The sequence below is a fragment of the Miniopterus natalensis genome, chromosome 15 (assembly GCF_054644295.1).
Source record: "Miniopterus natalensis isolate mMinNat1 chromosome 15, mMinNat1.hap1, whole genome shotgun sequence".
Taxonomy (NCBI): Eukaryota; Metazoa; Chordata; class Mammalia; order Chiroptera; family Miniopteridae; genus Miniopterus; species Miniopterus natalensis.
In genome coordinates this window covers 39,632,425-39,914,733 of record NC_142095.1, presented here as the reverse complement: position 1 = coordinate 39,914,733, position 282,309 = coordinate 39,632,425, and the positions used below count along the sequence as shown (strand labels likewise).

At 44.5% G+C, this 282,309-nt stretch overlaps 1 protein-coding gene and 3 pseudogenes across 4 annotated transcripts; 2 read left to right on the top strand and 2 right to left on the bottom strand.

Annotated features, from left to right (window-relative positions):
- The first annotated feature begins 42,950 nt into the window (after positions 1 to 42,950).
- ARHGEF3 (Rho guanine nucleotide exchange factor 3) lies at positions 42,951 to 281,603 on the top strand. 4 transcript variants are annotated; one of them, XM_087825039.1, is made up of 12 exons: positions 42,951 to 43,032; positions 105,585 to 105,651; positions 158,877 to 158,939; positions 246,630 to 246,737; positions 261,659 to 261,829; positions 264,755 to 264,817; positions 266,287 to 266,383; positions 266,528 to 266,604; positions 271,461 to 271,718; positions 276,710 to 276,880; positions 279,198 to 279,384; positions 281,161 to 281,603. In XM_087825039.1, the coding sequence occupies exons 1-12, from the start codon at positions 42,989 to 42,991 to the stop codon at positions 281,511 to 281,513; spliced, it is 1,659 nt and encodes a 552-aa protein (XP_087681165.1). In that variant the 5' UTR covers positions 42,951 to 42,988; the 3' UTR covers positions 281,514 to 281,603. The 4 variants fall into 4 exon arrangements, with proteins under 4 accessions (XP_087681165.1, XP_016059990.1, XP_016059991.1 ...); XM_016204504.2 differs by lacking the exons at positions 42,951 to 43,032; positions 105,585 to 105,651 and adding an exon at positions 134,323 to 134,373; XM_016204505.2 differs by lacking the exons at positions 42,951 to 43,032; positions 105,585 to 105,651; positions 158,877 to 158,939 and adding an exon at positions 222,730 to 222,840.
- LOC148091462 (cytochrome c oxidase subunit 6A1, mitochondrial pseudogene) lies at positions 68,495 to 68,947 on the bottom strand (annotated as a pseudogene).
- On the bottom strand, positions 76,543 to 78,377 carry LOC107530625 (lysine--tRNA ligase-like; annotated as a pseudogene).
- On the top strand, positions 141,042 to 141,781 carry LOC148091461 (large ribosomal subunit protein eL14 pseudogene; annotated as a pseudogene).
- Positions 281,604 to 282,309: the final 706 nt, after the last annotated feature.

Sequence of the window (282,309 nt, the reverse complement as noted above, 5' to 3'; positions counted from 1 at the left end):
TGCATGTGAAGTGAGGCATCTCTGAGAAAGTGGCCCAGTGACAGCATGAGGACTGGGGTGGAGGAGCATCAGCTGGGCGTCATGAGTGTGGGAAAGCTTGCTAAATGAGCTTACTCATGAAAATGGAAGGGAAAAAAGATGCTAGTCCAAAAATCAGGTAATGTTTTAGTTTGGATTTAGGATTTGGGCACTTATTTTGAAACATTAATGTTTGTGATGTTCAACAAAAGCGAACTGTTGTATGGAGTAATGAAAAAATGGGAATGCCTAACTCAGAATAAGTTGAGAAGTCCAGCTTCCTGGTTTTGCCTTATTAGTTTCACTTTTTTCCCCCCACCCTCCCCATCTAATGCTGGGAATAGGAATAATTGCCATGTAGATTAAGGCAGAACATCTGTTTTAAGCATAGCTCCATTTTTTGACTCACACTGTTCTGAGCAGTGGAAATGATAAGCCAGAATTCAAATAAAGGTTCTGTAAGTCACAGGCTTTTAGACAATGGGGAAACAAGAAGTAAAATATAGGGGTGATTCCAATGAGTTCTTGACCCTGAGAGTCAAAGGCTTATGTAGCTAAATTAGATGGTGTCCTCTGGACAGGTGAACAGATATATACGTCCAAGGTTCTAGGTAACCAAAAAGCTTGCAGGTAGTTGAAGGTAGGGAGCTGGTGGTTTATCTTAAATCACCAGTGCCCTACAGAAAGGACTTACCGTCCAACACAGCTTTGCCGGGAGAGTGATTAGGGAGGTGAAAGCCCAGGTCAAGGCATGCTGTTCTCTCAGGTCAACTACAAGCAACAGGAACCACCTGGATGGGCCTAGCCCAGCCACACAGTGAGCAGAAGGTATTCCAGAGGGCCAAGTCCTGGGCCTTTGAGCCACACTAATCTCTAGAAAGAATCAGAAGTCATTCAGGTCCGGGCCTAGGAGGGTGATCCAACCAGTTAATAGTATTTTGAGACAAAAATGAGATGGGTCCATAAAGTCATGAGACAGAGTATTTGGTTGACACATTAGCAATAACCGAAGATAGTCCCAGATCAGAAGTTCAAAAATATGTCTTTAGCAACAATGACATCATTGGAATCAATGCATAGTAATTTAAGTTCATGTATGTTAAAGTTTACTCTTACTACTTCATAGCTACAAGTGTCTTTTTTTTTTTTTTAAATAACCCCTAGTCTCAGGCTCCCTGACTTAAGTGTAAATAAACAGGAAAACTGTCTAAAAATGTGGGTTTATGTGATTTTTTTCACAGCCTCCCCCTCCCCAGGGTTGAGCATCTTTAAAACACAAAACAAGGAATTAAAAAAAGCTGTTTTCTTGGAGAAGAAATAACATACCCTTCTCCTCCAAAGAGAGAAAACCCTGTAGTCTCCAACTGCCTGAACACTAAGACGGCTCTTAGAGAGAGGAATTGCTCTTCATATCTTTATTGGAGAGAAGTGGACAATGCCAATGTGAAAGTTACTAGACTTTTTGATTTTATGTGGTTGGTGAAAACTACTTATTTAATAGATGGTATGTCTTCAGGGGTTGCCAGTGTAGCAGGCCTGATGTAATGATAAATAAGGTGTGATTATAAATGACAGTGACATGTCCTCTCTGTGTTGGGGATATCATAGGGCATGTTGGGGACTGTGGCAAACAGATGCTTCTCTCCCACCTACGGGGGGCAGCTACTCCAGCCAGTTGTGGCCAAGCAGTGTTTCTTGATCTTCCCATCTTTCAAGAGAAGCTGAGAAACTGGATTTTTATATGAACAATTCTGATTTGATTAGTTAAATTTTAAAACATTTTAAAATGCATTCAGACCCTACAAAATACCTGATTGTTCTTGGCCCACTAGCTTCCAGTTTGGCACCCACCTCTGCTTTATAAGAGTTGAAATGAAAGGCATGCGTGGTAATTACAGATGTCTAGTACCACCAGAAAATGCTGTTGCTAAATGCAGACAGTAGCTGGATTGATGCTTTCCCTCATTGCTACCCCAAAGAAATCTGATATGATTGCGAATGTATTTGAAATGTTTTGATTGCTTTTTTACATTTCATGGTAAGCCAGTTGTTAATTCCAAAATCAGATTTCTGTTCTCCCCATTTAAAAATATGACATTTGGGACAATTTCACTTAAACTCTACAACCTGAAGGACCTTATTTATAATTTTAGCCCTTGGCTTAATCAGTTCTTTAGATGATATGCAACTCTGAGCTTAGTCCAAAACTTAATAAGGAAAAGCAGGCGTTGTGGGGAGTAGGGCAAGTAATGAGTGTGCACTAGAGCCAGGTATTTGCATTGTCTTCTGCTTTAAATGACCTGTGAGTCTACTCTGTTTTGGAGGTGTGAAATCATACACAGAGAAAAGCTTTTCCTGATACTGAGATACCAGTTAGGAGTCCTCATTGGGGCATTGGGTCATCCTTGCTATATCACCACCTTTCCAGGCTCAGGGTGAAAATAAACACAAGGAAGTCTGACTGTAAGCCAATAGCTTTGATTTCAGTTTCAGAGTTTTGGGGGTGGGAGAAAGTTTGGATTATCTAGCATGCTCTCCCTGATGACAGACAAGGCTGTGCCTGAATTATTTCAGACATATGGCTGTGGATTTTCAGCAAAGGAGATTCTGTAACCTATCCTGCTGATCAGATAGTTCTTTGTACGTCTTCCTTAAAGAAATTCAAACCGGCCTTTTGTTCAGTGTGCAGTGGAAAAAGAACAGCTGGTCACCTTCCCTGTGTTTAAAAACCACAGTGAAGTCATTCCCCTGGTGTTTTTATTTCAGTGATAGATAATCCCACCTACTTAAACCATTTTTCATAGCTCTTATTTTCCAAGGACTTAGTCATTTTCACTGCTATTGTGTTTCTCAGCTTCACGCTCAGTTCAGTTGCCCAGATAGAATGTGCCTTATTCACATTGGCACTTTGTGAAGGCCAAGCTCAGGATGGGGACTACAGGGAAATTCTTACGTGCCCAGCTTCTCTTACTACTTAAAAATATAATGGCAATTTTAAAAAATGATGTATCACCTATATTCATTTTGAGGATTGTTTGATTGCCACTTTTTTCCCCCTTGACGGCAGTACTCTGTTCCCCTCCCCCGCCTCCTCCCTTGTTGTCAAATACTTGGTGCTCCTTCGTAGTGTATTTAATGTAATTCCCAAACTTCTTCAGGATACTTCAAGACCAGCTCTTACCTTCTGAGTGGCAGCTATTTCTCCCTCCCAATTTTGGGTTCTATTTTTACATATCTCTAGAGATTACCCTTAATTCATGACTCACAATATTATTAAATGGCTCAGACTTCAGTTTGACCTCTGGTGAGAGAGACAGTAGTTGCTAAGGGCTAATTTGCAAAGAGGTCGAGTTGTCTTCTCTCCTGCTCTTTGGTTCCTCTCCACAATTCAGCTGGGACCACAGACTCCCCAAGAAGCTTTTTTGTGTTCTAAACGGCTGCAGCCATGGCTCTGAATTGACCAAGCACTGTGTTTCACGCAACCAGAAGTCTCACAAAAGCAAACCATTATGACTGGTTTATGTCACATAAAACTTGAGAAGATTCAAAGAAGCAATCTTTTGTTCGTATGTGATGTAGACAAAGCTGACTGCTCTATTCATTAGACAAAAAAATTACCATTGGATTATACTAATGTGTAATCATCTGTTTGTTTTTTAAAGTTTTTTTTGTTGTTTTGAAAAACAGTATGGACAGAGAAAAAACTTTTGTAAAAATCAAATGTGTTCGCTTAGAGAGTAGGTAACTTCTGTTTTCACTGTTAGGTTTTTTTTTTTTCTTTTCTACTTCAGAAGCTCCCTGTTAGTACATTCCGGGGGGGAAAGCCTGTGGAACATGCTGATTATTGCCATTGTCTGTCTCATCTGTAAGTTTGTCCCTTGTGGGGTCTGGTGGAATAGTGAGCACTGACAGACGGAAGCAGTGTGCTGTATTTTTACATTGAAAACAATGCCTTTTTTGATTTGTACATAACTCTGAATAGGTGACAGTAGATCACAGCTGACATTTGCAAAATGTTTTTGTACCTTTAGAATTTCTGCATCAAATAAAGTGTTTTGTTTTAAGAGTATGGTGGTTCATTATTCTAGATTATCTTTCCTGTTTCCTGAATAGCTGGGGTTCCTAGCAGAGTTTTCTGAGCACTCTCCCTCTGAGAAGGGGAGAGAGTATCCAGGGTGAAGGCGGCCAGTATGTCTTGCATTTTAAGAGAAAAGGAACCTGCTGCCCTTGACTGCGTATCTCATCCTCCAGTGGTCAGGTGCCTATTGCCTCTGTGGTGTCTGGAGCAGGAACAGGAATACTTACATTAAGAAGAAACTTGAAAAAACAAAAGAAACTTGAGCCCAGCCTGTGTGGCTCAGTGACTGAGTGTCATCCCATGCACCAGGAGGTCACTGGTTTGATTCCCAGTCAGCACATTCCCCCAGTGGTTGCAGGCTCGATCCCCAGTATGGGGAGCGCAGGAGGCAACTGATCGATGTTTCTCTCTCATCAATGTTTCTGTCTCTCCCTTTCCCTTCCTCTCTCTATAATAAATAAATAACATAATTTAAAAAAAACAAACTTGAGCCCTGGCCGGTATTCTCAGTGGTTAGAGCGTTGATCCACGTGTTGAAGGGTCTTGGGTTTGATTCCTGGTCCAGGTCACATACCTGGGTTGCAGGTTCCATCCCCAGCCCCACATGTGGGAGGCAACCAATTGGTGTGTCTCGCTCACATCGATGTTTTTCTCTCTCTTGAAAGGTTAACGTGATGGTTTGAGGGCAGGCTAAATAGCATCTCAGACGGTGAATAAAGAAAAATTTGTTTAAAGGGGATGGGATATCCAAAGGGAAGGGCTACATAGCACTGAGCCAAAGGGTATTGGGTCCATGGTGGCAGGAAAATATACTTGGGACAGTGAAACAAGGAAGAGCATAGGAGCAACAGGAGAACCCAGGCTGGGCTGCTTTGGCTCACTGAGAGGTCGGAGAGAGAGAGGGGCGCCTTGGAGACAGGTTTAGGGGGTAAGCCCAGGACAAGTTGCAGGTGCCCATTTCTCCCCTGGTTGTAAGTCTTGTGTGGTCCTCTTGGAGGGATGGAGGTGGTGCTGGCGTGCTCCCCTGGTGGAGAGCCAGCACTGGGCCTTTGTCCTGAGTGTATTTATCTCTTTTCTTGCAGGTGGGAATCTGAGGGGAGGTCTCAGAGGAGGGTCTAAATAGAATATTCATCAGCATTCCCAGTGTGCTCTTTCAGGGTCCTGGTCTCCACTGATTGGTCGGTGCCAGGGCAGGGGATCATTAGTCAATGTATCTGGTCCTGAGGCAGCCATGGTGCCAGTTGTCTGGTTTCGCTGCTTATCTGGGCCTGGAGCTGATACACAACTGAGGGCTGGATGTTATCTTTAGGGAGGAATGCTCAGGGCGTCTAAACCACATGACCAGTGGTAGGGGAGGATAGGTTACCCTGGGGACAAGGTTCTTGTTTTCCCAGTTTCACCCTTTGCTAGTCATCCAGGGCTTCCTACCTTGGTGAGTTTCTGTACCTGAGTTTCTGTACCTGGGTTTCTGTACCTGGCCCATCTAACAGGCCCATCTAACATCTCTCTCCCTCCCTCCGTGCCTTCCACTCTTTCTAAAAATTAATGGAAAAAATATCCTCTGGTAAGGATTAACAAAAGAAAACAGAAACTTGAATCTCAGAACAAATGGACTTTCTTGGCAGAAATTTGAAAAGAGCTGTTATTTATAATTTGGGAGCCATAACACATTTCCTGTCATTAACAGAAAGAGAGGTGCCTGCTCATTCTGACAAAATGTCCCTCCTCCTTTGTTCTGTGGGCTGAGTTGACTTCTCCGTGCCCAGGATCAGGTCTCAGCTCTGCTGCTATCATTGTGACCCTGTGACTGCATCTCTGGGCCTTAGCTTCTCACCCATAGACTGGACCAGTCAAAGGCTCTACTTCACAGGTGGTGAATTGAACAGGGTGATGGACGTAAGGTGCTTCCTGGCACGTAGTTCAGTTGACCCTTGAACAACAAGGGTTTGAACTGTGCAAGTCCCCCTACCTGTGGGTTGTTTTTTTTTTCAATAAATTTAGTCAGATAAGATAGTATATTTATATTTCAGTAAATATAAACCCAGATATCTCTGGGTTTTACATCTGCTGATGAAGCAACCACAGATGCAAGGGCCATTACCCAAAAAGAACATGGTGGAGGGTTAGGTCTTGGGAGCATCAGACTTTAAAAATCGAGTTTTCCTTGTCCCTTCCCCCCTCTCCCTCCCTCCCAACAGAAGGAGTGGTAAACAGCTCAGAGCGAAGCACTCTAGGTCCCCAAGAGGGGGGAATTCTGTCACTGTCTTGCCTTTTGGCGTAGCCTTCATTTTTTCTGTTTACTTATCCAGGATACTGCTTGTCGTGTGCTCACTGATTTCTTCTATCCCATGCTCTCTGTTGTTTCTCCTTATTTCTAAGAGTCAGTGTCTTTGAGCGCCAAGTGCCTTACACGTCGTCAGCTCAGTTATTTTCACAGATTCTCTTCAAGGTGGGTAATCTTACTGTTCCCATTTTATAGACAAGGAAAAAGGCTCAGAGAGGCTGCCACTGACTCCTGATTTCACAGCTGGTTAGGGGCAGAGCCGGGATGTGAACTGTGGCAAACCCTGCCTCGGCTGCTATGTCCCTTGGTGAAGGTGTAGCCATCCAGGTAGAGGGCTTTCCCATAATGGTAGTGATGGCAGAGAGGAAGTGATGACAGACAACCTTTGAATGGTAACATGGCTAATTCCTGCTCCTCATGTCTTTTGGAAGGTACTATTAGCACCCTCATTTTTGAGATTCTAAGACTTGGCAGTCAGGCAGCTTTGCTGAGGGCACAGGTTTGTCAGTGTTGGGATTCAGATGTCTGAAGCACCCTTACTCACTGAATACACTGTCCCTCAGTGTCATTTATAAGGAAAAGAAAGAATCTTTAGTAGCAAGTTATGGGGACTTGGTTTCCTTTTCAGTCCTAATACTGAGAGTAAATTTGGTTCAGAGGTTAAGCAAATGGATTTAAAAGGACTCGTCTGGAAAAGTCAGTGAATTTCTTTCCTTTTCTTACATTAAGATAAAAATTGCAGCTAGTACTTTCTACGGGGGGAGGGGAATCCTCTTTGGACAGCATGAGAGGCCCTACTTTTTACCATGGTGTTAGAAAGCAGTCTGTTTTTACAACTCCTTAGGGTTCTTACTGTAGCCAGCATCTGTGGGCCTCCCCAGTGGGTTTACTTTATTTTTTAGAAATGCAAACTTTAGAGGTAGCAAAGACCAGCTTCCTCTTGTAGGCTTTAATTAGACACAAAAAAAAAAATCTCATTTTTCTTTAGTAAAAGACTATAGGCAGTAAGCTAAGCAGGTGGAAGAGGGAGGAGATACAAAGTATCTTTGCTGTCCTGAGTGTAGTGGGTCCTCAAGAAATGTTCTCCACCTCCACTCTCACCCTACACCCTGTGCTCACTGTCCACAGAAACAAACACAAAGTCCAAGAACAGGACAGGCAGAGGATACAATGAAGGGAAGATGGACAAAACATGAAAAAGGCCCTTTGCAATGTGACGAAATTCAAGTGGATTCTTTGGGATTAAGGGGAAGTAATCAAGATCAGTGGGCTTGGCTCCCTGGCCTCTTTCTGGAGGGGATATTGCACCATCCATCATATCTATACATGATACAAACTTTTTACAACATTTTTTTGAAAGTCTAAAGGGTGTACTGGGGACATAGTGATGGATAAAATGCATGCATGATCCCTGTCCTCCTGACTGCACCTTTTTCTATCTATGGGACTGTAGGTAAATTGCCTAATTGCTCTGAACCTCAGTTTTTTTAATCTTCAAGATAGGACTAATTCCCGCTGCATAGGATTTTTGTGAGGATTGAATGTGATGAGGTCTATAAAGCACCCAAGGCCATTGTCCATTTGGTAAATCATGGCTATTAATTATTCTGTGCAAGAGCAGGTCTTGGGCTTTTGGGAAACCATATGGAGGAAATAGGTGGGAGGGACTTCCCTGTTCATAGGCTCTTCAGCCCAGGGACCATGCCTGGCTGATTTGGTAGTGGTCCAGGAAGGAAGGGATGTGCGTTGAAGAGGGGGACGAGCTCCTAGCAAAATTAAATTAAGACAGTAACTCTGGGGTTATTAATAGTTGACTGTACATAGCCTGTGACAGTCGACCATAAACTCTTGAGATCTTCTGATGTTCCATTCACCAGGCTTCTCTTCCTGGTTGCCTTCTAGCCCCAATAGAGACACATTTATCTGGACTTGCTGCTTCAAGGCCCCTGTGCCAGACAGTAGATCACACTCCACTCTGGATGTGAACCAAAGCATTTCTATAACCAACTATCAGTATGGAGTCAGGAGAATTTTCTGACTTTTAGAAGTTGGAAGGGGGCAGAGATCCAATAAATGGTCCTTCAGGATCAGACGCCTCTGCCTGGCTTTTCCATTCTTGATGGTCATGAACCTTCCAGGGAGTGGGCAGATGTCAGCTTCTAGATAAGCTGTAGATGTTTTCCACTGGGCTGGTCAAGGTCAGGTCACAGAGAACTTGTAGCAAAGAAAGATTGTAGAGCATGCCTGGTGGCAGAATGCAAACTGGTCAGGTCTTGCCTTTGGTTTGTGTACCTGAAGTTAGATGTACTTCAATGCTCTGCACACTTGTGTGTGATTGGCATTCTTATTGGTGAGATTATTTTACTATATTGTTTTTAGCACTATGATTAAAGAGGGGCTTTGGTCTCAGGCATTCTCAACTTAGATCCCAGTCTGTTGTTCTCTGTGTGCCAGTAGGCAGATGACTTGACCTGGTTAGGACTTAGTTTTTCCTTCTGGAGGATGAGTCTAGTTCTATACCTAACAGGGCTGTCGTGAGGCTTGAATGTGAGGCCAGGTGCAGTTCTGGGCACAGAGCCTAGCACATGGTGAGCCCCCTACCTGTGGGGATATGGTTACCTGGGGTAGGTTAATGGGTGTGCAGTTATAAAGTGGGATCCCACAAATGTCTCCTGGCCTGGGTAACTGATGGGCTAGATAACAGTACTGGATTTCCTGTCTCCTGAAGGTCTCAGTTCTTCAGGGCAGCTGGCAGAGGCCTTCGCAGGAGATGGCAACTTATCAGGTGTCACTCCCTGTTTGAAACCGCCAATGACCCTGGAGTTCAACACTAAAGTTCCAACTTTGCTCCTGCAAACTGTTTCTATCTATGTCCCTTTCTTCTCTATGTCCATACCAGACTTTTTAAAGATCCCTCACTCATTTGTTCCTGCCCTGAGGCCTTTGCATATGCTGTTTCTTCTGCCTGAAACACCCACTCTCTCTCCATCCCTCCTTTGCAGTCAAACATTCCCTGACCACTGTCAGACCTGATCTAGGTCCTACTGTGTGCCTTCAGGAGTTAGCTTAGCTTGTGTGATTATGTAAGCATCCCACCCTCCAGGCAGGACCCAGGTTGGATTGAACCCATTCATTGCCTACTCCAAAGCCTTTGTCTGTCTTTCCACTCCACCACTTAGCCTTGCTTCTCAGGTGTTCCTCTAACCAGGATTATGTGAGCAGAAGGGACTTGCTTTCAGAGAAGACTTTTATTAGCATTGCTTAGGCCTGAACAATAAGATGGACACCTTAATCCTTATACAGGAGTCACCACACCCTGGGTGAAGACTGCACCAAGTTAGTGTTGCTTCACCAATATGATGTCCTACACCTTTCCAAAGCCAAAGGGGATGGGTGGGAAGAAGAGGGAGCATCTGTACATCTGTGCAGTGCTACAGGAGGAAAAGTTGAATGTCCCTTTCAGTAATTCCACGTTAGAGTATAACCAGGATATAACCAGAAATATGATGTCCTGTAGTTTTCCGAGTACAGGTCTTTTACCTCCTTGGTTAAGTTTGGAAAGGACCAAGAAGTGCACCAAGGTCTGCTTTTCCAAGCCTCGGGTTCAGAAACAGATCAGGCAAGGACTCAAAATACCTAGTGATCTGCCTTTGCCTGCAGGCTGATTGTTATCTCTGAATGAGCCTCAGGCTGTAGACCACAGCTAGGTATAAACACAGGGTGAGGCTGAGAGGTTTTCCAACAGGGTGGGGCAATTGCTCCCCCCCCCTTCCCCCAAAAGCTGCCTGGATGGTAAAGAACTGTCTGAGAAATATGTCCTCTGCAGTATGGAGGAATGACTCAGCACAGAAATCCAGATGGTCGCCCTCGGAGCTCTATCCCCAGAACCAGCACCCCTAGATTAGTTCCACTTAATCTGCCATCCTCTTGGAATCTCTAAATTGACTTGTTTGAATCTACAGATTCTACTTACAGATCTATTTTGATTTCTGGGAACCCTGATTTATTAAATAGGGAAGTTAAGGAGTTTGCCCTTAGTAATAATAAAAATGCACTTGCCTTTACTGTGTACAGAAGACTTTCAGCCACTATATCTGTTCCTCACTCAGCATCCTGAACCTTTCAATGGTCAAGGTCTGGTGTCTCACCTTGGCCATCAAGGCCCTTCCAGCCCCTTTACTCCCCCACCTGCCTCTCTCCAGAAGTGTGCCCTGTGCTCTCTCACCTCTGGGCTTCCATACCTCCTATTCTCTCCACCTTTGCTCTACCTGGTTCCCCCGCCTGGTCAGGTCTTAGCCAAGGCCTGCTTCCCACAGGAAGCCTCCGTATGCCTGAATCTGGGCCGGGGCTTCCTGCAGCCTGTCTCTCACCACATCCTACTCCCTAACTGATGAGGGTTCTGTTTCCTCATCAGCTGTGAGCTCATGAGGTCAGGGACTGTGTCTGTCTGTGTGACAGAATTCAGTGGTATGTAGCAGATGCTCAAATCGTTGTTAAATGGAATCTAATGGAAATAAAACTTTTATCTTTGACCAGGCTGCTGGGTAGAACACCAGGTGTTGGTGTGTAGGTCTGAAGTGCCTGCTGAGCTCTGGGTTATTATTACTTAATCAACATGGCTGGCTGTACACTCTTCCACAGTGTAGAGCAGGGAGAATTACAAAAGTTTTTGGGGAAAGATTGAGGCCTGAGGCCCTGGATACAGGTTTTGCCCTTGGAAATGTAGTGCTGGGGAGGGTGTATGTTACTTGAACAGGAAACGAATGGGTCAAGAGGCACTGAGTTTGGGGTCAAGGAGCCCCTTTGAAACTGAAGTGGAATGAAGTTACAGCTGTTGGAATGAATGTTGGTTTGCTCAAGATGCTCAGTTTTTGGCTCAAAAGGCAGGCTGTGGGCCAGGAAGAGGCCACCAGCACTTTGAGGCTGAGTGCCTGCAAGGAGAGACAGGGGTTGCAATGAAGAAAGTCTCAGCCGTGCCAGAGAAAGTTCTGAACACCTCGTGCAGTCCTGGGGCCTGAACTGGGAAAGCTACATCCCAGCTGCTGCTGTGAGGGCAGGTGCCTCCCAGGGAGCCCTCAACTCGCCCCCACGGAAGGTGAGGTAGAATTGTGGTGGGGGAGGATGTTTTAGCTCACCCCCTGGAGAAAGTGAGGAGGTCCACTTAGAGCCCTGGTCCTGCCACTTACCTGAGGATCAGCCTGGCAAGAGCCTTGGCCGCTGAGCTGATTTGGGCTCCTCTGACCTGGGGGCTGGCCTCACGTCTCTAAACTTCAGTTACTTCATCTGAGAAGTGGGCCCACACAACCCCTCCACCTCACAAGGCTGTTAATCAATGCTCAAGTAGAGGAAGCACATGAAAACAACTAATGAATTTTGGATTTTTATTATCATGGAGCCTGCGGTATAGGGCATTCTTTATTTTATGAGGCCTGGAGGACAGTAAGCGTTTATCTGTCGAATGAATGAATGAATGAATGAATGAATGAATGAATGCCAAAAAAAAGTTTTCTTTAGATTCCCACGTTCATTTCTCCGGCGACCCAGGCCACGGCTGGCTGCCACCGCTGGCTGCCGCTCTTTCAGGCTCTGCATCTGCCCACAAACCGGAGATTCCTGAGAACCTGCTAGAGCACGAGGACTGCTGGAGGCTCCTCTGCATGCTCACCCCCGCAGTCGAGGAAAGTGAGGCTTGGGCAAGACCCAGCACGCTCAAGGTCAGCCTAGCGGCCAGGGTGGGGCTCCACACGTAGGCTCCTGCCCTCGCCCTCGCCCTCGCCCTCGCCCTGGCCCTGGCCCTCGCCTTCGCAGACTAGGGCACCCCCTGCTACCCCTGGAGCCGGTGTCGCCACAGTCCCCTCCCGATACCTGTCCCAGGATCTGACCCTGGGGTGTGCGCTGCGCCTTCTAGGCTGGGGGAGCGGGAGCCAGGGCTGGGTAAACTCTCTCCTCTGGAGTCTGGATTCGGTGTGTGTGGGGGGGATGCTCCACGGGCCAGATCCCGCTCCTCCCGCCTCCCTTCCCAGCCTTCCCAGGAAGCGGCAGAACCTGGGGAGGCCGGAGTGGCCAGTGGTGGCCCAGCGGTGGCCCAGCGGAACTGCATCGGGGTCCCCTGCCACCCTGTTTCGGCCTCCGCGGGGGGTCGTGGACCCGCCTCCAGCCCACGTGGCCCGCGGGGGCCTCCCCGCCCCGCCCCGCCCCGCCCCGGGGTGCCGCCCCCAGAGCCGCTGCCACTAGCGCCACCGCCAGCGGTGCGCTCTCCAGCCCCGCAGGGCTGCGCCTGCCCCAGCAGAGGTGAGTGTCGGCGGCTGGCGGGGAACCCCACCCCTCCCCTAGAACCTCCCTGGGTGGACACCCCGCTAGACACCCGGCGCTGGACACTCTCTCGGGCTGGCTCCTCCCCGGCCTAACTCAGAGCCCCAGAGCGGGACCCCCACCCCCCTCCGAGCGGCTCACGCGGGTCTCCGTGCGCTGCAGGCTCTGCTCGCGCCCGGGGCTGGGGGCTTGGGGCGCCCGACGCGCGCTGGGGCGGCCCCGGCGGGCAGAGGCCCCGCCAGCCCGGACCCGGCTCCCGCCGGGGACCCTGACTTCGGTCCCCCGGTCGCTCGGACGAAAGTTCCCGGAGCCACTTCCGGGGAGGGAGGCGCCACCTGTCCGGGGACGCAGCCCCTCTCCCTGGTGCCTTCCCAGCCTGGTGGGGCGCCCGCGGGTCAGAGCCGCGCGGGGCGCCGCAGGTCCTGGCTCGCCCGGCGCCAGTCCCTTCGCCGCGGGGGACCCGGCCCGGAGCGCGCGGGGCGGCGCCCGAGGTTCGGGGCCCACCCTTGAGCCTGCGCGGCATCTTTTAAACTGCGCGGCCAGAGGACCCGGCGACAGGACGAGGGAGGCGGATCCCAGGGGTTCAGGTGAACCCCGAGCCGCGCAGCCGGAGACGGGTGAGCGTTTTCTGAGTGAGGAGCTGACGAGCCGGGTGGAAAGGGGTTCCCTTGGGCTTTGCCACGAGGAAGAACCGCCTTTGCATTATCCGCGGCCTCGGTGCAGAAGCAGAGCGCGTGTTCCGGGGGGGCTCTTGCATCACTTAATGCCTGAACGGACACTTGTTTTTAAGCAGTTTATGCATTACCCGGTATAACCGCTTTCTTCCCTCGGGTGTGGAAGTGAAGAGCTGTGCTGTGCAGTGTAACCTTGGGCAAGTTACTTCACCTATCTATGCCTCAGTTTCCTATCTGTAAAATGGGGATGATCATAATACAAACCTGGAAGGGTTGTGTAAGGCTAAAGGTCTTAAAATTGTGCCTGGTACAGGGTAAGTTCTGTGATTATGGCTGATACCTGTGGAACAGGGCGTTCCCATCCCTAGCGCCCCCCCCACCCCCCAGGAGGGTGAGCAGGTTTTGCTCCCTCCCTTTCTGCTCTGGAGGGGCTGCTTCTTCAGACAGCAGCGGTGGTGTCCCCTTCAGCCTGAAACACCGGGGTTAACCAGCCCTGTGCAAAATGTATCTCAGAATGTGAGATTAGAGATGACCTTTGTTAAGGACACTCTTGGGACATGGGGGTCTCTTATGTCCTTTGGAAGCTCTGGGGTGTAACTGGATGTTTGCCTCTCTGGGGTGGAGTGGATAAAGTTTCACTTAAATTCCTTCAGGCCTTGGGCCCCCTGACAGCCTGACATTCTCTAGTCTCTGTGAGTGTGGGAGTCTATTTAGGAGCCCAAGGGCCTGATGTTGTCTCCTCCCCTCCATTTATTCGCCTCCAGCAGATTTTCCCCTTTATCAGTCTCCCTGGGTTGCAACAGTTTAGTTTCTTATGGCAGTGGTAACCATAGACAGGAGTCTTGAACCTGGGGCTCCAGGAACCTCCTGAAATGTAGATGAGGTGCTTAGAGTATGGGTGTGTTTTTCCAGAGGGGCCCCTTTTCATTATATTCTGCAAAAAAACAGCACCCCACAAAAGTGGACCCTGAATTGCTGGTGGGGAGATGTGAATTCTTAGCCCCCGGCCGGGGCAAGTACAGATATTTAGGGAGTCGAGATGTCAGTATTACCTCTGCCTCCTGGACATGGAGGTGCACATGTTTGTGGTGTTCCTTTGTGGTCTCTCTCAGAGCACACCTCCCAGTGGAAAATTCAGATCTACCTTGACGTGAAAAAATCTGATAAAGAAGTCAATTGAGGAAAGGAGAAGGCAGGCCTTGGGGGGGTAGGTGATGTGATGTTTTCCTATGGTGGGGCCTTTAGGATCGGATGCAGTTGAAAATTTGAGCTCAAGCTGTCAGGAGACCTCAGGACTTTTGCACATGCTCTTCCCTCTGCTGAGTACACTCTTCCACCACTTCTTCTGGTGTCTGGCATTTCCTGCCCTTTAGCTCAGATGTCTCCCCTGTAGAGGAGGTTTCCCTGACTCCTCTGTCCAAAGCAGCCACTTCCCCCATTAGTTTCTGTTACATTCTCCCATTGTACTTTTTTCATGGAGCTTACCTGAAATGGTCTTACTCATGTATCTATTTATGGGTTTATTGTCTGCTTCCAGCCAGGAGAATGTAAAATCCTCGAGGATAGAACTGTTGCCCTGTTCACCACTGCACTCTGGCCCCTGGCACACAGTAGATGCTCAATAAGTGGTCCCTGAGTGACAGAATGAACTAGCATCCACTGAATGAAATGAGGTGAGGCCGAGTAGCTTTTAAGAGTAGTGAAATGCAAAGGAACTGGCCATTAGGAGTTCTGGGCTAAAAGTGACCTTCGACGTTTAGAAGTTCAACCTGCTGTTTAAGCCACCTCTGCAACTTCTGTTCCTATTTATTGCTAACTGGAGCTTGAATCCTCCGGTGGCAGGGAACTCATTGCCTCCCAAGACAGCCTATTCCATTGGAGGAAAGGTGTGGGACCCAAGTTGTGGTTGAATCCCTGGTATGGCCAGTCTTGAGCTCTGGACATGGTCTGTCTCACTGGGGAAGGGAGAGGGAAATGAGGCAGTGTGGGCAGGACCTTTCCCATCTCCTCCCCCAACCCTGGCAGGTGGCCGTAGTAATATCTCGGCATTGTGCGTGTGTTTGTGTTGTCTGGTTGACCAGAAGGCTTGTGCCTTCTTTTCCAGAGGGTGGAATCTAGAGTGATGGTGTTTCCTAAAACTGCCTTGTGGGCTGTGAGCATGAGCCTAGGGGGCACTGCTAGAATTATAACTCTGCACATAGTAAGACTCGCCTCACCCCACGTGCCCTGGACATGGACCCTTGTGCCATTTGGTTACATTCACTTCATCACCTAGAAGGAACCACCTGGAGGTACTTAGCAAGGCTTTGGTGGAAAAATGAGATCAAAATGCATACGATTGTGGACCAGGAGATGCTTCCTTCCCATTCTCTGCAGTGATTGGTTGATTAATTGATCAATTGATGTTATTTAACACAACATAAGACTCCTTAAGACATGAGATCTTGGTTGTATGACCTTGAAGCAGTAGCTTAACCTTTCTGAGCCTTGGTTTCTTCATGTGTAATATTGGGGAGGTGGTATGATAGGGAGGCTTCTTGGAAAAAGGGACATATAAGAAGAAACAAAGGGATGGCTACATATCACCCTTAGTAGAGGGTGGCGTGGGATGGGAGAACAGCATGCGCAAGGGTCCAGATAGAGTGTGTGTGGGTGTGTGTGTGTGAGTATACTGTGAAAAGGGAACTGACAGAGCAGCCAGTTGATCTGAATGGCTCTGCCTTGTGCTGTGAACTCTGCACTGACATCCTCAGATATTATCTACAACTATCCTGGGGCACAGCCCTCTTAGTATCCCCATCTTGTAGACCAGGAGATGGAGAGGTGGAGTGATGAATAACTTGCCAACTGTGTGTCTCCCTGGGGCTCTGTTCAGTTGTATCAGGAGAGCTGGAGATGAGGAGGATCTTTCCAGAAGATTTATTCAGCAGTGTCCGGAGAGGTGGGTGTTTTTAGATGTCTCAAACCGGCCTCACTTTGGTGCACATCCCCACGGAGTCAACTCTGGAAGGCAGAGGCTGTTCCCAGTCAACCCCTCAGTCCCTGGCACAGTGAGCATTTGTTGGGATGTTAGGTGGATGCTTCAGGCTCACTGGTGGTCACTAAACAACAAGGCTGCAGGAAGTCATTGCCTTCATTTCCCACATGTCTCCTGACTTTTCCAAGGAGGACCCACAAGTCAGGGCAGAACTGAACATGGAGCCCAAGTTAAAACCAGAGTGCTCCAGAAAGAGAGGCTGGGGACCTTGGCCAGGGTTGGAGAAGAACAGAGGAGGCATTTGGTGTCTTGCCTGGCTCAGCTTGCTAAAGACCAGATAGTTATTTAATAGTCCAATTCGGTTCCTTGTCCCAAAACCCGCCTCTGCCCTAGCTGGTCTGGCCCAGTGGTTAGAGCATCATCCAGCGAACTGAAGGGTCCTGGGTTCGATTCTGGCCAAGGGCATGTACCTCGGTTGTAGGCTCAATTCTTGGCCCCAGTTGGGTGTGTGTGGGAGGCAACCAATCAGTGTGTCTCTCTCCCATCAATGTTTCTCTCTCTCTTTCTCCCCCTTCCACTCTCCCTGAAAAGCAATGAAAATCATATCCTTGGGTGAGGGTTAAAAAATTAAAATTAAAAAAAGAAAAGAAAGAAAAACAAAAGCCCACCTTCACTTCCAGCTAGCACATGGCAACTTTGTGGGTCTGGATTTGCTGTTCCTGCTGATAGAACCCCAAGCCTTGAATTCTTCTCCAGGTCTGAGCTCAGTAATATTTTCCTGGAAGCCAGAGCAGTGCACTGGCTGCCTTTGAGGCAAATTGAAATGTCTGGAGGTTGTAGAGACAGGAACACAGTTAGGGTCCTGTGTTCCAATCTCAGCTCCACTATTACTAGTGGAGTGACCTTGTGCCTAACTTCTCTTAGCTTCAGTTTTATCGTCTGTAAATGGGGACAGTGCTTGGCTATACCTCATAGGTTTGCTGTGAGGATTCAGTGAGAAATTACTTGACAAGTGCTTATCCCTACGACAGCCAGCATGCGGGAAGGGCTGGCTGTGGCATCACCTAATGACTAAGCTGACCCAGGCCGCTGCATTACCGCTTTGTGCTCCTGTAGGAACGGTGTGCCCACACGATGGAAGTTCATCATTCAGATTTGGAGACTTTACCAAGGGTGGGCACTATCCTTTTTGGAGACAATCTTATTAGGAGCCAGATCTGGATGATGAAGTTGGGGGTCAGCTTATTGTGACAGAGGCCAGGCGTGAGATGCCACCAAGACTTCCTGCCCAATCACGATGGCCCCCCATCCTCTCTCATGGTGCTTTCACACCAGTCTCCCCAGCCCCCGGCCTACAGTGGTCCCATGGCCCTTGGTCTCTGGAGGGTGTACAACACCCTTGTAGCCTGGTTGCTTCAACTCACTGTTCCAATTATTTCTCTACACCCCACCCCGCGTAGCCCACTGGACCCTCTGGCGGAGCTGAGCCGACAGTCCCCCAGGTGCCTCAGGGGCTTTCACGTTCACGTCTGTGCTCCTGCTCGTCCCCCGACTTGGAATCTCTTCGGCTCTTGTCTGCTTTCAGACGCCCCGCACGGCCCAACCCCAGTGGCCGCTTCCTTCTCCTGTCCCTTTTAGCTAGAAAAAATGCTTTTTTTTTTGCGTGAGAAAGCCTAGTTATATTAGTATACATAATGCAAACAAATCAGAAGTTGTAGAGCAAGTAACGAATTGCTTCCAGAGAGAACGTTTATGATCAGGTGGCTGTGTGTTTCTCTGTTTTTACCTTCAGGTGTGTGTACCTGTGAATATCTTTAAAATCCAGCACAATGGGCTCATTTCCTAGGTCTTGTTCTCCAACTGATTTTTTTCCCTTTAGTCACTCGTCCAAGGGCACTCTCTCTGGCCATAGCCCCTCTCCTCTTTTTACCTGCCCTTGCTCCCCCCTCCTCCGGAAAGAGGGTAGAGGTTCGGTGGAAATCCTGCGCTCGGTTCCCTGGGCCACCTGCCTGGCGGTGCCACTGCAGGTCGGATGGTAACCCTGCGTGTAACATCCTGAGGAACTGCCTAAAGTTTCCCGAAGTGACTACACCATTTCGCAACTTCACCAACCACGTATGAGGACTCCCGCTGTTTCACGTCCTCCCAGGCGCTTGTTACTGCCCATCTTTTTTATCACAGCCATCCCAGTGCGTGTGAAGTGCTATCTCATTGCGGTTTTGATTTTTATTTCCCTAATGGCTAGTAGTGTGGACTAGTTATTTATTTTTATTTATTTTTTGAGAAGTTTTTGAGTTTATAATAAAATTGAGAAAGAGATACAGAGTTTCCCTCTATACCTTCTGCTCCTACACATGCACAGCGTCCACCATTATCAACATCATTCACCAAGAGCGGTGCATTGGTTACCAAGGACGAACATGCACTAACACATCATGATCACCCAGAGTCAGGAGTTTGAACCTAAGGGCTCACTTTTGCTGTTGTACTTTCAGTAGGTGTGAACAAATGTATAATGTCATACAGAGTATTTTCACTTACCTGAAAATTCTCTGTGCTCCACCGATTCATTGTACCTCCCCACCCCCCACCATAACCACTGATCTTTTTATCCCCGTAGTTTTGCCTTTTCTAGAATATCATATACTTGGAATCACACAGTATGTAGTCTTCCCAGATTGGCTTCTTAAACATAATACAGTGATATGCATTTGAGTTTCCTTTGTATCTTTTCATGGCTTGATAGCTCATTACTTTTTAGCACCGAATAATATTTTATTGTCTAGATGTGCCACAGTTTATCCATTCAATTACTAAAGGACATCTTGGTTGCTTCCAAGTTTTGGCAATTATGAATAAAGCTGCTATAAACATCCATGTGCAGTTTTTTTGTGTGGACATAAGTTTGCAGCTTCTTTGGGTAAATACTAAGGACGCCAGTTGTTGGATCATATGGGTTAAGAGTATGTTTAATTTTGTAAGAAACCGCCAAACTGTCTTCCAAAGTGGCTGTACCATCTTGCATTCCCACCAGCAATGAATGAGCGTTCCTGTTGCCCCACATCCTTGTCAGCATTTGGTGTTGTCTGTGTTCTGGATTTTGACCGTTCTAATAAGTGTGTAGTGCCATCTCATTGTTGTTTTTAATTTGCTTTTCCCTGACAAATGATGTGGAGCATCTTTTCATATGCTTATTTGCCATCTATATATCTTTTGAAAAAAACTTATCTTTATTGTTGAAAGTATTACAGAAGGTCCCCTTTTCTCCCCTCTTTGACCCTCTCTGTCCACCCCCAGCCTTCACCGTACTATTGTCTGTGACCATGGGTTACACATATAAGTTCTTCGGTTAATATATCTTCTTTGGTAAGGTATCTGTTAAGGTCTTTGGCCTTTTTTTTTTCTTATTATTGAATTTTATGAGTTCTTTGCATATTTTAGATAACAGTCCCTTGTCATGTGTCTTTTGCAAATATTTTCTCTCAGTCTGTGACTTGTCTTCTAAATCTCTTGTATTGTCTATTACAGAGGAGTTTTTAATTTTAATGAAGTCTAAGCGTTTCAGTTATTTCTTTCATGAATCATGGTTTTGGTTCATCTAAAAAGACATCACCATATACCCAAGGTCACCTGGATTTTCTTCTAGGAGTTTTATACTTTTGCATTTTATAAGTAGATCTGTGATCTATTTTGAGTTAATTTTATAAAGGGTGCAAGGTCTGTGTTTAGATGCACTTTTTTGCATGTGGAGGTCCATTTGTTCCAGCACCATTTATTGGAGACTGTCTTTGCTCCATTGGATTGCCTTTGTGCCTTTGTCAAAGATCAGCTGACTGTATTCGTGTGGGTCTACTTCGGGGCTCTCCGTTCTGTTCCATTGCTCTGTTTGTTTTTTCTTTTGCCAGTAGTACACTCTCCTGAATTCTGTGGCTTTCTACTAAATTTTGATGTCAGATAGTATCATTCCACCAGCTTTGCTCTCCAATATGGTGTTGGCTGAATATTTTTACATGTGCTTATTGGCTATTTGTATATCTTTCTTGGAGAAATATCTATTCAGACCCTTTATCTACTTTTAAAAATTGGTTATTTGTCTTTTTATTATTGTTATAAGTGTTCTTTATATATTCTAGATTCAGTTCCTTATCACATACATGATTCTTAAATAGTTTCTCCCATTTTGTGGGTTGTCTTTTCATTTTCTTGATGGTGTCCTTTGAAGCACAAGATTTTAATTTGATGAAGTCCAATTTATCTATTTTTCTTGTGTGGTTTGTGCTTTTAGTATCATACCTAAGAAACCTTTGCCTAATCCAAGGTCAAGAAGATTTATACCTGTTTTCTTCTAAGGGTTTTATACTTTTAGCTCTTAGACTTAGGTCTTTATCCATTTTGTGTTAATTTTTTGTGTGTAGTGTGAGGTAGAGGTCTAACTTTATTCTTTTGCATATGGATATCCTGTTGTGCCAGCACCATTTCTTGAAAATACTGTACTTTCCATTGACTTGTCTTGGCATCTGAACAGAATAGATTCAATGGCATGGAAGCATGGATCAGACTGACGAATCTCAGAGGGACGGAGGAGGGTGGGTGGAGGGGTGGAGGGGGAGAGATTAACCAAAGAACTCATACCCATATATGCACAACCCAAGGACAGGGACAGCGGTGTGGAATGGGGTGGAATGGGTCACTGGGGAGAAAAAGGGACATCTGTAATATTTTAAACAAAAATAAACAAACAAAAAAATCAATTGGGCGTAAAGGTAAGTATTTATTTCTGCACTCTCCATTCTATTCCATTGACCTAGATGTCTGTCCTTGTGCCAGTACCACTGTCTCAGTTCTGTCTTGATTACTGTGGCTTTGTAGCACGTTTTGAAATCAAGAAATGTGAGTCCTCCAACCTTGGCCTTTTTTGTGATTGTTTTGTTGGCTGTTCTGGCTCCCTATATGAATTTTAGGACCAGCCGGTCAATTTTTGCAGAACAGGTAGCAGAGATTTTGATAGGGGTTGTGTTAAGACTGTAGGTCAGTGGGAGTTTTGTCCTCTGAACAACATTAAGTCTGGGTCCTGAAGTACTTTTTTCCTGGGTGCATCAGTCACTCAGCTCCCCTAGCCGTTGAGCCTCCCTAGGAGATACTCAGAGGCCCATCCGTCAAGCCATGCAGACAAAAATCCAGGGCCTTAGGCCTCTCTTTTCCTTGTTGAAGAAAGTGGCACACTATAGTGTATTATTTAATTTAAGGCTGGAGACCTTGGATAAAACATTTAACTCTTGAATTTGTGAAATAGGAGTGCATCTGGCACTGACTGAGCACATGACAGACCTGGCTTCTCTATTCAGAGGGCATGGTGGAGATCCCTAATGGTCCCCCCTTACTCCCTCCCTCCATGCCTTCAGAAGCTTGGTGAGACCTGGGGACTCTCAGAGTATTGGGGTGAGGCTGCATTTTAACTAGTCCTATTTATTGGGCAAAGAGGTAGCATTTCATTTAAGGAAAAGGTTCTGCTGCTAAAGCCGTTTTTGTGCCCCCATGGCCCCCCAATTCACTGGCATCGTAGTTTGAAGAATGGAATAAAAGTAAGAAGGGACTACTATCACTATTAAAATTTTATAAGATTAGTTTACACCCCTACATGCACTGACTCGTTCCAGATGTAATGCTTTGTCACAAGTCCAAGACTGTATCCTCATGGAAGAAGAAATAAGAAGTGAAGAGCCTACATGTGGATCAATAGGAACCAGGTTTTCCAAACTTAGGAACAACCTGGGGAACTGCCCTGGAAACTACAAATCCACTGGCACCTCAGCTTACCCTCAGCTGGGGGGAGGAGCTCCATTTTAAACAAAACAGCGCTAATGTGTGTGTGGGGGGGTGGGGGGTGGAGTTGTTTATTACTGGTGTTTCAAAGAAGCAATTTAAAAAGCATTAATTTGGGCTGAGGTTTTAGTTTGTTTCTGGAGGGAAAATGTTATATGCTATAGAAATTGTTTTTAATCTTCACTGGAGGATGTGTTTTTATTGATATTTTTAGAGAGAGAAGGGGGGAGGGGGGAGAGAGAGAGAAACATCAATTGGTTGCCTCCTGTATGCACCCCTTCCTAACTGGGGATCGAACCCACAACCTAGGTATATGCCCTGACCGGGAATCGAACCTGCAGCCTATTCGTGTCTGGGATTACGCTCCAGCCACCTGAGCCACCCGGCCAGGGCTGCAGTAGAAATTACTCTGAGATCTTCAGAACCTAAGCGCCTTTGGTTTAGCAGGTTCCCTTTACCTCAGCTGTTAGAACAGGCAGTTTGTAGGGATTTTATTTTCCGTTCTTTAGCGAGGAGTGTGTGCACACGCATGTGCACATGGAAATTTAGGGGAAAAACACAATGATATAACCCAACCTCCAAACAAGGAAGCGAGTTGCTAGTCTCAGAAGGTGCAGCTTAGCTGACCTCGGGTGACCTCCGTGTATGACACATCCCTCACAGGGGTGGGGGGGCCGTTTCTCTCCAGCATGGCTTTAATTTTACAAAAGCCCTGTGCAGTCTTGCAAACTCAAGTGGTTTTCTTAAATCACTCCCATTTCATGAGTTTTGGGCTAGGCAGGGCCTCACTAACCCTTGGCCAGCCTTGTGAGTCAGAAAATATTTGAATGACCGCTTGAATCCTTTGAGGAGAGAGAGTTGGCAGGTTAATTTAGGGAGGCGGAGTGACTCCGACAGTGCTGCAGCCAGTGAGTGTCAGAGTTGATACCAGTGTTAGCAGCTCTACTTTATTATGCTAATAAAGTTATCTTTTAGAGCGAGATGCTGCTGCTACCAAATTTTATTGAGCACTTAGTATACAGTGGAGTCTGGCTTTTCACACTTGTTTTTGGCAGTGACCCATTGTAAGAAATCAATCTACACTGTAATGTGTGCAGGTCTAAAACCAGCGTTTGTAAAACAGTACTTACCTGATGCCTGTCTAGTGTGTGTCCTCTGATAACTGTATTTTTTTTCCTATCTGAGGCCACCTCTGATAATTCTTTTTTACATTAGTGAATTTACACTTTTTAGAAAATGATGGTTGTGAGACCCACTAAATTTATTTTACTAATGGGTCAAAACCTGCTGTTTGAAAAACGTACTAGACAATGTACTGTATGTTTTACTTGTTACTATTTCATTTAATCCTCACAACCACCTAATGAAGGGGGTCTTTCTTACTCTCTTCATTTTTATGGGTGAGACACAGAGATATAACTTGCCCAGAGCCACACTGTGGGTGAGTAGTGGAGCTGGGATTGAACCCAGAAAGGCTGAGCCCTGTTAAAAGTTCATGTTGTAAATCCAGGTCACTACCTATCTCTTGTAGCGATTAAGGAATAGGGTATAATGTAATATCCTAATGAGTTCTTATATATTGAAAAAGTAGTCACAAAATGGATACAGAATTAATACACTCCCCTTTTTCATTTAAAGTTGCATATAAAAAATGTATCCTGTATGATGGCTTTGATCAATATATAGACAGATGTTATACTTCCTAGGAGTTTTAAGGAATTGGTGATTCCTCTCTGTGATTATGGAGGCTGGTGGGAGGGTTTAAAGCCTGCAGGGTAGTAGCAGGCTGGAGACTCAGGGAAGGGTTGCATTTTGAGTGCAAAGGCAGCCTGCTGGCAGAATTCAGTCTTCGTTCTAAGGAAGGTCAGTCTTTGTTCTATCAAGGTCTTCAACTGATTGGATGAGGCCCACCCACATGATGAAGGACAATCTGTTTTACTCAGAGCCTACTGATTTAAATATTAATTTCATGTAAAAAATATCTGCACCTTCATAGAAATATCTAGAATAATGTTTGACCAAATATCTGGTCACTATGGTCTAGCAAAGCTGACACAAAAAATTAAACATCACAGGGATAAGATACTGTTTGAAGTCGTTCAGAAGAAAGGGAAAAGGCAGTGGGAAGCAAGAGTGTAATATTGTTACAAACGGGAATATTTCAGAATGAACTCCCTCTCCCATGATGGATTGCAAAGTAAGTCCAACTCCAGTTCCCATGGAATTAGGGGGGGAGGGGAGGGAGAGGGGGAGGGGCCGCATGGGCTGGCACAAGGAGGGTGCACAGATTTTCATGCTTTGAGTTGAATGGATTTTTCTTACCTTTCACTTTTAGATCAGACACCTGAGACTTCATGGTCCTAAGTAAACAGAGCCATGTGTGCTTTATGTGGCGTTTGTGTCTCAGCCTAAACTTGGAAGACTGTGCTTCCTCTCCTGTGCCACAAGCCACCACACATGGTAGCTGACCTGGGTCACTGGCCACAGCAACTGTTGGATCTGGGGTTGTCTGGGTGGGACCTCAGGCCATATATGAGAACATGGTATCCAGACAGCATCAAATTTATTATAGTTTTTATTTTATCTTATTTTTATTGAGATAGAATTTATATACCATAAAATTGATCCTCTTAAAATATACAATTGAGTAGTTTTTAGCATACTCACAAGGTTTCGCAGCCACTACAACTGTTTAATTCCAGAACATTTTCATTGCCCCCAAATATAGCTTTTATTTTGCAAGTAATTTGAACATCCAAGAACACTGTCTTCTGGATCAGTCCCATCAGCAGACAAATATGCTGTTATTTCTCCCAACTTAATAAAAAAACACAACCAAAACCTTCTTTTCTCCCTACTTCTTTCTCCAGTTGTGCCTCCATTTCTCTTTAGTTCAGAGCCAAACTTCTTGAAAATATTGTCCAGACTTGCTGACTCCAATTCTTCGCTTTCCATTCTCTCCCACTTTAAAAAACTGTGATAAGATGCTCATAACACAAAATTTGCCATCATAACCATTTAAACTGTCCAGTTCAGTGGTGTTAAGCATATTCACATTTTTATGCAACAATCTCCAGAACTTTTTCATCTTGCAAAACTGAAACTCGACATCCATTAAACAACGGTTCCCCATTTCTCCCTCTCCCAGCCCCTGATAACCACCAACCACCATTCTGCTTTCTGTTTCTATGAATTTAACTGCTCTAGATACCAAATATAGGTGGAGTCGGTACAAATAAGACACCATTTGCCTTGTTTGGTGTGCCCTGCTTATTTCACTTAGCATAATGTTTTTTTTCAAGGTTCATCTTATCGCACGTGTCAGAAATGTCTTCTTTTTAAAGGCTGAATAATATTCCATTGTACGTATACCCCATTTCGTTCATTCAGACGTTGAGGGACACTTGGTTGCCTCCACCTGTTGGCTGTGAAGAGTAACGCTGCGCCCCGATCTCGTTGGACCCCATCATTCCACGCAGTGGCCTGTTCTCTGGCCCCATCCTGCCTGTTCTGTAGTTGGTCACTTTCTCTTCCTTGAAGCCCCCTTTTCACCTGGCTTCCAGGGCACCTCCCTCTCCTGGTCCTCTTGTCACAACATCTCAGTTAATGGCAGCTCCATCCTTCTGATGGTCAGACCGAAACCTGGGGTCTCATCCTTGACTCTTCTGTCTCTCATCCAACACTTATCAGAAAATCCCGCTGCGTATACTTTCAGAATATACCTAGAATGTGGCCAGTGCTTCCTGCCCTGGTCCCAGCCGCTCGCCCCTCCCGCCTGAATGATGGTGGCCCTCTCTTTTCTGGTCTCCGGCCTGTGTCCTCTGTCCTGACCTCCTTCCAGCTCGTTCTCAATTCAGAGCCGGGGGTTCTCGGGGGCTGGGCGGACTGCCTGCCACTGCTCTGCTCAAACCTCTTACAGCGAAAACTGACGTCCTTACACTTCTTGGAAGCCCCCACGGCCTGGCACGTTTCCTCTCCGACGCCCTCCTTCGCCCGCCGGTCCCTTGAGCCCCCCTCCAGCCACATCAGCCGCAAAGCTCTCCTCTAGCTGGGCGCCTCGGGACATTTGACGTGTGTCCCCACCGGAATGCGCTGTCCTGCACGTCCACAGCGTAGCTCGGCCTCGCTCCCGTCAGCCTCTACTCACATGCCACTTTCCTTGGTGATCGTATCTCTCTCGATCGTATCTGAGCTGTCACCAGCCCTGTGAGCACTCCTCTCTGCCTCCTGCATTTATCTTTTCCTCCTCCCTGCCGTCACTGTCTCGTACGGGGCGTGTTTTCCGTACTCAGCCTGTTGTCTGCCTCCCCCCAGAATGTCAAGTCCATGAGGCCGGGGGATTTTCTTACATTCTGCTCCCTGCCACAGCCCGGCATCTCGCCTGGCACCAAGCTGACAACCATATCCCCGCCTCTCGTCTGGCACCAAGCTGACACTCAGTAAATATTTGTTGAATGTACATGAAAGTTTGGAAAATAGATATAAAAACATTTTATAATTCCTGCATTATGACACAATTATTTTTTTTTTAAATTTACCTTTACAGATGCCCCCCTTTTCCCCCCATTGACCCCCTCCTCCCCTCCCCCGCCCCTTCCCCAGCCTTTGCCACACTGTTGTCTGTCTGTGGGTTGTTATAATTGTTGCCAGCATTTTTTCTTACCTTTTACTTTTTCTTACATGGTTACATGTAAGAGGCGAGCATGTGTGTGGGGGCGAGCTGTCTTTTCCCACCACACGCTCCTGGTAAGCCTCTTTTTTTTTAAGTTGCTACATAATCTTCCTGCTTATGACTTGTTAAACAGCTACATAATGTTCCACTAAGTGGATGTAGCAACTTGACTTAACCTTGTTGTTTTGGTCAGCGCTGTTGGGCGGCGTCCAGCTTTTTGCTACTGTGGATCGCTCCACAGTGAGTGTCAGGTTGGGCACGCGCCCAGCCTCCCGCCCTCTCCCTCTGGAAGCAGTTCCCATTCTGAGCCCCGGTGGGGGCTGTGGCCCGGGCTGGTCCCGTCATGGTTCCCCACCCTCCTGCCTGTGGTGACTGGTCCGGGGCCACACAGAGGTCCAGCTGGGCTGGGGACTTCCCCAGCCAGGGTCCTTCTGACTCTCTAAGAGGCAGCAGAGAAGATGCTCGGAGGCACCTGAGCTCCGAGTGTGAGTGGTGACAGCATGGGGAGGGCCTTGGGCACATCATCTTTGGATCCAGTTGCTTCACTGTTTGAGCTGCTCCAAGTGTCCTTCCAGCAAATCCCCCTTCTCTCTGATCTAAACGGAGCTGGGTCATCTCCCCCATTCTATGCATGTAGGCAGAGCAGCTCGATTTTTTTGGTCCCAGCTGGAGAAACAATGTGAAAGCATCATCTGCCTGGGCTCAGATGCTGTCCCTGCCATCTGACAGGGTAACCTCAGTTTCTTTGTCTGTAAAATGGGAATGGAAATGATCACCCCCCTCACCTCGGGGAACTGTTTTGCGGATGAAACGAGTTAATGCCCAAAATGCCCTTAGGATGGTGTGTAACAGAGCGAGAGAGCCCTCGCTGAGCATCACCTGTGGCAGCCGCTGTGTTCGGATGCCAGGCTCTTAAACGTGTAAGAGGAATTAAACATAGAACTATCATATGACCCATTAGTTCCCCTCCTGGGTAGACACCCAAAAGAATTGAAAGCAGGGACTAAACAGATTCTCGGACACCCATATTCACAGCAGCATATTATTCACACTGGCTCACTGGCAGATGAATGGGTAGACACAATGGGATATATTCATACAAGGGAATGTCACCCAGCCAAAGAAAGGAGGGAAGTCCTGACACATGCTATGACATGGATGAACCTTGAAAACATGCTAAATGAAATAAACTGGATACAAAAGGACACGTATTGTATAATTCCAGTTATATGAGAGACTAGAACAGCAAAGTCATAGCCACAGCAAGTAGAATAGAGGTTGCGGGGCCCCGGGGAAGGGAGAGTGGGAAGTTGTTGTTTAAGGTGTACAACAGAGTTATGTTTGTGGTAATGAGAAAGTTTTGGAGATGAGTAATGGTGATCGTGGTACAACACTGTGAATGTACTTAGTGCCGCTGAAATGTACACTTAAAAATGGCTAAAATGATAATTTGCATGTAATATATATTTTACCACACTTTTATTTAAAAAAAGCTTAAGAGGAGTGAGAGACTATGAATGGGTGTGAATACGACATCATTTCCTGGGCTTTTGTTTACAGGTTGGAGTTAAATCAAAACGGATCACACAGTGAGTAAATAGACACAAACCAAAACAGAAGTGGTGTGGGGGACGGGGGTAGCTACCCACAGGAACCCAGAGGGTCCTGCTAAGGTCTGACACTGCAGGCTGGGATGTGGTATGGCAGGGCAGGCCACCGGGCTGAGGGTGAAAAATGACAGAAAAAGAGAGTGTGCCAGCAGGTCACTCAGGTCCCCGGGTCAGATCGGCCCTGCCCAGGACTGGAGTCCATGTGAGTCACAGCTCAACCTCCAGTGGACAAAGGGATGTGGCAGGGAGGGGCCGGGCTATGACTCAGAGGCCACTGCTGCTGTGGGCTTCCTCCAGGCCCCCTCCCGCCCCCTCAGTTCCTTGATTCTGCTTTTCCCTGTGGGGTGGAGGCAGGTGTACTTATTTCCTGTGCAGGCCATTGCGAAGGCTCCCTAGCAGAACCTAGAAGTTTCCCGGAGTTCTTTTGCAGCTCCTTTTTGAAAACAGAAATAGCAGCTACACTGATTGAGCACTTGCTGTGTACTGGTCCTGGGCTCAGGGCTCTGCACATTTCATGTCCTTTAAGCCTCACAAAAAAAAGTTAGAAAATGCAGATAATATATTTTACAACAAGAAGGACATCATTGAATATGTTGCATTGTAGCATTTCAGGTGCTGAAGAGTGGATGACATTAAACAACCCCCCTGAGTACTGAGTGTCGTTCACTGGGCTGGACACGGGATACAGACATGACAGCTCTGCTCTCCATGTTTGTAAAACTGTAATGACATTTCAAAAAGCCAGGCCCATTCTGAATATGTTATCATACATGTTACAATAGATAAAATAGGTGGAAACAAACCTACTCTTAAGATTTTTATTTGAGATTGTGGGAAATACGTAACCTTTGCATGCTTTACAGTCACTTCTTTTTTAAACAAATATATCTTTATTGATTTCAGAGAGAGGAAGGGGGAGGGAGAGAGAGAGAAACATCAATGAGGAGTCGTCAATCAGCTGGCTCCTGCACACCCTCTATCGGGGATGGAGCCCGAAACCCAGGCATGTGTCCTGACCAGGAATCAAACCGCAGTCGCCTAGATCATAGGTCTGTACTCATCTGCTGAGCCACACCGGCTGGGCTACTGTCACTTCTTGATGAATGTGGCAATGTTAAGGACAGGCCCGAAAAGTGAAAGCCTGATAAATATGAAGAAAAGGAAATTCATTTTAGTCAATGGTTTAAATCTTGTCTTCTGAAATTTTATCAAAGTTGCTAACTTGGTGACAAAACAGATTCATTTAGGTGGACTCTCCTCGCCTTTTCTCCATCTAATATGAATAGCAAAATCAACAGGAGCAAAAATTAAGCACCTACTTTTTATTCATTACAGTAGGAGGCATTCATTCGTTCAGCAAGTATGTATTGAGTGGTACGAGGCTGGGGTTTACTTCACTGGGAGGGTTATAGAAGAAATAAGATTAGAAATGAGTTGACCGTTAAAGTTGTATGGTGGGCACATTCTTACTACTTTTGTATGTGTTTGAACTTTTACTTTCAAAAAAGTTAAAATATATAATGTCAAGCATGTACCTTGGGCCAGGCCATGTGCCAGGTGCTGGGGAAGCTTTGGTGGGCAAAACAGGCTCAGATTCTGCTCTTCCACAGTCAACAGACGGGCTCACTCAGGAAACAGATATTAATCAAATAGTCACATGAATGCAAGAAAAATTACAGCTGGGACAAGTGCTGAGAAGTCACGAGCAGAGACACAAAAGTCTGCTGTATAGACCCCATTCTACTCAGGATTGGAGGGTGAACTAAGACTTCTCAGCTGGAGGCACCACCAAGGGGGCAGGTGTGTGTGTGTGTGTGTGTGTGCTCGCATGTGTACACCTGCATGGTCAAGGCCGAGAGGTGCCTTTATGTTTCTTTGCCTGTCTGAACCATGGTGTGATAGAAGCATTTTAAGGTAGACGGGTTGACCGACTGCTCTTCAGCTTCATAGAGGGCTTTTGTGGTACATGTTCAAGAAGATAACTGAGATCTAGCATAATTCTCCAACGGCTTGTGATTTTTCCTACTTAGATGAAACCTCCTCCCTCTTTCTTACCTTCACCTACATTCCCTACCAGTCCTTGTCATGCCTTCTCGAATGTTCCAGCAAGGTCCCAGTCCCTTTCCTTACTCAGCCTTTGAGTATGCTATTCCTATTCAGAATGCTTTCCCCATCTCTTTTCAGGACCAGCTCCTTTCTATATGTAGGTCTTGGCTCAAAATATTACCAGGGAGGCCTTTCCTGAGCACTTTTTCCTGTTTTCTTTCTCTCCCCCATTTTTAAAAAATCTTCACCTGAGGATATGTTTATTGATTTTTAGAGAGAGGGGAAGTGAGAGAAAGAGGAGAGGAGAGAGAGATAGAAACATTAATCGATTGCCTCCCATACACACCCCAACCAGGCATCAGACCCAAAACATAGGTATGTGCCCTGACTGGGAATCGAACCCTCAACCTTTTCGGTGTACAGAATGATGCTCCAACTGACTGAGCCACCCGGCTGGGACACTCTCCCCCCATTTTTAATTTGTTTTTTCCCCAGGCTCTGAGCATCCTGACAGCGGGGCTCTGTCTGGTCACATTCTGTGGTCTCCTAGCTCCCAGGCTATACATGCAGATCGTGGGCACTCAGCAGATCCCATAGCCAGGTGCTACCTTACATTGTCCCTGTGCATAGCCCTACTTAGTGATTTTGCATTTTAAAAGATTTTTACCCATGTTCAGTTGTCAAAATGGACTTACGGGAAATTGTGGAAACTTCGTATGAGATGAGAGTGTTTTGTATATGGTTGTGTCCAGAAATTCTCTCAAACAATAGGAACATCTATATCTGAATCCTGTTGGGCTGCAAGAGGCGATGTGGAATTAGATGCTCTGCAGGATCCAGGTAAAGGATGGGGGGTGTCTGGGAAGCTGCGTCTTCCTCTGGGGATGACAAAGATGGGTCCTTCTTGTGTGTCTGGTTTGTAGTCACGTCTAACAGAATTTTACCCTAAAAGTACACCCCAGTCACCTCTATCTCATATCATACACACAAAAATGTCTAGATGAGCTGAGGACCTAAATGTGGAAGATAAATCAGTGGAGCTTCTACAAGATAACAGAGAAGAATATCTGCATAAAATTAGGCAAGGCATAGATTTCTTAAACAAGACACAATCAGCACTGCCATAAAGGAAAAAGGTTATAAGTTGGACTTTGTTAAAAATAAGAACTCTTTATCAAAAGACAATATTAAGAGAGGGAAAGAGCAAGCTGCAGTCTTGGAGAAGAGATCTGAAATACGTATGTCCAACTCATACCCAAAATATATGAAGAACTTCTACAAACCAATAAGAAACAGACACTCAGTTTTAAAAAGACAAAAGACTTGGGCACACATGCCACCAAAGAGGATTTCACATGACCAATTAGCATATGGCAAGGACTTAACTTCAGTAGTCATTAGAGAATTGCAAATTTTAATCATAATGAGATACTACTATATGTCCACCTAGAATGGCTAAAAGGAAAAAGGCTGATAATAAAAGTGTTGGTGAAGATATGGAGCAACTGGAACTCTCATACCCTACTAGTGGGACATGAATCGGTACAACCACTTTAGAAAAACATTTGACAGTGTCTACCAAAATAAAACATATGTCGGCCTATGTCACAGCCATTTCACTTCTGGGCATATATACCCAAGAGACATGAGTTCATATGATCCCCCAAGGACTTGCACATGAGTGATCATAGCAGCTTTATTCATCATTACCAAAAAATGGAAACAACCCAAATGCCTACCAACAGCCACATGGGTAAGCAAAATTATGGTCTATCCATACAATGGAATATGCTCAGCAATGAAAAAGAGCCTCTGGGTTGGGCATTGACTGGGAGGGGCATGGGAATATAGATTTTGACTTGGCTGGTGATTACCTGGAGAGGAAGTGAGGATGAACCCTGTGAGAGGCCTGAGTTTTCCTTGCACGGAGCTCCTCCCTGCCCCAGGTGCTAGCAGCGGCTGTTGCTCCTGCCTGTGTGCCTCCTCAGCTTTGAGCATCTCGCCCCCATGTCCTGCGGCGTGGGAGCAATAGCTGCCATTTGTCCCTGGCAAGATCAGCCAAAGGAGGCAGAAAGGGTCAGCACCTGGGAGGGAGGGTGGCCTTCTGTAACTCTGTGTTTTTTCATGGAGAGGCGCATCTAGCTGGTGCTTGCAAAATTTGCTCTCCTTGGACTCCCTGTAATGTCCCAACCTGGAGGGAACTGAATCTGCCCGTCGGCTAGCTTTGCAAGGAGCCACGGATTTAATGGTGGTGGCTGGTGTGACTGGATAGGTTGGAGGGGATCCAGTGAGGAGGTAGAACCTGCCTCTGTCTGCCCAGGCACATCACTCAGCACCCACACCTGTGCTGATCCTCAGCAACAAATTAAAGGCTGTCATGTAGTGGCCCGGGGCAGCTCCTGTGTGCTGGGGCAGGTCTCCAGGCCGGATGGACCGTGGTGCCCGGGGGCGTGGCCCGTGCTCTGTGCTTGGGTGCCCTTGCTGGCCTCTTTCTGATGGGAGGACATGCTTCATTTCCAGGCTCACGGCTGGCTGCTCGGGACGGTGTAAACACCCTGGCTGCGGATCTGATTGCCAGCGTGGTCGGATTATACTTATTTATGTCTCTGTGGCCTGTCATGTTCTGTAAACGTTTTAACCCACTTTATGAAGAGAAGATGAGGAAAGTGTGAGGGTTAAGAGTGAAGGCCAGAATGCCCGGGTTCTCAGACACTGTCCCAGGAACAGGTGGCAGCCAGTGCTCAGGCACCATGACATAAGAGGGTGAGAGGCACCATTGGGTGGTGGCCTTGGGCACATTGCTGCTCTGCCCCTCTGTGCTTCAGTTTCTTCATTGGATGACGGGACAAATTAGGGACAAATTTGGACAACAGGTGTTAACAAATCACCCTTTGTGTTGTTATATAGATTCAGTGAGGTAATTAATGTGAAGCACTTGGTGCCGGGTACACAGTCAGTGCTCCATACCTGCTAGCGGGGGTGACTGTGATGGGAAGAGCATTTAGGGCCCAGTGGAGCAGTGCGCAGAAGCACTGGGGCTCGCCTGCACATCCACTGCTCAGCCAACACCCCCTGGCTTTGTTAATTTTATTATTCCATCATCTTCCGACAGGCCCCCAATCCCTTATCTACAGTTACAGAATCAAGAAACTGAATGTGTTTTAAAAAGTATGGTGCAAACTCATTTGATGACTAAACCTGACCTGACTTAAGAGGAGGCTATTTATAGTACGTAGCAGAAATAGGCACATGATCAGCTGCAGAAATATTTATGTATTTGACTATGGATGCTGGCCTGGCCCTGCTTGGGTTTTACATAACATACTGTACATACTTCGTATTACTTTTCTGAAATGCAAACGTTGTGAATTCTGAAATGCATCCGGCTCCGAGGGCTGGGAAGACGGATTGCGGACTTGTCTGCTATGGTTTTTTCTCCAATTGACCAGTTAGGACATTTGCTCTTTTTGGCTAATACGACAAGGATGCTGCAATGAGTATCCTTGAGAGACTTGGCATTCCTGGGTCACTGGGCATGCAGATTTTAAACCTTGGTAGCTGTTGGCAGATTGGGTTCCAAAGAGATGAGAGGATATGACTATTCCACCAACAGCGTGTGAATGCAAATTTGGTCATACTACTCCCCTGCTTCCGAGAGCCTCTGTGGCTGCCCGAGGCTGCCACAGCCCAGGGGCTCGCGTCCTAGCTCCTTTCTGTGGTGTCCACAGCCTTCCCTTCTTCCCAATCTCTGACTCCCTGGTCTTTCTGCTGCCACCATACTTGGGCATCAGCCCAGCTGCAGAGTCCCATGGTCAGCCAGTGACCATTCCCCATCCTCTCTGTGTGCCCCGGATGGGGAGAAGGGGCTCAGCCATGGGCAGGACAGAGCTGCTCCTGCTCTGTGGCCTCGCCTTCTGGGGAAAGCTGGGGCCCTGATTGAGTTCTGGTGGTCATGTTAGGTCATTAAAGGCCTCTGAACTGAGAGGAGCTAGAGAGGGAGTAGGAACAGTGGGGACACTTCGTGATAAGGCCCTGACGCAAATTTGGGAGGAAGATTTGTATGTTCACGTCTATGGGAAGCCCTTGCAGAGGACTGAGCCAGGGAGTGACCTGGCTGCCTGGGCTTGTATTTTAAACGGCACAGCTCATAATGGAGGAGGTAAGTGGTGTTGACAGTTGAGCTGGAGGGAAGGAGACAGAGGGAGAGGGCCTTAGTACACAAGGGTAAGATGAGAGAAATGACACCTCCCAGATCTCGGGATTCAGGGTGAAGTGGACAGAGGTGCCCAGCCCTAGCACTTGTTGGTGTCAGGTCCTGGGGCGGGACATTTCCCACACCCTGTGCCTCACTGCTCTCATCTGTGAGATGGGAGCTGCATGGCCCCTAGTAGGGCTGTAAATGTTGACAGTGCTGACAGTAGTCAAGCGGTTGGCACGTCGTGGGTGCCGGGCAAGTGCAGATCTTCCCACCCTTTTGCCATGAAGCCTTCTCTTAGCCTCCCCACACCTAGCTCCTGCTGGAATTGCCCATCTAGTCATCGGTCTCTGGATTCCTCTTCTTGTCAGCTTGCTTTTGTTTTCCTGCTGGGTTCTGAGTCCCTCAGAACTGGAAGCACAGGTGCCAGAGCCTAGACATCTGCTGAGGAGTCCCTAGGTGAACCCAGCCACTCCCTGTAGGGCAGGAACTATGTCTCCTCAGAACTGCTTACAAGGGCGGCCCTGGGTGTAAATGCTGCTGGAATGGATGAGCGTGTGAATGAATGAACCACCAACAACTGTATGAACCGACGCAGTTTCCGGAGCAGCCCAGTGCTGGGCCTGCTGCCGCAGTCGCCTGGGAGGGGCCCATAGAGTGTGAATGCTCAGGCCTGGCCTTGGAGATTCTGATTCAGGATTCTGTGCTTGGATGGTTCTGTGCCCCTCCCCATCAGGATGACTATGGGCTCTGAGGACTGTGAGTCCTGGCTCCCACATCCTGTGACTGTCATGGAAGTGAAAGGTCCTTGGCTTCAGGTGCCACCCTGCTGGGTGAGTGGTTGGTTTTCTTGGTGCCAGGTCACCAGGTGGGGTTTCTGCATAGTGGCAGCAACTACTCCCCTCTTGTAGTCAGCAGGACTTAAACTGTCTGGCTGTTTTGAACTCGAATGTCTCTCTGCTTCCTCCAGTGATTACCAAGGGCAGGCGTCTTTATCACAGCTGATTTCTCAACAACTTAGGGGCCTGTGCCCCCAACTTTGCTTTGGTTTGTGGTCTCATTCATCCTGCTAGCCCCTTGGGAAGGGATGATGGAGATCAGCTGCTCTGACCCCTGCAGAGGCCAGGGCTCCAGTGCTGGCTTTGCCCCCAGAAGCATCTGCCCCTTCCCATTGTCTGTTCCTCCTAGCACACAGAAGAGTGATTATAACTAAGTGGAAGGGTCTTCACTCCCCTCTCCCTCCCCCTGCACATTTCTGGGTGGGTTTTGTAGAAAATGCCGTCTTGCTCTTGACCGGTGCAAGTTCAATGAGTGATCGAGGTCCCATTACAGTGTCAGAAGTGTCTCCCTGCTCTATTCTCCTGGGCCCGAGCATTGGGCGAAGGTTCAGCTGCTGGCAGAGGGAGGCCAGTGCTGCGCACGTGACATGCCTGGCCAGACTCCAGATTGCTCACTGCTCATTGTCATTTCTTGTGTGCCATGGGCGTGTGCCTCTCAGAGAGGAGGGGAGGGATCTGGAACCCAGGAAAGCCTCTCGCAGAGCAGATCCAGGTTTCTGCCCCGGGTCAGGGAAGAGGGGCTCAGGGGCTGATGGCCTCTGTGGGTCTGGGCCAGCAGGAGGGGTGGAGGCTCAAAGGCACGTCCACAGCGACTGTCACTCAAGTCACTTTCTTTGTCACTGTGGCTTGGTTACTGCCTCTGGAGATCTCTGTGCCTGTGCAGTCTTGCCTTCTGGGTGTGTCTGGAATGGCTCCTCCCTGGGTATTTTCATGTCTTGGGAAGTGCTTCCCCTTTCTTCTCACCCTCCTGTTTGCTCAGCATCGCAGCTCCTGGAGCCTCAAATTAGAGAGCACGCAGCCTTACTTCAGAGCCCGAGGCTTCAATCAGTTGTCTCGATTGTAAATGTTTTTATAATTTTCAACATAGATGCCTTAGTAGCTACAGAAAATCGTATGTTATTGTGGAAGTAGGGTATCATGGAATCACAACTCTCTTGCTTTCAAGTTGCATAAACTGAACCAGAAGCTCTTAGAAAAAGAAACAATGGTTTAATCCCGCTGTTCCATGTAAACAAGTGTATGTTCGGGAGAGAGCGAGAGATTGGGGTGGTGAATCTGCAGGTCCCCCAAGCTGGCCCTATTCCTCATGTGCCGCAGCGAGTGTGGGGCAGTCCTGTGTGTGAGTCTGAGGGTACAGGTCTAAATGTTCTCTTGGTCCTGACCACTGGCTTTACCTGGAGGGCAGTTGAACACCCAGCGCACCTCCAGCACTGGGCCTTGCTGGGCTCCTCAGGGCAGGTAGAGCCCCTCTCCAGGCTGTACCTTCCTGAGGAGCTTTCTAGGGAAATTCTGGACTCTGCGGCATTTTCTCAGTGACTTTAGAATTTGCCCTCCAGGCTGCAATTGGTCCCCATTTTCAGGGTCTTTCTCAGGTGACACTTGGTGTCAGAGCACAGAGCTGGAGCTAAGATTTAGCCAGAGGGTTTTATTGTACAGGGGAGTCAGGCTGCATATTTGCTCAGGTACCAGAGCCTATGGGTCAGTGGAAGTTTGGAGGCTTAGACCCAGGGGTCAGACAAACTCAGCTGTTTAATCCCCATTGTCCACTTCCAGCTGCTGGAGCTTGGCCCAGATGCTTATGCTGGAGTTTTCTGCATGCTTTGTAAGATGTGGACAACATTGTGCATCCCACTGGGTTCGTGTGTGACTTAATGTGGGTTTAGAGTAGGTCCTTGATGTGTCCTGGTCACCTCCTCCCTTTAACTGAAGCCCCATAGATCTCAGAGAATTTTAAATCGTCTCCACTGGCTGGTAGCTACATACAGTTTCATGAAGCATTATTTACAGTTGGGGTTATAAGAGAGCTCACCTTTTCGCAGGCGTTGTGCAGCACCCTTCGGGCATGTAGAGTGCTCTACTCAAGCACCTGTCCTTGCAGGCAATGAACGATGATGGGGAGGCATTCCAGACCACCACCCAGCAAGTGTGCTGTGTTTCAGTTCTGTGCAGGCAATTTTAACCTGGTTGGTAAAGGATCAGGTCAGGAAAACTTTTCCTGCCCAGGAAATCCAGTTTTATCCCCAGCTGGGAAAATTGACACGAGGCTTCTACTCAGGTCATTTAACATGACTGTTTTCTCCATTTTGGACTTTTGTTTGTGGGAGGAAAGCATCGCTGTCTTTTATGCTTCTGTCCTGGTTCTTCCAATCACTAGGTCTGTGAGCCTGGGCAAGTCACTTGAACCCCTCTGTGCCTCAGTTTCCTCATCTGTGAGGAGATAAGAGTCCTTGCCTCACAAGGTGCTGAAAGAGTCAGTGGTTTCTAGCATTTGGAGCTCTATGCAGGGTGCCTGGCACATAGGAAGGCTGTCATCGTTGTTGCCTGCAGTGAGGAAGAGAACAGTGATGACAGTGGGGACAGTGATGCCATGGTTTTCCAGATCCCTGGGCAGCCTGCCTGCTGTCCCTCAGACCGATTCTGCTTGGTCAGTGTCCATCTTATAGCAGACAGCACACACGGGAGACCCCAGACTGCTCTGACCCCTGTGTCTCCCTCCCTCCTGCCTGTGGGTCCTCCCTGAATGCTCTCTGTCCATCAACAAAAGGGTCCCGAGTGACCACTAAAGATGTCATTGGAAGAGCCCTAGAGAGAGGCAGGCAGGTGGTAGTAGCTTTGTATGAAGTAAGGTTTCTAAGCTTATTTGTTGCATTGGAACTATTTTGTAATATGAGAACTTACCCCTAACCCCAGCATCTGAGTCGTCTAGGAGAGGACATGCCCTGGGTGAAATCAGAATACCCGTTAGTCTAATGACAGGCATCCTGGAGCTGGATAGGACTTGACCCCTGGTGGTGTCCCCACCGGACCCTCATTCTAGAATCTGTGACCTGATCTTCTACTGGGAAGACAGGAGACTCATGACGAGGCCCTGAGGACTGACCTAACCTCCTCTCTACCCCTCCCTGAATGAGCCTGTGATAGAGGCCATGACCACACCGTTGGCCTTTACACTTGCCGTGAGGACTGGACCGTTACCTGCCGCTGTGCACCCTCAGCTTGGCCTGTCCTGGTAATTAAGCCGCGTGGACAGTCAAATGCTGAACCTGAAGGCTGCCTGGCAGGAATGTTCAAAGACCCTGTTGGAGCAAGTATGACAATACCCTTAGCCTGTTGCATCCATTTCATTGTGGGGCATCTTGACATTGTGTCTAGAAATACAGTACCCAAAGTCCCCAGCATATACCTTCCTTTGATAGAGTGACGGGGCTGGGGTGGGTATTGTGGGGTTTTGTCTCTTGGAGCCTCATTTTTCTGTGAATCTTGGTAGCCAGCTCCTCATGGGGGCTGTTTATTTCATAGCCGTGTGGTGATGGCCTCTGTGGTGTCATGACTCTGAGTAGGCTGTGTCATCTCTCATTAGAGTGCAGAATTCAGTTAGCTGAATGTATTCATTTGTTCAACAGTATTGTATTTGTCACTGTGCTCGCAGTTGGGGAGCCACAAACCCCTGTGCAGTTGGAGAGACATGTGCACACAGTGAGATCTGGGTGAGGAAGGAATGTGCAGGAACACTGGAGAGGCCCTGGGGGTGCGGGGGGGGGGGGGGGGGGCTGTGGGAATGTGAGCAGTTGGGTTTACCGGATGTCTATCAGACGTGGACCTCATTTCCAAACCTTGCCCCAACAACACCCCCACAGTGTCTGGCCTCTAGGAAGGATGGAGTAGAAATACAAATAAAAATAGGTAACACTAACCACTAACTGAGTACGTCTTCTTGGCTAAACACTCAACATAGATGATCTCATTTAACCCTGGGGCGCACAACCCACTGAGGTGAGAGCCCGTCCGTGATTCCTGCAGGCTGGCAGAGGGGCCGCTCCCCCTGAAACCGCATCTCTCTGTTACTGCTTAATCACACTGTACCGTCATGGTCAGTGTGTTTTTAAACTTTGCGACAGCTTTGGCAACCCCACAATACATAAACACTTTTCTTTGTTCTTGTAAAACTGCTAGCGATACAGATGTAACTGAAGCCCGCCTTAACCTCCAGCCAGTCCCAGGTCCCTCCCCAGAGGCGGCCATTTACAAATAGTGCCCCCTCAGTGGTCCGCAGGCTCCTGGGGCACAGGCTCTTTCCCTGTGGCCATGTAGGTGTGTGAGCGGATCCGTGGGAGGACGGGGGTGGGGCCGTGGACGGCACAGGTGTACTGCTGTGTCCACGCTGGCCCAGCACTGGTGACTGACCTTGGGCCAGGCCTCAAGAGTAGGAGGGCTCAGGCCTGACCCCACTGCCAGGACTGTGGGCCTCTGCCCTTGTCATTACCGCTGGTTCGGTTTAGTGGCCTCAGAAGCCCTTAGACGAAGTGGCTTTATTTTCAGTCAAGGCCTCTGGGTCACTCTTGGCCGTCGGGGAGGTGAGGTCATCTGGGGCAGGTGGTTTGGGGCCTTGAGGTCATAGCCTCAGTTGCCCAGCCAGCCTTCAACTCTGACTTTGGTTTTGGCCCTGAGGTTGGCAGACCAAAAAAAAAAAAGAAAAAAATGTATCCAGCTCTCTCCCTCTTCTGATAAAAGCCTAGAGGACAAGCTCTGACTGTCGTTGACTGATAAATGTTTATGAAGCCCGCTGAATGCCAAACGGATGCAGAGCAGGGAGTGTGCGGAGCTTTGGCAAGTCTGTCCAGAGGGCGTGCCCGCTTTTGAGGACCCGAGGCTGAAAGGATCTCATCTGATGAAGAGTCTTGATTTGTTATTTCTGTACTTGTGAAGGTTTTTGGTTGTTGTTTTGTGGGGGGGTTTTTGGTGATCAAGCATGTCAAAGTGTTTATTAAATGCTAATGGCATGCCTAACCCCCAGTTTGGGTGGGATGCTCCAAAAGCAGAGTGAGGTCTGGGTCAACAGCACAGGCTCTGGAATCATGGGTAGAAATCCCATCTTCCCTGTGACAACTTTGGGACCTTGGGTCAGTTAACCGGCTGTTCTGTGCCTCAGTTTCCTCCTGTTCAAAGAGGGCTGATGATAACACTTCACAGGGCGGGAGAAGAGGAAATGAAATAATGCATAAGGAACACTTAAGCTGATGCATGATAGATGCTCAACAAAGGCTGTTCTTATTAGTAACTATTAATTAAAATTAGAAGTTCACGTGCAGCCAGAACTAGGAGGCAGAGAATTGAGTGTGTAAGAGCTAATTCTGTTCTTGAGAGTTTGCAGACTGTTTGGGGAATTAGACTAAGGCTCTTGATACTATTAGCAATCGATAGATGATGGTAGCAGTTACGTCCAGGTGGTGTGGTTTGCATTGCAAGTCCTACAGAAGTTTGGGGGAGGCCCCTGGGAGGAGATGGGGCTCACCATGGGCATGCCAGGTGGTGAAAGGAGTGAAGGAGAGACAGAGGAAGGACCTTGTGGCAGGTGGCAGGGGAATGCTCTAGGTCAGCCTGGTGGGCAGCGCTGGGCAGAGCGCGGGGTGCTGGGGAGGGCAGCTGGGATCTGCCTCGTCCAGAGGTGAAGGGGCGCTGCCCTGGAGCGGGAATGGGATGAGAGGGGCAGAGAGGCAGCAGCTGCTTCTGCTTCCTCTTTTTTCTCTCTCTTCTCTTCCACCTGTTCCTCCCCCTCTTCTTCAGTTATAAATACACTTATTGTATTTTTCTAGCTATGGATCTCAAATCGTAGGATGCAGAGCTGGGAAATTTAGCATGGCTGTATTGATTTATAGAAAACAAACACACAGCAACTGTATTTTTTGAGAGGATCCCTGAGAACTCGGGGGGAGTGTGCAGAAACCTTTGACTAGACAAAACAGTTGCTATAAAAATTTTAGAGCCTCTTACTGAAAAGGGCCCATACCATGACTGTATGGAGTTCCACAAACTGAACACATCTGTGGAAGCAGCACCCAGATTAAGAAGCAGAACCTTGCCAGCACCCCAGGGGCCCCCTTGTGCCCTCTTCTACCCACTGCCCCCCCACTACGCCCGCCACCCTGACAGCTAACAGCTTGGGGTAGTTTTACTTGGTTCTTCGCTTTCTGCAGACAGTCTCATATAGCAAGCGTTCTTGTGTTTGGTGTCTTTGGCTCAGCATCGTGTTGTGAGAGTCATCCTTGCTGTTACATGTAGTTGTAGGTTATCTGTTCTCATCGCTGTGAATTACCACCATTTATTTCATTCATTCTACTGTTGATGAGTATTTGGGCCACTTCTGGTTTGGGGCTGGAGGTAGGTCAAATAATGCCCCCTAATCCCTTGTCACAGGCACCATTCACCGGCAATGCCCTTGTTTCCTTACATGGCAGAGTTAAGGATCTTGACATTGGGAGATGATCCTGAATTGTCTGGATGGCTCTAGTGTAGTTGCAACGAACCTTAGAAGAGGGATATGGGAGGGTCTGGTTCAGAGAATGAGATATGACAGTGGAGGCAGAGGTGAGAGAAGGGAGAGATTTGAAGATGCTACATCGCTGGCTCCGAAATGAAGAAAGGGGTCCTGAACCTAGGAATGCAGGTGATGTCTAGAAATTGGAAAAGGCAAGGGAATGGGTCCTGCCCTAGGGCCTCCAGAAGGGGTGCAGCCCTGCTGACCCATTCCTGAATGCCAGACCTATCAGATGATAAACGTGTGCAGTTTTAGGCCACTAAGTTTGTGGTAATTTGTTTTGGCTACAGTAGGAAGCTAATGCAGGGCTGTTATATATAGTGCTACTGAGAATATTCTAGAAAATGCCTCTTGACGTACCTATGTACATTGCAGCAAATGCAAGTTCAGTAGTTACTGCCACAGTCTTCCAGCAGCAGGATGGGAGAGTTCACATCCTCACCAACACTCGGTGCTTCCTGGGAAGAGATATATTTCAGTGCAGAATTAGGCAGACTTTATGTCCAGTGGACACTTTGCAGGAGGCTGGGCTCAGCAAATGCTGGTCAGTGCTGATGTGGCCAGCTGAGGAGAGGCTCAAGGAAGGAGCGGTGCCGGAGTTTCTAGCTGGGGAGCATTACAGTTCCTCTTCTATGGAAGTGACTGGGATGGGAAATACTGATGCACTTTATATTAACACAGAACTTCCTGGCTGAAGAGTTAGAACAGCACTTCTTTTTGTAACTTTCTGATTAACCACAGTGAGTGGTGGGTTTTGAGAGGTGGGAGAGAACACTGGGCAGCCTTTCATATATCCCCTTCATGTATTTAATGCAGTTCACTGTGTCTTTATAACATAAATGCACCAAGATTATAAATATTGGTTGTTTTGCTTTTTCAGAAAGCCTGGGTCTGCCATGCTGTGTCTGTGGACAGTTCCACAGTAATGAATCAGTGTGTCTTCAGAGGAATGGAAGAAAACAAGGAAAGGTAAAAATATCTTTAAAAATGAAAATTAAGCCTGGCTGGTGTGGCTCAGCAGTTGAGCATCGACCTATGATCCAGGTGATCATGATTTGATTCCTGGTCAGGGCACATGCCCAGGTTGCAGGTTTGATCACTGGTAGGGAGGGAGTGTGCGGGAAGGCGGCAGATCAATGATTATCATCATTGATGTTTCTATTTCTCTCCCTGTCCCTTCCTCTCTCTGAAATCAATAAAGACTTATTATAAAAAAACAAATTAAAATGAAAAAATGTTTACATGCAACAATTAAATGCAATGCAGAACTTCACCTACACCTATATAAGTCAGTGGAGGCCATCAAAAATTTGGAGATAGCCAAATTTTGTGTCCCTGAGTAATATCTCTAATTCTTTTTATTTATTTATTTTTATTTTATTTTATTTAAAGAGAGAGAGAAACATCGATTTGTTGTTCCACTTATTTATGCATTCATTGGTTGCTTCTTGTATGTGCTGTGCCCAGAGATTGAACCAGCTACCTTGGTGTATTAGGATGACACTCTAACCAACGGGGCTACCTGGCCAGGGATCATATCTCTAATTTCTGACACCAAAAGAGAGATACCTTTGTTAAATATGAGGGAATTTTTCTGGGACTTAGAGGGAAGAGTTAGTATAAATAGAACTCATGTGGTATAGAATTAAATATTTGATTCCCAAAGCTGTGGACACACATTCTAGGAAGCTGTGGACACATGCTCAGATGTGTTATGTTTACCTCTGTGTGTGGCCGGTCCTCCAGGAGGAGGAAAAGGCAGACCCTTACCCTTGGCAGCCACATCTTCTCTTGAGGTCATCATCTCTTCTATCTCGTCCTTTCTATTCCCTTAAAAATAAACGTGTTGCCCGGCCGGGCGTGGCTCAGCGGTTAAGCGTCGACCTAGGATCCAGGCGATCAGGGTTCGATTCCCGGTCAGGGCACATCCCCGGGTTGCGGGCTGCAGCCGATCAATGACTCTCTCATCATTGATGTTTCTATCTCTCCCTCTCCTTTCCTCTCTCTGAAATCAATAAAGATATATTTAAATAAATTAATTAATTAATTAATTAATAAACGTGTTGATTTAACTTTAATGCCCAGGAAGTGCATGGATACATTTGCCTAGTTAAAAATAAGAGTGAAGTCCTCATTGACCTTCCCCCCCAATTTTATTTCCAGCCCCCACCCCACTCCTGCCTTTCCCAGAGGTGACCACTGTGATCCACTCTGTGTATTTCCATCCAGAACTTTTTCTAGGTGCTTGTGTATATAGAAAAAAGTCATTCTTCCCTCCCTTCCTTTTTTTCTTTCTTTCTGTTCTTTAAATACAGGCCATAATACTATGCTTGTTGGTCTATCTTGTAACTTTTAAAAATAATTCAATTATATGTCTTAAAATGTTTTCAAGACAGTAATGTAAATCTACCTTGTTTTTATGCTGCAGCAAAGTGATCAGTGTATCCATAGTATGAGAATCTCCCTGTTTAGTGAGCTGTTTTCCTGCTGATGTGCGTGTGTGGGATATGTTCTGTTTTTTGTCTTTATAACACATTTGGGATATACTTTTTGGTATACGCCTCCTGAGCACATAGACTGTTTTCTTAGGTGGTTACTGAGGAGTGGAGGTGTTGGGTCATTCTGTGCCTGCATTTAAGATCTCAATAAATATTGCCAAATCATTCTCTAAAGAGCACCACTTGTCAGTAGGGTGCCAGACTTCCCATTTGCCTGCCTCTGCCACGCCTCTGCTCTTCATGCTTTTTCATTTTAGCCAGTCCATTGTTGAACAGTGGCATCTCTCCGTGATCATAATTTCCTCCCCCTTCTCTCTTCTCTGGGGAAGTTCATCTTCTTAGGTCTCTCTGTTACCTGCTTTCATCTCCCAATGGCCTCCGTGAGCCTCTGTCCTCACAGGAACCCAGTGACCTATCCTGAGACCCAGGGCATTTGTCAGCCTTGGTCCTTCCCAGAAGTAGGTGGCACTTCATTTTTCTCTTCTGAAAAGTACTCAAGTGTGCTCCTCCAGGAGAGGTGGCCACAGTTACCCTTGGGGGGTTTGAAGAGCCTTTGGTAGGATTTCTCTACTTCAGGTTGTTTTATCCACCACCACTGCCACTGTCTCCACCACCATCACCACCATCACCACCACCATCACCACCATCACCACCACACCACCATCACCACCACCATCACCACCACCACCACACCACCATCACCACCACCATCACCACCATCACCACCATCACCACCACCACCACCACCACCATCACCACCACCATCACCACCACCATCACCACCATCACCATCATCACCATCATCACCACCATCACCACCATCACCACCATCACCACCACCATCACCACCATCACCACCATCACCACCATCACCACCACCACCACCACCATCACCACCGTCACCACCACCACCACCGCCATCACCACCACCACCACCACCACCATCACCATCATCACCATCACCACCACCATCACCATCACCACCATCACCACCACCATCACCATCACCACCATCACCACCATTACCACCACCATCACCATCATCACCATCACCACCACCATCACCACCATCACCATCATCACCACCACCATCACCACCATCACCATCATCACCACCGCCATTACCACTACCACCACCATTATCATCAGAGGCAACAATGTGAGTATTTGCCATGTGTCAGGCTCTGTGTCGGTCACTTAGCTTACTTAGTGAATTATTTCATTTAATTCTCACAATGGTCCTATAAGGTAGGAAGTTGTGTTGTCAGCCTCATTATGGCCAGTTGGTGACATTAGGACATAAATTCATTTAAAACCAACCCCAACAACAAAAAGAATAACAAAAACTCAGTCTCTCTGTGGAGCCCCAGCTCCTAGTCATTGCTCTCACTCTAAGGGACAGAGACTCACACTTGCCGCGTGGTGAGTGCTCCTTGTGGATGTAGCTGTGGAGCCATCGCAGCATGTTTGTCGCTGCCTGATCACACTCAGTTGTTATTCCTCACTGGGGTCTTCCCACAAGAGAGTGTAGGAGTTGAGAGTGGTGGGTTTGGGTTTTGCCCCTGGCCAGCATGGGAACGTGGGCTCTTGCATAACACCAGCCCCTCTGTTCTGGTGTACAGTTGGGGATGGCAGCCTTACTTGCATTCACCCAAAACACTTCTCTGGAAAAGAGGTTTTCCAGGTTGAGCAAATTTGTCATGGGGAGAAAAATCTACTTCATTAGGATAAATATACCCACTGAGCTGTGGAGGGAGAGGAAGTTCTTTACTCACCCCCAATAGACCTAATCAGCATGCTACTCTAAAATGTTCAACTTCAGATCTAGTTCTAAAAGCAGGTAGAGCGCAATTACAGACGTCTTTCTGAGCAACCCCCCTGCATTATGTTTCAGAAACCTAAAATTCTAGAGTTAGAAGAGATCTAGGCTCATTTTATCATTTTCTTTGTTTTCATCATTACAGTTTTAAGCAGTCAGGCCTAGAGTAATGAAATGATGGCTCAGGTTGACACAGAGACGGGCCTTCGTCTCCGGTCCCTCGGATCTGGGTCTGGCTCTTTGCACAACATTTCAGCTACCTCTCGTGATTATCAGGGGACCGATCAGCTCTTGTTCCAAAGCTAGAGCTGATTAGCATTTAAGCTAATTAAGATAAGAATTGATTACTCACTCAGAGAGCATTTAATGAATACTACTGTGTGCACCAGGGACAAAAAGATGGGTAAGATATGAATTCTTAGGGAATTCAGAGTCTTGGGGGTTGAGGAGGCAGTTGCATACACAATGAGCAATGGTTAAGTAAAAAACTTCAATTCTTCATTGGTGAATGGGGGCAATAATAGTATCTCCAGCAATGGGTTGTTGGGGCATGTCCTGAGTTAATCATAGTAAAGCACCTGGCATACAGTAAGCATCTAATAAAGGCAGCTGTTTTCATTTTTGTTTATTTTTATTGCTATATTGAGTGAGGAACCTAGGAAATTTTTTTTTAATCGGGAGATTGAAAGGGGCCAGACTTCGTTTTAGAAATGGTAATGAGGAAACTCAGTTTCTCATCCACTATGTATTTGTCGTCTTAGTGTCTACCTCCCCTACTGGACTGTGAATTCCATGAGGCCAGGTCTCACCTGCTTTGCTTCAGTGATGTGCCCAGGACAGAAAGGCAAAATAGCCAAGACATAGACGCTGGATTTTTTAATGGTTTAGCTTTTTTTTTACATTTTTTCATTAGGAACTTCCAAATACTATTGTAGCCAAAACCTGGCTGTGTGACCTTGGGGGTGTCGCTTTACTTTCTCTCCCAGATTCCTCATTGGCTTAGCAGAAAGGGGTTGGTTGATTGATGAATTTCCTTTTAATCCTAAAATTTTACGTATATTATTTTAAACAACTGTACATCCCAGGAGGGCAGACAAGTTCTGTGTGTCTTCTCATTGATTCCTCAGGGCAGTGCCAGGGATATAGTAAGTCACTCACTAAACATTTGTTGAATAAATATGGAAACGGGATAGGCTCCTCATTACATTCACTGGCATAACCTCATGGACAGCTTGTTATTAAATTATTGTTCATGTAATTTAATGAGTGCACATAATCTTACTTGTGCACATGAAGACCCTGTGAAGAAAGTAAGATTCTTTTACAGATGAGAACTGAGAGTTTGTGAGGCACAGGGCTGGGTGATGGTCTTGTAGCAAGGAATGAAGAGCCTAGACTCAGAGTCACAGTCTCCTGAACCCCACATTCTGCATTGTTTTGTGTGTGTGTGTGTGTGTGTGTGTGTATGTGTTTTACCAAACCAAGTCTTTACCATCATTGTACTGGCCAAAGGCATTAACTAGGACAGCGTCTTGGAAGATCTGCCATGAAGCCACTGAAAAAGCCCTTTAGTGAGCCTGACTAATCCTTTACCCAGCAAATTGTGACAAGATCTGCTAATTCTGGGCACATGCTAAGGGGCTTTTTTTATACATTTGTTGTAGGTGGTGGAAACGGCACTGGGTGTTTCTCATCTGTAAAATAATATTACTTTCCTCACAGGGTCTTCATGTGTCTCAAGTAAGATCCAGTGGGGTCAGACCAGACCTGGGTTCAGCAACCTCAGTACTTGGGTTCTGGCTAGGAAAGCATTCAGAGCCAAGACCCAGACTATAAGAGAACATTTATTTGGTAAATCATAGAGGGAGAAGTAATTCCTAAAAGAAATGGGCTTAGAAAACAAGTCATAGAGGCAAAGGAAGGGCCTTGGAGCTTGGGAGTGAGAAAGCTAATGGTAACATGCCTTGTGGGGAGGGGTGGGGGAAGGGAAGGGCAGGGAAAGGGAAAGGGAAGGGAAAGGTGTACTCCTGGTAGGGAGAGCCACTAGGTCCTTCCTAAGGCTTTTAAGGGTGGAGATTTTAGGGGAGGTCATTCAGAGGCTTTCCAGGTGTGTCCTTGGGGGGGGGGGGGAGGTCATTACCCAATGCTGCAGGTCCTGAGGTCAGCTGCATTGGATAGTGATCTGAGGTCTGGTTTTGCTGCTTTTCTGGGCCTGGAGCTGAAACACAACTGAGGCCTAGATGTTATCTCTAGGGAGGAAAGGTCAGAGTGTCCAAACTGACCTTTCTATATGCTAGGGGAGGAAAGGTCACCCTGGGGGCGAGGTCCCACCCTACAATTATCTGTTGCCAGGCACCTGGGGCTTTCCACCCTGACAGCGTTCTGTACCTGGCCCATTGTCCTTGCTCTGCTCATGTCTGTCTAACTGCCTACCACACATGGGCTCCAAAATCACAGCAACTTGGCAGAATATACATTGTTTGCTTTCATTTTGCAGATGAGAAAACAGTTTTAAGTACCTGCCCCAATATCACAGGTAACTATAGGGCTCCAACTGAAACCTGTGTCTTTGACACTCAAGGGAGAAAGCCCCTGGTCTTCTCACCACCGCCCTGCTTCATCATCTCCCAGTCCAGCATGTCCCCAGTGTGGTCTGTGCAACAGCAGATGTGGGAGCTGCACACTCTACCTTCTCTTGAGAGACCCCTCCATACACACTGACCTTTTGTAGGCTCTGCTGGGTCCTGTGAGAAAGGCCACATTTGACTGAGCTTAAGCCAGAGGTGCCCAGACAAGTTTGGCGACAGGCGCCATTCTTTCCCCGAAGTGCCTACTGATGTTTGATACCATGTTCTAAGAAGCAGCCTGTGGGGAATGCTGATGGGCTCTCCAAGAAGTCACCTTGGAGAGGTGAAGTGCTTTGTCCCAGGTCACGGGGATGGTGAGTCAGAGTGAAGACTACAGCCTCAGGTCGGGAGAGGTGGCACTCTTCCTTTTGTTGGCTTTCCAGCTTCTCAAGGTCAGCAGCTGAACTTCTGGAGGGTGGAGGAAGTAGAGCAGGCCCCACACAACCCTTTGGGCAGTGAACAAAGAGCTAATAAAAACCAGTGACCAAAACAGTTCTGGCATAAGGCCGAGATGGAAGCTGATAAGCAACTAAGGACAGGCAGGAAAACTAACCAGTTTTAAGGTGGTACACCCCAGCCTACCCCTGGAGCATGAACATGGCACAGGGCTGGGGCGGGGAGGGCAGGGAATCTCAATTTTGGATATAGGCCTTCTCATTGCCATCTAAAGATCACTGTTTTCTAGTCAATTGAAAGCCACTCACTGGCCGAGAGCCTACTGTGTGCTGAGCCCTGCCTGGGCCAGATGTGGGGTGTCACTGCCTCAGATGAGGCCTCACCTTGCAGTGGAGTAAAGTCTAGCAGAGCTGACACAAAGGAGGTACTCAACACACATTGGAAGAAATGAGCAAGCCAGAGAAGATTTTTATTTTCATAAAAGACACACGCATTTGTGCAATCTGAGAGTGAAGGCCCTGCCTTCTTTGAGCGTTTTCCTCAAGTGTTTAAGGCTGCTGAGCAATGATGGGATGTTAACCGACTGACTTACTGACCGACCGAATGCAGGCCGTGCGTGAATGAATGAACGAGCAAACAAACCTTTCCATTCCTCTAGCAGGGGCTGAGTCCTACCATCTACCCATTTCACCCTCAGTCCATTTATAGGGAGGGTTTACAAAAGGGGCAAGGACTTCTCCTCAAAATTCTCCTCTTGGAACATCAGACATTTGCTTGCCTAACTCCATTGCTGCACAGCTGAGGAAGCTGAGGCAGAGACACGATGTGATCCGCCCACAGTCACTGGTGGCAGCTGAAAAGTCTACTCCCCTGGGCCTTAATTTTCTCGAAGTCCTGGGTCCTTGCAAGTAAGCATTCAGAAGTAGGAGTGGCAAGTAATGGTTGCTGAGTCAATAGATGCTGTGGGAACAGGTCACCTCATAATCAAGTCTTGGGTAAATGACAAATGTCCATAGATCACGGGAGCAAAACTGTGTTTCTGCAGAGGACATGAGGTCCGTGGGCAGGGCTTTGGGGACCCCCCTCCTCGGGGAAAATGGGGTTGGCCCCAGGCAGGCTGAGGTCCTTCTCACCTCAGGAATGCAGGGCCCACCCCTTCTCCTTATCTACCCCCTGCACTTACCAGTTCAGAAATATGAGTGAACACCTACTGTGTGTCACACACCGCCCCCTGCTTCTCATCTGATGGGGACCCTCATTTTACCTTCTCCCTGTAGATGGGGGCTCAGAGTCCCTCTGCAGAATGAGGAGCAGCTGCTGTGGCTGCCCCAGGGGTAGGGCTGGGCTTCGGCCAAGAGAATCCATTGAGGTGCCGAGGGTGGGCATTCTAGTCTCATTGGGAGCCCATCAGCATGTTCCTAATTCCAGGCAGTTCCTCACTGGGTGGCCCTAGTGACAAAGGAACTGCCAGGAGGGAGTTAGGGGAGGTGGTGAGATTTTGGCTGATTGTTGAAGTTTCTACATCTCAGTCTTCCATCTGTGAAGGTGGATAACAGTGGTACTTAGGTCACAAAGTTGATGTGGAGGTTCAGCGTGGTAAGAAATGCTTAGCTATGGTCACTGGGCACTTGGCGACGCTCAGCACATGCATTAGTCTGTTATCAGCCTCTAAGTCATTCTCTCACCAACCCCAGAGCCAAGAGGAGCTGTCAGACGCATGCCCTCTACTTTCCTATGATAATCCTTAAGGTATGTGATCGCTTTGAAAAACCATTTAGCAATTATTTGAGTACCTACCATGTGCTCAGCACTCTATCAGGCATCCTGGGGATACAGTCAGGCTTGGACTATACTTACAGCCTAGAAGGGAAGATGCATTTATGTAATGGGAGCCAAGAAGGGTTTATAGAAGGGCCTAGCAGGGTCTGGCACACAGCGCGTACCTGGGAAATGTTTAAAAACACACAAACTGGAGAGACTCAAAGGGTACAGTGTTCAAGGAAACACAACTCATAAGACCAGCAGGTGGGAAAAGAATGTCTCTGAGGGTTGGGTCTCTGGCCCCATTCATCTGGGAGCAGAAGTTCAGCCGGCCCCTGCCCTGTGGACAGATGGTGGCGGGTGAACAGCAGCATCTGTCCTGTTGCTGAGCCCTGCTGGGGGGAGAGTTTGTGTATCAGCCTCCCTCCTGGGGAATCTGATGGAAAATTCCTGCCAGGCAAGAGCATAGCACTTTGCCTGGAGGTAAATCAGCCTTTTCACCTCTTAGGGCCAAGAATCAGGCTTGGAGAGCCGTGTTCGAGGATGGGGTGGGGGCATAGAACCCCGATGGTTGACGCACCCACTGGGCCCACAGAGGTGCACAATTAGCAGGATGCATTTAGGAAGCACTGGTTTTGTCTGGGGTGTTCTGCTAGGATGTGGATGGGGAGAGTTCTGAGACTTGTTCTTTAGGTGGGAGAAGAGGGTAGGAACTCGGGTTTCGCTTTCCCGGGGATCACTGCTGAGACTTGGGCTGCGCGTGGCCTTTGTCCCGCCTGTGTGCACTGCTGTATGTGTGTACAGTCTGAGCAGGAGCCAATGTCTTCTTTAAGGATGGATGTTGACCGAGGGCCTGCTGTGTGCCCGGCACTGTGCTGGGCTCAGGGATAGATTTGTGACTAGGACAGACAAGGGCCTGTATTTACTCTATCAGGATCCCCGCCCTGGAGGGTTTTATAAGGGCAAGGAACTAAACAGGAAGAGGAAACAGGGGGGGAAGGAGCCCTGAAAGGGAAGGAGGGAGGCCTGAGGTCAAGTTTTGGTTTGGGGGTAGGATTAAGGGACCGGTGAGGGTAAATTGGCTAGTGTGGGGACAGAAACTCAAATCTGTAGTGTTTGCCTGTTTCCATGGTGTAAATATTCCTGCCGTGGCTAGCTTCAGCGTCGCTGAGCTGGGCCCCATCCGCTCTCCCAGTGTGACCAGCCTCAGCACAGCACGGAGTGAGGCAGTTTCCTGATCGCTGAAGTGTTGGGTGGGACTGGACAACATGGAATTCCTTGGCCAACTGCCGAGCATTATGCAAATGTAAAATGGTGACGATTTCTCATAGCTTTGAAGTTTGTGACTAACACTGTCCCCCAACTATTCTACTCAGGATCCATGGCCAAGAGCAGGATGTAATATTCTGATCTGTTTAAAAACCTTTTTTTTGCTGCTTCAAGAAAGTGTAAATCTTTTCTTTATTTCAAAAAGGAATAGCTAGTTAATTGTAGAAACATAAGAAATTACAAGCAATTGAAAGAAGTTACAAGCAATTGAAAGAGATTTCTTTTGTCCTTTGAATAGAATCATTGAATGTGATTTTTTTTAACTGGATAAATTTGACATGTAATATTGTATAAATTTAAGGTGTATAGCATGTTGCTTTGATACATTTATATTTTGTAATATGGTTGCTATTGTAATGATATCTAGCACACTACATACTTACAGTACGTTATTGTCCATATTCAATATACTGTAAGTTAGATTTCTGTGGCTTATTTAGTACTCGATGGATGTGATCTAATTGCTCCCTTAGACCCACTCTCTCATTTTGCCAGTGAGGGAACTGCCCGGAGTGGTGATGTGCCTGGACTTACACAGTGAGTTAGTAGCAGAATGGAGTCAAAACCTGGGTGTCCTGTAGCCTTGAAGGATGGCAGTTAATTAGGTAGAGACAATCTGGCCAGCCGTCTTTTGGCCAGGTGCTTTTTTTCCATTGGTAAATTCAAACAAGTGAGAAAAGTTTTCACCATTTCCTGACACTTACCCCCTTGCTTTACTTATTGCCCCGTATCCCTAAGGCACTGTAGTCCTCATGTCCTTGGTGTACCAAATCTTAGGATCTTCCCATGGCAACTCCTTTTCTCAGTCCCCACCCCCCGTATAACAACTGTTTTAGTTTTGGTGGTGTGTGTGCACGTGTGTGTGTGTTGCCAATTTCTAGTTTTTAGTGTTGTTCTAATTGTTCTAATCTCACTTGTCAATGATTTGTTGTTAGGTTAGTCAGAAAATGGGAGCATACATGAGTGATAGGCATTAATGGGCTATGTGGCATAGACACAGAGAACAGACTGATGGTTGCTAGAGGGGAGGGAGGTTGGGGGGCTGGGTGCATAGGGTGGAGGGGTTAAGAATTGGTAGTCACAAAATAGTCCCAGGGATGTGAAGTGCAGCACAGGGAATATAATCAATAATGTTGTAATAACTGTGCACAGTACCGGGCGGGTACTGGAATTATGGGGTGATCACTGTGTAAAGTATATGATTGTTTAACTATGATGCTATATACCTGACATTAATACAAAATAATATTGAACGCAAACTGTAACTGCAAAATAAATTTTAAAAATAATTAAAAATAAAAAAAGAATGAGCCATGTAAAAGGAACAGCATGTGCAAAGACTCTGAGGCCAGAGAGAACACGGTGTGCCGGAGTGCCGGACGAAGGGACAGCAGCTCAGTGTGGCTGGGTCACGGAGTACAGCAGGGGGATGAGGGGCATCTGGCCTGGGAGGACTGAGCGAACCCTGCGAGCCTTGGTAGTAAAGAGCTTAGATTGTCCGAAGGGCCCCAGGAGGCCACTGAAGCATTTTAAGTAGGGGAGCAACACGATCGAATTTGCATTTGGAGTAAAGACCTCTGGCTGGCGTGAGAAAAAAGATTTGGAGGGAGACCAAACTTTGGAGAGGGACCTACTGGGCTTGCCCTAGTGACTGGGGAATGAAGAGTTTCAGGAGATGGGCTCCCCAATCAGCAGAGATGGTTGTGCCAAGGTAAGACAAGCACTGGCTGGTGGGTCCGTGCTTGTTTAGAGCTGTGCTGGGCATTTCAAGCACTCCACCAAAATTCATGCAGGCAGCAAAGAGGGGCTGTGACAGAGTGCAAGAGGGAATCTGTTTTAGGATAATCATTTATGTTCACTGGATCACCATCGTATTTCATGGTGTGTGTGTTTTTTTATATATAAAAGAAAACTTCTGACTTATAACCTCATTTATTAATGTTGATTAATATCATGAAGTTGTCCTACTGGTTCTAATAGTTTTTCAGATCTTATTTTTTATGGGGAGGAATTTTTCCAGACATATAATCACATCATCTGCAAGTTAATAAAATTTCACTTCTTCTTTCTTTCCAGTTGGTAGGAAAAATTTTAAATTTGTCTAATTGGATAGCAGATGCTTCCTGAATAATGTTAAACAATTGTGATATCGAGGGCCATTTTTAATTCATACTGACTTCAGTGTGGGAGTGCCCTAATATTTCCCCTGACATGTGATGCTGGCTTTCGGTATGATCTATATATCTCCTAAGGAATTTTCCCCTCTTCTTATTTTGTTAAGAGATTTTTTTAAAAGTCAGGAATAAGCATAGAAATTTAACAAGATAACATGTTGACTGTTAATGAGATGAATTATATCGATAGATTTCCTAATATTGACTGATCCTTGCATTCCTGGAGTGAATCGCATTTGGTTGTGATCTATATTTCCTTTAATGAAAAAGTATTTTAAACTACTTGCTGTCATTTAGATTAATGCTCCATTAAGATGCTGTTGGTTTATTCTGTGGCTTACAGTAAATATCAGTAGGATAGCTGTACTTCAGTTTGAGAAGTTGGAGCTAGAGCGGGGAACAAATCATTCATTTAGGTCAGCATACCACCATCCAGAACACTGCTGGATGGATGGCCTCCAGTGCCCCTTGTAACTCAGAGACCTTGTGATTCCATGCACTGGTCCCATTAGTCAGGATTTGTTGCTGTTGCAAGTGACAGAAACACAATTGGTATTTGGATTAAGCAGCATAGGGAATGTAATGGCTCATATAAATGGAAGTCCCAGCCGTAGATAGCTTCAGGCACGGCTGGACTGGGGGGCTCGGTTTTATTAGGCCTTGGTCTTGCTCTTCCCTTATTTGGCTGTGCTTTCTTCTGTATTGGCTTCATTCCCAGGAAGGCTTCCTCCATGTGATATGTCCCAGAAGCTCTAGGCTGACATTCTCCCACAGCTGTGGAGCGAGAGTCTATCATTCACACTTGCTCCAAAAGGACTTCCCAAGTGCACTCATATTCGTTCAGCTTGAGCAACGTGCTCTCTCCTGGGGCTCGAGGGTGGGGCCTTAAGGTCAGCCTCATCTGGACCCTTGGACTGAGAGTGAAGACAGGGTGGTCCCTCAGTGGGAGGGCCAGGTGCTGGGTGGAAGAAACACCCAGTGTTTATGCCACCTGGGCCAGCAGTGTCCTTTCTTCTGTGGCTTTCACTGTCCATTTTTAGAAGTGGGAGGGGAGGCTGCCAGGGGCTGTGATTCCTGACCCAAGCTGAGGATCCAGCAAGTCAGTTGCAGAATCAGGATTCTAAGTCCCTACCTGAAGTTCTAGACCTTATTTGCTCCACTGAACTGTACATAGAAACACGAGTGGAGAGTTAAAGCACTGAGATCTTTCTGGTTGTTCCGTGAAGGATTCTGGACTCACCCTCACCCCCAACCCCTATTCATCTTGGTGATTCTGTATTGTCCCCTTTTCATAATAAACTTAGAAGGTAGACACTTTTAAAGGGGTGTCTTTGATGGAATGTGAGGTGTTTTGCATGGAGCATTTACAGTTTCAAAGCTTTAATTTGGCAAAATCTTGCCTGGTTGATTTATCTCTTCAAGTATATTTTTTCTTCTAACCTTTAACAAGTTGTAAGTATATAGGGCAGATCCAGGTACCCCGCTCCAGCTTCTTCCCTAGCCCCGCTTTTTCCTTCTGCTCCCCACCTGCTCCTGGGAGAACTGTGACTTCCTCCCCACTGCCTGGCCTCAAGCTGCACCTGAAAACTCTCTCCTGGGTGTAGAGACCTGAGGCCAGGGACAGAGTTAGAAACCTGCTCCTGAGACTTGTGCTGGGAAGGGAGGAGGGAGGTTGCCACTCATGAGGGGAATTCACCACCCTCGGAGGGGAATCAGCAGCCCGCGGAGCCATTCTTGCTCTAGTGAGTGCCCGTCGAGTGCCCGTCATCTAATCAGGGTGCTAGAAGGCCCCCTCTTCTCTTGCACCAAAGCCAAGAGAGCCGGGATTTGCCGAAGGTCATGGGCTGATACAAGCTGGAGGCCAGGTGGCTCGTCTGTGGCTGCCAGCCAGCCATCCGCTGCTGCCGCGACCATCCTACCCAGTGATCCAGTTGGCCGAGTCGTTCAACTTGGTCATTCTCACTCCTCATTTCATCATACTCTTGACTTTTTTTTTCCTGGAATATCTTGAAGTTCTGTGAGGAATGATATGGGTAGTGGAAAGAATGTAGATGCTTGAATAGGACATTCTTGGGTTCAGATTCCTGCTCTGGGTTATGACCTTGGGCAAGAATGTTAACCTGCCTTACCCTCTGTGTGTCTTTATCTGCAAACAGGATAATATTCATACCAAACCCCTAGAGTGGTGGTGAGGATTAAATGAGATGATATGCATTACAGGCTCAGCACACGGTCTGGAACATGCTATTTTTATATTTGTAAAGCCAGTTTTTAGCATTTCTTGGGGTGAGGATGAGAGGTGACATGAAAGAAAGATGACAGCCATCACGATCTCCCGGAAGTGCGAACACTTTAGCATAACTCTGATTTTGCCAGTCTAAATTAGTTTAGTAATTAATGATGGCTTGGTATTTAAGAACACAGGCTCTGGAAATGGACTGCCTTGGTTCAGATTCTGACTGTACCTCTGTGTAACTTTGGGCACATTACTCTGTGCTGTGGTTTCCCTGAGTATAAAAGAGGGCTTAATAACAGGACCTACCTTCCGGGGGAGCTCTGAGGATTCAATGAGATAAGGCGTGGAACATACTTTCTTAGCCCAGTGCTAGTTGCTGTGCAATAAATGTGAAATTATTACCTGATAACCACATTAATGATAATGTGGCTTATTATTATCATTTCTTTTTGACCTTAAAGTCTCTTGATGGAAGTTGGCCTTGGTTTCCAGTTTGTACTCTCTGCACCAGCACTTTGCTGAAAGCTGTCTCCCGGGCCCGTTTGTCCTCGCCATGTCTTAGGGACGGGATTCGGGAAGAGAAGACTGAATGCTGGGGAAGCAGCATCCTCTAGAAGTTGCAGAGAGAGATCGTCTCTTGGAGAAGCATGAATGGGCCACTCTCTTGGGTCGAGCGTTTTGTCCACTGGGGACAATGTGTGGCTTTCATGGATGACTCATCCTTGGGCAGCAGTGACCACACCATGGGAAAAGTGGAATGAAGTTCAGTCCCATGTGTGCCCAGAGGGAGTTGGTCATTGTACCATGGGAGCGGGTGAGGGTTTTTTTTCCCCTAGGACCAAGGAGTTAACTCAACTAGCAATGGGTCAAGTTGAGCAACTGAAAGGATGTGAGAAAACAAAAGGTGCTATCTTGGCGGCTTGGCCTTTTTATTTTGAAAAAAACCCGCTTCTCTCAGCTATGAATGGGCCCCTTGAGCTGCAAGGAGCAGTGCCAGTTAACCCACATTTATTTAGAAACTGGGTTAGTGGACATTCTCGCAGAGCATGCCCTGCGTGTTGGACCCCGGCCACTGGCGGGTACAGTAACAGCCATTTACCCAGCCTGGCTGCCTGGAGGCTGGAATCAGCTGGGTGAACAGACACCCCTCTCCTCCCACCTGCGCCAGCTCTTCTAATTGAATTTGCCAGCTCCGCAGAGAATGCCGACTTTCCCCTGGATTTTCCTGAGAATCATTCGACTTTGTTTATCTTTGTCTACCTCTGCTGTTTGGGAAACACCTCAACACATCCTCACTGTTAGATTTTTATTTTCCTCTTCAGTGGAAGTTTTTCCTCCCCTGGGTGAAATTATGTGGATTTCCTTTTGTCTGGTGACTTCCCCTTGGTGTGTGTGTGTGTGTGTGTGTGTGAAAGCTTCCGTCTCTCCCTCTCCCAGGCCTCACAGTGCCTTCTTTTGGGGGCTGGGACACGGCAGACAGATACAGTGACTCCCTTGTCTGCTGGGTTCCCACCAGCTGATGAGCAAGGTCATTTTCAAACTCCTGACACCTGCTTATCAAAACTGCCAGCTGCGCACCACTAAGATTGCCCCTCTCCAGTAGGGGAGGTGAGAATAGCCCAGGGAGGCACCCAAAGCCCGAGAGCGAAGGACACTATCCAGCAGCGTTTAAGGCGCGGGTGGGAGTCTGATTGGACAACTGGGCTCTGCAGGCTCTCGACCCATGTGAATGCGCCCCCATAACAGTCGCGCTCTGCTTGGAGAGGTCTTTTGCATAGACAATGAAACGTTTGCATGGACACTATGTAATTTGATTCCCCTTTTTGTTGTTCTTGGGAGCAAGACGACTTTTTTGAAAGCAGTTTTAGATCATCCACCTGCCTCGTTATTTGAAAGTGCTGTGACTGATTACATGATGTATGTATCATGTGATACATGTGTATGTATCATGCAATAGGTAAGTTAAATTGGACAGTGGGATTTCAGTGGAGGTAATGAATGGCTAAAGGACAGCGGGTGTGAGCAGGTGTGTTCTTTCCTTTTTGTGTGTTTGGGTGTCATCAGGGGACCTCTCCTGGGACGGTCAGCTTTGTGAGCTCCCTGTGGGTCCTGAAGACTGCCTCTGGTGGGCCCCTTTCCTGTTGTGTCTGGAGGTGTATCTTGAAGGGTAGCTCCTCAGTCTGTGAGAGTTGGCCATCTAGGGAATGGAAATGAAAGAGCTCCTCATCCCAGGAGCTGCGTGGGGGTTTGTGGGACAAGTCCTTTCTTGCCACTGAACATGTTGTGGTTTTGACAATGGAACAAGGGTGGTGAAATGTCTATGGCTTCTTGTAGGGGCAGATGTACTTTTGAAGAATCTAACACATATAATTTTGGGAGACTTCAAGGATAATAACTTGAAAATATTCTTTTTCAAATTTTATAAAAACACAAGACCATATGGATGCCTTTCTAAGAAGGGGCTTGAGCTTCATTAGGTTCCTGGTATAACCATTGGATGCTGTAGCAAAACCGGCAGAGATACACTGTAAGGAGAAATTTGGAGGTGGGGAAGTAAGAGGTCCATCTCTAGGCCAGATTAGAAAGGGGGTGTAGTATTCCCTTGTGTCTGTGCACAGTTACTTAGCTCTACAGTTGTAGCAAAAAGGAAGTTACAGACATTTATGTATATTGAATGGGTGTGGCTGTGTTCCAGTAAAACTTTATATAAACAGAGGGCTGGATTTGGCCCTCAGGCCATAGTTTGCCAACTCCTGGCAATTAACAATTAACAATTTCAGGTTGTGTGGCAGCTTTTTGCTAAAAAGTTTAAAAAATTGAAAGCAAATATTACAAATTTTTATAAGTTTAATTTTTATTATATTATCAGCTAGTAATTTTATGATACATTAATTCAACAATTAATATTATTAGCTATTAATTTACTAACTGTAAAAACTTTGAGAAGTTTAGAAAAACACAAAGGGGAAATTTAAAAATTGCCTGTAATGCTACCACTCATTGGTAAATGCTGTTAGTCAGTGACTATTGCAGGAAGCTTCCTTCTTGCATTGGTTTGCATATGCACACATATTGATTATTTTAGTTGAAATTATACTGTCCATGCAGCTTGGTTTCTGGCTTTCTTCTAGAATATGGGATCCAGGTGGTGATGGCAGTGGTGTAGTTTGGAAGGAGGGTGCTGTCGTGGTAACACTGTAGACTGTGGGGTCTGAGTCCTAGGCCAGTTCTTTCTGGGCTGTGAGGCCTTGGGCAAGTCCCTTTTGTTCACCTATAAAACAGATAATCATCCTACCCACCTTCCACGGTGGTTGTGAGGGTTATATGGAATAACCCATGAAGGGGCCTAGTTCTAAGCCAGGCACAGATTAAGGCTCAATGGATACCAGACATTGTTATTGTTGTGGTTGTGGTTGTGTTGATGTAGGAATGGTAGTAGCTCCTGGGTTTGAGGCAGGCCATGGAGCTTATGCCCTGCCCTGGAGACCACAGTCCATGATCATCCCCACCCATCCCGGCACAGCTTGATGGGGGCAGTGAAGTCCCAGGCCCAGCAGATTCCCATGGGCACTCCATGAGGGAGTTCATGTCCTCAGTGGGTACCATGCAGGACCCAGTCTGTGCTGGCCACTCTGAAGCATCGCCGCCCTCCCCTGACCCCAGTCCCTGCTGCTTCTCTTTCTCCTTGGTGAAGTCAGAGGCTCGGTGAGTGGGAGGAGAGGGAAATGATGGTGGAGCAGGACCTGCAATTGACAAAGCACTTCCAGAACCAGGTCTCACAGAAGAGATTAACCTGCTCCCCTGCATAGTCAGGATTTGTATGGTATCTCCTTGTACAGGTGAGGAGACCAAAGTCCAAGGTCCCGTGGCAGGTAAATAAATGACTGTTAGGACACCTTTCTTTCTGATGTCAAATCTGTAGCTGCCGCCTTTTCTTTGGTTTAGATCTGGGGGTCTCAGCCCCAGCACCACTGACATTTTGGGCAGGGTAATTCTGTGGGGGGGGGCTGTCCTGTGCATTGTAGAATATTTAGCGGCATCTCTAACTGGTACTCACTAGATGTCAGTAGCAGTCATTTCACCCAAGTTGTGACAACCAAAAATGTCTCCACACATTGCCAAATGTCCCCTTCCAGCCAAAGAAGATGCATGTATTTATTTGCCTGTGGGTAGGTGGGGTTGAGAATGACTCACTATTGGACTTGAATTGCTGTCATCAGTGTGTTTAAATGGGAATCAGCAGGGAGTTCCCTGTCAGGGCACAAAAATGTGAGATTCTTGTTTAGGTGGTTTAATTTTATCTCCTTATGCCTAAAACTTGTTTTCATCAACTGTGATTGTGCTACTTCATTAAGCTGCACGCTTCCCTGCTGTATTAAATGTGGGACCCGGGTCCCAGGTTCGCCTTTCCTCCTCGACCTCCACGTGGCCACCTTGCATGAGGCCGTGCATCCACGTACCTGCAACCGGGAGGGGATGCAGACCTTTTCCCTGGGACTAAATCCTGCTTTGAAATTTCCTTTTGGTCTCCTTCCTAGACTCCTAGGTCACCCGTGAGCACCCTCCTCTTTTGCTGATTTTCTTCTTCAAATTTTGCTGTTTCTAACCTTTTTGCCCTAAATTTAATGGATTGTGTGTAAATTAAGAGTGGGAGACAGTGAGCAAGGGCCCGACATCTCTCAGAGCGAAGTATATTTTGTAAAATAGCCCATAACTGTTCTTCAAGAGGGCTCTCCCTATTATTCAGGCCTCTCACAAACATTGGTGTCCTTTGTTCTCGATGGTTGGGATTTTTAGGAGTCAGGGCTCTGAGGGGACAGACACCTTACCAGGCATGGGGCAGAAGACAAGTGGGGCAGTTTACACACCTAAAGCTAGCGAGTGAGGTACAAGATTGCCAATGGCCAAGATTCGTCTTAAAAACCCTCCAAAGCCTGCAGAAAGAACAGCATGCGTGGCGTGGCGTGGCGTGTCCAGCTCTGTACAATAAGTAACCTGTGCATTTAGATGTGAATGTACGGTTGTCACCCAGTGAGGAGCACACATGCAAATAAATCCCCCTTGATTTTTAATGTAAGGATGTGTAAGGAGCTCGGAGGCACTGTGTTGTGGCAGCAGAGAGCCAGGTGGTCAGAAGCCTGGGATCAGGGGCAGCTGCCTGGGATCCGGCTCCCGCTCCCCCACTGGCTGCTGTGTGACCTTGTTCAGGCTTGCGGCCTGGCTGGGCCTGTTTCATCATCTCTAAAGCACAGATGATGATGGTCATTCCAGCACCTGGCACAGAGCGAGAGCTCACTGAGTGCTGTCACGCTGCTGCTGCTAATACTCCCACTGTCATTGTCATTACACCGTTATTGCCAACGAGTTTGAGGACTTCGTTTTCATTCCTGCACTTCTTGGCTTGGTGTTTCTTCTAAAGTGACGTGGAACAAAGTCCTGTCTCCCTGCCCCAGCTGCCCATCACAAGACACACCTGAGTGGGCTGAGGCTCTTCCCCATGCTCTCTCTTGCTCGCTTCTTGCTGCAACAGGGTCGCTTGTTTCATCTCCTCCAGCAGCCTGGCAGGCCCGCAGGCCGCCCTGCACACCCTGGCCCGTCCTGCAGTTGACAAAATGCAGATGTGGCTCCGACCTCCTCAGAATCCCGCCCACCTCTGACCCCACTGTCTCAGGCTGAGGGGCCGGGATGCGGGGTGGGGGTGATGTGAGACAGCCAACAGAGGTCAAAGGGTCCTGGGAGGACTTTTTAACCAGCTCTGGGTCCCTGGACAGTCAGTGTTAGAATTGTGGTCAGGCTGGGGCACAAGTCCCTAGCTTTGTGGATTCCAACTTAATGGATTTTTTTTGTTCTGATTTTTGTGAAAAATTCATGTGTGTTCCAGCTGAAGTGAAAAGCAAAAAGTTAAGCAATATGGGAAAGGGAAAAATATAAGCCAGACTTATGAACAGGAGTTCCAGAGTTCAACACCAACAGGGCCAGCCAGTGATGAGAATGAAAGCAGCCGCTGGGCGGTTCATTCCCTCTCCCAGTTCTTTCCCTTTCCTTGGTCCAGCCTCCTACTGGGAATGCAGGCCCGCTATGGCCAGATCTACCCATCTGCCAAGATAATCCAGAAAGCAGAATTTTAATGTAAAATCCCCAAATTCCCATGAGAACTCTCCAGATTTTGAAATGTTGGCAACTGATGGGAAAATTTAAAAACAAAACAAAACTGTGTCTCTGGGCTGAAGTTGAAATGCCATCTGCTTGCAGGGGACTTGAGAGGTGCTGTGCTTGTGCCTTTGGGGTTTACAGATGAGAAAACTGAAGCCCAGAGAGAAGTGACTTGTCCATGATTTCAGAGGTGAATTTGAATCCAGATCTCTGGGGCCCCACCAAAGGCCTTTTTCCTCCAGCTCCATCCAGACAGTGTGTTTCTGTTTAGCTTCCAAGAGGACCACTGAGCAGTTTTATTGCTGGTGTCATGTTATCCAAGCTCTGCTGTGGAGCCAACGGAATGATGGCAGGAGGAAGGAGCCCCGGGAAGCATGAGCATGGTCTCCATTCTCAGTTGAGTCAGGGGTGCTCACACGTACCCAGAAGAGGCTCTTCTTGGCAGAGCCTTCTCCTCAGATTCATCATACTGAAAAGTGCATGGATTTAATATTGCTGAAGTTTAATCTGTTCTAGGAAAGTACATTCATTGTGGCTCATGGACTTTCTGCCCAGGAATCTATGCAGGTTAAAATATTTGTAGCCTGCACAAAGCAGGCTAGGATAACTCCTGCACTTTCAGGCTAATTCAACCTTGTCCTTAGGCCAGAAAAGACCAGGCTGCCCCTGGACTGGGCATCAAACCCCAGCCGACCAGAGGAGAGCAGCCCTGCTGGGGTAAAGTGATGAGAAATTCGCCTTTGCTCAATGGTTGGTGTGGCCAAGTGACTGTCAGACCAAGGGGCTCAGAAATGAGTGTTTCCTGTTATGCAGGAGGGGAGGGGAGGAGCTTGAGCCTCATATGCCATGTGCTGCTTAGTCAGCTTGTAAAAAGGAGAGAAGTTTTATTTTTGCCAGTGGTAGGACCTTGAACCCCAAACACCAAGGTCAGTCTCTTGCAGGAAGTTGATCGGGATACAGGAGCAGCCTTCGGGCCCTGGGAGGGTGACTCATGAGCCCAGAGTTCCCGGAACACACCCGTCAGCGGCCTGCTAAGAAGAAGCTAAGCCTGGAGGTAAATGTGGAGGGGTGGGGCAGGTGCTTCAGGCACGGCCTCTATTTAAAAAAACAATGTGTGTGGGGAGGGGTAGAAAGGGTCAAAGGAGAAAACAAGAGGACATCTGTAATACTTTTGACAATAAAGATAAAACAAATGAACAAACAAAAACATTGTGTGTTACAGTCAAAGCATCTCCCCCTGTTTGAGCAACCAGGTGATTGAAAAATGTAGGAGGTCACCCTGGCTGGTGTGGTTCAGCAGTTAGAATGTCAGCCCGCACACTGAAGGGTCATGGATTCGATTCCCAGTCAAAGGCATGTACCTGGGTTGCAGGTTCATCCCCGGCCCCCATTGGTGCCCATGTGGGAGGCAACCAATTGATGTGTCTTTCTCACATCAATGTTTCTCTCTCTCCATCCCTCCCTTCCACTCTCTCTAAAAAAATCAATGGAAAAAATAGCCTTCAGTAAAGATTAACACAAAAACCAATAAGAAACAATAAAAATGTATAGGAGGTTCTGCAGAAAACCATGCTGGCTGCCTGTTTCCATCTGGAACACCAAGTGGTACTTTCCAAGCCTGATCTTGGAATAAATAAAATTAGTTCTAGCTCAGCCTCAGCAGCAGGCATGTGCAATGGCAACTCTTTTGTGACTGCCTTTCCTTTAGGGCTGCTGGAAGTGTTTCTGACACCAGTGCGATTTATGGCTCTCAACAGCAGGAACAACTGGTTTTTCAAGCTTTTGAGAAAGAAAGTCGGTGGCTGAAATATGGTGTCATTGACCCCCCCCTTCAGCTCTGAAAGTTCTAGAACAACCTGAGAACTCCTGTGAATCGTTTATTTATTAACTTTTTATAGACAAATAACATACATGCAGAAAGGGGTACAAATAACCACACAGCTTTCTGGGTTTTCACAGGCCAAATACATCTTTGCAATCAGCGCCCAGATCAAGAGCTACAGCGTGCCTGGTACCCCAGAAGCACTCCTGTCTCTCTCTCCACAGAGGAACCACTATCCTGACTTCTATCTTTGTATAAGTGGAATCACCAGGATGTTGTGGTTTCGAGCTTAACGAGACCTAGTAGGGTGGTGCCCTAAAGCTGAGGGCAAACTCAGCCAGGGAATAACTCTGAATATCAGGCAGAAGATTCCTGTGGTGTTCATGGTGGAGGGTAGATGTTGGTTTGCTGGCAGGGTGGAGTTGGATTTGTGGGCTCCTCCTTGAGAGCAGGTGGGGGCCTGCCAGGGGCAGTCAGTACAACGAACTTGAGATTGTGCTGGCGACGTTGTGTGTGCCACTGATACATGACCGTTTTCTTAAAGGCCTGATTGTTCAGGAAGTATTAAAAGCTGAGAGCTGCCTGCTGGGGGTGGAGTGGGATCCTGAATTGGAGCCAGAGAGAAATGCCATGTGTCGTGACTGATAGAAATCTGATCATCCCCGGATGCCGCCTGTCAGCATGCGGGCTCCTGTTTTCCGAGGCCTGCTGACAAAGGAGCCAGAAGGATGCAGCTCCGCCTAATGAGTTCCTTGTCTCCTGGCAAAGGTGTGGGGTTTCTTTGAGGGAAGCCGTTAGCTACTTCGGTGGTTTGTTTAAAAACAAGCGAACTCTGTCTTGTCTGTGTGGAGGTTCCACGTGTACTTCACGCTGGTCCTTGACCCCAGCAGCTGGGCTCTCCCCCGGCAGGTGTGGACATCGCCGGGCTCCTCAATGATTTGCTCTCACGTTACTTGAATGCGTGGGCTGGGGTGGTTTCTATATATACACTTGCTTTGTGGGGCTCAAGGGAGCAAGGGAAGTGGCAGATCCCATTAAAAGGGGTTCCTATTTATTCAGTATCATTCAACATTTATTAAGCATCAACTGTGCACCAGGTGCCGGGGTGACTTTATTTCCAATTATCAGGGTCATTGGCCTTTATGTGTGCAGTGTTACAGGCAAGTCAGCTATTGGTTTGAAGGCTGTGTTGTGCATTTGTCTCTCCTGATGTGTGCTTCTCACGTCCTAAGGAGAAATTGATCCTGAGCAAAAAATGATGGATGCAAAAAACTCTACACTAGGAAGTGTCTGGCAAGTGAGTTTGAGGGATTTGTTTTTTTTTAAATCCTCACTCAAGGATATTTTTTCCATTGCTTTTCAGAGAGAGTGGAAGGAAGAGAGAGAAAGAGAGAAACATTGATGTGAGAGAGACACATTGACTGGTTGCCTCCCACACGAGCCCTGACCGGGGCCAGGGATCGAGCCTGCAACTGAGGTAGGTGCCCTAGGCCAGAATAGAACCCCAGACCCTTCAGTCGGAGGGCCGACGCTCTAACCACTGAGCAAAACTGGCCAGGGCTTGAGAGATTAGTTTTGTCCCAGTGGCGACAGCCCTGTGTTTATGTGCCAGTGTCCGGTTACCGAGCCGGCCCCAGGCTGGGCGCACCACACACATTATCCTTCACCTCTGGCGTGTCAGGGATCGGAGCTTCATGGAGATGATGTCCTTGCTCCTTCAAGGACCCAGTTTGCAGCTCCAAATCTTTACCCTCGGCTGCTAGACAAAGGCAAGGAAGGACTGTAGACAGCTGATGGGACAGGAGGGACAGGCTGTCCAGCGTGGGAATGCTCCACTTGATTAGGGGGCATCCCTGTGCCTGTGATATTCATGGTGAGGTTTTCTGTTGTGCAATAAGTATGGTTCTCACTGGTAATGCTCCTTTCACTTTTGCCACATTTGACTGTGTAGAGCGGGGGAATGGATGGCACTCAGGTGACACGTGGGTTACAGCAGATGCTTACACTGTCAACATTAGTGTTTGCCTCCCTGGGCCCTTATTCTGTTCTACTGCTTACTGACTGTGGTCATACCTCAATTTTTTTCATCTGTCAAATGGGTTTGATAGGATGACAGAATTGTTAGCATAATCAAAATTAAGTATTCAGTAAATACTTCCTGTGATTTCAGTTATTCCTGCATGTTCCTGTATAGTCCATCTCCCAAATTCTGAAGCCATGTGTGTTTCACATACGAGGTGCCCAGGAGAAGCAGTCCCTTGCCCAACAGAGTAGCTTAAAATGCTGGCCTTACAATAAGAGCTGGGAGGGGGGCAAATGAGGAGTGAGTGCTTAATGGGTACAGGGTTTCCTTTTGGGGTGACAAAAATGTTCTGGAACTAGATAATGGTAATGGTTGTACACCATTGTGAATGTAATAAATGCCATTGAATTGTATAATTTAAAATGATTAGTTTTGAATCTTTTTAAAAAATCTGGTCTCATACAGTCTCCATTTTAGGAAGGCCAGGCTCCTTTGTGAATTTTAAGGAAACCCCTTATAAAGAGGAGATCCATTCTCTCTTTGCACCCCCATTTATTTCAGGGGTTGCGTGGACTACACTAGGTGTATAGTGAAATCTCAGTTTGCTTAGACTGGCTGGGTAGGATGTTGTGGGAGATTGATGCAGGTGGGAGGCAGTTACTTGAAAGGGGATCTGTAGATTGAAGATGTTGCTGCCTCTCTTACACTAGAATAATGTGTTTATGTGCTTGACCTTGACCAGAGAAAAAGAAAATTCCAGGTAGGGGCTGACTGAAGGAACAGGGGGCCCCGTGGAAGGGGATGGGAGGACGACCGGGCTGGTAAATCCAGACAAGCCACCGAGGCTTCCAGGAAGGAAGTTCTAAGGGTGTTGCCTTTTCCCTTGCCAAGTTTTTGTCTCTTAGAAATGTGGAAACATTATCAGGGCGGGTCCATTAGAAAGTGAATCCACTGAAAAATCCGTTAGTAAGTGGCTCCAGACCATCTCTGGGTTTTGTAACCCATTATAGATGACAAGGACATTTGCTGGGATGGCCAGGGGCGACTTATGTGGCCAGTTTTCCCCAGGTGCCCCTAACACTTTGTTGTGGGTGTTCTGTGGCCCTTGGTCCACCCAGTGTTTGTCTGTCTCCTCTGGATGAATGAGCTTCTTGAGGGTAAGGACTGTGGTGTGTGTGTGTGTGTGTGGAGAGAGAGAGAAAGAGAGGAAGGAAGGGAGGGAGTCTTATCTACTGTATTAGTTTCCTAAGTCTAAGTCTAAAATCAGTCTCACTGGGTTAAAGTCAAGGTGTTGGCAGGGCTGGCTCCTTCTGGAGGCTCTAGGGGAGAATCCGTGTCTTTGCCTTTTTCAGCTTCTAGAGGTTGCCTACGTTCCTTGGCTTGTAGCCCCTTTCTTGCCCCACTCAAGCCTCTGCTCCATCACTTCTCCTGCTACTGCTCTGACCCTCCAGTCTAATTCAAGATCATCTCCCCATCTCAAGATCCTTTTTTTTTCCCATGACCAATCTAAGTTATTTATTTAAGCCACTCCTGCCATAAAGAAAGACGGAAGATTAGTATACTCTAGTCGTCATTTGATGCTAGGAAAAAAGGTCAGCTTAAGGTCCATACGCTTTTCTGGTCCAAACGAGTGCTGTGGTCCCTACTGGGTAGTGTTCCAGGTTCTCTTTGTTCATCTTCATAGCTGGTTGGAAGTGGATTCACATGATTATGGAATAAAGTATAGTTACCATTCACCAGGGAAAGAAAGGGCTTGGACCTGATGCAGAGATAGCGCAGGCTATGAACTTGGGTCTCTTGTGCTCTACTAGTGCGACTTCAGAAAGACCATCAGCATGCTCACTCCCACCCCTGGGAGTGAGTGAAGTAGGTAAGGGCCTTCCACATGCGAGCTGAGCCCTCCTCGCTGTGGGCATCATTAGACATGGGCTGTGCCATCTGTGTCCAGAACTGACCTAGCAGCCCAGGAACCTGGGACCCAGCCGCTGCCAGCCGTTTTTGACCAGGACCTCCACCACGTGGGAAGCAGAAGCGGAAGGGTCCCATCTCAAGATCCTTAATCACATCTGTAAAGTTTCTTTTGCCATGTAAGGTAACAGATTTACATCCTGTAGGGATTAGGACATGGACATCTTCTGGGAGCCAGTACTTAGCCCACTCATTCCCATCCCCTTGTCTCTGTCCCACACGCCTGTCACTCTCTTATTCGTAATAAGCACTCAGAGGTGTTTGAACGCATGCTCCCTTTTCCAGTTTAGAAAAGTATTGTCATTATAGTAAATACATATATTTAATTTAAGAATCTCATTTTGGGTTTTAGGATATAAGACTACAAAAGTAACTCATCTTTTGTGATGAAATATTTTCTGTTCCTTTATAGAATGATACATCAATAGCGCTAAAGGGTAGGAAGGGGTTAACTGAGCACCTAAATAATCCAGTTGGCTACAATTCAAGGCTTTCTTCACGTTGTCACCCCCTTGGTGAGGCTTTGTCTTTATGTTCGCACCATGGCTGCTCATTTCCTGCCTTCATGTCCATGTTCCAGCAGGGGAGGCAGGTGGAGGGAGAGCCAGCACTATATCAGGGAAGCAAAGGACTTCAGGAATCCACAGTAGATCTCTGTCTGCGTCTTTGACAGGAACTGAGGTGTGTGTCCTCCTGTAGATTCAGGGAGGTCTGGAAGCTGTGAATGTTTAATTGCAGCCTGGGAAAAAGTTGGATTCTGTTATTAAGGATAAAGGATGCATCAGCATCTGCCATGATTCCCTAGAGAAACTCTGGCTGGTGCTGGGTCTCCAGGGAGATGTGAACAAGCGTGGCTGCATGTTTATCACAGCATTGTTGGTAACCGTGAAAAACTGTAAACACCCTAAATATCCAACCCTGGGAGAAAGCACAAACAAATTGCTATTATGTCCATGCAATCAAGTGCTATAGAGCATGTGACTTGCATGTATCAATGTGCATAAATCTCAAAACTATAACAGTAAATAGAATATTGCAGGTTATATATAACATATATGGTCCATTTATATAAAGTTGACATGCAGGAACACTATTGCTTATAGTTACATAGTAAGGTGAAAATATGAACCGGAGGGATGAACACATTCAGAAGGGAGGAAGGAAGTGGGGAGGAATGTAATCAGGGAGGGATGGACAGACAGTGAGCATCCGTCATTGCCTATAATCAGGGAAGGATCCGGGTTTTATGGGGCCTGCTGCATATATAATTTGGGGAGTCCTTTTTTTAGAAGAAGAGGGCCTCACCCTGGGCTTTACTCTAAGTCTGCCTCTGACTAATGATTGCAAGAGTGTGTGTGATGTCCTGAGAAGGCATTTCTGAAGATGTGTGGGATGCTCTGTGTGGATGAATAATAATCGCATTACATTCATAGTCACAATAGCTAATGTTTATTGAACCCTTACTATAGGGCAGGCATCAGGCTAAGCAATTGGTGGGATTGTTTTCATTGATTCCTCACAGCTAATTTATGATACAGATGCTGCTTATTTGCTTCCTTTTATGACCAAGGAAGCAGAGGCTCAGAGGGGTAAAGTCATTTGCCCAGGACCACACAGGTAGTACATGACAGAGCTGGGGTTCAAACTCATGGAGCAGAATAGGACTTGTTTACCACATGTAGTGATCTCTTTATTGTTGTTTACGTGGGTGTTATGTTCTTGTCAATAATGACATTATTTTTAATTAACCGGAGGAAGGGCAGTATGACCGGAAAATAGTATTCTTCCCATCACATGGAGGTTATTTTTGGAATTAGATAGTGTGTTCTTTAGCAGTATTTCTCAAAGTAACTGATTTGATGAGTAGGTAAGAATGATTTGTGATGAGTTAAATGTCATTGATTAAGAGACTTTAAAAAAAAATGTTTTTATTGATTTTAGAGAGAGGAAGGGAGAGGGAGAGAGAGAGATAGAAACATCAGTGATGAGAGTCCATTGATCGGCTGCCTCCTGCACATCCCCTACTGGGGATCGAGCCTGAAACCCCGGCATGTGCCCTGACTGGGAATTGTACTGCGATCTCTTGGTCTATGGGTCAATTCTCAATCACTGAGCCACGCTGGCTGGGCTGATTAAAAGACTTTTGATTAAAAAAAAAACCCAAAACTTTCCAGAATCCTCGTACTTAATCTGTTGGCTGAGTTAATGCAAAGTTACAGTTGTGAATAATTGAGAAGTCAGTCCTGATGACTTACTGGTAATAAAACTCAATGAGGTTCTCCCCATACAGATGTACATTAAGCATCGTGAGGCCGCAGAACAGCATGCTTAGGTGTGTGCATGGGTCTGTGTCATGGTGTCTGCGAAGGATAGTAGGACTCTCTGAGTGCCTGTGGATGTAAACATGGACATAACTTCCTCTGGTTCCTGAAATGACCAATTCCACAGTGGGGGGAAAAGGTAAAGACAAGCTGTATTTGAATCGGTCTTTCCTTGAAACAGTTTGAGGTAAAAGCCAAACCAAGAAAACCCAAGGCTGCTGGCTTCCTTCTGGTGTTCGGGGAAGATGGCTTGAGGAATGGTCTTGGAGGTCCTTGGGCACAGGGTTTGACCTTTGGGCTTGGCTGTGTCTCCGCTCCCCCCCCCCCCCCCCCCCCGTGGACTGCTGAGGCCATGGATGAGCTCACAGCACCCTCAGAGTCCTGGACCAGTCTTTGCTCCAGGGAGCCCCCAGCAGGGATCAAGCCAGTGTTGTTCTTGGCTACAGGGACGGGAAGGAAAAAAAGTGGTCCGACTGGGAAAGAAGGAACCAAGCCACCTTCCTTGTCACATTTAATGAGCGTTAATATTTGTAAATATTGAACAGTATCTGTTACCAAGTAATAGCCTTGCCAAAAGATTGAGCGGAGGGCCTCCTTCTGTTTAATTTCTCTGGTTCGGGTGCGCGTGTGTGTGTGTGTGTGTGTGTGTGTGTGTGTGTGTCCGAGTTTCTTTTGTGTGGTTCTCTGGGTGGAATAAAGGGGTGGTTGTTTTCAGTTGTCTGTGTGCAGGAAGCCTTGGCTGCCTGGAAGGAGTTGGCACTGGAAAGCGAGCAGTGTGTGATATTACTGATCCGGCGTTTGCATAAATAAGCCAAGAGCCTTAAAACCGCCCTGTGCACCACACTCAGGACATCAAAGGTAATTGCGTCTTGCCTGCCTCCTTTTGGAAATGAGGAAACAGAGGCCAGAGGAGCCTGCACGCAACGTTGCTTACAACTGTATTCGAGTTCATAGGGAGCATGACTTTTTGAAATGTGGAAGTTTTACAAGTTACAAGCATCCTCCAGGAATTCTAAGTTGGAATGGAGCCCCTGGAGGAGTGAAACTATAAAACCCTAATGAGACGGGGAATGACAAGACAGGGCAGTGGGGTAGGGGTGCATCGGGGACATTGGGATCGTTGACCCCTTGTCCCCCATCTTCTGCTGGGGCCTCTTGCTTTGCTCCCAGGCTGACCCTCTCAGGTAAGCCGGGCAAAGGCATATGTGGATGTGGAAAGAGCCCTCGCAGACAGCTTCTGAGTTCCTATGACAACCTGCCCAGGGTAGGCTCTGTGTAGAGTCAGCCCTGTTTATGGAGAGGCTGCCAGACCCCACTCTTGCCTGGTCCTTCTTGCTCAGACAAGCCCGTGGCTAAGCTGTCAGGGGGCAGTTTGCTTTTGGCATCTCTTCCTGCCCAATATGAGCGGCTCTTCCTCTTGCTGGCAGGCCCTTCCAAGAAGCCAGTGCCTCCAGCCCCTCCCTAAGGCCGGTTCTCTTCCAGGCCCCGGACAGCAGACATGGCCAAACGTGGACCCTGCCCTGAAGGAACTCCGTCAGGGCAGGTGGGTGCACAGTCTAGAAGTCTGAACGGAGAGTTGAGGGCTAAAGGGGGGTGGTCTTCCTGAGGAAGGTCATGGGGGTCAGGAAGGCTTCTCAGAAGGGATAGCATGGGGTCTGGGTCTTGAGAGGCTCAGCTGCTCAGAAAGAACCAAGGATCACAGGCCTGGATGCGGGGCTGGCGGGGGGGGGTGGGGGGTGGGCTTGGCTTCTGCGGAGCTGGAGACTGGGTATGGGGATCCTGGGGAGGGGATCCAAGGAAATAGGTTCAGGGGTAGGTGGGATGGGGAGGGGGCTGGTGGTTAGAGGGTCTACTTAACTTGGATTTTATTCTGTAAGATTTGCGGAACCTTTCAAAGATTTGAAGTGGGATGCAGTGGTGAGGAGGGATGACTGCTTGAGATTTAACAGCTTTGCTGCTTTCAGTGCACAGGGGGAGCTAAGGCAGGGGCCTGGGTGGGGGAGGAAGTGTCTGAAGCAAAGTGGCTGCAGAAATGAGGGAGGGGGGTCTGCAGTCTCCCGGGGTCCAGAGTGGGTGTGGGGGGATGGTGATTCCACTCACTGAGAGTCTCTTCCTCAGTCGGGGCGCCCCCGTTTCCAGACCCACCAAATGGGGATATGGGACAATGGGCACTAAGGGAGGTCTTGTGGGCCTGCTCCCCGAGGATACCCAGGCCTGTGCCCCTCTCCTCTCGGAGAAACTCGCCCAGCCCGCGCCCCCTCTCCTGGGGCCTTGCCCTTTGCTGGCTCAGCTGACGAAGCACTTCTGTCACGTGTGGGAGTTAATGGTTGGTGGGTATTAATATGTTATCCCGTTCTGGTAGCCTATTTCCATTTTAAACAGTGGTCCGCAGTGCTTGGGCTAAAAGAGTCCTCAGAACTCAGATCAGCCCTGAAACTTTCATTAGACTTTTACCAGAAAACCTTCCGTTGTCCAATTTTATCTTCAACTTATCTTTTTCAGGTTTCTCTCCAGAAGAGTCTCAAATTGAGACCAGGTTAAAATAAACTGTAAGCTAAGAAAATTTACTCTCTTTTGCTCTCTAGTGGCAGATTCTTGAAAACATCTTTTTTTTGGTTTGTTTTATTTTATTGGTTTTAAAACCAATAGTTATTTTTCGTTAAAAATGTGCAATTTGTATAAACAGTGGGTTCATCATTTTATTTTTTACATACTTTATTAATTGTCCTAAAAGTTCCCATCTTACTTCTGTTTTTAATAAAATATTTCAAGCATATAGGAAAGTGTGCAGGCAATACCAAAATTTTCATGAACCCACCACCAAGCTTTTCTGCCTCCCTCCCTCCCCCCTCACTCCCTCCCTCCCTCCCCCCTCCCTCCCTCCCTCCCTCCGTTTCGTGTTTTCCAATTTTATCTTTTTATTTCCATTGTCCACCCCCTCCTCTTTGGCATCCATCAGCTTGTTTTCTATATCTATGGGTCTGTTTCTGTTTTGTTTATTTATTTATTTTGCTTTTTTTACATTTCACGTGTGAGTGAAATCATACGGTATTTGTCTTTCTCTGTCTGACTTACTTCATTTAGCATAGTGCCCTCAAGGTCCATCCATGTTGTCACAAAGAGCAAGATTTCATTCTTTTTTATTGCTGAATAATATTCCTCTGTGTGTGTGTGTGTGTGTGTGTGTGTGTGTGTGTGTGTGTGTGTGTAAGGTGTCCCCCCAAATGTACACACATTTTAACAGCTGATAGCTCAATTTTGAAAATGAAATGTATTTTAATAAACACTGCCTTTATAATTATTCAAAGTGTGTGTATACATTTTGGGGGGAGATATATATACACACACATACCAACCACATCTTCTTTAATCCATTCATTTAGTGATGGACATCTAGGTTGCTTCCGTATTTTAGCTATTACTAGTAATGTTGTAGTGAACATAGGGGTGCATATATCTTTTCAAATTAGTGTTTTGGATTTCTTTGGATAAATACCCAGAGGTGGAATTGCTGGGTCATAAGGTAATCCTGTTTTTAATTTTTGAGCAACTTTCATACTGTTTTCCACAGTGGCTGCACCAGTCTGCCTTCCCACCAACGGTACAGGACGGCTCCCTTTTCTCTACGCCCTCGCCGGCACTTGTTTCTTGATTTATTGATGATAACTTTTGTGACAGGTGTGAGGTGGTATCTCATTATGGTTTTGATTTGCATCTCTCTCATGATTAGTGATGTTGAGCATCTTTTCATATGTCTGTTGGCCATCTGTATGTTCTCTTTGGAGAAGTATCTATTCAGGTCCTCTGCCCATTTTTTTAATCGGATTGTTTTGTGTGTGTTAACTGATATGAGTTCTTTATATATTTTTGATATTAACTCTTTATTGGATGTATCATGGATGAATTTCTTCTCCAATTCAGTAGGTTGTCTTTTCATTTTGGGGATGGTTTCCTCTGCTATGCAAAACCTTTTTAGTTTTATGTAGTCCCCTTTGTTTATTTTTTCCTTTTGTCTGCCTTGTTCGAGGAGATACTGTATCCGATGTCAAAGAGTTTACTGCCTATGTTTTTTTCTGGGATTTTTATGGTTTCAGGTCTAACATTTAAGTCTTTAATCCATTTTGAGTTTATATTTGTATATGGCGTAATAAAAGGGGCCAATTTCATTGTTTGCATGTATCTGTTCAGTTTTGCCAACTCCGCTTATTGGAGAGACTGTCTTTACTTCGTTATATATCCTTGCCTCCTTTTTCATAGATTAATTGACAGTAGAAGCGAGGGTTTATTTCTGGGCTCCATTCCATTGCATTGATCTACATATCTGTTATTATGTTAGTACAATAAATAGCTATCACGATTATTGTAGCTTTGTAGTATAGTTTGCTATCAGGGAGTGTGATACCTCTCACTTTGTTTTTTCTCAAGATTTCTTTGGTGATTCTGGGTCATTTGTGGTTCCGTACAAATTTTATAATTAGCAGTTCAAATTCTGAGAACTAAAGCATTGGTGTTTTAATAGGGACTGCACTGGGTCTGTATATTACTTGAGGCGGTAGGGACATTCTAACAATATTGATCTTTTAATCCATGAGCAAGGTACATCCTTCTGTCGATTTGCATCTCACTCAGTTTCTTCTATGTCTTAATAGTTTTCAGAGTACAGATACTTTTTACCCCTTAAATATATTCCTGGGTGTTTTACACTTCTTGATGCATTTGTGAAGGGGATTTTTTTCTTAATTTCTTCTTTTGATCATTCATTATTGGCATATAGAACTGCAGCAGGTTCCTATCTATTGATTCTGTGTGTTGCAACTTTACTGGAGTCATTTATTAGTTCCAATAGTTTTTTGGTGGAGTCTTTAGGGTTTTCTATATATAGTATCATGTCATCTGCAGATAATGAGAATTTCACTGCTTCCTTTCCCACTTGGATGCCTTTTATTTGTATGTCTTGCCTGAGTGCTCTGGCTAGGACTCCCAGCACTGTGCTGAACAGAAGTGGTGAGAGTGGGCATCCTTGCCCTGTCCCTGCTCTTAGAGGAAAAGCTTTCAGCTTTTCACTGTTGAGTGTGGTGTTAGCTGTGGGTTTGTCATATGTGTCGTTTATTATGCTGAGATATGTTCCTTCTATATCTCCTTTGCTGAGAGTTGTGTTTGTTTTGTTTTGTTTTGAGACAAATGGTTTATTTGGTAACAAGGAATAGAAAGGAATTTTAATTCCTCTTCTCTCTTCTGGTGATGAACTGTGGTGGTCAGGTGGACAGCAGCACACGAGGGCCTCCTTGCTGTCCTCGATCTCCTGCACAAGCGCAAGGCTGCCTGAGCTATACCACTTGCAATGATTATTTTCTAGGCAGAAGTGCCAGTTGTTGTGCCTTCCAATGTATCGGCAGTTGCTACATTCTCCTTGTCTTCAGGTTTCGTGGCAGGAAAACAGACGCACTTCCTTGATGTCATTGGAGTCTGCGAGAAACGTGCCCCAGGCAGCTGTGGGGGGCAGCCCCTTTCCGAGGGTGCCGCAGGAGTGTTCATCTATGGACGTGGCCTGTTCTCTGACAAGCTCCACTGCCACGCGGTGCGATTCAGCCCGGTGCAGGCACTGCATATTTCCTTTCTCACAGCAGGCAGCTCAGTGTGCTTAGTCAGACCCTTATTATCTGTGGGTGATCACAGATGAACGTAGGATTGATGCATATCACTTCCAGGAACTCCTCAGCAAGCTTATCAAGGAGTCTGGCTGTGGTCCGAGGTGGAAGGCAATGGACGGCCTTTGTCGCACAGATATCATCAAGGATTTTGCAAGGTTAGTTTCTGGCAGCTTCACCCCCAGGGCTTTCCTGATTCTCGGGGAGGGTGGGGTGAAGTCAATCTCATAGGCTTTGTCCTCTGGGCCACCTGGATGGTAGGTGACCTTGGAACTGCCTGTAACGTACTTCGACGTCCTAAAACCATCTTCTCCGTGATTTCCATGAGATTGTGATAGTCTATGTTTGCCGTGTAGAACTCACAGGTGGGGAACTCAGGATTGTGAATTTAATCAATTCCTTTATTCTGGAACTGGTGTCCAGTTTTGTGAACCCCGTCAATGCTGCGACCACAAGCATTTTACGGTAGAGTTCTGGAGCAATTCTCAAATACAAATTCAGGTCCAGCGCATTGTGGTCGGTGATAAAAGGCTTGGCCACAGCTCCCCCTGGAATAGTGTTCATCAGAGGAGTTTCAATCTCTACGAATCCCAACTCATCCAAGAAATTCCTTATATACTATGTGATAATCTTAGAGCAGATGATAAATTTCTGCCTCACAAAGTCACTCAGGATCAAGCCCAGGTATCTCTGATGACACCCTGTTTCCTTGTCTTTGAGGCCAAAGTGAAAATGAGGTAACACATGCAAACAAGGAGACAGTGTGATCTCATAGGGAGTGATGCTCAGCTCACCCTTCTTGGTTTTCCCAGGATTCCCCTGAGCTCCAGTTATGTCTCCCTGACAGTTTGTTATTGATATGGATAAATTCTCCTTCTGATGTATAAATCTTGATATTGGCCATGACTTGCCACTTGACCCCCTTTCCTTGAAGGTCATAGAAGATGAGCTTCCCCCAAGAAGCTCTTTGGGCCATGGATGATCCTACCTGCCACCCTTTAGGTGATGTCACTCAGGTGGTCCCCAGGCTCAGGTGACTGTATTCTTGGATGAAGTGAGTAAGTGAGACGTCTACATGGAACTTGTGTGGGACGAGTCTTCCTCATGGACCTTTAGTTGGTGGGCCGCTTGGCTGCAAATCCTGGTTGGTTTAGGCCCAGGCTCTCCGCCTTGGCACCACATCATTGTCAGTGGTGTGTCTGGTGGCCCCAGCAGTGGCCTGGATTGGTTATTTCTCACTGAGCTCCTTCTGCTTGGCCTTCTCTGCCTTCTCAGCTTTCAGGCATCTTTTAAACTCACTTCTTTTACGAGCAAGTGGCTTGTTCTTGCGAAACGCTCAGAAAGGAGCAAGTCGACCCAGTTGCGGCCCCCACCGTGCCCAGGAGGTTTGGTGCAGGGACTCCTGACAAGCCTTAGAGCAGCTTGCGTTGCATCAAAATGGCAGAGCTCCTTGGAACTAATGATCACCGCCACTTTTTTTTGGCTCAGTTTCTTTTCGCCACCGCCCACATTCACCTCAGTGTCCTGCACCACAGCCATTTTTCTGGAGGGTGGGGAGGGCTGACCTTTTTATCATAAAAGGATGTTGAATCTTTTCAAATGCTTTTTCCTGCATCTATTGAGATGGTTTTTTTAAAAAAATCTTTTATTGTGTTAATGTGATGTATCGCATTAATTGATTTACGGATGGTGAACCATCCTTACATCCCTGATGGGAGTCCCACTTGGTCATGGCGAATAATCCTGTGAATGTATTGTTGAATCCAGTTTGCTAATATTTTGTTATGAATTTTCGCACCTGTGTTCATCAAGGCTATTGGCCTGTAATTTTCTTTTTCTGTAATGTCTTTATCTGGGTGATGTATCAGGGTGATGCTGTCTTCATAAAATGAGTTTGAAAGCATTCCTTCCTCTTTGATTTTTGGAAATAGCTTAAGAAGGATAGACGTTAATTCTTCTTCGAACGTTTGGTAGAATTAGCCTGTGATGCCATCTGGTCCTGCACTTTAATTTGTTGGAAGTTTTTTGATTATAACTTCAATTTCATTGCTAGTAATTGGTCTGTTCAGATTTTGTATTTCTTCCTGGGTCAGTCTTGAAAGGTAGACTTCTAGAAATTTATGCATTTTTTTTAGTTTTTCACATTTATTGGTTACTCACAGTACTCTTTAATGATCCTTTGTCCTTCTGCCGTGGTGGTTGTAACTTGTCTTTCATTTATGATTTTATTTGGGTTGTCTTTTTTTCTTGATCAGTTTGGCTAAAGGTTTGTTTATTTTATTTATCTTTTTAAAGAACCAGCTCTTAGTTTTATTAATCATTCCATTGTTTTTTAAATTTCTATTTTGTTTATTTCCTCTCTGATCTTAACTATTTCCTTCCTTCTGTTTACTTTGGGGTTTGTTTCTTCTTTTTCTAGTTCTGTTAGGTGTAGAGTTAGAGTGTTTATTTGGGATTTTGCTTGTTTCTTGAAGTAAGCTTGTGAACTTCCCTCTTAGAACTGCTTTTGCTGCATCCCATAAATTTTGAAAAGTTATATTTTCATAGTTTTTGATTTATTGTTAGACTTCCTCCTTGATTCATTGGTTGTTTAGTAGCATGTTGTTTAGTCTCCACATATTTGTTTTTTCCAGTTTTCTTCCTGTAGGTGATTTCTAGTTTTATGCCATTGTGGCTGGAAAAGATTCTGGATATGATAAATTATATGGTAAGAAAATTTACTCTCTTTTGCTCCCAAGTGGCAGAATCTTTTTTTTTTCCCCCCAAAGAATAGTTTCTTGATTTTTAGAGAGAGAGAGGAAGGGAGAGGGAGAGAGAAACATCAATGTGACAACCCAGCATCCGTCGGCTGCCTCCTGCATCTGCATGCCTCTACAGGGGATCGAGCCCCCAACCCTGGCACGTGCCCTGACCAGGAATCGAACCCACAGTCTTTTGTCGGGCAGGACGAAGCCCAACTAACTGAGCCACACTGGCCAGGGCCCCTAGTTGCAGACTCTTGAACACCTTTTTTTCAGTTCCAACCACTTTGGAATTCATTGATTTAAAAAATGATTGCCCGGCCGGGCGTGGCTCAGTGGTTGAGCATCGACCTAGGATCTAGGCAATCGAGGTTCGATTCCCGGTCAGGGCACAAGCCCGGATTGCGGGCTTGATCCCCAGTCGGGGGCATGCGGGAGGCAGCCGATCAATGACTCTCTCATCATTGATGTTTCAGCTCTCTCTCTCCCTCTCTGTGAAATTAATAAAGATATATTTTTAAAAAATAATGATTGCATGTTTTCTATATGCCAGGTGCTACAAATATCCTCATTGTCTGATATTATCATGGCCATTGAGTCAGTTCCTAAAGAGGCATAAAGGCATATAAAGTAAATAAAAATGAATCGACATGTTTGGATTTTATTTTTTCGTTTTTAGTATTTCACATTACTCTTTGATATGGTGACTATCTTGAGGTATTGCAAACCCAAGGGTAAGAACTGATGCTGTGTGCACCAGCCATCGTTCCTCCTAAATATCTTATTTCCTTCTATTATCCTGGATTCCAGAGAATGTGGGAAGGAGGTACTGTGTAGATTTCTAGGTCTAACAAGAAAAATATTAAAAGATTACACATCCATGACTAGTATCTTGAGACAAAAATCGCTCATAATAATGAAAAAGAAAACAAACCCTCCTGGGAAGTGACTGGGGCTGTGGAAGCTCCTTTCCCTTTCTGACAAACAATTTTAGAGAACTACTCATATTCTCCACAAAGTGGGCTCTTTTATAAAGCCCGAGCGAGCTGACCTCAGTTCTCTGTAAGTGGCTACGTCAGTGCCTGAGCCGAGGCAGGCGAGCGCCTGCCGGCCTCCTGTTACCGCAGCGTGTGGACTCCTACCTCGCTGTCTCGCCGTGTTTTGTCTGCTTGTTTTTGTCTTTGCATTTTTATATGGAAATTTTGCCCAAGTTTTATATAAAGTTGTATTGTTTATTTAAAGCCCTGTGATATTTTAAAAATAGCATCCAGCCCGGCCGAGTGTGGCTCAGCGGTTGAGCATCAACCTGGGATCCAGGCAATTGGGGTTCGGTTCCCGGTCAGGGCACATGCCCGGGTTGAGGGCTCGATCAATGACTCTCTCATCATTGATGTTTCTCTCTCTCTCTCCCTCTCCTTTCCTCTCTCTGAAATCAATGAAGATATATTAAAAAAATAAAATAAAAATAAAAATAGCATCCAGTAATTGTAACAGCTATGAAAATAACACGTGTATATTGTATTTTATAATCTGTAATGTGCTTTTATCCATGACCACTGAGCCTTTTAATGAGATGGGTATTTCCCCTTCCAGAGTAGGACACTGAGGCTCAGGCAGGTTAATCAACTTGTCCAGTCACACAGTTAATTACCAGCCTCTGGCCAGAGTTTTCTGCCCCCAGGGCTGAGTTGTTTACATTCTGGGAGAGTGGAAAATCCCCATTCTCAGGAGGCTGATGTAAGACTTGAGTGTACAGCAATGCTTTTGGTGGAAATGTGTAGAAATTATCCTATCGTAGGGTCTAGCAAGCCTTCCTGAACAGGTATTTATGCCATGTTGACTTGGGGAATGAGCAGACTGTGGAGCTGGACCAAACCATAGAAGGCACTGAGGTCAGCTGAGGGCCTGGCACCGAGCTGTTGATGCCCAAGGATCATGATTCTTCTCTGTGATATGTGCCGAGGCTGGTATCCAATACAGAGGAGTCCTCTCCCTCTTGAGAACTGGGGCTTTGCCAGCTCTCTCTTACCCGGCTTCTCCCCAGTTACTAGAGAAGGGTAACATGGAGTTATAGCAATATGATTCTGGGAACACAGTTCTCTTCCCACCCTGTGAGGCCAGTTCTGTGTCCTTAAGGACGCATAGGAGGGACTCTATTTGACAGTTATGTCATGATGTTGATATGGTAGGTGTTGCTTGAAAGGTCCCAATCACAGATGTTGGAGGTCACAGGACCTTCTTTCTGTTTCTCCAGTGTGCCATACTCCCTGCCACAGGGCCTTTGCACATGTTGTCACCTCTACTGGGAATGCTTACCCCCCTCCCCCCACCATTCTTTAGATCTCACAGAGCTCATGCTAAGGTCTACCTTTTTCTAAAAGCCTTCCTTAACTCTTGTATAAATATATACTTAACCTTGGTAAAATATCTGTTCAACTCATTAATGAGAGAACTGGATGACTGAGGAAAAGAAAGCTGGTTCTAAGAAGCATCCAGGAAGGTGTGTGTATGTGTGTGTATGCATGTGAGTGTGTGTATATATGTATACTCTCATAGGTGCGTATATGCATATATATGTATATATGTATATGTGTATACATATGTGTATATATAGTCATGGAAAAATATGGAAAAAGAATAGGATAGAATTACAGACTTAAATATAAACTGTTTAGAGCCCTAGAGGAAAATAACACCAACCTTTGGAATTATTTTCAACCTGTCAGAAATGATTTGCCAATCTTTTACAAATTATCATCCTAACTTCATAGAGTCTGGGCCACTGAAATCTTGCCGTCTCTGCATTCAGACCTGCTGGGGTTTTCTGGGAGGAAGCAGGTAGCTCTGATATGGGGTGTCTGTCAGTGAAGTTTGGAGTCTGATCAGAAGGACAGCCTCTTAGAATAGAAATGGGATGCTTCTGTGGGCCACCTGCAGACACTTGGTCAAGTTCTCCAAGTTGCATGGGTTCTCTGATGCAGAGCTGTAGCATTCACCTTTTAGGTGGCATTATAGGGTGACATTTTAAGGTGACATTCAAGTGCACCAAGAAAAACAAGTGAGGAGTGAAATGAAATGCTCTGTGACCTTGTACTTTCTCTCAGATCTTCTTTTTGTTTACTATTCAGATTAATAACAAAACAAAACAAAAACTATAGAAGGTATTTAAGACTGCCGTCTCCAGGTGGCAGAACTGGAACCTTCCGGGAGAGGTGGATCTTTTCAGCTGCCTGTTTCTAATACTGGCCAGCAGAGGGCGCTCTCCGCTCACATTCAGTGCTGTTTTTCTCCATGGACTTGTTCTGGAGTGGAGGCAGGAACCCTGTTGTCTCGCCCTCAGCCCTGGAAAAGATTTCATTTCCAGCTATTTCAAATTTAATTTTGAGTTCTCAAGGGTGGGGCTTTCCCCTTTTAGAGTTGCAATGTCTGTGCTGTTATTTGAACATCGGCACCTACTGTTTTCAAGCATCCAAAGCCCTAGAAAAGTCATAAGAGGGAGGTGCATTCTCCAAGGTTCTTAGAGCACAGGCTCAAACCGAAGGGGGGCCAAGTGGGCACAGAATGTTGCATAAACACCAGTTAATAAATACTTGGCTCCAGATGAGCCTGACCTTCACATCTTCATGGTCCAGGCCATGCCTCCCATTGGTACAGAAGTGGGAGATGGTTTCAGAGCATTCACTGGCCAGTCCTAGAGGGGAACAGCACTGGGACATGCAGGACACTGTACTTCCCATGGGGCATTTTAATTCCTTCCAGTGGATTCTTTGTCCCCCCCAACATATTTTTAATCCTAATGATGCTATTAATAATACTGATAAGTAACATTTATTGTGCTCTTGTCATTAGCTGGGCACTGTGCTAAGTGCTCTTATGAATGAATGTCAGCTTATTTAACCTTAAAATCCCAAGAGGTGGGGGAACTGCTGGGTCTTCTGAGGCTTTTTGAGGGTCAGACACTTGCTGAGGATCACTTAGCCAGTGATGGAAGATCCAGATTTGACCCCACGTAGGTATTGCCCAAACCTCTCCATCGCTCATTTGTTGAGTTCCAGTTATGGGCTGGATAGTGTGGTGCAGACACAAGACACCATACCTCTCTGGTTAATTTTAATTTTGATGTGCTATTATTTAAATACTTGAAAGCTGAGAGAGAAAGAGAGCTCTCAGGAAGCATATATCTGAGAGAGGAGGCCCTAAGGAATCCCTTGTTCCTAGGAAGGTCCCTTCCTCAGTGGCCACCAGGATGGAGGCGTAGGGGTGGGAGTGAGGGGAGGTGGGTGGGTTCAGCTTGTCTCCCTCCTTTTCAGTTAGAGCAACTCTGCTTCTACCAAGTTGACGCCTTGGGTTTTGAGTAGGATCGGATTTGACATATGGATTCTGTTACTAACAAGGATGTAGCAAACCTCCAGTGTAGGGGGCTCAAGGGCACGTCCAGGAGCAGTATCCACCCCCTGGCGCCTGCCTCTGCCTCCCTTCATCTTCCAGCTCTCTTTCCAGTGGCTCTTTCTCTCCTGCCTCCCTCCTGGCTACACACGTCCTTCCCTGGCTCCTGCTAAGCCTTCGCATTGCCAGCAGCTATGCTCAACTCCTGTGCTGTGGGGAGGCCATGAGGAGGAGGCCTGGAGCCAAAGCTCAGCTCCCCCACCTGCTAGAATACTGTGCACTCGCCTTGTGGCCCGGGTTCCTCATCGTGAGATGGGGTGTTAACAGAATCTGCCCATCAAGTTGTTGTGTGGGTTATCTGAGATGATGGCACACACCTGGCCAATATCCGTGGACCATTATGAGTATTCATTATTATTAATATAGTAACGGCCATCACCATCCTATATTTTCCTCCCAATATTCTCAAGAGAGTTCGCCCTCTCTCCTGCTTCCATTTCTTCCTCTCCCGCTCACCCCTTCTCAGAGCTTGGCCAGCTGACTGCCCCCTCCCACCCCCACTGCTGTCCTGAGACAGGTTGTCAGCTATGTCCTGAGAGTAAGGCTGGATCTTTCTGTCTGTACCTGGCAAGGACCCCCAGACTTCGTATGTGTTAAACCAAGCTCCAGACCCTCCAAAGCTAGTCCTGCATCCTGATTCCCCAGTGGCACTCTACCCTCTGAGTCGACCGCCTGGAGCCGGCATCGTCTTTGAGGAAATTTGGGTGTTATTGGCCATTTTACAGAAGAGCAGTCTCAGAGAGAGACTGCGTTAGGGGCTTGCACAGATCTCGGGGTTTGGGTTACAGATACAGCCGGGAAGAGGGGCCTTTGAGTCCTAGTTCACCTTTCCTTCCCAGGCTGGAATGGGTTCTAGAAAGCTGTTGGCTAAATTATTGGGGGTGTAGAGGGCAGCAGGTCCACTGTTATTTCTGTGACCCTGTCCCCCAGTGATGAGACTTCCTTCAGGGAGAAGGTGAGAAGGAACGAACCCCCAGTGCACACGGCACCACGAGCGAGTGAGGGAAACTGGGCACGGAAGACTACCTATCCGTGACCCCACGTCCATGACTTTTTGGAAAAGGCAAAATTACAGGAAAACAGATCAGTGGTTGCCAGGAACCAGGGTGGGGAGGAGGGTTTGACTACAAAGCGGTGTAGGAGGGACTTCAGGGGGTGATGAATTGTGTCTTCATTGAGGGATCATACGCCTCCAAGTGTTTGTCAAAACTCACATCTGCACACCAGAAAGCGAATTTGACTGTATGTAAAAATGTGTTTTAAAAAATGAGTTAATAAAATAAATAAAATTTAAAATAAAATACAGGCTCCTGGGTGGGAAGACAGAATGTGCTGTCACCACCCTCCAGTTGGTGGGTCCTCGCCCCAGTTTTACAGATGTGGAAACTGAGGCACAGGCCTTTGGGAAATGGTGGAGAGAGGATGTCTTTATCTCGTCTTCTGTGCCTTTATCTCAGCCCCTCCAGGCCCTGGGTGCTGCTCTGAGAGCTGAGGACCAAGCCCTCAGGAGATTGGACTGGTTTCTGCCCCCACCGTCTAGAATTCTGGGAAGCAGCCATGGAATATGTAATTCCAAGAGTGGCGTGGGAGGGAGGGTCAGGGAGGAGCGCCTTGAGGAAGGGGGTGGGGGAGGTTAGTGGCAGCAGGTGTCCGTAAGCGAATGAGAATTCATTCTGAGGGCACTGGGGAGCCTGTGCAGGCTGAAGCAGGCCCGATCCCAAATCCATCCATCTCTAAAGACCCAGCCTGCTCCACACCCTGCACTTCCGGTCTTGCTGCTGGGGCTTAGGGTGTTGGGGACACCCAGTTTGTGTGTGTGTGTTTATATTTAATCCACTCTGCTGGTGATTCATGCACTCCTCATAGACTCCTGCACCTAAATACAATCTGTTAATAAGTTGTGTCAAAGAGCCAGGGGGCACTTGTAACTGCCCAATGGTTGATGAGCTCCTGAGCACTGCTCGGGAAACCAGAAGCAACTTGCTGCTCCTTGCTTTTCTGTCCCACTTGCTGGCCCACATCACCATCTGTGCTTATCTTGGTCATTTACTTGGTTGGTTATTTGTTAAGGGTCTCCCCCACCCCCATTTGTTTGCAAGTTTCAGGTTTGCATGGTTCAGTCTCTCACCAGCGCCTGGTATCTAGGAGCACTCAGAAAATGCTTCTGAAATGAGGGCTGCAGGCAACTGTCAGCTCTGCATCCTCAGCAGTGCACACCCCCTCTCAGAAACCCCGCTTCCTCATCTGTCTTTACAGAGGAGCTCGCCCCAAGCTCTCAGTGCCCACCTGTATGTCTGGGGGACATGCCTAGAGACCAGCCCAAGTGGCAGAGACCCGTCCAGGGCTCCCAGGAGTGGCGAGCACCTCACGTCCTCAGCAGGCCACGCCTTGCGATGCGCCTGCATTCCCGCTGTTCCAGGGGCCAGGATAGCACCAGCACCTGAGCAGTGTGCTTTTCCAGGCACATGTCTGTTTTAATTTAAATTCGTGTATTTGTATTAGAAGATCTCCGTATGTTTCTTTGTTTTTCTTTGGAAGCATTCACAGGCCAGTGCTGAAAAAATTACCATTCTTCGCTCCAAAAGAAATATAATTTCCCATAACATTTTGGATTTCCAGGGTCTGGAAAGCGAGCTAATGTTGCTTTAGCTGATAGCAGGTGGGGGTGGGGGTATCAGTCATCACGGGGCCACCGAGGAGTTTTGAAGGATCACTTTCCACTGTGCAAGGCCAGCCTCGCCTCCCGTGTTTTCTTTCCCCCTCCTCTCAAATGCACTGAGTGCCAAGCTAAGTCAAAATAGTTTCCTTCCTCAGTGGGCCCTTGGTGCTGCGATATCTATATAGTCCAGGGGGCAAATATTCACTTGGTTATAGTTCAACATTGGCAGTTAAAAATGATCTTTATAAAACAGAACATGGAAAATGTACAAAGGGATAAAAAAAAAAAGTTCTGCCACTATCAGTCATGTAGGGTTTTTCTTATCTTTTTAACATGTTAGCTTACTCATTATGAAACTTTGTACCATACTTTAAAATTTAACAATTTAACATAATCATTTTCTCATGACGTTGGCAAATTAGAAATTACAGTTGAGGCACTCACCCCTCCCTCCCGCCCTGACACGCAGCCACCCCCCGATCGTGGGTCAGTCCACTCACCGACCGTCCATCCCTGTGTGGAACAGGGTCAGGCTCTAGGAAAACAATAATCAGTGAAGCAGCCAGGGAGTTATTAACTAGTGGGACCAGAGCAACAACAAACACACAGCAAGATAGCTGATCGCAGTTCTCTGGGTCTGCAGGCTGCTGGTGGCCCGGCTCTGTGGCTGTCCTGCATTGATGAAGTCTGTCCCTGTTGGGGGCTGGATTTAAACACTGGATTTGGAGTTTCCCTATGGAAAAGGCAGCCCAGCCAGTGCTCAGGACTGTGGGACCTTCCCATGTGGGGTTAACCAAGAGGCTGTGTTAAAGTGTGTGGAGATCAGTTGTTGAACTGGGATAGCAAGTCTGAGGAGGAGACATTGAACCTGGCCTGGCCTTGTGGAGCCTGCAGAAGGGGCTACAAGTGCAGTGGTCTCTGATGCTGGATGGCAGGTGGTTATTTGGAGCATCCCAGGCCCCTGTCGGAGGCAGAACAACATTGTCAGAGGGGTTTCCTAGGAAGCTTTATAAGCACAGCAAAGTCTGAAGGCATATACATCAGGCCAGCAGTCACCAGCTCTGCGTGTGACAGGGACCAGGGAGCACCTGAAACCAGTGGCCAAGGCAGTGCAAGGGCCACAAGAGGGAGAGGCAGAGATGCCAGGAGCCCACACCCCACCTGAAAGGGGAGGCTGTCACTCAACCCCAGCTGGCCATTGTCATATGCGGGAATGAGGGCCCTCCGTGACATTGAACTGGAGCCAGATACCTGATTTCTAAATGAATTCTCCTAGCTTTTTAAGTGTTAGAAGCTACCACACATGCTAAAAAACACACAAACAGAAAAGCTAAGCCAAGAGTCACCTCGTGGGTCATATAAAATATGTCAGTAGTCTGCCTGTTTTTGACATGCACCCAAAATTTAACTTAGAGGTTAAAATATTATGGATTTTTCATTGTTTACTTGTTACAGTGTACGCTTTTGTAATGAGCATATAGTATTTCTATAAGCAGGGAAAAAAGAAGGAAAACATCTTTGTAACCCAAAGGGCTACTTGTCTTTTAATTCTCAGTGATGCTCCCTGGATAGGTGGGGAACCGTCAGGTTGCCTGCATTATGGACGCAGCTGTTGGAGTGTTGACTCAGGGAAGAGGGCCCGTGTGCAAGAGGTCGCAGGGTCTGCTGACTGCGGCAACGGGCAGGTGGGGACCTTGGTGCCTGCTGTGTGCTGGGCACTCTCCTCTGTTCACTGTGTCCTCACTCCTTTCATTGTCCTTTCCCTCCTCATTCATTCACCAGGTGTATGCTGAGCACTGATCTGGCCCCAAGGATACAGCAGTGAACAAAGTAGACAAAAATCCCCGCTCTCATAGCATTTGAGTGGGGGAAACAAACAAGGAGCAATAAATAAGTCATAGGATAGGTCTGATGGTGATAAACACCATAGGAAATGGACGGGGTTTGGGGTAGCGAGGCTAGGGGGGCTGCGGTTTCCAACAGGGTAATCCAGGAGAGTCCTACTGAAAAGAGACCTGAAGGAAGAGTTCACTCCATCACACGTGTATCATGCTTACTGTGTGTCAGACACTATGTTAGGCACTGTGGAGGGTCTCCTGGGAACATTTCATTTTGTCAATTGCTTTCTTTTACAATGAAATAAAACATAGTTTTTGGGTTGCATGTGACAGAAATACAGTGCACATGTGTTAGAATTTTTTTTTTTTTTTTAAAAAGACTCACTTATTTGGCAAATCCAGTGATAGTGATAGTTCTGCCTTCAGGCATGGCTAGATCCAGGTGGCTAATCCGTGCCACCAGGAATCTCTCTAGGTCTCTCTACTTTCTCTAGATTTAGCTTCCTACTCAGGTAGGCTCTGTACAAGATGCCTGCACAATTCATGCCCATCTCGGGAGCCTAGGGCTGGCCTTTCCTGAATCCCAGGTCTAAGTGCTGAGGAGAGGGCATCCCCAAACTAAAAATCAGGGTGCTATTGGCAGGAGAGGGGGGACTAAATGCTGGGCACTGAGAAACAGCTCACATCCACCCTAGCAACACTTGCATCAAGAGAGCAAGAAGGGAGGAAAAGAGCCTACAAATGGGGAGACCTTTAAGGGTCCAAACTGTCACCAACAGACCATATAACCTTGAGCCAACTCTTAGTTTTCCAGCCTCTAAATGAGGGGGTAGACCAGCTGGTTCTCTGAGGATCCTTCCACATCATTTGAAAACAGACACTAATTAAATTACCAGGTTTCAAGCAATACAGGGTTATGGATTCTGGTGAAACACACAGGTAATTTCCCCTCCCAACAACCAGCTCTTTTGGTGAATTGCTGGGGAGGCTGTGGCAGATGTAAGGCCTCTGCTCGCGCTGTGCTCTGCCTTGGCACATGTGATATGCCGGAAGCTTTGTCAGTCTTTGGTCTGATGAGAGAAGTGAACTCACTGCCATGGGTTTCATGCTCCAAAGACCAGAATGGCACATTTAGAAGCTTGTGAGCGGCCATAGTTTAAACAACACGTGACTGTTAACAGCTGTGGGGGAAACCAGCTGTGCAGATGTCAGCATGTGTTTCCAAGACACCGACTAGATCCCTCAGTCCAGATTTTGTTTTCATGGTTATGTCTCATCTCCACAGTTATATATACACTCCAGTGTATTTCCCTGGGAGCACAGGGAGGGATGACAGAGATTGCCCTTGGGGACTGTGTGACTTACCCTTTCTGTTTGTCAGACGTCTGTGTCTGCGGACCAGAGGTCAGGCTGCCTGGTGGTGGTGGTGGTGGGGAGCTTGGCAGTGAGTCATCTCAGAGCTGGAGGCATTGGCAGGCATGCAGTTTCACAAGGGACCCTGGGGGCTAAGGTGTCAGGGCTGAGCAGTGCAGTGCAGAGGTCAAGAGCCCTGGGGCCTGACTGACTTGATTTGAAGACTGACGGCTTTGCTACTTCTTGGCTGTGTGACCTGGGCCAAGTTACTTGAGCTCTCTGTGCTCAGTTCCCCATCTGTAAATCTGAACAATAATAACACCTACTCTGTCAGGAGTAAGTAGGAAAACACGTGCCAGGTTCTTGTCAGCCGGAATGATGACTACTGTTGGTGGACTGAAAGGACACAGTGGTATCATATTTGTAACAGCTAACACACTGTGCTTCTTACTGGCAGGCACACTAAGCGAAAGACACTGTTCTTAGCTCTCCTGAGAACATTAACCCAGATAGATAACATGATCCTTCATGAACTCAGGTGGGCACTATTGTTTTCATTCTCATTTTACTGATGAGGAAGCTGAGGCCAAAAGAGCTGAGTAACTCGCCCAAAACCACACAGATGGTGAGGGTGGGTTTTGAACCCAGGAAACTACATAGAGAGCTTCCTATGGGTCAGGGAATCTCCTAAGTGCTTTCTATAGATTGACTCACTTAACTCCCACAACAAACCCTCTGAGATGGTTGCTATTATTTCCCCATTTTATGGAGGGGGAAACTGAGGTGCGGAGAAATGGATAAGAACATGAATGGAATTCACACCCTCTTTAGCTGGGCGATTGAGACAGGGGAGCTGGCCTCCTTGATCAGGTTGCTTTGGGGTAACAGGTAACTGATGACAAGCGCTGCATGCATACCTGGTACAGAGCAGAGCCCTGGAGGGCAGCTGTTTTATTATTAGTGACAGGGCCTTGCTCACAGACCCCGGCTTCATTCCTGCCTCAAGCTGCTCCTGGTAGCTGGGGCAGGCTGAGAGCTCTTGGGAAGGGCTGGCTTCTTGGGGAAAGAGATCTTTGAAGAGATGTCTCCACCTCCAGCTTGGGCCTTCTGTGGCACCAGGGCATAGCTTGGCCCCACCACAGATCCTGTGTCTGGCTTTGAAGGTGACAGTTCTGCCACCCGGGGAAGGCTAATGCACTGTCAACCTGTCCTAGCCACATGGGGACAAACTGTCTAACAGGTCTGGGTCTTTACTTGGCTGCAAAACAGAGTGAGTGTGGGCTGGAAGCATGTGGCTCAGTGGTTAAGCATCGACCTAGGATCCAGGCGATCAGGATTCAATTCCCGGTCAGGGCACATACCCGGGTTGTGGGCTGCAGCCGATCAATGACTCTCTCATCATTGATGTTTCTATCTCTCTCTCTCCCTCTCCCTTCCTCTCTCTGAAATCAATAAAGATATATTTAAAAAAAAACAAATCCAGAAAATTCCATATTTTCCCAGTGTGGAGTAACAAGTCTTCTTGCCACTGTTTTACATACTGACCATGGTAGAACTTTCTCAGCAGCCAGTGCTTCGCCGCTGGTGGAGTCCAGTGTCCAGTTTCTTCCTCTGAAACAACACTGGGAGCCATATCCTTGTCGCTAAGCCCATGTTCATGGTTATTCTGTCAAATTAATTATGGTAAGGGTGAAGTTCTGGGTCATTTTAATGTTGAAAAATGCTGCCAAATTACCCTGTGGAACCGTTGTGCCAATGTATACACTCACAGTTGTGGAAGAATGCCTGTTTCCCAGCATGCTGGCCCACACTGGGTATTACCATGAAAAACTGCCACTTTGAAAGGCAGACGTGCTAGCTTATTTACACTTACATTTTGCCAGTTACTACGGAGGGTAAAGGGTGAACATTTTTCCTTGCTTTATTGGCTGTTTGGGTTTCTTCTTCTGTGAACTCTCTGTGTCAATGCAAAACATTTCAGCTTTATTTTTTTTTAAAAGAAACATTCTTTTCTGATTACAGAATCAATGTGTACATCTGTAAAAGTTCAGACAGTGAAGGAATGGGTGGCATGCAAGTGCAGCTCCCTTGGATCAGTGGTAACCCTGAGAGAGCACCACTGCTGACAGTGTCGACGTTATTTTTTCAGAATTTTTAAGAAAAAATTTCAGTGCTGCCATTTGGCCTTAAAGATTTCTTTAAGTATCTTAAAAGATGGTTTTGCTCAGTAGTGTTAGTAGTGTTTTGATAGATCAATCTTTTCAAAGGAGCTGTGTGACCTAGTGGGAAGGACAGTGAATTTGCGGTCCCCACTGACCGCTAGCATGTTGCCCAGTGCTCAACCGGGTATGCGTGAGCCCTGCAAACAGCCAGCCTTGCCCAGCCCCCGGGTCAGCACCTCCGCCCGCGCTGTTGGCTTTCTGTTTTGAATGGCAGGCTGCGGAGCTGTCGCGGGGGTGGTGGGCGAGAGGGCGAGGGCTTCTGCTTTTCTGCTGGCACCGTTGCATTGGTGATAACAGTTATTAATAGCCACCAATAGCAGCCAGCATTCTCTCTGTTTGTCCTTTGCATGCTTGGGTCTACTACATCTCACAACCACTCTATAAGGTGTGAAACCCAATATTCTTGTTCTTCTTATTCTGGTGCATTCCTAGAGGCCAAACCATTTGCTAAGGGTCCCCAGCTAACAAGTGCCGGAGCCAGGCCTCAGAATCAGCCCTGCCAGGCGCTGAGGTCCTGGTGGGGGCTAACCTCCCACTCTGCAGCCTGCATAGCCTTTCTGAGCCCTGTCTCCCTGCCAGCCTTTATTCATATTTGTTTGGTCCAAATGCATGTAGGGACCTGGGGAAGCCCCAGTAGGTTCCTCATCTCGTAAAGACTGGAGCACATTGGGAACAGGTAAAAAGGTGAGTTTCTGCAGGAGCTGCTTCCCTGAGTCAGGACTCCCAAGCTGGGAGAGCATCTCTGCCTGGGCGACAAGGGGTGGTTGCCATGACAGCGGCTGTGGCAATGCTGATGCAAGCGCAGGCCCTGTTCCCACTGGAGCCCAGCTGGTGAGCCGGCAGATAAGGTGCCCAAGAGAACGGGGTGGGGGCTTCTCCACCCTGTGCTTCAGATGGACTATATTTTATCGAAATATTGGTAAATAGCATATAACTCATCCACACAGTTCTCATTTCTCTCTCCCCACTTTGTGGCCAGGAAAACCCTCAGGGGTTAAGAGCCAGCATCCTGGAAGCAGGCTCTCCGGCTGTAACCTTTAGTAGCCATGAAACACAGTAATTATATTTCCCTCTCTACTCAGACTGTCTTACTCTGAGAAGTGCCCTTACTCAGAATTACCCTCTCTTACCCAGGATTTTGTGGGTGGTTTGTTCTGTCACAGGGATGAAATAATCTCAGTTTGAACGATGCCCTTGGTATTACCTTTCCTTTTCTGCACATATGTTCTAACAAGTCTGACGTGGTCCCACCCCCACCACCGTATTTCACTGACAGTTTGGGAATAAACATGTTTTTATGTGCGGCCCCAGTCACTGCCAAAAACAGCGTTTATGGAGCTTCTAATTACCTTGGAGACTGTGGTAGGTCCTATATCAGAGTCAATAAACTGCTTTAAGTGATGCTGGCTAATTTAAGAATTTTTGGTCTTTTTAACTGAGTTAGGATCAACAGAACATTTGTTAGAGATGCCCATGTTTAAGGACTCATTTTTAAGGTTGCAGTTTTCATTTTGGAAGTGCTGGGCCACCTACAGACTGATTTATTAGCTTCTGATCAATATGTTATTGAGTAAAGTATGAATACTTCCTTCTCCTCCCTGGGCAGAAAGCCCTCGTGGAGCCCCTGGTAGGCAGGGACTAGGAAAGTATGATGTTAATAAATGTGCTTTTTGAGTTAGGGCTTTCCAGGATTTGGAAAACATGAATTGATCTCTTTCCTATTTGTTTCTGATTTGTATATAGTTTGACAAAACAATTCCAAGGACTTTTCTTAAATTTCTTCTTAAGTGAAAAATTGGGAAGATAGTTCAGGTTGATTTTAAAAAACTGTCTTATAAGTCTTGTTTGTTTGATCCAAATGCCCTAAAAACATTAAGAAAACTCAGCCATTAAAATTTTTAAACTAAAATTATACCTTTATTAAAGTATCACATGCATGCATTAAAGTATACCAATTAATCTACATGGATTTTTATTTTCAGATGTAGAGAAACCAATCTGCAAGACTAATCTCTTACCTTTATTATTATTTTTTAAAGTCTAATACACTTCATTTAAAGAGTAACCAACCCAGTAACACTGGCTCTGGGCCTAGTACTGTACATCGTAAGCATTGTAGTTTCCATCTCCTTTCCTGCGTTGTCACTGCGTCTGCAATGGTTTTAATATCTGTTTCTCTGTTCATATTCTCTGGAACCAGACTGCCTGGGTTTGAATCCTCGCTCTGCCACTTACTAGCTATGTGATATTGGGCAAGCCACTTAACCTCTCTGAACTCCAGTTTCCTCATTTGTAAAGTGGCAATAATAAAAGTACCTGCTTGGCCCTGGCTGGTTAGCTTAGTTGGTTATAGTGTTGTCCTGCTATGCCAAGGTTGCGGGTTAGATCCCTGGTCAGGGCCCATGCAAAAAACAACCAATGAATGCATGAATAAGTGGAATAACACAGCGATGTTTCTCTCTCTTCCCTCTCTCTAAAATCAATTAAAAAAAATAAAAAATATATAATAGTACCCACTCATAAAATTGTTTTGAGGATTAAATGAGTTCATATTTACTAAGCATTTAGAACAGTGCCTGGTGGATGGTTGTTTTTGTTGTTTTGTTTTTAAAGTAAACCCTTAAGAACTTACTCTCCATACAGAGAAACTGAGGATTCTCTCAGTCTGTAAGTCAAAGGTGAGAGGTGTTGAGTTGGGATGACTGACCTGACCCCACATTGGTAGAGTTAAGGTGCTCTCACCATTGGGGAGCTTTGGTTTTTCATTTCAGACAAGGGGGCGCCTCTCAGTGTTGGCTCATGGGAAGGTAGGTACGTGCAAAGCAAAGAGTCCTGGTTAGAAAAACACACGCTCGGGAAAGAATGGGAGCTCCCCAGGCAAAACTTTAGAAAAACAACAGTCTGCTGCTCCTTGATTAAAGGGTAGCAAACTAATTATCCTTTCCGGAGGGACGTGAGGGCTGTCTGCAGGGCTGTGACCTGGGGGTGCAGGATGTGGATTTCCTTAGGATATAATGAAGCCTTTACCATTGAAAACGGGCCATAATTCTGATGGATGCAGGTGGGGAGAGGGAGAACGATCTCCTTGCTTTTAAAAGCAACCCCTAAACACTGTAGAAACGTCATTTGTAAGTCAGCACTTTGAGAATATGAAAAAATAACTTTCTTAAATTGGATTTCCAAAAGACCTCTGTTACAAAATATCCCTTCAAAAATATTCTGTAATTTCTGCTAATTAGACCGGCATATAATTAGCTTGACTATTTGAAGCTTGGTGCTGCCAGCAAGAAGTCATCCATCCACTGATGATGGAGATCCGAACGTCAGTGGGGAATAACTGGGAAACACATTATTTTTCATGCTGAACAAATGTCAAGTAGTATTAATTATAGTTAGTTTTTTTTGGTTTTGTTTTTTTTAGTTAAGGGAAGGGAATGAAACCTTCCATTCTGGGATAATTGGTGTATGATTTGTCTTTCATACCATCCTGTTAGGGATGGAAGTTCCCACTGACCTATACCCCTTGGCTGGAAAAATATCAAGAAAGTTCAGGAAAGTGTTACAAATATTTATTGAGCATCTACCATGTGCCAGGTACCCAGAGAGTGGGAATAAAACATTTAAAAGACAGATGAAATGCCTTCCCTCAGGGAGCTCCCATTTTAATGACTTCAGTGGACTGGAAAATACCTAAGATTCCTGTCAACTTATATTTTCTGCAAACAGTGCTTCTAGGCACCTCTTAGCTCTGGTCCCCCAAATCCACTTACTTCCCCTTGTCAACTCACCAGGGATCTCTGCTTTCAGTGGGCACTTCTCTGTCCCCTACTTAGTGAAATAATTGAGCACTCCTCCTTGGAACACTTTCCTCGCTGGCTCTGGGGACGCCCCTCTCTTGGTGGTTCTCACCTTGGTGGGCTCCTCTTCCAATGACTCCCTAATGCAGCCTCCAGTTCTCACAGCCACGTCCAGCTCCACATCTCCATTTCCAGGTCCGTACCAGCTCACATGTGACATTTCAAAAGTACTGTGTCTGCTCTTTATTTTTGTCCCCAAATCTGCTCCTACCGCCGGTTTCCTCCAGTTGCTCCCGCTAAAATTTCTTAAAGCATCCTTTACTTCTGTTTTATTTCACCCTCCACATCCAATCCACTAGCAAATCCTGTTACCCTACCTTCAAGTATGCCCATAATTCCAGCACGGCTCACCACCCCCGCTGCCACCATCCTGGTTCCAAGTCCCTGGTGTCCCTTACCTGGGCCACTGTGGGAATTTCCTCACACACACACCCTCCGCCCTCTGCTCCTTGTTTTGCTCATACAACCGTTTCCTCCACACAGCACTGAGAACAGTCCTTTGAAAACTTGGACAGATCATGTTTCTCTTCTGCTCGGAGTGCTCCTGTGGCTTCCCCTCTCACTCAGATGGAAATCTAGAGCCCTTGCACTAATCTGTAAGACCCGTGCCAACTGGTTCCTGTTCCCTCTAGGACTTTGTCTGCTCTTTGCTCGCTCGCTCACCCAGCTCGAGCCGCCCCGGACCTGCTGCCTCTCCGCCGTGCCCCAGGAGCTTTGCACATGCTGTCCCCGCCCCTTTGTTGGAGAAGCCTGCCCTGAGCACTCCGTATAAAACAGCGGCGGCTCCCATTATCCCGACAGCATAGGATCTGTCACCTCCTAAAGTAAGCTTTGAGAGAACAGGAGCTATGTTTTACTCTCTGCAGTATCCCTTTTGCCTATAGCAATGCCCGGCATGTAGTGGACACTCCGCAAATGTTTAGAGCTAACACTGATGAATATTCAGCATGAGCTGGGGTGTATGCAAAGCATTTTAAAGGAATTACTTATTTACTGCTCATAGCAACCCTGTCAAGTCTAAGCCTTGTCACATCCATTTTCGTGTTGGAAACTGAGACTGGGGGGAGTCCTGTAAGTTCCCCAAGGTCACTGGTGAATTTGGGCTTGAACCCACATCTTGGAGACCACAGAGCCCATGGTCTGACCACCTCTGTCTCCCTTTCGTGGCCTTATTTTGTTCTAGAAAGGTTTGTAGGGGCTGCCCAACGCATGGAAATGTGGCCCATCTGGACTTGAAGTATGGAAATGGACAAGAGTATTTGTTATGATGGGATGGTGTCCCTCAGGGTGTTTGGGGTTTTAATTTGATGGAGGAAGTTCTGGCATCTTACAGGTACTTTCTCCTGGATGAGGAGACAGCCAGGGAACCACATTGGGGTTAGCAAGGTAAAAATCTCATGCAATCCAGAGCCTTCTTAAATGCCCCTGGGAAAGTGCCATGTTGGAGCCTGACCCACCTTCATGACCAGTGTTCCCTTCAGTGCTGTTCACTAGGGCAGTTCTGAACAAGGGCTGGCCGGGATTTGAGGACCTTTTGTTCAGAAATTGCCTATTTAGGATCCTGCTCAGCCTGAGAGAGGCCCAGGGGAAGAGAGGAGGCTGAGCCAGGTGCAGCCCCACAGCCCCATGCCAGGCCCCACAGCCTCAGGGTCCATGCCCAGTGCTCAGGAGCCCCTGAGTGGCCCCCATTATGGGTCTCTCTCTCCTTCTCTCTCTCCCTCCCTCACTGCCTCCCTCCCTTCCTCCAGCACATGTGATTTTGTTCATGTTCTGTCACTGTCCTCTTTGGCTCTTCTGTGATACTGTGGAGAGCAGACCTACCAAGGGCAAGCACAGTACATTCAGTCTCCAACTATTTATTAAGCTCATCCTAACAGCAGGGCGTGCAGAGACAGCAAGGGACCCAGCTCAGAGTCCCTGGCCTCCCAGAGCTCGGCACCGGGAAGGGACTAATGTTTAAAGCGCACCTTTTGTGGGCCAGGCACTAAGAACTTTACACACATTAACTTCATTCAGTCCTCACGAGAGTCCTGTTATTACCTCCATTTTATAGATGGGGGAAGCAGGGAACAGAGAAGTTAAGTCACTTGCCCAGTGTCGCACAGCTAGTGAATGGCAGAGCTGGCTTCAGTGTCTGTGCTCTTAACCACTGACTGCTGCTGCTTTATGGTGCCAGCTCAAGAATCACTGAAGTACATTTGCCATTGGCAGTTCTTCTGGAAGACTGCACCCGCGAAAAGCCGTTCTAAAGATAAAAGCTGTGCAGGAAGCCGGAGTACAAGAGGGGAACGCCTCAGGATGGCTGGTGAGGTGGGAGCAGGAGGTGGAAAGGGTGTTGCTGCAGAATCCCTGAGCTCAGAGGCCTGGGGCTGGGCTGGAGAGGGGGGGAAGTGCAGAAAGCCAGAGAGTGTGGGAATTTTTATCATTGTTAAATGATTCACGTAAATATGTGTCTCAGAAACGGGCGTGTAGGGCTGATTTCTCACAAGTGCTGATAAAACCTCACATCGAAGCCATTTTCATCAATTCCCAGGCTGCATGGAATGCTTGCTCTTATTCACAGAATTCCCTCTTCTGCAGTAGTTAATAGAATTTTATTTTACATGATGATTTCATGAAGATTTTTTCCATTAAATATATATATCTTTTATTTTGCTGGCAAATATCTGTATGTCACCTTCACTTTTTAAAAAAATTGTGGTTAAATACATATGACATAATATTTACCATTTTAAAGTATATAATAATTCAGTGGCATTAATTACATTCACAGTGTTGTGCATCCATTACCACTCTAATTCCAGAACTTTTCATCACACCAAAGGAAACCATGTACCCACTAAGCAGTCATCTTCATTCCCCCTCTTCCCCCAGCCCCTGGCCACCATTAATCTGCTGTCTATAGATTTGCCTATTCTGGGTATCTTATATAAATGGAATCACATAATATGTAGACTTTTGTGTCTGGAGTCTTTCACTTTGTGTGTTTTCAAGGTTGTTCTGTGTTGTAGCATGTTACCAGCACTTCGTTCCTTTTTATGATTGAATGGTATTCCACTGTATGCATATAGCACATTTTGTTTACCCATTCTCCAGTCGATGGAATTTAATATATACCTTTTTAATGTGGTTACTAGCCTACCGGCTCTTTGCTAGACACTTGGCTACATGCTATATCCTGAAGAGCCCTCACATACCAATAAAAAGAACACCCCTTTATATAGATGAGCAAATGACCCCAACAAGCATTTCAAAAAAGGGTAACTACAAATATAATAATTTCATTGGTTTTAAAAGTCATTTAAATCTCTTCATTTCAGGTAACTCTGGAATTAGTTTAAATAGAGTAGTTCATATTACTTAGGAGCAGACCATGGAAATTTGTTTGGGATATTCTCCATTTGGAGAGGAATTTCCTTTGTTTCTCTGCACAAGTAGGTCATTTGTATGTTTGTGACCTGAAGATAATTTCCCTTGGTTTCTTACTGTCTTTTGAATGTTTCTGAATTCAGATGGATACTAAAATCATTTTGGAAAAATGTTTTTAAAAATAGTGTCTCACTTTGCATATGGGCCTAAATTTATATATTTTGGCTGGTCACTAACTGCTGAGACATAGAGCAGTGGGTTTTCAGAGTCTGGGGCTCTTTGAAACTGCATGCATTACTTTTCTACAAATCCACTGTCCAATGCATAGTAGCCACGTGCCACATGTCCCTGTTTAGCGCTCGAAACATGGCTAGTGTCCGTTAGGATGTGCTGTCAGGGTAAAATACTCACTGGATTTCGAAGACTTAGTATTAAAAAATATAAAGTATCTCTAATATTACATGTTGAACTGACAATAATACCTGGATATATTGGGTTAAATAAACGCTATTATTAAAATTAAACCTACTTGTTTCTTTTTACTTTTTTAATGTGGCTAATAGAAATTTTAAAATTATATATGTGGCTTATACAATATTTATATGGGGCAGTGCTGTTCTAAAAAAGAGCTGGTGGAGAACGGGAGGCAGTGGTCCGAAGGGACACTTTGACTTCTGTGCCTTGAGAATCTTGAATGTGCCCTAATGAGAGAGGCTGCAGTGGGTCTGAATGCCTGCAGTTGCCTCTCAAATGGTCTAACGTTACAGAGCTTTTCAGGCTTTCTATTTCTTCTGGAAGCAGGGTTGATAAGTTATGTATTTTTAGGGATTTTATGCATTTTAAGTTTTCAAATTTAATGGCATAGAGTCATTGACAGCATCCTTTTATCGTAATGAATGTCGTCTCTGCAGCTCTGTGCCCCTCTCCGGAACAGGATGTATTAGTGTTCTCCCCACCCTTTTGTAAACTTGATCAGTTTTGCCTATTTTTAATCTTTTCAAAGATCTGCTCTTTACTTCGTGCATTTTTAGCCTGCTTTTCCTGTGGCCTGGCCCCCTGTTCCCTTTCTCAGCATCTGGTTGAGTCCTTTATCTCTGTCAGGTCACAGGGCGGCCTCCTTTCCTCTGGGAGGCCTTTCTGGATCCTCAGAACTTGATGAGCCCCTTTGGCACGCCCCATTACCATGTTTAAAAAATTTTTTTGTTCGGCTTACTCTGTTGTAATCTCTCTCTCTCTCCCCCCCCCTTCCCTCCCCTCTCTTTCTGTGTCTCTAATTTTTAAAAAATCTGGTTGTCTTTCTATGTCTGACTCATGTTTAATGTCTGGTGTGCCTGGCATATAGCAGGTGCTCAGTGAGTACCGATGACTACAGTGTGAGCCCCTGTGAACAGAGTCCAGCTCTCCTTTAGGTGCTTCTCAACAGGACTGCTGCAGGGAGGATCCGACTAGTGCCGAGTGATTGTCCCAGCTGACTGTTCTGAGGTTCTGGATTCTTTCTTCACGTAATTGACAGGAAGCAGAGGGTTGGAGTTGCAGCCACGACATGAGTAGAATGAAGCCGAGTGTGGCTCGATGAACCACAGAAACATGTTGCTGGGTGGTTGCCTCTGGGCTTTTGTTTAAGAGAGAAGCCGAAGTGGTGAGCTTTTCATTCGGCAAATGTCTCTTACAGTGAGTTTGTCCTCAAAGAGTTGGGCCTTCACTTGGCTAAGCACCTGCCAGTCCATCTTCGATTATGTACTAAGAACAGAAACTCAAAAGACATTTAAGTGAAAGAAAACCACCACCATCTGAAGCTGTTCAACCAGAATATAAATATCTGGCACTGGTGGTACAGACTCAGTGCTAACTTCTCTTATAAAGTAGAGCTGTTTGGTTTTCACAAAAGAAAGAAAAGGGTGTTTTAAAAATTGATATTAGAGAGAGAGGAAGGGAGAGAGAGAAATATTAATTTCTTGTTCTACCCATTTATGCAGTCATTGGTTGCTTCTTCATGTGTCCTGACTGGGAATTGAACCCACAACCTTGGCGTATTGGGGCGACACTGTTAACAAACTGAGCCTAAAAGGAGAGTTTTGTTAGCAAGATACTGTGATTGAAAATGAAGACATTAAAATATTTAAAACATATACAACATGCTGGCAAAGATGATAATCTTTAGGAAGGGGAAAAGGGGGGTCTCTTTTCATGGTTACATTGTACTCATATTTGTGGCCATGTTGTCACTTAATATAAATATTCATAGCACATTGAAGCCATTATTATTTTATTTTACTTATATTTTATCCAGTTGGTAAGAATCGGTGCAAGTTTCATTGTCTCTCCAACATGAGCCCTGCCAATAATAATGATAACATTCTAAACTCTTACTGGGTGAAAGAAGGAGCCTTCTCAAAAATAATAATAAGAAGAAGAATAGGAAGAAGAAAAGCTCATTTGAGCACCTATCAACTGCTAGGCTCTTGGCTAAACATTTTATCTAGCACATTACTTTAATGCTTATATTTTGTGAAAAGAGATTTTATCTCCACTTTACAGATGAGAAAATGGAGGCTCGGGGGGGGGGTGGTGGTAGAGAGGAGGCAGCCTGCTTGCAGCCCCCAGTGGGGAAGGGAGGGAGCCAGCCCTGTAGCCCGCGTCGGTTCTGCCCTGAGCACCGGTCCCTGGGCCGCACGGCACAGTCTGCAGAAACAGTCCCCACTGGCTGCTTCCGAAACCCCCTCTTCGGAGCTGTCTGGAAATGGGCACTAATCCTCTGCTCAAGGCGGCGGGGAAGAATCACATTTTTTTCATGTGGTGGGAAAACACAAGCTGTCGCCGACCCTGAGGCCTGCTGCTGGCTTCATTCTGTGAGTCCCTCGCCTGACCTGAGATGGTTTCCTGAGCGCACCTCGAATCCTGCCTTTTCACTCCTACTGCGGACATTTCTCCACTTCTATAAGCTCTTCCGTGGCTGGAGAGTTTGTGACTTTGCTTTATAACCTTTCCTGGGGTTGTAACCTCCTTCCAGGCAAGAAGCCGTCCCTCGTGCCCCAGCACTGTCCCCCCTCTGCTCGCCCGCCCGGCTTCCTGTCGGCCCCCCCCAGGGGCAGATGATCGCTGGCAGCACTGCGCTGCTGACGCCTGCGGGTGGGCTGTGCTCCCTGCCCACGCGTGTGCACCCAGCACAGGCACGCCCACAGCAGGGCCCGGGGACTGGACACGCTGTAGGTAACTCCTCCGGCCCTGTTAAGAGGCCCCTCTGCATATCTTCATGTTGGGGATACCTGTAGACCCAAGAGCCATTTTCTCCCTGGGACTTTATTTTTTTAAATTTATCTTTATTGTTGAAAGTATTGCAGGTATCCCCCCTTCCCCCCACATTGATCCCCCCCTCCACCCAGGCCTTCACTGCATTACTGACTACTGTCTCGCTGGGACTTTCGCTGACAGTGCGAAGAAGTTGCTTCTGAAACACAAGATATACACCCAGGACTGCCTACCCTCCTGAGTGAGGACCTGGCCTCGACAGGCTTCTGAGGAGGTGCAGTTTATGCTGCCAGCGCCCCTCGCAGGCTTCATAAAGAAGCCTTCTCAGGAGAGTGGCTTTATTCCCTGAAGCTGTCCTTCAGAGCCACTTGGGTGGTAGTGTTTGGCTGGGAGAAGCAGGAAACTATCAGGAGACTCTTAGGATGCCAGATTAGGTTGTTAAATGTGAATGATCAGGAAGCCTCGTGGTGGAATGCAAGGGTGGGGGAGCCCTTCTCTCCAAGGTTTCCTGGCAGTTTCCCCACCTCAGAAGGGTGGGTCCAAGTTCCCCAACAATGCCCTGGATTGATAGACTTGCTCTGATGCTTTTTCTTTGCCTAAGAGGCCTCATAGTGGGAGGCCCTGCCAAACTGGTGCCCTCCCCCAAGGAGCCCCCAGGCTGCATTCTTCCTAAAGTATGCTCTGCCCTGCTTGGTGGGGCTTCTCTCTTTTGAGAGGGGCTACACCCTCTGAATCTGGAGTCAGACACACCTGGGTATGAATCCTAACTTGGCCACCTACCTGCTGTGTTTAACCTCTCTAAGCCTCAGTTTATCTTATCTGTAAAATGGGGAAATGATAATATCCCCATTATGCCACAATATTATATGAAAATATATTATGATACAAAGTTATATTATTTTTTAAAGTATGCAATGCCATTATAATGTGTTTTATATAAAATATTATAATGTATAACACCATTATAATATTACCTGTATATCATGTATTAAAATTATAATATAACCTGATATAATAACCTATCTTATTGTTATTGTGAGACTTAGATTATGTGGACAAAGTGCTTAGCACAGGCCCTGGCACATCATGTAACTTAATCACTGTTAATTATTGTGATCTTCATTTTCTGTGAACTAAACCTTTACTCAGAATGTTCTATAAATGTTGTTGCTTTGGAAGCAACGAAGCTCATCAAATGATTAGAAAGCAAAGCCCAATTATAACTCCAGGAGGGGAGGGAATGGAATCCAGGGTGAAGTATTGTTGGATTCTAAGTGGGTTTTTTGTGTGTGTGTTTTTTTTAAGGGAGAAATGTCTTTTCAGAAGAACTTAGAGCAACATGTTACTCAGTAGAGTAGGATATTAAATCTAAATAACCACCCACATGTTCTCTGTTTGTCTTGAGAAGTGATTAGCCTGGGGTTTTATTGTTGTACGTGTGGGTGAGGAGGCGGGTGAGGCAGAGAAGTGGGCTGGAGAGAAAGACACATAAACAGGGGTTCCCATCTGTTGGGTGAGTTGTCCCAGCTTTTCTGTGTCAGTCCTGTGCCCCTGGTTGATGGCTGTTCTTGGAGCCAGGATTTGGGGTGTGGGTGGCACCGTCTGACATCTGTGGAGAACTTAGCAGTGATGGAACTGGGGTTAGAGCCCTCATCTCCTCTGAACTCTGTGTGCTGGGTATTATTTCTCCTGTTCTGCACATAGGGATCTAAAAGCTCAAGAGATTAAGGCTCATGCTCAGGGTCACAGCTAATAAAACACCAGGAGATTTGAGATCAGACAGCTGAGATCAGAATCCGATTTTACCTGGATGTGGATAGTTAAGTCACTTATCCTTAGGCCTCTGTTTTCTTCGTACAGGCTTACAGTGTGAGAGTCAATGAGATTAACTTTATGAAGTATTAGCATATGCTGTTGAAATCACTCAGTACCCGTTAGCTGCTGCTATTATAGAAATTACCCTGCATGCTCTCTTTGGTATGGTAGAGCTGATCAAGATTTTTACTCAGACCTGGCACACTGCGGAGCCTGCACTGGTCACTGCAGACATCCTGCCTCGTGTCACTGCTGACTGTGGCAGAGGACAATGGAGAGGTGTGGCTATCATGTAAAAACCACCACCACCACCCTTTTGGTACAGTACTGACTAAAACCTCAGGGAAAAGTCCAAGGGGGGCCTTGTTCAGGGCTGCTTTTCAGCGAGATGGTACTTCACGCAAACACGATCTGAATTATCCATATTGACAAATGTGACATTTTTGGGAGGAGTAATTTATCACTCCATAAAAATGTTGTAAAAGGTGTCCCTGTAGGTATGTGGGCAGCCACAAAATGTATTCACTTTACAAGACAGAAATAAGGTATCCCTGGCGTTCCAGGGGCTGCCCAGCCATGTTGCCACACTGCCCTTCCCTGGTTACCTGCCCCTTGTGCTGGCCCGACCTGAAGCTGCCCCCGTTATGTCTGGGAGACTGGCTCATGTGGAGAGATTAACAGGTGAGGAAACGGGTTCCGACTTGTTAGGCAGCGGTTACACGTCCTGTTGGTTGTCCCTTTAAAAGCCTGGAGCTCAGGTGTGGCCTAGCGGAGGTGCCGGGACTCCCCGGCGTGTGTGAGCAGGGGAGAGCTGCAGGCTGTGTTGAAGCTATAAACATCGCCGGGTGGCATCCGCTGGGACTCATTTGTGTATAAGAAATAAAGATCAACATTGGGAGTTTGGTCCGGTTTTCTGATTGCATCCAGTTTGAATTCTCCAATTTATTTTTTAAGGGTGAGAGATGGACTATTTTAAGGGATGCTGGAGCTTTCCTCCTGGGGGCTGGGAGGGAGTTTGGAGCGAATTTGGCTGCTTGAGACTGCAGAGCTGAGGAAAACCCCAGCGGCCTCCTATGCCCAGGCCGTTTCTCCAGGCATCTCTGTTTTAGATAAAGCTGCATCTGAAGCCAGTGACTTCCTCTGAATATCTAACCAGTGAGTAACAAACATGTTCTCTTGTCTTTTCTCCTCCCTTAGGCCTAAACGGCAGCGGCAGAACCACTTTCCCATGTTTCCCTCTCCTAAAGGCTGGAATTTCAGAGGGGTAAGTGTCGTCCCTGGGTGTGTCCTGGTCTAGAAGCTCCAGAGAGGATGCTCTCGGGGTTGGCGTTACTAATCAGTCTCCGCTGAGAACACTTCTGCACTTTACCACTTGGGAAAGTCATATTTGCATCAGTGGTTGTCGTTTAATTAACAAATGGAAGTGGCCCAATAAGCACCCGCTGATGTGCTCTTGCCCTGAAGGTCTCGGGCTGCTGGAAGCATCTTTAAAGAAGTCCAGTGGTGGCGAGGTTGATGAGGTGGGCACTGTGGCTGTTTTCTTGGGAATGTGGAGGAAACCAGTGCAAGTGCAGGAAAAAAGAAATTGGAAATGTACAGTCTGTTAATACGTAGGTTTATGACTTTGTGGGGAGCTTGATGTAAAGGTAATCATAAAATTCTCGCAATTACAGTCATAGACATTTAGAGGTGTAGGAAGGGTCAGATCTAACCTTTTGATACAGAGTTTTCTTCCTTAACACAATAATGATAATAATAGTAGTAATAAAGGATATGGAGCTTCTACTGTGTGCTGAAATGAATACTAGCTCTGACCTCAGGAACAAGACCTTTGCATGTATGAAGAATGCTCTGAGCTATGTTTCACCACTAGGCCTTTGCATGCCTTGTTCCTTCTGCCCAGAACACTGTCCTCCGCTGTCTAGCACCGCACTCCTACACAGACTGCAGCTGGCTCACCCACCTCACCCATTGAGTCTAAACCTTGACATCTCCTCCTGTGGGAAGCCATCATGACCACCCCCTGAGTCTGAGCTAGAGGCCCCTCCTATGGACCCCTGAACTTTCTTCTCATTGTTAAGATTGTTAGTTAGCACTTACTGAAGTTTAGGCTTGGAAGCGCCAAGCAACAGGTATGTAGAGACATTCTCACTCTCTCTTGTTTACTGCTATATCCCTGGTGCTAGCACACTACCTGGACATACATGCTTAATGAATTTGTTTAATGAATGGAATGAATGAATGAATGAATGAGTCTTCTCACACCCATCAGACACAAAATCCACTTCAGATTGTGCTTCAAGTTCAAGACTTTAGTCTTTTCAGCACTGTTTTTACTGGTTCAGTTCATCTTTAATAGTCTACATAGATGTCAGTCATTTTCCTGATGTCTTATTAAAAATATATAGAGCATAGCTCTATTTTAGCTAAGTTTACAATATGCCTTTCATTGAGTACAAAGAGAAATGTGTTAACCTCTTAAGTAGATGTGCATGTCTTACTGAATATGTCAGGTAACTCCTATATTTCTGGCTTTGTGGAGAAGATTCCCATTGCTCTAAGTGTGTTCAGTTGGATAATCATAACCATTAAGTGAAAAAAGAATTGTGTGGTCAGATAAACTTGGGACACACTGAGAACACCAAATTAAATATGTCCACTTCTGCAGGACCTCTCAGAACCTTTGATGTATCGATGTGCATGGAAACTACATTAAGGAAAGTTGATGGAATTTGTAGCATGTCCCAAAGTCATTGACCATAAACCTTTTATTGACGAAATGGTTTGTATACACTTTAGAATAGTTATGAACTATGGCAAAATTAGACCTCCTGCGAGCAAGTTGGCCTTTTTGAAGGCAATTATTTTCTCTCCCTATCTACCACTTCTTCATTGTACCCTGTCCTCCTGATTCAGTAGTGACCACTAGCCAAGGGTTGGGGTACATCTAGGGTGACCTACAATCCCAGTTTGCCCAAGACAGTTCTGGTTTGGCACTGGGAGTCCTGTATCTTGGGAAACTCTTTAGTTCCTGGCAAACGGGACAATTGGTTACCCTACCTGTGGCTGTGAGACCTCTTCAGCTCTTCTCCCCTTAAAAAATGTTTCGTGAACTCTGGTTGATAGAACTTGCTGCTGAAAAGGAACCTGTTAGACACACGCTTGGTTTAAGTGACCCTTTGTTGGCCTTACTCTTGCAGTGGTAGCATTTTTTTTGTTTTATTTCGTTAATCGTCACCCGAGGACATTTTTTTCCCCATTGATATTTAGAGAGAGTGCAAGAGAGGGAAGGGAGGGGGGAGAGAGAGAGAGAAACATTGATGTGAGAGAGACACACTGATTAGTTGCCTCCTACATGCGCCCCTGACTGGGCCCGTGATCAAACCTATAACCCAAGCACGGGCCCTTGACCAGGAATCAAACCTGCGACCTTTTGATGCCCAGGCCAGTGCTCTAACCACTGAGCACACGGGCCAGAGCACAGTGGTAACATTTAAAGTTAGAAACTCACAGTTAGGAGAACACACTAACTGCCCCTGGCTAATTGTAACCAAATAGTTGACAATCTAATGCGTTGTTGACTTCAGCCTCGTATCAGCCCTCAGATTCTTAGTCAGCTCCTAAGATTTTCCCAAGTAGTTAGAATTTTGGGAGTGAATAGAGTCTGGTGGGTGGTCAGGTCAGTTGTGGTGTTTACTTTGGTCTCTCGTCCTTACTTTGACTTATTCTGGCCCCTGAGGCTTATTGGTAAAGTTAGACAAACTCATAAACCAGAGTGAGGTGGTTTGGGGCCTCGGTCACTTGCCAGATTCTCCTGTGGCCAGATCTCTCTCTCTCCACCTCAGAGCATAATCTTCCATGGCATGGGGGTGAGAGGGAACCCACACAAGTGGGAACACTCACTCCCAGCCAGGACACCCTTTGTAACCATCATTCTGGTCATTGCAACTCAAGAACAGGAAAGACTCAGAAGCCGGGATGCAGGCATTTGAGGCTGGTGGCATTGTCCAGCTGGTGGCATTTTCTATCCCAGGCCTGTTAGACTGAGCTGTGTTGCTGTCCTCGGGCTTTTTGTCAAGGCTTTGTTTTCTCCTTTACTGAGAAAGGAAGGTTTTAGAATCTCTGTGCTGGCAAATTTCCCATATTTATGTGTATGGCGGAGAAAACCATTATAAGCATTTGGAATTCCCTTCTTCTTTAGCTTGTAAAGAAAAAAGATGCTGTGTTAGTTCACCCAGGTCCTGGGCATTTGTGGATTTGAGGGTGGGGGTGGGGGTGGGGGTGGGGGTGGGGGTGGGGGTGGGGAGAAGAGGTGGTGAGAAACAGATTGGAAAGGGCGAGAGGAGGGGAACTGCATGGCTGTAGATGACAAGCAGAGAGGGAGACACATGAGGGCTAAGGAGAGAGCTGGGGACAGGGCACAAGGGAGGACAGGAGTGGTTGGCAGCTTAAGGAGCAGACATTTTGGGAAAAGTGTTTCAAAATAATTTTAAGGAAAGTCTTTTTGAATGAACTGTATTGTACCCCTTCTTGTCTTCCCTGGAAGCATTCATTGCAAATCTGCAAACCCCTCAAGGCACTAGGAGTGGCATAGGTGGTTTTCTTTCTTTCGGGTGGAGTTTTTGGTTGTAGACAAGTTCAGGAAGGGCTGGTGACACTTGGCTGACATGTCCCTTCCATCTACTAAGCAGTTTAGCTCTTTCAAGAGCTGTCATTAGTATTAACTGCAGGTTGTGTTCCTTTGGTTCCCATGCTTGTCTAAGGAAATAGAGGCCCTAGGTGTTATCAATCCTTTAGGACTCCCCTGCCCTCCCAGGCAAGGGGTGGTGCTCTCACCAGACCCATGGGTGCTACAGATACATTCATGGAGACAAACCAAGATGATGGTCTTGGTTGGGGCAGTGATAGCGGGAACATTACGAATAAAACAAGAACAGAATGGGGGGAATGAGAAGGCGGGACCCTGAGAGAGGTGGGACCCTGGGGGTGTCTTGCTTCAACACAGCTCCTCTGTCAGGTGCTCACTGCACATCTGGTCCCCATCTGGTTGGGCCAGTGCTGAGCTCAAAATTTCCACCCTTCCTTGTGAAAATATTTGCTACAGCTCCTCCAGTTAGCTGAGAGACAGACAGACAGACTCAAGGAGGAAGCTTACCCTAGAAATGTGAAAATTTCAGGAGCACAACTTCTGCCATTGCCTATTGGTTAACTAGGAAATACTTAACGAGACCTACTGTGTGCAAGGTATTGTATTACATATCAGAACTGAGGTTTCAATTAAATATCAGCCAAGTTTCAGAGCCATGCTCATCTTGTCTATTCCTCCAGTGTCTGGTTTTCACTCTTGCCTAGGCCATTTGGGAAAACATTTTTAGATTCTGGGACTTTGGAAGGGACTTTGGACCTTTTAGCCCCAACCTTTTAATTTTCAGATGACGAAAACAAAGCCAAATTAGCCACACATTCCCAGAGAAAAGAGGGAAGTTTTTGTTTCCAGGGTCCACGTATGAAATCCTGGTGTCGAATTCTGATTTCCCTGGCATAGGCCACATACCTTGGCCAATCACTATGGCCTACAGGATTGGGAAGGCCTTGGTCACTCGCTCCCTCTGAAGGAGCTGGGTGGACAGGGTTTGTGGTTGACAGCTCCACTAGAGCCGCTTACTTGAGGTGGCGAAGGGGTATTTGCTCCAATACTGTAACCAAAAGGTAGTCAGTTCCTAGTCAGACAGGAAATCATGGTGACGCCTCCTAGGATCATTCGGAGTTGGGAGGCCAGGACTAGAGCCTTGTTTTCAGACAGTACTCCTGCGCCTGCTCCACGCTGCCTTGACACACCCCAGGGCCTGTGTTTGGAAGAAAGTTGGCAAACCCTTCATGTAGCTGAATGTTTCTTGAAGGTCAGACTGAAATGCTCTGCGAGTCATAGCTCAGTAGAGTGACAGGATCTCTGACACTCAGAGCACACCTGGTCGGGTCATTGTTTACTGGGTCTTACCATGTCTCCTCTGCAGAAGAAGGCGTCACAGCTTTCTCTCTCTGCCAGCCTCAGTTTGTACATTCACCTCCATTTATTGAACATTGGCTCCAGGCAAGGCTATGGCAGTCCCGCATGATAGATAATATTTATTCCCATTTCAGAGGTGAGGAAACAGTCCCACATCTGCTAACTTGCTTAAGATCACAGCCATAGTAAGTGGCTGAGCCAGCTCTTGAACTTGGGATTGTCTGTCCCCAGGCCATTAGAGCATATGGCGTTTTTTTAAAACAGGCTGATGACATACCTTTCTTCAAAGGAGGTTAGAGTGAAGACCTTTATAAAAGTGCTAGAAACAAGGGAGTGTCCTATGGTAAGCTTTTCATCACCTAGAATCCCTTTTAATTCCCTCCTGTTCCCTTGAACTTTAATTTTAAAGTTTTGATCTTTTCTACTATATTTGTGAAAAAGTAACTTGTTGCCTCATTTTGTACCAGTAATTATGAAAACAAGAGTAACAGCTCCACTAATCCCAGGTAACTGACCCCTAGCATTTCACTGTACGAGGCACTGTGTTGAGCACCTTAGGCGTATCTTACTTCCCAGAACAGCCCCAAGCGGAAGATGTTACCTGTGCCTCATCTTCATTGTAGAGATGAAGAGACAGGGCAGTTTAATTTTCTAAATTCCCACAAATTAGCACACAGTTCTGTGGGGCAGGAGTTTGGGCGTGGCATGGCTGGGTTCTCTGCTCAGGGTCTCCCAAGACTGAACTGAAGGTGTTGGCTGGGGTGGGGCCTCATCTGAGGTTCAGGGACCTCTTACAAGTTTATTCAGGTAATCGGTTGCAGCACGGAGGTCCCTGTTTCTTTGCAGGCTGTCAGCTGGGGGTCACTCTCAGCTCCTGGAGGCTGTTCTCAGGTCCTTGCCATGTGACTCCTTCCGTCTTCAAAGCCATAGAGAATCTGCCTCACACCAAATATCTCTTAATCTTCATATCTCATTGACGTGAGGAAGAGCCCAGTTCCTTTTCAGGGCTCACCAACTAGATTAGGCTCACCCAGGTAGTCTTCCTATTGATTATCTAAAAGTGGATGGTTAGTAATCTAATCATAGGGATATCCCATTACTTCTCAGGTTGTGCCTGCACTCAAGAGCGGGGATTATACGGGGTGTGCACGCTAGGGGGTGGAGGTGTCGAGGAGCACCCTAGAATAATGCCCACTCTGTTAGTGGCTCTGGTGGAGCTTGCTCAGGGTCACATGACAAGTGAGTAGCTGAGCTGGAATTCAAATCTGAGCTCACCTCATTCCAAACCCATGTTCTTTGCCAGCACCTTTTAGGAACTTCTCTTTAATATGAAATTACTTGCAAGTGGGGAAAATATTTGCAATATTTACCTTATACTAACCTCCTTAATCTACAAAGGACTTGCAAAGCAATAACACAAATTTGGTGAAACCTAATAGGAAAATTGTTGAAGGATCTGAATAGGGAACACAAAAGAGAAAATACAAATGACCAGTAAATGAAGTCAAATTGTTCACTCTAACTTATACTTTTAAAACATTCTTAAATCACAAAAGTAATAAAAAACAATAATAATATTTAATTTAGTTAGCTCTTTCAATGTTAGCTACCATTTCCAGTGCTTTGTATATCATGACACTTCCCAGCAACCTTATTAGGTAGATACCATTATTATGCCCATTTTCCAGATGGGCAAACAGGCCTAGAATTTTTTATTTTTTAAAATATGTCTTTATTGATTTCAGAGGACAGGAGAGGGAGAGAGAAAGATAGAAATGATGAGAGAGGAAGTCATTGATCAGCTGCCTCCTGTATATCCCGTACTGGGGATGGAGCCCGCAGCCCAGGCATGTGCCCTGACCAGGAATCGCACTGTGATCTCCTGGATCATAGGTCAATGCTTAACTGCTGAGCCATGCCAGCCAGGCTAGGCCCAGAATCTTAATTACACATCCCCAAGGTCCACTTTAGTCTGGCTTCAGAGCCTGTGCTCTCAGCCATGTGATTGCTGAATGAGTGCAAATGATGCAGAAGCATGTAATGTAAAACATGTATGTAGAGCTTTAAATCAGTAAGTCAAGAAGAGCAAACCAAAATAACAACAACTGAAACAATCCGCTTTTGTAAGAAGATAATATATTAGTATATACACAGAAACAGTCTGAAGGACTATCACCGTTGACTGACAGTTTGGGGTTGGTGAGGTCCCAGGGAACTGTTGCTGTGTTGGTTAAATATTTTGTAATGTCTGATTTTTTTTTTTAGAGAATATATATTACTTTTATAAGTAGTAAAAACAATAAACTTGTAATAATTACAAACAAACTTCTTCCATAATCACAACCTTCCACAAGCAAGAGGAGGTTTATTATAAGGTATTGGGTACTTAGAGAACATCAGAGTTCATTAATGAACATGTTGTGGCAAAATATATGGGGACTGATAAAATCTGGGTGCACAGAAGAGGCCCCTGCCCGGTCTACTATCCCCCCCCCTTCACCTCCCTACCTCCCTAGTAGGCTCGAGACTGCCTCTGTGCACTCTCAGGGCGGGGAGTTTACTGTCCACTGCCCATGGGCAGACCAAACTCTGTTCGGTGGACAGTTTTTGGCAGTTATAGTAAGAGCTTAAGTGGAGAAAAGATACATGCTTTGGAGTCAGAATGCAACTGGAAACTTCAGACAAGACACATTTCAGGGCCTCAATTCCCTGATCTGCAAAATTGGGACAACAATGTCATCTTCTCAAAACATGAGACTTGGTTATAATGTGTAAAATGATCTGAATAATGCCTCCATGTAGGTAAGTGTGCAGAAAATATTAGCTCCTTATAACTAAGGTTATCTTCTACCTGATATGACTGTTTTCTAAATATGTGTACTTACTTAATGGCTTTTCCATGTGTGGTGCCCCCTCAAAAGGAAAAACTGACTCTCTCTGGTTTCCGCTTAGACCTCTTGCCTCATTTCCCTGCAGGCGGTGGAGCAGCCAGCCTGCGATTAGATGCTGACACCTGTGAGGAAAAGCCCATGTCATCTTCCGTCTGCTGACACCAAAAATATGCCAGCACATTGAAGCTCAGTTTTAGATTCAAAAGCAGTTTCTTTTTTTGGTCACATATGAGGTCTCTGGGGACAGAGTGGCTTGTATGTCTGCTGTGCAAATTCTATACTTCTGATGCAGAATTTATAGATCCCTGTGTTTATTTTACGCAGCTGTCAATTCAGTCATTCCCTTTCTGTTCCAGAGCCGTGCATGGTAAAAGGTGCTTTTGACTTTAGTCTTGTGGGTTAATTAGGAAATCTTGTTGTTAGTGATGGAAAGTAAACTCAAATTGATTTAAAGGCAGAGTTTTTAATTACATAGGTCTGAGGAATATCTCATGGGATGCAGTGGGGCCTGAGAAGCCCCTGGATCCAGATACCAGCAGCCCATGAAAGTTCTCGACTCCTCTCTATTATTTGCTAACTTTTTTCTGCAGACTGACTTCGTCCATTTCTCCATACCACGGAAATGCAGCAATCTGCAGAGAGACAGCCATTTCTGTCTCAGAGCCAAAATTACTAGGGAGGGATTTTGACTGGCCGAGCTTGGGTCAGGTGGATACTCCAGGATCCATCAGCAATGGTCATGGAATGGAATTCTGCCATACCACTGTGGGGTCTCCCATGGTCACCATAGTAACTTGGAGGGGAAGAGCAGTTTCTAGAAGGGCAGAGGCACTATGGAGCCAGGGTGGGTGTCTCCAATGGGTAGCCAAATTGAGGCCTCATATATTTAAGTGTTCATAGATACTTAGTGCCTCTGTATGTATATTCATAAATCTCACATGTATTTAGTGCATAACAAACAGTTAGTAACCAGGTACCTTATGAATATTAGGTATCTTTTGCTCCTTTATATTTAGCACACACATGCTCTACTTACTAGCCACTTATTATACTTAACATGACAAAATATTTCTATTATTGAATATGAATAAATCTTACAAATGTATTCATCTTCAGTAATTGAAATAAATATTCTCTAAAAGCAAGTTGAAATGCTTATTTCAACTTGATTGCATGGGGGCTGATGAATAAAATTCTTCTTTTATATGATTTTCGGGCCTCCCACATTTGTCGTCTGCTACCCAGGCTTTCTCCTCCTGCCACCAGCTCTGGAAATCTCAATGAACATGACTCCTGGACCAGGCTTTTTGTAATAGTAATAGTCAGCATGACTATTACTGCTGACTCCCACGTGGTACTGGTAATGAAACCAGCTGGATTAGATGCTGCAGCAGCAACATGGACCTCCTGTGTTCGGGGAGGCAGGGACGTTCTGTGCAGAACGGTACTAATGCACAGTGTGTTTTTGTATTATCAGGGCTGACTTGGCTTAACATCCATTTAAGAGAACGAGGCTGGTTATTTTTATATGAACAGATGAGGATTGGTTTAAAATCATAGCTATGACTTGAGGTGCAATGAAGTTGTATCAGATATGCATTTAATTTATGCAGGTTCAACTAAACCTGCTCATTGAAAAGGGGTTGGGAGAGAATTTATGACTCAGCTAAAGTGTTAGATGTATGATGAACCTGCTGTTCCCGGAAAGTTGAAAGATAAGTGCAATGAACTCCCACCATCCATAATCAACAATTGCTAACATTTTGCCTTACCTACTTATCAGTCTCTAGCTGTTTATATAACTTGGATTTTATTTACCAAATAATTTTATTTTATTGACTAAATCATTTCAAAGTAATACAATTGCAGATATCATGACCCTTCACTTCTAAATACATCAGACAGTATGTCCTGAGCATAAAGACATTTTTCTATGTTACCAAACCTAAGAAAATCATTATCAAACCTAAGGAAGTTGGATTTGTTTGTTTGTTTTTGTCCAATTGAGAACTGTGATTTTATTTTGTTTCTATGGATTTTGTTGTTGTTGTTGTTTTGGCTCACAAGATAATCTCAGTCGCCCCATCCCAAAATCCCTAAGAAAACTGATTGCATCAGCTCTTCCTTCTGTGGCCAGAAAGTCAGGGTTGAATGGATCTGCCATTCACCGGCTTGGGCAAGTTACTAACCTCACTGAGACTCAGATTTCCCATCTGAAAAATGTATCTAGCTCATAGGGTTCTTATGAGGATTAAATTAAATAATCCATATCAAGTATTAAGTGCTGCCTGTGACATACTGAGTGCTTAATAAATACTTTCCCTCTGCTACTACTACTGTTATATCCACTCAGCAGAACTGTGGGCAACATTGGGAAAAGTGGGGCAGATTTCCTGGTAAGAGAATGTGGTGAAAATACCCCCAAACATTTCCAGTTTAGTAGAAAACCTTTCCATTTATCTAATACTTTTCCATGTTATAGAGAGATCAGTTTTCAGGCCCTGGGATATGGGAGACCGAGTCTGGACCATTTGCTCTTTGCATATATGTGTCACTAAATAAAAAGACATTGGAGGTATATGGGAATATGCACCAGTTTAGAGGGAGGAAAGAACATTTCTTGTGTAAAAATGTACTAAATGAATTTTAAATGTAGTCTGGATATATTCTTGAACATCCTAATGTCTTCCTTCTGATAGTGTTGACTGGTGGTCATTCAAACCTTACATACCTCGTGAAGTTTGGCAGTGGGCTCAGCTCTGAATTTATTTTGCTCGCGTCTCTGCACTGGGCTTCTCTCGGCACTGTCACAGACTGGTACATCAGACTGGCTGATCTCGGCTTCCTAACCACGCCACCTTAGTTGCTTAATGAAAACATCTAACATGTGACTCCATTCTTCTCATGTTTGTGGTTTTGATTGCATTTTTATGTGTGGGAAAAGTTAACATCTTGTTTTGAACGATAAAAGAAGATTATTTTGATATTGAGGGAACATTTGAAATCATTGACCTCAGCAGGTTGGTCTAAGGCTTGGAAAATTTTCAGTGTTTTGTTTTTTTTTGACCTACAGAATCAATCAGCCTTTTAAAAAGTGGTAACTGAAAATACTGGTGAGGTTGCAGTAGGACTATGCTCTCACAGATGTTCAGTGGCATTGCTACTTGATCTCATCTTTCTGGAAAGCTGTGTCAAGAACCACAAACATATTTATGGTTATTGGCCCAATAATTCCACTTCTAGGACTGTGTCCTGGAGAAGTCACCATGATTAAAATCTATGCACAGAGATGTTTAGTGCAGCATCATTATAATGATAGGAAAAATGGAAAAAGTCTGCATGTCCAACAGTGTGGGACAGTTGGTGTAAAGTGTGTTTTATCCATATGAGCGCATGTTATGCAGCCACAGCGGATGTTGAGGAAGAGTCATAATTCAGGGGCAAATTTTATTGTTATGTTTTTTAAAGCAGGAATAAAATTGTATATACAGTAATGATCCTGCTATGAAAAAAATTTACTTAAAAGGAAAAGAAAATATGCCAAAATATTACTAATGATTTCCTCTCAGTAAATGAGGTTATCAGTGACATCTTTCTTTGTTTTGAGTTTTACTAGTTCCTACAGGATGCATCCATACATAATTTTATAATCAAGGAGAAGAAAAATTAAGGGGAGAAGACAAATACCTAAACTGCAGTTTTGAAGTGGAGTTTTAGGTTTGAACATTTAAGAATAAAAATCATCCCCTTATGGCAGCTACTGAAAAAAAAAAAAAAAATCCTCCCCAACAGGCAACAGGAATAAATCGAAGTCAGAAACTCAATGAATTGGCCTAAATTCCATGGTTACTTGAAATGGAATTTTAAAATATGGCATCTGTTTGTGGAGGAGTTTCAAATGTGAGACCTTGGTAAAGGTGAACTTGGAGGAATTTCGTCTTCCTTTTCTAACAACAACAAAAAAATTCATAAATCTTACTTGGATGTTTGAAAGGGGAGGAAAGCACCTTAATAAGAATGAATACTGTGTACTCAGTCAAAGGAGAAATCACAGCTCTAAAACCATCATCCCCCAAAGAGTTAATGATATTCCAAAGATTAATAGGTAGCTCAGTTGCATCTTACTGAGTTGGGGCACATTATTTTTATGGGTTCTGGATGATAGTTTGGGACAATACTTTGGAATATCACTTTGGGAAAATCAGAGAAAAAAACCCCTAACATGGCAGCCCGTGTGTTCCTTCTCCTGGGCTTAACTTATCATTGAAACTCAGATGGAGTACAGATTGCAAACTTGGCTTAGGGATTTTGGAGTCAGAAAGATCCTTGGCTTGCCCTGGCCGGGTGGCTCCGTTGGTTGGTGTGTCGTTCTATACACAAGAGGGTGGCGGGTTTGATTTCCCACCAGGGCACATACCCCGGTTGTGGGTTTGATCCCTGGTCAGAGTGTGTAAGCGAGGCAGTTGATCAATGTTTATCTCTTTCTCTCTCCCCTTCTTCTTTCTCAAATCAATAAAAACATATCCTCAGGATTAAAGAAAAAAAAAGATACTTGGCTTTTTAAAATCACCCCCCCACCCCAAAGTATGTTTTTCACTGTGGGACTTGTGTAATTAAAGTGGAAAGTGTTTTTCTGGGGGCCAGCCTTTGCCAGCATCAATAGGTTTATCACCAAATTCTAAAACTTCTCAAAGAAGGAAAATCTTGAGTTTTGGACTGCATTAGTCTTTTCAAGTCTATAGAATTGACACAGATGGACAAGATTTGCTGTTCTTGAGACATAATAAAGCCTCCTGTTGCCTATTCGGACAGCCTTGATGTCATGTCCTTTTCCCTGCTTTTAAAAATATTCTTATTTTATTATCCAGAGTGACTAAGAAAGAGACCTACCTATGTGCCACTAACTGCTCCCCTTTTCTCTTGACACCCACTGTCAGGAAGTGACCCCTCCGTCTCGTTTCATGAATCATTCTGACGTAGCTCCTCCAGTTCCCTGCATTGAGTGTTCCTCCCACTTGACATCATCTCTCTGCTTGAATAAATGCCCATTTCCCTTCACTTGTCCACTTGCATTTTTTTCTATCTTAAGGGGTCTTTTTAAAAAAATATATATCTTTATTGACTTCAGAGAGGAAGGGAGAGGGAGAGAGAGATAGAAATATCAATAATAAGAGGGTCATCATTGATCGGCTGCCTCCCGTATGTCCCCTACTGGGGATCAATCCCGCAACCCGGGCATGTGCCCTGACCAGGAATTGAACCGCGATCTCCTGGATCCTAGGTTGGTGCTCAACCGCTGAGCCACGCCTGGCCAGGCTCTATCTTAAGGTTTTGGTTTAAAGATGAATGTTGCCTACCATATGTATCTTTTACATACAATTTTATGTTATCCAGTGATATCCAACTTCTTTAATATATTAAGAAATATTTCTGCTACACAACTCAAAGGGCAGATGTCAAAAAGTGCAGTGGACAAGAATAGGAAAGAAAGTCTTTACTGAGGCAGTAAACAGACAGTGCAAGTCAGTCAGTTAATTTGGCTTTAGAAATTCTAATTCCTTGTTTTTAAAACCTCTGTCTACATGTCTATTTCTGGAAGAAACACAAAGTCGGTTTTCTGGGTATTCTCCACTCAGCTGCCTTCTGTTTCTTACACTTGACACTGGTTTTACTTCTAGAAAAACTCAATCTCAAGAGTCTCTGGTTTAGCAATAGGAGGAGATCAAAACATTGTCATGTGTTATTAGTTGTGTTTATTTAAACAAAATCATGCAACTATTGTTGCTTACAGTCACTGGGCCGATTTCTGCTGGCCTGGCAGTGTTTATGTTGGCTATGGTGAGGAGATGCTATCAGTAGCTCATTGTGTACTGTTTGCATAGTGGGACAGGGCATCCAGCTCAAGGCAGTTTTTAAAAAATATGTTGCATTAGTTGAATGATTTTATTAAGGTGCCTTTATGATTGGGAAGGTGCAGCCTGTGACTGATGAGGCAGTGCTCCAGTCTCTAAGAGGCCCCCAGCCACAGCTGGAGGGCTGGGCTAGCAGGTTACCCAGCTTCTAGAACACGGCTGCACGTGGAGGGGGGCTGTCCACCCCACTGAACAGAGAAGCACCAGTGAATGATCACACTGGTAAGGGCAGGTTGCTTTGCTACACTGTCCTTTGATGCCGCAGGTCCTTTGAACCTCAGAGGATCCAGGGCTGTTCTAGAAACTTTGGCCAAGGCAGTTATAAAATAGTCACAGGGAGGAAAATACAGCGTAGGGAATATAGCCAGTGATATTGTAATAACTGTATAGTGTCAGGTGAGTACTAGATTTATGGGGGGGGATCATCTCGTAAATTATATAAATGTCTAACCACTATGCTGTACTTCCGAAACTGATATAATATTGAATGTCAACTGTAATTGAAAAATACTTTTTAAAAAGAAAAGAAACTTCAGCAAGGGAAGATCGGCTGGATTTCCCTTAGTTAATAGCATCTAAACAAGGCTTTTCTTCGAGAACAATCATCCTGCTAACCACCAATGGTGATGACTTAGAAACAAGAACTTCAAAGATACACAGTGTTTGAGTTTACTTCTTTGCCCTTAGAAAAAGCTCACTACTTGACATCTAGATTACAGTAGAAACATAGAGAATAACAAGGGTTTTTTTCAGTCTACTTAAGCCACTAGCATGTCTCCTAGCCAAGGTCCTCAAAGTGTGGGTCGTGGACCGTGGCAGCAACAGCACCTGAGAGCTTGTTAGAAATGCAGAATCTCAGGCCCCACCCCAGACCTGAATCAACATCTGCACTTTATCAAGATCCCCAGGTGATCTGTGGCAGTTAGAGTTTGAGAGACGCTGGTTTCTAGAGCCATCCAGATTCAGCTTGCAGATACCCTTAACTCAATAGAGGTTTCACATGGAAATCTTCAGTCAGGATTTGGAGCGATGGAAACTGACATGTGGTCTGCTTTCTCTAGTACAAGAAAGTAGGGCTACGGCCAGTAGTTAGCCAGCACCCAGAACTCCAGCCACTTGGAACTAGAATTACTAGTACAGGTGTAAGAGCCACAGACAGGGTTGAAAATGCTGGTGTATCCCCCCGCACAGCCCACTCTGCACCCTCCATCCCCACCTGGGAGCACACAAATCATAGTGCTCTGTCCATGGGGAGGCCCTCCCAGAACTCTTTTCTCTGACTCAGAGGATATATTGTTTTCTCCTGGTGTGCACATAGTAGGCCTTTCACTGCTCTTGCGGTGTCCTGGGCAGTGAGGCCCCCGCAGCCTGATCTGTGACTCAGAGGCAGGGCAGCAGGTCTCGATAACAGGATAACAGAGGGAAGGGTGTTCTTGCACTTCTCACTGAGCCCCTGTGCTATGTAAAGCATTTCCGCCCTTAATTATTTACCCATCCTGCTGTGCCCGCCACTGTCCTGCCTGCTCTTTTCTTTGTTCTGCAGCAGAGGAATTTGACCTCTCTGGGGTTTAAAATCCCGCTCAACCCTGCCCCTCTCTCGGCACCGTTTTCCCTCAGGTGGCAGTTCGCTGGGGGCAGAGGCATGCTTTCCAAACACTGCTGTCTGTGGCTCAGTTCGACTATGTCTTCATTTCAAGAGCGACTTGGGCAGAGGCTAAGCTGATTACAGGGCTCAAGTGAGGCCCGGAGTGCATTTCAGATTTGGAATGCAAATTGTTGTCTGCAATAATTATAGTTTGCACTCCAGTCCTTCTCGGCCCCCATGGTCATTATCCTGATGCAGAATAAGTGGCTTTGTGCTTTCGGAGTGGGAGTAATGAGGGGAAGAGGGGCGCTTGAGGGACATTAAGGGGTGTTTTCAGAGCCTGTCTCCAGGACAGACCCAGAAGTGTGGTGGGGTGCTGTCGCTGACAAGCTCTGTGACCGTGGGCCAGGAACTCAACCTCTCTGAGCCTCAGTGTCCTCCAGTCCTTGTCTTGGAGGTTGTCATGGTGATGAGATGGCAATGATGTGATGGCATGGTGCCTGGTGCTTAGAAGGTGCTCAACAGGGGGAGTTTCACTGCCTGGCATTTACCATATGGGCAGGTATCTGCAACAGGAAAACACACACCCTTTTTTCGGTCTTTTTAAAAAAATATGTCTTTATTGATTTCAGAGAGAGGAAGGGAGAGGGAGAGAGAGAAATAGAAACATCAGTGATGAGAGAGTCGTCATTGATCGGCTGCCTCCTGCATGCCCCCTGCTGGGGATCAAGCCCGCAACCTGGGCATGTGCCCTGACCAGGAATTGAACTGCAGTCTCCTGGATCCTAGGTCGATGCTCAACCACTGAGCCACACCGGCCAGGCCACACACCCTCCTGAAGGGCGATTCCTGTGCACTCGCTGGTTACCCCTTTCATCCTGCAGAGGGACTGTGGCGCATCCTTCCCCTGCTTCATGGGTCCGCAGAACCGCGGGTTTCGAGTGCTGGCTCCGGTCAGAGTTTCTGGGTATCACTCTAGCTGTGTGCCCTTTTGCGAATTTGATTGATGTCTCTGAGCTGTAAGTTTCCTCATTTGTAAAATGAACATTGTAATTGTATATGATTCACAGGATTGTGGGAAGATTCTATGTGAAAAATGCATATAAAATTGAGCGCCAGTGTTTGGCACAAACTATGAAGAGCTACTATTGTTATTGCCTTTGCAGAAATAAGAAAATTAAGGGTGGTTTAAGAGCTTAGTGACTTCCCAAGCTTCCATTGCAACTCCTATGTGGTGGAGCCCAAACTCTGGCCCAGCAAACTGGCTTCACAGTTTACATTACTGTCACCTGAAAGTGGTCAAAAGTCACTGTGCAAACACTGCCCAGGCACCCGCTTCTGGGTATTTCTCCTCAAACCCCTAATTTTTCCGGACAAAGTCTTTCTGTAATTGGGTTAAAACATTATACTATTATTATATTACCATATTATATAATGTTACATGTTATATACTATTTAAAAATGTTTATATTATATATCATAATAACTATTATATATGATAATGATAGCAATAAGCTATTTGCATGGATTTTCATTCCTCTTGGAAATGTCCTAACCATTGTCAACACTGATAATTGCTTTTTGTTGTCCCACATGGGAACTTACTGTCCATGATTTTGTTGCAGAGTTCATTGTTTATCTTATATAGTCTCCAGGAAGTTGCTATTGTTACTTATCACGTGCCAGGCATTGTTCTAAGTGACTTATTTGATCCTCACAAAGACCTTGTGTGGCGGGTGCTCTTACTATATTATCCCCATTTAATAGATGAGGAGACTAAGGCACAGAGAGGTTAAGTAGATTGACAGAGATCTCACAGTAAGCGATAGCACTGGCATTTGAATCCAGGCGGTTTGGCTCAGAATTCCCATACCTAACCCTTATGCTAACCTGCCTTTATTGATTTCCCATCTACTTTCCAGATGCTATGCCCTTGTCATCTTGGCTGACCTCGGTGCTCCCAGACCTCTTCAGCTACAAACTTAGCATATCATCTCCCAGGGCTTGTTACTGTGTGCTGCTCTCACCCAGCCCCAGAAAGTCTTTCTGGGGACCCCTCCTGCAGCCCCCAGATGCTCATTCAACACAGGAGGCCCTTTGTGCCTCAGCCTTTAAAATTCTTTAAAAAAAAAAATCAGCCTCTCATTTTAATGATGACACAACCCAGAGGTGAGGTTCCTCTTATCACAGTGGGGGAATCTGGGCAGAGGTGACTGGAGTTGTAAAGTCAGGCAGCAGGGGAATTCCTTCTTTCCTCCATAAATTTCCGATGTGAGCTCTGTGTAATCTCACATTCCAGGAGGGAATGGCAGTGCGTAACTCCTGTTGGAAGGGCCAATTTATCTCACTTCTCAGTCGGCTAGGAGAGGGAGTCGGGAAGCATGGACATGGAATTTTTTGTTGTTGTTGTTATAATCCCTGGCTTTAGTTAATGTATTTAAAATAGGAAACAGGGTACCAAAACCTCTCAAGCTATATTACATAGCCATGGCCTCTGTTCTTGCAAAAAAAAACTTGCTCTGGTTCTCCATTTTCTACAGGGTAGAGTTGGAATTCTACCCTTGGCTCCAACCTTCTCGTCTCCTGGCCTTCCCACCCTGTCCCTTCCACAGACCCCTTGAACATCTCCTCCCTCCCCAAATGAGCCATGTTGATCCCCACTTTTCTCCTTTGCTCTGGCACCCCGTCCCCTCAACCTGGCAACTGCGACACCCCCCAAGGCTGTGAGAGTCGGCAGATTGAGTAGAAAGCGTTGTTTGTAGGCTGTGTCCTCTCTGGCCTGTGAGCTCCTCTGTGGTATTTTTGTATGCCAAGTAATTGGGGCACAGAACTGGGCACTCTTCTATTGAATGAAGGACCCCTATCCCCTCTTTACAATGCCTGGCTGCATTTCTTCCTTGAGGAGGGTCTTTGGATAGAAGATAGACTACCAGGTGGGAGACCTGGAACGCCAGGCTACAGGCTCTGTGAAACCCTGTCCTGTCCTGTGTCCCAGAGCCTACATAGTGGGTGATGCTTATGCCATCACTGTGAGACCACTGCCTGAATAGGCACTGTGGTGATGAGCCCACACTCAGGCCTAGATTCAAATCCCTGTTGTATCACTGCCAAGCTTGGCACCTTCTACCATTTCCTTGACTCCCACCTCCCTTTGCCTGTTTTCTCATCTATTCACTAGGGATAATAAAAGTACCTGTCTCATAGGGTGGTAATAGAATTAAATGAGCTTAGCCTAACACATAGCAAGCCTGCAATCAGTGATGGTTGCTATTGTTATTAATAATGAAATAAATTAATCACAGGATATGTGCTGGAAAGGAAATTAACAGGGTATTGTGACAGAGGATGGTTGGGTATGTGGTGTGGTCTCTTAGACAGCCTGTTCATTGAAGGCCTTCTGTAAATGGAGACTGAACTATGCTGCTGCAATGTGAAGAGCTGGAGGAAAGAGTTTTCTGGAGAGGAAGTGCAAAGGCCCTGAGGCAGGAAAGAGCCTGATGAGGAACAGCAGAGCTTGAGAGGGGGTTGGAGAATACAATGGGATGAGGTCCAGCAGAGAGATATGGGCCCATTGATGCAGGGCCTTGTAAGCCAGGGGACAGTGTTTGGGGTAAATTTGAAGTGTGAAAGAAGCCATTCAGTTCTTAGGCTCAGAATCATCTGTGAGATTGATTTCTGGAGTACTTCAGCTCCAGCCCATCCTGTATTCTGTGTGCATGAACTAACCTCTAGCAATAAAACCCAGTTCTAATTGATTTAAGCAGAAAATGAATTTATTAAAGAATATAGAAAGCTCAGAGAATTTCGGAGGGATCAGGGAACTAGGAACAACCCCAAATTACACTACCAAACATTTCCTATAAGGACACCGTTGTTGCCATGGCTGGGTGGGTGTTGGTGGCACCACTGACGCTAGTTACGGAACATGGCTACTCAGTCTGCCCTCACTGCTTCCTCCGTGACCTGCCACCACCCTCCCCAGAATAGAGTCTGCAGAGTCCCTGCTGATTGCTTGCCAGTTTCTGATGCCAGGTCTGAAGTGGGAGTTTTTGATTGGCTGAGCCTCATTCACGCTCTCATGCTTTAGCTGCAAGGGAAGCTGGGAAAGCGAATGTCATCTCCTTTAGTGGAATGTGGGTTTTGATTCATGAATTGGGGCTTCCCTAAACCTAGGAAGGGGTTTGAGCTGCAGGGATTGGAATCCTTTCTGATTCCACTTTAAGGAAAAAAGTAGCATTACAGTATTTATTTTTCACGGGCACACAGGCACACACCTAACAAAATAAAACAAACAAAAAGCCCACTTTCACTGTTGTGTAGGCAGAAGAATATTCTGACTCATTTACCAGAGGGTGATAAATGTCCTTTACAGAGACACATGGAGTAAGTGACTCTTGGGAGTCACTTGGCCTTAGCAGTGTTCATCTAATAGGTGGTGGCACTTTAAGAAAGACCTGACTGCTTTCCTCTTAGACAGTGATTTTAAAAAATAGTGCCACATTTTGAAGCAACTATTTCTCAATCTGCTGAGAGGCTAGGAACTATATATTTTTTAAGTTAGTTGAGTTTGTGCAGGTGTGTGGGGTAGCATGTTCCTGCTGTGTTTATCACAGATTTGCATTCCTGTTGGAAATGCCCTAGCCATTGTCAAGGCTTATAATTGCTTCTTGTGATGGCCACGTGGGGCTTATTGTCCAAGAGTTTGCTGCAAAGTTTATTGTTTATCTTATACCGTCTCCAGGAAGCTGCATGCGCAAATCTCTGAGCCTTACCAGGAAGTCTGACTTAAAGGGACAACCTCCAGGGCAGAGCCCTAACTGGGAGGAGGCGCTGAGCTTCCCTAGTGGGAGCCCTTTCCGAGTATCCCCCGCTTGGTTTGCAGGTTTCCAGTGTTTTGGTGATTCCTTTCTGATTCCAATTTAAGGGAAAAAAGTAGCATTACAGTATTTGTTCTTCAAGGGCACATAGGCACACACCTAACAAAATAAAACAAACAAAAAAACCACTTTCACTGTTGTGTAGGCAGAAGAATATTCTGAGTCATGGTCGTACACTTGCTTTTCAATTTCTTGGTATTATCTTGTGGTCTTTTCATAAAAATCTTTAACTTTCTAGATGGCCCCAAGGACTTCAGCGAAGTCAGCATTATATAACATTTAAAGAATAAATAGGACTTAAGTTTTAAACTCCTTCCCATTTTTCCTCCACTGTTGGAATGAAGAGGGGAAGTGGAAAATTGCAAATTCCCATTGCCTTTTTCTTATTAGGTGCCCAGTTGACAGTTCTCATTCAAATCAGGGTAAAAATCAAACTATTCTGGATTTGGTACCAACTTTTCAACTTGCTAAGAGAAAAATTTGAACTAACGTTCATAAATACACCAAAAAACTTCCTTTTCTGGTTAAAAAAAAAATGAGCAACGACATTATTACTGTGCTTTTGTCTTTTGAAAGTTTTATTATGGAAAAAATTTAAACTTATACAAAAATAGAAAGAATAGTATAATGACCCCCTAAGGTCCCCATCACCTTTTGTTCTGCTTTTAAACACATAGATGGGTTAGATTCCTGTGGTTCTCTCTACAGCCTGGGAGGGATAATGGAATCATTATTTCTGTGTTACAGATGAGGAAACTGAGTGTCAAGGAAGTTAAGAAGTGACTTACCAGGTCATTCGAGTAGTAATGCCAGGGCCCAAAATCATAGGGTTCCCATATTAAGCTATTGTTGATTATTTCAGTCAGCCAGTTGTTCCCAGAAATTATCCCTGAGGAGATATCTAGAGTCAAAATAATGATGAGAAACTTTTAAATAAAAATGATTTCTGCTTTTGTTATATATTTTTAACTCTGAAACTCAGTCAGTCAAGAGTTGCTTTGTGATAGAAGCAAATTACTTATTAAAAATCCTCCTGAGTATTCAAGTGTTGGGAATCCCAGCCCCCTCATATTCAGATTTTCCATTTCTAATCCATTTTGACAGCATAATGCTAAATGGTGAGTCTCATTTCCAAGTAAGGAAGCTCTTTGGCTGATAGATATCAGCTTATCAGTTTTTAAACCTTCCTTTTCCTAAGAATTGGGCAGAGGTCAGCAACCCACGGGAGTTTCACTTTTAACTGACAGTGTAATGAAGGGGACTTGACAGTCCTTTGAAAAAGCTGTAGCCAGGGTGTTCGTGTTTCTGAGGAATAAACCAAGTGAGCTTATTTGCAAGCGCCCAGTCTGCTCCATGCGGATACTCTTCGGGCTTCCCTGGCTTGTGTTCATGAAGGAGGCCAGGCCGGTTGATGGCTGCTTGACAGCTCCCATCACAACACGGCTCTCCTTTGTTTTCCTTTGCTTTTTAACATAGCCGTCTATGTATTACCAGTTGCCAAAGTAATGCAGAGAAGTTGATTATAAAAATTCAGATTTGTTTAGAGAGAGAAAATACAGTGCTCAAACTATGGCTCGTGACAATACCAGCAAGATAAGCCATGATTAGCAATCTGTTGAGACGTCCAAGTTCAAGCCTCATTTATTTTTAGTTCTGTTGAAACCACAGATGAAGACTTCTATTTATTCATTCTTGACCTTGGACAGCCAGGTCTGCTCCCACATTCTTCTCGTCATCTGGTAATCTCACTGAGCTGGGGTAATAAGAGGGGCTCTAGAAAAGCATCAACCTTTTCAAATGGTCAGTGTCTCCTGAGTTAAACCACCTTGCGTCCAGCCCACCCTTGCTTGGACACCCCCACCCGACTGTCTTCAGGCCATAGTGAGGGGGGCGGAGGAGGTGCTCAGGTTTTTCTTGGATTAACCACACTTCTAGCACTGAGGACTAGATATAAATACATTCAATACGTGTGACCGCAAGTAAACTCCCAGGCTCTAAGTACTTTGAAATTCTTTATATTTCTCACTGACTTGCCATGTGATATTCCTTCCCGCCAACCTGGCAACCCCAGACCACTACCGTATCTCTCTTCTCCATCACAGCATACGTTTTTGTTTCTTCTTAGTCTTACCTGAACTTGACAAGGGCCTCAGAAACCTGAGACCTATGAAATAAGGCTTTTCTGATGTCGAAACCTTGGTTAAGTCGATATGCAATATACTATTTTAATTTGGTCGCTGCTACAATCCCATTTTAATGAGATTGTTTTACCACCTATTGTTCAGCTCAGTTTGTGGAATTATTTTAAAATGCAAAGCACCAAAAGGAATGAGGTCAAGGGCTCTGAAATTCCCAGCCAGCTCTGAGCTTTTGTGAAATCTGTGGCATCTTAAGTACAAATAGGAAAGATATTGAAGAACCAGAATAAAATTCAAATGTAAAGAATCACTTTTAGTCACTAAACTGTTTTTCAAAAATTCAGCTCATTTTAAACTAAAATGAAACCTCAGTTCACCCATTTCTCTCCCCCCACCCCCACCTCTAAAAACCACCAATCAATTCTCTGTGTCTGTGAGTTGGGTTTTTTTGTTTTGTTAGAGTCTACATATAGGTGAGACATATGGTATTTGTTGTTCTCTATCCGACATTTCATTTAACATAATGTCCTCCAGGTCCATCCATGTTGTTGCAAATGTAATTTCTTTATCCATTCATCCATTGATGGACACTTAGGTTGTTTCCATATCTTGGCTATTGTAAATAATAACTGCAGTGAACTTGGGAGTGCAGGTATCTTTTTGAATTAGTGATTTCATTTTTGGATAAATACCGACAAGTGAAAGTGCTGGATTATATGGTAGTTTTTTTTAATTTTTTAAGGTATCTCCATACTGTTTTCCATTGTCCTGTTTTCCAATTTGCATCCCTCCCAACAGTGCACAAGGTTGCTCTTTTTTCCATATTCTCGCCAGCAGTTGTTACGTCTTGTCTCTTTGATGAAAGCCATTCTAACAGGTGTGAGGTGATATCTCTGTGATTTTCATTTGCATTTCTCTGATAACTAGTGATGTTGGGCATCTTTTCATGTACCTGTTGGCCATCTGTATGTCTTCTTTGGTAAGATGTCTGTTTAGATCCTCTGCCCCTATTTTAATTGGATTGTTTGTGGTTTTTTGCTATTGAGTTATATGAGTTTTTATATATTTTGGATATTAACTCCTTATCAGATATATGATTTCAAACTATTTTCTCCCATTCAGTAGGTTGTCTTTTCATTTAATTGATGGTTTTCTTTGCTGTACAGAAGCTTTTTCGTTTGCTGTCATCCCACTTCTTTATTTTTGCTTCTGTTGCTTTTGGCGTCAGATTTAAAAAATAGTCTCCAAGACCTGTATTAGGAGCTTACCGCCTATGTTTTCTTCTAGTTTTTTAGTTTCAGGTTTTACATTCAAGTCTTTGGTCACCAACTTTTTTTAGAAGTGTTTTTTTTAATTGATTTTTTGAGAGAGAGGGAAAGAGAGAGATCGATTTGTTGTCCCACTTATATATGTATTCATTGGTTGATACTTTTTAAAAACAATATGTCCTTATTGATTTCAGAGAGAGGAAGGGAGAGGGAGAGAGAGAGAAACATCAATAATGAGTCACTGATCAGCTGCCTCCTGCACGCCCCCTACTGGGGATCAAGCCCGCAGCCCCAGCGTGTGCCCTGACCGGGAATCGAAGGGTGGCCTCCTGGTTCATAGGTTGATGCTCAACCGCTGAGCCATGCCAGCCAGGCCATTGGTTGATTCTTGTATGTACCCTGACTGGAAATCAAACCTGCAGCCTTGGCATATCAGGATGACACTCTAACCAACTGAGCTACCCTGCCACAGCCTGGTCACCAACTTTTAATGAAGAAGTAATTCTACTGACATCTCACCATTTTGTTTTATGTAAATGAATTTGTCACAACCCTGATGAGTATGTTTCTTATAATATTTTTGGTGAGAAAATTGCTAGAAACTTCTCAACAGAAAATGTTCTTAGGTGTATAGAATATCAACACAGGAAATACATCACTTCGAGTTCTGGTGACTCGAGAAGCACATGGTGGTCTTAGCTAGGTCCCCATTTTGGTTCCAGACCTTTTAGAGTCCAATAAGAGGTTGTCACCAGTATGGCTATTTAAGCAGGTGTAGGAGAGCAGGGGCCAGTTTTTGCATTATAGGTGCCTTACGGGCAGTTTCCTATGTATAAATATATGATGATTCAACTCCACACACTTAAAGAAAAATAGTATACTCTGAGAACCTATACCTCCAGAATTTCATAGTTTCATATATTTCTTTTCAATATTTCATGCTAATCCATGTAGAATTATTTTTTGGATGAGTGTGAAGCAGGGCCTAAAAAGAGGGTTTTTCCTCTTCCAGAAATGAATTGTCTCATTTGTTAGTGATCCTTCCCTCCACCAGTGGTTTGCAGTCCAACATGTGCCTTACGGCAAATTGTGGAATATCCTGGGGCAGGGTTCTGGCTGTCTCTTCTGGGGGGGCTGTACACCTGTAGCAGGAGCTCTGAAGTCAGCCCACCCAGGCTCAACTCCTGACCCCACCACGTCCAGACTCTGTTGGGTCAGCTCACACCACCTGTGTGAGTCTCCATTTAAAAAAATCTGTACAAAAGAGATGATAGTATGACCTACCTCAGGACAGTTGTGAAGATTAAATGAAAAAATTCATGGTAAGTTCTCATTAAAACATCAAAGATCTGCAGTCACCGTTTATGGTTTCAGTGATTGTGGCTTTAGAATGTTTTCACATTTGCACACAGGTGCACTTTCATCCTGAGTTATGTTCTCAGCATTGAGCAAAGAGAGGCGACGTTTCAAGTGTATTTTTCACACTTGCTGAGAGCGCACGGGGCAGGGACTAATGACTTAAGCAAGGTACTTCTATACCAGAGGGGCTCTGCAGAAGGGGTTTAAAATGTATATGATGTGGGAAATGCCCTGGATGTTATCTGAAAAAGAGGAAGTGGTAGAATAATGTTCTCATTCCACTTTTGAAAAATAAAACAAAACAAAATATTATACCCAGCAACTTATGTGTGTTTAGAAGGCAGTGTCTAGAAGGATTGCCACCAGAGGTTGCAAACTGATGGCCCTCGGGTCCAATCTAGCCAGCAACTGTGTTTTGTGTGGCCTATACAGTATTTAAAAAATTGAGGAATTAGCCCTGACAGTGTTTCTCAGTGGTTAGAGCGTCGGCCTACGCACCAAAGGGTCGCGGGTTCGATTCCCAGTCAAGGGCATGTACCTCAGTTGTGGGTTCGCTCCCATCCCTGGTCTGTCTCTCCCTCTCTCTCTCTCTCCCCCCCTCTACTTTCTCTGAAAAGCAATGGGAAAAATATCTTTGGGTGAAGATTAACAAAATAAACAAAAAAATGAGGAATTAGTTGCCAGCATTTAAAAATTGGGAAATTTTATATAAAACTTGGAATTTCCAGCTTCTCTTGAAAAACTGTTACTGTCTGGTCACCCTGGGCCAATAGTCCCTTAGGACCCCAGTAAGCTGGCACTGACCTAAGGCAAACACTGTCAGTAGTGCCCCAGTGCCCACTCAGCCTTTCCTTTCAGGTGTCTTACCCCCCACCCCCCGCCCTGAAAACATTTGGGTGTATGACCCCTTATCTACATCTAGTTTTGACATGGGGTGTTAAATTCCGCTTTGGCACGTGGGATTGGAGTAGGAAAAAAGCGGGAAGTCTTCTTTGAGAAGACTCACTTTTTGCTTTATATAACTTCTGTGTGCTTTGAATGTATTATAGTGATACTATGTTACTTTTAAAATTTAGAAATCAATAGAAAAACAGGTTTGGCTGTTTGGTGGTGTCCTAGATGCCACACAGAAACCCGCATTACTGTCCGTTTATGAGCACCCATTATGAAGCTCAGTGGCCTTGGATCCTGCAGGGCAGGAGCCTCTTATTGACCGCTCCTCCTGGGTGCTTTCTGCCTGCACGGGGTTTCATGCCTGGAGCCGCGGCCTCTGGTCGAAGCGGGAGCATCAGAGGAAGCGGCCGTGCCCTGTCCTTTCCTGTTTGCAGGCTGCCCGGCTGCCCTGCCAGGGCGTCTGCTGCTCTCCCTTCCTTCCTCCCCTCCCCTGCTACCTGCCCCAGAGCCCACTCAAGTTTCACCTCTTCCACGAAGTGCTGCAGCCCACGGGTTTCGGTTCTCCATTCTCGTTCACAGTCAGCAGCAGGAAGTTAGGTTTAATCATTCTAGGATTAGTTCATGTGAATGTGCCACCCCCCACCCCCTGAAAAGAAAGAACCTCTGGGGTGCCATGGTTATCTCAGATTTCATTTGCATCCTCACTGAGGTGACCCTGGCTTTGGTTGCTGGGGCTCTGCAAAGTGGCTTGTTCTAAAATCCTCCAGGAGAGGAGTGGCTGGGCTTATGGGAACCTCCAGGGGTCCTCGGGATTGACATTCATCATGAGCTGAGCTGCCACCGAAGCTGGCCGATCTCAGGTTGTTTACAGACCTGTACAAATTCAGGACCTTTCTGTGCAGGAGGCTAGAGCAAGAGGCCTCCTTAGGAATGCCTCCCCTACTCTGCCCCCTCCTCCACCAAGCTATGCAGGGAATCAGACTTTGGGAAATAGAGGAATCCAAGGACAAGCTGAAACCCACCTTTCGTGGACACTGCTGCTTGATTTGCACACGTTACTGAGTATTTCCTGGGTGCCAGACCTGGTAGGGACCACATATGGGTCTTGAGGTGACCCAGATGCTTGCCTGAAAGGCCTGAAACTTTTCACAGTGATTTCACTTCCTTCTTTCTCTAAACAGATGCCCTCGCATCCCGCCCCCATGCTCCTTGAAGCAAAACCCAAGTGGTCAGAGCAGTGCTTTCAAAGCATTTGCTTTTCTTCCAAAGCGCCCTGTGGTTCTACACCTCGCTGCTGTGTTCCTGTCAGTTCTTCTGCCTAGAACACCCTCAGAATTCTGCCCAGCTGTCTGTTTTTCTGAAAAGCTTCCCAGGCCTTCTCCCCATAAAAAACGCATTTGCTGGGCTCAGCTCTTTCTTGGCCCCCTCAACACTTTTTGCAAGTTCCTGGCAGCATTTATTTGATTCTTGGTTATCAGCAGTTCTGTTACTACCAGTGCCTGGTGCATCCGTAGTGGACGGGGCAGAAGGTTTGCTTCCGAGACCCCGTGTTAGGGGCCCCACCACTGGCCTGAGAGAGTGGGGAGCGCTGCTTTCTCGTGAGCCCTGAGGTTGAGTCTTTGACTGAATCTTGTTGAAATGAGCCCTTTCTCTTTGCTGGGCTCCCCACTCTACTCAGGGCTGAGGTAGGCAAAAACTCGTCTGTGCACTTACAAGAATGCCTTGGAAAACCCTGGGCTAAATCTTTGCAGCCTGACGTTGCAATTAGAAAGATTTTTGCGCCCTGGCCAGTGTGGCTCAGCTGGTTGGGCATTGTCCCGTACACCGAAGGGTGGTTGGTTGGATTCCTGGTCAGGGCACATTCTTGGGTTGCGTGGGCTCCATGTTTTACTCTCATTTTGATGTTTCTCTTTCTCTCTCCCTCTCCCTTTGTCTCTCTCTAAAAATCAATAAAAAATCTTTGGAAAAAAAAAAAAGGAAAGACTTTTGCAATTCAAATACTACCTCATTAGGGAACTGAAAAATAAAAATAAATAATTGAAAGCCACACTGGAGCTATGTCTCCTTGGGTTTGAGGCTCACCCCCACTGTGCAGGGTGACGGTGTTGATTTGTTTGTGGGGAGGGGTTGAACAGGGCATAGTTTTTATCTGAAACCTTGTAGTTCATTGTGAAACCATCTTTCTTACCCAGAGAGTCTGGGTTTCATAAAAGGCAGGGAACTGGGGCAAGGTGTTCAGTCTGGTGAGATCCCCAGTTCATAAAATAGGAAGTGTCAGCCATGAGTTATTTCCATAAGAATGAGAAGAGCAGCAAGGCCTCTTGTTATCCACTTCGAAAGCTGAAAGAGAGGTTTCCAGAAGCAGCTCTTCTGAAGGGGCTCTGAAGAGAAGATTTGCCTAAAAAAAAAAAAAGAAAGCAACGGATGGGTGTGGTGCTTACTACTACCCTCATTTATTGAGCTGCTATGAAATTGGGACTCAGTGTGGGCTCTGTATCCGGGCAGGGCCTCTGACTCTTGGGTGAAGTTCAAGTGGGCTATTGATTCCTCTTTGAATACCCCAAACTCTCCTCCCCGTGTTCCTTCTTTCTTCAGTTCACCCCCATGTTTGGTCTGCAGAGCTCCAGATTTGAGGCAGGATGTCCCCTTCAGAGCTGCCAAAATGCCCAAGCATGGCTTTAGGTGGGGACCCAGTGAACATTGTTTATTTCTTACAGGCTGGGGATTGTCAGCCAGAAACTGAATTTCTGGTGTGCCTTTGAGTGCCAAAAGCTAGGGTACTCTAAAAAGGCTGCAGCAGCAGCAGGGGGCGAAGAAACAGCCAGAGTTCTTGGCTGGTATGGTTCTCAGCTCCTGACACTTGTAACTGATGGCCCCTGTCACTTCCTGTCATGCAGCCCAAGGGGGGGGGAGGAGTTCCTTCAGGGAAACCATGCTCTACTCTGCTCAGAGTATCCCGTCCGCAGGGCTCCGCCACAGTTAGGGGCGGGGGACTCCCGGGTGGATGCGGTCGGAGCGCCCCATGGTGTGGTGTTGCTTCTTTGTCCGTGCTCAGGTAAGCTCCCTGCAGCCGACCGGGGCTGGCCCAGCTCCCAGCTGCCACCTAAGCCTGGCCGAGTGGTGCCAGGAGCTGAGGTGTGGGAGAGGGCAGCTGTCTTTTTCTCTCCCAAGAAAATGTGCAGGAAGCTGCTGTTCAGAACCCCTGGGCTGATGGAGGCAGACTTCTGCCTCACTTTAGTATGAATCAGAAAAGCGTGTGTGGTTGTGTTTAAGCCCACAACTGGTTGTGCTCGGTGGAGATGGTGAGTTAAGCGGAGTGCCGAGCTGGCAGGGCGTCCTTTAGCATCTGTGATTGGAGGAGAGCGAGAGGAGGTGGGTCTTTCTCTCTGCTCCATGATGCTAGTATATTAATTTATATGAGAGACCTGTTTTGTTTTCTTTTGATCACAAAACGGGCTCCCAAGATCTCTTCTTTGGATTGGCAGATGGCTGAACTCAGTTTTGGAAGTTCATTCTACTTGGAGCAACTCTTGTAGGTTTCCTTAAAGTAAACCCGGTGCTTTGAATGTAATCATCATTGGGCAGATGAAGTCAGATAATATCAGGGAAGACTCAGACTTGCTGGTGTTCTCATTAAGAGTGTTGGTGCCTGGCTTGGGTTATTTCAGAAGGAGAGGCTGAAAGGGTTCGATTGCTATGGGTTAATTGGGAGCCCTGGAGCTTACTCTCTGTGTCCCTTTTATTTGTTTGTTTGTGGGTAGGTGTTAGCTTCGGATCACCCAAAACTATTTTCTGAGGGAAATGACCATTGCTTTTTCTATTCCTCTCACCAGAAATGTGTTTCAGAGTTATAATGCTAATTCCAACTCTTTTGTGCATGACCATTATACGTGTACATTTTTTATCTTTTCATGTGATTTGGGTGGTTTCATTACCTTTCTCCTTTCCCATTTCACTCACCTAGCTATTTGCTCACCTGATAAAGAATAACTTTTGAGCCCTAGGCCCGTTTGGCTCAGTGGTTACAGCATCGGCCCGTGGACTGAAGGGTCTTGGGTTTGATTCCTGGTCAAGGGCACGTACCTCTGTTGCAGGTTCCCCGCCCTGGTTGGATGGGGTGCATGCAAGAGACAACCAATCAATGTGTCTCTCACATTGATTTCTCTCTCTCTCCCCCTCCCTCCCTCCCTCCCTCCCTCTCTCTCTCTCTCTCTCTCTCTCTCTTCTTCCCCTCCCCCTCCCTCCCTTCCACTGTCTCTAGAAATGGTTGGAGAAAATGTCCTCAGGTGAGGATTTAATAAAAAAAATAGCTCTTGAGCCTTTGAGATATGGAAATTGACAAGTTTAAAATGATTTACCACATTTCAGTGAAAGTTAATGGAACATTAATAGGAAATAGTACAATAATAGCTAACATTTATTAGATACTTTTCTTGTTACTAAGCACTTTATTCACATTAGCTTATGAAATTCTTACATCGCTGTGGGGGTTGGCTATTAGTATCATCACCATTTTGCAGATGGTAAAACTGAAGCTTAGAGAAGATAATTTAATTTGCCCTAGGTTACCTAGTTGCTTAGTAGGGTATCAGACTTCAAATTCAGGCAGAAAGTATCCAGAAATTTCCTTCTTAGCCATTGAGCATTAACATGATGATTTTAATGATGGGACCCTTCCCACATCTGTCACATGCGGCATCTTTGGTGACACTTTGCTTTCCAACCCTTTGGCAGATCAGCCTGTTTTGGTGGATGTTTGCCATAGTCCAATTAACTCCGAACTAGGAGGCATCTATGACAGGTCACTGCCTTCTCTGGACTCAGTTTCTCCACCGATCAAACAGACAAGTCTCTAAACTCATTTTAGCTCTGATATGAATATCAGGTATGCAAATATCTTGTCCGAAAAGCAAAACATAGTTCTCGTATCTTCCCTATTTCAAAGTCAAATGATTTAATGATTGCTTTTAAGTACACATTTCCCAAGAATATCATCTGGAACTCAAAATGTAATTGTCTGGCTGGCTACTGACCTTTATTCTGCTCTTGAAAATCTTGTTAAATGAATTTTTATTTCTTGGCTCTGAGAGTCTCCAGAGAAAGGATCTGGAGGAATTGGACTGGAGGTGGGAGGGGCACTTGGTAATTAGATGTGGAGGGTAAGGAGGAGAGGAGAGGAGCCCTTTACAGACCTCATTCGTTCATCCTCTGAGTTTTGGCCAAGGTGGTTCTGTATCTGGAGAAATGGTAGAGTGTAATGGTTAGGGCATGGGTTTTAGAACCACAAAGAAGTAGGTTTGAGTCCCAGTTTTGCCTCTTACTAGTCATGCAGTCCTATGCATGTTACCAAACCTCTCCAAATCTGTTTTCTCCTCTGGAAAATGGGAATAATAAATAGTGTCTGTCTTTAGGATTATCATGAGAAATAAATGAAATGACTCCTGACAGTGCCTAGCACAGAGTCGGCACTCAGCAAATGTGATCCATGCCCGGGTCTTATTGACCGTAACACCTATTGGTTGCTACCAGAAATATGAATCCTTAGTGTGTAAAGGCTTAGCCACAGCAGGGCTGGGAAACACCTTATATCCTGCGATAAAGATGGCCCCGGCTTAATTTTGTAGAGGGAAGGAAGCAGCGTCTTCCACAGAAGGTCAGTACTTCATTTTAAAGCCCGATTCCAGCCATGTTTTCGCAGCTTTCCCAGAACACCAAGTGGGAGCCTGGCAGGGGAAGTTGATTCAAACCAGATCCTCAAAAGGCCTCAGTTGATGCAGCACTCGGAGGTATGACTCGGAGAGGGCAAGGTCAGGGTGCTGGCCCCGGCTGTCCACCAGGACAGAAACAATGGGTCACTCTTGGACCTAAATATAGACTATGTGGATGTCATTTAGGGAAACCAGTTCCCTGTGCTGACTGGGGAGGGTGGGTCTGTGGGAAGAGCTCAGAAAGCAGCCCGTATGCCAACCTTTGCTCTGTGAGCCCAGAATGTTTGTCCATATTCTAGCTTCTCGCCCCTGGAGCACCTGCCTGTTTGGCAGGGTTATGTCCCTGTCGTTTCCCATCCACATCTGTCTTGTGGCGTTGACCACCTCTCTCCCTGGTTTCTTGCACACCCCATCCAGCCCCTGCCATGAACTCCAGGTGTTCTCGCCCAGGTACTCCTCATGGAGCACTGGGCTAGGAGTCAGGAGTTTGGGGTTCAAGTTCTAGGTTTTGAGGTTAACTTTGGTCAATGCTGAACTCCCCTGGGTACATTCCCATGTACGCCTTGTGCACTCCCTTTGGTGCTCTTTAAGCACCCACCGTGTACTGAGACTTGAGCATGGTCCCGGGCCTGTCATAGTTTCTCTAAATCATTAGCCCTCTACTTTCTTGCGTCACATGCATTTTGGACCATTCTCTTCTGTGCAGGCCTATGGCCCCAGGTGAAGAGCTCTGCTCTAGTCATTTACTCCACCGCCTCCCTCTTCTCTTTCCTTTCCTCTCTTAAAAACTTCGTCAGTGGAAGAGATGCTTTTCTGTATTTATATACCAGCATCAGGCTCAGTGTCTGACTCATATGAGTTGCAAAATGAGTGGTTTTTATTTTATTATTATTATTTTTTTATTATTATTTTTTAATATGTCTTTATTGATTTCAGAGAGAGGAAGGGAGCGGGAGAGAGAGAGAGAGAGAAACGTCAATAATGAGAGTCATTGATCGGCTGCCTCCTGCGCGCCCCCTACTGGGGATCGAGCCCGCAACCCAGGCATGTGCCCTGACTGGGAATTGAACCTCCATCTCCTGGATCCTAGGTCGGCGCTCAACCACTGAGCCACGCCGGCTGGGCATAATGAGTGTTCTTTAGATGAGTGAGAATGGGGATGACGGTGGCAGTGGGATCTTGTTTGCATGTGCGCAGTGGCACAGAACCTTCGGGCTGGATGAGACAGGAAAGCTCATATACTTCTACCCCTTTATTTTATAGATGATAAAACTGAGACCTCCGGAGGTTAGTTCACTTGCCCAAAGGTACACAGCTGCTAATAATAATAATAATAAAATTAATGTTTTCCTCCAAGCGGATGACTTATCCTCAGATACAATTAGGTTTCATTCCCTCAGTACCTGGTTAAAAAACTGTCCATTCTGACTTATCAGTTTCATGGCTCACGTTGCAAAACTGAGTTTTCTTGATCTTCACAGCCAGAGCCAAAGACTTGGATGACATATATGCCGCGTCTCACTGTAGAACCATTGTGGTGTGGGTCCTTTAGGGCAGAGCCCGTGTTATCTCTTCCTCTAGGTCTCCCCTTTCCACTCTGTCCGTTAGTGCTCACCCAGATCTGTGTGTACAGACTGCTGAGAATGTAGGATGGTTGTGACTGGGGCAGGGAGGGACATTTGTCAAGCCAAGGGGTCAGGTCAAGCCAAGGGTGGAAGGCGGCATAGAGCTGGAGCAGGGGAGGGATTTGTTCCTGCGCCGTCCTGGAAATCTTATTTGGAGCCATTCTTCTATTCTTAGTTTCGAAGGCACTTTGTTCTGTTGTGCATTGTTTTAACAGCAGCCAGGAAATCAGTCCCTGCTCCGGGTCAGCAGTGCCCCTGGTTCCTGCCCAGGCCGCCCAGGTGGGAAGTGTACTGCGTGCTTTCAGGGCTGATATTTCATCATCAGGATCATTGCCGCCTTTCTCCTTTCGTTGCCCACCCTGTCTACACGGTGCAGGGAAGGGCAAGGAAGAAAAAGAGAGGCCAGTGCATCTGTTTTTCTTTATAGCAGTGGTAAGCTACACTTATTTATGTGTAAAAAGAAAAATGCTAAATCCGGGTCTCAACAACAGAACACTGTGCCCTCTGAAGCAGTGCTGTCCCACAGAAACAGAATGCTTGCCATAGATGTAATTTTAACTTTCCTAGTAGCCACATTAAAAGAGGTGAAAAGAAATAGATGAAGTTAATTTTAATGATTTATTTAACACAATCTATCCAAATATTAGCATTTCAACATGTAATCAATGTAAAAATTATCAAGGAGATGTTTTACTTTATTTTTTCATACTAAGTCTTTAAAATCCAGTGTGTGTTATATACTAAGAGTACCTCTGAGTTCACTTGCCACATTTCAAGTACTCGGCACCCACACCGGGCTCATAGTAGCCCCTGGATAGTGCAGGTCTAGAGCAGTGCCATCCAACAGAATTTTCTATAATGATGGTAATATTTTATATCTGTGCTGTCTCCTGTGGAGGTCATTTAAATCTAAGCAGCCACATGTACCTCGTATCTGTCATATTGGACAGTGCAGCAAGAGATTTGATGTTATTAGCAAAATACTGATTTAAACTTGAGCAAGGTATTATTATTTTTTTTAAATAGGTTTTTATTGATTTCAGAGAGAGGAAGGGAGAGGGAGAGAGAGAGAGAAATATCAATGATGAGAGAGTTATTGATCGGCTGCCTCCTGCACACCCCCTACTGGGGATCGATCCCACAACCCCGGCATGTGTCCTGCTGGGGAATTGAACCTCAATCTCTTGGATCCTAGGTTGATGCTCAACTACTGAGCCACGCGGGCCAGGAGACCAAGGTATTATTTTTTATTTACCACATTGGCAGAGATTAAAAAGTTGGCTAACACTGTTTGGCAAGGGTAACAGGACCTTTCATGCATGGCCAGTAGGAGCATAAATTAGAATGGCCTTTATGAAGGACAGTTTGGTAACGTTTATCAAAATTACAAATATGCACTCCCTTGGGCCCAGCAGTTCCACTGCTAGATATTGCAGCCTTTCACATGTGTAGACTGGTTTACATTGAAGGGTATTTGCTGCAGCAAAAGATTGGAAACCACAGACATAGCTAGTCAAAAGGGGACTGGATAAATAAGCTATGGTACATTTAAAAAACGTAATTTGCAACTATTGACAAAAATGAGGCCAATTTTTATTTGTGTGGAAGGCTGTCCAAGGTATAGTGTTGAGCAAAAGTAGAGCAGTGCATGTAGTATGATGCCTTTGGATCAAAGAAATGACTTGCTTATTTTTGCCTAGAGTAGCTCTGGAAGAATGTAGAAGGAACTGATCACAGTGGTGCCTCCCAAGGGAGGAAGGGATGGCTGCAGTGGGAGAGAGGCCTATTTATCATTGTATATTATACCCTCTTGGGATTTAATCCCATGCACTTGAATCATCTGCTCAAAAAATAAATATCTAAAACATGAGAAAATGCTAAGGGAAGGATGAATCAGAGAAGGCTTCTTGGAGGAGGTGACCTTTAGTTGAATTGTGAAAGATGCATAAGAGTTCTTCTGGCACAGAAAGGCTGAGGCTCAGGCATGAACAAGCAGGACAGGCTCAGGCATCTGTGTTTTCCCAGTGGTGGATAGATTACTCAGGGTACAAAATAGGGTAGTAATGGAGTTTGGACAGGCACTGGATTGGCCAAATGGGAAGAGTTTTGTGAGCAGAGTTTGGATTTAACTCTATGAGTGAAAGGCAGCCATTGACAGTTTGATGACACGGGAGATGACGTGACTGTATCTGTGTGAAAGACAACTTTTGGCAGAGAGGTGAATAATTTGAAACAGTAGTTCTCAAAGTGTGATCAAGGATCCCTAGGAGTCCCCAAGATCTAGAAACTAACTGTGTGACTACGAAACAGATTTTTCTTCATGTGTGTCAACCAAGAGAATCAGATTGGTGGCAGAAGCAGGTATGTGAAGCCAGCTGTCTCCTGTGCAGTCAGACATTAAGAGAGTTGTAAAAGTATGGAACAGTGCTTCTCTTCTCACTATGTATTTTGTTTTGAATTACTTTTCACTAAAATATGATAAGTAGGTTAATAAATAATATACTATTACTTTTAAAAGAAGAAGTATTTTTCATGCGCACGGTTGGGCATAAACTCTGCCAACATGGTGTTCGGGCGCTTTGTGGAGGTTGGCAGGGTGGCCTCTAGCTCCTTTGGGCCTCATGCCGGGAAGTTGGTCGTGATGGTCGATGTTATTGATCAGAACAGGGCTTTGGCTGATGGACCTTGTACTTGAGTAGGGAGACAGCCCATGCCTGTCCAATGCATGCAGCTCCCTGACTTCATCCTCAAGCTCCCCGTGGTGCCTGCCAGAAGTATGTCCGACAAGCCTGGCAGAAGGCAGATATCAGTACAAAAGCCACGATGACAGACTTTGATTGTTGCAGAGTTACGAGACCAAGAAAATGAGCAACCGAATAATCAAGTTTGAAGTTAAGAAGCTTCAACAGGCAGCTCTCCTAAAAGCTTCTCCCAAAAAAGCATCTGCTGCCAAAGGTGCAGCTGCTCCAAAGGTTTCAATAGAAAAGGCGAGTGCTGCAGGCAGGAAGGCTCCAGCCCAGAAGGTTCCTGCCCAGAAAGCTGCAGGCCAGAGGCAGCACCTCCAAAAACTCAGAAATTTCCGAAAACTCCAGCCTAGAAAGCACCAAAGGCATCTGGTGAGAAAACATGAGAACATAAGAGGCTATTATAAAAGTAATAACGGCCCTGGCCAGGTGGATTAGTTGGTTGGAGCGCCATCCCATGCACTGAAGGGCTGCAGGTTCAGTTCTCGGTCAGGGCACATACCCAGGTTGTGGGTTTGATCCCGGGTTGGGACACATATGGGAAGCAACTAATCAACGTTTCTCTCTCTCCCTCTCTCTCTCACTTGCTCTCCCTCCTCTCCCTCCCTTTTTCTCTAAAATCAATTTTAAAAAAACCATATTCTCAGGTGAAAATTAAAAAAAGTAATAATGGTTCTTTTAGGGGAAAAAAGGAGTATTTTTTTAATTTCTTAATTTTATTTTCTAATACTTCAAATATTGATGATGACCCACATAAACAAAGGCTCTTTGAGCCCTCAATGATTTTTAAAGGTATAGAAAGATCCTGAGATAAAAAAATATTTGAGAACTGTTGGTCTAGAGGCAAGGAGGCCCTGTGTGCTTATGATTATGGTGGGATCAAAATAAACTGTCGGGAAGCTAATGCAGCTATCCAGATGTGAGCCAGGGAGGAGACATGAGCTTGCAGCACAGGAGCTGATGTGCGTTTTATGTGTCTGAGTGCAGTGAAACAGTGTGGGCAGGTACATGTGAAAGGGAGCTGGATTGACGGATCGGTTTTGACTGGTGGGGATGTTGGTGCATGCCCTGTGCTCTATTTCTGCACTAGTAGACATTTGTTATTTCAGTCCTTTGCTCTTATAAACATCCTGAACATCCCATGCACAAGTCTCCACCCACGTACAGGTATTACCCTAGAGTATCTCCCTATAAGTGGAATGCTGGGCAGGAAGACATGCACATCTTCAGCGTGGCTGGATGACATCAGGTTGCTCTCTAACCTAGGGCCCACCCTCCAGCCCTGCGTGAAAGGCCCCATTTCTCCGGCCCTTAGTATTGTCAGACTTCTAAATTTTGCCCATCCGATGGGTGTAAAATGGCACCTGGCTGTTTTTACTCCAACCCCACCACCCATTCCCCAACTTAGAGCATAAGATACTAAACTCTGAATTGTAGACAATTCAGGAAATCTTTACCTCAAGGAAATGTGTGCATGTGCACGCGTGTGTGTGCGAGTGCGTGTGTGTGTGTGTGTGTACACACAGAAGCAGGTTCTGTATCCTGGTTCCCTGGTTGAGGAAGGAGTGAAAAATTGGGCCACTGCTTTTTATTTTAGGTAGAAATCACTCATCCAGTGTTCTTATTCTTGTGGTGTTTGCTGTCCTTTGGGGCCACTTGGGTCTGTACTGAAGGAGAACTCGGTTCTTTCTCAGCATTGCCTGGCTGGGGCTGGTGTTTGAGGAAAGGCCCAGTCTGAGGCTTCAAGCCGAGACCTGACGCTTTGAGCAAACAAAGGCAGTGTATGAATCACCTTCTCTGGACTGGCCACATGCCCTCCCCGGGGTCAGGCCGGCCTCTCCAGCCTCACCCCTGCGCAGGTGCACAGGGTCCTCCCTCTGTTCAGAAGGGCCATGTGCTTGGTTTAACACTCTTCTATAGCTGTCAGGACACTCAGCTTTTGGATAAGACACCCCACATTTTCTCATTTTGCTCTGAGTCATTATATAGCCAGTTCTGCCTAAAGCATCTTCATGTCTCTCAGATTAAAATGTGTAAGGGCAGAGGAGTGCAGTTCCATGGGTGTCACATCCTCTCACTCTGTGCAAGGCCTGCTGCCCCCCCCCCGAGCCCCAAAACTCTTGGATGAAACACTCATTTCATGCATTTATTTTCTTTTTTACTGCTTGCTCTCTCTCTCTCCCTCTCCCCCCCTCTATACACACACATACACACAAATTCATATAAATATGCATACATACTGTTAGTCCTCATTATTCATAGATTCTGTATTTGCCTACTTACTAAAATTTATTTGCAAACCCAAAAGCAGTACTCAGCACTTTTGCAGCCATTCTCGAGCAGGAATAGAGCAGTGAAAATTCTGAGTCACCCGACGTGCACATTTCCAGCTGAGGTCGCACCAGGCAACACTCTGCCTTCTTGCTCCGGTTCTCATACCGTAAACGAGCGTCTTTCTCACGGTCTGTTGGGCGCCATGTGTGTGCTTGGCTGACGCCGCTGTTTGCAAGGCCCCCGGTGTGGTGCTGGGGCGCTGCCCGGTGTCCCGCGCGGGAGGCTGGGGAGCACCCAGAGAAGGTGCGCGTGTCCGGCGGGCTTCGGGCGCGGATACTGTAACTTGCTGTTGGCCATGAGCTCTGAGTTAGTGAATCAACAATATATGTGAAATAAACGCACACAAAGCTTGCTCGCACGGCCTGAAATGGCTGGGGAAAATACTGTGGCCAGAGGCCGGCAGGAACGGAGCCTTGTGTTGCTCTCGGGGCAGTAGTTCAGTGCTCACCAGCTCCCCGTTCACGGAGACTCAGAACCCGATGCCACCAACAAGGGCCGAGTGTGCCCATGTATGTATGTACGTGTACATGGAGATACGTATGTATGTGTCCTCTCCTCACCCTTTCTCTCTCCCTTGCTAGCTCTTTTCACCCCTTTTTCTGTCTTCTCTTGATCCCTTGAGTTTCTGTTCTCTTACATTGACCTCTGGCATTAGCCTCGAGTCCCCAAAAGGTACCCAGGGAAGGTGCCCCTGGCCGCTGGTTCAGTACACATTGGTGGCTCACTTTCTTTGTGCAGTGCACCGGGCCGTGCTGGGACCTGAGCACAGACCTTGTGTGTCAGAATTGTCACCTAGAGATAGGATTATTGTAATCCATGATTTTGAGGCAAATCAAGAATCTCATGTTTATTTCTAGAAAGTGTTTCCCAATCTCTGCAGTTCTCATTGCCCACTTTCCTCCCTGTCCCAGCAATCTCCTTGGCCACGTGCTTTCATACATGCAAACAATATTGGAAGAAAACTTTAGAGGTCACCTGGTCCAACTCCCTTATTTTACAGATAACGAAACTGAGATCCAGAGAGGGAAAGTGAAACACCCAAGGCCACATAGCTAGTTCAGTGGCCCTGAAAAATACACAACAACCTGTTAATAATTGTTCCCCAGTTGTTCTATTTTACTACTTATGCATCAGGTAAGAGAGAGAGAACATCACTTGTGATCTGGCAAGTTCTGATAAAAATTTATAAAACAGATTTCTGCAAATTGTGTACACTGTAATCAAGCCAGAGAAAATACACAAATACATATTTTAAAAAACTATTTAGGTTGAAACTTATTTTTTTCTTAACTGAAGCATTTCATAGATATGTTTGCAACATAAAGGGTTTTAAAAATCTTTGAGTGGTTTTCACCATGAAATATCTTTTATAATAGATCTAAAGTGGGCATCTCTGGGTCCTCATGATATGTAGCATAGCTCTGAGAGCCAGGACCGTGACAACGGAGGGGAGAAATCTCCCAAAGCTGACCAGGAAACAGATCCAGCAGACCTCGCTTCCCGCTCACTCCCCAAACCTACGCCTCCTCTCCCTCCCCTCCCAAAAAGGGAAACCGTGCTGGTAAAGATAACTGCCCATCCTCAAACAATGCCTGGCTAACTCTCTGGGTCCCCCTAAGCACTCCCATTTCCTGTGGCTAAAGTTAGACCTGTTAGATACGAATTTCATTTTTAATCCATGACTGGGCAGACAGAGGACTACAAATCCTCTCCAGAAAGGATGGGGGACAAAGGAGGAGTCCTTCTGCAGTCATCCCAGGGGAGAGGGGATCAGAGTGTTGCTTTTTCTGTACATGTCATGAGCAGCAAAAATGCATGGGGACAGTTACTTGTGTGACAGTCATGGGACTGAGTTTCCACAAAGACAGTGTTTCTTAAACCTCATTTATTAATCACCTTTTGCCATAGCCACATAGAAAAGCACAAAACAGTTTTTTAAAATATTTATCTTTAATGGAAGGTTTATATTATCGTGATTAACAAAAACCAATGTGCTTACCATAAATAGAATATAACTATGAAGATAAATAAATAATGCACAGAACAATGTAACTAATTTCTAGAAGATGCTGTTCACCCAGAAAAGAGAGATTGAGGTTGGTAAGCATTAGGTGGGTGTTAAAGGTGAGGTAGCCCAATCTAAGCATTTCTCCTTAACTGGACAGTGAATTAAAAACATAACTTTCTTATTATGTGATCTGATGCTGGGTAAATCCTCTTGTAGCAGGCTCTCCCAGTGCCCCACTCATATCCCCTAGGCTCACTCCAGATGCTACCTGCAGAGTCCCCTTTGTCCACCTATAACTTCTTGTGTCTTCCACCTGAGGGGGTGTCCAGCCAAGAGGGTTAACATCCCAAGGAGCCCCTATCCATCAAGGAGAGGCAAGAGTTGGTGGGTTGAACACTTCCACCTCTTCACCCCTCAGTGGGAAATTATGAGGTGTGTCCTGCAGTCTGTTGGGGGGTCCTTGGTGGGTTGGACTCCAGCTGCCTACAACTGTAAGCTGCTGGCTCCACACCCTTTCGTGGCTTCCCTCCTTTCCCCATCTCCCTGCCCCACTTCCCACAGTTCTCCCTGGCGTTCCCCTCCCATGTAAACAGCTTATACTTAAATCGTTACCCCAAGATCTGCTTTGAACAGAACCCAAACTAAGGCAACTGATAAGCATACTGCTAACATGGTCTCACAAACCACTGTGGCGCCAGGCTTGCCCTCTGGGAAATGCCACCCCAAGGTTTTCACCCAAATAAGCAACTTACCATTTTCTTTCTTTAAAGTTCAAATTTACATTACAACTTTTAGTGTTCAACTCTCTCTGCCATTTTCCTTAACATATATTGGTGATACTCTGTTCTGATGAGTACCATTGTTTTCCATGTTCACTCTTCCTCTTCCAAGATGGTATTTACAGTTTGCTAATAAGCTTAGTGTTCACGAGTTTGCCTGTAAAGTCTTCACTGTGTGGCATTTACCTGTCGTTTGCCAACATGAGCTGTCCAGTGAGTAGAACAGCACTGTCCGCCTGCAGTCACTCAGAGTAAACACTCACCGATGAATCAGTGATGAGCTCTGGCTGGGCCACAGCAGGCTCCTGTGGCCAGGCTTAGAGAGCCACTACCTGGCAAGCTTTTGCAACATCCTGAGGAGAACCAGGAGTCCAAAATTAGGGAGATTAAAACGGCACTTCTGCAAGATGGAGCTTCTGCTTTGGCCTCAGTCCCATTAGCAGTTTCAAGGCAGAACTGAAGTTCTAATGGGGAGAGGGTTTCTTGTCTTCAGGTTTGGGTCCATGCCTGGAATGTCTGGTGCCATGAAACTTAGACTGTTCAGAGAGTGATGAAGTCCAGAGTGAGATATATTCCAGGATATATCAGAGAGTCAGAGCATTTGAAATGACATGGAATCAAGACCTCCCAGAGGAAGGCAGGAACAGGGCCAGCTTCATGGACAGGGCTCTGCGTTCAGAAGGGCTCCATCTCCGTAGGCACGAATAATTGCCTAATAAATATGTTTAACATTTGGATGAATAAATGCTTGGCAGTCAGACTTGCTTTGGGTTTTGAGGGATGGTGGCCTCAGAAGCAGCGAGCAGGCTCAGAATAAGTACAAATGACAGAAGAGTCCCTATACATTCTTTCCCAGGACTGGCTACATAATTTGTGGGACCCAGTGCAAAATGAAAATGTGAGACCCGTGTTAAAAATTATTAGGAATTTCAGGATGGTGACCACAAAACGTTAAACAAGGAAATGGTAACATTTTAATGGGATCAGTACAACAAAGAAGGGACACGCATGATGCTGAGAGGCCGTAACTGGAAGGTTTGACCTGGTTGAGAGCCATCCTGGAATACTTCCTACTCAGGGCTGACTTTGGAAGTATGAGGAGTTACCTGGAAGAAAGAGGGGTGGGAAGAGGGTTCCAGGCAGGGGAACAGCCTGTGGAAACACCAAGGGAGCAAGGAAAAAGAATTGGGATTACAGGGGGTCGGAGCTCAGAGCCAAGGGAATGAAGGCAGAGGTGAGAGGTGGATCGGGACCTGACTTCGGTCTTAGAGGAAACTAACAAGTCTTGAGAAATTCAGACCTTGGCAAAAAATAACATGAAAAAAGAAGAGTAAAATTATTCACCCCTATTTTCTCTTCAAATAATCAGAGAAGAAAAAAATGCCCTAGTACAATTCTTATCCTTTTTAATAGGAGCTGATGTTTTTCCCATATACACAATCACATGTACAGGCCCTGGCCAATCAGAACAGGCATCAGGTACTGTGTGCGGGACATGTGGGAGGAGAGAACTCGACCCCTTAATGATGAGAGGTCTTTAGAAGCTCCCCTTCCCCACCCAGATGGGGATCTTTGCTTGGCTGGCTCCGTCCTGTCACTCAAATGACCCTCCTCCTAGGAAACCTCCCTGACTACTCTCTCTAGTGGCTCTGCCCCTACCGCCTTTCAGATTACCCTCATTTAGTTTTTTCGTAATACTTAGTACACTCTGTAACTAGCCTGTTTATTTGCTCACTGGTTTGTCATCTCTGACCCCTCCTGTTCCTACCCGTCTATATTCTTTCTGAGGGCAAAGACTGTATCTCTTTGTTGACCAGTGTATCTATAGTAGCTTTTACAGTGCCTGGCATGTAATAAGTGCTCCATAAAGTATTTGTTGAATCAATGAACCTATCTAATGAAATTCATTTTTCTGACTCTCCTGTTGTTCCTGGTTTTCTGTTGTCAAAATTCAGCAGTATTATGGGCCCCAGAATAAAAAATGAAATTTTTATGGATGGCATATCTTGGCATTTTAGTCTTCCTAAAAAGAAATTCTATAGCTTTATACTTGCCATTTGGGGGTAGGTGGGTTAATTTGTTCACATGTCAACAAACATTTGTTGAGTTTTTTCTGTGTGCTGGTTTAGGCCTTAGAAATGTCCAGGAAAATTCTGAACATGAAAGAATTCTATTCTTAGTAAAACATTAATTTCCTGGGAAATGGATTAAATGCTGCATAAATATGCTTTGATTCTGCAAAATCCAGACCTGGGTTTCAGACTTCAGGATAAAAGTGATTGGGATGGGCTTTGAAGCAAAAATCAGGATTAGAAAACTTAGCGCAAAGTACTCTCCCCCACCCAGCAGCCCATTTGTGGCTCACCACAGCTTTTGCTTTTTACTCACAACTTGACAGGACATGATAGTGCTGCTAAAGAAGGGATGTTCTGAATACCTGCATGCCTCTGTGTTTGGGGGCCCTTGGCCTCCCTCCTGTAATTTGGGGTTGTGGTGAGGCCCTCCTCCACTTTGAAAGACAGCTGCAGAAGGAAAATGTCCCTCTAATCACAGTTGACATCTTCCCAGATACTGCCCCAAAATGGTAACTGGCTTTCACCTCGCGGTTCTGATGGCTCCTCTGCAGACTCTTGCCAACAATGTTATTTTAAATTGGTCAGGACTCCCACTCTGAAAACTGGTGGCCTCCGCAGAGCTAGTAGACTCGGGCTGGACAGGGAGAGGGGTCTTGGTCACATGGACAGTCCACGGCTTCTCCAGAATCGCCTCCAGAGGCAACGTCGTGAAGAGCTATAATTAAGAGATGTTGTTGGTACATTCGCGTACATTGCTTTAAGGAGAAGGCTATTTATTATTACAGTTATTTTGCTTGTGGTTGTTTCATACTGAGAGAGAGGAATATCTTTAAGGATAGATAGCCTGTTGTGAGAGTTTCCAGTTTTGTTTGAGAGACAGCAATTTTTTATCAGATCTTTAAATTGTATTCTTTTGGGGCCTAAGGAATTGTGCTCCAGTTACTACCAACCAAATTCTGCTGCAAGGCCTTGCTGCCTTGTAGGAGCTCTGCACCCGTGGGCACCATGGGCTGTCAGTTTCTGTGAAGCTGAGCCCTTGGCAGGCAGCACACAGAGGGCCTGGTGTCCCCGGCATTGAGTGCATGTCAGTGTCTTGAAGAGGAATGGATGGGCACAGGACTGTTTATAACCTTTTTCTTGAGGATGGGAAGGGGATGTGTGTAGGTTATTTGTAAATTTATTTTGTTTTATTTTTGGCAGTGTTATTTATTTATTTTTTAAATGCAAAAGATTTATTCTCTCTGAAGAGAAACAAGAGCATGGCAAATTATTTTAATATAATTTTAAACTTATAGAAAAGTTGCAAGTCTAGAATAAGATACTCCCAAATACCCTTTTACCCAGATTCACTGGTTGTTTACATCTGGTCCCATCTGCTTTATCCCTCTCTGTCTGCTTCTTTGTCTCTCTGACTCTCTCTGTATTTATATATAGAATATATATATATATATGAATGTAAATTATTTTCCTTCCTATTTGAGAATGAGTTGCAGACATTATGTCCCTTTAACCCCAAATACTTCAATTCACTGTGTATTTCCTAAGACCAAGAACATCCTCTCACACAGTATAATTATCAAAGGCAGGAAACTTAGCATTGACAAAATATACTAACTCACCCACCATTTATTTTTTTAATTTACCACTGTTGCAGTAATGTATTTTATAGTGATTTTTTTTTTTTTTTTTGCTGGACCAGAATCCAATTCAGGATCATGTATTGTATTTATTGTCATGTCTCTTTAGTCTGGAACAGCTTCCCAGGCTATCTTAGTGTGTCTTGATTTTGATAGTTTTGAGGAGTGGAAGCCAGTTATATTGCAGTTTTCATCAATGTGGGTTCATTAGATATTTCTTCTTGGTTAGATTCAGAGAATGAATTTAAAAATTATCATCTAGAGTGAAGGGAGAATACTGTTTTTTAGGCTGTGGCTAAGGCATTACTAACTCTGGGATCATTCTAGATAGGAAAAGGCAGGAACACAGGTGAGTAAAGAACTGAGAACTCACCTTGTAAAATCAGGTTCCCAGTATAAGTACATTTGATCCGAATCATGCACTTGGACCATCTAAGGTGATTGGTTCCATGGAGTAATTCTCTAGACGTTAGACAGTTACATGGACATTCCCTAAACTATATGGATAATATTTTTATTGATGAGGGCTTCAAACCATTCTATGTAGTAATATTTCTTAATAAATAGGAGTTCACTATATTGTTAAAAATAAGTGAAAAAACAAATAAAAAGAGAACCAGGGAATCACCACTATTAAAGTTTTATGAACCAAGGTTGTAATTAATACAATTCAGTGTACTTGAGATCCAGTAGAAAAAAAGAAAATAATAATAATTATTAGAGGCCTAGAAAAATGTGCTCTGGTTAATTTGATTTTGTGCTTTTGTCATATCCCATTATTGAAAATCCTTGTGACAGTGAACCCCTTCTCCCACTTTGGATTGGTGCCCATAATGGAGTTTTTCTAGAACAATCTTTCTGGAAAATATACATGCTAGCTATCTGCCCTGGGTAGACAAGTTTTCTGTCTTCTTTCCTGCTCCTCTGGCCTTGAGTGTTTTGGAGGGTACAGTGGTCTATAAATGTTTGTGAAATGACAGTGACTCTTGCTGTTGGTTGTCAAGGCTGGTGGTAGCACAGGGGGCTGGCTGGGTCTCCTGCTCCTCCCACTTGCCTGGTGGAATATGTTTTCCTTTCCACAGAAGAGGAAAACCTTTCCTTGGCCAAGAAGAACTCATCTCTGCTTCCAGACTAGCTATGTGCCCCGTGTTCAGTGGCCAAAGTCAATAACTGGGGCTTTTCCTGGCTTGCCAAAATCAAGTTGATGGGTAGACTTTTATACATGTTAAATATTTTTTCCATGATTTTTTCCCTCTGGTGCTGCTCTCACATGCTGTTACTGCTGCTGTTGCTGTTACCACTAATAGTGAATACTTGGGTGGTTACTGTGTGCCAGGCAATGTGCTGACATCAATTCATTTAACTCTCACAGTAACCTTTGTATTCCCATTTTATAGATGAGGAAACTGAGGTTCCAAAGGTGAAGTGATGTACTTAAGGTTCTACAACAAATAAATGGCATAATAACTAAGATGTGAACCTATCAAGTCTGACTTTAGAGCCCACTTAGCATCTTTAAACCACAGTTAATGGCATTTGAGAGCAAAATTGCATATTATGTTAAGATTTTTTTTTTTTACCAATAACTCAGAGAACACCATGATTTCCAGGTTTTCCACCCTGTGAGCACATTGAAAAGTCTAGAAAAGAACAGTGCTCCTGGATGCTGGAAAAGAAAGGATATTTTTTAAGTAAGGAGAAACAAAGCCCAGCAGTCTATTTAAAATGGAGTAGGGGGTCCCTCTCGATTTTCTTTTCGCCCCTGGAGCTTCAGACAGGAGAGAAACAAAATGTGGATCCTTTCCCTGCTCAAACGTGAGTTTAGTGAGTCAAGTTCCAGCTAAGGGCAAGTACAGGAACACAAAATCCTTTCGCTAATCTCTCTCCAAAGAAGGCGCAGATGGAAGGCGAGGCATCAAAGCCTCTGAAACCACCAAAGCTGTTTGTCAGCAAAGAGCTAAATCAAAAAGGTTTGCGATCTGGTTTGAATTTAATAATTATAAATGATTAATCAGGGCAGTTTGCTGTCAGGTTGGGAGCTGCACTCTCTCCATCAGTGCATCTTTGCTGCTCTGGGCACTTGGTTATTAAATAGAAAAAGCCCTCTGATTAAGTGACAGGGCTGTTCCAACACCAGTCAGTTCCATCTCGGCCATTTAAAATGGTCGGGCCTCGCATTTGCCCTGTCTCTGCGGAAGAAGTGGAAACGACACGCAGCAAACGTGACTGAGGGTATCCCGAGAGCGCCCATTTCCAACCCTGTGTGATGCGGTGAGAGGAGGGTCAGGCTGCATCCCAGGTCTCCTGTCCCCCTCCTGCAGGATCCCCCGTCACCAGTACCCACCTGCCTGCCTCTCAAAGTCAAGTAACAACAGGACAGCAGGGACAATAGTAGTAACAGTAGATACGGTAATAACCACAGTAGCAATAATATTTACCATTTTTTAATCTCTTGCCACTTGCCTGGCCCTGTTCTATATATTTTATCTCCTTTAATCCTGGAAATAACCCTGTGATGGAGAAATGCAAGCTTATAGAAGTGTTTTATAGATACATACATCGTAGATCCTCAGTAACTAATTTTTGAGTGAATGAAGGAATAAAAAAGTAACTTGCTCAAGGTCACACCAGGTAGCAAATGGTGGAGCTGAATTTTGAACTCAGGTCTGTCTCACTTGTACTCTTAATTTCCTTGAAGTAGGTAGGTAAATGCAGTGTAAGCCTTTTTATATTGTCAAACACATTGTTTTAAACAAATATTTACATTTATTCTATATTATTTTAATATATTAATTTAAATAAAACATATATTGTTTTAAAAACAATATAAAAAGAGAAATAACATTGTATGACAGAAAGATGAGTGGTTTTGGAATCAGCCTGGCCTAAAAAAAAAATCTCTTCTCCAGCATTCACTAAGTTTGTGACCTTGAGCAAGTCACTAAAGCTTTTGAGCTTGATTTTCCTCTATAAAATGAACACAATACTTACTTACACTGGGTTAAAGAAAAGCTTAAATGGGCCAGTCCTTTCAGCTGTGAGCACATTGCATGGCTCCTCGCAGGTGCCCTGTTCCCTCCAGTTGTGCATTAGAAGGCACCTGGTGGTTCTCCTTTCATTCAAAGATTCAAACTCTCAAGGGATTCCAAAATTTGGGTCTAGAGAGAATGGTGGCTGAGCCCAGTAAGGGTAAGATATTCTGGCTTGTACCAAGGCCAGCTCTTCTGAAAATCGATCATCTAAAACCAGGGTCAGTGCTCTTCACAGACAGCCTCACCCAGAACAACAGAAAAAGCAGCTCATGGACCATTTGCTAATGAGATTTAGATGTCTGCCCTGTGCTATCGGAAGGTAGCCAAGCTTGAAAGGAGAGTGTCATAGAGTGGCCCCGGGAACAGTGGATTGGAAGGAAGACAGGTGAAGGCTTAACACTGAGACAGTAGGATGGAGTCACCAGTGATGAGTCCCAGACAGAGTCCACCTGGTCCATCCAGAGCCACCTGTATCTCCATCAGATCTCATATCTGAATATACAAAGGGCTTTGCTCTGTTGCAAATTAACAAAGGGCCTTCTGGTTGGTTTTGATTCGAGAAGTATAAGAGGGGTTTCCCAGCACCCAAACACTTCTAGAAATTTTCTCCATCAAATATATGTGGCAGGGCTAGGGAATCAGTAAATTCAGGCCCGTTGTTTTCATAAATTCCCCTCTGTGACTGCCTTTCCTTCCTGCTCCAGAGAGGCCCCTCGGTGTTCAGACAAAGGGCTCAGGTACCCATTTAGTTTACTTATGATTTGGTTCAGTTGACTGTTTCCTTTCACGTGAGGTATTATCAGTCTTGGAATCCTTGCTCCTGAAGCACAGAGGCTGAGTCCCCACGCTCTTGCTCAGGACAATGTATAGATAGATGCCCTGGCGTGGGTGTGCCTCAACCTTGAACAGATCTGACATCCCTTCTCATAGGAAGAGTGGACATCACAAATGTCCCACTTGGACCAATGTCAGAACAGCCGTGATTTCTTTTAAGCTGTCTGTGTATTTTAAAGAAAATAAATGCCCCACTGGTAAGGAAAATGCTCTTTCTTACTCAAAAAGCAAAAATCGTAGCTTGAACATGCAGGGTTTGAGTCTCCAAGGAAATCTGAGGTTGAAGAATTTCAGCCCTCAGTGATTTTGCTTTTGAGGTTTTGATTTAATTTTGGCAGCCAGGTGGTTAGCGGAGGGGAAGGGTGTCACCCCAAGAACACTAGCCTCCTTTATTCATTCTTTTAGTCACTCATTCAGAAATTATTCATTGACCTACCACACAGGGCACTGGGGTTTAAAGTTATGTGCTCAAATCAGAGAGTGCAGACTAAGGCACAATTGTTGGGCTCACCCAAGGCGCTTTGTTTTCATGGTTGAAAGGGAGTAGACTGTGCGTTGGCTTCAGTAAATTTGACAAGAATGACAGGGTAGGGTGGTGGCTCCTCAAATTAGCTGAGAACCTGTAAGACCAAGTATGTAAATGCAGACAGTTCACACAGAGTGCCCTTCCTGCCCAGGAACTCCCCCAGCTAAGCTGTGCATGGTTTCTGATGCACAGGGGAAGGTAAATGGCTCATTCACTGGCCTACCTAGGACCACAGAGTGTTATCTAGTGTAGATAAATATACTGTTTTGAAGGCCAGTTCTCTAGTAGAATAAAGTTATAAAGATGTTTCCTCACAAATTCCTGATGTTCAGTATTTCTTAGACCTCTGCAGGTGTGATGTGCTTTCCCAGACTCTGGGAGACAGCAGGGAAGCACATAGCTTGAAGCCAGATAGATCAAAGTTTGAATCCAGGCTCTGCCACTTGCCAATTATAGAACTTTGGGCGAGTCCCTGCCCCTCTCTGAGCCTCTGTCCCCTCTGTAAACTGGATCTAATACTTGTACTTACCTACCTCTTGGAGTGATCATGAGGATCAAATGAGATCATGCATATGAGGATTTAACTCTGTGATCAATATTTAGTGTGTGTTTAATAGGCTAAAGCTGCCATTATTATCATTATTAATCGCTTTAGTGAAGTTCAAAATAGAATAGTCTCCTGCCACACCCTCTGTTTTCTGAGATGCTCATTTGTCTGTGTCTCCAGGGCTTAAATTTCCCGCTGGTGATTTATTCCATGAACTGTTCTTTAGATCACTGCCATGAACGAGCTCCCCAATATTTTAGAAATTCCAGGGTGGGATTTAGGAGTTCCTGGGTGGGATGTTCAGTACAAGCATGGGCTGTTCCACGTGCATGCTCTTCATTGTTTGGGTTGATGATGCTGGCCAGGCTGGTTGAATGGGCTCCCTTTTCTGTCCACTCCCTCTGCCTGTGTCCTTCTGGAGTTGGATAATTGGTGAAGAGGACAAGTTTCTCAAAGAGAGCAGGACCAAGGGCATAAAAAAAAAAAAATCAAGAAATATTCTGGAGGGAGTCAGCCACATACCAGGCACTACACCAGGTTCTAGTACGTTGACCATGACAGACCAAGTCCTGCTTTCATGGACTTCCATCTCATGAGAAAGTCTACCAAAACCCATAAAACAAAACATTAAGTTAAATTATCTTTACAAAATGGGTCACTCCTGCTAGACTCTGTTTCAGCACCTCATCTGACTCATTGACAGCGGCGATCACAACTGAATTATTATTATTACTTTTTACTTCCAGTTAGTGGGCAAGGATCATGCCTGGCTCATCCACTACTGCATCCCAGGACACAGAGCAGAGCTTTGCACGTCAAAGGTGCTTGATAAACATGGAGCGAATGGACAAATGACTACGCAATGCCTTGTGAAATGTTTGCTCTGTTTAAACCAGAGTTTAAACTTCAGGTTCCTTTTGGTTGCTGGCAGTGGTCAGTCACCACCCTATGTAATGGAAATTGAAAAGAAAACCCACTTTCATAATCCATGCAGCTTTCATTGTATAAAATCTGTGGGTTTCTTAAGGAGATCATTCAATCCCAGATTAACTGGCCATAGATTAATTAAAAAGGCTACTAGAGGACATTTGTCTTCTGGATTTGACACTTGGGGCACATAAAAGTGTCTGGGGTTAGGGATACTCAAAGGCTGGCTTTGAGCGCTGGGGGGGGTGTTGAGCTGATCTGGAGAGGGCTGCCTGCCAGCATCTTATTATCGCCTCTCCTCTTACCCCCTTGGGGTAACAGGCTACTGTTAATGTGCCATGTTGACAACATCATTGAGCCCTAGGAATGGAACTATAGCAGCATAAAGTCCTGTAAGCGGAAAATACCAGGTAGCTGCATACATCTGTATAGCTTACAGTTTAGGTAATACATAACCATTTATTGTGCCCCTACTATGTGCCAGGATTCATTCTGGAACCATCTATGAACCTCCCAACAGCCTGACCTGGTAGGCATTATTTCTTCTTTACAGATAACATCCAAGAGCCTCAGCCCCCTCTTGGCATTTCCCAGGATCCCAAGTGCAATACTGTAGCCTCTCAAGGCAAGAGTAGCTGGACTCAGGAAGGGCCCAGGTTGTCCTGAGCCAAGGGACACCAACACAGCTGCTCCCCACTTTTACACACCAGTACTGACTGATCGCAGCCTTTTCCCATTTGCTGTGCTGTGTAATCCTCCTCAATATAGCACTCCAGGCAGATGCTACCAGACATTCTGGATGACAGATGAGTTGTAACCTAATTGCCAAACATGCTTTAAACAGTGTGTATGAAGGGTTTGCCTGAGGAATTAGAATCCTCGATTCAGAGTGTTATGCTATAGCTGTGTAACTTTGAGCAGATTGCTTATTTCCCCTGACCTGTTTATTTACCTGTAGAATAAGAACTCTCATTGCCTTACTTGCCTCTTGCCTCAAAAAGTCACCATATAAGTCTAAGCCAGGGAATTGGCTTCACTGATACCACAGTGCCACTTTTAGATGTAACTGGATATGAATCAATTAGGGTCAGGACGCTACACAAATATGAAGCATCCTCAAAAAAGGCAAGTGGCTACCAGCATCTTCTCAGGGCTCCCCCCAAGTGAAGTATTTGACTCCCAGGCACCACTTAGCCAGCTCGCTGATGCAGGTTCCTGAGCACCATCCCACAATGGCTGGTTTGGTATCCTGGCCCCTGGTATTGGATCTCTCTATTTTCCCACTGCTTGAGTGGGATAAGATCTAGAACTCCACTACTCTGGGTAGAACCATGCTCACCTTTGGGATTTTAAATATCTAGGTAGCTGGCTATGGAACAAGAGGCCCCAGTCCTCTCCCCATCTTTCTCTGGCAAACTGTTCTTCATCCTTCTGGCCTAATCAAATGTCTCTTCCCCTGAGAAGACCTCCCCAACCCCCGTCAAGCCCAAACTAATTACTCCTCATTGTGCAACCAGGGTCCTCCTACCCATGGTTTGAGTACTAGGCACTCTGCTGAGCTCTAATATGCATTACCATACTTGCTTCTCCCTCTTGAGAGTAGAAGCAAATGTCCTCACCCCGCATTAGAGTTGAGAAAGGGTGACTTGGAGAAGTGAAGTGTCTTTCCGTAGGCTGTATGGATCTTATTGAATTATAGTTCATCATATCAGAGTCTGTCCCTCCTATGTGAATGTAAATTCCTTGACCATGGGAGTTGCTGATCTTTGCACTCCCAGGAACAAACACACGTCCTGAGACATAGTGGCTGCACAAGTATTTGTTGAAGTGAAGAAATACTAGACAGTTACATTCAGTTGGACAAGAACAGCTCTGGTTGCTTTCCAATCTCTGCCAGCATCATGCTCAGGGCCTGACCGAGGAGGAGAAAGGGGTGGACTTCTTTGGGGCTTGAAGGCTCCAGATGGCTGTTGACTCCACTGTCACTTTACGACAGTGATTCTGGTCCGTTGGTAGTTGTCTGCCAAGTCGGAGAGGGAAAATTAGCAAGTCACGAATTAGGGACTCAAGCAATACTTGCCTGGTTGGTTGAGCTGTGATGCAGAAGAGAGGTGAATGTATCTTTGGCGAGCCTTTATTGTGGTTTGTAGACGGAGTTTCTGTTCTTTTTATAAAGAGGAAAATATATTTTTCTACATCTAACCTGGCAGGCTTCCTTGGTCGTAAGTTCATTTGAAATACAATTTTCTTCAGTTCAAGTAAGACTTTTCTGAATCTGTGTTTATGGCTATGAAAAAGGAAGGTTGGACACAATGTCTAACGTTCGTTCCAGGATTCTGGTTCTGCAATTACATCAGGACCCTGGATGAGCTTTAGAACCAATTTAAATCACCCAAGTACAAAGCAGCTCTAAAAATGGAATATCTTTAAGTGAATTAGATTTTCTTCCAAGTCTAGTTTTTTCTTCCAAGTTAGACAGAATCTGAATTTTGTGTCTAAATTTTTAAACCTTGATATAGCAAGACATTTAAGAGAAAAAAAAAATACAAAGAGAAAAAATTTTAGCAGCATGAATACAAATAATAATACAAACCAATTATCCTAGAACATAATAGTTTCCTGTGCTTAGAACTGTTCATTTATGTAGCTTGGTTAAAGGTTTTGGGCAACAGGGTAGGAATGACAAGGATTGCATGTGCCCCTTGATTGCTTTTTCCCTTTCCTTAATCAAAGCCATAACCCATGCTTACATCTGAACTTTGTTTTGTCGTTTGTTTTGCAGCGAAAACGGAAGCAGAGCACCCAAGATGAAGATGCTGTTAGCCTTTGTAGTCTTGACATAAGTGTAAGTACAGTTCCTCCTATGGCCCTGCCAGGGGAACACTTCTCGTCTCTGAATCTATTTGTTAACATGTTGTGTGCTTTATGTGGGCTTCTAGGATCTCATTATGGAGGTTGTGACCTGGGGGGAAACTCTTTTTTAAAAAAAATATTTCATTTTACTGGAGAAAGCTTTGTGGCCAACTTAAATTCCCAGGCCAAGTCGTTCATCGCCTGTGCCTTTTCTCTCATAAAATGAATTATGAACTCAGTGCGTCTGGGTAGAAGCTGGAAAAAGGCCACTGTGCTGTTTTAGAAGCTGGTTCTAGATGATGGACTAGATACTTGTTTCCTTTTGGAGAAGTTGGCAAGTTGGCCCAACTCAGGCAGCTGGGTGGCCCAGAGGCCGGAAGACGTCTCCAGCAGCGTGGCTGAGTGACTGGCTTTGGATTCAACAGATCTTAGTTTGAATTAAGACTCTCTACTAACCATTTACGTGACGCCTTTCTTCACCTCTGAGTTCTCACCTGGAAAACAGGGATGAAAAGACTTAACCTAACAGAATTTTTGTTAGGATCAAATAAAACAATAAAAGTGAGAATACAAAGCACATTACCTGGCATGTACTAGGCACCCACCAAATGTTAGTTTCACTGTGTTTTTCTTTAAAAGCAGTTTGCAAGAGATATTTAAGTGATGTGGTAGTTGAGTGCTGGTGATGACAGAGGTCAGAAGCTTTCTTTTTGAATCTTCATAGAACATGGTTTATTGGGATCTCATCTGGCTGCATTCATTTACCAGTGTAAACAATGCTCTTTTAGTTATTTTTAATTCTTGCAGAGTTTTCTGTGACGCAAACAGCCATGATGGAGTGGGCCTGCGCTGTCATGTAATTAAAGTGCTTGTGCATCTTGATTTCACCATATGGTGTTTGTTCCAGTCTTTCAGACATCATTGATGAAGTTGGACCAGTTTACTAGGTTGCCATGGTAACAGGGCAAAAAGATGATGTACTTTTGGGTTTTACTTGACTCACTGAATGTTTTATTATTGACAAATGAAGTCAGTGATACTTACCTTATCAGCAACAACTTTTTTATGTTCTCATGTTTTAAATTTTGTGAAAATTATTAGACTCATTGGCTTTCAGAATTTAAGTAGCCCTTAGCCTATTCTCTCACTTTGCAAGTGAAGAAATAGAATCTCAGGGAGGTGTAGTGATTTAGGCAAGATTTTAATCTGCGTCATTTCTAAGATCATGCCTCATCATTTTTCCTCAGCTGTATTTATTTTTTAGGAAAATATGTTTCTAGTAGCTTTTTGTCAAAGAACCACTAAATTATTTTGTGTGAAAAGATTAGTATTTGCAATTACGAGTTGTGATTTGTTTTTCTTTTTTCCTCTCTTTCTCTCTCTCTGTCTCTCTAACCATCTCATCATGTTTTGTCACAGTAAAGAGAATTTTATGAAAAATAAATCTACCTTTATGCTTAGGGATTCGACTGTGGCCACACTCCTTTCTGATTTGTCTGGCATTTTTCCTGAATCTTAGTAAACAGATTCTAGAGCCTGGGCAGAGTTTCCTCCATATATTGTCACATAGTATTATAATAATTGTAAAAATCAGAAGAATCCTAGAAGCTGTTGGAGGACATGACAACCAATGTTTTGCAGGTTAACTGACTGTCCTTGTCATTCAGAGATGACAGGATGTGTGGCAGGTTGCAACATGGCCACAGAGGAAGTGGCACTGATTTTCAGTGCCTTGCACTTAGCAGGCACTCAGTAGAGAGGAATTGTTGAACTGAATGAAGAGGTGGGTGAAGTCACTCCATGAGAATATGTTTTGCCATAAAGGCAACAATGTCTAAATAAATATCTGAGTCCAATAAATTAATTGTTCTGATAAATAAATGGCCTTTGGAGGCTATTCAAAGGGGCTTTTAAATGGTGATATGAATCAGTTACAGTCCCTTAACTAACAGCATTACTGAAGAGTTGTTTTGAGCCTATTTCTATGTGTAGTGGAAAATAGTATCTGAAAAAGAGGTGGGTTCCAATGGATGACTCATACCGGAGGATGCGAGGGTTTGGGAAAGTAATATTACTAACTCTCAATTTTGATTCCATTAATAAGTGGAAAGACATTCACCAGATGTCTTTGAACAAGAAGTTGCTAGATGGGGGGATAGAGGTCTTGTGGGGATGATGGTGAAGTTTCTTTTGAGTCCTCGCCGAATGCTCTGTACACAGTGAGCTCTTCGTAAATAGATATTAGCTGATGAATTTTAAAAATAAAAAATAATGAGCCCTCTAGTGTATGTGGAATTCAACACCCTTTTAAAGCAATGTGTCAGTGACATAAAATTGGGAAATGTTAACACAGGCAAAATCTTCCCCCTTTGATTAAAAAGTACGCATAGAGCCCCTCAGAGTGTCTGCGTGATGACACCAGACAGTCCCACCGACATCTTGCTTTATTTTAAAGCCTCAGATGATGATTCTGATGGCTTCCTGGGACCTTTCCTACTAAACGCCTCTCCCACCTCTTATTGAACTTGGGCTGAGAGACCAAATAGGGGTGGACAAGCTAAGAAAAGAGCTTATTCTTACAGAATAGGTTTCTCAGTTGTTTGGGGATCACAGACTCCTTGGGGAATCTGGTAATAGCATTGGGCACCAGAAAATTTTACAAGATAGCCGTGTGATTTCATGGGTCCCTTGGAGCCCAGCTGAGACCCCCATGTTAAGAGTTCCTCTTAAAAATAATATTGGAAGGGTCTTAAGGCACAGTGATGTATCTCCAAAGAACTATCCTCCCACCCATCACCCCCAGCACTTGGTGAAAATGAATTGTGGCCGGTGAGTCTACACTATTTGATGATATAATTGGTCTCTATTTTTTCCCACCACTTTCCCCAGTCCACTTTTGCTGAGCCTCCAGCTTCCTTGCAGAATAGAACACAGACTGTTCCAGAAGCGTGGGGGGAAAAGCAACCTATACTTTTGAGAACAATTTGCAGAATAGAGAATGCTCCTAGCAGCTGCCTACAAATCTCTCACATCAGAGGATATGAGTGGGATGATTTCAGGGACATTTCTTCCCCCTGCAGCACTTTTCTAGTTTGAATTCTAATGGATGAGAGACACCTGAGTGAAGGGCTGGGGTTCATGGTGCCCCAGGAAAGGCCCTTGGTGGAAGAGCCAGGTGTGCCCCCAGTGGAGGGCACTGCTTAGCACCAAGCATACTTTCTTAAAAACAAAGGAGTTCTGAGGTGAGTATAAAAATAGTTTCCAATGATAAAAACAATGTAAAAGATGAAACAGAATATATGTTCTTTGCAGAAATTTTGAACAATAATGTTTGTCAATAATCCCATCATGAAGCAATAGCTACATTTTGATGTATTACTTTCCTGGCATTATGCACACATTCACTTTACATTTTTTTCATTATGAAATAGTGCAGACATACAAAACGGTGTAAAGGATAATATAAAATTCCATGTAGCTCCCAATGCAATTGAAGAAATATGCCCTTAACGGCAAAGCCAAAGGCCCTTGCAAACCCCTTTCTCTGCTGAGTTTAATGTTTATTGTTGCCTTGCCTGTCTCTGAACTTGCTACACACACGTACCCCTAAATAACACATATGTTTTCAATTAGCTTTTAACATTTATATAAGCACACAATTTTAAAAATTGGGATCATAACACATATTCCTGTGTTTTTTTAATTTACTTATTGAGAGCATGGTACTACATCTTGAAATGTCTTCAACACTGCTTTTAGTAACTATAGTGTACATTGTCAAATGGATGCACCAAATTTTTTTAACCAACCCTTCACTGGATATTTAAATAAGTTACAACTTTTCTCTATTATAAATAACACCAGTGAGCATTCTAGAGTACCTTTGTGTAATCTTTTATTAGTAGGATAAAATGGATAAAATATGGAATTCCTGGCTAAAAGGGTATGGGTATTTTGTTTGTTTGTGTGTTTGTTTAAAATATTACAGATGTCCCTTTTTCCCCCCAATGACCCACTCCACCCCATCCATTGTCCATGTCCTTGGGTTGTGCATATATGCATATAAATTCTTTGGTTAATCTCTCCCCCTCTACCCACTCGCCCTCCTCCATCCCTCTGACATTCATCAGCCTGATCCACACTTCCACGTCATTGAATCTATTCTGTTCATCAGTTTATTAAGTTCTTTAGATTCCACGTATAAGTGAGACCAGGTGATGTTTGCCTTTCTCTGCCTGGCTTATTTCACTTAGCATAATTTTCTCCAGGTCCATCCATACTGTCCCAAAGGGTACGAGATCCTTCCTCTTTACAGCTGCGTAGTGTTCCATGGTGTGAATGTGCCACAGCTTTTTATCCACTCACCTACTGATGGGCACTTGGGCTGTTTCCAGGTCTTAGCTATTGTAAACTGTGCTGCTGTGAACATTGGGATGCATAAATTCTTTCTGATCGGTGTTTCGGGTTCCTTAGGATGTATTCCTAGGAGTGGAATCACTGGGGCAAAAGGCAGTTCCATTTTTAATTTTTTGAGGACCCTCCATACTGTTTTCCACAGTGGCTGCCCCAGTCTGCATCCCCCACAGCAGTGCACTAGGTTCCCCTTTCTCCACACCCTCTTCAGCACATGCATTTGTTGATTTGTTGATGGAGCCATTCTGACAGGTGTGAAGTGATAAGTATGGGTATTTTTTAAACCCGTGAATGGGTTTATATCCCTTCTGGCAGTGAGAGGTAGAGACACAGTTCAGAGCAGTTGACCATCTTATACTTGGAAACTCAGAGCGGAGATTGTTTCCAGGTTTCTCTGGCCCATCTCTCTTTCAGCTGTATCTTTGGTCCCTTGCTAATCCGTGACTTTATATGGGACATTTGCTTACACCCCCTCTTTAGGAGGAATCCTTTCTGCTGCTCCTGGTGCGGCTGGGGCTGGTGGTGGGCATTCATTCCATGTTGGTGGTGGGAAGAGATCCATTTAATCTCACAACTGTCCTGTGGCATAGGTATTTATCATACCCTTTTTGAAGATGAGGAAACTGAGGCTCAGAGAGATAAGCAATTTGCTCCAAGTCCCAGCTTATTGTAGATTCAAGCCCGGGATGGTTGGATTCCCCTGCTTCCCCATACTGCCTCCAGGACAGGAAGGAGAAGAAAGCATTTGGCTCCATGGCTTCTGGTGGTGGATGGTGCATAGGCCATTCATCTGGTCTTATTGGCAAGCCACCTTTGACGCTTATGGCACACATCCCCAAATTTCCATTACTGTGCTTTTCAGTTACTTGCCGTGTTACGTGGATGCTCAAATAACCAGTGCTGATATTCTGCAGAAGGGGGAAAAGCTTTCCTGTCTCGATTAAGCCAAATGATGTTTCATTGCTAGGATATGTTAAAGCAGACACGGAATAGCAAGAGGATTATTTTATCTCTGCTCAGCAGAGTCCGGATGATTTAAAAAGATACCATTTCTGTGGTTTTGTTTCTCCTGGTCTGTTCTGGAACATGCTCACTGGGCAGAGTAGCCTTGCCCTGGCCAGCATGAGGCCTTGATGAATTGCGTGGATTTTAATAATGCTCCTATTGCCAAGGAGACCAGGCCTGCCTCTGAGATTGGGTCTTCATTAGCACATGCTTATATTTAACCTGTTGGCATTTTTTTCGTTTTGCATTTATGATCTACCTTTGCTGCCTGTGAAATCCTTTGGGCCTAAGGTAGTGGAGGCCCTGTGCTGAGTTCAAGTTTGTTCTCACACTGCCGTCTCTGATGGGAAATTGGCTCATTGTTCACATAGACAGCTTTCATCTTGCCTTTGCCCTAATTGATTAGGTGGTGGATTGTAATAATCACTGTGATCTTTTCCTCTTTGATCCACCTCTTCAAAAGCATAGTGACAAAGCAATTCCAAGGAGCTCAGGATACACTCTCAGAATTTAATGATGGAATAAAGTGTCAGTCATCGTTTACTGCTCCCCTTCAAAGTGATATCGATGGGGTACATGTTAAATGAGGGTTCTTATGCTCCAGGAATACCTGTTTGTCATCAGAATTAAAAACTTTGGGAGCTAGAGACTGAACACCTCTCTGAACCTCAGTTTCCTCACCTGTAAGCTGAAATCGTAACAGCGGCCCACCTTAGAGCTGAAAGGATTAAAATGAGTTAATTCCTATAAAGCACTTAGGACCCAGCCCATAGTAAGCACAAAAAGTACTAGCTATTGTTGCTGTTGGCTTCATAATACAAAGCCAACTATGGTTAAATTTGAGGGTACTTGCTGTTGACACCAGTGTTTCATAAATGGAACTGATCATGAAATTTTTTAAAATACCAGTATATGAGGAGACATATACAAGGAGTTTTATTACAGCATTTTTTAATAGAAGCCAAAAGCTGGGAACAGCATGAATATCTGAATTACATAGACTTGTAAATATATTACAAAATATAAGAATAAAACACAAGTCGAGAACACATAAAATATAAAGTATGCTCCTGGATGTTTACAAATATATTTGTCCATTCAGAGGAATAAACAGGGAAGATCATGTACAGCATTGGGGTTAGTAGTTATGTTGGGAGAATGGAATTATGGGAAGGGATGACTGGGTTCCAGGGGTCTTCACCTTTGACATCTTGTGAAACCTATGAACATCCCCTCCCCCCAGAAGACTGTTTATATGTGCATAAAGTAAAATACATACGATTATAACAAGACCCAGTTATATTGAAATAGTTATCCAAATATTTAAAAACAAATTTGTAATAAGAGTTACACATGTGCTTAATCAATGTATTAGGTAACAAGATATGGCAACAAGTCTAATAACTAATATAACTAACAAGAAACAAGAGTAAATGATATTTTGAAATACATCAACCACACTGTGATTTAAAAATACAGTGACTTTTCCCACTGGCGTGGCTCAGTGGTTAAGTGTCAATCTATGGACCAAGAGGTCATGGTTCGATTCCCAGGTCAGGGCACATGCCTGGGTTGTGGGCTCGATCCCCAGTAGGGGGCATGCAGGAGGCAGCCCATCAATGACTCTCATCATTGATGTTTTTATCTCTCTCTCCCTTCCGCTCTTTAAAATCAATAAAAACATTTTTTTTTTAAAAACAACAAAGCATTAACAATAAAAAAAAAAAAAATACAGTGACTTCTATGGTGACAAACTCACAGGTCTGCTAATGCTTGAGATCTGTGGCCTCCATTCATACTGGAAGGAAATGCTAAATCTCAGTTCTTAGTGAAACTAAAGGTGTATTTTTTTTTTTCCATCCGAGCTCACAGATGTCCCGAATTTATCCATGGACTCCTTGGGGGTCTAAGAATCCCTGTTTAAGATGATCTTTTATGATTAGCTTTGTGTCGTATTACTTTAGTAATTTAAATGACTAAAGTAAACAAATATAATTAACTTTTGACTTGGTATATGAGGTTGTCAGTGTTTTAAAGGAAAGAATGTACAACATTATATAAAAGTAAGAGACAGGGATATAATGATGTTTTTAGGAAGACCTAGCAATAACCATTAGATCAGTTCCCATCACTTGGTGTTTAGATTTTTCTTTGAGACCAGCTTAGCTTTTTAAAATAGATAACTTGAGTCACCTGAACAGTTTATTAGATAATCTTTTCTTCTGCTTCTGTTAGTAGAAAAATAACTTAGAATAGAAAAAATGTCGTTATTTTTTAGAGATGAATACTGAAGGGGTAGAATGTCATGATATCTGTAATTTACTTTTTAAAAAACTTATCTTTATTGTTGAAAGTATTACAGATGTCCCTTTTTCCCCTGTTGATCCCCTCCACCCCCTTCCACTCCCCCCCATAATTTACTTTTGAATACTTTCACATAAAATATAAAGTGAATATTTTAACAAGAAAAAAAAAACACAACATTTTATTTTTCGTTACTCACTAACGCTACATACATTCCCATCATTTAAAAAAGTCAAACAACAGAACTAGAGCTAACAGCCCCTTTACCACCCCCATCCCTCTTACCTCCTCAGGTGTAATCCTAGTTATCAGCTCGGTCTCCTCCCAGAAGTTTAGATATAGTTAGACAAATAGATGCAGATAAAAAACTTAGTTTGTGGTGGTATTTTAAGGACATAAGTATTGTATTTTTTTGTTTTACTTTGCCATTTGCTTTTCCTTTTCTTTTAAGTAATATTTATTTTTTTAGAAACAGTCTTAGGGTCACAGCAAAATTAAGCAGAAATGACAGAGTTTCCATGTACCCTCTTCCCTCACTCCGCCAGAGTGGTACATATGTGACACCTAATAAGGACACCCAGAGTCATAACCACCCAGAGTCCATAGTTTACATTAGTGTCCACTTGGTGTTGTGCATTCTGTGGGTTTTGACAAATGCGTCCAGTATAGCATCTTGCAGAATAGTTTCGCTGGCCTAAAAATCCTCTGTGCTCCACCTGTTCATTTCTCCTACCCTCTAACCTTTGGCAGCACTGACCGTTTTATTGCCTCCAGAGTTCTGCCTTTTCCAGTATGTCACACAGTAGGTAGCCTTTTCAGACTGGCTTCTTTCACTTAATTATATGCATTGAATTTCTCCATGTCTTTATGTCTTCTTGTGGCTTGAGAACTCCTCTTTTTTTTTTTTTTTTTAAATCACTGAAGTAATATTCCATTGTATGGACATAGCCCCGTTTACTTACCAGTTCACCTAGCAAAGGACACGGCTCATTGCATGGCTGCTCGTTCGTGCACAAAACAAATGAGTCATAGTTTGTTTTAACCTGATGATTCTCCATTGAGGGGCACTTTTGTTGTTTCCAGTATTTCCGTTACAAACACTGACCATCCTCAGACCCCAGAACAAGTAGTAAGGTCGATGCAAAAAAGTGCCTGTGGACACTTGCTCTTTAATGTGAGTGTGAGGAGTATTAAATTGCCTTTTTTGTAGTGCAGATTCATGTGCTGTTTTGTTCCATTCATAGACGCCAATGAAAAGCAAGCTGTTACCAAACGCAGACCTGAGCAGGCTGTTAAAGTCATGGGAAAGGATAGTTTTGTGACCGTCATATGTTATGCTTCACTTAACTAACAGTGTGGGCAGCTTTTAAACATAGATATCCAGAAATATCGCCCATGGTTTTAAAAAAAGAAAGAAAAAAGAAACTGTAGTTGTGATTTCAAAGAATAAGTTTGTTATATTGACAGAGTTTACATCTCAACTGCCTGTAACATTTTGTTGTTTATCATTAATTCTATTTTGACCGAGATTATCTGCAGTAAAAAAGTCACTAGAAAATAATTGTTCACAGATGCTCTTCCTTCTGATTTTCTAAAATTATGTGAATAATCTTGGTGAGGAAGTTCCAGCCCGGCTTCCGTAGCCAGCTAATTGAGTTTCCCTCAAATGACTTACGTAATTGCATCAAGCCCGGTCTTTGATCTGGTTATATGTTCCTGGCTTCAGGAGCAGAAGTTGTTTTTCTGTTTTCTTACTTTTCTCAGTTGTGTATGATGCTGTCTCTGTGAAGAGAAGGGGGTGTTGACTTTTCCCCTTGACATTTACTGTGCATGAACTTTTTACTTTGCTTGATTGATACTTAAATTCTTGGGTAACTTCTGAAAAATGTCAAAGCAATGAAGGGTTCAGGTGAGTTCTCGTGGTTTGTGTGTCTTCCTGCACCCTGCTATCTCCCTCACACTGCTATGTGCGGGTCACTTCAGGGAGAGAGTCGATCCAGTATAAGCAGGTGGTTTCTCTATAAGCATCATTTCCTGGCCAGTACTGATGGTGAAGCATCTGAAACTGAATCATGGGCTTATCTGCAGTGGTCAAAATGCCAGTTTTGGGTTTTCCTTAGAAATCCTGCAGGGAACTAGAAGTGTTTATTATGGTTCTTTCATGAGCAGATTGACCTTTTCCTCTTATGGTTCTATAAATGAGATTTCTTTTACTCCCCACACACCTCAAAATATCAGTTTCTAAAATTGGAATCTTCTAGGAACACTAAAACCAATAAATTTAAAGTGTTTTCTTTGCTTTTACTTGGCAGGGCAAAGCGATACTTTTGCTGGTCAGGTCTATATAAATTCCATCTGAGGACATATTTATTACTATAGAATTAATGAATTCATTTGTTTATTCTTTAGTTCATTCATTGCATGCACTAATTCAGTCAAGCGGTATTTATTGAACTCTGCCCTGGGTCAGGCTCCAGGACGCTGAAGGAAGTGAAACTTAAGCTTCATTCATCTGCAGACAAGTGGAAGTTGCTCTTGATTTTATTACAAGTTAACCAAGCATGGAGAAAGCACATCTTACCACACCCAGGAGTGGTTTTCTCCTTTCTGTAAGGGAGTACTTCCACATCGTTGGCTGGTTTTGAAAGAAATAAATTTTGCTGTAGATTCTTCTGGCACCATTTTTCTACCTTAGAGTATCCTTGAAATTGACTTATTTTCTTCTAGCTGGTCAACCCAAAGTTTCAACTGGGGAAGTACTTCACATTGTTTTATGCAAAAGCTGACCTTGAGAAACTGTACTGTTTGGCAGGTGTGCTCTCCTTACTGTGAGGGTAGAGGGACTGGGAGCACTGGATTTCAGAGCAGGATCTTTAAAACTTTGACTTGAAAAGGACCTGGAAGAGATTATCTTGTTGAATGCATTTCATTGTGTAGATGTGGCAGTTAAAGCTTGGATAAGTCAAGTGTCCTGCCCAAAGTGCCTGAGGGCGAGTGAGAATACAAGTCTTGGGATTCATGTTCTGGATTGGACCTTAAATCCAGGAGAAGGTAGAAGCTAACGGTTCTGGTTTTGGCAGTCTGATTCTGGGCTCACCACTTCCTAGCTGTGTGACCTTGGAAAACATATTAAATCTCTCTGTGCTATGGTTTTCTTGGTTGGAAAAATACAGATGTTAATAAGGTTGCTGTAAGGACTCAATACAATCATGCAAGTAGGGCTGTGGCACAATGTGGCAACAGATAAGCACACTTGCTATTGATATTGCAAAATGATCCAGGACCATGGAGCAGGGATACTGTCTATTTTAGGCAATACTGTCCCACTGGTGCCCAAGAAAGTGCTTAGTATATATCCAACCCTCAATTAAGATATGTTGAATGGTTTTTTCCAAATGTAAATTTGGTAGCTCTCATAAAGGATAAATGATACCAGGAAAGGGAAAATAAAGATGTTTATGTGTTGCTTAAAGCAAGGGGGTTGTGGAGTTCTGTGCCTTTTCAGGTGGAACGAGTTTGTTTTTAAACAAGCCATTTCTGTAAGTAATCATTAATAGGGGCGTTTGATAAAGCGCCTCACTGTTGATGTCATCCTGCAGAGCTTGGTTCAGCTCCAGGCAGTCTCGGTCAACAGGTGACTGGTTGATAACAGCACTGTCAGCTCTGCCTTGAAATAGAACCAGAACCACACCATTCCCACCTCCGGGGACCCACCTTTATCAGGCCCCCGTCATCCGCAGGGGCTGCATGATTCCAGGGCCCTCCCCCCGGTCTCCCTGCTTCTGCCCTTGACCCTTTGCTGTCCACTCTCAACGCAGCAGCTAGAGGGTTCTTTCAAGCCTAAATCACATGATGACTCTCTCATGTCTCCTCCCACGCTCAGTGGCATTGCCACACCCTCCCTAGTGGTCCTGGAGGTACTGGACCTTGTCACCTACCCCCGCCCCTTGCCCTGTGCTCTCACCACACTGGCCGTCCTCTTATTCTCATGTGTGCACACCCCGGGGCCTACTAAGTGCTGTTTCTCTCCGTGGGGAGCTTTTACATGCCCGTGTGACCGACTTCCTCTTTTTCCTTCTGGTATCTCCTCGATGTTCTTAGACAGGCTTTTTCTGTCTCCCTATGTTGAAAATCATCTCCATTCCCCACCCCAAACTGCATCCCTGCATTCCCTACTTGTTTTACCCAACTTGATTTTTTTCTTCATAGTATTTATCACCTGCCACATGATGTGTTTTCTACTTACTAGTGTCTGTCCACAGTAGGATCTAACTTACATTTTGTTTTTTCTGCCATATTCCTAATATCTGGGATGGTGTCTGGCCCGGAGTGCACCACTTAACATTTGTTGGATAGATGAGTGAGTGGCCGCTGTATGGATCCTATGTTTCATGCTGTCTTTAGAAGGTTCCTGTAAATAGGAACTGGGTTTATCTTGGCAACATTTTAAGAATGTCTGTCTTTCTCGAGACATATATTTGCATCCCTCATTTTTTAAGAAAAGCCATAAAACAAGAGGCGAAACCAAGGCCTACCTGAAGAGACCCTGTGGTATTCAAAGCAAGATAAGTGAACATAATGCCAGGCTTTTACGAGCTAATGAAATAAATCAGCCCGAAGATAAGAAAATATAAGCAGCGTGGAATGCACACGATTCCTACAGATGTGGTGTTGCAAATGCTGGTGCTCTCACATCTAACCCAGGTGGTGCTGCGCGAGTCTCTCAGGATAATGGCAGGAACGGAAACTTTCTGTTAAAATGAAAACCACCCCCCCCCCTTTTGAAGTCTTACTTTCTTTCCGTTTAACTGGTATTTATTGAGTGCAGAGCCCTGCTCCTGGGGCCCACCATGTGGTTAGAGGAGAGAAGCTTGTAAGGAGTTGTCAGTCACACTCATCTCTGGGCGAGCCGCTTAATGGAAAGGAGTGTATTCCAGGCCATTTAAAAGCAGTGGACTACCAGGACATACATCATCTGTATCTCACCCTGGAATGTGTTCTGGAGATTACACTGAAATGTGAGCATGCCTTGAATTCTTGAGCATTCTCAATACTGTGAAGAAAATAAAAAAGCCGTTTTGGAGAGACCCAGCTTTGTAGGAACTGGGATGTTCTAGGTTCTCCCAGCTGGGCCTGGGTGGAATTCTTACCCACTCGCCCTCCAGGTTAGTGGAGGAGCCTCAGCTGGGAAAGTGATGCAGGGCACCTGCCATGCTGCCCACCACCAATAGCTCCCCTTTGCCTTGTGTGTTTAGCTTATCATAAGTGGGGAAGGTAAATAGGGCTTGTTTAAATGCCTTTCATTGACTATAAATAAACTTCAAAGACAGTGGAAAACTAAAGAGGTGCTGAATGGACCCCAAAATGGACCTGATGAACTCCTCAGCTTAATTATGCTAATAACTTAAAAGAAAGAAGGGCTTTTTAAAGTTTGCTAATAACCCAAAAGGCAGATGAGTTACCTACAGCTAACAGATGTTGCATTTTGAATAAGGTGTCCATGCTCACAGATGGCACCTCACCAGCCACCTGTCTAAATGTCATCAAAGCCACTAAATTCCATAGAGGAGATCAAAGAGAGAAAACATATTCTTAACATGGTTTGGTTTTCACAAATTTGAATATTATGTTGAGCTGAAAAATCTTCAGCTTTAAAAAACTGTAAATTATCTTCCTCTATAGACAGTGTTTCACGTTGTCTGGCCTTCATGTGGAAAGGGAGTTTGCTTGTGATTGTGTTTCTGGAGAGCTTTTCCACAGTTGTCGACAACCCTCCATCTGCCATGGTGGAAGCCTTCTTTCTGGTTAATCCATGCTTTGTCACATCGTGTCTCTGCCACATTGCTGCTCTAAGTTTTGCTGTGTTTCTTCATGATGGTCTCTCTCCCTAATACAACCAGCAATTGAGGCTGAAATTTAATTTAAATTATTGTCAGATTGCGGAAATAGGCCTGCCATGTGCACACTGTCCCCGTGGGGAAGCGGAGGAGTGTCTGAAATGAGAAATGAGCTGGCTGCTGGAGACAGTCATGAAGAATGTGTCTGAAAACAGGGTTGGCATGAAGGGAGGGTTATCTCTGTGTGTTCTATAATGAAGGGCTTGATTTATGGGCTCCCGGGAAACCACAGTAAGGAGCAAAATTGCCGTTGGGGCCTGGAGGCTTTGTTTAGCTTGGAAGCTTATGTTTGACTGAGGGTCTCACATTGTTGGCAGAACAGTGACATTTTACTGAGTACACTTTGAAATGTTATTAGATTCTATGTGATGTGGTCTTAAAGATGCGAGCATGCTTCTGAGAGAAGGGTGTTGATAATTTCCCTCTTCCTAGAAAGGTCTGTATTAAGCTTCATTGGTCATTGAATAGCTTCCCAAAGTACAGGTGACTGGGAAGACATGTCTAGTCCTCAATAAAGGGCCTTACATGTATGCCTAAATTCTTTTTCTCATTTATTCTTTCATTCTTATTCACATTGATTGAGCATCTCCTACACTTGCACTGTGTTGATGGTGAGCAGATAAAATGGTGAACAAGCCAGGCAAGGTTCTTGTGACATAGAGTCCAGTGGAGGAGGCAGACATTAATTCATAATCGTAGTAACAAGAACATAATAACAAGTGGGAAAAAAAGCTTTGGAAGTGAGAGAAGCATTTGCTATGAAGGCATTTAACCAAGGACTTTGACCTAGTCATAAATGGTCAGGGAAGACTTCTTTGGGGAAGTGAGATATGAAAGAAAGGAAGACATTAACCCAGTTAAAGGAAAAAGTAAAAGAGTTGCAGCATGGGTACAGCATGTGCAAGGGTCCTGTGGCAGGATGGAGCATGCTTCTTTGAAGGGAGATTTGGCTGGTAGGTGGTAGATGGCGAGACTACAGCAGTCAACAGAAACCAGACCATGTAGAGCCTCAAAGGACATGGTCAAGATTTAGATTGTTATCCTAAGAACAGTAGGGAGTCACTAGGGTGGGTAGGGAGGAGATTAAGCAAGGGTGTGGTTTGTGTTTTGAGAAGATTCCTCTAGCTACTGAGTGGAGAACAGCTTGAAGGAGGCGAAGGGTACTCCTCACTTCCCTGATGATGGTGTCCAGGACTTAGCTGGCTGTGGAGCAGATGGGTTTGAGGGACATGTATAGAGCTTTGTATCTTTACTGCCTTGTCTTTTTGCACTTTTCAGCGTGGATTAGAAGACAAGTTTTATTTTGACTTCTGTCATTACGTAGCTATCAGATCTTGTGCCTGTTGCTTTGCCTCTCTGGACCTCAGTTTCTACATCTATAAAGTCATACAGTCAGATTACATCCTTTCCAGTGTCCAGATTCCTTGTGTTGATGATGTTTTGGGTACCCTGGCTTTTTCAGATAGGTGATTAAAAGGTTAAACACAATTAGATGTTGGTTGATAATGGGAGACCGATGTGTAAGTTTGCTCATGTAACCACCTTGCTTCAAATCCTTCTACAACTCCTCGGATGGTAGAAGAAGACATAAGCAGTTAGGGGCACTAATGTGTGCTTTTCCATTTCTTATTATAGCAAACACAAGACTATTCTTTAATTAGGATGCTGTCTTAGTCACCTTAGGCTGCTATAACAAAATACCATAGTCTGGGTGACTTAAAGAACAGACAATTATTTCTTACAGTTCTGGAGGCTAGGAAATCCAAGATCAGGGTGCCAGCAGATTCAGTTCCTGGTGAGAGCTCTCTTCCTGGCTTGCAGACAGCCACCTTCTAACCTCACTGTGTCCTCACCTGGCAGAAAGAAAGAACTGTGGTCTCACTTTCTCTTCTTATAAGGACACTAAGCCCACTATGCCCCCTGCTCCTCATGACTTCATCTAAACCTAATTACTTCCCAAAGGCCCCAAATTACTTCCCTAATACCATCACACTAGGGTTAGGGCTTCAACATGTGAATTTGGGGGGGACATAAACATTCAGTTCAGAACAGATGCCTTTTTAAAATACACCAGATGTGGTTCGTTAGGAAAAAAAAAACCAGAACCATTCGTGTGAGTGGGAGTGAAAGCAAAGGTTCTAATGAAACTGCCCAGTGTACACAGCCTAAATGAGGCGGAAAAAGCTAGAGGAGGTTTCGCTAAGGGACTTCACTGGAATCTTCTGTCCTTTGATTTTGGAATCCTTTGTCAGCAGTTGTAACAGGCACACTTAGCTGCAACCACAAACATTTTCCAGTGGAGGAGTGTTGATAACATTTCATTGGCCTAAAAAAAAAAAAATCTAATGAGAGGGCCAAAGGAAAGGCAGGAGGTGTAATTTGCTGGTCAGCTTTGGTCAGCTGCCCACAGCAGCCTAGTTCTGTTTGAGTCTTTAAATGAAGGTAAATTGCCACGGAGATCCCCTCGGGGCGGTGTGATTTAGCCTTGGCCTCTTATGGGAGCCACAAATTCAAACAAGAGCAGCACTGTTGACCTTCAGACTACAAGCAGACAGCTTTCTTTGTGCCATGTCACCCAGTGAAATAATCCTGATAAAAGCTTTTTGTTTAGCCCTTGGAATGGGAGCAGGGGTTTAGGGAAGGAGTATTTCCCCACCCTCTTAAAAAGTGGTTTGATGTCGGCTCAGCAATAGCTGTTCAGCAGATCTGGATTCAAAGGGGGCAGGGGGTGGGGGGATTTGTGGTGGAGAGAGGTTCTTGGGTGGTTCTCAGGATCTCGTTGCACCTCTCACTTAAACGCGGACGGCCTCCTCCCGCTCCCAGTCCGCTCACCATGCCTTTGCCTCGACACTGTTCCTTGTAAATTCCAAATGGTGGAGTGAGGAAGTCAGGGACTTACACTTCCCCCCACGTCAAGCTATGGGTGAGAACCTGTGTTTTTGACTTTGTATCAGGCTGGCCACTCTGTCACTGTTGTGGTGGCTACTTGGGTTTGGGGGGCTACTCGAGAACTATTTATAGGTTGAGACCAGTGGGAGTAGAGCTGCTGCTGCTTAGATCGGAGGCTCCTGGAAGAGAAAGAGTAAAAAAAGGCGAAACACACAAAAATGAGGTCAGAAGGTGCTTTATTTGTCTCTTAGAAGAAAGGAGGAAGAGTCTGAGTGAGGCACATTCTCCCGTTTGGGAAGAGAGGGCGTGCTGTCTGGCAGAAGCTTCTGGGCTGAGCACTGGGCTGGTGGTGGACTCCGCTCTCCTGGGGGCCCAGCAGGTCCAGCCTCGCCACCCTCCCCTCCCCCCACCTCACCGCCTTACAGGCACAGGCTCCCTTTAAGAAGCCGGTGATCCATGGCCTCTTCTTCAAATGCATCAAGAGAGGAAAGCCCAGGTCTGGAGAACTGTTGGGAGTCCCTGCTTTAGCCACTGCTCCATATCTCAGCTGTCAGGAGGTTTCTCTCCTTTCCCTGCTAGAACGTAGGCTTCCTTTTGCATATCTTCACCTGGCCAATCTAGGTTTTAAATTCTGAGTATTTGAGGAGCTTGCCTTAGTTTCATTCCAACCCTATATAACAGAACTGGGCTCCAGTACCCTTCGGCCCCTGGTTTTCTAGATCATCTGGCGCCATCCCTTCCCATCTGCAAGGTAAGATGGCCACTAAGACTCCTCCTTGTTCCACCCTCCCTCTGAAGTTGATGACCAAGGTCCCAGACAGAGGGCACCAGAAGAAGAGGGACCCACCGTGGCGGTAACCACCACGTACTGAGGGTCCCTGTGTACGGCAGCTCCTCTTGTCTGCAGAACCAGCCTACCCACCTCACAGGAAACCAAGGTGGAGGTTTCTTTGCTCCGGGCCTCACCGACTTTGCACAGAGGTCTTTTCTGGCCATAAACCTCCTTTCCTTTCCTTGCAGCAGAGGACTGGAGGCGCTTTATTTCTGTGGTATTGCCTTTTTCTTCGTGAGCCCAGGAACGCTCATAAAGACCCATCTTCTGTCCGTTAGCGGCCTCTCGGCCATAGAAACCAGCTGTTGCCCTTCCTTACTGCTGGCCATTGCCAGCTTCTGCCAGGAAATGACCTTGGTGCATTTTTGGTTTTATTTTTATTTTTTGCCTCACCCCCCACCATCCACTAGGCTGATCTTTTTAAAAAACAGAAATCAGATTATGTTACACCCTTTTGTCAACTCTCCAGTGACTTCCATAGGGTCTGTGTATATTTCGAGTGGAAAACAATTACATCTTTACTTTTGCTGACCTCTAACTGGAATTTACATCTCCTTTTGTTATAAATAAGGACAACAAATCTCAGCAGTACCTGTGACTTTGTCACCAAAAGAATGCACTGAGCCCTGGCCGGTTTGGCTCAGTGGTTAGAGCATTAGCCTGCGGACTGGAGGGTCGAGGGTTCGATTCCCAGTCAAGGGCATGTACCTTGGTTGCAGTTTTGATCCCCTTTTTCACATCCGTGTTTCCCCCTCTCTCTCCCTCTCTCTCCTTCTCTCTCCCTCTTCATTTTCACTCTCTCTAAAAATCAATGGAAAAAATATCCTCAGGTGAGGGTTAAAAAACAAAACAAAACAAAAACAAGAATGCGCTGATACTTTCTTTCCACATTATACTGTTGCATATCTCTCTAAATATCATGCACGCCCAGGATTATTCAAAATGACAATAGCTATTAAATCCACCACCAGATCTTATTCAAAGCATGAACAAAGAAGCCATGTTACCTTATGATCAATTAGTTTTTTAAATATGTCAATAACTACATTTTAATATAATTAGTATTTTTAGTCAGAAATTTACCAAGGCAGGGCAGGGGGGATGATGGGAGCAATCTCCTGATTTCAGGCATTAAGGCGAGGCATTGGTGAACAATTTAAAAGCAATAAAAAGTGGACTTCAAATCTACCTGCTTTTTAAATTATCACTATTTTCAGGCATCTCTAAACAATGTCAATAATAAAATACTCCTCCAGGATAAACCACTCCCATTGTCCCTCTGCCCCGACACCCTCACCTGTGGTCTTTCATATTCCTAAAGATGTTTGATGTTGTGATAGGCCTTTATTCTTTTTAACTATTTTTATTGATTGATTGATTTTTTTTTTAAGAGTGAGGAAGAGAGGGGGGGGAGAAAGAGAAACATTGATTCGTTGTTCCACTTATTTATCCACTCATTAATTGCTGCTTGTATGTACCCTGACTGGGGATCAAACCCTCAACCTTGATGTATCAGGACAACGCTGTAACCAACTGGCTACCAGCCAGGGCAATGTTAAGGAATGTTGATGTAAGAAACTTCCAAACCTGTAGAGAATTTTCATAAAAATTTGAGTCAAACAGGGCTATACCTAGAAGGCAGATCTCAACAAACTGAGAACAACAGTTTGCAGTTTTTTTATCCATTAGAGATTACGGAGGGAAGTAAAGAAGATTACTTGAAGGTGGGAGGAAGTGGCCGAGGGCTGGGATTACAAAATAAGATTATATGTGCTCTCTTGAGGGTGTTTTATTTCAAAGGTGTGTTAACTTGGATGCACAGAAAAAATGACAAGGCAAAGGTAAACCTTTTACTAAAAAGTTATATGCCTGGGGTGTGGCAACACTCCATGACCTTCCCAATTAGGAGTTTATGATCAGATCACACTGTGGGGTTACTTTGCAAAAGAACCCCTTTTTTCATCCACAGTAAAAACCACTTTGAATGGGTTCTGATGAGAACAGTTCTAATCATTTCAGTTTTTATTTTTTCAAATACCTGGGTGTTTTTCTTCTAGAAAAAAAAAATTTTTTTTAATTGTTTTCATCTTGGTCTTGTTATCAGCCATGTGATCTGGCAGTTTAGGAAATATGGCCCGTGGCTGTAGACCTGGATGCTTATGTAGACCTGGTCCCCACAGTTAGTTTTAAAGGGAGAGTGTGTCAGGGATTTGAAAAGCTCTAGTATAAATTTTCAAAGAAATGACATTGCTTAGGCCTTACTTACATTGTGAGGAAGCAACTCACTTGATCTTGGGAGGCAGAGCAAAAGTCTCTAACCAAACTCGGGAAAGCCTCTAGATTTTTTTTTTAATTCTAGTTTTATTACAGCAGAAGGGTCAGCTGCTATCGTGATGGAGCCTATGAAATTAAGAGAATACTCGAGATAGAATAGAATTTGGTTCACTTTGGGAAAATTCTGAAATAAAAGATATAAGTAAACTAGAGGGGATATATATATAGAGAGAGAGAGACAGACAGAGAGACAGAGAGAGGCAAAGACAGAGAGACAGACATCTGGAAAGAGCCACCTGTATTTCTGCAGCAGAGAAGGGAGCTCCCCTGGGGTGGAGGTGGAAGATGGGGGTTGGGACATAGCATAGTGGTAAGGAAGGGGAAGTGGGAGTCTGAGGGGACCCAAGCTGTGTATGTAAGGAGGATGCATCTTCATGAATTAGTAGTATAATTAAACATTAATAAAAAGAAAAGTCAGCTTACCAGCAATAAACAAACAAATGAAATTGCAGTGTTAGATTTGATGATGTAAGAATCCTTCATGGCTCGGTCGCTTGGAGCATCATCCCTTACACCAAAAGGTTGTGGGTTCGATTCCCAGGCAGGGCACATACCTAGGTTTCAGGTTCCATCCCCAGGCGGGGTGCATATGGGCAGCAACTGATCAATGTTTCTCTCTCACATTGATGTTTCTCTGTCCCTGTCTGTCTATCTCTCTCCCCCTTCCTCTCTCTCTAATATTATTAAAAACATATCCTTGGGTGAGAATTAAAAAAAAAATAAAAGAATCCTTCAGTCCCATGTTAGTATTTGAAGGCTCTGGGGTAAAGGGCTTGAGAAAAGGGTTATTCCTCCTCTTATTATCCCACACTTTCTTCTAAGTTGTGTGTATTTCATGTGGCTTGGTGCTTTTCAATGGTCATCTCCCTTTGGAGATGACTACCAGGGGACTGGGTGGGCTGGTTTGGATTCAGATTCTCCAGCCCCCTGGTAGACATCTCCAGTGGACACCAGGTTAGGCCTCCAGCCCCACCATCTTCCTCATCCCCGAGCCCTCTGTCTTTAGAATAAAACTGAGTGAAGTGACATAATTGGGACAAGAAAAGAAGACCTTTGAAAGCCAAACAGTGAAATTGAAAAATGACACTTGTCTTTTGGGGGATATAGTTTTCAAAGTTAAATTTTATTTTAGGGTTAAGGTTAAATATTTGGAGTGCCTTTACTGATGGCATCTGTCATCCATCATCTGTGCCATACATGCCACAAATTTAGGAGGGCTTTGGTTTAGCATCATAGCGTTTCCCCTTCGGTGCTGTAGTTGCTGCTGTCATTTCGGGGCAGGCAGCCCAGAGTACCTGTTTTTTTGTGTATTTTTTTAAATATATCTTTATTGATTTCAGAGAGAGGAAAGGAGAGGGAGAGAGAGAGATAGAAACATCAATGATGAGAGAGTCATTGATCGAGCCCACAACCCGGGCATGTGCCCTGACCGGGAATCGAACCCCGATCACCTGGATCCTAGGTTGATGCTTAACCGCTGAGCCACACCCAGCCGGGCGATGGTACCTGTTTTCATATCAATAAACCTCAATCAATTTGTTGCTACCAAGAAGAGACTTTTTTTAAAAAGTAAGAATCCACTTTCTTAGGAAATCATTTTATCATAAACTCTGGGTAAAAACGGGGACAGTAATTTTGCTTGACAACCTTACAGCTTTCTCGTCATGAAGAAGCCCTTTGGTGGCTGAAGGCACCGCTCCATCCTGCCCCCACCTCCACCTCTCTCCTCTCCACCCTCCTCAGCTCCATTCACTCCTGGGTTCACTCCAGTTTGGATTCCTCCTTACCCCTCACCTGACCTCGTAGCCACGCTCCATATGTTGGTGTTGAATAAATGACCCAGCTGCCTTGGCCACCAGGTCCTGCCGTGGCCACATCTACTGTCTGTCTTTCCCTCCCGCCCTCTGCTGTATGGCATGGCTGGCCGTTGCTGGTCCAGCTCTCCCTTCCACCAGCCTCTAGGACCACACACTCTCCTAGTTCCCTCTCACCTTTCTGGCCAGTCTGCCTTGGGTTCTTCTGCAGGCTCCTCTCCCTTTGGGAATGACCACCAGGGTCCTGAGTGAGGCCTCCTGGACAGCTGCATTTGGGTGTCTCCCCCAGACTTTATATTTAACGTGTCTAAGATGCAACTCCTCCCCTCCCCCTCACTCCACCACACTCCATTGCCCCTCTCAGCATTTGTGTTCCCCTGAATAGTACCTCTCAGTTGCCAAAGCCAGAAACCTGGGAGGTAGCATGGCCTCTTACCTTTCCCTCAAGTCTTGACCCGTCTGCCTCCTAAGTATCTCTGGAATCCTCCAGTTTTCTCCACTCGGTCTTTGGCCTGCATTCCTGCTGTCAACTCAGAGATCAGCGTGCCTCCTTCCCACCCCTCAGATCCATTCCCCATGAAGCCAGTGGGCTCTTCCTAAAACACAAGCTGGGCTGTTGCTCTGTCATTTTACACCTTTGCTGGCTCCTCCTATTCCCTCTAGAGAAATGCTGAGGATAAAGCGTGGCCCTTAATGTGGCTTTCTAGACGCAGCCCCTGCCTGCCTCTGTGATTTCACCATTCTGCCCCCTCCCCCCGCAAGCTAGCTGAATGCACCGGAATTTTTTACCATAGTCCTGCCCACCTGCTGGCCCTTCTGCCTGGAATTTTTTAAAAATAATGTTTTTATTTATTTATTTTTAAAGAGAGAGGAAGGGAGAGGGATAGAGAGACAGAAACATCAATGAGAGAGAAACAACATCAACCGGCTGCCTCCTGCACACTCTACTAGGGACTGAACCCACAACCCAGGCACGTGCCCTGACCAGGAATCCAACCATGACCTCTTGGTTCCTAGGTCGGCTCAACCACTAGGCCACACCGGCCTGGCTCTGCCTGGAATTTTCTTTTTTTCTTAAATATATCTTTACTGATTTCAGAGAGAGAGAGAGAGATAGAAGCATCAGTGACGAGAGAGTCCTTGATGAGCTGCCTAGCCTGTGCAATCCGGGCATGTGCCCTGACCGGGAATTGAACCCCGATCGCCTGGATCCTAGGTCGACGCTCAACCGCTGAGCCACGCCCGGCCGGGCTGCCTGGAATTTTCTTTCCTTTGTCCTTACCTTTGCCTGATCATTCTCAGGTCTGCGCTTTCTCTGTAACTTCCACTGAGAAGCCCTCCCTGACCCACAGAGTGAGGTGCCCCTTCTGGAAGCTTCCCGAGGAGCCCGCGTATTTACCTGCTATGAAGTGCCCACAGTACCTGGCACAACTCTTGGCACATAGTCCGTGCTTCACAGATACTCAGCATGGAGTATGAAGGAGCCTGTGTAAAGCTTAAAGCATTCACTGATTTTGGTTTTTAACAAAAGTCTATGATAAAAATTCAGCGAGAATACCTTGAATCCCACGGTAACTCAGTGATATTTTTGAGAGCGGGAGACGTAAAGGTCCTTCTGCAGTCCCCAGGCCTTTTTATCCGCGGACCTCCGCTGACCTCGCGCCCCGACTTTCCCTCTGGCCTTTTCCCCCTGCTGTCCTCCTGTTACCCCTGCATCGGTGCTAAGGTAGAGGGGGAAGGGAGTGCCGCTTTGCAGGGAGTCAAAAGGAGGTTTAACGTATGTACAGATTTCCATCTAGGGATCAAATTCAGTGTTTGAAAGCCTGCGCTTTCTGGGAGGTTTGGTTTCCTTACACAAAAAATGTTTTGAACTTCAAGTGGAGACCCTCCCCTGGAGCGCCCTAGTTGTCGATAGCCCCCCGCTCTCGCTACTTTTGCAGCGTGGTGCGCGGTCTGTACGCCCATTGAGCAGCCAGGCTTCCCCTTTGGGAAGTTACAGTTCTTGTGAGCCAGGGCAGTGGTTGACAGGACAAAGCGCCGTGTCAGGGTGAGGTTTGATGAGTCGGCCACCCCAGCCTGACGCTGGAAAGATCACCAGCCTCACACTTCGCGTTTTCTCCTCCAAGGTGACCGTCAAGAACGGCGTGCTCTACAGGCGGGGTTTTTACAGCACGCGAGTCCGCTTGGGACAGTTCTGTAGGGTTTGCCCTGTAATCCCATGAAACAGGGAGCGAGCCATGCTTTTGATCTGCAGAAGTAAGGGGGAAAGGGCCTAGTTCTGAAGCTTTCTGCCAATGCCTTTATGCATTTCAGAAAACAGCAATTTGGGTCTTGAGTGTGTGTGTGTGTGTGTGTGTGTGTGTGTGCGCGCGCGCGCGCGCGCGCGCGTATATGTGCCCTCCAAGGGTCATGTTAGCATGCAGGGGGTCAGGTCACTTGTCAGGCTGTGCCTCTGGGGACTGGTGCCGTGATAGTGTCAGATCACTGGCAGTGTGGTGGGTCAACCCTGTTTTTCAGGTCTCCAGCATGTCTGGGCTCAAAGAAACTACGAGAGGAAGAACCAGGAGAGAACACTTCCTCAGACTCTCCCTCCTGTGAGATAAAACACTCCAGATAGGCAAAGGGCACTGAATAATGAAATAGGATTAGACATGCAGGGGGCCGTGGGGTTTTCAGAGACCCTCATCTAGAAGGGTTCTCAGAAGGAAGTTTCCTGTTTCTACACTAAGGCGTTTTCTTGTTGGGGTGATCTACACTCTGCTCCGAGGTGGGCTTCCCTGCAAAAGGAGGAGCCCGGATGAGGCCCCAGGGTTGGCAGCACTGGGTGGGAGCAGAGTGAGTCAGGTGGGGTGGGGAGACTCACAGGCCTTCAGAGCTGGCTGCACCCTCCGGGGGCTAATCAAGTGACAGCAGCTCAGGGGCAAACTGATAAGGCTCCGCTCCGCCGAGGACTCCTGAAGGAGGGTTTTCTGCCCCACGAGTGATGTGACCCTCTTAGCCTAATAATACTGAGTCATTGTTAAGTAGATTTCATAGGTAAATGATGGGTAGACGGATGTTGGTGTATATATTATTCATGAAGAGAGACAAGACCTGAAATGACTTGATGAAGTTTATCTCTGGAGATAGGCTTTGGGTAATTTTAATTTTCTTCTTTTCGTTTGTCTGTATCTTCCCCTTTCCCTGCAAAGATCATGTGTTACTTATACACTAAAAAACCCGGACCCATAACAGGGTTTGTTTTTGGTCGTTTGATTTTATTTTGAGAAAACAGAGTGTTGGAGGACAGACTGAGAAAAGGAAAACCCATTAGGAGGTATGAAATAGTCCAGGTGAGGCGTGACAGGGACTCGGAAGGAGGACAGGAGGGAAGTGGGTTTTGAAGTGGAATCCAGAGCCCGGAGACAGGCCCGGGAGGGAGGGCAGCAGGGGGGCGTTAGCCATACGCAGTGGTCCTGTGTCATTAACTGGAGCAGAGACGGATGGAGGAGGAAGGGAGAGGGAGTGCCCGGCAGGCATAGAGGAAGTGGGGACGCGGGGGACACGGCACCCACCCTGGCACACAGCTGGGGACCTCAGGTGGAATTTGAGGCCGTCTGTCTTCCCATGGAAAGGCCACATGGCGAGCAAGCAAGTAGGTGAATTTGGGAGCCAGACCACCTGGCTCTTGGGCTTTGCTCTCACTTAACTAATTCCATGACCTTAAACAAGTTCTTTGACCTCTCTTGTGCCTCAGTTTCCCCATCTGTATATGGGGATGACAATAATACCTTCCTCATAAGGTTGTTATAAGGATTGAGTTAATGATGCAAAATGGTTGGCACAGGATCTGGCATTAGCAAGCCCTGTACAGTGACTGATAGATTGAGCCCCTTGAGGACCGGGAATGTATGTTTAACTGGTCTCTCTCCAAGTGCCTCACATAGGGCTAGGCAGGTATATTGTAAACATTATGCTTACGGTTATCAAATAAATACACATGGCAATTCGTTTTTTAATAATTTTTTGGCTATACCGTGAGTTAAATAGACCTCAGATGGCTTTGTTTTTGATGCATGAGGAAAAAACCCCCACCTCGTTTCAAGTTCCAAATAACCAAGTTTACCAAGAAATCTTGGTACACAACAATTTCATCAGATGAGGTCTGCTTACTCGTATTTTCAAAAATTCCAGGAACTGCAGGGCCTGTATCTACATATGATGGATGGTGTGGGAAAGCATCAATTAAACAAATAGGACTTAAAAACGCTGGTGATCAGTGTCTGGCAGTATGTTACTGCGGTGGGAGAAGCACTGCTTAAAACTCAGAAAATGCATAAAGCAACTTAGTTTTGGATCTTGAGCCAAAATTGATAAGATCTAAGGCACAGGGCTATATTTTGTAAGGCGTGTTTTCCAAAAGGCCCTTTCAGCTGTCATGTCCCAACTGGAGTGTTGGGGCAGCCTTCCGAGGGGGAAACAGGGAGATGAGGGCACAGTATTTTTAGAATACATTGTTTCCTGAATTCTAGAAACAGCCAACCTAGCTGAAAATGTGATTTCAGACACACTCTTCCACTCTTTGTGCTACTTTAAGATTGATATCTAGAAATAGAAAACAAAGTGTGTTTTCTTTGGTAACTAAATTTCTTGTTTCACCAGAGGTGGGGAGGGATCGTCTGTTTTGGGCTACAGGAGTTGGTAAAACATCATCTTTAAGGCAACAGGCCCCGGGCCTCATGGGAGGGAGGGATGGGATGATTCAGTGTGAGAGCTTTCTACTGAGGTCATGGTACACGAATAATAAAAGCAGCTAACATTTATTGAGCTTTTACTGTGTGGCTTAACATATATTTTCTCCTTTAATCCTTTCAACAATCCTGAGAACTTGCTACTATTACTGTCCCCATTTTACAGATGAAAAATTATGGCCGAAACAGGTGAAGAAACTTGATCAAGGCTGTAAGTCTACATTGCTAGAATGAATCCAGAGACTATCACTAAATCATACTATATGTATCTACAAAAAAGCCTCCTTGAGCATGTGTTACTTTCTTTTTAATTTTTTGTTTATTGATTTGAGAGAGAGAGGGAGAGAAAGAAAGAGAGAGATTACTTGTTCCATTCATTTATGCACTCACTGGTTGACCCTTGTATATGTCCTGACCAGGGATTGAACCCGCAACCTTGGCATATCAGGACCATGCTCCAACCAACTGAGCTACCAGGCCAGGGTGAGCATGTTATTTTTATTTTAAATAAATCAAGAGTTCTAGCTTTTCATGCAAACTTGTAAAGAAGAATTATGTAAGTTTCTAGTGAAAGATCTTATGAGTTTGTAGGTACAGGACACTTAGGTGCTATTTTGCAATCCCCAGGAACATATAGGATGAAGCCGCTTCACACAAGGCTGGCTCTCAACATTTGCGGGAGGTGAATGGGGTTTGATTCACTGAAATAAAAATAAAAATAAATCTCCTTTAGTGATTTTACTAAATAACTGGATACCTGCTGGTAATAATTAGCATTCGGTTCAGTCTTTCGTAGAAGCCACCTGCCCATCATCTGTATTAAGATGCCTTAGTGGGAGAGTTGAATGGTATTATTGCCACCCCTTCACCCAAATATCTTTTATTACATGATAACAATAATAAGCTACCTTTTTTGAGCTCCTCCATTATTTTCAGAAATAGTACCAGACCCTTTACATATATATTTTATTATTATTTAAGTCTCAAAAAAGCCCTCTAAGGGAGAGCGTATCATAACCATTATACATTTGGGGAAACTGAGCCTCCGAAAAGTTAAGTGAATTGCCTGAAGCTACAGAGCTAGCAAATGGCACATCTTAGACATGACTCCCAAATGTTTTATTTTCGTGTATTGTATGCTCAAGCATACACAGAATTCTAGAGACTGGTATAATGAAGCCCCCATGTACTGATTTACCCAGCTCCAATAGTTTCCATTGCTTACCATTTTTCTTTTACCTATTTCCCCACCACTCACATTTCCTTTATTAATTTTTTTGTAATCTAAAAGCAAATCCAGGTATCATATCATTTAATCTATAAATAAAACCCAAAGGTAGTTTAAATGTCACAACAGTATCATTTTTTTTGCTTCAAAGCTCCTTCCTACTCAGCCCTGGCCTTGCTTTGCTCCACAGTGAACTTTCTCTCCACTTCACTGTGTTTATCGAGGTTGTGTTGTCTCTGTGTGGTGTTTCCTGTGCCTCATAACCTCCGAGGGGGTAGCCCTGTGTCATCCTTCCCCCTTCCCCGCCCACCCCCACACTCTGCACTGAGTCAGTGGGGCCCAACTGCCATGTATAAAATGAAAGGTAAATGCTCTTAAAGACTTCTCAACTTTTTAAAAATTGGAGCCTCGCTATTTTCAAGCAATCCTAGGAAGAAAACAAGAGACTCTTTGGAGGAAGAGATGAGAAAATGCTCCTCAGAGCCCCCAGCTCACTGCTTCACCGTGAAAGCCCCTGGCATGTATGTATAGCACAGTTGTTCAGTAACCACTTGGGAAACCGAGTTGAAGGTATGAAATGAGGCCGAGTTATGGAGTGAATTTGTGAGTTTGATTCTTAGAATTATGCCTCAATTTGGGTAGGGTTGAATTGGCTGCAGAGCAGAAGAAATTGTTTTTATGGAATAAATTCTGGGGAGTTGGGAAGTTTTCCCCCTAAATTGAAATTCTTTTTGTGAACCTTTCTGTCTGTAGTTTATGACTTGGTGGAAATAAAAAGGAAGCTTGGAACGTGGAATCGGAACATCTGTGGTCTCTTCCCCTGTTCTGCCCGTAATTCATTGTGTGACCTTAGGCAGGTCACTTAATCTCTCTGAGCCTCTGTTTCTTAATCCAGCTATTCCGTAAATACAACTGAGTGCCTACCAAGGGCTGGGCACTGGGCATCAAATAAGATGGTGTATGTGAAAATAATTTGTCAATAAATTCTGTAATAATTATGGTGTTTTCCTTGCTAAAATGTAAGTGCCTTTGAAAAGGAGCACTTTGAATAGTAATACGTCCATATAAATGAGTCTTAGCTTTCTAGAGCTTTGACAGGGAGGGGAAGGAGACAGGATGCAAAGGCCCGAGCTCACTAAAAATACACTTGGCCAAAGACTGGATCTGAAGAGGGGTGATTGATTGTATGGGGAAAGGTTATGAAGTTAGTCCTTGAGCAAGCCCTGTTCTAAAAGAGCAACGTATAATTTCTGGTGAACAGAAGAGCGTTCAAAGCAGTCAGACAGCAGATCCATCAGCTTACACATACTTTGAGCTCATGCTCAGTAATTTCTACAAATGTGTTCCTTCTGAATAAACAACACCTGGGCCTGGAAGTGATCTAGTTGTCTACACTCTCTAGCAATTAACTCTTGTTAATTGTTGCTGACCTGGTGGCCCACTTTCAGTATCAACGTATCTCCATAAGCTATGAGACCATACTACCTGGTCTTTTCATTCAAGCCCTCTTTCCTCCAGCCCTGTTGTCTAATTTCTACATTTCTGTACAATTGTGTTTGTGTTCTTGTGCTCCTTTGAGGTACGAAGGGGAGAGTAAAAGATAGCAAATGAACAGCGTAAGTTAAAGTCCCTTGGATTGCAGTAAAGAAGGAATTGCTGTGGACCCAAGCGGGAATTTGCAGGCTGTTGAATAGATTATGTGTTATATTGTTAGCTGTTAAACATTATTGTATAAAGGCCAGATTCATGACCTAGGGCAAGTTTCCAGAACGAAGGCCACTAAGGAAATTCGGATTCTAGAGCAGTGGAGAGTGGTAACTGCATTTTTGTTTCGGCCTCACATGAGAAGTTTAGGGGCAGCTGCTACATGGCAAGAGCTGTGCCGGGCACTGGGGCAGTGAAGATGCACGAGATACAGTCTTTCCCATTGAGCAGTCACAACGTCAGTGCAATGGGATAAGTGTTCTACCACCTGCCTTTATTCATTTCTTTATCACTCAGCAAACCTGGCCTTGGGACCTTGCTAAGGAGTTTGGCTAGGATTCCTCAGGCAGTGGAAGCTTTGGAAAAGGGATGGGATCATATTGGATGGGTGTTTTCAGAAGGTCAAGAACCGAGAGTGTGGCTTAATGAAGTCAGGGCCTGGAAGCTGGTAAGTCAATTAGGAAGTCAGGGAAATCTCCCAGGGAGATCGTTTCCTCATGGAGTTCTACTGTGTGTTAAAATGTAGGTTATTCTGTCTCACTGTGAACAAAACAGGAAAAATCAATGAACAAAGAAACACAAACTATAGCACCAATGTTTGGAATAAGGCTCATTTCCATTCAGGTATCATCAAATAGACCTGGTAGCCCAATACTACTATAGATTTTTGCTTTCCCATTACTGGTGAGGCCAGGCTTTATGTGATTTCTCCCCTGGGCTCGGATGGAGGAGTGGAAGCAAATGTGATGTATTAGTTATCTATAACAATATTAGCACAAATTTAACAGCTCAAAACAAGCCACATTTGTTAATTCACAGTTTCTGTGGGTGAGGAGTCTGGTGTGGCTTATCTGGGACTTCTACTTTGAGGTCTCACAAGGCTACAGTCAACCTGTTGGCCAGGGCTGTGGTTCCATCTGAGGTTGAAAGGATCTGCTTACAAACTCACATGGTCGTTGGCAGCTTTCAGTTCCTTGCGATTGTAGAACTACACGCTTCTTGCTGGCTATTGACCAAGGCTGCCCTCAGCTCCTAGAGGCTGCCCTCAGCTCCTTGCCGCATGGGCTTCCCAACTTGACTTCTTGCATCTTCAGTGTCAGTAAAGGAGAAATGTGGGTGTTACAACCTTATGTAATCACATACACATAATCCTGTACATGCTGTCACTTTGCCATATTCTACATTGCTAGAAGCAAATCACTGGGCCAGCCTATACTGAAGGGCAGGGAATCATTTAAGAGCATGAACACAAGAAGGCAGGGGACATCGGGGCCACCCTAGGAGGCTGTCTGCCATATGTGATGGTCAGTGACTTGGTAGAGGTGATGGAGCAGATAAGAGGGTGAAGAGACCACAGCCTGTAGGTCTCCCAGAAAACATTGGGGCTGTCACAAGACCATCCTCTATTTTCCTGTGTAACCTTGGGAAACTGATCCAGAGTCCCCACCGAATCTTTTAGGCTGTTTATTTTAATCCTGCCACAAGGTTGAGGTGAAACCTGTTCCATTCTCTGGAATCCAGTTGGTATCGGTTTCTTTTCCTTTTTCTTTTTTTAAAAATTGATTTTAGAGAGAGGAAAGGAGGGGAGGGGGAGAGAGAGAGAGAGAGAAACAATTGGTTGTCTCCCGCATACACCTGACCAGGGATCAAACCCGCAACCTGGGTTTGTGCCCTGACCAGGAATCAAAACTGCCACCTTTTGGTGTGCAGGACGATGCTCCAACCAACTGAGCCACACCAGCCAGGGCTGTTTTGTTTCATTTTATTAAATATTATCTTCTTTCCCTGAAAGATATTGCTCCTTTTAGTTGTTCCTATCTTTAATTTGTTTAGCTCAACTAATCTGAGTAATAGTCATTCGAAGAAAATTAACAGAGGCAGGCAGAATTCCAGACACATGCTGAGAAGCTTCAGGTAGCAATTTCAAGCATTATGTTTATTAATTTAATGATGAACCATAAGAAAAGGAGCTTAATGATTCTTAGAAAAGCTAATCTTGGCGCCATGATGGATCTACCTTGAGCATCTCTCTCTGTCTCAATTTCCCTACCTATAAATCCACAAGGCGCTGTATCCATACTAACAAGATATTCCAAGGGGAACTTGGACATAATAAATTTTGAACATAAACTGGAAATCTTTCACAATAGAAACTGATTTGCATTCTTTGCTGTTGAGCAAAACTGTGCCATGAAGCTTTAAATAATTATGATACATTAAGTGCCTATCATGTGCCAGATACCTTGCTTGTAGTCTTCATTTCCTGTTCTTATACAGTCTTGACAGTGACCTTGACAGGTAAATATTATCTTCACTTTGCAAATTATGAGCCTGAGATTCAAGGATGTTTAACAAGTCCAAGGCCAAGGCCATGAGTTAGGATTCTGCCTGACTCTGTATCCTGTTAATGTTCCATTGCACAGGGAATTATGGAACTCTCTCAATACAAATGAAGTTGGTCCCTCATTCAGATTGCTATCCATGTATTATTTTTATTGAAATCAGTGGCAGGTTTTTTGTTTTCAGCTTAAACAAGACATTTATTTTCCCATAGTTCCAGAGGCCAGAAGTGCAAAATCAAGGTGTTAACAGGTTTGCTTTCTCCTCAGGCCTCTTTCTTTGGCTTGCAGAGGGTCACATTCTTGCCTTGTCCTCGTATGGTTGTCCCACCCTGCCTGAGTGCCCCCAATGTTTTTATAGCGGCAGTTTTTTAGAAGCCAGAAACCGCAGAGCTTAAAGGGGAGTTTCTCTTTGTGTCTCATTGCTCTCTAAGAAAAAGTGTTGTAGGAAAACCAAAGGTTGAATTGCATGATACTTTCACCTTTTAAAATATAAAATATATATGCACACTATGGAATACAATATAGCAGTTTAAAAAAAATGAAATTAAAGGAAGGAAAGAAGGGAGAATGATTGAATGAATGGGAAAAAGAAAGGGGAAAACAGGAGGTAGGCCTAAGATGAAAGGATTGCCAAGGTACATTGGTAGATTTAAAAAATCAGATTATAATAAAAAAATCAAGTTACAGAAATTTGAGTATGATGCCATTTGTGTGCTAAACTAAACCACATAAAAAGATAAATAGCAATTCTATTTTTTATTACTTTTTATTTATTGATGCTTTGGGTTTTTTTAGAGAGAGAGACAAAGAGAGAGAGAAAGAGAGAGAGAAGCATCTTTTGTTCTTACACCTATGCTTTCATTGGTTGATTCTTGTATGTTCCCTGACCAGGGATCAAACCTGCAACCTTGGTGTATCAGGATGAGGCTCTGACCAACTGAGCTACCTGGCCAGGGCCAATTCTATTTATTTTTTAAAGATAAATTCCTTGAGAGTATATCACCCTGAAAGGATAACACCCTAAATTTATTAAAATGATTCTCTCTGAGGATGGGGTCCGGTATTGCCCCCAGTGGCAGTCTGGGGGAACTTGAGTCTAATCTGTAATGTTTTAAGTTTCTACAAGGAAAAAGTATTTTTTTTTTTTTTTAGTTTTTTTTTTTTTTTTTTTTTAAGGGAGAAAGTATTTATGTGTTACTTGTGTAATTAGATGTTCCTTTTGAAAAAGTTGAGTATAGGACACAAAGTCAGCCCACCTCATGAGGAGCCCAGCCAAAAGCTGCAGTTATTTATAAATCATTTCAATAATAAAGAAATGGATGCCTACCCAGTTTGGCTCAGTGGTTAGAGCGTCGGCCCGCAGACTGAAGGGCCCCGGGTTCAATTCCGGTCAGGGGCACGTGCCTCTCCAGTCGCAGGCTCCACCCCTGATGTGCGGGAGGCAACCAAGCCATGTGTCTCTCTCACATCGATGTTTCTTTCTCTCTCTCCCTTCCGCTCTCTCTGAAAAGCAATGGAAAAAATATCCTCAGGTAAGGATTAGAAACAAAAGGATGAACTAAAAAACCCCACATCATCCTGAGGACTTTTCACCCTGGAGATTTTTAAATCAGCTAGGTCTTTGGTGTCTGGTCATTGATTAGACAGTGCTCAGGAGTTAGCTCTGGCTGCCCTAGGGAGAGCTCTGTGACGAGCCATGTTTGGGACAGACAGATGAGTGAGCAGGCCGGCGTCCTCCCGGACATGTGTGCGCCCCATCCCTTCACCTTATGTTAGGTGATCTTCCAGAGCCAGATGACTGGGCGAGTGTGGGTGGGGGAGGGGACCAAGGGGGACAGTTGATGGAGAAGAGAGGGCTAAGAAAAGAAACTCTTTTTGAAGGTAAAAGTATTATGTTCTAGGCATCTGCTAGGAATCATTTAGTGTCCAGGCTGATGAACCCAGTTGGGTACCAGTCTAATGAGACTGGTATGGGCTCCATCCTTTGGTGGGCCAGATCACTTAAGTCCTAGGAAATGGCATGAGAATTCCTGACTATTTTTCTAGCTTTTGCAGTGTATATAACTTAAGCTAAATTAGCTCAGTCCTCAACATTAAGATCCAACCCAGTTGAATAATTTTGTCTTAATCTGCATTGAAATAAACACACATGTAACTATTAAAAACCTATTTATCCACATGCATCTTAATATAATATCTTACATTCTGCTAGTGTGCATGGGCTATGCTTGGGGAAACATTGCCAGAAGTATGATGAGCTTGGGCTTTGGGGGGAACTGGGTTCAAATATTACCTCCACAATTAACTTAGTAGCCTGGGGACTTAACCTTCTTAGGCTCAATTTCCTCACCTCAGTGTAGGCTTCCTTACAGTAGTTTCTACGTCAATGAGCGGTTGTGAGGATTACCTGAGCTAATATCTATAAAGCATAATGTGTAGTGCTGACAAACTGTTAGCAAAAGAAAACGGTCTTTGCAAATAATAAAACAAATGCAACGATCTTGATTAAATAGAACATCTGTAAAAGATGCTGCCATCCTTTGGTGTTGATTCAGTGCTCAACTTCTCATCTGGGAAATTTGTATGTGGGGTGATTTCCTCTAAATTGTTCCCTTTTGGTCCTCTTTTTGTTAATATTTTGGCTGTAAATCATGGAATTACCTATTTCAAATCAATCTGATGGCTGAAAAAGGTAAAACACAGACTCTAAGTGATCACATAGCTACTCTGAAATGCATAGATGCACACCCAAGAATTTTTCTAATTAAATGAAGGTGGAGTCTCTAGTAGGGTGGACAAAAGTAGGTTTACAGTTGTTCATATGGAAAATAATACAATAATATTTTTTAAATCTTTACTGATTTTTTCTAGAGAGAGGAAAGGAGAGAGAGAAAGAGAGAAAGTGAGAGAGAGAGAGAGAGAAACACTGATGTGAGAGAGAAGCATCGATCAGTTGCCTCCCACATGTGCCCTAACTGGGAATCAACCCCACCACCTTTTGGTGTATGTGACAGTGCTCCGACCAACTGAGCCGCAATGACCAGGGCAATCTTACAGTAATTAATGAATAAAAATACAAGAACAAGCTGTGTGTTTCGTGTACTCACAGCTGTAAACCTGCTTTTGGCCCCCCGTAAACGTGCTCTCTCTAGTGCTTGCTAGTTAACTTTGTACCTAGAAAAGTGAAGTTTACTCAGCTACTCAGCTTTCAAGCGGTTGTCTTGATGGAGAAGGTGGGAGAGCGTGAGCTACGCCGAGTTGATGGCAGCTAATTGGGTAAGTTGTGCCTAAATGGAGGTGTTCGGAGGTCTCACGTAGCAGAGCAAGTGGGCGTGGGCTATGGCTGAAAAGGTGATTCAGTTTGGGAAGCCCCCAAGGTCTCCTCTCTGTCACTTCTTTAGAGCTTCTGCCTCATTAGCTGGTGGCCTACTAAGTTTTTCCTGCCACTGCTACACTAGGCAAAGACTCAAGCCAAGGTCGATCTTTCTGACTCTTACACTGAGATGCCAAGTGGGTGGCATCTCTAGGGATCTTCATTTTCAATTCTGTTTTACCCTAAACTTGACTAGTACAGATGAGGAGCTGGAGGCACTCATCTCTCGGGGATGAAGAAAGGAGTTTTCAGCAACCTTAAGGTCAGGTAGATACATTATGGGACAAAAGCGTTCTTTGGCATTGCTTAACTGTGTATATGCTAATAACAGGAGCCCTTCTATTTGTGTCTCACCATTTTTGAAAACCTTTTTTATCTCAGTAAACCTTCCCACCCATGAAATTTTAATAAAGCAACATCTTAGATGTTCTTATCTTTAAAAAGGAGGAAAAGTACTACTTTAGTCTTTTTCTAATAAAATAAATATTTTTTTTAAGTTTTGAATACATAGGATTAATTTTATAATATATCACCTAGTGAATTTCCAATGTACTTCTCAGTGTTAAAATTAGGTGCAGTGAAGATGTCCCTGGAACCTGAGTCAGGGCAGAGCTGGGCTTCCACCCCGTTGTCTCAAACAGACTTATTGACTGCTGCTGACGCTCACTGTACTGAGTCCCTGAGCAAGCACACACTTCTAACCTCATGTGAGAGACAAATGTATAAACAATGAACTGTGGCTCAGGGAATGTGTGTTGTAATAGCAATATTTTAAAAAGGAGACGTTTGATGGAAGCATACTTGGACTCTTAACCTTCTTATCTGTAAAATATGGGAACTGGATGACATCTCTGTTCCATTCAAGCTTTGAAACCCTGTGAGCCTGTAGAAACACAGACCACGTCTTGTCCTAGAACATTTGTTTTGCATGATCATTGAATAGGAAATACACATTGGACACGGTAAATATTTATGACCCCCTGAAGCAGTGTTTTTTCCTGTTGCTGACCATTGTTGGCTGGCTCTCCTAAGCACAGCCTGCGTTTTTCATTATAGAGTTTAGCAGAGAAAGTCTCCACCTCTCCTTTGCAGGATGTCCGAGATGGTCTTAGAAAGTATCCTCTTTGCCTCACAGTGCTAAAAATATTCCCTTTAGAACAAGGTGAGTTGCTGGAGCTGCCTCTCATCTCCCATTTCCTCTTAGTAACCTGAGGGAAAATGCAGAGGATGACACACTGCCAAGATGAGATAATGCCTGGATCTGGTGGTTGAAGTCATCCCTAAGGGGCTTCCTGTCAATTGAAACACTTCCTGGCCTGAGGGTGCCTGGATCCTGCAGCAGAGTTTGCAAATGTGGGGACCAGGCCCATGCTCTTACTTCTCTGGTAAAGGTACTCACTCCCTTTCTCAGGAGGGTAAAGGGTTAAAATGGGATTCTTTGCCAAGAGCTGTCAGATTCTAAAGAAGGTAGCCTTCTAGGGTTACAGGGTCCTTGCAACAGTGAGCCATGCCCACAAACCCAGTCAGTAAACCTCAGCTACTAGATCTCTTGAGATTCAGGGAGAGGGTGCCTGGTATAGAAATATGTCTAAAGAGCCAAACTCTCATTCTTCTTTGTTTATTTTGTGGGCTTTTTAAAATCCTCACCCAAGGATATGTTTTTCATTGATTCGAGAGAGAAACATCAATGTGAGAGGGATACATGGATCAGTTGCCTCCTGGATGCGCCCCAACCGGGGATTGAACCCAAAACCTGGGCATGTGCCCTGACTCACTACCCTTTGGTGCATGGGACAGTGCTCCAACCAATGGAGCCACATTGACCAGGGCTGTTTTATATTTTTAATAAACTTTTATTTTGGAATAATTTTAGATTTATAGAAAAGTTGCAAATATAGTAGAGTATTATATGCCCTTCACTCAACTTCTCTTAATGTTAATATCTTACATACCCATGGTACATTTGCAAAATCCAGAAAGTAGCATTGACATAGTACTGCTAATGAAAGTACACTATGTGGATTTCATCATACATTCTTCTTTAAAAACCAAAATAAAGGAAAAAACCCTAAATGCCACACACACACACACACACACACACACACACACACCCCAATATAAAATATATATAAAGTCCCACTTTTAAAATGTGTACTTGCAAATACACAAATTTATCCAGTTACATAAATACATATTATGTTCTCCTGCCTTTTGACAGGTTAAACAAATTATCATTTGCCATTTTTGGATGAACACCAGTCATTAGGCTTTGCTGGACTGCATTGGCCTCTTGATGTTTTAGGGCTGTTTGGCCCCAGGAAGTTGTGCTTTTTGAGTCCTCTGGTCAGCTCACCAGTTTTTCTAGCTCCTGTCACATGGCCAGGCTTGCCAGCTGTTACTTTTCTCTGCCATCAGCATTTTTGTCTGTTACAGACCTCCTTCTCACATCTCAATACTTCAGCTGCTAACCTTTTAAGATTTTATAACCATGTACTTGGGCTTTTAGAATTATAGGAGGAAAAATACCTTTAAATAAGGTACACTACACAGGCTATATTAATTAACATGTGGATTATGACAATTTTTCAAAAGCCTTTTTATTATCTTCCAAAGTTTGACCAGACTTTGATAAATAGCAATGCAAAGTTCAGCGATAATTTAATAAATCTATATTTTAATAGCTAAAAATATGGGAGCGACTGTCTTATGTAGATTTTCACTAAAAATTTTACCCCCGTATTATGTTCTTTCAATGTATTTAAATGATCATTTGACCTATGGAAAATTTTAAATTATTTTTCCCCCGTGGTATTTTTCACATGCTTTACAAAAAATATTTGTTTGTTATAGAAGACTTGGGAAATCTCGATAAGAAATTTTTTCCTATATCTTTATTTTGAAAGGCTACATAATATTCCATTTTATGGTTATATTTAGTACATATAGAATGTTATTTAGGTTGTTTCTATTTTTTTTTAATATAAATAATCCTGCTATGAACAATCTGGTAGTTATACTTTTACACACATCCAAGAGTCTGTCTTCCCAGGAGTGAAATTATTGAGTCAAAAACATACACTTTGAAGGCTCCGATGGCCCACATTCAGCAATGTTACAAATATGCAATTTCCCAACTGCTGAAGGAAGTTTAAATCCTGAAGTTCCAGAGTGGAGTTGTCTGAGCAGCTGTGCACAAAGGAAACAGCCCTGCCTCCCCCACAATCACTGCTTGTGTGTTCGCACCGGGTGAATTCGGTCAGAACTAAGCCTTTTCAGGTGACTTACTGCCTCCTGGGAGGAGACTGTTTGCTGAGACCTGTTGCAGTTTGTTGTGACCTCATTGGCTAGAGGTGATGGCCTTAGAGTCCAGGGTTTATAACGGGCAGGTTTCCACACGCTCTGCTCCCACAGCATTTCCTTACCTGCCAGTTTCAAATAGCTTCACGAAAGAGCCTCTTTAATGAATAGTCATCCTCTTCAATTCCCACTGGCAATTATTGGACCGTCTTTTGTCCTCATGTTTTCTGCCTGGTGGACTGTCAGGCAAAACTTCCTATCATGTTTTCTAGCCAATTAAAAATGGAAGACTAATTCCACTGAGCAGCCAATTCCAGTTAGCTCCGCTGATGGGACTGTGACATTAATGCTGGACCAGGAGGCGTGGGTTTGATCCCTCACCAACTCAGTTGGCCACACGCTTTTCCGAGTATGGTAGCGGAGTAGGAAAACGTCTGGATTCTTCGCTTGCTCCCTCCCCTTCCTTTTAAATAAAGTCTCTCTTAAGTAAACTCTTCTCTGGGATATAGGCATCACCATTTTTTTAAATCAACAATTTAGCACCCGTCTTTTCAAAAGCTAAAAATTAAATTTCTGTACTTTCTGATTCTGATCCTGACTCTTTCTTTAGGAAATCATTTGTTTATCAAATAAAGTGTACTTTCTACAGGCTCTGCATCTCTGAAAGCATGAATTCAATATTGAATATCTGGAGGATGGGCCTTCTGGGAGAGAGTAAAGACTGCATAATGCAGACTAATTCTTTTCATCATTGTTGGCTCTTACGCAATGTCTTTTTACACAGGGTGGGGCAAAACCTAGGTTTATAGTTGTTCATTTGGAAAATAATACATTAATTAATAAATAATAATACAAGAATAAACTATGTTTTGCATACTCACAACTGTAAACCTACTTTTGTTCACCCTGTATGTGGTCTGGTTGCCTTATAAGTGTCTCTAGAGCAGGTATGGATCCTTCAGAATAGAGTTGGAATCACATTTGTATCCCCAGGCCCATGTAGAGACTCTGAGCGGGTGAGTGAATGAATCATAAAATAAATGAATCACTGAATGAGTTGAATCAATAAATGAATGGGTGACACAGTTAATTAGAATAATCCCATGGTGGGATTTATAAGGTTTCAGAACTAACTTGTAATTTAAAATATCAGCTATCTCTCATTTCCCCCGCAAATAGTAATGCATTGAAGTTAGTGTAACATTTCTGTGCACAAAGAAAGTGTGAAGGAATCTTAAAAACAAAACAAAACCCACCCTAAACAACGCTTCCTTCCTTATAGGTAATAGATGACCTTTATTCCTTTAGAAAATTTTCAACTACCTATCAAAAACAAACATCTATTTTTCAACCTGGTTCTCCCTGAAATTGCTAACTTGCCCTCCTGTAAACATCAGGAGTTACCTCTTAAGCACAGAGGATGTGGGACAGGGCATGGAAAAGCGATAAGACGGCTTGCATTAGTCAGATGTAAGCATGATGCCTTTGCTTGCTGCACCGTGGCAAGAAGGTAATTTTTGTCACAAAAATGCTCATGCTAAACACCAGCAGTTTTCCTAAGAGATGTGATTTTTCTGACTTTGGGGAAACTGAGGAAACAAAGATACAGTCATTTCCTGACTCTCTGAGGAATCTTTTTGCACAGTAAGTCCTTGTGGAGGTACATGATTCAGTTTCTCTCTTTTTCCCAGAGGCCAGGAGTGAGCTGTGGGTGATTCAGCACTTTATCAGGCCCCATTTGAGCCATCTGGCCTGAGGTGTGCCCAACATTACAGGTTATTTTCTATGCATATGAAAAGAGGTGGGGAGGGGGGAGTGGCTTTTTATTTAAGCCTTTCTGCTAAAGTTAGTTTTTTCAAAGGAGCAACATGGTCTTTCCGTGTGGCTTAGAGCTTTGGACGTGGAAGTAGCAATTAAACAATTAATGAAATCTTTCTCTGAATTAATGCTTTTATTTAACATATAGCATGTCTTGTAATTGTTTCATTTTAATTCATAAAATGTGGGTGTCCATCTTTGAAGAAAGCATAATATTAAAATCTTGAACACAAAACCATAACTTAAGGAATTTATCTTCAAAATAATTTTTGGGTAAGGAATCAACACAGATAGTCTAAGTAAAAAGCTCCCTAATGCATTTATTTTTCAAAATTTTATTTCTTTATTTTGCTAGCATTTTCTTGTAGAAAATTATAAAATAAACTTTAAGAATGATTATTATGTCATAATTTTACTATCCAGAGCTATACTCTTCATATTTTGGCATATAGCTCTCCCAAATGTGTAATTATGTGCACATGCAAATGGGTGGCATGATGCCCAGATACTGTTTTGTGACTTGTCTTACTCCGTGGCACATGCAACATTGTCTTTGTTCAAACACACATCTGGGCCTTATTATTATTAATGTCTGCATAGAATCACATGTTCAACTGGGACATAACTTTATTTAATTAATCCACTAGTGTCGGACATGTAGCCTGCTTCCAGTTTTTCTTACTATAAACTTCAGCTTTTTACAATGATAGCTGCTTTCTACTTTATACCCGGTGCTGTGTGGAGCATTTTTCATGTTAACATCCCTCTTTTTACTTAATTGAGATAAAATTCACATAACATAAAATTAACTAAAGTATACAGTTCTGTGGCATTTAGTACATCACCATGTTTTCAAACCATTGCCTCTCTGTAGTTCCAAAACGTTTTTATCACCCTAGAGAGAGACCCTGTACTCATTAAGCAATTATTCCATTTCCCTCCCCATCCCCTGGACCCAGTCAGGGTTTGTGCGGGAGGCAACCTATTGATGTGTGTGTGTCTCTCTCCCCCTCTTCCCTCCCTTCCACTCTCTAAAAAAATCAGTGGGGGAAAAAAGTTAAATAGAGAGTTATCATAAGATCCACAATTCCATTCCTAGGTGTATACCCCCAAAATGAAGAACAAGTACCCAAATACTTGCACACAAATGTTCATAGTACTACTCATAATAGCCAAAAAGTATAAACAACTCCAATGTCCATCAACTGATGAATAAACACACTGTGGTATATCCAAACGATAGAATATTATTCAGCCAGAAAAAGGAATGAATATTGATACATTCTGTAATAAGGATGAAACTTAGAAAAAATTATGCTAAGTGAAAGAACCCAGCTCTGCCACTTAGAAGCTCTGTGATTGTGTGCAAATTACACAGCTTTCTGTGTTTCTGTTGCCTCCTCTGTGAGCTGGGAGATCACAGTACTTTCTTTACAGGACATGGTGAAGTAGCTTAACATGCTTGTCAGATAGCAAACCCTAAACTGCTGTTATTTTGGTGCTGGTAGATAGTCCTATACTTGGTAGAGATTCAGTGAATATTGCTAAAATCCTAGCAGTCTGTGGATATCCTCCTTGGAGGTCAAATACAAATCCCTCTTTATGTAACCCACTGATGGATGAGGCCGATAGGAGGGCTGTCTCCCCAACTTCTGAAATGCTGCATTTTCTGAGACACAAGACAGCTCAACTGTTTGTTAGAACATTTTCGCTGCAGGCTTTTAAGTCAACATTCCAAAGATGTAAAGGGGATGAAAGTATGTGCTGGGATTTCCACAGGAAAGAGTGTCAGAGTCTGTGCCTGTCTTGAAAAGCTGTGTCTGTGTGGGGGTTGGCAGGGTGGTCATTTGGAGGCATTACCTCTTAAAGGGGGGCTGGGCAAGGGCATCTCATTTCTCCATCTTAGACAGACCCCCGTTTCAGCTGCAGGGCCTCAGGGGTAGCTAGAGCTCCCTAAACATCCCAGCTATGGGCTTTGAACAACCTAGGCCAAATGTGGGGCGTTATTGTCCTGTCCTGCCTTGGACAGGCAGGCTGCTGGAACCAGAGACCAACTTCTGGGACGTGAGAAAAGCCCCCGGTTGTACACTTACCCAGAGCCCAGACAGATTGCGTGCGAGGCCAAGTTCACTGCTGGCTGCAGACGTGTCCTTTGCAAGCCCCAGGCAGATGGCAGCTCTACTATACAGAAGTCTACCCCAGAAAAACAGCGGTGTGTGCACTTCTCCAGCCACAGCTACATAAGGGATCTTTTATCCTTTCTGTCTTCTGCGTGATAAAAAGCAAGATTAGTAGCAACACATCATAAAGATCTGCTGAAACCCAGTATAGGCCTTCTTCCTCCCACAGATGGCAAGTTTCACTTCTGGGCCAGAGTTCATTTTTATTCCTGAGGGCTGGGATTTTTAAAGCTTTGTGGGCTCTGCATACCTTTTCCTGCAACCACTTAGCTGAATAACTTGTTTCTTAATGTTTAAATTGAGGAGAGACAGAATGGTTAGCAGAGTGAACACCCAGCTGGTGGACCACTCACAGCTGGAGTTAAGTCTCAGTTTTAGCATTTAGTAGCTGCCACTTTAAGTCATTTAACCCCTCAGAGTCTCAGTTTCCTCATCTGTGAAAGGAGACTAGTAATACTTATATTCATGGTTGTTGTAAATACAACCATATATGTAAGATAGGAAAGAGTAGGATCGGATTAAGTTATAATAATGTTGATGTTTGTTTTGTTTTATTTTACATGGACCTTACATTCTGAATATCTGAAAGATCTTGAGGTTAGGTTATGTTCTTAATTTTTAAATCTCTATTTGAATACTAACAGCAAACATTTATTGAGCACGTAACTATCACCAGAAAGGGACCGGCCCGGAGCTGGTTTGCCTTGGGCCAGCAGGTATTGTGTGGGTTCTTGACTTCCTACAGGAAAGACTTCACAACAGGAGATCAGGTGATTTCGAGAGTACGTCTATTAAAGCTGGACACAGTGAAACAAAGGAAGGGTTTGGGGTAGAAAAAGCAACAGGAGAGCCGAGGCTCTGTTTTTGCTTTCTAGAAACTATAGGAAAGAAGTGTGCCGTGGCAGGACTGCTGTCAGCTCACTGAAAAGTGAGAGAAGAAGGGGCCTTGGAGACAGGTTCAGGGGGTAACCCTGGATGAGCTGCCACTGCCTGTTGGTCCCCTGGTTGCAAGTCTTGTGGGGACCCTTAGAGTTTAGGAGAGAAAAGTAAAGATGCATGTCTGAGAGGGAAGAAAGGTGTGAGTGTGCTTCGAAAAGAGCCAGGGCTGGGTCTTTGTCCTGGGGGTTCTTATCTGTTTTCTGAGGACAGGGATTTTAGGAGAGATGTTGGGGGAGGATCTCAATAAAAATATTCATCAACCCGCCTGGGTGTGGCTCAGCGGTTGAGCATCAACCTAGGATCCAGGCGATCAGGGTTCGATTCCCGGTCAGGGCACATGCCCAAGTTGCGAGCTCAGTCCCCAGTTGAGGGTGCACAGGAGGCAGCCGATCAATGACTCTCCTCATTGATGTTTCTATCTCTCTCCCTTCCTCTCTCTGAAATCAATAAAGATAAATTTTTTTTTAATTTAAAAAAATTCATCAACTTTATGCTGATGCACCAAAATGAGATTTATTCCCCTACTTCATTTACTCCCCTACTTGGGTGTGGTTGGCACAAATGGCACTAGTTGGATTTCTGTTATCTGTCTCCCTGAGTAGTGTGATTTAAGCTATATACCTTCTGGCTGGGGAGGAGAAATGTAAGCCATTTACTCATGAGACCCCTGGTTCCTCGAGCCACTAGCTTCCAAAGGCTCACCTGTGAAGCATCCTTCGTTTTCCTATGTTCTTGTCTTTGGCTTTGTTTTGAAATGATTCCTCAGCCACTCTAAGTTTGGTTTGTCTGCTAGTTGCAAGGAACTTACTTACAATCTCATTGAGGAAAGCAAGATTTAGATATGTAATATAAATTCTGAATAATGTAAGGGAGTAAGGAGGAAAGTACTCATTTATATAGTAAAGACCTTTTTGTATGCATTTGAATAGAAACTTTTCCAGTTGCAAGTGACAGAAACACAACTCAAATTCGCTTAAGCAAAAAGGGAATTTATGCTTATGTAACAAACAAGTCCAGGATTGTTGGCTTCAGGCATGGTTGGATCTAGGTGCTCATTTTCCTCAGGAATTAATTTCTTCACTTCTCAGTTTTTATTTCTCTTTGTTGGCTCCATTCTCAGATATGTCCTCCCTTCCTGTTAGAAATATGGCCACCAGCAGCTGTAAGCTTACCTGCTTCTAATTTACAGGTGTTTTCTTGCCCAGTCCTTCCTGCAAAAATCCCAAGCCTGATTCTCATGCTCTTTTCTAAACCAGAAAGAGGGACTGCTGGTTGGCCAGTCCTGAGTTACATGTACTTCCAACGGGACTGACAGTGGGTTCAGTCCCATCGAAACCACGAGCCCTGAGAGAGGGACAGTTTCCCCTAAGGAAATGGAAGGACTGTTATTAGAAGAGTGCGGAACTGATGCTGAGTGACTCAAAGCCCCTGAGTGCCCTCCAGCATGAACTTCTTGTTCTCAAAGTTTTAAAGAATCCACTCCAGGTGCCAAGAACATAAGCAATGAAAGTCATGACTGGAGCAGTTGGGCTTGGTTAAGCCTCTAAAAATGAAGGCTCACCCAGTCGCTGTCATGTGAGGGTGAAGAGCAATAGCTTTTGTCAGTTCTCACCAGCCTTGCAACATAAAGCTGCACAAACAGAAAACATTGCTGCCTGTTGGGTTTCCGAGTTTCTAATGGAGTTTTTCGGAAAAGCTACCATTGTGTCATCAGCGTTTGTCAGATACCAAAACCCAATAGAAAAGAATATAGAGAGAGATACTGCTCTTCTCTCTACCACTGACTGTCGTCTGGGGAAAGAACGCCGACTTGAATTGGGCGAGATTCTTAATTTGGTGCTTTGACAAATGTCAGTCGTTTACTCTTCCACACCTGCATGTTCCACAGCTCACAGGAATGTGGCGTGAAGCCCGAGGGTCTTTATAAATGAAGCGGTCTGTGCCAAGAGCAGTGTGCCCAGGGCTGCCCCTCATGCCTTCCAGGAGTCATCTCATTCAGTTCTCACAAACTGAGGCTCAGAAAGATTTACTCACCCAGGAACCCAGAGCAAAGGTGGTAGAGTCAGAATTCAGACTCCAGCAGCTGGACTCCAGTGTCTGGGCCCCTAACAGCGCTCAGTATCGAGCTGGCTGTGTAACCCTGACCTTGGCACCTCAAGGTTTTCGCCTTCCGTTTTACAGGTGAACCCTTCGTGGTTAGGAGAATCTTTAAACAGTGATGCCACTGAAGTGTTTTGCTCTGAGAATCCTGGTGTATATTTACCTCTTAATAATTATGGACCACGAATAAAGAAAAATTCCCCAGATTTTTCTAATTGGTTTCCTCCCACCTTTTCCAGAAAACATCCGCAATTGCTAAAATGGGTTAAATAGCATTTCATTCTTTTCATCTTTTCTTTAAGAAGGAGGGCAAGGAGCCAGAGTGCTGACCAACTTGACCATCAGCTCTGAATTTTATATTTATCAGTAATCTTCAAAAATAGAATGATCTGTAAGATCTGATAGTTATATACCTGTGTGCAAATCATCCAAAGGCTGAGCTTTTAAGCAAATCTGAGTTTGAGTCATAGTCCTGCCATTGTGACCTCAAAGAAGTTGTGGAGCCTGTCTGAGCCTCAGGGTCCTCATCTATAAAGGGGGTCATTAGTAGGTCTGAGCTCACAGGGCTGTCATGAGGATTAAAGGAGATGATGCTTACAAAGTACTCAGCAGTGCTGCCCCTAATAAGTGGGCCAGGGAGGCCAGCTGCCAGGAATACAATCATTTATCCTCGCGATTACTATTATTATTTACTACTATGATTCTTTCTTACCCTCACCCTTTGCCCTTCTAAAATAAACTGCACTACAACAAGATCTCCATTTTTATCACTGACATTTAATAGTTAAACAGCCTTTGGTTTGCAAAGCACCTTGCAATTTCCTCTCTTCCTAATTCCTGGAATTCTGTTTGTTTGAACTTGAATTGTTTAAAGCTCTCCGTTCAGCAAAGTCTCTTTTGTGTTTTTTCCTCTGATGTCCAGAGGCTTTGAAACAGTAGCTTTTTCATAATCTTCCACAGAAGTTACGCTGACTCCCTGAAGGGTCGGTGGCTTCAGCCCAGCCTTCCCTTCCAGCCGGCTGTCTAGCTTGCTCTGCCTTCTTTCTTTCCCTAAGGTCTTTTCTCTTTGTTTAGCTTTTATGAGGGGAATTTCTTGCAGGGCTTTCTCTAAAATATTCTTTAAAAAAAAAAAAAAGTTTTGATTTCGGAGAGAGGAAGGGAGAGGGAGAGAGAGAAACATCAATGATGAGAGAGAATCATCAGTTGGCTGCCCCCTGCAACCCAGGCCTGTGCCCCGACCAGGAATTGAACCATGGCCTCCAGGGTCATAGGTTGACACTCAACCACTGAGCCACACCAGTCAGGCCTCTAAAATATTCTTGCCTCCTCCATTCAAGATTAAGCTGTTATCTTGGTGACAGGTACTGATAAATACCACATAGAGTCACAAATGGTCATGTGGCTTGGCTCACAGATTAGTGCTTTTTTTAAGGTGATAATGATCCCCAGGGCTGCTGCAGAAGCTTTGTCATAAAACAGTTGATTATTTATAGCAACCCTGGTTCTAGCAGTTAAAATAACCTGGGGTCTAGTTAGTTGTTTTTTTCCCTCCCCAAGGAACGTCTCTGGAATTCATTTATGACCAAAGAAACACACAAGGGCACCTATCAGCTTTTTAATCCAGATAACCTCTCATCTGTAGAGCATTTTATAGATTCCAAAGCACTTCCGTGTACATAATCTAACCGTGAACTTGTCTCTGGGAGCGGATCTGGTGTGTCTGTCCGGGGAAGTCACGGGGAGGGCAAGGAGAGAGTCCAGGATGCTGAGCCTCGGGTGGGATTTTGAGGTGATTAGCAGTCTGGTAGATACAGTGAGGATGTGCCTGGGCTCGACTATGATAAGATGGAGAACTCGATCTCTATTTTCTGGTGCTTTTCTCAGTCATACTAATAACAAACGACCTGTGAGAGGATTTCACAAGACTCAGAGGGAACCTCAATCATAAAATAATCCTTTGTAGGTTCATTTACACTGCTGTCTTTTTTTCCACTTGGGGTGTGTTTAAGACATCTGTGTTATCTTGTAACATCTTACTTGGCCTGTGCTGCAAGAGGAAACTGCGGGATAATTCTTGCTTCCTGATCAAAGTAGGTGAATTCCTAGCAAAGCTCATTGGAAAGATATCGGGGGGGGGGGGGGGGGGCATTGAGGGAGAGAGGAATATTTCTTTCTTTAGTTTTGGTAGGCTTCCAAAGAAGGAAAAAACTTCTTTGAAGAAACTGATGGTTCACAATATTTATGGAAACCCCACTCCCACAATGCCTCGGCTACATCAGCAGTGGTCACACATCTCAGCTCAATAACCTCCCCTTTCATTTTTTTCATTATAAAAATAACTTAACCACATGGCCCATAATTGGGAGACAACCCTTCTGATACAACCATGATTTTTATTTTGTGTATTTTCCCTGCCAAGCTTTTCCACATATATACAGATTGCATAGGGGCCCTAATAATCAGTTTTTTCCTGCCTTTTTAACTTAGCATTTTTCATGTTGCCTGACTACGTAAGTATACTTGTTAATGTTTACACAGTGTTTATCTAGTGGATGTCCTATAATTTAATTAAACATCCCCTGTTGTTTGACATTGGGATTTCAGGGTAACTTAGAGTAGGGCCTGGAGCTGCCCGACCCATATTTCCTGCTCTGCCACTTCCCAGTTGTGTCTCTTGGGGACCAACTAGGAGAATGATACTGTCCTCAAAGGGCTGTTTGGGGGAGAATGTATCTAAAGTATTTAGTGTAGTTCCTGGCACATAGTGTATTCTCCATATTTAGTAGCTAGTCTATTATTTCTAATTCATCACTATTAAATGACTCTGCACTGAAAATATTTTATTTTGGATTATTTTCTTTTGGTAAATTCACACATATAGTAACACTGGGCCGAAACATTTGCACATCTGTATTGCTCTTGATGTTACATTGTTTACTGTCATCAGCAATTCTAAATGTCCATTTTCACTGTACCCTCACCAGCACTGGAACTGTAATTTTTTCAGTTGGGCAATTTAGTCTGTTAAACATGATACCTTATGATCTGCCCACATTAGAGAAGTAGAGAGAATAGTATAATTAGCACCTCCATTCACCCAGCATCCAGCCTCAACAATGGTTAACCTTTTCCAGTCTCACCACACTGTGTGTTGGGGGGACTTTAAGCAAACCTCAGTCATATTTTACTCGTTAGTACTTCGGTACACATCTCTACCTGATAGGGGCATTTTACTTTTTGCATAACCACCACACCTCATCACACTTAACAAGACTACTAAGAATTTCTTAGTATCACAATTTCCCCAAATTCAAATTTGCCTTTGGACTGCACCTTAGGTGATATTAAGGAATTCTTGTTAATGTGTCTCAGAGGTTCTTGCACGGTTGGCCTGTTTGGGTCAGTATCCCAGCATGCTCCACCCATTTCTTACGGTTGATATTCTGTAAAACATCCGCCTCACTCTCTTTTCTCCCTATGCTGTTGATCTGCTATAGAAGCTGGGCCATTTGTCTTGTGAAATGTTTTCTATTCTGGATTCGGGGATTGCTTTCTCATGATGTGGCTTTACTTTACCCTCTGTCCTCCTGTTTTCTGTAAACTGGTGAGCACACTTGGAGATTTGGTAAGTTTTTCCTTAATTTTAATGGGGTATTTTGAGGGGGCAACACATCCTTACAGCCCTGAGTAGAGTCTTATGCAGCTGACTAGATACCAATTGTAACTGGCCTCCTCCAGCAGTAGGAGAACAGCACAAAGATTCTATTGATCATTAAACTAGTTGGGAGACATTGAAGATAGGAACAACTGATTATATTAGCTTAAAATGAGCTGTAATTAGTCATTGCTCTGGAAGTCATTCTTTCTTTGCTCCAGTGCTGGAAGAATGGATCCAGAGGGAGGTGTGGAAAGGCCCTGCCCTTCAGGAGTTCTAGATTGGGAGATAATTAGAAAAGTTATGTGGCTGTAGAAAGTTATTTCAAAACGTGTCACCTGGCAGAACACGATTAATGAGTGGTAGTAGCCAATGTTGTTAGAACTCAAAAGGAGGAACCATCTCCTGTGGGCTGGTTGATTTTGGAAGGCTTCTCAGAAAAACTTGGTCTAAGATTTGAATAATTGGTGATATTTGAAAAGGCCGAGAAGCCTTTTATATGAGGGAGCGGCTGTTCTAGACATGGGTTCAAAGATACACAAAATTTTTTAAATGAGTCAGTCCATCCACTCATGTTGGTGGCCTTTGGTACTTATCTTCTGAATCTTTTTCTTTTTTTTCCTTTCTTTAATTTAGTCAACAATTATGTGTGGAGAACTTATGCACCAGCCTTTGGGGGGGAGAGGGGGGCATAGGAACAGGGCTCATGAGGCAACCTGGTTTCATGGAAGAAACATCAGCTAGGAGTCAGACGAACTGAGGTTACTCTGAAATCCTGTTTTTAGAATAAAAGTACAGAAAGAACTTGAGGTGGTCACGTGTGGTGCCTCAAGATGGAGACTTAAGCAGGTCTGAGATTGTAGCCCATTGTCACCTTTCCCGGGAAGAAAAGACTCTGCTATTTTAATTTTCTTTTTTAAAGCTGTATGTATATGGCCTAAATTTTATTGTTCTCTTATTTTCCTTCCTTTCTCCTGTTTCTTTCTTGCGGAAGCACTTTATCCTTTGAGCTCTAAAGCTAAGCTGGAAACTCATGAAACGATATTTGCCACTACCCTGGGCAATGATACAATTGAAAATAAGAAGAATTCTTTCGCTCCCAGACAGTTCACCTTTGTTCAGGTTCCAAACGAGTGGGACGGAGGCAGGGGGAAGGTTTACCTGCGGTTATCCTTCTGGGAGAGGTGTGCTCATTCGCACGGAAAAGAATTGATCTTTAGTTTGAAAATGGCATACGGTGGAGTGGGTGGCTGGGAACAAAAGGAAGGCATTGTTAGCGTTTTTGACATACATCTTCTGCAGCAGCTTAGCTTCAGTCAGTTTGATCCAGGGCTGCTTTCCTTTGAAGTCAATTCTATGAGCATCTATTGAGTGCTTGCTGTGTGCCATAGCGGTCATTTCAAAAGGAGAGATTTCATTTTCCTCCCCATTGGCTGCACCAGCTCCCTCTACCCCATAGCATCCCAAATAAGCGAGGTAGGTACAGTGCTGTCGGTATGTAAATGCAGTTTCAAGGGGAGCCGCCTGCCACCTCCCCCATGATCCCTCAGAGTTCCTCTCTTCCCCTTTCTCTTCCTCTATCACGTAATATTCAGTAGAATTTCAGAATTTGCAAGATGAAAGGGAATTGAGGAGCCACCCAGTTCTGTGTTTGCTTGCAAATGTATTCCACTACTTCCCCCAACCAGCATATCAGGATAGAGGGTCAGCTCAAGCCTTGGCTCTTTTATCCCTGACCTGGATATGAAATGTAACTGGTTAATATTCCACAAGACTTGGATTGAAAAACTCTAATCCATTACATTCTGTTTGATCAAAACAGGACCCAGGAAAATCAAATGATTTGTTCACAGCTTCCAGGAGTCTGTGGGTAAATAAGACTAAAACCCAAGGCCTCTTGAGCCACACACACCCTACATATAAAGCCACCTGTCCATGCTGTGGACAAGGATTGCTTCCCTGTGGACTTGGGGCGGAGGCAAGAACATTCTGTCCTTGGGGAGGGGGTGCAGCTGTGTGGTTAAGACCATCAGTGTTCCAGGCAGACTGAGTTCTAGGGTGGATTAGTAGCTGTGTGACCTTGAGCACATCACTTCACCTTTCTGAGCCTCTATGCCCTCATCTATAAAACAGGGAAGGCACCCTCTTCAGCGGGTTGCAAGGACTTAGTAAGATAATACATGTCACGTGATTGGCAAGGCCTGGCGTAGAGCACATGGCACCTAACATTGTTTTCTAGCATTTCAGTACTCACACGTGAACTCCCCAAATCACAATGGTTCCTTTGTGTTCTATCCAAAGTCAACTCAAACCTGTCTTCATTACTCCAGTTTTTAAAAGAGAATTCGATATGGAATTTTTGCTCTGAGGATTCTACTCTTAGAAATTATTTAAAATCTTTGTTTCAGTGCTGTCCTTTTGATGGGTTGGTTGGTTCAGGAGCTTTGAGGAGATTTTTTTCCTCCGACTTACCTCCCAGCTCTCTTTGGGACCACAATAAACCTATCTACTATTTATGAAATTACTGTTATGTGTCAGCCCCTTCCCTGGCTTCTCTCTAATCTTCACCTCCACCCTTTGAAGTAGGTGCTATTATGTCCTAATTGCAGATGGGGCACTGAGGCTCTGAGAGGTTGAGTAACTTGCTTGATTGTTTTGGATATTTTGGTGGTTCTCCCTCGTTGGGAGATGCAGGAGCACACTTCTGTGACCTGCGGTTGTCTGGATGTAAGAGTATGTTTAAGGTGACTCTAGCATTTGGGATTTACAACCGTCAGAGAGACCTGAGTGACCATCCAACCCCGTATTAACCAGCAGGGGAAACTGGTGAGCAAAGAGGTCACACGACTTTACCAAAGTCAGTGTAGGAGTCCAGGCTAAGGTTGAAGGCAGGTCTCTTGACTCGTTTGTTCTTCAGTCATATCTAATAGGCTCAAATCCTTGACCCTTAGCATCATAGTCTCTGGGATTAGGAGACCTTCTAAGTTTCAAGTAGCCTGTAAAAATTAATCTTCCAATTCATACTTAGACCTGCAGGTTCTAGAAGCAAAGTAAAATACTTGCATTTGAATCCCAGCTGTGCCACTTACCAGCTCTGTGACTTTGGGCAAGCTGCTTGAACTCCCTGTTTCTCACTTTATGGAAGTACCCACCTCATTGGATTGTTGTGAGGATTACCTGAGATACATCCTGTAAAGTCAAAGAACACTGCCTGACAGAGAGCAAACCCTCAGCCAGCGTTAGCTATGGCCATCGTTTGCTGAGCTCCCATCTTTTGCCAGGCATCCTTCAGCACTGGGGTTACAACCGTGAACAAGAGCATCATGATTCTTGCCCTTATGAAGCTCACAGTCAAGTGGGAAACACTTGACTAAAGATGCTAAAGAATAATGAAACTTATGATTCGTTGGCTAATTCTAGTCCAATTTGTCATCTGTGGGGCACTGTTTAGAAGATGCTGCAATGTATCTCTGTCTTTAGTTCCGAGTTTTAAAACGTGTGACATCAATGTAAATATTGTGCATCAGCGGTTTGGCCTGGGCGCACAGAGCCGTCAGCCTTGAGAAGCCCTGGTGCTCAGCTCATGCCAGCAGCCATCTGTGTGTTGCATTCAGAACAGAACTGGCTGCAGTCCTGCTACTTGGACATAAGCAGCCTACCCGAAGGCAGAAAGGAAGTTATCACTGGGGAAAAATCCACGAGGCAGCAAGACTTTGTCACTGAAGGAACAGAGAGCTCTCATAGTCATACAGGCCTGTAGGAAGAGGAACACAGTAGGAACCAAATGTTGTCGTACAGATAACACAGGCACCACGTGGCCAAGTACCTATTTTTAAGCATATTTTAGGCTGGTTCTGTTCCATTTGTAGTCTAGCTGCATTTTCTCTTCAGTGTTTCTTTGCTCATAGTTGATCTTACCTCTGCCTCAACCTTGTTTTCTTCGCCATTTGATGTTAAAGAAATCCATGTGCTTATGCATTTCCTGACAAATGAGGACATCGAGCTGAATTTTCTGAGGAGCCCTTATAAAATATGACCATACTGAGCCAACCCAAAATGTGGGCTGCCTCTACCAAACAGGCTGTTTTTAAACAACGATGCTTTCATCAGTGATATTATCATTTTTATTTTCTTTCCTGAAATAAAGTAGCATAAAATTGGGGCAATACTTCAAATATGCTTCAGTTGTTGCTGTTTTATAGAATCACAGAAGATAAGCATTTTTATTTAAATCTCATTTTTTTAGATTTATTATTTTATTTTTGTTGTTTTTTTTTTTTGTTAATCTTCACCCAAGGACATTTTTTCCATTGATTTATAGAGAGTGGAAGGGAGGGAGGGAGAGAGAAACATCAGTGTGAGAGACAAACATTGATTGGTTGCTTCCTGCACGTGCCCTGACCAGGGCGGGGATCGAACCTGCAACCCAGTATGCGCTGCCCTTGACCTGGAATTCAACCTGAGACCCTTCGGTATGTGGGCCGACACTCTAACCACTGAGCAACACCAGCCAGGGCTAAATTTCCTTATTTTATAGTTCAAGAAACTGTACCTCAAAATGTTTAATTGACTTGCCGAAGGTCACAGCAAATTTAGTTGTAGAACCAGGATTAGATCCCATGTCTTCAAATTTAGGTCAGTTCCACTCTTCACTGTGCTGCTTTTATTATATATGTTCAATAGTTAAATCAGTATTTGAAATTATGGGTTTAAATTAAGAATTAACCCCTTTGGAAACAAGGATCCCCAAATCCTATCTTTTTCTCTGTAATTCATTGAAACAAAAGGGAGTAGGATGTTTTATCTACCAGAAGGGTAATGACAGTATGGATTATATGCTTACCTGGTACCTAAAAATGCTGACATATGTATTATATGTATTACCTCATTAAACTATTAATATGCTTTATCTCATTAAAGCCTTGAAACTCTCATATACCCATTTTACAGATATTAAACTGAGGTTTTGGTCTGATTAAATAACTTGTCCAAAGTTCTACACACGGCAAGTGGAAAACTTGGTATTTGCATCCAAGCTTCATACTCTAGAGCTTGTATTCTCCTATGTTCTACCAGGGACTGAAGGATGGGCTGTTGAATATTCCATAAAATTTCACTTTAGAGCCAGGGTAGAAAGGAAATATCTTATTCTTCAAAAATTAATGTCACAGACCAGCTGGTGTGGCTCAGCGGTTGAGCATCGACCTATGATCCAGGAGATTATGGTTCGATTCCCGGTTGGGGGCTCTGTCCCCCAGTGGAGGGCGTGCAGGGGGCAGCTGATCAATGGCTCTGTCATCATTGATGTTTCCATCTCTCTCTCTCTCTTCCTCTTTCTGAAATCAATAAAGATGCATTTTTTAAAAATTAATGCCACAGTACCATGTATTTATAATATTTTTCAGTTTACTGGAGCAGTGTGTAGGGGTGTGTGTGTGTGTTTTTCACTTTGTAACTTTGCACCTTCCATATTAAAAGTTCCTCTAGGAAATGAAAATGAATTTAGGGGAAGGAAGCCACCATTATTCTTGCTTCCAGCTGGTACAGGTGCTCGGCCTCCTCTGGACAGGTAGGAAGGAGATGCTGGCCTCTCTCTGCTGAGCCCATAAACTGGAGAAGTGTGTAAATTCAGGAACGATGCCGAGTGGGGCGGGGGCAAGGAAGGGAGGAAAGGAACGTAGGGTTTGGAGCCCGTAACTCAGGAAGTGTGATGGCACCTAATTTCAGACTGGTATGAGGCAAGCGTTTAGGACAGAATAATCAGCTATTGTTGTAGGCTTTTTTCTTTAATGGGTGGGTTGTTTTTATAAAGTTTTATGAACAGGAAACTGAAGCGAAATGCTGATCCCTTTGGTTTTTGAGCTCTGCCAGCATCGTTTTCATTTGTATTTTTGAGTTACGATGACAGCCGCTTCCTTTAACACTTCTCGGGGTAAAGCATAAAAAGACACCCCAAGCTGCATTTCAGAGCAAGAGAATCCAAATAAGCTGTATTTTCAGATTTTCTCAAGAACGTTATGGGACAGAATCAGGTCCCTCCCAGACCAGGGAGAAAGGTAGCTCTTTCAGAAACCAAGGTAGTCTGCAGAATGTTTCCCTTGAAAAACACTTTAGAGAATTTGCCCAACATGTGGAAAACCTCTAACGTGCATTAAAATGGGTCTTGCTGTGGCAAAGAAAATACTGATCTAATTCCCCTCCTTCCTTGAATCATAAAACCCAGCTATTGTTTGCCCTGGAAGATGACTTCATCTTGAAAGTGGTCCTATCTGTTGTGCATTTTGGATGCACCGAACCAATGTTTCAGGCATCTGGCTGCCAACTTCAGAGATGTTAAAGGCTTATTGTTCCTGCAGGGCATTAATTCATTGCTTACCTTGTAAAAGTTATGTCTTATTGCATTTTCCTGGCACCACAGCAATCCTTGTCCCTACCCATTGCATTTGGCTTTTCTGAGCCTGCAGGCAGCATTGGGTTATTAAAGTTCAAGGAGGAAGCCACGTGATGTTGGCTTTACAATTTTAATTCTCTTTTACCTTCTTCCCTCCCTGCCTCCCACTCACTGACAGATGGGCTTTGTTCACTGTGCACTGTGATTAGACTAAAATGAGCTCTCAGAGCATGTAATACTCCAGGTGAGGACTGCTAAACGGGGAGACCACGGTCCTCCCTTGGTAGAGTAGCCAGCAGAGCAGTTTCCTTGGATAAGAAGTCCTTGAGCCCATAATTTCCCATCAGCCTGGGCACTTTAGATAAGCACAATGTTTAATCTTGCAGAAACAGGCAAAAATCTCCCCTACCCCTTAAAAGTCACTCCCTCTGGGCCCAACTCAAGAGAACAAGGTTTCAATATAAATAGCACTAGGTATGAGCATGGCAAGTTGAAAAGAAAAAAAAAGTTAGAGTTTAACCTGAAATAAAAAACCCTGAGAAGGAAAAGGAAGTGCCTTTGGAGTGAAGGAAAAGGGCAGATGAGCATCTTACAAAGTGTCTCTGAAAACAAACTATTTGACATACCTTTGCCACGAGAGTTTCAGTCTCCCTGACAAGTCCACCTTGTTGGGGAATTAGAGTAACTTGCCGGGTGTGTGTGTAAAAAGCTAGAGGGAACCATAAGCTCCCAGTAGTATCTGAGAGAGCCCCATAGCCCAACACTGCAGGAGTTGGCTCTCAAAGTGGTTTTGGTGAGTTTTGGACTCCTCAAGAAGATAAATGGTAGGGACCCAGGTGTACTTTTTAAAATTTCTTTTAACTGTGGTGTTCAGCATATGATTTCTAGGTCCCATCTCAGAAACTTTTGTTCTTCGTTGCAAAGTTCTTCTCCGGATTTACCTCCTTCATGACATGTTCCTTGATTAGCTCCATTTCTATTTAATTTCTATTTCAACAAATATGGACCCTTCTACTATGTGCCAGCACGGTAGAAGGAGCTGGAGCCACTGTGGTGAGCTAGATAGATACGGTTCCTATGCCCTGGTAGCTTGCTGTTGGGCAACGGAGACACATCAAATCAGTCATTGTGAGCAGGATGGATATTGGGAAAGAGAGATACTCAGCATTGGGGGGGGCAGGGGGAGGCACAAAGCAAGAGTTCTAGCCTGGGGATCAAGGACAGCCTTGGATGAGAGGAATTAGCCAGAAAGCTATCTGGTGGTTGATCTTGTCATGTGAAAGAACTAAATAATCCAGCAGTGATAAAAGTTGGTGAACCAGAGGCTGGTGCTTTTGTTCAGCCTTCCGTTGCCAAGGCTCTTCGTCCAGTTAGAATTGTGAGCATGTGAGACCTGTGTTTGATGAGCTTAGTTTTGGATGTGAGATGAAAAAACTGCAAACACAGCAGAAGCTTGTGTAACTCAGCACCCACTTAACCGAAGCGCTCAGTAAACCTGCATCTCCTAACCCCCCTGAACACCATCTAATGGGCTGCTCTCTCTAGCACCAGCCGACTTCCACTCCCACCAGGTGAGTGAGGCATGTGCTCGCTGGGAGTCTGTTCCTGCTGGTTGAACTTGTTTTGTAATTAAGGTCCTCTACACACGCCGTCTCCCTCCCTGCGTCCCCACAGCCCCAGGGCTTTTTCAAGTGAGCATCTCAAGTCAACTACCCTCCTCCCATTCTCTGCTGCTACAGCTAATTTTTTAAAAACATAAATGCAGTCGTGTCCTCTGGCTATGAAGATAAGCATGTTTTAATTGGAACTCTGGATACTAGATTGTAAATCAAGTCCCAAGAGCAAAACACATCTCCTGGTGGGTGGCTCAGTTGGTAGATTACTTGAAGTGGGGACTTTATTTTTCATTGTATCCTTGATGCATCCATATGTATGTAGCAGGCTGCCTAGCACATGATAATTTCTCAGTATTGAATGAGCAAATAAGCAGCTTCCATGCCTATTCTGGATTTTGATGCTACAACTGTTGGGCTAATTACCCCTGGGCACCTCTGGCTTGAGAATCTGTGATCAAAGTATTTCTGGACGAGGGGCCCAGGTTCAATCTTGGGTTTATTGCTAATTCTAATCCAAATTTCTGGAGTCCACTGCTAAAGATTCCAATTCCATGGACCCAAAGTGGGACCCAGGGATATAGATTTGATAAGTTTCTTGGTTGATTGCATTGCAGGCAGTCTCTGGAATTATTGTCCCTGAATTCCCAGAAGTCATGTTTCTATGAATGTATGTTTTCAAATCCCAACCAGATGGATGAATACTGCTGTATTTCATTGTTATGCACATTTGCTCCACATTTTAACTTCTCTGGAATTGATCATGTGTTATAATTTAATTGGCAGCATTTTTAAAAATTTCCTGGTAGTACATAAAATAATAGCATATATTACAGTCTTTGGCATCTTAGGTTTGATGAAATATGGTACTTTGCTGAGTTTGTGGTTGACAGAAAACACTTCCACTATCCAAAGCTAGACTTCGTACATTTTAGATTCTAATTTCTCCATGCAATGGTTAGTATTTAAAAACCTACATAATGCATACATTAGCTGTAGTCTAAGGGGAATAAATAGCTTTGGAGTATAACAAATTTATTGAATTCTTGGTCAAAAAATATGAAATACTCTCAAACGAATGCAGACTATCCATAAAGTTCAAAGACCCTCTAGCATTATATAAAAAGTGTTCTCAGGGCTGGCTTAGATTCTCTAAGCAAGACAAGCCTGTTGATAGTAATCAGCTAAAATTGGAGGTGGTCAAGATTCTTATAGCAAAATCTGGAGTGAAGACAAATTTCTGATCACAGACGCTGTACAGCCAGAAATAGTATATGTATCAAAACAGCAATAAATTGAACCGTTTAGGGTTTTTATTTTATCACTGAGATTGCATTTCTGCCCCCCAAAACAATTAAATATGGTGGTAAATGTTGTTTTGGGAAAGACCAAGCTTTGGAACATTTCGTTTCTCTCCCCAATTTCCTCTTCAAGTATTGTCTTTCATTGAAACTTTCATTTTCACTAGTGTTTTGAAGTGCATTTTCATATCTGAAGCAGTTTAAGACCGTTTTCTGTCCCCGCCCCATCCTGGTTTACTCCCATATTCTTCTTTATTCTCTTGTCCATTTCATATTTTATGAAATCTATCATTCAGTTAAGGGTCAAGTTTGGGCATCAAGGAAAGATTCTAGGCATGTCAATGTCTGAGTGCCAGTATTCTTGGCACTCAACTTTTTTTTTTAATTTATCAATTTGAGAAAAAGAGAGAGAAATGCCAATTTGTTGTTCCACTTTTTTATGTATTCGTTGGTTGATTCTTGTATGTACCCTGATCAGGGATCAAACCTGCAACCTTGGCATATCCGGATGATGCTCTAACCAACTGAGCTACCTGGCCAGGGCTGGCACTCAACTATTTTTTTCTTTACTCCACCATGCCTAAGCTAACATTTCACATCAATCAACAATCAAGGTCTAAAGTGAAAATATCCTGGAGGTCAAAACTAACAGATTCTGCTGGCTCTGATGCCATATTTCAGCTCTACTCTGTCTTTAATGCAGCGTTTCTCAACAGTGGCACTATTGACCTTTTGGACCTGTTAATTCTTTGTTGTGGATGCTGTCCTGTGCATTATAGGATGTTTAGCAGTATCCTGGGCCTCTACTCACTAGATGCCACTAGCACCCTCCTCCAGGGACAATGAAAAGTCTCTCCAGACATTGCTAAATGCCACCTGCGGAGTTAAATGTCACTCCCAGATGAGAATCACTGCTGCAATGAACCAGAGCCAGGGGGCTGCACCTGCCCATGGCATATCAGCGTAAAACAGATATTCATTCTTTTTTTTTTTTTTTTCAAACATAGAGTCTTGATTACTTTTGCTTCACAGTTAATAATCCACAGGATTAGCTCAATCCTGGGAGAAAGAGAAAAATTCTTTCACTGAACCAGTGTTTCAGACTTGTTTCAGAAAATGAGATCTTTAAGAGGATGTAAGAATGAAGCTTTCCAGCTTTAGAATATCTAGGAATGTATTTTCAAAAATCTAGCCTGGAACCAATGGACATCTCCCCAGGCAGAGGGAGAGTAATAACACTGGTATGATTTTAAATATCGTCAGTGCTTCGTTTGTGCCATCTTTACCTGTCTCGCAGTAAATCATCGTCCTGATCTCTCAGAATTCACTGCCAGAACTTCTCCAGGCTTTTTAACTCCCCTCTCCCATCAAGACTAAAGTTGCAAAGAGGAGAAGGAGCGGGGTCATTATCTGGGAATGCCGCCCAAATGGAAGGGGAGGGGAGAGGTGTTGGTACACATGTGACCAACATGTATCAACATGACTGTGTCAGACTAGCAGGGACAGAAAACATGGCTCCAGATGCCAAGGAAGTAGACACGTGTCTGAAGGCCAGGCTTTGGAGGATCGGCTACTGTTACTCGAGCTCCTTCTGCAAGTACATACCTCCCCACCGAGGTTACCGTTGAAGGGCCATGTTTTTAAGTCAGCCACGTTCCTTGAGCAGGTGTGTGTTACACACCTTCCTGGCATAGAGGTTCAGGAATGGCGGGGGAAGAGGAGGGGAGAAATGTAACTAACTGAGCACTTGATCTGTAATAGACATTCTTACCTCCTTGATGAATGAATGAATGAATGAATGAATGAATGAATGAATGAACAAATGAGGCTTAGGAAAAAGAATACACTAATCCTGATGTTAAGTATAATGCTGACAGGACAAAGCATCGTCCAGCTGGCTGAGATGAGAAGACTGTCACAACCACTCTAATTTCTGAAGATCTAGCTTCGTGCTACGCTGTTCTGCTCAGTCATGGCAGTGGATTTGAGGAGTTGATTGATGGTCTTCCAGCCATGCCTGGCTGGCTGCTGGTCTAAGAGGAGCTCATAATCAGTGGTGGGCTTATGTGTGGAGACCTACCACTCCACCAGCAGCACAAATGAGCCCCACTCAGCCCAGGCAGGAACATAGGCCCTGCTCTTGGCACCGGTCCTGGAAATGCAGAACAGACTTCTTTATTCCAGTCTCCAGGCTTCTGGCTAGCGAGGAACACTGCCTGGCTGTGAAGCGTTTTATAGGATTATAACGGGTTTTGCCGAAGGCGAAGGCGAGTTCTGAAAGGCACTTTGTGCTGTTGCTTTGAGTGAAGCTGACTGTTAGGGCAGTGTTGTTCCTAAGCCCATAAACACACACACAGGCAGGATGGGGAATGCGGGGCTCCTGGGGCCCGCTCAGCTGGGCAGCATTGCAGAGTTGGGCCGGCTTCACTCAGCTGTGACACCCGCCTCAGGGGTGTGCTTGGGAACCCTTCTGTAGAGCAGCCTGCTTTCTGACAAAGTCTTTGGTCACAGACACCCCTGGTTGGAAAATCCTGGGCAAATTGCCCAAACCCCAAATCTGCTAATTTGGGAGCAGCACATCACACACTGAGAAAATTCTAAAGTCAGGGTACAAGGTGGAAATTGCATGTGGTCAATACCCTTGAAAATCCTTTAACTGTCTCAGACCTCCCAAGGGAACTCCAGATTGTCATCTTTCCCTTCACACTAATTTTGGGGCTTATGTTTGTTTTGTTTTGTTTGTAGCACTATTTAAATTGTTATTGACCCCATTAGCTATAAATCAATTTTTCTCTCCCCTCCCCTCTCCCTTCTCCCCTCCCCTCCTCTACTCTCCCCTTCTTTCTCCTTCCCTCTCCCCTCCCTTCCCCTTCTCTTCCCCTCTCCCTTCTCCTCCTTCCTCCCCCCTCTACACCCCTCTCCCCTCCTCCCTCCTTCTTTTCTTTCTCTAACTTCCCCTGCTCTCCCTAGCATGGATAGTGGAAAAGATATAACTTTGCACATACGTTGTATGGCCATGCGTATTGGTTGATTTTTATGGTTGCAAATCTTTCAAGGAGGGGCAAATAAAAATGTTTTAAGAAAGTGAATATGGAAGCATTCTCATCAACCAATATGACTATTCTTTGCTCTATGATAGTTGTACTTAAACTTGAGGTTAAAATGCCCTTCCTTCCTTAGGGTTAATTTACATACTACACTGGACTTAGGATGTGTCAGACTTCCCACTTGGCCCTGAGGATCCTACAGTGAGTAGTCCAATCCTAGGGCTGTCGTCGTTTGCTGGGTCACTTTTCTTCACCAAGTCCTAGAAGTACACCTCCCAACTGGAGGACAAGGCCCAGCAAGCTCCAGCAGGGGTCAAAGCCCAGCCCCAAAGGGCTCTTGCTGGCAGAGTCCTCTGGTTGGGATGGTGGCCTGTGGGAGCCAGGAGAGCGGGGAGCCAATGAGGAGCAGCTGCAGGTGCTTCGGCTGGTATCCTTGGCAGCCAGGGGAGCCTGAAGTGAGGCATCTCACTGCCTCCTGGCCCTGCTTTGGCTGCAGAACTAACCAGGGCCTGCTTTGGTTGGGTGTCCTTGGAGATGGGGTTCCCCTCACTCTCCCACCAAGCTTGGCCAAGCTTGTGGGGAGCTCCTGTGTAAGCACCCCATCAGCACAGCTCAGGCTAAAAGGACAGTGTTGTGTTCAGGAGTACAGATAGGAAGAATCAGTGGTCCTGAGCTGCTCTTTCCCACCCCAGATCTCTTCTTCGACCGCTTCCTTATCACTACTTTATGGCCCATGTTTGAGAGAAACCATTCAGGTTTCTCTTCAGTCTCAGCTGGAACCCACTCATTCAGGAGCCTCCTTCACATTTGTGGCAGTGGTGAGGCTGACAGAGCTGAGCCGGATTCTCTGCTTCTGAAGGCCGTTTGTCCTCACTAGTTGGGCAGGGAAGTGGGTGAATTTAGGGCCAGGGTGTGGGCTTGGTACCTGAGATGAAAGAGTCGTGTTATCATGAGGTTTGCTGTCTGGAAAGTAGGAACTGCTGGATTCTGGCCTCAACTACAGGCAGAGAACACTGAACTGGGACTAGATACTCCCTTTCCCACTACCTCCTTGCACACTGAGAAGAAGTCGAAACAAAAGACATCATCTCCCCAAATCACCACCCACTGTGGCCAGGACTTTGATAAGGGGGGGAGGGGGAACCCAACAGTGCAATCTACAAAGTAACTTTTGAGGTAATGATCATTTTAATATTTTAAAAACTAATTTCTAATTTCTCAGGTAACACATGAACATATTTTTCTTGTAAAAAAAGTTAAGGACAGCCCTGGTCAGGTGGCTCTGTTGCTTGGACTGCCGTCCTGTAAACCAAAAGGCTGCGGGTCTGATTCCCTGTCAGGGCACATACCTAGGTTGCAGGTTCCATCCTGGGTTGGGGTGAGTATGGGAGGCAATGTCTGTCTCTCTCTCCTTCCCTCCCTCCCTCCCTCCCTTCCTCTTTCTCTAATAATCAGTAAAAATATCCTCAAGTGAAGATTTAAAAAAATTTAGGAAGGTTACTTGTAAATGTAAAGTCTCCTTTGTCTGTTACCTTTAATCTTTTAATGCCAGATGCCCTCTGGCACTGATTGCCTCCCCTCAGCCCCCAAGACCTCATGATATGAGTTTGCTGCGGATCCTTCTGGATGGTTTTCAATACTTACCTCGATGTCTCTATAGAAAATATATGGTATTCTTTTGTAGATGTGTTTTTAACACAAGTGGCATTATACCGTGCTTACTCTAATTATTTTTTAACTGAGCCTCATACATTAGAGACCTTCCCACTCCAGACCCATAGACCCATCTTCCTTTTGACGGCTGCTGAGCGGTGCTCCATAATGAGGAGAGTTTAAGTATTCCCTGCTGATGGGTATTAGCTGTTTCCAGCTGCGGTTTGGGTTTTACTGCCCAGACAGGGCTGCAGCAAACGATCTTGTAATTGCCTATTGGGCACTTGCACTGTGTTTTTTCTCCTAAGGCGAGGTATGTAGAGGCCGGTCAGGCATTGCCCCCAGGCTGCAGAGGCAGGGACCCGGGGAACTCACTGGAAGTGGTGGAAATGTTTTGTGTCCCGATCGTGGAGGTGGTTACAAGTGTTTCCATTTGTCAGCACTCAACCAACTGTACGCTTAAAAGTGATGCATTTTACTGTTTGTAGATTCTATTATAATAGCGTTCATTAAAAAAGAATGTGTGTGAGGGGAGACTGGCTGGGAATAGGCAAGGTGGGCTGTTAAAACGCTTGCTTTCCCCGCGGCAGTTTCCCTCCGCCCGGCTTCCACCCTGGGGGTGCAGGTCCCGCACGGGGGCGCCTGCACCGGGTGACGGGCCCCCGCCGCCCCCGCCCCCCCCCCCCCCCCGGCGTTTTCGCGCCGCCGCACCTGGGCGCTCCCCCGACGCGCTCAGCCCCGCCCCGGGGGCGTGTCCGGCCGTGGCCCCGCCCCCTGCGAGCGCCCGAGTCCGGTGCCTCGGGGCTAGCAGCCGGCTGTCAGTCTGCGTGTGGCCGCCGCCGCCTGGCACCGTGGAGCTGGGGCCCCCTTTCGCCTGGGAGTTTTGTGGTCGCATCGGGTCAGCGGTGACATCCCAAAGGCCCGGCCCGGCAGCCGCCATGGTGGCCAAGGATTACCCCTTCTACCTCACGGTCAAGAGGGCGAACTGCAGCCTGGAGGTACCCCCGGCCAGCAGCCCGGCCAAGGACGCCGAGGTAGGGACCTCCTCCGGGCCGCCTTCGCTCCGGGCGTGTCTGTTTCCACCTCGCACTTTCTCCCCGTGGCTCCCTGTCTCCATCTCTCTGTCTCCCTCCCGCACCCTCTCTGTGGATCAAGCCCGAGCCGCCTTCTCCCGGTCCCCGTCCCTGTCCCTGTCCCTTGGCCAGGGGGCAGCGACCTCTTGCCCCTGCCCCCCCTCCTTGCCTCCTGCAAGGCTCTCAAACTGTCAGTCTTCTGTCCAGACCTGGCAGAGGGACTTTCTACGGTATCAGCAGGCCCAGCCACCAGGGACGCGCTGCCCTTTGGGTGCCCCTTTCCTCTTGCCTGGGTTGGCGGAGCAGGGGTGGTTCTCCAGGACCCTTTGGGGTACCTCACCTGTCAGGCTTGGCCTGGCGGCTGCTGGGCACCAAAGGCCAGGGCACCTCTGCTTCTCACCTGTGGCCAGTGGGGTTATTCAGCCAGGGGTCTGGGGGCGAAATGACAAACTGAGTGCCTCCCACATGGATCCTGAAAATGAATTAAGATCCTGTTGCCGTGGGAAGCGGTCTTGGCACACTGGAAATATTTCTCTTTTCTGGGAGCTTTCCTGTGCCTTGAGGGGGATGCGAGGGAGTCCTGGCTTGTGTTTAGCCGGCCTTTCCTCCCGGTGTTGTATCCCTGGCAAAGAGCTCGCTGGCCTTAAAGGTTGGGTTCAGCTGGAGAAGAAAGTGTCCCTCTTTTCTTTTCTTTTTTTTTTTTGAGGGTTTTGAGGGATATGGCAGCTTTTGCTAGACTGCAGCTTTGCTGTGGCCAAGCTGTAAGTGGAACTCACAGGACCCAGCTCATCATTGTTGCGTGTGTGTGTGTGTGTGTGTGTGAGAGTGTGAGAGATCACCACTTTTCCCAGCCACGGACTGGGGAAAGTAAGGAGGCCAGTGTGCCGCCGGCCTTGTCTCAGCATTCTTGGGGGTTCCACCCACCCAGCACCCTTGGGTCTGCTCAGCTGTGTGCACTTGGCTCACTGAATTAAGTATATTCAGGAGGATAGCATCAAAGATTCATTGCCTCTAGCAAGGACAGCTCCGAGCTGACAAGATTCCAAACGTCTCCAGGTGTAATCAGCTTTCTGTAAGCTGAGCACAACTGCCTTCTCCCCCCACCCCCACCCTACACCCCGCACCCCAGCTCAGTTGTATATCTTCGCAGAGTTTTTGTTCCTTGCAGCTGTGGAAGTGTTATGGCCCTAGTGGTGTTTGGATTCTTATTTAAGTTTGACAGGACGGCACCTGTGCAGGATTCAGGTTTTTTCAGGCTTAGGATGGATATAATGGTTTTTCCAATGGGAACTTCATAATTTAATGAATGTAGGAGCAGTGAAGCTAGTGCCCTTCAAACTCCTTTTGGAAGGAAGCAAAGCATAACCAAGTTTAATTAATAAATTCAATTGGGTAAAATAAAGTAATAGTAAAAATAGCTCTGGGCACTCGCTAGTCCCTTCTTGCTATCACTTATTCCTGTGTTTTTGAGTAGATTGGTGAAAGACTTAGGTTAAAACTCATCTGCTTAGTCTTTTCTTATACTTAGAATGTAAATATATCTGTATCACAAATGTGATGAAAGAAAGGTATTACCAAATGTCAAATATTAATATTCTTCATGGTTTCTGGATCCAGATTATATAATGTAACTTATTTTCATTTTATGAAGATGTCCTGGTGTGGGAGTAAGGATGAGAAAGGAACTATTTTATTTCAAAAGTAGCTGGTAAATATTTTTCAGGTATCACCATTGAGGATTTTTTAAAAAGTGCTGAAATTCTAAGTATCTCTTATGCTATATGTACCTTGAGACAGAGGTGTCTAGTACAGTATATCTCCAAGCTTCATTGGTCTGGGGTATCAATTCCTGATAATGGTGATAACCAAATTTGGAAAGAGAAACCTAAGTGAATTTAGGGGCTAGCTTTCTGGTTTCATTATCAGTGCAAAAGACAGCTAACCCTTGTAGGATTCACTTCTCCATAAGCAGTTAACTAAAATATATTTTCTACCAGCAGGTGTCATCAGTATTTGTGTTTAAAAACCAGCATATACTAGTTGGACTTTTGAAAACATGATTATATACTTGTTCATAAACTAGCCATTGACTGTTAGTTCCTATGAAAGTAATTTTTAAAGATTGATCACTTTCTTTGCAGAAAGAAGTGGTTATAATAGAAAAACTGGCCTATCCAAAATCCTTTCCGACCTTCAAAGGCAGTTACAGCAAAGCACCTGTGCTCTTTAGACGTATAATGGCTGCTTCTTCAGCATCTGCTACTGGGAGGATGGGGGGCACAGCACTGAATGAGCACGTGCCTTCTTATGTTTTTTTGTGTGTTTTTTTGTCATTGCAGCCAGCGTGCTGGGAAAGGCTCGTAGGGAAGGGGCAGGTGTTATTGATGTGCATTTGATACCATACATTTGAGTAAAAATGTCCAACAATAAACATGGTCTTAAAAGCAAATCATTAACAAAATTTCTATTCAAGACTTAAGTGCTTTGTAATTTTATTTCAGTGATGATTTCCAGTGAAAGGAAAAATGATATATTTTTGGATTTTATTTTTTAAAAAATATCTATTGACATCTGTAATATTTTGAACAATGAAAATAATATATATATTTAAACAAAAATATTCTGCATGAATTATGACATTAATATAATACTGCTTAATCTGGTGTTTCTTATGACATGAGTGTATGAGTTGGGCTGCAAATGTTCAATTTTAATACCCATAACCAGCTAGATTCTTCTGGCTCTAATCATTAACTGTGAAATCTAAGGCTCTAGACTTTCACAGGGAAACATGGTACCACGTGAGCATCACTAAACTTATTTCTTCTGATCATTGTTGCAGCTTTGCTCAATTGTTCTCTGTTTTTATATTTATTGGGTACTTAACTTCCCATGTCAGGAGGGACTGGTGCTTCTAGCATGTTAGATGCTCTGAACACCTGATCAAGTCACTAAAAGGAAAGCTGTTAGTACTCATGAATTACACCAACTGTAACTTAGAAGTCACTATTTCCCCCATGGTGAGGTTTGTGATTAAAGAAAGAAGGCTCAAATGAGTGGATATGTTGGCTAAGGATTCTGGAGCCTGGTGTAAGGTCTTAAGTGTTTGGGGTCCATTTCATTTTTAATGAAAATACAAAGAGATGTTTCTGTTTCTTTCTAAGAATACATCTGACAATTTGATGGACAGCTTATTTTGGTTTTAAGATTCAGTATCTCAGGTGTTGGTCAGGATTAAAACAGATTTAGTGGTATTCATCATCTTTGCCTTTGTCTCTTTGTCTCATATGTTCTGATTTTGACTCAGCCAGTAGCCTTGTGTGGCCCTTGGAATGACACCTACCGAGAAATGAAGGCGATTCCTTTTCTAAGTACCATGTCTGGTGTCTCACTTGAGACTCAACCATGTTGGAAGGTTAACCTAAAGTACATAGTCTCTCTCTGAATAAAAACCCTGAGGGGAGGTAACTTGCAGAATGCCACAAAGAAAATCAGCAGCTGAACCAGGATCCGGTGGTAGGTTTCTGATGGATTTAGTCCAGTGTTTAGTACTCATGTACCTAGTGGCATCTAAGTGTGTTTATCTCTGTGAAGAAAGGGGTGTGTGTGTAAAACTTAACAGACATGTAAAATGCTTTCAAATATTTCTTTTAAATATATAATCTTGAGTACTTTCTGTAACTGAGAAGTTACCTTTAAGCTTTAGCTCTAAAGAGCAAAGTAACCCTACTCCTCTGCCATAATTTATGTCCCAGTCAGTCCACACATGTATTTGAAAATTGTATGCACCTGGGGCTGTATTCCTTGCCTGCCACTGGAGAGCTAAAAGGGTCCACTGGTTTCCAGTAATTTATACATTTTTTTGGAATCTGTATCATATAGTGTTGAACTGACAATATGTACAACCAACTGCATGGAAATAGTTCCAAGGAGTTACTGCACTAAGAATCCTGGGGTTTCTCCAAATGACTAAATAAATAGACTCCATGAATCATGTGACCTCAGATCTTTCTGGGTGAGGAGCCACATGGAGTTACACAGGTAAAGGCCATCGCTTGCTGATAGGATCTGGTTATGGTCATCCAGCCATGATTCTGACTGAGTCTTGTTCAGATGGAAAATATCTTGGGGGTCTTGGGCCTCCAGGGTGCATATGAACTAGGAACAGGCTTATGAGAGGAAAGTATGTTAACGTTACACATGTACATTTGAGGTTTTTCAGGGCATTGACTCTGGAATAAGACTGCCTGGGCCCCAATGCCATCTCTACCACCTGCTAACAGTGTGGCTTTGGACAAGTTACTGTGCCTCTCTGAGCCCCTGTGTCCTCAATAAAAATGGAGATGAAATAGTTCTACCTCCTAAAATCATAGTGAGGGTCAATGAGATGATTCATGTATAGTGCTTAGCACAGTGCTTGACACATAGTAAGTAGGTGTGTTCAATAAATATCAAGACCTCTGCATCTCAAAAAGATTCCTAAAACAATTTTAAGAAGCATGACCACCATCTTAATTTCCTGATGCCGTTTTAAGCACAGCAGTGCATTAGGGGTCTTACTGTAGGTCTTCTAATCATCCCACAATAACTCTCGGGGGTTGGTATAATTGTAGAAGAAACTTAGGCTTAGAGCTGGGTAAGTGGGCTTTCCACGGTGGCTGAGCTAGTAGGTGGAGGAGCCAATACTCACACCCTCGTCTGACCGTGAACTGTTAATTTCCCAACCACATCACATTGCCTCTAAATGACGAAATCACTGGTCTCCTCACCACGTAACACATAAAGGATGAACCCTCCTGCTGGAGCAAATTGCCTCATGGTCAGAGGCCCATTTTTTCCTGGGTGTTTGGGTGGGAGACCTCAGCATTAGTCAGACCTCTGTTGGGGAGGGTTTCGGTAACTTCCGTTTTGTGTTTCTCAAGAGCAGGGAAGCTGGTCTTTGGCAGAACTCTGCAGGCTCAGCTCTGTGGAGGTGACACAGTTAGTTCTGCAATTAGTCATTTTGCTTATGTACATTAACCACCAGCCTTCCAAGTAAACCAATAGCTGGAAGGCCCTGACTGCCATCTGGGTATTTGCAAATTGTGTCATTTTCTCAATACACTCTGCAAGTGCCTGTAAGATCCTGGATCAGTGCCACTATTTTCATAACAACTGAGTGAAAATAAATTACTGATCATATCCTAATTTCACAAAGCCCTGTGCACATGTAATTGTCATTAATGGTATCATGTGTATACCTGAAAGAGCGGATTCATTTGTGATGTATGCATGCAGTTGCCTTCCATAATTTATCAGTGCTGGTAATAGGTACAGGTCACACACAAAATGAGGAAATTGCTGGGATTGCATTGCCATTTATTTTTGTTGTGTTGGCTGATGGACCATCACGGGTAAAGGGCAATGGTTTCTCATGCCGTTCACTTTTTTATGAATTGACATCAGTTATTAGCTTGGAAGAGGCTGTGTCACAAATTAATCAAGAAAGGCTTCTGAACCTTTGGCTGGCTGGAATAGGAGTGGGTCTTTTTAAGTCTAGAAACACTTGTACCTGGACCTTCCATGTTCGGGCCATTATGTCCTTTTGTGAGAAGGCAGCCCAATTATTACTAAAGTTCAGTTAATTGAAGCTGAACCAGAAACCTTATGGTAAACTCACTGAACTTTTTTTCTTTCTGGCTCTTAAGATGAGGAGGAAAGGAGTAACAAAACAGGCTTTCTTCCGGGGATTTATGAAACAAGCAAACAAAACTAGCCTCCAGGAAATGACCCAGGGTCATTCGCATTAGAGAGCCTCGGAGTGGGAAAGCCTGTGGAGAAGATGGAGCCCAGTTCTTAACCACTGCTCGATCCATTCAATCTCTGCTTAAACACCTGCAGGGACAGAGAGCTCATTACCTTCTAAGGCTGTACATTCTCTATTCAGTGTGGATCATGAGAAAGTTCTTTCTTAGTCGTAATGTTGCTTTCTGGAGCTGAATATTATACAGTAATACTTTCTCATGGGTTATTCCCTTAAATATTTGAAAACTGTTCTCGTGCCCTCCCCATCTACTCCTACTCTGTTTCTCTCTGCCCCCATCCCCCTTCCCTTAGGTGCTTGTCTTCTCCTGGCTAGACTCCTGGTTCCTCTAACATTTCCAAATGGAACATACTGTCCAACTTCTTTTTCTTGCTTGTTTCTACTGGACATCCCCAGTGTACCTGGAAATCTTGAGTATTGATCAGCCCAAAGACTATATGATGCTGTACCAACAACAAGGTTCCCTTTATGTTTAATGTGCTTCCTTAGACAAGAGATGTATGTTAATACATTGAAAAGGATTTTTGAAATAGAGATGACAGACCAAAGAATATCTTTGTTCACATAAATAATTTATACAGATGTAAAAGAACACTCCAAGATGTCCAATGACAAACGTGCAGTTCGCATACAGGAACTATCAAAGTAACATTATTTAAAATATTCACTTGAATAGAAATTATAGAAATGAAAAAGGCAAATAATAAGGTGCTATTTCATACTTAATTGATGTCACAAATATTTTAAAGACATGATAAAACCCAATGCTGGAGATGTTGCAGGGAAATAGCACACTTGTGGGATGAGGGAACATGTCAGTGCATTTTAAAAGACAAAAAAGATTCAAATCTTTGGACCTAGTATCCCAGTTCTGGGGACGGAAAGCTGTTTATCCAGAGTTGTTCATAATATCATTTGCAATAATGTTTACATTTTAGGTTTGTGCATTTTATAAGTTTCAAAGCACTTGTATATTCTTTGCCTCACCTGAGAATAATTACCTTCATTTTAAAAATGAGTCTACTAAGAATCAAAGAGAGGTTCAGTCATTTTCCCTGGATCACACAGCTGGGAATGGAAGTCCAGTTGTCTGATTCCAGTCCAGCATCCTTTACTTCCTACTTATACCAGTCAGAAAAGCCAACAACCTCTCTGACTTATAACGAAGGAATGGTTCCATATGCCATGGCCTCTGGCATAAAAGTGAGGGGCATCATTTGAGCCATTACACACTAGCAAACAGATCTACCCTAGTGTTCCTGGAAAAAATAAAGAGGAAAAAGGGAAAAGGTTGAGCATAATTATATACATCGCATAACCAATCTAAATATATATGTATGAACGTGGGGTGTAGAGAGGTGGGGGAAGGGATGTTTCAGTCAGAGCACCCCTCCCTTTCTCATCATGCTAAGTTCTCATTCACAGAAATGCCACCCAGTATTCACATAGCAGTTGGTTATTTTCACATCCATTATCTCCTTTGAGCCTTGCACCAGCTGAAGGAGCTGAGCAAGGCAAGGACTGTCCTCTTTGTTGTCAACTGATGAAACAGATTCAGAGAGATTAGGCCAATATGTTGGTCTCTCCTTGCCCAGCCTTGACCTCTTGGCATAACACAGTGTTGGCTTAAGCTACTCATGTTCCTGAGTGAGGTCAGTTGTAAACAGCTCTATTTTGGGGGTGTTCAAAGTGAACCCTATAAACTTGGCCAGAACACTGCATGCAGTGACCTTGTCTTGGGGCCAGTGGGCTGGTGGGCCCTTCCCTTGACCTGTACTCCAGCAGATCCAAGTGCAAGGTTTTTATATTTGATGTGAAATCCCTGTTAGAGTCAACAAAAAGCCCAAAAAGAATGCATAGACCCAAACTTCTATCCATGTAGATGACATCCCTTAGATGTCTTACTCTGCCTGACTGGTATGGCTCAGTGGTTGAGCATCTACCTATGATCCAGGTGGTCGTGGTTCGATTCCCGGTCAGGGCACATACCCGGTTTCTGGCTCAATCCCCAGTAGGGGCGTGCAGGAGGCAGCTGATCAATGACTTTCTCTCATCATTGCTGTTTCTGTCTCTCTCTCCCTCTCCCTTCCTCTCTCTGTAATCAATAAAATATATATATATATATATATATATTTAAAAATGATATCTTACTGAGTTCTGCAGATCTAATTTTCAGCAGAGGTGATCATTAAATGATTAGGAGAAATAAGAGAAGTAGGAGCATTTTCCTGAGGTTACTGTTTCTGTAGATATCCCTAGAAGTGGGCAACCCGACCCAAATAAAACTGAGATCCTATGTCAGGACCTTGAAAAATAAAGTTAAATGTTTAGCAGGTGCCACACATTGAGGAAGAAGCCACAGAAGGGAGAAGGGAACCAGCTAGTGGGTGGAAAGAGATGGAGTTGGGCCCGATGGCTGAGGGGGGAGGTGGGGGCTGAGTGATAAGACATCCCTTTGTGTGCTTTATGGCCTTGACACAAGGCCAGTGCAAGCTCCCTGATCAAGTGTGTTATCTTTTATTGAAATGCTAACATTTCATAATCCCCACTTGATGCAGGCATGTCAAGAACAACCCCAAGCAAATACTGGGAGGATAATGAAAGGTCCCTGGTGAGACTGTTCTTATTTTTCACACTCATGGGGGAGGGGTGTGGGTGGTTCATCAATATCCTGTTAGGTTTTGACAGTCTAGGTTCATTTTCACACACTTCTGTCAGCCATCCTCCCCACTGGCTGGTGATTGCCTTGGGTGCTTCTGGGTATGGTCGTGCAGGAGGGGTCTGCCACTGCTGCGAAAAAGGAAACAGACTGTGTGAAGAGGAAAAATTGATGGTAGCCTAAGTGTCAACCACTGACACTAGGTGAAGAGCCACCTCCTGCTGCCTCAGCTGTTTGATGGTGCCTTATCGGAGAGTTTTGAAGGAGAGACATGAAAGACATCTGATTTTCTCTTGTTAGTCTCTGAATGTTTTATGTCCAGGCTTTAAGAGTCTAGGAGAGTAAGTTTTGTTCTGGCACAACACGGAGTGATGGGAACTCACTTTGGAGGGCTCTTAACTGCTCATCTGAGTTTCTTTGGCAGTATTTATTTCTAAGCTGGTTCTTAGAAGAATTTCTTTACTAGCTGGGGACAGGGCACAAGTAGGCTCAGCTTCTTGAACCTTCATTCTTTGTTTCTGGAATGAGTGGGCTGAGTTAGATCATTATTTCCCAGGAGATGGGTTTCATACCACTTGTGATGGCTCAAGGTGATACAGAGACAAGACACAAAATAACTTGTTTTAAATCCTCACCAGAGAATATGTTGTTCTTTTTATAATTGATTCTAGGGACAGAGGAAGGGGGGTGAGAGAGAGAGAGGGAGAGAGAAACGTCAATGTGAGAGAGAACCATTGATCGGTTGCCTCCCATATGCTCCCCAATCTGGGATCAAACCTGTAACATAGGTATGTGCCCTGACTGGGAATCAAACCCGTGACCTTTCAGTGCACAGGACAACTCTCCAGTCAACTGAGCCACCTGGCCAGGGCAAGACATAAAACAATTCTGAATCACCCTCTCTTTCCAGTTCTCTACCAATCCTCCTGGTTATGGCCAGGAGAAAGCCTCCGTGTGCAGCTTGTGTATCTTCAACACCTCTCTGTCACTTGCTAATTTTCCTTTTTAACAAAGCTCAGGCTTCAGGCTCTGAAGCTTTGGGCAAGAGTATCTAACAAGAATTTAACAATAAGACTCATTTTTAAAAGTTAGTTTCTAATTATGGCAAGTGATAGTGATTTTTCCCTTTAAGGCAGTGATATTGTTTATTTTTACAAGTTTACTTAAGTAAAATATGAGTAATTTAAGAAAATATTGAGTACATAATAGCTCAGATGATATGTGTACATTTTGCAAAAAATCGTCACGATGGTACCCAAGAGTTTAGAAACAGTGCCTTAGGAGTATCCTGAGGCCATTCTAGGATCAGAACTTGGCAACAAGTTCCCAAAGTTTGGGCCAGCCACTTTCAGACTAAACTCGAAAAGTGGACTTTGAGCATAGGACACAGATTTCAAATACTAAAGATTTTTAAATAGATAAAAACTGTAGATAATTATTCTGGACTAAATGTTGGCCAATTAAAAACAAAAACAAAAACTGGATTTCTGTTCTAAAAACAAAAATATTTTTCTTTTCAAAGCTTCAAAGTTAGTTTCCAAACTTCCAGCTGAAATTATTTAACCCATCTTCTTTTGCCCTTCACCCTGAGGGGTGGATTGAGCAAGATTGCATTTTAATTTGAGGTAGCCATTGAATGTTAGGAACTTGGATTTGAGGGTCAAACTGAGCAGTGTTTGAATCCCCATTTGGCCACTTGTAAGCCAAGATACCTTGGCCCGGTGACTCCTCCTCCAAGCCTCAGTTTCCTCATCTGTAAAATGAGATCTTCTGAGGGAATCGCAGAGATGAAATGGGCGTGCAGAGAGCTCCCACAGAGCAAGTGCTCCGCAGCTCACGAGCAACTGCAGCAGCCTCTGTTTTGTATATCATTTGAGTGGAAGCTTGGATGACCATCCCTGCCAGTGGTCTGCTGGGAGGTCACTCTTTCCTTTTAGGAAACACCCACCCAGCTTCCCAGGGATTCGCATTGGCACTGGGCATTATGTTTTAAAAAACAAAAGATGTTCCAAGCACATTGGTACTCTACACATTCATTCCTGCCAGGTAGGATGAAAAACATCTAGTGTGGTTTTCTACTGTTCCCATAATGACTTTCACACAGGAGGGGGGGCTTGGTAGAGAGGCATCCTGGTCACAGGAAATGAGGAGCGTGTCACCGGTCCTCAAGGCCAGCTCTCACCTGACCGGCTCCATCAGGGGAACTTTAACCAAGCTCCTATCGAGGACACAGACCCAGGGGAGGGGAGGGATGCCCTATTCATTAGCAGCGCGCTTTAATTATAAATAGATCCTTTGTTAGAAATGTGGGGAAACTCCACAGTGTGATGGATATGAGTTGGTGAAGAGTTGGACAACTAAGAGTGACCCCTAATGCTCTTTGATTGTCAGTAAGTATTTATTGAGACCAGACTCTAGCCAGCCTTTCCCCCATGGATCGTAAAAAAGGGTAGAAAGGCATGCAAGACACCTCTGCTTGGGTTTGTCCAAGTCATTAGTAACCCTAGCAGACAGGCCATCACTGTCAGTGGAAAAGGGGTGTAGGGAAACGGGGGCCTCGTTGGGGAGTTTTGCAGTCCGGGAGGTGCCCATCCAGGGAACCATGAGCGGGCCCTGCGCCACTCTAGGATGCTGGGGGAAGAGCAAGAGGGGCTGGGGATTCCAGAGTGACAGGGCTTGAATGTTGAAAGAACAGCTTGTACTTTTCCACTCCCTGCCTCAGTCTCCATCGCCCTTCTGCCTCTGCAGTCTTTGTTCCCTTCAGGCTTCTCACCTGGCTTAGGAAATGAGCAGCATTTTGGTTAAGAACTGAGGCCTTGCTGAGTAGCCGCCTTGGACGGAATCTTGGCTCTGCCGCTCACACTACTGGCTGTATGACAAGGTTCTTAACCCCTCTGAGCCTCAGTTGTCTGCTCTGTGAAATGGGTATATTAATAGTACTAACTTAAGAGAAGTCAAGGAAATCGGGCACAAAGAAGCACTTTGGCACAGCCTGGCATGAAGTCATCCTCAGTATCATGTTATTTGTGTTATAAAAGGAAGTTGTATATCCTGGGAAGCTAGTTAGTGTGGGGGTAGTAGGGGAGGGCTTTCAACTCAGGTAGATTTGATTTTGAATTTCAACTCTTCCGATTAATTACCGGGTGTGACTTGGGGCAAGCCACTTCATTTCTCTGAACACCTGCTTCCGTTTCTATAAATCGGGGTGATGAGGGTTGCTGTGCAAAATAGATGAGTGAGTTTGTGTGTGTGTGTTCCTACTTGTGTGTGCACGTGCCAGCACCTGGTATGGGGTAACTCCATGGCTGTTGGTGCCCCCTCTTTAGCTCCCAGGGGTCTACACAGCACTTCGTTTTCCACTTGTCAGGCAGAGTCAGAAGAGTCACACCTGGGTCAGGGGTGGGATGACTTCTCTGTTTCTAGAAAATCGCTAGAGTCTGTGAGTAGGTAGGGGCCCTGGCAGCATGTAATTTATTTAATAGTAATTCAGGAGGCTTTGCAGGCTCAGGCAGACCCCTGGCACCCACTTCACAGCCTGCTTTGTAAATTCAGGAGCAGCCCAGAGCCTGACTCCTAAATTGTGGAGCACACGGAGGAAGTGGCTGCCAGGTAAATGCGCCTTCCCCTCCATCCCTGGGGGCCCCTGGGGAGCCTTTTCCAGGGAAATCCTTGCCTAGTTAGACCCCCTGTCGTCTCCTAAAGAAACCCTCCCCTCTAGAGAAGGCCTGAGCTGGAAACCTCCTGGGAACTTTGCCCCTTTCTGCCACAGGAGTACTTCACCTCAGTAATAAATAGCATTTTTCTCTTACCACAAAACTGCCTTTGTTTCTTCTGGAAACTTTTATTGGCACCCTTAGCACTAACTCTCCAGTGGCTAAACCAACATTTTTCACAAAACGAAACAGTCAAATCACAGGTTTGTATTTACTTCTTTTAAGTCAACTGCCATTGTCTATTCATTTTCCCTCTTGGATCTTTGTAATTGAAATGAACTGCTAGTGACTGGGGATTGGAGCCGGGTCTTTGAGGCTTCTGCCTCCTTGGTCGTTGGCGTGTGATACACTCTTTTTCAAATTCACAGGCTTCTGAATTTTAATAGACTGTAGATAATGATACATCTGGTTGCATATTAATTGCTGAGAGTTAGAAATAACACATAATCACTGTGTTTCAAGGTTGCAAATGTGCAGCACTGAGGGCCAAGGTTTTTTATAAGCCTTTGGAAAAATCCATTGTTAGTGGCCTCTTTTTAATTCCTGTGATTAAAAATGTGCTACAGAATGAAAACTGCCTCAAATAAAGTTAATGTTGTGTTCTGCATGTGTTCAATTTCCTGAACAGTATGCTTTGTGCCTTAGTTTTCTACATACCATTCATTGCTCAGTGGGTGGTAAGATATCAGCTGAAAGCCAAAAACAGGAAAGTTAAAATTTTTTATTTTATTCCCAATTCAATCAATCCCTTGTGGCTGTGCGACTGGTAGTTTTTTCCATTTTGAATAATCAGCTTTCAGTGTATTCTGTTCTCAGTTGAGAGCAGACTGTTCTAAAACACCCAGATGTCATGTTCCGGCTCCTGAGTGCAGGCATGAGCTGCTGAGGATGCATGTGGACCACAAGATCTGACGGAATACACTGTGCTCGGAAAGACAGCCAGCTGTTACCAAGGAGCACTGCAGATGCATTTTATGTTCCATCTCTTCAAGGCTTGTTTGCTCAAAGTCGTTGTTCTCAGAAACAGAATCTGGCTGGGGAACAAGAGATGGGAGCCCAGATTCTCCTGCTACAGACCCAGTGCCCTTGGTTAGATGTCCCTGTAGGTTTTACACAGCAGCTGGATGTGGGATCCCTGGTCCGAGCCTAGTGCTGTCAGATGGCAGGCCTGACTATCAGCATCGCTTGCCTGAGATGTGTTTGATCCTCGCAGATTCAGCTGGAACTATCTGTTCTTCCGTTGGGACATTGAGATTAAGATCTAGGCATGCTTTGTCATCTCTGTACTTTTTCCCCCCCTCTTCTGGGAAGTTAAGATAATGCTGAGCTTCGAGGAATGACAGGTGGATGAGAGAGAGAACATGTCAGTGGATCAGTGTGGTCCTTTCTGGAGGCCACGGGTAACATGTTATTTTGGGTAGACATTCCACCTTGATCATCTGACATGGGCTGAATGCCTATCATTGAGTCAGTCAGTATCAGTGAGTTCCTATCATTGCCTAACCCATATAGTAATGGGATCAGGCAAGATTGGAGACCAGTTTTTCTAGCCTGTAAGTCAGCAATGTGGGGTGCAGTGGGAGGGGTTGGAAGTAGACCTCAAGCCCCACCTACTTGGGCTCCCTTCCCCCACTCAGGTTCTTATCTTGGGATTTCAAGGCTGAAGTTTTCCTCTCCTCAGGACATAGCCTCAGATCCTGCCAAGCCACTCCCAGTTTTGCTGTATGTAGCCAGAGCTCGACTAACAAATAGTGAAGGTGCAGGAAGAAATGAAATCAAAACACTGGTCTCATAGCTGCTGAGCCTTGGCGGTCAGAGCATGTCTTGGGTGAGATTGAGGCAGGTGACAGGGAGCTCCAGCTTTGTCCCTGGGAGGCCCCGGGGAAAACCCAGAGCAGAATGGATGGGCAGGGGAGAAGGCTGGGGCAACTTATGAGGCAGGGTTGTGCCAAGCACATTAAGACATGATCTCATGTCATCTTCATGACAACACTGTGAGGGAGTAGGAGTCACTGCCACTTCACGGGGGAGACAGAGCCCACGGAGGTTATATTGTTGGCCCAAAGTCATAGGCTATTGAAACCATAGGATATTATGCTCAGAAAGACCATCTCATATTTTATCCTTAGGTCCTTTGCAAAGAATCAACATCCTTTGAGCCAGAGTGATAACAACTTTGTCACTTGTTACAGAGGCTTTCGGCTTACTCCTGAACTCTGGGGAAGCCTCAGCAAATGTCCTAAAGTACCCTTGGTGTCTGCACAAAACAGTTCCCAACCCCTGAGCAGGGGTGGAATTCCCAGTGGCACTGTCCTGCCCCCCTCCTTTCCCTTCCCTCTCCCCCTCCAACCCAGCCTATGGGAAATCCAGGGAATCCCTTTTACCCAAATAAGTACAGAATTTCTATCCCACCTAAGGGTTTCCAGGAAGTCAGTAGGAAATCACTGACTGCAAGGCCCCAAAACCTCAGGGTCTTCCTCTAGGCCCTGTGGCTGCAATTAGGCCACCTCCAGGGACCTTGTTGGCATCCTCCAGCCAAGGATGTGCAACTTTGGCCCCATTTTCTAGATCTGGGGATGGTTGTGGCATAGTGGTCACATCACTTCTGTGGCATTATTGTTAAAAATGCATAACCTCAATCTAACCATGAGAAAACATCTTCTGGGGCCAAGGCCTAGAAGAGCTACAGAGGCACGACTCTGCTGGCAGCCCTCACACTTCTCAGGAGATCAGACTCTTGAAGTGCTTCAGCTCTGATCCTCTGGCCCCTGCTGCCTCAATAGAGTAAGTAAGAGCTTTGCTTGACTTTCAGAGGCAGATGTGGAGCCACGGACCGCAGAGAGAGCTAAATATTTGGCTTCCTCTTTCTCCGAAAGTCTGTAGTGCCATGTCCGGGCATGACCAAGAAAAGTTTCAGGCAGTGGGCTGGCCTTTGCTAAAAGGAACTTATTGGGGTGTGGGCATGCATTTCTCCTCCTGCCCAAGGTTAAGTAATAGTAACATCCTGTGCAAGAGAACCTGAATGTGGTTTTCTACTAAACTCCAATATTTTAGGGCTATTTATTAGATGTGTTTAATCTTGGGCCAATTTAACCAGTAGCAGACTAATAAAATAACAAATTTAGGCTTGCTGCCAGGACAAATGTTGACTTACCCTTATAATGTTGACTAAAAGGAATAACTTTGAAAGTAATTGAGGAGTGAAACCTTAGCCAAAAATACAGTGTCTGAAACAGTGGTTCTGTTTTATTTTACTGGCGCTGCTAAGAGATTATGCTCTGTAAGCGAGGCTGCTGCTGCCTGCTGCAGCTCTCAGAGAGTCCTACCTTCTACTGAATTATTTCCCAAGGTTCTTTTTATTTTATTTTTCCAGCCCATAAACCATCATTCAGCAAAAAATAAATTTCCCCATGGCAGACAAGTAGGACAGTGTGGGGGAAAAATTCAGTGACAGTGAGAAGAATAAAGATAATAGTGTGCTTGAGGTCTTCCCTCAGAAACAAAACAGCATGCCCCCTCAGAGATTGTTGTAAAATTAATTGCTTCTCCCGGGTATGTGTACTGGATCAAATCCATCTAGCTCACTCCACACTCCACCTTTCCTTCATTTTGTCATTCAGTTTAGACGAACATTAGAGTGCTATAATATTTTGCTATCATGTTTTGTACTTGAAGGAAGCAGGGAAGGCCTGGAGGAAATGAAGCCAAGATGACCACAGAAATGGTCATAAAGTGTGATTTCTCTCAATCCTCATTTTTTACTTGCACCATCTGGGAAGCTGTGTTTGGGGCAGGGACCAAGCAGGCTTTCAGAGGCTCATGCCAGCATTGTGTGAGCTCAGTCATATGTCCCCCTGATGCCTTTGCCTTAACCAAGGCTCCCCTAAAAACCACCACCACACAGACTGACCTTGGCCAGATGCTGTAGATGCTGACTGGACTTTTTGGAGCTGGCTGACTGGCCAGGCAAAGACAGACTTGCTATACAGGGAATAAATACCTTTCCAACCTTAATATGTTCAGTGGTATGGCCTTGAGAGTTGATGGTTTAGTTTTGTAGATTTGCCCAGACCATCTTATGATTCTCCATCCTATGCTTTTTAGCATTTCCATGGGAGGAGCGGCTAGAGAAATCCTTGGATCTTTAACAGCAATACAACACCCTGTCTGCAGCATGGCCACGAAACTGAACTAATGCAGAGTGTGCTGTGGATTTTATTTATCTAGGCTCTCCTTGTTTCCCATTAGCAAAAGAAGAACACCGCTCCCCCCTCCCCCCCAAAGAAAAAAAACCCCCACAAAAAAACAAAAACAAGCACTTGTTTTTTTTCTTTTAAAGAAGGAAGGAAATTGGGATGTTTTCCTTATAGGGTCTGATACGGAGAGAGTTGGGCTATTTTATCAAAGTGGAAATCAGATCCCCCTCCCTTGGATGCTGGTGAAAGGCAACCTAACTCCAGGAGAAAATAAACAGAAGGGCGTGGCCTCCGTCTTTGAGAGTAGCCAAGGCAAGGTATCTGGACTCCCTCCGGGAGCCGTTCCTGGTGGCTTATCACAGTCCACAAAGTCTGTAGTCCCTTGTGGAAGTCACTGATAAGCATCTCTAGGGGAAAGTTACAGTTCTGAGTGTGAAGATCTGTTGCTCACCTCATGGGTTAGAAGCCAATAATCCTGAAGTGCGTTTGGCCTAATCAATGAAGCCAGGTTTCCATTGGAATTTGGGCATTTTTTTCCCTTTTAATTTCTGGTAACAGATGCCAGAGACAAGAGAAGAGAAAAATTGGGTTAGAATAAAAAATATTTCTAATGGAAATTTTGGAGTTTGAAACCATTATTTCATTATTGTCTTTTTCTATTTCCAAAAAGTTAGGCGAAGAGCCACTTTCAGGCGCTGGAGACTCTCCCCTTTCTGTTTCTGCAGCCCCGCATCTCTCGCTTGGACTTTCTCATTGCTGCCTCTCTGCCTTGCAGCCCCTGCCCTGCCCCTTGCCTGCTGCAGCCAACACTGACTCTCTTGGTCACTCTGCGGGGATCAGCCTTCTGATTCTCTTCAGCTGGGAGACCCTCCTCCCAGGGTGTCACCTGCACCTGTCAGTGAAGCCCACTTTGCAGATGCTGGGTAAACACTCACCGAACTGGAATTAAAAGGATGCACAGTCACAAAGTATCTCTTGCAATATATGTATTAATTACAAAGGGAGTGCAGTAGTCCTCCCTTATCCACGGTTTTTTTTTTCCACATTTCGGTTACCTGCTGTCTATCACAGTCCAAAATATGAAATGGAAAATTCCAGAAATAAACAGTTCATAAGTTTTAAATTGCACACTGTTTTGAGTAGCATAATGAAATCTCATGCTGTCCTGCCCAGGGCATGAATCATCCCTTTGTCCAACAAATCCACGCTGTGTACTCTCCCTGCCCATTAGCCAGTTAGTCGTGTCTCAGTTATCAGATCAGCTCTCGGGGTACTATAGCGCTTGTGTTCAAGTCACCCGTACTTTACTTAATAGTGACCCAAAGCACAAAAGTAGTGATGTTGGCAATTCAGATATGCCAGAGAGAAGCCATAAAGTGTGTCCTTTAAGTGAAAAGATGAAAGTTCTCTACTTAAGGAAAGAAAAAAGATTGTATGCTGAGCTTGCTAAGCTCCACGGTAAGAACGAATCTTCTGTGAAATTGTAAAGAAGGGAAAAGAAATTTGTGCTGATTTTGCTGTCGCACCTCAAACTGCAAAAGTTTTGGCCACACTGCATGACAAGCGCTTAGTTAAGATGGTAAAGGCATAAAACTTTATCATAGGTATGTAGGTATAGGGAAAAAACACTGTATGTACTTGGTACAATCCACCATTTCTGGCATCCACTGGGGGTCTTGGAACAGATCCCCTGTGAATAAGGGGGACTACTGTACTAGTAACTTGACAGTCGAGAAATCCAGCAGATGTACCTGTATTAGTTTCCTAGGGCTACTGTAACCATGGCTTAGAATAATAGAAATTTATTTTTCACTGCTCTGGAGACTGGAAGTCTGAAATTAAGGTCTCAGCACAACCATATGATCCCTCTGAAACCTGCAGGAGAATCCTTTCTTTCCTCTTCCTAGCTTCTGGTGTTTGCTGTCGATCTTTGGTGTTCTTTGCGCTATCGATAAATCACTCCAGTTGCTCTCTTTGTCATCACGTGGCATTCTCCCTGTGTGTCTTGTCTAAATTTTCCTTCTTATAAGGACACCAGTGATTGGATTTAAGTCCCAAAGTAGTCGAGTATGACCCCATCCTAACTTGATTACCTCGGCAAAGATCCTATTTCCATATAAGGCTGCATTCATAGGTTCAGGGGTAGAACTTCAACGTATCTTTTTGAGGGGACACAGTTCAACCCATAACACCACCTTATCAAGCATGTCAGAGTTAAGATCAGCAGTAATAAGATACAGTGACATAATGTACCCCTAATATGATGCACTGAGCAGGGCCTATCACTTCTGTTGTATTCTTGCCAAAAGTGCATTATCTGAGTCTAATCGTGAGAAAACATCAGACATCTATATTGAGAGACATTCTACAAAAAACAGAACCCTTCAAAAGTGTCAGTGTCATGAAAGACATACCGATTCTGAAACAGAAAAGGGACAAGAGTGGGAAATCTGGTGAAATCTTTTAGTAGTTCAGTTAATAATGTTGTAGCAGTGTTACTATCTTAGTTTTGATACATGTAACATGGTTATGTAAGATGTTAACAGAGGAAGTAGGGTAAGAGTGCATCCAGGAGCACTCTGCTATTTTTGCAACTCTTCTGTAAATCTAAAATTATTTGAAAATCAATGTTTTAAAACAGAGAGTGCAAATTCATCTGTTCTTAGAAGCAAAGGGGAGGGGGAAGAGAATCTAGTAAAATCATACCAATTTTTAGTCCCATTTTAGGCTTTGTTAATTGAGAGCTTGCTTTTCACAAAGGACTGTGCCATATGCTCACCTAATTTCTTGGGCCGAATAGTTTAGTGGAGGCGTATGGTCCAGTATGTGATCCGCATCTTGCCTCTGCCACCTGAGATACGTGACCTGTGTAAGTAGTTATGCTCATTGTACCTCAGCTTACTCATCTGTAAAATGGGAATAATGATATTCACTCTCTCATAGGATGTTCTGATGATGCCGTGGGCAAACCCATGGAAAGCTCTTAGCCCAGTGCCTGACACAGATTATAAGTTCCCAGTAAATGATAGCTCTCACCCACAGAATTCTTACTACTGTATTATGAGAGGATTATTTCCCCATGTTTAGTTGAAGAAACTGGGGACAAGTAACTTACCTGTGATCACCCAGCTAATAAGTATGAGAGCCAGACTAAAATGGATAGATAGATAAATAATAGATAAATTATATATATATATATATATCAATCATCATATATATAAATTATATATATATATATATATATATATATATGATATCAATCATCAAGTTAGAAAAAAACATTAACCAGGAGGGAGAATCTGCAGGAATTCTTTGAGGGGCAAGATACAAAGCAAGTGCCCTCAAAGGGGAGGAGTGGGGCCATTTGAAATAAAGCTATGTCTTGGAAGGAGGCAGAGGCAGGAGTAAATAATTGGCCAGTGAGTCAGTGGGAGGACCTGAAAGGGTAGGAAGGCCGTGGCGATAGGAGGTGCCATGCCCAGAGTGTCATCTTTGGGTGTATCACAGCAGAAAGCTGAGCCCGAACACCCCTGATGCAGCACATGATTCTTTTGATGCCAGCAGTAGTATATAGAGGTCAGCAGACTATGGCCCACTTCCTTTGGCCCTCAAGCTAAAAGTGGTTTTTATAAATTTTTAATGTGAAATTATATGAAATTTGAATTCTAGTGTCTACAAATAAAGGCTTAATGGGACATAACCACACTATTTACATACTGTGTATAGCTGATGGCAGAGATGAGTAGGTCTGACAGAGGCTAGGTGGTCCACAAAACCTAAAATATTTACCATCTGGCCCCTTACAGAAAAAGTTTGCTTAGCCCTGGTATAGGGCATGGGCTCTGGAGCCAGCCTGCTTAGATTTAATTCTGGCTACCTTTTGCCCTGGCTGGGTAGCTCAGTTGATTAGAGCATCTTCCCCATATGCCAAGATTGTGGGTTTGATCCCCGTCGGGGCAATTCAGGAATCGACCAATGAATGCATAAATCAGTGGAACAACAATTTGATGTTTCCCTCCTTCCCTCCCTTCCTCTCTCTCAAAAAATCAATTAAAAAATTTTTTTAAATAAATCAATTCTGGCTACCTTTCGAGCTGAGTGACTTTAAGCAAGCTGCTCACTTCATGCCTTAGTTTCCCCATCTTTAAAATGAGGATTATAATAGTAGCTGCCTTGCAGGGATGTTCAGAGGAATAAATTAGTAAACATCTGTAAAGCACTAAGAGCCCCTACAACAAATGTTAGTTCATTATTATTTAATAATGCTAGAGCTTTGCAATCACTCTGAGACTTAACTTTCTTTTTAACATGAAGATGATGAAAGCATCCTAGAGGGTTACTGGGTGGGTGAAAGTTGACCCCTGGTGTGCAGTTCCCAGCACATCTCCTGTTACACAGATGGAGTCCTGCATAATGCTTCCCTGGTGTTCCCAAGCATTGGAAAGACATTTTTTACGATTCCAGCAACTCATGTGCAAAAGCCAGCACAATAAGACAAGAAAAGCAAAAAGCTATAAAGCTTAGAAAAGATGCAACAGAACTGTTGTTATTCAGAAAATGCTGCCTACACAAAATATGCCGTGTCTTTTACTTTTCTTTTTTAACTTCTTTGGTGTGAGGCACTCCTGCTCTGTCTTAAAATTGCATGGTGGGGGTGGTCTCTGCACATGAAACAGGACACCTTGTTCCTGGGTTTAGCATTGACCCTGCCCAGCTTGGTCTGGCAGCTGAGTTGTTGGACTAGGAAGCGTCTGCAAATCCTAGTCCATCATTTCTCCGTAAAGCCCGGAATCAACCTGGTATTGCATTTGCTAGTTCTGAGTAGAGTTCTTTAACTAGAATCTGGAAACATTTTCCCTGAGGGCTCTTTTTAGACAGCAGTAAAATGTAGCTGGAGACATACTGAGTAAATGGAAAAGAAAAATCACATTAGACCAAGATTTTCTTTTTTAATCTCTTATTCTCACTGAAGCCCTCAAGGAGGACACCGTAATTCATACTTCACTCCTGTGGGTCAGGCATGAAACCTCCTCCGTAGATCCAGGAACCTGTAAATGCTCTGGTTTTAAAATTTGTACCTGCCCGCTTTGGTGCATGGGAGCACTAAATCGCACAACCGTCGTGTCTGGTTCAATCATCCGTTGCTTTAGAATGAGATTGCCAGAGAGCAGCCTGTTTACTTCCACATGGTCAGTGCCTTAGGAAAGGCGCTTTCATTACAAACTCATGTAGCAGCACTGCACAACCTGCAGAGGAGCTGGCGTTTGCATCATGTGTACATTCTGTAGCTGTGCAGAAAACGCCCGTCCAACTGGGTCGTGTAAAAGGACAGCAAAGTCAGCAGACTCTTAGAAAAGATGACACAGCAGGTGGAACAGAGCTGAATCTTCGCCTATCCTGCCAAGCGTGCAGTGCTCCCTGCCCCTTTTTAAAGCAAGAGAACTCAATTGGCATTTGCCCTTCAATCTCCCTGTTCTATACAGACTCTGTGTCCCAGCAAATTTAGCTGTTAAAGAAAGAGAGACCCAGGAGTCTCCGGGCTCTGAGGTGTGTACAGGATTATCTGAGACCAAGTCCTGCCCCCCCCGACCCCCCACCCCCGGAAATCTCCCATCTCTCTTGCTGCAGTGCTGTTCATGCCACAAAGGTGGTGATGTCACAGCGCTGGCATTGCCAGCCCAAGGCAGGACCCATTTAGAGGAATTCAGGGGATGCTCAAGAGTTATATGCCTGTGCGCGTGTGTGTGTGTGTGTGTGTGTGTGTTCATTATGCCAGTGATGCAGCTCTGACGTAAGACATATTTTTAAAACCCTCCTCTGGGGACAGATGCTCAGGAGCCAGGAATTGGACAGAAAGCATCCTGAAGGGCACTGTCACCTGGAAGCAGCAGGGCTATTGGATCTTTCAGGCACTTCAGGAATTAGAATGCAGCGTCTCTAATGTTGAGAGATTCATCTTTTGCGTTTTGGAACTGAGCCTTCCCAGTGTTCAGAGAGCTTCCTGCTGTCTGTTCAGCTCAGCAAGCCGAGAAGCTGGAGAAGTAACAGGCGCAGCCCGGATTCGTTCTCCGTCTTGGAAAAGTATTTACTGCTTCGAGAAACCGTGAAGTCACTCGTGGCCACATTGCAGAGTTGTTCTTGCCCTTTTCTTTTAGTCTTTTAATTTTTGTATTTAAATGCCAGAAAAGTTGGGTCTATTTCAAAGAAGGCTTCTTTCTGATTTCTGAGGCTGGCAAGGGCATTAAATGAGATGAGAGTTTCTTGGCGGAATTCTAAGTCCAGGCACAATTTTCCCAAGCACCTACTATGTTCACAACACCCTGCAGGGATGTCCTGGAGAATCTGAAGTTCTGGCTTAACCCTCGAAACTTTGAAAGAAAGCAATGGCTGAAAAAGAAAGATGAGCATCTTGAGACTCCCTCTGGAAATGATTGAGGTTCGCCACATTTGTCACGTTTGGCTTTTTCCATTAAAATTTGGTGTTTCGTGTGCTGTTCAGCATCTCCTGCGGGTCAGATGGAGCTTAGGAAGACAAGGGTAACTGTTCTGTTTGTCCTTGTCAGATGTTTTGTCTGTCATCTCTGTCTTTCAGCCTGTTTTATTTATGTAATTCTCATCTGCAAAGTCACTGGAATGGATCGGCTCCCGCTCACCCATCAGCTTGGTTTGGGTAACTTGCAGATTTGCCAGTGCTTTAGGTAGAGTTGATTTTCAAAATTTGTGGCCATATGTAGTATAAAAACTGATGCCCTTGGCAGGGTTTTCTCTTGGTGCATTTTTCTTCTGCTGCCTGGTTGTTCTTGATAAGTATTAAAATGTACATTTCATACTGAAGGTGCAGATATGGTTTCTTAAGAACTTTAAATTTTTTTAAAATTTAGTTAACTAAAAGATTCCTTGTGCTTTAGAAAATCCATTGCATAAAGGAGATTTGAAGAGTGGCTTTAGACAAGGTGGAGAAAAGGTTTTTTCAAAAGAGGAAACCAGAAGCATCAAAGACAGCATCCTCCTGACCGGGCCGTTGGGTGGGAAATCTGAGGTGGGCCTTCTCTGCAGAGGGGGTCGGGGAGAATTTTACTGCATGGAAGCTTCCGAGTTAAAAACGAGCAGATGCTGGGAGTGAGGGGAGTGAGCGGATCTGGGCCTATTTGCTGTCCACTCCGAGGCTGCTTCTGTTGACATCTCGCTGGCATTTCTCCTTCCCAGGCTCCTGTGCCAGGTCACCTCCGCACAGCTGGAGTGGGGCAGGGCAGTGTTCACGTTTCACAGATCAGTGCGCAGCCAGCAGCCCATGGAGTGGGGCAGACTTTTGGTGGAGTTATGTTGTCTTCGTAATTGAACTTGACATTTTCCTTTCTTTTTTCTTTTTGATCCTACAGGAGCCTAGTAATAAACGGGTCAAACCCCTTTCCAGAGTCACATCACTAGCAAACCTCATCCCGCCCGTGAAGGCTACACCGCTAAAGCGCTTCAGCCAAACCCTGCAGGTAAGAAGGGCACAGTGGGCTCATGTTCGAAGAAAACCATGTTGTGCAGGAGGGCATTTCTCTTTTTCTGAGAATCTGCCCTGGTTTCAGGTTGACCTGAATCAATGTTTATTTTAATAGAAGGGAGCAAGGGAGGGAACCGAAAGGAAGAAAGAGCTACTTTCAACTTGTAGACTGGGGTCAGGCGATGTCCTTTGAGAAGGGTAACTGGAGGAGTCATCTCTGTCTGGACTTTTCTCACAATTGTATTCCTGAGTTGTGGTCCCCATTCAGATGTTCTCTCTCCGGTTTTGTCCTAACGTATCTGTGGGCCTTCTAAGGAAACCAGCACATGGTATGAGCCAGAGGGTGAGAGAGCCTCATGGCTCGAGTTGAGATCTGCAAGTTACAGCACGTGGAAAAAAATTCAGTCCACCTGCCTTTTCATGGCCCGTCAGCTAGGAATGGCTTTTACTCTTTTAAATGGCTGGGAAAAAAATCAAAAGAAGGAACGATATTCCACCACATGGGAAAATTATATGAAATTCAGATTTCAGTGTCCATAAATAAAGTTTTGTTGGGACACAGGCATGCCCGATGCTTATGTGTTGTCTGTGGCTGCTTTTGCAATAGGCAGAGTTGAGCAGTTGTGACAGAGACCATATTGCCCACAAGGCCAAAAATATTTGCTATCTGGTCCTTTGCAGAAAATGTTTGCTGACCTCTGGCTTAGAACAGGGGCCCTGGAAATGAAGTATCTTAGTTCTGACCTCAGCGCTGTCACTCAAAGACTTAGTCACCATGGGCAGATGTCTTAACATCTTTAGGTCTTGCTTTTATTCCCAATGGGTAAATGGGGGGTGATGCCATTAGCTCCTTTATAGAATTATTGTAAAGATTTACAACATAGTGCATTTAAAGGGCATGGTATAGTGCCTTGGTCCTTAGTTAGCAATCACTAATTTGCTAATTAGTTATCCGGGAATTAAGTGCTATCTACTGTAATAATTCTTTGGTTAACAAGTGGTGATAGTTGTTCTTAAACTCCTGATCAGCTTTATCTTGTAAAGTGAAAATTGAGACTTGTCCAAAGCCTTATACCCATTTTGATAATCATAAAAGCCCTCTTATAGACTGAAGCCCACAAAAGTCATGCTATGAAGAGGCTCACCTTGTGTAGCTGAGAAGTAGACTCGAGTCCCCCATTTCTCACTTGTCCTGAATACTTTTCTTTATAGTATTTTTACCTTGACTTTGTGGGTCATTAAGAAAATGGTGGACTGGAACCCAAGGCTTGTCCCATGCTATGACAACCTGTGACTTGAGAACTATTTTAATCTTCCTTACCCCTCCCGTCGTAGCTTCCACACCATTCAGCCAATGTACTGTGTCTCGGCTTAGCCCAAGCTGTTCTCACCACTTTCCTATAGACGCTGTGCCTCTCCAGTGCCTCCGCTGCCCTGCCCATTCCTCTGTTAACTCTGCTCACAGTTTCTTCTGAATGAATATCCCAACATGTAATTACCTATGGGTTTGGCTCTGTTTCTCTTGGTTGCTGGCGCCCTGAGTATCCCCTGATCCCCTTGTGGGAGAACAGAGGAGAAAAAAAATAAGGTTGTCCAGGGGAGGCAGATGAAGGACTTTGAAGCTGGTGGAGAAAACTCTGTTTACCTTCTCTCCCCCGTGACCAGTCCCTCAGCCCTCTGGCCAAGTTCATTGCAGGCTTCCCCTGGAAGATTCATCACCACCCTAGTCCTGCACATCTGGTCTTTCGCTGAGTTCTGCTTTTTGAAAATTCTTTAGCCTGCTATTTCACCCTTTCCTTTCCACCCCAGTGGCTGTGGCTCAAGTTCGTTCACTCCGTAGTTATTTCCCCCCTTGATTACGAGACCCCCATGGTACCAGCAATCTCTTCCCATTGTCTCTCCTAGGACAGTCCACCCTCTGCCCAAGGAAGGGCCTCACTCGTCCCACAAATTGAGTGGGCCCTCATCAAGCATCAGGCTCTACTTCCTGCCCTCATGTTGCTTACATTCCAGTTAGAGTTGCTTTCTGGCAACTTTATGGCCACATCTGGCCCTCAAGTTGTGTTTTGTTTGGTTGCACTGTGTTTTGAGCTGACAATTAAAAAATCAAAACAGATTGTAAGAATCTGGCCTTCTGATGTCTCTTGAGGAAGTGGAAGGCTTGGTAGTGCTGAACCTCTGTTCCCATGTGGTAGCAATGAGCTGGACCTGAGTAGCCAGCCAGCTGTCGCTTACAAAGTCCCCACTGTCATACCTTCAAATTCTTTCCCTTGGCCTCCCAGCAACCTTTATTTCTTTTCTCCTGCTTCTGCCCTACACAGGGAATGCTGCAGGAAATATTTGATCACCTTGACAATTTGCATTGACCTAAAGAACTGGGACAGAAAGAAATCAAGCCATGTCTGAAATCCAACAGAGTGAGGCCAAGCAAGGATGAGAAAGCCAGGCCCCAGGGAGGGATCTGCTATGTGAAGATTAGTTTCTAAAACCTTAAAGATTTTTTTGGTAGCAAAATAATATATATTTTTTCAAATATCATGATAAATAGCTAACTCCAGGCTCCGCTTATGGACAGAAACAACCCAGCAGAAGCAGAACAGTTATTCATAATGGTTATGCACCTAGACATGGAGAGAACTTGAGCAATGTGCTTAGGCTGTGTGTCCTTGAGGGATCAGCAAATGGAAAGATGCCCCTGTGGCTGCATGCAGAGTTAGCCATGTCTGCAGGGGGATGTGGGAAGCATGAAGAATGCCACCACCACCCCCCAATACAGTGCTAGTTCTACAAAATTACTTGCAGTCCTAGCATCTCAGTGATAATCTCGTGATGTTATTGCGTCCCTCACCAGCTAGAATGGGATGGAATGCTAATGTAGCCTGAGGAGCAGGGAGGATGGGGGAAGGGGGAGCCCCAGCGGGGTACTCAGTGGGCCACACTCACGTTCTTTGCCATTTTGCTTACTGTGGTCTTGATGCCCATTCTAAAAGGAGAGGAACAGAGAACAAGGAGTGTAGGAGCTACCCCACGCCTCTCAGCATGCGTTTCTTACCCATATGTGTATATATTTATACCTTTTCTACTTCCAAAAACAACTCAAGGCTGTGATTGAACAGCTTGGTTCTCTGCTGCAGTATCTCTCATCCTTGGCTCCTGGCACCTTAGAGCCATGTATATCCCTTTGGATACCCAGTTGTATCTCCCGGGTTGGGCTCCTTTTATTATAGGAAAAGAGATGAGTGAGACCCAAACACCCAAACACGACACTTTAATCAATAATGGAGCACTTAGCAGTCCTTCCTCTGGCGCCTCAGGAGGGTATCAGGAGAGCACGGGGCTGGCAGCCTCTTCTAGAAAGGTTGAGACACCCGGTCACCGATGGAGTGGTGCTTGCAGCAGCTCAGCCAGACACTGCAGGGCTTGTTCTCTTGCCTACCCTGTGCCCCATGTGGACTGGGGGCTCGGGCCTCCGCACAAAGGCGGCATTTGTGGAAGTCACAGAGGGACGGCCGACTGCATGGCCCTCCGTCTGCTGCTGACCGGGAAGGTTAGCGCTGCTGGTAGATGGAGCACAGATGTCTGGATCCCTCTGGGCCCATAAATCCTCTCGCTGGCCTGCCTGGGAGGAAAATCCGGCCCAGCTCCGAGCGGGATCTGCATGCACTCCTCCTGTGGAGCGAGGAAGGCAAGGTGGCCTCCCGCCGTTGGCCAGTCACCTCGGGTCCCAGCTGTGCACGCCTGGTGGACCCGTTCGAGTGCAGCGCGTGCTGTGGAATGCTGTGTGCATTACACTGGGTTGAGCCCTGCCTCCTCTTTGGACAGGAGCTTGCTTTTTTTTTTTCCATTATAAAAGTATATGTTCATTATGGAAAAATACAGAAAAGGAGAAACAGCCCATTAATATTTTAATAATTCCCTTCCAGTGTTATTCTAGGTATGAGTGCGTAACACTCACACTCCGAGACTAATTTGGGGGTGCTCCCAGTCTACCCAGCCTTTTCTTTGTGTGATCTGTTCACTTTGGATGAAACCTCCCATGAAGACTGTGGATGATCAGTTTTTCTTGCATCTCTATTAGTCTTGGCCTCATGTATTTCCAAGCTATGCAGTTAGGTATATAAAGGTTCTTCTTTATCATTGTTAAAGCCTCTTGGGGAATTGTTCCTTTAATTAAAGTTAAATAATCCTGTTCATTTCTTTTACTGCTTTTGGGGGGGGGGGGGTGTTAATTTTAATTATTTTTCGTCTTGCCTGATGTGTTTTATCTCTTTCATTTTTACTTTCCCTTTGTAATTTAGCTGGATGGGAATTTTGCTATGGCTTATGGGAAATATTATATCACAGTTATTCTTGGAAAATATGGTCTTAATGGACTGAGTATATATTATTCCAGTGTGTTGATGTGATTTATTTTATATAACCAGTCTCTTATAAATGAATATTTAGGCTGTGAATATTTTTGGATTATTATATAACTCTATTGAAAATGATTTTTTAGGCATTTGTCTTTTTTTAAGTACCTACCTTCTATAGGACTTTCTTGTCTGGTTATATAACATCATTTTAAAAATTGAAAAATATAGAGAAGGACAGAAAAGGGAGTAAAAGCCATTTGTAATCCCATCTCCCCATCTCCAGAAAACTCCTGTTAACATTTTGGCATATTCTCAGGCAACCTTTTCTTTTACAATATAGTTGCATGTGTATTTTTATAAAACAAAATCACAATCACACTATATGCACTATTTTTAACTTGCTTTTGTCTTAACACAGTATAAGATAACCTTATAGTATGAGAGTATATTTTCAAGTCATTAAATATTTTTCACAAACCCAATTTTTACTTTTCCTTTAAAAGGATATACCAGTTTATGTGATCATTCTTCTGTTGTTGAATATTTTAGTTTCCATTTTTCCACCATTATAGATGACAGTGCTTCAAACATCCTGATCACAGATCTTGTGTGTGTCTATATTTCTTTCTTAGATTATATTCCCAGAAGTGGAATTCTGGCCAAAGGGTGTGAACACTAAACGCCTTTGATATCACAAGAGTTAGGCCTCTTTTCTTGATGTGTATCTGTCCTGGACAGAATCGCTTCTCTGTGTTCTCACATCTTAATTCTAGACTCATAGTCACATTTCTCCTCTCTTTTGGCACAGTTTTTCCTCCTCCTGCTGTGACATCTTTACAAGATGGCTCTTCCCAGGGGCCCCTTAACTTTTCCACACAGGCCAAGTTTGTCTCTTTCTTTTCTTTGTATCCACAATGCCTAACACTACACATTACTTAGGATGTGCCCCGAATTTGGCAGTTACTATTATTATCACTTTTCTTTCTTGAAAAGGTGGCCATTATTCTTCTGAGGGGCTGGCAGTGGGTGACCACTTAGTAATGTTATATAAGTAGGCTACCTCACAGTAGAAAATGACTCCCCTCCCCAACTTGTATCCCCTCAGGGAGGGTTGTTGTGGCTAAAGAAGGGTTTCTAGTAACCACAGTCTCTAATTGCTCCATTCCCTGGTCCTTAGATCTGGAGGTTATTTCATGTAATCCAGATACAACAGAAAATATGAGGCATCAGTGTTTCCCATTAATGTTTCTCATATCAACTGTTATTTGTTCTTCCCTAGACTTGTGGGGAGTAGTGAGTATGAAAAAGGAGACAATGCCTGCTCTTGAAAAGGAGAAAATCTATTTGGTAAAAGTTGTCTAAGATATTTAAAAAAACAAACCAGGAAATTCAAAGCTGTTGTATCCCAACTGCTCATCCACTCCCATCATAGTCTATGTATAGGAGAAACCAGAATCACCATCAAATTTCTGATATTGGTTACTCCTAGGGAGTACCATCAAAGAGACTTTTATAGGCCTGTTGTTTTCTGTCTTGTGTTCTCCCTTTCCCCGTTCCGCACAATTACAAATTAGTAGACATGAGTAAACAGGCAGCGACTATTGAGCTTCAGTTTTTATGTTATGTGTTTCTATCATGCTTGAACTTTTCAAATACAGGGCGGGGCCAGAGTAGGTTTACAGCTGTGAGTACATGAAACGAGAGTTTGTTCTTGTATTATTATTTATTAATTATTGTGTTATTTTCCATATGAACAACTGTAAACCTGCTTCACCCCACCCAGTAATAATATTTACCTTTGCAACCAGATAAAAATATATAAGATTTGAAAATCTTATAGGATAAATAATAGAGAGAGCATGGTTGGTAATGGCCTGGGAGACAGGAGTTGGAGGAAGGGTGGAAGGATTTGCATTGAGCCTGGAATGGCTCCGAGGTGATGGGGATGAAGGAGAGAGAGGGCATTTCAGATGTGAGGAAGGAGTGGGAGAAGACTGATGGTGTTTAGCTGTGGGAGATAAGTAGGAAGAGTACCACCCAAGCAGATTTGCTTAATTTCCATGAGCTGGAAACCATGGTTTTCTTCTCCAAGGACCTCACATTTAGTCCCTTGGTCCAAGGTCATACACTTTCTATAACAGACAAAAGTCTTTGGTCCTAAGTTATTTGGCAGATATAGAAACAAGCTTGGGGTGTGTGTGTGTGTGTGTGTGTGTGTGGTGGTGGAGACAACCAGAAACAATACTTACCTTGCGATCTGGAAGGTAGGGGCATAGCTGAGAATTGACCTGTGTTCCATGTCAAGAGGAACTCCTCACTTCCTGCCAATCTTTACTATCCCTAGAATAATTCAAAACTTGTCAATTTTTATTTAGTCATAACAACTCCATTCGTGGAGTATTTACAATGAGCCAGGTTCCATGTAAAGTACATAATATCCATATCTGTGGCTTCATTTCATCTCCATAACAGTGCAAGGTAGGATTCATCACCACTTAATAGGGGAGAAACCTGAAGGCTGGAAAAGGTGCCCTAAGTCACGTAGCCAGTAAGTGCAGGGGCTGGGATTCTGTAACGCTTTCACAGTGCCTCTCCTGCAGTTGACTTTTGCAAAAAGTCAGTTTGGTCATAATAAAGCCTGCAGCTTGCCAGGATCTAAACATAACGGCCAGACCGTCAGCCTGGGTCATCCCACTTCACTGCTGATCCCCCCTCACTGTTTCCCTATGTGGCGGGGAGAGTTGTCATTGCCATTTTAGCTCGTGGAATATTTTATCATTAATATTATTGTACAAAAGCCCTTTTATGGTGCTCAATGAAGAGGCTGGGCTGCTGCGCCAAGTCTCTGGAACGCTTCCTAATTTTTGGCTTGCACTAAGCAAATTGTGCAATGTTTTCCCCATACCAACCAAATATTTTCTTCAGCTTTTCATTCATCTACTCAGAATGTCTCCCAACTACAGGAAGGTTTCTCCTTGCTCTGGGTCTATGGGGTTTGCCCTCCTACCATGTTATGTTTTGTTTTGTTTTGTTTTTGATCTTCGCCTAAGGATATTTTTTCCATTGCTTTTCAGAGAGAGTGGAAGGGAAGGAGGGAGGGAGGGGGAGAGAGAGAGAGAGAGAGAGAGAGAAAGAAAAAGAAACATCGATGTAAGAGAGACACATCGATTGGTTGCCTCCCACTTGTGCCTGACCGGGGCTGGGGATAGAGCCTGCAACCAAGGTACTTGCCCTTGGCCAAAATTGAACCCAGGACCCTTCAGTCTGTGGGCCGACGCTCCAACCACTGAGCCAAACCAGCTAGGGCTCTCCTACCATGTTTAAAAAAATTTTTTTCTTTTAATATATCTGTTGGTTTCAGAGAGAGAAAGGGAGAGGGAGAGAGAGAGATAGAAACATCAATGGTGAGAGGGTCATTGATCAGCTGCCTCTTGCACACCCCCCCCCCCCCCGCCCGACTAGGGATTGAGCCCGCAACCCGGCATGTGCCCTGACCGGGAATTGAACTTCAGTGTCCTGGATCCTAGGTCTACACTCAACCACCAAGCCACGCCGGCCAGGCTCCCACCATGTTTTCAATGTGCATTAATCTGAACCAGATTCTATATATGTGATTTTATGTTTATAGCATCACTTTCACTCAGTGTTCACAGTCTTACTGGTTTTGTCTGCTGGTTTTGTTTTTTCTTAGTCAATATCTCTTTATTGTGGAAAATCTGGGAAACAAATGTAGAGAACTATGAAGATGAAAATAAAAGTCATCCATAGTCTCACCATCCGGGGCGACGCCTGTTAACATTCTCTATTTAAGTAGGACTCTTCCTTCTCTTAATTCTGCATGTGAGATCATCCCATTATCATTAAGTTTCTCTCAAAAAGGATGTTTTTAACAGCTATATAATGTTCCATTTTATGGTTACACTGTAATTTATTTCATCCCTATTATTGGTCATGTTAGGCTGTTTCAACAACACTGCTGGTGAGGGGTTTTTTCCTCCTATAAATTATCCTAATAAAGGTCCCTCAAGGAGCTGTTTGGTCCAAGTAGCTCAGAGATGCCTCTGCTGTTTGCTAATGAATGAAAACATATAGAAAGAAGCACTAATGGTGGCCGTGCAGTCAGTGGTACAGTAACAATGATAGGTAGCATCCATTTCCTACCAACCATGTGCCAGGCACTTGGCTAAGCCCTTGATGTACTTTTTCTTATCTAATCCTCACCACAACGTTGTGAGGTACTTGTTACCACGCCCTTCATACACACAAGGAAACTGAGACCCAAAGGTGTTAACTTTTCCAAGGTCTTCAGCTACTGAGTTGACTTGAAGCCATGTCTGTTTTACTCCAAAGCCTGTGTTCTTAACCCAAATCCATGTTTTGTAGTCAAAAGACTGGACTCAGATCCTGTTCCAACACTTACCTTGTGCCAGTCACTTTAATCCTCTGGTACTTGGATTTCTCATCTATTAAAAGGGGGCAAAATACAAGAACCTGCCCAGTGCCTTTCCCAGGATTAGCATGAGGTTCAAATGTCATGGAGGCCACATAGCTGGGAAATGTTATTTGTCAATTTAAGTTAATTGGTCGAATCAAGCCTTACACGATAGACTCCTCCAGTATGCTGCTGGACAACGTTTTCTGGTCCCGGCCGTAGCCACTGTACATTTTGGTTTAACCCATTGTAGTAGCAGCATAGAAATGTGTTCTGTTCTTACAGCCCCACCCTAACTTCTAGTCCATTTAATAATAAACCATGTGTTACAAATAGCAATGGTAAGCATAAAGAAGTTCCTGGCCGGAACTCCTTTTTGGAGCATGTTATCTTTGGCTGTAGAGACTGTCTGTTTTTTTGGAAAAGGGTGAGGGAGCGCCCCGCTGAACAGGCAGCATTAACGAATCCAATCTGTTCCATCACGCCTCACCTGCTGGGTTTACATTTCCTCTGACACATGTCCCCACCACAGACAGTCCCCTTTGCACCTGCAGCATCTTTTCCTTGTATCCAGCTCAGGCATAAACACCAGCACCCATTTCCTAAACCTGCATTATCTTTGCCTGTTATGGCCATTGTTATTTTAGCTGCCAGTAATTATGAGCTTTCGGTTTTTGACTCATTTGCTAGGCTACCCTCCCTCATGGAAATTCTTGCTTATCCTGGAACATTTTTCATTCCAGGCCCAGAACCCACCCCCTCTCACCTCTGGGTGGGAGGGGGGTGCATGTATGTGTTTCTATTTTGTTTGCAATCCCTCCCAAGGCTGGGTCCCTCACTCTGACGTGAGCCTCTCCTGGTCACCATGGGCCAGTGTTTCTCACCCCAGGGGACATTCAGCAATGTCTAGAGGTGTTTAAGCTGTCATAACTGGGGTGCAGCACTACTGGCATCTAGCGATTAGAAGTAAGAATAATGTGGAGCATCCTATAATGTGCAGGACAGCCCCTCACAAGAAGGAATTTTCTGGTCCAAAATGTTAGTGGTGGCGAGGTTGAGAATCCCTGCCGTGGACTGAGAAGTATCCTGAAACTCCTCTATTTAGGCACATGCACCCCCACCACACTTGAATCTTACCCTGGGGGAAGCAGGATAGGATATTGGTTAAAAATTGGGGGAGGGGCGGTTGGACTGAAATAGACCCAGACCTGGGTGTCATTCTGAGTTCACCAGTGACCTGGGTTTAAGTTCTGGAGCACTATTCATTAGCTACATGACCTAGAGCAAAGCATCACCTCTTTGAGCTTCAAGTTTCCCCATGTGTAAAACAGGGGGAATCCTTAACTCCTGGGTATAGCAGGGCTCTAAAGCTCTCCTCACAGTGCCCAGCACATACAGCATGCCAGTCATTCATTAGGCAAAATTGTTGAGGTCCTACTATGTACCAGTTGCTGAAGAACCCATCAGTGAACAGAACAGATAGATATCCTTGCCTTCATGGTGTCTACCTTCTATAGGGAGGAAACAGACATGTCAGAAATAAGCAGTAAGTGACATCATATGGCACATGTTAAAAAAAGAGAGAGAGAGAGAGAGAAATAGCATGGGAAGAGAAGGGATGGGCACTGGAGGGGGCCCTGAAGGAACGTGGCTTTTCTCTAGGAATAGTCACATGTTCCTCCCCCAATTTCAGCCCTCTTATCTAATTGTGCCCAGTTGTGTTAATGACTGATAGGGGTGTAGGTCATCATGTGTGTCATCGTGAACACCTGCCCATGGTTTGGGGCTAGCTGGCTGTGAGCTATCCCCAAGGCCAGCCAGCTGCTGGTCAGCAGCATACCTGACCAGAGGTCTTTATTTCTTTTTTAAGATTCTTCCGCTTTCTAAGTGGAGTTTAAAAAGACAAAATGTTTGTTTTAATCCAGCCTAACTAAAGGTGTGAGTGAATCTGAGGTTTGGTCAAAGAGCCACTCAGTCATTCCTACAACAAATGAGCAAATGCATTCCCTCTGTTTAACTGGATTTAAATTCCTAGAAGGCTGGGTCTCATCTCACTGAGCCCTCCCCGCAGTGCTTGCAAACAGCAGCTACGGTCCTCATAGTAGAAAGAGCTGAGGTTTTGGATCCAAACACATCTGGTTTTGAATCCTGCCTGGGCAAGTTTCTTAGCCTCTCTGAGCCTCAGTTCCTTATCATAAAATGAGAATAAACTTCCCGTTTGTGAGGATCGGTGGTTGTGAGGATCAGAGAGAACCCATCAGAAGTGCCAAGCCTGGGAGGCACACCCTTTGTGACATACGTGGTAAACTTGGTCCCTGCCCCTTCCCCTTAGTACTGGAGCCCAGCAATCACTAAGGAAACACAAAACTAGGAATTCTTAGCAATAGAGCTCACCTGGTATAGCTCACATCTGTTTTTGCCCCTCAAACTGCAACAGAAGAAAATCTCCAACTCGTTGGGAAATTTTTCAATAAATACATAAAAATATGCACAATCTTACATTCAAAACATGAAACTGAAATGAAGGGGAGGTATAGTTGTTTTTCCTATTAGATTGATAATATTCTGTTGATGAGAGTCTGGAAAAAGTGTACTCTCATGTCATATACCTTTCTGGGGACAGACTGGAGGTCAGTTTGGCAGTACATATAAAATTTAAGGTGTTGATTTTCTTAGACAAGGAATCCTACTTAAGAAATCTGCCTTACAGAAATACCAGCACAAATACATTAAGGATGCTCACTGAGACACTTTTTGTAATAGCCAGACACTGGAAATGATTTTAATGTCTCATCAGGTAGAGTTTGATTGAATCCATGTGGTCTATCTAGACATAAGGTACAAACTCTGGAGCCATTAAAAAGGACCCACAATAAGGTTTCGGTTTTAATTCCCAGTCAGGGCACATACCTAGGTTGCAGGTTTGATCCCCGGTCTGGGTAAGTATAGGAGGCAAGTGGTTAATGTTTCTCTCTCACATTGATGTTCCTCTCTCTCTCCCTCTCTCTCTCTCCCCCTCCCTCTCTCTCTTTCTCTGTCTCTCCCCCTCCCCCCCTCTAAAATCAATAAACATATCCTCGGGTGAAGATTTAAAAAAAAAAGTGAGTGATTTTGGGTGATGAAATGTTTTGGGACTAGATAAGGTTGATGGTTTATTTGCACAACAAATAATTGTACAACATTGTGAATGTTATATGAAATTTCATGTTATATGAAATTTCACCTCAATAGATTATGTTTTAAAGAGTGATCTTTAGCCCTGGCCAGTTTGGCTCAGTGGATAGGACGCTGGCCTGCCGACTGAAGGGTCCAGGCGTGATTCCGAAGGCCAAGAGCACATACTCCGGCTGCAGACTCCATCCCTGGCCCTGGCCTGGGTGCGTTCGGGTGGCAACCAATTGATGTGTTTCTCTCACATAGATGTTTCTCTCTTTCTCCCTCTCCCTTCCACTCTCTGAAAAGCAATGGGGGGAAAAATACATCCATGGGTGAGGATTTAAAAAAAAAGAGCAAGCCTTATATACTAACATGGAAAGCTATATTGTTATATGAAAAGAGAAAACGTTGTTTTCTGTGAATGCCAGCAAGTGCATAGAAAAGGTTTGGCAAGATCTAGAACAAACTTAATAGCATTTACTTCTTGGGAAAATGAGGGGATTTGTACTTTTACATATTTTTGTAATGTATGAAAATTTAAAGTAGCATAAATTACTTTCAAACTGGTGATGGGGGCGGGGGAGTTTGAAGTTGGTCAGGCAGTGAAAGTAACAGGTGGGTGGTTGATTCTCCCAAGTGAAAGTGGAAAATATCTTTCATTTTGAATCTGCTCTTTTGTGTGTTCCTCTCATTTTGCTCTTTTACTCCCCCCTTCCCCCAGGCTGGCATGAGAACCACTAACTGAGATGAGTGAGTTATTTGATGACTCACTTTGCTTGTTTTGACCTTTCCGTGCCTGTGGCTAATTGATTCTGAGTGCTGGGGATCTGCAAGCATTAGTCTGGTCCCTGTTTTATAAGGGCTTGTTTTCAAGAGATCACAAGGATTTGTGAGATACCATTAGTGAACTGCGTAGTTGGAGCAAGTACTTTCTTGACCAGCCCATGACCAGCAATCATGAGCTCACTAATGAGCCCAGGCGGCACATGGATGCCTGTGCCAGCCTGAGGAGCAGTGTTGCTACTTGCAAACAGAGCGAGCTTCCTGTTGGTAATACTCTGATGCCCCTGGAAATTTCTTTTTACATTTTTCACTTATTCATTTTTCTTGAATTATAAAATTTGTAAACTAGAATAAAAATACCTATAATATAATCAGGCAAAGCAATAGAATTTTGTGGCATTCCCTTTATATCTTTGCTCATGTGCATTTTTTCATAATTATAAAGTGTTCATATACAGATTTTAATTTTACATAGAAGGGATTTTTAGCTGTTAAAATTATCTCAGAATTGTCTAAATGGCTAGATAATATTCCATCAAGCAGGTGAATTATAACTTATTTAGCAATGCCCTTATGTTAATAGTTCCCTTAAAATTTTCTTACTTTTATAAATTTTATAAGTTGAATCTCAAAAATATTTGAACGCTACTTCATAATGTCTTAGCGATGATGGCATGTATGTCTCATGCAAAATCAGTTCCTGTCCTCAGGAAGTTCATAGTTAAGAGCAGGTGACCACTGAGTGTAACAAAATGTGATTGTTACTATATCAGCAATATGTCCAAATGTCTCTGGGAGAGGGTGGGAGAACATTAGTAAAGGCTTCTTAGAGGAGGTGTTTGAGTTATATCCTGAGGACAGTTAGGAGTTAACCGGGTAAGAAATAAAAAGCTTTCTAGGAAGAGAAGACTTCTTGAATGAAGCACAGCAGATGGCAAAGCATGATGTATTTAGGGTTAGAGATACCCTAGTAGGGCTTGAGATAGCCTAGTAGGGCTAGAGAATGTGTGAGTGGCAGGAGGTGTACACATATATACATACATACATACATACTGTGGTCAGATTACAAGAGGCATCCTGTACCAAACTGAAGAGTTGGGACTTTACACGGAAGGCTACAGACCTGTGGCCGTAGCCATGGCAGGGAGTGCTTGCTAAAAAAGAATGTGGTTTTTGAGCACTGCAACACCTCATTGCTTTAGCAAAGTTTCTAATAAGTGTGTTGAAGTCTTCTAGGCTGAAGGCTGAATATCATGCACGTAGTTTTCTTCTTGATCATTTGCATTTGTCGAGAGAAGGCACTGTGGTAGCACGTTTCAGCCATAGGGTGCATGTTGGGCCACGCCCAAATCTGCTGAGACCTCTTCGGAAAATAAGAAAATAACTTGGGGACATGCATCATTTGCTTGATCCTCGGCATGTATATTAGTCAGTACTTTTCAGTTGACAGAATCTCAACTGAGATGAATGTAAACAGAAAGGGGAATGTCATAGCCCCTTGGTCTGAGTGGCTTCAAGCACAGTGGGATCCAGGGACTCTTAACGGTGTGGGTAAAGCGTGTTCTCTCCTTCCCTCCCTCCATTGGTGTCTCTCCCCATCCTTCATTCTGTGTATCCCTTGATTCTCTCCTCTATCAGACAGACTCCTCTTTGTGACCAGAGAGAGTTGCTGCAAGAAACTTCTGCTTGTGTTAACCCTTGAGTTCACAATCCCAAAAGAGCCTTTCACTCTTTCTCCCATGATTCCTGTAACAAATTTCAGGGAATCACATGCCCCTTGCGGAACCAGTGTGTGGGGGGTGCTCTGATTGGTCAGGCCTGGGAGACCCCAACCAAAGCAGAATTTTTTTTTTAAGGGACATCCACTACTGTTAATGGTTCTTCTGAGGAATGGAAATGTTTAATGGGAAAAAGTCGAGCCCATTGCTGTATGAGAGGTGCCTTTGTGCATGTTCTTGTGGTTTATCCAGGTCGTGGATACTCCCAGCACGTGTGTGAAAGTGGCCCCTTGCCCAGTTTTCCTTAGCACGTAGGCGTAAGACAATGTCCTCCTTCCCAAAAGGCCTCTGGCATTGGCCTCTCTTTCTTGCAGATGTCTGATTTATGTTCTGTCAGGGGCAGGAAGCTGCTCAAATGATCCACCCAGTCCTGCTGCCGCCCCCTTGACCGCTTGTTTGTCTTATTGTTCAGCGTTCCATTAGCTTCCGCAGCGAGAGCCGTCCTGACATTGTCACCTCCCGGCCCTGGTCCAGAAATGCCGCCCCCTCGAGCACCAAGCGGCGAGACAGCAAGCTGTGGAGTGAGACCTTCGACGTGTGTGTCAATCAGATGCTTACGTCCAAGGAAATCAAACGTCAGGAGGTAGGCTTGGGGCCCACAGAGTTGGCTGTGTGTCTGGAGGCAGGTGCACTGCAGGGGAAAGCCAAGGTGGGGTCTACACCATGTCTCCAAATCAATTCTCCACGGCGTTTTTAAAAATAACATTTTAAAAAACATGTTTTTTATTGATTTTTAGAGAGAGAGGAAGGGAGAGTAAGAGAGAGAGAAACATTGATTGGCTGCTTCACTGATCGGCTGCCTCCTGCCTGCCTCCAACCTGGGATCAAACCCACAACCCAGGCATGTGCCCTGACTGGAATCGAACCAGTGACCTCTTGGTGCATGGGATGGAGCTCAACTAACTGAACCACAATGGCCAAGGCTCCATGGCATTTGTAGAAGGAGAACAAACAGGGGCGTCAGACCTTTTAAGGAACTGAGAAACCAGCATTCAGCCGGGTGGGTGTGGCCCTTACTTTAAAATGAAACTGATGTGAAAATCTGAATTTGCAAGGAAAATGAATTAAGAAGTGTCTATTTTGGATTCTGGAGTTCATAATAATAATAATAATAATAATCAGTTATATTTTGTTAGCAACTTCTAGACTATTTTAAAATATTCAGTTAATGAAACTTTGATTCAGTTTTGTGGAAAACTTTACTAGGGAATGCAGTTCTAATACCATTCCCTATAAGTTTTCTGTATCAATAGCCCTAAATGACTATGATCATATTACCCTTTATAGAGAGTTTGTTACGTGCCAGGCTGTGCTAAGCACTTCAGATGTGCATCATCTAGTGAAATCCTTGGAATTTCTGTTTTCGAGGAAAACTTGACATTGGAAAAGGGAGTACTTGAAAACTTTCTAGGATTTTACTCAGCAATTCTTTTCTAGGAATCTGCCAAGCGCACTTATACACAGATGAAAGGGTGTATGTGGAAGCTTTTTCATCACAGTAATGTTTATAATAGCGCCAGAAAGAGCCTGAGCATCTATCACCAGGGACTGGTTAAATGATGAATGTCCGTACATGTAGCTGTAGAAACATACAAAAAGTGCTGATGTGTGTGAATTGCTAAGTAGGTAAAGCAAGGCACAAAATAGGGTATAGAATATGCTACCTTTTATGTGAAAGAAGGGAAAATGAATGTATGTGTGTATATGTATATATTTGCTTGTAAAAACCAAACATTTCTGGAAGGACACACAAGGAACTGGCAACATTGTTGCGTCCTCGGAGGGGAGCTGTGAGGCTGGAAGGTGAGAGGGAAAGTTTTCACCTAGTATAAATTTGTGCACTGTGAATTTTGAATCATGTCAATATATCATCTATTTTAAAGAATGAATGAAGCAATTTATTTGCACTGAAAAATTCCTGTGGGGAAATAGGGCAGAATGGTTAACAAGATGATATTATAGGTATTAAAATTTTTTTCCCTTCATACTTTTCTGTGTTTTCCAAGTGTGAATAGTGTGCCTGTATTACTTGTACAGCCTGAGAGTGGGAAGGAAGGAGGGAAGGGTTGATTCTGTAGGTGAGGATATTAGCAAGGCACGGTGAGCACCAGGTCCCCCACCTAGAAAGTTGCAGAGCCAGCTTTTGAACCCAGGTCCTGTCCTCCAAACCCTTGGTCTTCACGGTGACACTATGTTGCCCACCACAGATAACAGACTGTGGCCTGTGCCATTGTGAATCTGTGATCTTCCTCTTCTGAGGGCCACATTTGGTCAGTCAGACAATCAGGCCTATGTACGTGAGCTCTAGTAAAACAGATGTACAAGGAAATCTGAGGAAGGTCCAAGTGAAGGCTAGCTAATTATATTGTGCCAGTGCACTTGCTGGTTTTGATAATGCTCCATAGTTATGTAAGATGCCACCATTTGTGGAAGCTGAATAATCGGTGTACAGGACCTCTCTGTACTATTTGCTTAACTTCACATGTGAATCTATAATTATTTCAAAATAAAAGATTAAACAAAATCAAGTATCAGGAGGGCATGGCGTCCAGGCTTTACTGGGCCTCGGGAGAGACACCATGTACTGGCCCCCAGTGAGTGTTCCACCTCCACCTGCTCTGCTGAGCACACACTTTGTGTCCTACACCCCACCAACCCCAAGAATGGAGGGTGTTCACCACCCTGCTCACTTCCCTGCAGTCTAAAAGAAATGTAGTAGTCCCCGAACTAACACCACAAACATGTAGTCTTTTAATAATGTAATGTTTGCCACAGTTTAGGCTCCCAGAGGAGAGTGAAAGAGTGTTCTGCACACCATAGCTTTTAAATTATGATGGCTTTAATAGAGCCAAATTAGAAATGGTCCCTTTACACACTCTTGCACATAGCCGGCTCCTATAATCTTATTTATTGTACCGTGTAGGGCTCTGAAGTAATTTAGAATGAATTAACTTCACCAGACATTTAGAGCAATAAGTTATTAGATTCTTCCTGTAATTCCAGCCTCAGAACAAGTGTCTAATAGGAAAAGCTTTCTGTTGAGATTTACCTTGTGTTGAGTAGAAGGAAGACAAATTGTGATGACCCAATTAATAATACTGCCATGTCCATTATTGAGAACAGACCCTGAATCATTCACTGTGATTGCCACTCACAACAAACTCGTATCCGTGGCTCAAACTGTAATTATTTTGCCTAAAATAGTTCCCTCTTGTTTGGCATCCAAGTACTATAACATGAAAGATGACTTGTTGGATGGGAAACATATGTGGAGCCTCTTTATCCCACAAACAGATAAGCACATTATACAGAATTTTAAAAAATCTTTCCTTTGTAGGTTTTAGCCACTAACTGCATTTGCAGCAGGTTAATTTAACTTTTTAAGAATCCTTTAAAAATAGTTAAGAAATAAGTAGATTTGGGGCTTCGGGCGCTGGAACCAGCACTGTTTGAATTTGGTCTCATAAATAACAAGAGTTCAGTGGATGTGTTTTGTCTCTTCTTGCAGGCGATCTTTGAGCTTTCCCAAGGAGAAGAAGACTTGATAGAGGACTTGAAATTGGCAAAAAAGGTAAATTTAAATCCAGTGGTCCTGTGAGCCACTTCATATTTTTTTCCTCTAATTTCCCAATTCTTAGATTGCACTCCGTGAGCACTGTTTTTGTGACTAAGTCCATCCAAAATTGAGAAGAACCTGCACAGACCAAGTGGTGGGGAAAATGGCTCAGAACAGGAGGGCTCTCGGGACCTGGCACCGTTAGGGGTTCTCCTGTGCGTGTTTCTCATGCACCTCAACCAGTACTTCAGTTTAATTAGAAAGTGCTGGTGGAGGCCTGGCTTCACGTATGTTTGTTGCCCTAGAAGCTTCACGTGCAGGGCCTCCTTTTCATGGGAGAGAATGTGTAGATGGTCTGAAACTGGAACTATGTCTTAGAAATAAAGTCATTTGAATCTCTTAAGTGGATAATATGATTAAGTGAGTCAACTGCATGTAAGTTAGGGTCTTTTATATGGAAATTTGTTGTTTAATCACATTGTGTGTGGGAAGGTGGATGAAACCCATGCCTTGTAGCCTATATAGTCTTTTTTTTTTTAAATCTTCACCTGAGGATATTTTTCCATTGATTTTTAGAGAGAACAGAAGGGAGGAAGGGGGGGTAGAGAGGGAGAGAGAGAGAAACATCGATGTGAGAGAAACATCGATCAGTTGCCTCCCGCACCCACCTGACTGGGACCGGGGATCAAACCTGCAACTGAGGTATGTACCCTTGACCAGGAATCGAATCTGCAAACCCTCGGTGCATGGGTCAATGCTCTAACCACCCAGCAACACCAGCCAGGGCTTGAACTAGTTTTTAAACATTTATTTAATTTCCCATGTTTTTTTTTTCTCAGCTCTTTTTTAAAAATATGTTTTTACTGATTTTGAGAGAGAGAGGAAGGGAGAAAAGGAAGAGATAGAAACATTGGCTGCCCGCTACTGGGGAATCGAGCCCGCAACCCGGGCATGTGCCCTGACTGGGAATCAAACCGGTGACCTCTTGGTTGATGGGTCAGTTCTCAACCACTGAACCACACTGGCCAGGCCCAGTTAGTTTTATAAATCTCCTTGAAGGCAGGGACTGTGCCATCTTTATATTCTATTACAGTGCCCTGGGAATAACTGTGTGGTCTTGTTGGTTAATTATCATTAATAAGAGGTGGTAATAAAGTTAATTTTTAAAACTTACAAGTCAAACCTGCTCTATATGTAGGATTTGTGCCCTTTCTTAGATGTATAATGTATGATATACTAGAATTAAAACAAAAAGCTCTGTAAAAATCCACTTCGGTTTATCAACAACCACAAAAGGCTCAAGCAATCCTGGATTCCCATTTGCTCCAGCCACACCCATCTGCTGTTTCTGCAGCATTGTGGGAGAAGTTGTTGGGGAGAGCCAAATATTTTGTTATTCTGTAGGGCCTCTCAGAAGCCATTTACATTAACAATTTACTTCCTCTGATTTTAAGTGTTTGCTTCTCTCTTGTGGTTCTTTGCAGGCCTATCACGACCCCATGCTGAAACTCTCCATAATGACAGAACAGGAGTTGAATCAAATTTTTGGAACACTGGACTCTCTAATTCCTCTACACGAAGGTATAATTTTGTTCTCAGAATGAGTTGTGACTTGTAGCCTTAATTGAGTTGTTTTATACAAGTCATGATTATGTAATAATGTGAGTAACCTAGAACCTACTTCCAGCCTTGTTCATATTTGAATGCGTTCTGTTTGTTTACCAGACCTCCTTAGTCAGCTTCGAGATGTTCGGAAGCCTGATGGCTCAACTGAGCACGTCGGTCCCATCCTCGTGGGCTGGGTAAGAAAAGTTCTCTGGTCTGAAGATAAATTTCAGTAATTTAAATGGAGTTTCATATTAGCTAGACCTTTTTTTTTTTTTTTTTTTTTTTTAGCAAACACTAGTTTCACACCAGAAAAAAGATAACACAGCAAATTCCTAGTAAAATTTATCATTATAGTTAGGTTGTATCTCTTCAAAGCAGGGAAGCAATTTTTACTTATTACAAATTTACTGCATTTAAAGATAACCTGCCTTTTTGCAATAAAATAAAGTAACATTAGTTAATGTTCAATTTGGGCCAATTACTAATATAATTATTACCAATTCTATTCCAATAAAAATTTAGGGACATATTCCTGTCCATCACCATAAAAAAGCTTTTAAAGAATATGTTTTTATTGATTTTCTAAGCGAGAGAGGAAAGAAGAGGGAAAGAGAAACATTTCATATGCACCAGCCGGGGATAGAACCCACAACCTGGGTATGTTTCCTGACCTAGAACTGAACCTATGACCTTTAGGTTCATGGGATGACACTCAACCAACTGAGCCACACCAGCCAGGGCCATAAAAAAGCTTTTATTCAGGCTATCAAAAAACTCATATGGTCAAATGTAGTTTCATAAACAAGGTGACAACGAAATGTTGTTAATGTTTAGCAGCCTCAAAGGAGAGCTGGGTATTATGCTGACCTTCATCCCAATATAACCCCTTTCCTAATTAAAGAAGTCAGCTGTGACCTTAGATTAGGGGTTCTAAATTTATGGTTCTGGGATGAATTTGTCTTTTATTGGGTACATAAGGTGGTGGTTCGTTTGTTTTATTTATTTTAGACCAGGCATGTACTCTATTTTGCCACAGTCCCCATCACTCCTGTGGTATGCTTCTGTTTCCTTCTGTGAATGCCTGAGTGTTCTACCTCAGTTCCAGGTGTTTTCCACTTGTTGTGACTCAGGTAATGAAAGCAGGTTACTTTGATGACTTCTTCAAGGCAGGATTAGGTCTCTCATCCTTCTGATCCACACAATGATCTAGAAAAATAGGAGACAGTGCCACAACAGCAAGTATTAAAGTCATTCACTGTTTGGAGAGTGTTTTGAAGGTTATGAATTCTGCTCTCACCATATGAGTTCTCTTTATCCAGTTCCATTTGTATTTTAACCTTCCTAAAACCTTATAGTTCCTAAATTTTGACATTGATCTCTTACATTAACGTATGCTTCTCAATGACTGCCTTGATCCAGAAACTTTGAGGGTTTCATCACTTTAAGTAGCTTTAGTTCGGGAGTCAATTTTAGCACTGAGGCTGAAATATCCCAAGGGTATCTGAAAGGCAAGTAATGTTCTAAGATGAATAATTTAGAAAATGTGCTTTAATATTTCAGGAGAGGTCATTCATCTTATATTTTTGACTTTCATTTTATTATAAGCCGTGGTAGATGTTTTAACTTCTTTAGCTCACAAAGAAATTTCTCTAAAGAGAGCCAGACAGCTGGAGATGGAGAAGGTACAATGCGAAGACAGGGTATGCCTCACTTTGCTTAAACTTCTGAGTCTGTGGACTGCTTTGCTGGGAGCCAGGGGGCCAGTGAGACCACACTCCAGAATTAGCGTGGTGACTGCTATGTTTCTGATGAGATGGCAATATAGAACTACAGGGTTTCCTTCGACACCAACATACAAAATGTCAGTTTGTACCAGAAGCTAAAGTATAGGCATTTGCCTTGTTAATAATTTTTTTCTGAAAGAAATTGTTTGTCACTTTTATTTGAAAATTGGTTTGATCTGCGGGTAGCTTTTGTGGTCCTTTTCTGTACGTACCCAAAGAAGTGAGACCATTCCAGCCCATTGCTAGCTGGATCCTTCAGACATCAAATGGGGACTTGCAGCTTGAGGAGCAGCGTAAAATTAAACAACTGGCTCATTGTTACCAGACCTCATAGAAATGGTCCTTATTTATCAGGCCAACGAGCTGTTAAATGTTTTCCCTCTTTTAACTGCAGATGTGTCCGTGCGAGTGGGAACTGTAAACCAAGGGGTACATCTGTTTGAGTTCTGGTCTTTTTAACAGAACAAAATAAACATCTTAGTGGATTTTGAATGAGAAAAGTCAGAGCCCATTTGGCCCATGAAAAATTGATTTATTTCCCCCCAAAGGGAAAAGTGAATAGAAAAAAAACCAACAAAAAACCCTTTTAAACAAGTGAGCCTCCAAGTGGCTTAGCCCTGGCAAGTCCTTTTGACCTTAGAATGAATCAATTACTTTTACTTTGAAGAGCTTACAGGGGTGGGTTTTTTTTTTCAGGGAACCACCCTGGTTACTGAGGATCAGTCTCCCTGTTGGGTCAGCCTGCTCTCATAAGCCTCCCAGTCATAAGGAAACAACTTCCCAAGTGACTTATCTTCATGTTAACGTTTTTTTCAGGGATAAAGTAATTTATAAGCTCTCGCAGGAGGCAAGTTATCATGTTAATTTGGGTTCTAATTAAATTTTAATTCCAAAGAGAGAGAGGCAGGGTACGTGGAAGAAAAAATATAGATTTGTTCTGTCACTTTCACAGTTTAGGGAGATAGAAAGAATTTCTTAAAAAAAAAAAAAAAAAGTGAGAGTTTCCCTTATAAATTCTCTCTTGATAGTCTATTTAAAGAGATGGTGAGTTTGGAGCTTCAGGGGTGGGATGGGGAGAGAACATACTTCAGACTGGTTGTCTCCAGCTGAGCAAGTAGTCTTGCTTCTCTAAACCACAATTTCTTCAATAAAAATATCTTGGGGCTAAATAATAATAGCTAATACTTACTGATTCTTAACCAGGAGCCAAGCTCGTGCTACACTTTATCTGCCTTATTTCATTAAAGGAGAGGACATTAGTATATGCATTTTGTAAGTGGAGAAACTGAGGCTCAGAAGGGTCACCTGACTAGCAACTGTCTGAGTTAGACTTTGAACATGATTCTCCCTGGCTCCAGAGCCTGTCCTCATAACCACTGTTACCTGTCGCCTCTCACATTTCATATAAGTACACGTGTGTGTAGTTGGGAACCAAGATGTGTACACTCTTCATTTCCTATCTAGCTATAGATCACTTGTGGCCTTTCTTTCCTAGTCAGTGGACTGAACCAGATAGCCGTTCAGGTCATGCCCAGGAAATGAGCGCCCTGTCAGGTGTGAACACAGGGCCAGAGCCGGATTCGGTTGCCATGGCAGCAGGGCGGCAGGATCACAGAGAGTAATGGCCCGTTGGACAGCGAGCAGCAGTGTCTTTGGGGTTCCTCACTGGCTTGCATCCGATGGTTACTGCTGATTTGTTTCTCTATAATGAAAACATTGGGCATTTCCAGGTCTCTTTAAAAGGCGAGGAAGTGGAAATGAAATTGAGAGGGCCTGAGGCTCCATTTAATTAACTCTGAAAATCTAAATTACAAGCCACAATACCACATCTTGGGGGGGTTGTGTGTGTGCGTGCATTTATGCGTGCACGCACACACACCACTTATCATTACTTTCAAATACAAGGTTAAGGAAAGAATTTCCGCAGCTCTTTTAAACACAAATAGAGGGGTTTTTCATAACATCTAAGGAAGGTAGACATTTCCAAGGAATGTTAAACTCAGCAGTGAACTTTTTAAACATTACTTCCTTGGTATCTTTTTTTGGTTTCAGTCCTTGAGAAAGTAATTTCAATTAGAGGTGTAAAAGAAGCAGCAGAACGTTTAAACTTTGACCCATGGTTCAGATGCTGCCACAATTTATTTTTAAGCCGTGCTCCCAAACCATCAAATATTACCTAATCTGGTAATCCATTAAACATTCATTTATTTGTTTATTCAGAATACAAACTTTGCTGTATAGTAAGTCCAGTGCAAAGTACTAAGGATGCAGAAATGAAAGGCCCTCTTGCCACTGTCTTGCCCTGAATCCCTCTGCAGAGCAAGTGTCGTGGTGGATGTGGCTTCATAGTCCACACAGCAGGGCCATTGGCTGCATTTTATTGCCTCCAGGAACCTTCTGGAAGCTGACAGCCCATTCATTAGGATGGAGTGGAAAAGGGACATGAGCAGCCCTTTCCCTGAGTCTCTGCCTCCGTGTATGCACGATTTGACTGATGTGTCAGAGAAATTAGTGTTTTGCTGGAAGGAGATAGTGGAGTTGAAGTGTTCCAAAGTCTTTAAGCTTAAATTGTTCTTTGCATGGTATTGTGATGGTAACCATTGGGTAGAGCCAAGAATGGTTTCTGGCCTGTCAGAACTAATTTAAAAGATTTTACTAAATGCTTCCTGCATCTAATTTTTTACTGATTACACTTTTGCTTTAACTTCTTGGAGTTCTTTATAATTAGTCCACCTTGGAATCAGTTAACCTTAACTGAAGTAGAGGTGCTTTTACCAAGCTGTGCCAAGGGCTGGCTCTGGAGTTCAACTCCTTGCTTTCTTTTTATGCCAGTAAGTCTTCTAGATATGTTTCTTATGAATAATTTTAAAAGAAATTTTTTAATAGGAGGCTTTTCCCTCACCACATACTTTTGGAAGCTTAGGAAAATTATGAACTATATACATATGCAATAATTTTAGTTCTTCTGTTTCTAGCTTAGATTGGCAGAAATGCAAAAAAAAAAAAATTAGGATAGGGATCTCAACAATCAAGAAAGTAAACATGCAACTAGAGCAATTTTGTGTAAGCAAACCAGAGCCTAAAAAAACTGTCCATTGCCTGCCATTTTGAAGATTCCATTGGTCTGTGTTCTCCAGCCTTGCAGATAAAGGAATGTCGGCCAAGTCTGGAGACCGGTTAGGTTTTATTCAGCCCCAATAAGTGATGTTAGCTTGTAGCTTCAGCGATTTTAACACTCCAACACTCTTCTGATGTTCCTTTCTTAGCTGCCTTGTCTCAGCTCCTACGACAGCTACTGCAGCAATCAAGTAGCCGCCAAAGCTCTGCTGGACCACAAAAAACAAGATCACCGAGTCCAGGATTTCCTTCAACGATGCTTAGAGTCCCCCTTTAGCCGCAAACTGGATCTCTGGAATTTCCTCGATATTCCAAGAAGCCGCCTGGTAAAATACCCTCTGCTGCTTCGAGAAATCCTGAGGCACACACCAAATGATAACCCAGACCAGCAGCACCTGGAAGAAGCTGTAAGTTTGTTTCTTTGTCTAGTACCTATTCTTTCCCCATGTGACGGGGGAGGGTTAGGCAAATGGGCCCGTGAAGGAATGGGCCCAGGAAGCTTGGGTTCCAGGCTTGGCTCTGCCGGCACCCGTATTTCAATTTTGCAAGTCACTCCTCCTCTCTCTGCCTCAGTTTCCTAACCTATAAAATGTAGTGTTTACATGAAATGCACTCTAAGTTTCCTTTGATTCTAAAATTCTTTTGATTCTGCAATCTGTTTGTTACCATTGCAGTGAGGGTTAAAATCTCTATGGAGATTTTAAGTTGAATATCTTTGCCTAGCTAGCAGATCCGAGTTGCCTTTTACCGTAGCCCCAAAGCCCATTTCGGAGTCAACACCCATTCGGGATTGAGCTCTCTCCCACCTCCAATTGCAGCGGGGATCTAGTCCTGCTCCTCAGTGAATGTTTATTGAGACGGGCTGCTCCCCTGGCAGCAAGAGAGGGCCAGGGAGAGTGGGGTGTCTGTCGTGAGAACATTGCAGGCTGTGAGCATTCCGCCCAGAGAGCTGGCTCCCGGCTGGGGTGCCCCGCGGGAAGGCAGAGGAGGCGGCAGGCCTGAGCAGAGGCGTGAAGAGATGGCAGGACCGGTCCTGCCCGGGGACACCGTGGAGCAGTCAGCCTGAGGCCGAGGGTAGTCTGAGGAAACAGTGGGAGAGAAGGCAGAGGATGGGGTTTATATATGAATATAGAGCGTTTTAAATATCAGTTTGAAACCTTTTTTTTCTTTATTGTGTTTTGTTTTCAAAGTAGCTGGGATTCAGGGCTCAGATTCCAACTCCATCGCCGACAGACTGTGTAACCTTGAACAGTTACTCTCCTGGTCTGTGGGGCAGGGGACAGAGGAGGAAGAGACTAGGGACAGTCTCTTGGTGCAGGTGTCCAGGCGTGCAATCGTGGGAGCCTGCTCAGGCGGGTGGCGGGGGGATGGAGGCTAAGGGACCATTCACAGGGCCCGTTCCCCGATTGGATCGTGACAATAACAGGGGATGTGCGTGGGTGGTTTGAAAATCAGAAGCCTGGAACCTGCTGAGCAAAGTGCCTCTCTCCTCCCAAGGAAGGGTTTAATAGTAACAACAACAGTAATGGAAGTAATACCTGCTGACACGTCTTGAATACCAAGTAGATCAGCGTTATGTAATTGCCTTGTATGTGTGTTATCTTATTTAACCCTCACAGTAACCTATGAGATAACTTCTTGTTAGGACCATTTTCCAGATGAGGCTTGGAGGGTAAAACAACCTGCCAGGCCCAGAGCCAGCAAGCGATGGAGCTGCTGTCCGAACCTGTCAGTGCAGACTGCAGGTCCTCTGCCATTTCCACTTCCCTGTCATCCTGTACCATGCAGCTGAAGCCCTGGCTGCTTTGAGTCCCGTGCCTTTGGAATTACAGAAAGCTGTCGGCCCACCAGGTTTTGTGGAAAGGCTTCGCTGGTGCAGAGGGGGGTCAGGTGCCTCCACGGAGGGATAGAGAAAAGTGAGAAAAGACTTTCCTGATTCATGAGGTGTCTGGCAGGCCCGACTCACACAGCCCAGGCCCCAGCCCAGCACGATGGGGGACGCCGGCACCAGGCATGAGGCCCATCTCACTTCATCATGTCTGTTTTTATTACTGGGAAGAGTGCAGTAGAGTTGCCTCCTCTCCATATTTCATCCCAGCCAGTGTGTGGTCTGCAGGAATGAAAACAGGGAGTGCACGCTAGTCTAAATAATTACTTTTTTAAAGCACACGAGCCTGCTTGGAGTTTTATTGTAAAGATTTCTTAATGTGAAGCATGAAAGAATAATAGTCTTGTGTATAAAAAACACCCAGTGAATTAAAGTTTGAGTTTAAAAACAGGGAGATGAGAATATGATTGTTTGCAACATGAAAGGGTGCTCCAGTTTCCCTCATGCATAAAATGGGGTGTCCTTTTCAGAGGTTGACTCTGCACCTAGTAAGTCAGACAGATTTGTGCCCGGAAGCACAGAAAAATCTGAAAATGTCTGCAAAGCAAGTCTCATAAATGCCCATTTACACATTGTAGGCCCAGCATTTGTTAATCTTCTTTTCAAAATCCTGTGGCATTACCCCAGATGAGCAGAAATATTTAGCCCTGTACTGTTGGGTGCATGGTGAATGTTTGATAAACATAAAACCCACAGCACCAATGTAGCTTAACTTACATGATCCCTGAATAAATTTCCCACCTATGAAAATTTTTAAAAAGCAGAGAACTCTAAGTAAATTGTTTCTGGACTAAGCATTCAGTCCTATGATTTAGATCTAAAGAAGGGCCTTGCTTTTAATGCAGGGCATAAACGACCACAACTTTATTAGAAGAATCTTAACAGTGTTTTGGAGGGTTGATAGAAATTTTCCCCAAAAGAGAACTTCTTAAAATAGGACTTTGTATATTCAGATATTTCAGGGAGCTAGTTGTTTAACACTTTAAATTTTCAGGACTGTTTCATCCAGAAAATAATCCTGCAAACTATCTCTGCCCTCTGCCCTCTACTGTTCCCAACTCCTTTAAAAAAATCACTGGAATGGTAGGAAGAACAGTCCTGCTTTCGATGCAGTGGCAGTGAGGCTGCTGATCTTGGTTCATGGCAGGAGCCTGTGAGATATTACCACACAAGGCACTAGACAGGGTTTTCAGGTTCTGTTTCGAGGATGACTCCAGCAATGTGGGCTTAATCCCTGTTCTGCTACCAGGCACCTCTCAGCATCTCCCTGTACCAGCCCCAATAAATTTAATTTAAATGTGTAACTACCATGACTGCTTGCTGCTGCAGTATTCTATATTTAACTCTATTCCTCCCTGAAATTCTGCAAAACAAGTTTGTCTCAGGAACCAGTGCAGAGAGATTAGATGCATGGTATTCAGGTGGATATAAATACAAAATAACATTTTTAATAAAGCAGACCCAGAGTTCCTATTGTAAACGTACACCTAGAATATGGAATAACACTACTGGTTTCCATTGTTTTGTCTCTTTACACTTTCTCAAACCCCAGAGGAAGAAGTGCCATTTGAAAGTAGTCATAGCTGCCTGAGGAACCACCGTGGTGGTTGAGCTTATTAATCTCCATGTGATATGCCAGCTCTCCAGTTCCTGAGTTAAATTAGGAAACGAACACGACTTTATGCCTGTAGTGCATCTGCTTTCTGGTTTCCTGGATACTTGCAGGAAACTCAGAAAATTGATTCAAGTAGTGGTTAATGTCAGCTGCCCAGGTATAGCTAATAATAACTATGAGTCATAGCATTTCATACTAAGATCTTTAAAAGCAAGGAAAAACATGGATTCTGTAACATATTAAAAATATAGTAAAGTAAAAAGATAAGGTAGACATGAAGCAGTTGCTCAGATACCCCCCATATGTTTAAGCTCCTTGAGGATAGAGACCCTCTCATTTCTTTGAATGCCACTACCTACCTAGTTTAACAATGAACAGATGCTCAAAAAACATTAGTTTAATTAAGTTGAAGGATGAATCATAGCTTTAGCATATTTTGTGCAATTTCTTTTTTTTTTTGGATTTTAAAGTAACAGTAAATAATCAATCATCTTCAAAAACCAAGAAAGGGGAAAAAAGAAACAGAAAGTTTGTATACCGAAGTGTTCTATTATTACTTGTTTTGTGTTAATAAAATTCAGATTAAAGATGATGTATTATAGAATTGTACACCTGAAACCTATATATTTTACTAACCAATATCACCCCAGTAAATTCAATAAAAAATAATTTTTTTAAAAAAAACTCAGATTAATTTCACAGGATTTATATTTAATATTAGGTTGATATCAAAGGCCGAAAAGATTCTTTCCTGAGACAGTGAGCCTGTATTTTTAAAAATAATGTTTTTTAATTATCAAAGTAATGCTACCACCAAATTGAGAAAAAAAGATTAACTAAATGATCTTGCTACAAAAGTGTACAGATTATGCATCTGTTCATAGGATGCTGTCACCAGACTTTAGCTCAGAGCTATAAGCTCTTCTGTCAAACTTACATGGAAGTTCCAAAGTTATAACTGGTAGAAGTTTTCATCCAGTTTCTTTGAGCAGAAGATCATTGCACTAGCATGTGAAAAAGAATCACTTAACAATCTTAGAGATAATTCAGTACCACTTGAACACATTACGAGACCTGGTAACCTTAGCTGAGTGAAATTCTCTTTCAAAACCTTGCTTTTCAGAGATGGGTTGTTTTTTTCCATCAAGTAAACATGACCAGGAAGAGGCCTTCTTAACATTTCTCAGCTGTTAAGTTCTTTTCAGTTAATACCACCACGAGGAAGATGGGACTTTTGGTCTTTTCACTATTAGGGAACAGAGGACCCTGCCAAGGAAGCCATTACTTTGCCTTTGCTTGGCGTCTTAGGAGTTCTTAACTGATTCCTTGTTCGTTTGCTTTCTCGTATTTTCTAACTTTTAGATGTGCCTGTGTGATAGAACAACACGTCAGGATAAATGCCCACTGATCATGTTTTTGTTTTGTTTTGCTTCATTTTGTATTGACCATATTGCATCCACCACTGCTTTGAAATCCCTCTACCCCCAGTTCACATGTGCTGCAGGCATGGGCATGAATGTCTATAGTTTTAAGAAATGTACAAGGTGGAGCTCAGTAGCTGTGAGACCTACACATCGAAAGCAGTACCTTATATCTCGTCCTCTCAGATAAAATTATTCACCAACATTAGTTTTATATGTAATTCAAATATCTGTATGTGTGTACAAATAAATGCATGTGTATATATGTATATCTATGTGTGTGTATAGGTGGATAGATAGACACGGTATATTAAAAGCATTTATTTATTTCCCCCTTTTCCCAAAGCAGCAACTTAGATAACTGAGTCTCAGAGTTAGATCCAGGTGTATCTTGGTGACCTTCTAGGCTGAGCCCCTGGGACTTACTGGTGTGGGTGGTTTGCTTACATTCCCCATACTTCTTTGTTTCCATAGATAAACATCATTCAAGGAATCGTAGCAGAAATCAACATCAAGACCGGGGAATCTGAATGCCGTTATTATAAAGAACGGCTTCTTTACTTGGAAGAAGGCCAGAAGGACTCCCTGATCGACAGCTCGAGGGTGCTGTGTTGTCATGGCGAATTGAAGAACAACCGGGGCGTGGTGAGTGGTTTCTCCCCTTCAGTGGTCTCATCCTGAGCCTCCACCAACACTTAAGCCATTTGATGCTGAGCCTACTGGTACTATGCCTTCCCTACCCAGGGTCACGTTCTTTAAATAAAAATGGCTTTTCCAGTGCCTTTTATATCAGAGAAGCTCATATGTATGGATATGTATAATTATATACATTTTATATACATTTATATAGCATATAGTTATAACATATATAAGTAGTATATATTATAAGTACATGTTTATAATTTATGCATGTATTATATATTTTTTTAAAATTTCATGACCAGTACGTAGTCAGAAAGAATTTTGGAAACCAACATAGAGTTGCCAACTTTTTATTTTGTTTGATTATAACCTTAAAAAGCAAATGCAGAACAGTTACCTCCTCCCACTTTGATATCAGGAAACAATGGGTGATCTCAGAGAAACAGTTCTTAAATTGAATGCATTTAGCTTAGTGAGAAACTCTTCTTTCTTATGGATTTGTACCCATCTACGGACTGACAATTGAGACCAGTGTTTTCTTTTTTCAAATAGTAACCTAGCCTCTGTTAGCAGCATACCTGCCTCTGACCTGTAGATACGCCATTTCCTGGCTTTTGCTCCTGAGTAGATACTGAAATTGTTCTTCCTCTCCTATCATAGCAACTTGGGCAAATCTCCCTGGGAGTGCTGACTGCAGTGGCTTGCAATTCTTCGTCTCTCTGTCAGTATCTCTCATTATACCGTGCTCTTTTAGAGAGGAAACTGTGCCTTGTCAATTCCCAGCACCTATTATGTATACTATATATTTAAATTCACTGTTGAGACAGAGTCTCCACTTTGATTATATTTTATCTTCAGTATCTTGGAATGGAAGCCAAAGTTATATTGAAGAGTTCTTAATAAAGCTATGATGATTCAAGGGATATCATTTTTACCTGGACTGTGAAGTGGCATTTAAAAGCAGGCTTGGAAATGTTACTTGAAATCATTGAGTTCCATGTCATAGCACCCACTATCAGTGCTGCTGGATAATAAGCCCGGCCGGCATGGCTCAGCGGTTGAGCATCGACCTATGATCCAGGAGATCGTGGTTTGATTCCCGGTCAGGGCACATGCCCGGGTTGAGGGCTCCATCCCTGGTGGGGGGCATGCAGGAGGCAGCGATCAGTGACTCTCATCATCGATGTTTCTCTCTCTTTCCACTCCCTCTCCCTTCTTCTCTCTGAAATCAATAAAGACATTTTTTTAAAAAACATAGAAAAAGAAGATAATAGGATATTACCAGGAACAAGTTTATGCCAATAAATTTGAAAATTTATTTGAAAACCTTGATTCAAGAAATAAGAGAAAAATACATACTGTTCTATAACAACAACAAAAAATTCCAGTGTGAGTTTCCACCCCTCTTCTTCTGGTTTCCTCTTTGAGACCTCTAGGGTGACAATCCCAAATATTTCCACTAGAAAACCAGAACCCAGCTGCAAAGTTGTGGATCTTTTTGCTTCATTTCCTAAGCACTTCCAAGCAGTGAGCAGAGTCTGACACATGGAAGTGAATGGAGCCAATTTAGCCCCACTCCACCCGGCAAAATTGCTTTCATGATGTGGGCTGACATAAGCCTTTATGTTTCAGATTTTCTTTTCGCCCACAACACATACGTCAGTTGCCAGCCTTTTAAGCACAGCCTCTTCAGAGAACAGAGGTTCTGATGCACTTCACCGAGATGGACAGCTCCTTTGATCTTTTCCTTTGTGGCCGCGGCAGCGTGCTCTGGTTTCCTCGGGAATGGGCAGCGTTCCGAGTCCGGGCGCCTGGGTGAAGCTGATAATCAGCTCTGTGGTTGAAGGAACACGTGTTCTTTTGAGTTTGGGAAGTGAAGATTAATATTAGGCTTTGATATACCAGTCTCATCCTTTACAGGCTGTTGTTCGTTTTGATCTCTTAGAATTATATTGGGTAATATAAACCAACGCCAGGGAGGTACTAACTTTTCCCTCCTCATTACCTCCTTTATTCTGTTCCCCTTTTTCATTTTTTTCTTACGGGAGCTGGAGCGTGTCTGCACAGGCTCTGAATTGCAGGCCCGGCTGCTGGTGTCTGTGGGCAGAAAGGCCTTCTGCAGGGGGCCCTAGGGAGGCACACCTCTAAGAAAGGCAATGGATGCATCTGGAAATGCCCAGCTTCTGTTCACCTGGAGGTAGATTTGAGCCTAGAAGTGTATAATCCAGTGTGAACTTGGTACCTGCAGACCTCTTAGTCCAGTAATCAACTACTCATTAGATTGTTGCTTAGAGAAACCCTGTGGATTCTTCTCTTCTAGAAACTGCATGTTTTCCTGTTCCAAGAAGTGCTGGTGATCACTCGGGCTGTCACCCATAACGAGCAGCTCTGCTACCAGTTGTACCGGCAGCCGATCCCCGTGAAGGACCTCCTGCTGGAAGACCTGCAGGATGGAGAAGTGAGGCTTGGTGGCTCCCTGCGAGGGGCATTCAGCAACAATGAGAGAAGTATGGATGACACTTTGTTTTGACCTGTTAAACATTTAGCGGCAGTGGTGGTTCAGAGGGAGTGGCTGGCTGGAGTCCAACAGCATCCCAGAGCTACCTCATTGCTTACTGATTGTGTAGCTTTGTTCAATCTGCAAGCCTCAGGTTTTCATCTGCAAAGTGGGGATGCATGCATATCTACTCTATAACGTTGTTATAAGGATTAAGATACTGCAAGTGAACCCACCTGCATGTAACTGGTGCTTTTTAAGCTCCCTTTCTCTGTATTTCTGTTGTATAAAAGCATGTTTAATACCAGATGGTTCCTGTGTAGATACCACTTGCATAACGGTGCCTTTTGTAGTTGAGCTGGCAGACTTGTCTCTAAAGAGACGTAAGAATGGCCGATTAAGTTGTGGGTTCGTCTGTACTTACTCGAATGGGCTTCTTCTAACTTGAGACTGAATAAACAAAGGAGTTAACCAAGAGAAGCTAAGATAGCAGCGTCTCTCGAGTATCTTCTACGTGTCAAGCACTGTTCTCCGCACTAGTGCACACTGGTGAACCAAACAGTTAAATTCCTTGCCCCTATGGCGCTTACATTGTGTTGGAAGAGAGATGAAAAACAGATAAATATTCTGGGTGCCTTTAAGGAACAGCAGTAGGTGACTTGTTTTAGATGAAATGGTCAGGGAAGTCTTCTTTGAGAAAGTGTCATTTGAGACTTTTGAGTTAACTTTTAGCATCATATTGTCAAAGTAATTAACATGAGCTACCTCTTACCTACTCACCAGTCCTCCACCCTAGTGATGGTAGTAGTAGTAGTAACTTATATTTCTTAAATAACTGGCTATGTGCCAGGAATTGTTTAAGGACCTGTGTGTATTATCACATTTATTCCTCATAATAACTTCACAAGACAGGTTCTCTTTCTTTTTATTTTACAAGTAAGGAAACTGAGACATAGAGGAGTTAAGGCGCTTGCCTAAGACAAAGAGTGGAGCCTGAATTTATCGGGAATGGTGGCTCCCAGTCTTGACAACAGGGATCATGCAAGGGAACTGACTGGATGCAGATGCTTCTGTGAACCAAGCATTGCACAGGGAATGTGGGGCCCATTAAATGCCAGTTGATGTTGTTGTTATTAAACTAAATAAAATATCTTCCATATTGTGCACTGCTTTTTTTTAAATGCACATAATTCCTGTTGAGGTCATTAAAATGTAATTTCATTTTTAAGTGAAACCAAATTTATAACAGCTGTGTGTCATTTCATATCTTCTCAATTGCTGGATACTAAATGAAAAGGTACCATCATGTGGAGGGTTGCACGAATGTTCGATGTTACAGAGAGCTCCTTAAACTTGAAAAAATCTCTAGTGTGAGGAAATTGCTGAAATTTCAGACTATCGGGCATTCCTTAGACCTAGTGAATCTGAATCTTTAAGGGTAGGGCCCAGGCATCTATATTTTTAATAAGTTCCCCAGGGCATTTTGCTATGCAGCCAGACTGAGTGACCAGTACTCTAGGGTCCCCTAAAACATGACTTAGTTTTTCCAGGCTGATACCAATTTGCTAGCTTCTGAGAGCAACTGAGAGCTAGACCTGTGTCAATTCTGGTTGACAGATGATGACAGCAGGGCATCGCTAAGCCATGTCCTGAATCAGTGGGACACATTTTGCAATCGGTTAGTGATGTTTGTGCCATGGGTACTAGGGGTTAGTGTCACTACATGTGTTATCTTGTCTGGGGAATATCTGCCATTGACCTTTTTTTCATGTGTTTTCATTTCTAGTTAAAAACTTCTTTAGAGTAAGTTTCAAAAATGGATCCCAAAGTCAGACCCACTCACTACAAGCCAATGACACCTTCAACAAGCAGCAGTGGCTCAATTGTATTCGTCAAGCCAAAGAAACAGTTCTCTGCGCTGCCGGGCAGGCTGGGGTGCTTGACTCCGAGGGACCTTTCCCCAGTCCCGCCACCGGGAGCCGAGAGCTACAGGGAGAAACAAAACTTGAGCAGATGGACCAATCGGACAGTGACTCAGACTGTAGCATGGACACAAGCGAGGTCAGCCTCGACTGTGAGCGCATGGAACAGACAGACTCTTCCTGTGGGAACAGCAGGCACGTCGAAAGCAACGTCTGACAGAAGCAAGTACTTGCTGGAAGTAGCCCTGCATCTTACCTGTACAGTATTTGCATTCCACTCATGGAACAGTTTGGAGAAGCACTTTTTAATACTTTGTGAGCGTGTTGACCCAGCCCCTTATCTCTGTACCTTTGTCCCGAGTACTGTAACTGCCAATCTGTCTGTGTAAGCTGGAATCTGTGGCGACTGTTTCTCCTGTATTATATTTCACAAGTGTCTGGATGGATGAAGAGGTACTTGAACAAGTTATTTTCCAATGTCCTGCTGGATTTTAAAAAATAGAAAAGGAATTTCTAAACTACTGTTTCATGTAGATTCTTAAAGAGTCCTTCCACGTTTCTCTTGTGCTCTTCCAGTTCCTTGATGTGGTGGCTGAAGGCACAGAATTTGGGGGGCCTTGCACACAGGGCATGAGGAAGCCGCTCGTGTGCATGATGCATTTGAAGGAAAACCAGGAAAGATCAGTCCTTGCCATGAACTTGATTTGATGTTATACAACCAGAAAGCATGTAAACATCCCTGGGGGTCCTGGAGGCTTGATTTTGCAAAGGAAGAAGCACCCTCTTGACCTATTGATGTCATCCAGTGCAAATTTGATGCAATAATCTATTAGGACATGAAACAGAGTCTGGCCTTAAAAGGACCAGTACAAAAGCAGCTGTCAGCTCTAAATCTTGAATGGAAATGCGCGTTGCACCCTGGGTCTCTGTCATAGTTACTGGTTTGCCTTGGAGAGCCATTTCTAGCCTAAAACATCAGAACAGAACTTAAAAGGCCTAGAAAAACCTGGCAG

Excerpts from the sequence above, each read along its gene's own strand:
- ARHGEF3 (XM_087825039.1), top strand. The coding sequence starts at position 42,989 with ATGAATCAGTGTGTCTTCAGAGGAATGGAAGAAAACAAGGAAAG. Across the intron at positions 158,940-246,629 it reads TTTGTAGTCTTGACATAAGT|GAGCCTAGTAATAAACGGGT; the intron begins GTAAGTACAGTT and ends TTGATCCTACAG. Across the intron at positions 276,881-279,197 it reads TGAAGAACAACCGGGGCGTG|AAACTGCATGTTTTCCTGTT; the intron begins GTGAGTGGTTTC and ends CTTCTCTTCTAG.